The sequence below is a fragment of the Lipophrys pholis genome (genome assembly GCF_963383615.2).
Source record: "Lipophrys pholis genome assembly, chromosome: 14".
NCBI lineage: Eukaryota > Metazoa > Chordata > Actinopteri > Blenniiformes > Blenniidae > Lipophrys > Lipophrys pholis.
Window position 1 is genome coordinate 19,790,426 of NC_137633.1, and position 218,338 is coordinate 20,008,763.

Genomic DNA, 218,338 nt, shown 5'->3' on the forward strand with positions numbered 1-218,338 from the left:
GGATGGATGGATGGATGGATGGATGGATGGATGGATGGATGGATGGATGGATGGATGGATGATTGAAAGCCATACTCGCCGTGGATTGTGAAAACTTACTCTTTCAATATGAAATAAGCATTCTCTTGGAGACACTTGCAGATACCTATAGATTACTAATGCTGAATCCGTGTTAATGCTGAAGCAGAGGATCAGTAAAGTAACGCCACAATCACGGCGTTCACACTGTCAGCCAATCAGCTCTGGCGAGTGTTTGAGAAGGAAATGACGGGATCCTAAAGACAAAGCTCATTCCACTCTTTTCAGTTTTGTATGTTTTGTTTTTTTATAAACTGCAATACTACAAAGACACTGACCAAAGCTTTGATTCTGATGTGGCGGCTAAAGTAACAGAAGTATTTGTGATAAACCCCTCGCTCCATTTGCCTTTCATACACACTCTATCTAGATAAGCATCGCTGGAGGCTGAAACCTCGGTCGGCAGGTGTGAAATGAGGAAGGCAGGGTCTTGGCTGTCAGTCCATCACTCTGACACCATGACAGACAAAGCATGCACACCTCCGGGCACTTCAGCGTCGAGAATTAACAAGCATGTGTTTAGATATGTGGGAATTTGGCAGGATAACCGGAGAAAACACGAGGCGAGACTTGAAAACCAGTAATAGCAAGACATTTTTTTCATCTTCAACTGAACAATGAAGAGACATTATGGCCACCACTGATCAAATATCCATCAGAAGAGGAGAGGAGAGTCGTATCTATTAACACTGTAATAGCGTTTGGCAGCTCTCTGTGATTGATGGCACTGAAAAGATAAAGTAATACAAAGGATTATCTCGGGGAGATTTGGCGTCTTTGTGGTAGAAGTGTTTTTTATCTGGTTCGGCCCTTCAAAATGAGGCTGACCTCCATTTGTCGTGGGTCAATGTGAGACCGAGTCTACACAGAGATGAAAACACTGTCATATTGTATTTGTACCAGGCCTGTCTGTAGTGGCACTATAACAAAAAAAAACAAAAAAAACACCAAAAACAGAGAAGATATGAGGCATCCGTGCATTATGGAATGAGAAAAGAGTAATTTGTGATAATCTGGATTATAACACCAACAGATTACAACAAAATGAGAATATTTGTGATAAGATCCAGAGGAAATAAGCCGCATACAGTCCAATTTCATCTCGAGGTGGCCAGATCAGTAAAATAGCGCCATAATTCAATTCAATTCAATTCAATTCAACTTTATTTCTATAGCACCAAATACAACACAGTCACTTCTGCTTTTAACAGAGAAAATAACCTTTAAATTTAAACTTTAAAAGTTTCTTGTTCTTGTACAGAGTATACATGATGAAAATGTCTATACTTTCACAAAACCAAACAATCACACAGAAAGTTACTACAATCTCAACATGAAGTCAATTTTAATGAAACTTTCTGGTGAAAAACAGTGAAATGTCCAATAAACTTCTCCCCTTGCTGTTGCATCATGCATATTTTTACAAACTCACCCTGACAGCATGGCTTTGAGGCGAGTTTGAAAGCAACGAGGTGGTTATTTGTCATGGCAGCGTCACTGATATCTCACCTCGGGTCTCAGCGTTGTGTTGCAGGCCCGGTTTTGGCCTCATGTTTAACACCCGTGATTTAATTTGTGCTCTACCACCCTGGACGCCAGCTGCAGGTCCTTCCTGTTCTGTGCAGCAGGTCTGATGAGGAGAAATGAATCAGCGCAGGATGATGGAGGCAAGTTCCTTTAGCCTTCTGAGGAAATACAGTCCTGTGGACTGACTGACGTTTGTAGTCCAGGTGAGGTCAGCTGAGATGTGGACACCAGGGACCCTGAAGCTTTTCACCTACTTTGCTTCCTTCAAGCTCCTGAGGTCCAGAGGACTCGCTACTCCTCCTCTCATCAGTCTTTTTGGGAGTCAGTAGACCCCTTTCGCTGCTTTGATGGAAGTCTTCTATAATTCATTGTGTGGCTGTATCTACAGCATGAAGGCAAGTCAAACATTCACTTTCCTTTTAGTTTTGGCTCCACCACCTCCCGGGGGAAATCTCTTTCTCTTCAGGTCTGAACGCTCGGCTGCATTGACCAGGTCCGGGGCTCGACGCCGCCGGAACAGAAAAAAAGTTTACTTTTCTAACTCATATTGCTGAGAATGGCAAATCTGCTCAGGGACATAAACAATTCTGCAAAGATATAAAAACGGAGCACCAAAGAAATTAGTTGAAAAGCCAGAAGTGAAACCGAATTGAGTTTTTACTTGCAGTCAGTGACAAAGCAGTGATAAGAATCTAAGAATGCAGTGATGAAGAAACCTAAAACACTGCTTGACGATTAATCCCAGAGTCTGTCTGTGCGTGTCGGTGGTTCTGTGCTGGCGGCTGAGTGCAGTGACAGGTGCAAACGCCAGGTAACTGACATGATGGAACGAGACGGGCCGATGACTCACCTCGGCCCTCAGCGAGCTCCCTCGTCTTAACCTGCAGCGGCTCCTAAACGATTACCTATTTATAACCCCTCCGCAGCGGCAGCACTGGCAGGCGGCGAAGTCTGAGCTCTGTTTTAGTCGGAGGACAGAATTTTAGTCAGCCCCGATAGAAGCAACCCAGTCCCATGCTAACGAAGGAGACCCTAGTTTGTGCAGATTTGGACCCACGTTCTCGGTAATTATTACCGACAGAGGATGATTAAATTACATTCCTGCAAACTTTACATCAAGCTGTCACGCCAGGTTGACTCATCATCGTATCTGCCAACTCACTCCGCAGGATTAACAGCATGCTGTTCATCAGGGCTGATAAAGTTTCAAATGGTAACCCTCTGAGGCGCCATTTCTGACAAAATCTAAACCCACCGCCAGAAGGAGGTGGCGACAGTATCAAATCTGTTTTTTTTTAACTTCATGAATCCACATTGCAAACTAATTCTGGAGGTTGGTTTTGAAGGGTGCAAGAACGACAGCCCCTCATAGAGCTCACGACTTTCATGCTGCACATGTTTAGTCTCTCATCATGTAGTAACATTTCATTTAAATTTTTTTATATTTCAAACATGCCAAAAGGTATCTCACCAAACAAACAGTGATAAATATTATCTTGGTGGGTGCATGTCCGAAAAGGAGTGGGATAAAGTGCAACTTATTGAATGCCTCTCCTTATCCATAAATAATAACTGGGCTTTTTTTTTTAGCTTTGAACCTATTTAATAATCAATTAATTTAAACACATTTTATATTAACACAAATTATCTTTTGAAAAGATATCAATAAATTACATATACTTTGTTAAAATAATGTATTGATATATAATACATAACAAATATACTAAAGTATAATTATGATTAAGGAATAACCTTATTCAAAATAATTCTCTTTTTTCTCTTTTTGCCTTCATCGAGTCATGATGCTTGACCATGTCAATACACACACACACACACACACACACACACACACACACACACACACACACACACACACACACACACACACACACACACACACACACACACACACACACACACACATATATACATACACACACACACAATAATAAAAATGAAAAGATCTCTTATATATTCTAATGCTACTTGAACCTTTATACATCTTAGAAGGATCAACAAATGGCATCACCTCAGCTCTATTATTCTATTTGTGTTTCAATGAAATCATTTTGCCCGTTACATATTTATTTAATTTACTTTACTTAATTTTTTTAATTTATCTTATTTTATTTTATTCTATCAAGGTTGAAGGTTCCTTTAGTTGTACCCTTGGCCAAAAAATTTTTTTCTCTCTGTTGCATTTGCCCCAGACTTTGTGAACCACTACAAAGTCCCAGATAGTAAATACAATCATGTCATCGCAAACATTTATGCTACCTGCATTTATTTTTGCTTGTTCCAACAGCTCTTTGCGAGCTATATCTATGTGTGAATTGTGTGTGTCCTTTAGAAAGCACACACATAAGGAGGCAGAAAGTAATGGCAGAGTTGGTTTACAGACAGATCATTTACAGTAAATAAGTACAGTAAATATGGGGAAAATACTTCTTCTGGAAACCACTGATCAGCTGGGATTACCTCCGCTCTTCTCTAACTTGAATCTACACATTTCTGGTTTCACTTATTTTCCTTTTTTTTAAATTTATATATATATAATTTCTTTACAGCTGGGACGTTTGGCACAGCATCACCACATTAGAGGAATCCATCATAGTAATGATCCTGAGGCCGCTCCATTATTCATAGAGAAGCAGCTCGGCTGTCCAAATAAATTATCATTGGTGTTCCATTAATGGAAGTTTTCAAATCTCGCCACAGAGAACGCCATTAATCTGCGCGCAGCGTCTCTCTGGAGTGGAACGGTCGTCTACTGTACCACTGCCAGCGGCCTGTGAAGATGAGAAACTCCCCGCTGTCCTACTTCACTCTCCTTCTGTGGGAGACGGTCCAGCTCTGACTGACGTTAACTACTGCAACTCCACGCCGGAGCCCTCCCAGGTTTTTTGCCGACGTGTGCTTGCAGCGGGTGAAGGGTGGAACAACAGAGTGGTGCTTCGTCTGACCCCTCCACCTCCCGATGGAGCTCGTTCAGATGATTCGACACATATCACATTTGTGTGGTGGATAATTGCAGGGCCAAAATCCTGTGCCGGTCTCTAGGGACTCCAGGCACATCCATCGCCCACCCCCTGCACTCGCACACACACACACACACACACACACACACACACACACACACACACACACACACACACACACACACACACACACACACACACACACACACGGGCCAATATCCAGACACACACGGTTAATATTCTGATTGAACATTTGTAGAGGGACCTTGAAAAGTCACATACTGCGCAACTTCCTCGCGCTTTAATGAAATTGCTTCTCATAATGTTGGCATTCGCCGACTATTATGTTTTTCATTATGACAGCCTACCGTAGGAGTCGAGCTCATTTTCTCTGGATGTACGGGGGCAATAAATCCATTTCCTTTAATACCTCACCCCGCCTGACATTACTGTCAAACCTTAGCAAATAACTGAAGCAAAGTTCTGTAATATGGCTCTGAGAAATTAATTCTGTGGATGCCCCACAGCAGAACTTCATGGTAAACAAACAAAGCTTTCTTTTGTTGTACTTGCACACTGTTGAGCTTAATTTGCTTCTTTGGAATAAATAGTCGAGGTCCTGGGGATTTATTAATTATTCCTGCACCCATCATATTTTTCTTACTGCTTTATTATTTACCAGGAGCAGAGCTTCCGTGGTGGCCCCCCAATGTAATGTGATAGTGCCCTCTCAGATTGTTTTCAGATCTAAACCTAATTTACTAAGATCCTGCATAAAGCATGATAAATCCTATGCTCACACATTCTGGGTGTGTTTTACTGAGGCCCTGTTTACGAAAGAATGTTTTCAAGTAAAAACAGGAAGCTTTCATTTGGTCTTTGTTGAAAACAGCTCCTGAGGTGGAACTCAAACGGGGAAAATGTAACTTTCTGGAAATGCTCAGGTAGACGGCAGAAGCACAAACAGTTCTTCTGCACATGAGCGAGTAGATGGACAATAACAACGCCACAATGTCATGACGCCCAGTCCATGTTCTTCTGGGATGAAAACGTAAAAACCTGAAATGCTGACGTGTAAACGAGGCCTGTGTATAGCACCAGGTGCATCACAGCTTTGGGGCTAAAACCAGAACCATTTGCTTAAAACAGTATTGTTTCCATGTGCATCGGTTGCGTTTACTGTGGAAGTGATTGGACGGAGTGTTGAACCCTCCACATGCACAAAATGTGAAACCATGGCGCTGGATGGAGAACGATATCAAACATACTGGAACTAATACAGAAGCTTTGTCTGAATTTGACCAAAAAAATTCAAATTAAAAAACACAATATGGGAGATGGTCTCAGTCACAGGGTCCAAATTTGAGGTCAAACACAGAAAATATTTTAGAATAAGAGCAATCACAGATTTCTGACCTCCGCCAGTCAGTGTCGACATGGACACAGGGAAAAGTCACATCTTCCACATTCAGATTATTTTGTTTGGTGATCCCATGATTTTATTTCAGAATTTGAAAGAACACAAGATAAGACAGTGTAGTTATCTTCTTCCACGTCATCCGAACCATAAGTGAGAAGCCTAGCTTATCATGGAGTTACACTCACTAACCTGTGGCTCCTTTCTGCTGCCCAGCACCAGGGCGCCGCAACACAAGAGACACTTCCCAAAACAAAAACATACTACTCCTGCATGCACTGGTCATTTAAAGTGACAAAATAAAAATTTGTAACAATTATTTTTGATCTGGATCATCGTCAAGATTTAATGGGTTCTTCCTTTTATCAAAATGCGCCTGTGTACCAATTTTCATGAAGACTAGCTCATTAGTTTTTGAGATATCTTGTTAACAAACAGACAAATTAACGCGGGTGATTTTATTACCTCCTTGGCGGAGGTAATAAAATCGTGGGGAGCCAGTAGAGGAAAGGCTTCCCACCACAATAAGAGCATCGCTCCTAAATGTTGAGCTGATTTACTCCTCCTTTTCACAGCGGGTAGAAACAGACATTAGAAACATACATGTTTTCAGACTTAGTAAATCACATTGCTTTATTTTTGTCCAGTATTCCATATTCAAGAAGGCAAACGCACTAAATTGATTGTAATTTTCCATTGTGTCCCATTAGTACGTCAGCTTCCACATGTCTGTGTGCACAACATCAAGTTTTCACATTTGTAAAAGTACTGAAATGACTGTTAAACTATTTAATAACTGACAATGCTTGAATCGTGCTGTTCTTGTTGTGCGCCACTTAAGCTGCTTAGGATTCTGTTTAATAGCCTACAAAGTGCACTAAAGAAACAGATGTTACAGAGCCAAATACAAACAAGTGCGAGCTGATATTAATGCTGACGGTGGGAAGTAAAGAGGTCAAATGCAGCCTCTTTACAAAGAAGAAGAAATAGTGGCCAGCTGAAGCAAGATGAGGAAATTAACACACTCTGGATCTGTCTATGGCATGTGTACATAAGAGTATATGACTTTATTTGATATTAAGAGGTCATGTTGGGATGAACTGCCACACATCCAGGATGTATAATAGTCAGCTGTGACTCCCAGTGCCCCTAAATTAAATAAAGCATAGAAGATGGATTAAAATAGTCTGACGCAGCCCTCGAAAATTAAAAATGTGCATTTAAATGCAATAAATTTGAAAGTAGGTAACTGATTCAACATCACTCAGTCTGTTTCAGTGGTCAGAGATGCTGTATATGCTTTACTACTGTGTTTAATCAAATAGGAAATAATGCACAGAGCTGCAACTAGGGAAAAGCAGCTTAACCCTCCTCCCTCCTCCAGTATTTATTTATTTTTTTTGCAAAAGCGGCTCGGCCATATCAAATTAAGTGGTTTGATACTTTCCCTGCCAATCGGATTAGGCTGATTAATTCCCAAAAGTGTTTAAATGATGAAAGCTGTTTAATGGGCCTTAGGAAAGTTCACAGTGTCAGAGTTGCTTCTGATATCACAGAGAGGCAGAGAAAAATCTATGCTTTTTAGTATATGCATACCTGCATATTCAGCCCTAATTGTCTTGTTGCTTCTTGAAATTGCAAAATCTCTGAGGAGTGAGGGGGGCGGAGGAGGGGGGGGTCTGACAAATAGTGCATCTGCTATGTGGTGACACAGTACCTAAATATAGAGAGGAAAATGGAGCAGAAGAAAAGGGGCATAGTGAGGACCATAAATATTCACAGTCCATCTACAGAAGGCTGGCAAAAGCTCGGTCTAAAGAGAAATCTCGTAAAACTATTTCTAATGTGGCACAAGTGAGCTCTGCTTTGTTTGCCGTGCTATTCTGGACTCCATTGTTGTGCACTGCAGATTTTTTAAACTGATTATCTTCCGAAACTCTTCCTCTGCTTAGCTCGTGTTCAAAATGATAGAGCAATGGCAACATAGGCAGGTAACATACAGGATGGGGCAAAAAAATGTTGATCGAAACTAATGCTGCTTTATGACATTTATGAGAGATCTGATTGAATTTACACTGGTGCATGTTTTAAAAAGGGAAACAATCAGTTCACTTAATATTTGTGTAATGGAAATCAATTCTTATTAAACAAGCTTCGGTGTTAAACAATAAGTGTAACTGTTGTAACTGTGGCAGACGGTATTATTGGGTCAACAAATACTTGAAACAAGCAAAGGAAAAGTTACTGCATCACTCTTCTGTATGGAGTTTGCATGTTCTCCCTGTGCAAGTGTGCAGTTTCTTCGAGATGGATAAATAAGATCTGAGTGTATGGCTGGATGTGGATGGATGTTCAGATGAAGGTTGCTAATATGGTCCGGATGGTTAATCAGTGGTTAGCGCTCTCGCCTCTCAGCAAGAAGGTTCAAATCCTGGTCAGGCCGTTCTGTGTGGAGTTTGCATGTTCTCCTTGATAGATTATCTTCAGATCCCCTCTCTCTCTCTCTCTCGCTCTCTCTCTCTCTCTCTCTCTCTCTCTCTCTCTCTCTCTCTCTCTCTGTTACTCCTGTGATGGACGGTCTTTTGCCCAGTTGAAAGCTGTAATTGACTTCAGCCCCAACTTGAAAAAAGCAGGATATGAGACGCATTAAAAAAAATAATTGATTCATGATTTTCTGTCATTATTTTTAATTGAAAGGGAAAATTGCTCATGTTGAAGGGCTGTAATCTACAATCTCTTCTCTCATTGTGTTCTCAGACATCTTGTGTTTTTTGCATTAGGGGACACGGAGAGAGTCATCCTATAACAGACCGTACTCTGCTCTGCTGTTCTTCCGAGACAATCATAAATAAACAACTCTGCTTCTGTACTTATGGCTATAGAGGAAAGTGAAGACAGCGGGGGAGAGAAAGACTGAAAGAGAGAGGAAGAGCAATGCGGAGAGCAGGAGAATGGACTGTTACAGGTTCTGCAGCCCTCCCCATCACCCCCCACCTCTCCTAATATACTCATCTCCTGAGGGAGTGGTATCCATCATAGAGACGGCCGGGCTGTTATGCCACGTCGCCCCGTGCATGTGAACACAAGGTGACTCCGGCACATGTGCGCCCAGTCTTATAAATGCAGCCCCATGTTTCTCCCATAAAGTGTCCATCAGCACCTTAATGCATCTCCCAGTGAACGTGACAGAGCCTGGTCTTGCACATTATTAACTCCAGACGTTTTTATGAGGCTGTGAAACAGAGTGCTCCTTCTGAATAAGATATGTGTCCGGTGTTCAGCAGGCGCTATATCAGTCTTTTAGTTTTTTTTGCAAAGCATCACAATACTTGATAGATGCTGTTTTTAGTGGCTTTTATATGACTTGTAAACCACGGGCTGCGTTGTCTTGTGAAATGTTGCAGCTCTCTAGATTCTATGCTCTCATATGAGCAAAATAAATTAGGCCTAATTCTTCTGTGTCTAATCCATTATGACAGCAATTTGTTTGCATGGGAGAATACATCTATATTAATGTTATGTAAACAGTGTTTACAATGATAAACTGCAGCATGTAATCATAAGAGGCTTAGCAGGGTGAGGTTAAAGGCGCATCCAAATTGGCAGGCTAATCATAAATGCATGTGCTTTTGTAAAATATTAATATAATATAAATGTGCAATGAATGTAATAGTGGTTTATTGCTGAGCTATATTTGGAAGTAGTTGTGTGCACACTGCAGGTACAGGAGACAATGACAGTGAGGTAAACTGGCACATATGCTGAGACAAGTAATACAAGCTTGAAGGATGTTAATTTTTTTGGGGGGGGGGGGGGGGGGGGGGGGCAGAGGGGGGGCAATCCTAAAATCCACGCAGCAAGAAGGACTTAAGAAGCTGATCCGTGCTGCTTCTGTGGCTGCGTGTTTCCCAGAGTCAGTGGGCGTCCTCAGTGGGGAACAATAACACTTTAACTGCTTCCAATTAAGTTGTGAAACGGATAAGCGGTGCAGTTATTTCATGATAGGAATCATAGGAGTCTGCAAAGTGGGGAGGTGGGATCACGTGACCGAAAACATATTTCAGAGGCTTACTTTAGAAGCTGGGGACTCTCTGCTTATGCAGCGACGCCAAACAGACCAACCCGGAGCTGCGTAAAAAAAGGGGGGGAAACCCCTGAATAGACGCACGAGGGAGGCGAGTTGAGTTTAGAAAATGTGTTTTACAGAGTTTACAGCCTGCCTCACGCAGCCAATCAGTTTTCTGGAGTCAGCTGAGCCTCGGTCGGAGTTATTTGGAGCCTCAGTCTCAGTGAGATTCTGCGCGTAAAAGATCTACCTGTCAGACGCAGCGTCGGTGCCATGGCGTGCGCGTCATCCCCACCCGCAAACTCCGCTCCGGTACACACGGAATAGCAGCGGGGTTTTAAGTGCCGAGCAGCACGATGGCAGTTTTCCACAAACTGAATTAATAAGGTGGGTCCGTCTCCGTCGAATTCAGTCGCGCCGGAGAACGATGCTGAACAAACCCACGGGAGGATTTCTTCTCCAGGTAAGATGTTTGCGCTGCTGGGATTTAAAAAAAAAAACTCACCAAAAAATCTCTATCTGCTTTAAGGAAATGAGTTAAACATTTCACATGTTTTCTCCATGATCAGTGTTCGTAATGGAGCATTTAAATAAACAAAATAACGCAAATGTGAATGGAATAAAAATAGTGAGGAGGAGGTAGACTGAGGGGAGGGAGTGTGTTCATGGTCAGAAATGATCGTGAAGTGTGTGTCCCCACTCACGCGTGGTGAGTGCCTTTCTTGGAGTGCCAGATGAATTATTTGTGGACGTGGGATGTGGGGTTTTGTTGTCTAATGTAGTGTGTAATGGAATTCCTTGTTATCTGGCGAGTGGCACAGCCTCAAAAGGTTGTGGACACGATACTGCGTGTGTGTGTGTGTGTGTGTGTGTGTGTGTGTGTGTGTGTGTGTGTGTGTGTGTGTGTGTGTGTGTGTGTGTGTGTGTGTGTGTGTGTGTGTGTGTGTGTGTGTGCTCACACCACTTGCCCACATTATTCATGCTTCTCCAGCAAATAACTGTGAAACCTACTGTAGCTGGCTGCTCCAGCTTTTGTTCTCCTGGGGGGTCAAGGGGTCCAGAGTTCTCTCCAAGTCTTCTGCTGAGGCCACCACATCATTGTATATGCAGGAGTTATAAGCTACACTCTACACTGATCTGCTATAAATAGTAGCTTCCACTGGATTTCCATTTGTCTTTCCTGAGAGCAGGGTGCAGGTCCAGGAGCTGCAGATTTTAATATGAGGACACGATTTGTGTTGTTATTATTATTATTATGTGTCCATATTTCATTTTGCATGACTCACTCAGCTCCTGAACCTCATAAATCAAACCCTGCCATATTGTTTTTTTTCCCATCCATGAAGATGTGCTGCATTCTCCTTGTGTGACTCGTTACCTTTACCATAAGAACATGAAATGAATTTATTCGCAAGACGTAAAGCAGCAGTCTTATTTTATTCATTAGTCATGGGGGGAGAGATTAACATAACGAAGGAGGTTCTTGACAGCTGCTTTGTAATATAAATTAAGCTTACTTGCTCAAATCTGGACATGCTCATGACTTTTCCATTAGCGATCCGGTTGCCTTAGTGACTGACTTTCATAATTATTTCTTCATTTTATTACAAACTTCTGATTTTGTGGCACATCTCATGTCCTGCTCTTCTGCTGCATTTGAAACCATAAAGGTGGGATCACACACACAAATCACTGTGAATTGCACAGTATGGCGACACCTGCTGCACTTTTTTCCCCCTCAATTTTCAGTACAGGCAGCCGTGACATGAGGAAGATATTTTCTCCTACATGTTTATGAAACGGAGCGAGTGAGATGCAACAGTTGAACGTACAGCAGATGGTGATTTTATGGCTCAGAGTGATGGGAGCTTGTGAGATGAATGCTGATCGCCGAACAAGATGAAAAATCTCCTGCACTAAAGTCCAGTCCTTCAGGGTGCATTATTAATAAAGAAGCAGAATTTTTCATTACTTTGGTTTACTATTCTGTAACTTGATAGAGATTTTTCTAAATAAAATGTGAATAGACTGTTATGTTACTACAACTTAATGCTGTTTGTTCTTCCAGCTTCAAGCCTGCCAGTTCTCCGGACTGCATCCTTTTATCCACTAGAGTCTAAACCAGCCACCAACCATGGAGAGTCTGAGCGAGCTCCAGAACCCCCTGCTGGACAAAACCAGCAGGCACGCGGTCCAAAACGACTACCAAGGCTACCAGTGTGACTACTCAAGCCCACCTTATCAGGACAATCTGATCGGCTACTACTACACCGGGGCCGGCGACAAGCATAAAACTCAGCAGTTCCTGGATGCGACGTCCCTGCATCTGGCGGTGGAGGCCTTCTACAGGCCCAACTTCATCCTGTACAAGGACGACGTCAGCCTCCACAGCAAGGACTCCAAGAGCGAGAGCTTTGAGACCACGTTTACCGAGGGCAAGGACGCCGTGTCGGACGGAGTTTCCGTGGAGAACGTGGTGGACAGTTTACAGGGAGAGAAAGACGTGAAGATCCAGACGGTGTCGTACGACGTGGAGGAGGAGCAGTGTCCCGAGTACGAGGTGAGACGTCACTCGGAGCAGAACATTAAAACATCGTCTGCATAGACTCACATTGCAGGGCAGGGACACTTCAGCCCAACACTCAGCTGAACTTTAACTTTGTAGCTGTGGTAATGGTTACAGTTGAAAGCTTTCACTTCTGATATGAGCCAGATAAGAATAATTACTGTAACCACGTGAAAAGTGATGCAAGCGAGCACCGTTTGGCAGTGTTTGACAGAGTAATTAGAATATTGAGTAGCTGTATGAAATTAGAGGCGTTTCAACACTTACTTGTAACTGTCAGGGCCATCTTTCAACAGAAAATGAGTCATGGTGCGTACACTCCAGTGATGCTTATTATTTCATTTGGTGTTCCAATAGACTACCAGTGTGATTCACACTCATTTCTCACTCTGTACTATAAATGGTCAATTTGCTGGAGCTTTTCTAATGCAGTGCGGGGTAATTGTATGCTTTTGTTGTATAATTGCATTCGAAAATAAATATGTGACACGTCTGATTTTATCTATTCAGACATAGCTGCATTATTTGAAGCATAGACCTCGAAAAAAGAAAACATGACAGCAAAAAGAGCAAAGTCTTTTCAGAATGGGTGAGAATGTAATTTCACTCAGGGATGCTTGTAAAATACCCAGGGCTCGGCGCTGGCAGAACAAGAAGTATAGCACCCTAACTGGGCTGATGATCGCGCCAGCTCTTGTCACTCGGAGGCCTGGCAGATAGATAGAAACATGGAAGCGACCGCCATCAATGCCATAAGTGATGTCGTGCTTTGAGGGTATTAAGCAGGAGTTCGCTGATTCATGGCTGCCGGAGCAGGTGAGCCCGCAGCTAAAGTTATTTTATGACAATTCGGGAGAGCAAATGAATCAGACGAACAGTGCTCGGATGAGAAGTTGAGTTTCCGGTTGAAATATGAGACTTTTTTTTTCCACATGCATTAATTTTCTTTCCTCCTCGGTGAGTCTGTACTTGGGTGCTGTCATTGTTGTAGGGTCCGGACTTTGCTCACGCACTCACACTTTGTCAACCTTGAAAACAGGAAATCTTTATGACAAAGATTATCGAATCTTTAATGAATATATGTTATGAGTCGAGTCAAAGGTTTTGATTGAGGTGAGGGTTTGATTAGAGGTGAGATCAGTAAGAACTTACTATTCAAATCAAACTTAGGCTCCATTTATATGACAACTTTTCAAGTCAAAACGCATCATTTATGGGTTTGCACGGCAACGGTTTGAAAACAATGTCCATACAAATGGAAGAACACTGCAAACTATGTAGTTTTCATGCTGGGCCAATAGTGGATGCTGTCATTTGCTTTTGGAATGAAACCACACTCTGATGACACTGTAGAGGCTCAAGCATGTGCAGAAGAACTATTCACTACAGCCGTGGTGCGCAGTGGCAGCGTTTCCTCCGTCTTCATGAAGACGGAGCCCGAGCGTTTTCAGATAGTTGGGTTTTCAGTTGCTCCTTGCACCGTTGTCGTGTAAACAGACTTCCAAAACGCAATGAAAGTTTTACATTTTCCCTTTAAAATGTTGTCACGTATTTGGGACCTTAGTGAACATCTGGGGATTTCTGGGGATCGGGTGGATGCCTTTTCCTGGCATCTTTTTTCAGAAGAGATTTTGTTCAAATGTAGATGTTTAACCGATTCGTTCTTTTAATAAAAAGACCATTAAAATGACAAAGTAAGCTGTAACAAGTCCAGACGATACTCTATATAAAGAAATACATTCGTATGCTCCATCCAATGTGGCAGCTTTTTATTGTAATATATTTACATTTATTTATGAGGTGTGCAGTTTATATTTGGAGTGCACAGCTTTACCCAACTTCACTGAATTTGAATCACCACCATCAGATAAACACATAAAGAAATACAAGAACACGTCTGATACAGAGTAGGAGCAGGTGCTGATCAAAATAATCCGTTATGAAGCTTTTAATAAGAGATATACTCATATTGAGGAGAATTGTGTACATAGCTTGGACCTTGGTCATCGTTTTTTTGTGCCCAACTCGGGAAAATTAATTGCCTGATTAGATTTATGTAATTAAAATACAGAGTCCTCAGAAGCTATCGAATCTGAAACCTGTGTGTGCGCTTTAAAGCCAAGATTCATGTGTGAGTCATTAAAACACACAAACAGTGCCACATGTGCCAGTGCGTAGCAGCTTTCCATAGCAGCAAATCCAACATTAGGAGGCATTTCACAGCTAAGGGGATAAAAAAAGGAAGGTACAGAGCTGAGCTTGGAAGGCTTCCTGTATTTCAGGATATCGTCTGTGGCAGACATATTTTCCCTTTTCCCACTGTTGTAGCCATTGTGTGCCACCGGGAGAAAGAAAAAAAAAGCCTTCACCGCTAGGCTGTGTCAGTTTCTATTTGACATCAGTGTGACGGGAAAATAATAAATTGCCTTCAACAAATAACAAGACTCCATGCATGATGCCGCTGTGATTGGCCCGGCGAACGGGGTGCACAGGTCTGCAGGTGCCCCAGTACTGAGCGGACTGTCCGCCGTAGGCGCTAACGAGGCCTCGGAGAGAGCTGTGACAGGCTTGTTAAAGGCACTGTGCCTCAGTGGAGCTCCATCAGTTATACTGGCAGACCGGGCCCGGGCTGCCATCCCCAGCCGTCACTCAGGTCCGTTATCAGGTCCTGCTACGAAGATAAAAGGAGATTACGGCTGTTTGTGCTCACCGGTTTATTCATGTGATGTCAGATTATGCGGTTACGACCAGCTGCTGTTTTGATGGATCACACCCTGCTGTCCAGGTGGACGGGGCTCATAAAGCAGAAAAGAGGGTGCCTCATAATCTTCTCCTGGCAAAAGGTGGCTGTAGTAAACTGTTTGTTTCCTGGCGCTCGCATCGTCCGCTCGTCTCTGAATCTTCACAGAAGTAGGTCCAGGTAATTACGTTGTAATCCCGTGGTTTGATGGATGTGGATCGGATGAGAAGCTCAAAGAGAAAATTGTGCACAACATGCCTGGAAACGTGCTTGTCCGTGATCATTCACAGTTTCTTTCTTTTCGTTCACCTCCCTGACTGTTCTTTAATTACCGCTAAAACGGCTGCTTCAGTCGCTGGCTTACATATTGATTTCTGTTTTGTGCCTTCCTTTTCCGGGATTTGATTGATCCCTGAAGGCAGCAGGGCTAACAAATGAAACCTGTTCCTCACGGGCGCTGTGCATTCAGACAAACATCCGCAGGACAGAAAGTCAGAACACGTTCTGTTAAGGTCACCCATGCAGACACAACGCCATCCTGGCTGCCTGCTCCATGAACCCACATAGTCTGACTGGCATTTGAATCCATCATTCATTAGCCCACTCAGCCCCCGTGGCCCCTCGTTCCAATAGCAATGCACAGTATTGGGAGCCCGGCGAAAACATCCCCACCCTGTGAGGCACCGGGTGCATTAAGGAAAGACGGCGGAGGTCTCTCAGGCTGTTGAAGCAATTTAGCACATAAATGACACTGTCTTCTTGCTGTTTCTCCTGTCACCTCGCGATGATGGAACAATCCGTTAATCCCGTGTTATCTGTCAGGCCGCTCATGGGTGTTGACAGAGGCACCAAATCCTCTCTGGCTGGCTGAGGACATCCTGTCCTGGGCGGTTGTGGAAGGAGGGCAGACATAGTGGCCAGTGGGTGGGCGGGTGGCGGCGGCGGCGGCGTTGGCAGGGGGAAGGTCAGGTTCAAGCTACAACACAAGACAGATTTCCAACAAACACCGCAACGATTGACTCGTCTGTCTAACTTTATCATTACAACAACATCAGTGTCACGGCGACTTGGCTTCTTTCAAAGCATAAATTTCTTTGCTGTAATATTTGTATATGCAACAGTTTTCAAAATGTGGGAGTATGAACCCCCACTAAAGCATCGTTTACTCGTTTTCAAGTGAATACCTTTGTTGCATTTTGGGTGCTCATTTACAAAACAACAATGCTTGGTGCCACTGAAAATACAAGGTTTTAAAACAGCTCCCAAGGAGGAACTTTTGGGAAAAAAAACTCTGACTCCATCTCCATGGAAATGTGAGAAAATGCAATTTTTCAGAAACGTTGCTCCACTTCATAGCCATAATGAATAGCTCTTCTGCACAGGCACAAGTAAATGAACAAAGAATGGCGGCCTCCAGAGTGTCATGACTCCCATCAAAATCAATCCATTGCAACAATTTTCACTGCAGCATCGAGTACCATATTTTATGCTGCATCTTGGCATTTAATAACAACTAAAGGTGTGTTTAGACACTTTGAAAGCTTTAAATGTGAGCCTTTTGCAAAGAAATATCTATCTATCTATCTATCTATCTATCTATCTATCTATCTATCTATCTATCTATCTATCTATCTATCTATCTATCTATCTATCTATCTATCTGTCTATCTATCTACATGTCTATCTATCCATCCATCACTATTTTCCTGGAACTTAGCAGTTTTATAGTTGAGAGTCACCTGTAATAACAATCCAACTTGGTCGTCTGTCGACACAAACGTCGGTCTTCTCGTCGTTGTTCATGTTTATAGCTTATTGTCCTCTTCACACTATATTGTGGTTTTATTACAAAAGAGTCAACTTCTGACCCAACATGAAAACTACACTGTGTTCAGCTTTTCTACTGTTTCCTTGTTGACAGACACGGTTTTCATAACATTGTTCTGTAAGCGCAAAACTTTTCTGAAACAAAAACACAGAAGCAAGGTGTTTCCACTTGAAACGTTGACGTGTAAACGGGGCCTCTGAGACCTTAAACCACATTATACCCTTCCCCCAACTCTAAATTATGTGGTATTATTGATAAGCGGCAATAAAGAAAATAACATAACTCTTGTTATACTCGTTAGATGGGTTTTTATTTTGAATATCTATGTGAGTCTAAGGGCCTAATTGACTATGATCCTGCATAAAACATGCTCACTTAGACTGTTAACAAGAGACGGATCTGTTTTAATCCACACTTCAACGTTCATTAGCTTTCAGTGATTTGATGAAGCTCTGTGTCCCCACGAGCAAAAACGTGGCGTTTTCAAATCGGAATTTGGATGAAAAAATGTGGGGAAAAGGAGATGATTGATCACAAAGTCAAGATTTGAGAGACAATACAAGTCTGCAAACAAAAGTTGTGGTGGGCCAGCAAAGGAAAAATCTCTTGTCACAATAAAAGCGTGTTGAAGGTCGAGCCAGCTTGCACCTCCTTCAAACAATAATAAACACATCAGCAAGCCAAAGATATAAACTCACATTGCACCTTGTATCTTGACCCATTGACATATATTCTTCTCAGTGTTTTGCACGTTATGGAACACGTTAATCCATATTCATGAAGCCAATAGAGCAAAATGGATTATTTGTGTCTATCAGATGTCATTTTTACAAATGGTGGTTGTGGCTCGGTTGTTTAGAGTGGGTCCAGATGGGAAAGTGTCCTTGAGCAAGACAATGAACCCCAATTTTCTCCCATTAGATGGACTGAGCTCCTTGCATGGCAGCCATTTTCATTGGTGTGTGTGAATGGGTGAATGTGATTAAGTGTTAAACGATCTAGGGGCTGCTCACGCAGTGAAAAAGTGATGTCACTCTTCAGTAAACCATCTTTGTCTGCAGCTGTCATGTTTGTTACATTAAATATTTTGTACTGAAAATCATTTTTCCCTCCACTTTTGTATTTGTGACGATTGTAGTACAAAATATCTCACTGGGAAAAGGGATCACCTGTTGCTATGCCAGCTCTGTCATCAAACCCCCCAGGAGGAGGTCCGCCCCACACTTCAAACAGCGCCGATGTAAACCATGCTTTGAATAGCACTCGCTCTTCCTTTTCCTCTCTGTTAATCATTCTTCATTCACCTGATGTCTTACAGAGTGACAGCTCCAGTGACAGTGAGAGTGAGGACAACTTCATCGTGCTGCCCCCTCGGGACTACTTGGGCCTAACCATCTTCTCCATGCTCTGCTGCTTCTGGCCCCTGGGCATCGTTGCCTTTTACTACTCTCACAAGGTAAAGGCCCAGACACCTCAAGCTTGTCATTAACTGTGATTACGCTGCGTTCTATTTAAGGTCAGTGAGCACAAGCACTCAGACAAGTGCTACCACAGCCCATTTTCCACCCTGTGACCCTGCATGCGGTTGTTTCAGACGACTGACTGTGTAAATTCAGCAGGTTCGGCCCGCTTGTCAGTCATCCGTGTTCACTCCGGGATGCCATTAAAGGCTGAGGTTTTGGTTCACGACTCGTTTTTTTTATAAACTGTGTGCGAGAATGTGTCTTCCGTACTGTAGCTGAGACTTAATTCACAATTACAGCATCTCATGGTTCTGAAAGCAGGGGGGTTCAAGCCCTGCAACCTCAAACATAATACAGCATATCTGAGTACTTTTGCAACATCTTTCACGATAATTGCAGAGACAATTATACTGGAACAGAAAATAGTGTGTCAGAAGAATAAATAAAGGTCAGGCTGATTTTATGATAGGAACCCAAAACAGCCCGACAACACATTTGTCACTGTCAGAGGGATAATGACCTAATTGCCATGGTAACTAATGGCTCCCTCAGAGCATTTCTTGTTTTCTCTCTTTTAACTGTGGCTTAACACCTACTCACACACTCGGAGCTGATGAGTAACACACCGGCTCATTTCACTCTCTGCTTTGTTTCGTCAGACTGGCAAGGCCATCGCTAAGGGAGACTTCTCCAGAGCCGGGATGAGCTCCAGAAGAGCCCTATTCCTGGCCGCGCTTTCCATCACCATCGGCACGGGGATGTACGTGGGGGTGGTTGTGGCCCTCATAGCCTACCTGTCCAAGCCCGGACATGTATAGCACAGAGACCGCTCGCTTCTGGATGAGATGGAGAGGAAGAGGAGGCAGGACGGGAGGAAGGAGAAGGCTTGGACAAATCCCATTCGGGAAAGGAAGAAGCTGTGACAACAGAAAGGACTAATGCAGAAAAAGAGGCTGAAGAGACGGCAGTACGTGTGGAAGGAGTATTACTCAGACTACATATTGATCCTGTTTCAAAACTCCCATCGAGATATTACAGGGAGTAAAAGAAGAAACCACAGCTGGGAAAGATATCTACTATGTAAGACTGTGCTGCCCCGGTTACACGATAATATTTCCAGTGAAAACGCATAATTTTTGCATTTTGCCTTTACACTGCGACATTTTGAAAACAAAGTCAGTTTCCATGAAAACGGCAGAAACCGTTCTAGTTTTCATCTTGAGCCACGAGTGGGTAAATGGCACACATGGATGCAGGCAGAGAACAAAACGCTATAAACACTAAAAATGGGAGTAGATGGGCATTCGTATGGACTGACAACCAAATTGGATTACTATTACATTGACTGTGAACTGAATGTGCAGAAGAACTACTGCAGACGTGGTGCGCATGCACAGTAGCAGCGTCTCAGAAAAGTTGCTTTTTCCCTGTTTACAGGACTACGGTGTCGGAACGTTTTCTGAAAGTTCCATCTTGGGAGGCGTTTTCAAAAAGATGTGTTTCATGTGGCTCTGAGCACCGTTGTCATGTAAACACACACCCAAGACGCAACAAACGTTTTGCGTTTTCACTTGAAAATGTTGTGTGAACATCCCTGAGAGAAAAAGAACTGAAGGAAGTAAAAAAAAAAAAAGAAAAAGAAAAAACTACCTACCGTTTACCACAATCATCATTTACGTCATTTTTATTTCAACCTTTATAGTGGATGTATTATCTGTAAAGACGATTGCAAATTGTGAATTATCCATTGTAAATGAGTTTCTCTGGGAGAAAAAAAAAAAAAACTGTCCCGCTGTTGATTTTTATGTGACTTAAATGAAAGAAAGATGACAAATTGATGGGTTGAGAGTGTACACAAAGCTGCTGAGCAGTGGACAAAAGGGTTCTTAGTGTCTATTGTGTACTGTAAATTTAATCAATAAATTAATTTGGCATGAATAATAAAAACACTCGGCCGTGTCTCACGTTCCCTCATTTATTTTCACTCCGAGAGGTAAAGAGAAAGGGCCACATGGGTCAGCCCAGCTAATTGCCTGTTGTCAGTTCCTATTAGTCTTATAGATAAGGCATAGTAGGAGTCATCATAACACGCTGGTTTTGTTAGTCGACCCCAGTCGTATTCTCGCTTCTATGTCATGTGTGTAACGGTTTTACAGACTTTTATCATGCAAGCAAACACATTGCAATAGAGATTATCTTTGATCAAGTTTAGACTAAAGAAAATACAAGTTGTACTGAACAGCTGGATAACAAATATGTTATTTATGTTTATCCATGTACAGATTCCCCCCAAAATCCACATTTTTTTCCCCAATATCCTTCTTTATATGTGCAACTAAACTGCCAGTTTCCTGAGTCAAAATTCAGATTTTGATTTTTATTTCCCACCTCCGTGCAGATGAGCAACTTGGGTTTATCGCTTTGCGCAGGAACTACAATTTGGAATCAAAGGTAATAATGAGTATTTCGACCTCAACATGTATATTACTGTCTTGATATCTTCCCAAAAATTGAGAGAAAACAAATCAAGCTATGAAAAAATGTGGATTTTATAGGCTGCTGGCTTTGTGTTTTGCACCAGAAGGTTACATTAAAATGAGCTTATGTTGAGATTATAGTCATTTTTAGTAGTAATTGTTTTGTTTTATGAAAACAGAGACATTTTCACCACGTATACTCGGTGCCATAACACAAAAAATACCTTTAATGTTCAAAATTCAAGGTTATTAAGGCACTATATTACCAGCCCATTTAAAATGAAATTGGACTGTGTGCGGCCCTTGAACTAAAATGTGTGACAACCCTGCTGTATGTGAAACTGTGTGAAACCAAGAAACATGAGTCCTGCACAGTTAAGCACATTGTTAAGCACGCCCATGTGCAGCCAAATATAATTACTGTCTTCATACTTACAAGATTTGAAAAAGCCTTGTTAAAGACTGTCATATTGTTACCGGTAGGATAAATGACTACAATGTTCAGGTCTGCAGATGTGACAACTCAAGCATAACAACTATACGTTTTAGCAGCTGAACCGTGAGCTAAACTCTTGTAGTCGTCCTCAGAATTACATTTGCAAACTGATTATAATAGTTTCTACATTTATATCATTTCTGTTGTGAGGACTGTACAAACATGTCTTTTATTCGGTGGGTGATTAAAGGGAACCGCAGCTGGCTGACAGGCCTGTCAGGTTATATCTGACAACAAAGGTTGGGAACCAGTGAACACGAGGCAGATTGTGTGGTTAGAGCTTCCTGTCACAGCTTATTGTCGCCCGCCGAGCACTATATTGACTATTTGCTATTGCAGGCACAGGCCTGTGCGGTAACTGGCAGGTCTCGTCACTGTCTTTTTGGCATCATTCACTGTCGATCCTGGAGGTGACTTTCGCTGCCAGAGTACTGCGAGCGTCAGGAACAATCCCTGCTCCTCTTCAGCCGGGATGCCAGAACAAAATGAGAGCAGCACTTTACTCCCCTCCAGGACTTGGATCGATCATCGCGCACGTCCCGTTCTCCTGGTCCACCCGCCATCCAATCAGAGTGTCCTGAACTTTACAGAGGGATGCTACCACTGATGTAATACTTATTAGGGTTACTTTCCCGCTCGCAGGCCGTGTTACTAAACCGTGATTTTGTCTTGTGAGAATGTCTCATGGCAATGACCTATCAGCTGCCCGACATCCGTGTAAACAACAGGAGATGGCATGGAGCGACCACAACCTGCAGCATTTAATGCTGGAAAAGGCCGACATTACTTTGTGTTGGACTGACTAAAAAGTGACAAAAACCGAAGCGCCCACCGTGCACTCTGCTGGGGAAGAAAACTTTTATCTACGCTGAAAGATTTAACCTCAAATCTGAGAAAGCAGCAAGAAAGACCGGCACAAAGCAGAAGCAGAGGAGGGAACCCTCCATACACCTACTCACACCGACCTGCACAGATCTACTGAGTGTTAATTGTTGTTAATTGGTTAGAAAAAGCTACAGTTGACATTTAAGGCCCTCATTTCTGTGCTGTGACTGTCAACTATAAAACTATCAAGTCCCAGGAGAACGTGGACTGGGAGTCATGGCACTCTGGAGGAAACGTTGTTGTTGTCCATCTACGTAGACATGTGCAGAAGAATGCCGCGGTGCGTATGCGGAGTAGCCAGCAGCGTTTTCATAAAGTTGTGTTTTCCTCACAGAGTCGGAGCGTTTCCAAAAAGTTCCACCTTGAGAGCAATTTTTCTTTTCAAAAAGTTGTGTTTTCATTGACTCCAACCACTGTTGTCATGTGAGCAAACACCCAAAACCAACAGAAGTTTTGCGTTTTCACTTGAACATGTGAACAAGGCCTAATTATTTCCTAGATTTAATTTGCAAAATAAGCATTAACCATAACGACAACAAGCTTATTTCTTATGTATCCCAATAACCTTTAAGGAAGGGGGGGGGGGGGGGGGGGGGGGGGTCATCCTCCCACACTGGTGTCTTCACCGTATCACATCAAGCTCTGAAGCGGATGGCAAAACAAGCAAGTCTCACAGGTGAGCCTGTACAGCCTGACCTCGCCTTAATGCGCCGGTTTTCTCTCTTCCCGAGCAAATCTCTCTTCCAGAGCAAATCTCTAATGCACCAAATGCCGCTGGACGGGGCAGACGGGGGCGAAAGTGCCGCTCTCATCAATGGGGGCTGTATGGGCCGCTCAAGTGGGCTCGCTCTGTCAGAAAGTGCAGCGCTGCATGTGTTTTCTCTCCCTCAACAGATAGGAAGCTTCACCCACGCCTGCTAAGATCACTCGCACACGCATACAAACACTGCATCCATAGCTCAGACCACCAGCAGCAAACTGATTTTATTAGTCATCCGCCCCCACGTGGATACAAACTTTCCGAAAGGCAGCAGCCGGTTGAAGTCTGACTTCAACAAATATACAGATCGCATGCATTGAACAAAGATAACACTGGGGGACACACACAATGTGTGCAGTCCGGGCAGCCGTGATTGATTAATGCAATACATTCTTTCGAGCACTATTGTTACTATAATCGATACTATTTGCAATAAGACTATTTCTGATCTATTTTATTCTTAGTATTGATTTGGGATCTTATTCCAGCAACTCAACATCCATGTAAAACTTTACTATCGTGCAGTTTCACCTCTCCCTTTGTTGACTCACTACCTCCCACGATAAAATTGTTCATTATATTCGAATTTTTTTTTATCAAAATGTACTATTTTGCTCATATAAATTCATCATTAATCCATAATCATCACTTGAGTCTCCGCAGTTTTTGTCTCCTGATAACAGAATATCAAACATCATGGAATATCAGGTTTAGATTATAATTTTTTAGGTCGAATTTTTTTTTTTGGTGTCAGTAAATGCTGTGGTGTACTTATATTAACATTAGTAAATGAAATAAAATTAATATTGAAGTTAAAAACCTGAAGCAATGATACAATATCAACAAGTACCAACTCAGGTTTTAACTGATTTATACAGCAACAGATGGTTTCCTCACATTAGTTTATCACTAGAAATGTGATGGAACAGTTTTGCTCTCTAAACGTTTTGAAATACGAGAGATCGCATGTGTAAATGCAGCTTCAATGGAGGCTGTAGTTTCTGATCTCAAAGCCTCATTACTTTGGCCCTACTGAATTTCTCAATTTTACCCTTTAAGCTTTCATTAAATGAAAATCTGCTTTTGTCAGATTTGACAAAGCCGGAGCCCAACGTGTCACGTCTGACAAAAAAAAAAAAACTAAAGAAAGTGCTTCAGTCAGAGGTGGAGAGAGACTCATGTTTCCGGAGGGAGGGAGAAAAATGATGAATGAGCTGAAACAAAAAAAAAAATAAAGAAGGATTATAGAGTGGAACAGAGTGGAAAGACAAAAACACATTAAAGCTGAGTGCTGCATTAATAAGCGGCAGGGTGCTCGTCATGCCACTGAAAGGCGTTTTTAGATTCCTATCTTTGCCTTGATGAAACGCTTGTCACCGTCCGTGGTCGACCAAGAACAGAAACCGTTTTTTGTTTTTTTTTAAAGTTTGCTGCCAACAAAAGAGGATTGATTTAAAGTGGCTGCAAATTGCAACAATTACTTTACAAAAAGCTGTGAATAATGATATTGTATCTTTCAGTTTATTAACCTTTCGGAGAGAAAGATCCTTTTCATTTTCTTGTGTGTTTTTCTCTTTTGTTCCACTCAGGTGACTTTACTCATCCCTCAAGACACGGAGGGGAAAAAACAAAAAACCTGTACTGCTTATAACTTCAGAAGCTTTTCAGGGGCACAGAGGGTCCAGAGTGACGCCTTTATTGTAGCTATTATACACAAAAAACTTGAATGCATCAAAAACATTAATGTAACTTTTACCACAGGTCCAGACTATAAACAAAGACACATAAAGACGTTAAAGTAGCTCGTACATCGTAAAGGATAGAAATTCTGCAGCAAACTTTTCCTTTGAGGCATTAAAAATACACCAGTAGGCAATAAATACAGCCACAAAGCAAATGGTAACTATTTCAAAGAAAACACAGATTTTTTTTCAAACAAATTTCTTAAGAGTAGAAACAACACAACACAACACAACACAAGACAACACAACACAACACAACACAACACAACACAACACAACACTCAGGGCTTTTCCACCAACAAGAACCAGGAGCTAATTTCACCAATGTAGCGCTCACACCGGAACGAGGAGACGGACTGTATTCATCGGTTTGGTCCGGTTCGCTCCATCTAGTCTGGCCTGAACCTCGGATGCAGACCAAAGAGCCAGAAAAACATTGCGTCCCCTCGTCGCTCCATTGTTTTTTTTTTCACGTCCGTCTTGTTTTAGTACAGAGCCCCGGAGTGGCCATTGAAAAGAAAATAATAAGCCGTGAATGAGCTTGGGGCTCATTTTTCAAGATTACGGCATTACATTGTGAATTTCTGCTCCTTTCACTTTATTTCTGGATGCGTCTGAATCAAAGGCTTCAACATGGAGGAATGGAGGTGTAGAATAATAGAACAGCTCTACAGCTGTTTCCAATGGCATCCTACGTAAACACAAATTCTCTTTCAGATGAAGCCATCAAAAGGCACACTTCATGCTAAATATAGCCGAGCTTTCATTTACAGTAGTATGAGGTTTGTTTTGTAGTTGCTGATGAACCAAAAGTTCCTGCAGTCATAACGTGATACAAGACCTGGACGTGAAGTTAGTAACAATGATGTTACAGTGAAAAGTGTGAAAAAAACAACAATGGAAAACTACTTCTAAATTCTATATCCGAAGCAGCTGACAGGAAGGCGCAGGAGCTCTACAGCACAGCAGTTCGAGAGCTCCCGGCTACACGATCGCCGATTAAATGACCTTGTTCCTCGCTATATTAACTTGAGGGAGCGACTTATTATATCATTCCCACGTGTTATTATTTTTTTCTCTATAACCACTCCAGGGCTCCGTGTTGGCTGAAGATTTCAGAATGCCGGTTCAGAATCTCTTCTGCTTCGTAGGTAGCGATAACTCCGCCCCCAGCTGATAACGTGTCAACGATGTGGGGCCGGCTTAGCACCCGTTTAGCCCCTGATAGGCCGGGGCATTCGCAGTGGAAAGACAAAGAACTGGTTCTAAGTCTGACCCTGGCTCCGAACTAGAACCTGGTTCTTTCTGGTGGGAAAGCCCCAAACTGAGACCCGAGCTGAGATATCAGTGATGCTGCAATGAAAACTTACTGCTATTAAACTGGCCTCAAAGTCTAGCTGTCAGGGTGAGCTTGTAAAATCATACATAATGCAACAGCTATAGAGGTTCTTCGGACATTTCACTGTATTTTGAGCCAGCATCATTAAAACTGACTTTAGTTCAACTTTAAATTGTTTCTTATCATATATACATATAAATAGACATGTACACTGTACAATGAAAAGCCTACTTTGCTGGTCCCCCAACCTATAATCAACTAAAAGACAAAAAAAAAGAAGGAACAGAGTATGTAGAGATAATTAGTTAAATAAGTTTTCAAATAATAGAATAAATAAGGATAAGGCACATTATAAAGAAAGATAGCAGTAGCAGCAGCAACTTTAGATTGTAGTCATTTTCCATCATAATTGTTTGGTTTTGTGAAAATGGAGACATTTTCATCACGTAGACTTTACGCCCCAACAAAGAAAAACTCTTAAAATGTGAATTTAAAGGTCATTATGAGAATATTTTACTGGTGCAGCTCACTGAAGATGAAAATTGAACTAAAATGAGTTTGACACCTCTGATCTAGAGGAAATAGAAGTCATCATCTCAACACCAATAATCTTGGAAGCACACGAGCGCTAAACATCGGTGCTACAAAGTTTAAAATGCAACAAACACACACAGACTGTTTGTTGTTGTTGTTCTTCTTCTTTTTCCTCGTAGAGGCAACTATAGCCTATGACAGTCAACTAGTCTGTATCATAAGATTTCCTTTTAAACTCTATAGACAAGCAGCGTTTTGAGACGACGTGTTATGGTAATAGAACGCTTTAAATCAAGAACGACGCCGCGTCTTCAGCTCACTGCCCAACGGGAGGAACTGAAAGAGGAGAGAGAAAACTGTGTCCTGAAGTCCCACGCAGTTTGGGGACTCGACGGTTAGTTTGCAAAAGTAGATAAACCTCTTGGCTCGGTATTGTGCGACAGATCTCGAATCAGACGCTCACACTTCACATGAGAGATTACAGAAGCTCGCATGCTGTTTGAAGTTCATGCCAAGATCGTTTTTCCATGCAAGGAAGATAAATTTAATGTATATTTGATTATTCTGGGGACACTTTCTAGGTCAACAGAAGCATCAGTGACGTCAGCGGACGGAGCTAAACTCATGCGGGCTGCCCTTTGGGATTCATATCATACATGAATAGCAGTCAGCGCTTAGAGTGCCAACTCAGCATGTTTGAGGCGCTTTTATTCCAACACATCCAGGGGCAGGTCGTCTCTTTACCTCGGCGAGTTGACTTCTTTGACATTTGCATTCCTTTAGTGAAGCAGTGACCTCTTTCGGGATGCACACACCCACAGAAATGCCCTTAAAGTACACTCCGGGGCAGATTCCAGCCTCCCACAGCCTCACACTGGATACATGAATATACAAAACAGACGGATAGAATAATACAATATTACCTCCTGGCAGGCGAAATGCTTGTTTTTGCTTATGTGAAGCCTGGATAGTTGTTATGGCAGAGCTGTTGGACTAAAATAACAAATAGACAACGTGAAATTAATGTGTACTGGTATAGCCTACCTAATGAAGCAGTAAAATGTGAAATGATATTTATTGAACCAAATAAAATTAAGGATACTCAAGTGCTGGATTTAAAGGCCAATTTTACTTATTTTATGTGTGATGCAGTTAGAGGGAATTAAACCGGTTTCACATTTGTTTGACTACAGTTTGTTGCAAGGACGAGATTTTAAACCTTTTCCTAAATCAATAGCGACAGATTTCTTTTTAGGTCAAATCTAATTCAGAAATACCTGATTGTTTCATTTAAATGGCTGCTTAATGTGCTCTTGTCGCAGTATTTGGAGTAGCTTCATGAACATCAATTACCAAACAAAGCTATGGGAGCTTTTGCGTCTCATTCAGCCAAACAATGGATGAAAGACCTGATGCATCATCTGACATGGGGGAAAACTACAAAAAGGTGTGCTGAGGAATGCCATGTTACTTTTTTAGCTTACATAGGAAAAATTGAGACAATCGATATTGAAGTTATGTGATAATGAGCATATATTACTGCAACTCTGTTGCCTTTTTGGTTTCTTGCCTGTTTGTTTTTGTTACTTCACATCTTTCTGTCTTTTGTCATTATTTTTTCTTTTCTTTTCCTCGATGCAAGTATCCAAAGTGTCACTGTGTATATTTTCTGTCTGTTTCCTGTTTTATTTTGAAGTCCCGTGCTGTTGCTGGGGGGGGGGGGGGGGGGGGGGGGGGGGGTTCACGAGATCAATTTTATTTGGTTGTGTATTATTTTTCTTAAATGTTGAATCAATAATTCGTACACTAACACTCTTGTTTTTCAAAAAATTATATATACTGGACTTTAGTTTTTTCTTTTATTTCCCTTTTTTTAATGTAATGACGAGTGGCTGATTTATACACATATTCCATCACTTGCACACAAGGTGGCCAATCACCCGGTGGCCCCTCGTCCTGGCACCCTTGGATTTAATTCAGCAACATAGCTTAAGAAGAATAAAACCTGAGCCTTTTTTTTTTTTTTTTTAAATCTCTCAAAGAATTGATGGATGACGCATTAACACGGAGGCTCACAGCCTCTCTGGCTTGTGACCCCATTAAATTAAACAGTGACACCCTACAATCATTTACGGTTTGAACAAAAAGTAAATTTTTCTTTAATTATCTTCCTCTAAAAAGGTGAACGTATTCAGTTCAGGATAACTGGGATAACTTTTGAAATCATGTGTCACAACTTTATTTTAGGCCGCTTTTTTCTATTGAATATAATCAGTAAGCAACTTTGAGTTCTTTGCACATGTACCCGATAAGACATTTACGGATTTTTTTTTCACCTGGAAGGTAATATTTCTCATTCCTTTGCAGCCATTGTACCTCAGCAAACCTTTTTCTAATCTGTGTTCCCAACAGGTTCTCAGTGGCACCTCTCAGTGTGCTTCGGGACATAGAGACATCCCCACAGAAACCCTGAACGCAGCAGATGTCAGCATCCACAACCCGTCTCCCTCTCTCCCTTCAGCGGTGTGCCTCACAGCTCCTCTTTTCTTACACGTCAGAGTTGAGCTCATCTTTGGAACATTTCACACACACACACACTCTTATCTGGCCTTCGTCACACAGCAGCATGCCTCTCTCTGTGGCTCAGGACACAGTCTGGACTGATAAGGGCCTCACAGCCTCATCTTCTGGCTTCACTTATCACTCTTGAGCAACAAGGGAGCACTTTCTATCTGTTCAGGTTTTCTTCTTCTCTTGATAAGAGCACACCGGACACTTTTTTTTCTTTCGTGCCTCTGAGCATTCCTAAAAAACACAGTCTTATGCCAGCAGGAGTCTTTAATGCAGTTCTGAGATAAGACTCAGCAAGCTGTGGCAGTTTTTAATTGTAATCTGAGTACCTGGCACTTCCCTGGAAGGGGGCGATGGCATTTTCTGCCACGAGAAACACAGAGCAGGAAGTAAGAAAGGCAGGTGAGATCATAATAAAGTAAACAGAGTCTATTACAGGAGGTCAGTTGAGGCCTCAGCTGTCATCTCGAAATGTAAAAAAAAGAATTCAATCAGATAATATTGGACATATATGTGCTACAAACTAATTATTTTAAAAAAATTGGTGGTTTCAGCTTCAAAATTGCCAAGTTTGCTGGCCAAATAGGAAGGAAACATGCAGATTGATGCTGATCTGATCTCTGCGTCGCCTCAGATTATTGCTTTCTTCTGTTTGCCACCCATGTAATGACATTTTATTACGTGTACACACTTTCTAAAGAATGAGAAAAAGTATTTATATATGTCAAGTAGAAAATTAGACAAATTAGATAATAGCTGATTTAGCAATAAACATACAATATGTTACTATTTGTATAATCCACAGTGGGTTTGAGACTTTGACATGTTAATATTATTTACTCAATGACAGGAAAAACAACTTATTATTATTATTATCATAACAATAATAAAAATAGCCCCTGGCTAGCTCAGTTGGTAGAGCATGAGACTTGCAATTTCAAGGTAGTGGGTTCATGTCCCACACTGGGCACCACCTTCCCGTGGGCTCACCACCTGCAGGAAAGGTTCTAAATCAGTGCAATGTGATCTGGGTGACAGTGCTCAGACTGCCACCCCCACGAAATAGATAAGCAGGAGAAAAGGGATGTATAATAATAACAATTAGTTGTCCCCCAATATCAAATCAGAAAATGAAAATCAGGCCTTTTACCATTTTCTGATATCAAATGGCCGGAAAGTACACGGACCTGGTACACGGTCCAGCTGCAGGGCAAGCCCCAGGCAGAGCAGTGTTAACAATAAAAAAAGAAAAAACATTTAATTGACTGTTGTTTATGCACTTTTGCACCGACTGTAAAATACCATTTTATCAACTAGTGAGGTTTGTTTCTGCTAACTCGCCACATCTTCGTAAAACCGCATTGACCATAAACTACATTTCCCACAATGCATGCCGATTGCATTATTTTTATAATACTAACAATGCTGAAATGGCAGGGCCACTCCAATGGGAGCATTTTGGGTTCAGTGTCTTGCCAAGGGACACTTTGGTCAGTGGAGATGGGATTTGAACCTGCAATCTTCCAATTGGGAAACAACCACTCTACCAACCAAGCCAAGCCTTTCCTGAACAGTGCATTTACAACAGCCATGGTGTGCATGCCCAGTAGCAGCGTTTCAGAAAAGTTGCATTTAAGGCCCTGTTTACACGACGTTTCACGTGACAACACCTAAGAAAAAGGAGTGTGTTTACACTGCAGCAGCGGACACAGAGACAATGATGCAGTTAGTATGCCGGGCCACTGGAGGGTGCTGTGGCTTGATTTTGTAATGAAACTACACAGACGTGTGCAGAAAACAATACACTATAAGAAGAAAATGGAGAGAACCCGACATCCGCATGGACTGATGACACATCGGATGCTATCAGGGGAGAGTCTCAACTATTAAACTACTGATCTGGACGATAAAACTAGAATATGGACCTGCAAGTCGTACCACTACGCGGCCGCCATGTTTGTTTACAACTGGATGAGCAGGAGGGAGGGGGAGAGATGTGCATGCGCAGTAACAGGCTCTGTAGCCTCCGGCAGATCAGCAGGAGGGATTAGCGGCCGTAAAAGAATCTTTCCACCTTGGGAGCCGGATTAAAAACTTTCCGGATACAGTGCATCCGCAAACTGGTGCCGTGTAAACGAAGCCCCCAAAAGTGAAGAAAGTTTTGCGGATACACTCTAATTCGTTGTCGTGTAAACGGGGCCTGAGTCTGAGCATTTTCAAAAAGTTCCACCTTCAGAGCCGTTCTCAAAAATTTGCATTTCAGAGGCTCCGAGTACTGTTGCCTTGTAAACGTACACCCAAAACACAACAAAGGTTTTCCGTTTTCGCTTAAAAAAGTTTTTACTCAAGACTGCCATCTAATGTACAACAATAGCATTACTTTAATTTTACAGACTATGTCCCTCTAAACTGCAATTAATAAGGAGCTGTATTAATCAGTACTCCTCCCTCACTGTAGAGGGCAGTCCTGAGTACACTGTTTGTCTGGGGTTTATTTTTCAATTACAAGTTCAGGTAATAGACTTTTAAGTCTGGAAAAAAAACACACACATTGCTCCCAATAATATCTAGAAAATTTTGAGAAAAAACTATTAAAAATGACCTTTTTGTCGCTGTGAGTTTGTGGTTCACCTGCCACGAACCTCATTCCACTTCACCTGCTGCCCAGGCGAATGAAGTTGGCATCAGAAACTGCCACCAGATGGCCCACAGAAAATATCGAGCCATGAAGGCCAATGGGGTAGGGGGTGGGCTGCAGTGGACGAAGTTGTGCCACACGTCGGAAATCTTTCCTGGACAAGCAGTCAAGTCCAGTTTCAACAAATAGCTGATATCCTTCTCTCCAGTAGGCGGCAGAGACAGAAAGTCAGCATCTAAAGAGCTGAGCTGCAAAGGGAGAGGTTATCCAGGGACACCACACTCCCATTATACTACTGTAAACTGGCTGAACTCTAATCCTGAAGCATAATATTGAAAGAGCTTTTTTCATTTAAAACCTCTTCTCAGGGTAAAACAGACAATACGCTAACCTTATGATCAGTCCTTTTTTTTTTTTTTTTTTTTTTAGGGTGTTTAATATTCGCACAAAGGAATTGCTCCTGGTTGACTTCAAAGGAAAATTCCAGCTCACTTTACTTCCCATGAAATAATTCTTCCTCACCAGCATCGGTTGAACTTTACTCCATAAGACACGATATCACACAGACATGAACCGCAGATTTCAATCAGCCGTCTAATCAAAAAAGGCATGTGAGGCTAAATTGGCATTATTATTACACAATGGGGAGAAAAGATCAGGCACAAACTGGAAAACTGATTTCAGTGGCTTTCAAAGAGCAGAGATGATGATGATCACTTCTATCCAGTGAGGTGTGAGGGAGGGAGAGGCTCTGTGGAGCTTCGGTGGGGGGGGGGGGGGGGGAGAAGATGAAATCAGTCCCCAGCCAGCACACATCATTTAGCAGCAGCATCAATCCCGTCTCCATTAACCCACAGCAGACAGCCTCATCACCCACAGCAGCCCCGCGGTGACAAGAGATGACAAATATTGATCAAGATATCGGATCAAGTCTCCACAGAAGCTTGTAACGCAGCGCGCTCTGTCTCCCTGACAGATGTAGATCAATGTCAGAATGAAAATCATCTTCCTGCATCAGAATTTCTTATTAAATTGACAGCGTCGTGTCAAAATATGTGATGGCAACCCTGCTCCTATTACCGTAATTCAAAGGGCCTCTGGTTTTCTAATGTCCGTGGCTGAAGTTCAACACTGCCACCAAGAGGTGATGGGATGAGTTGCAGTTTTGCGCATCAGCAGAAAATAAAAAAAGAGATGAGGATACATACAGGGGCCACATAGAGTCTAATTTCTCTTTAGTGAGCCGGACTGGTAATACAGTGTCACGATAACCTTTTAATTAAAAGTGTTTTCTATGTTGTGATGCAGAAATGTCTATATTTTCACAAAACCAAACAATTACATTTGAGAGTTACTACAATCTCAACACAAAGCCAATTTTAATGATACATTCTGGTGAGAAATACAGTGAAGTGGTCAAACAAAATCTTCTATAGCTGTTGCAGTATGCATGTTTTTACAAACTCACTCTGACAGCATGGCGCCGAGGCTAATGCTAGTTTGTGATCTTTCATGGCAGAATCACCGACATCTCCGCTCGGGTCTCAGTGTTTTGTCCGCTACGCTTAAGAAATCCGCTTTATTTGAAATTGTTGATGTTTGCTTGGCGGTTTGGCCGGATTGGAGCTTCTTGCAGGCCAGTTTGGGCCCACAAGCCTTGTCTTTGACACCCCTGGTTTAGATCATACTCATACAGTTAGCACAAAGTAGAAACACTAGATTACAACGATGGGGATAAATTAAAAGAAATGTGAGATTGTTATTTTAGGAATCACACAAATGTGTATGTAGACTTTCCATAAATCGTTTTCTGGGTCTGACCCTATAGGACACATTAATAGTCTAATAGTCCAGGAGTGAGACCCATATTTTCTTGACTTAGACAGGAAGCATACTTTAAAAGGGTCATATTATGGAAAAATTCACTTTCCAACCATAATATGCGTCCCCACACCTGGTCATCTCTCCCCGTGACTTGTTTCAATTTTTAAAAAGTGTGTGCTCCAACCAGCGAATTAGAAATGAAACCCGGTATTGTGTCGTCGAGGGTTTAACCAATCCCAATCAAGGTAGTTCCTCCCTTTGACTCCTCCCACAATCACTAGAGGAAGTACTTCCTCCTCTTCCCAAGATGTGTGGGCGGAGCCAGTCCAGCTCACACAGACACAGCAGATTCTGAATGCAGCTCCTGTGATCCACTATTCAAACGGCTGAAAATCAATAAAAGGGCAATAAACTATGAATACAAGTTTTTAGTCCAACGAGACCCATGAGAAAGTGTTGAAATTTGGGATTCAAGCAGAAATCCGATACATCCCGAATGCTGACTTGCCACTGGACCCACAATACTATATATAGGCTTAATTCCAGACAGAGGTATGGACACAAATAGAGGACAATTATTACAGATCCTTCTGTTAGTAGCCAGGAAAATGATAACTTTGTCTTGACTTGAACCAAAAAAAAACCTCTGCACCAATGGAGAGAGAGACTCAAATCAGTCTATTTAATGGAGAAAATAACAGCAAAACTCCATTAGTGGATGGGTCTGTTCTTGACTCTATGGGCTCCAAACAACTGCAAACGAGCAACTTAAGGGCCGAGCGAGCACGGGGGAAAGGAAAAGGGATGGAATGGGGAAAGAAATAACCCTTAAGCCGATTTATCTTATAATGTTACAACGTTTTTAAAAATGAAATCTGGCATTCAATTATAAAAGACTGTGTGAGTTAAATCATGAATGACGAAGTAGAAGTTCACAATGGTTTTTTTCAAGAACCTGCGTCGACTCTATGAAACGAAAGGTGACAAGAAATGAGAAATACAATTGTAGGGAGGTCAATAACCCGAATATGCAGTTTCACATGAGATTACAATAAAATGATAAGATTCTAATTTGATGATGTCTTAAATTAGTTTTTATAGCGTTGGGGAAATGTGTATTTAGCTGTATAGAACGTAAATATCTACCAAAAATGAGCAGCTATATAAAATTACTATACAATTACTGTAACTTAACTGGATTTTACCTTTTCAAAATTGTATCTTGTCATTAACTAATCACATAGCTGGTGAACAATATTAAATTAAATCCTCTATTTCTATCTACATTCAGAAAATAAAATAGGAAGTTTCATTCTAATACGATGAAATTGCAGTAACGAACAGGATAAATAGACAAATAAAATAATAGAATAAATTAAATGTTCAAGTTAGACTATATATGATTATTAGAGTTACTTGCTAAAAATGGAGTAGTGCACAGTGCAAAATTGTAACTTGCCGTCTGCATTCAGCCAAAACTTCCAGAAAAAAACTAATAAATAAACAAGAATAATATTCTATATCACAATAACACTTATTGACAGATTTGTGCTTGTGGGCGGAGCCAGTCCAGTTTCTTCCAACTTCTGCTTCACAATGAAGCTGGCTCCAGGGTCTGAATAGATTCATTTTCTTGTTTCTTTTTCCATAATTATTGCCTTTATTGGGCGCTCTATATAATTCAGCTATATGAAAATGTGGCTGCTTATTTAAGTTCTGAGGGATTTGAACTTTTCCACTTGGCCTGTACCACAAATGAAGGCAGCAGAGACCTGAGGGTTTAGATACTTCAGCCATTTTAAAGCTCATCAGAGGCTGTGCTGATCATGTTGTGCAGCAGAGGGCAGAATAACACCACTTTTAATCCCTCACCAGTCTCATCGTGTGATTTCAACACGACACTGAAACCAAGAGACTCCCCCAAAATGATCTCTTAATCCCACCAATAAAATTCATGTGCTTAGAAGCCCATCAAGATAGAAATTGAAAGTTAATATTGCATTAGTGCAGATCTCTGTGTAAAGCTCCTCAGATCTCCCTCTTTTTTTTTTTCTTTTTTTTTTTTGCATGGATTGAGATGATCTTATGACGGTCTTCAGTAGGCAGACGGCCCATCATCAGTGATACTGTGAATTACCTCCTCATATCCAATGTAAACAGCTTGATCTTCAGCAAATCTGATCCATCATAACCTCCCACCCCACTTTCAGAGGATTAAATAGCGTTGCACTTTAGAGGAATAATCCTCGCTCTCTGCATGTCTTGGCCTCAATAACTGAACTGGACTGTGAGTCTGCCGCACTTCACTTCACTTCACTTCACTTCACTTCACTTCACTTCACTTCACTTCACTTCACTTCACTTCACTTCACACACTCCACAACAACAACCGGGAGGAAATTAGTCAAAAGCGATGCAAAACGAACGAGACGGTTTGCATTTCCAGAAGAGAATGCCGGTGTGAATGCTGAAGCTGGATGAAAGCTGAAGGAAGTGACAATGAGAAAGATTTGGATCACTGATGTGTGAATGCCTTTCAGCATTCACACCTTAATAATGATAAAGATTTGAATCACTAATGTGTGACTGCCTTCAGCCTTTACACAATAAAGCAAATGTTCACGTTGGTAGAAATGTTGGGTAAGTGTCAACCAGCCAATGACTTTGCTTAACAACAAAGAATTTATCCAATATAGATTATTACCACGTGTACCTATAAGTGTCTGGACATGCATCATTAAGTGTGTAGTTGTTTTGGTTGAATGTACAAATGATCTTTCTGACCCATGATGTCAGACGAACATGTCAGCTTGAGGAGAGCGCCTCCAGAAAACAACATCTTGTGATGACTTGTTCGTCTCATTCTGGATAAAACAAAAGTGATCAGAGAACAGATGCACCGAGCGAGGGATGTCATTCTTGCCGTACTTCTACTACATGTATGAGACGAATAAAACTCTCAATCTCAATCTAAATTCACCCAGCTAAATGCTTTTTGAGGATGCATATCATGTCAGGGTGAGCTTGTATTTCAAATTTACAAAACTAACTAATTAAGGAATCATGTCCAGTGTCACTGCACCATATAGTTTAATATAGTAAAGTACACTAGTTTAATATCCACATTGTAATATTGTCCGGGTTGCCTCATATTACAAGATCTTTAAGAAGATTTTGTCATATTACAAAAGTCAAGAGTCAACTGCACCTCTGTTTAGGACGTTTCACCTGTTAAAATTCTACTAACATGAATAATTATGTATGAATTCATTAACCATGAACAAGTTACATTTCACAAGTTTTTCCTCTTCAGCATCAGACATTCACTTCGACTCGATGAGGAATCCAAAACACTTTCATTTACCAGTTGGTTGAACCGCCAAGAATCAACTTTCCATCAAACTCTGGAACTATGAAGTCGTTTAAGTTACTTTCCTCTTTGACCCATTTATTGTCTAAATTATTTTGCTGACTTCAACTGGTGTCCTCCTGATTCGGAGTTTATGTATTGACGGTTTTTATTAACTCTTTGTTAGTTTTCTGTGCTTGTTGTTCCTTCATTCTTTGTTATTTTTCTTTTCATTAGGGTAAGAATGTTTATTGATGGGGAGGATTCCATACAATATAAGAATGTTTCTTTTTATTCTTGGAATTCTGTAATATATTATTATTTTCTTGCAAATAAAAAAAGGGGAAAGTGGGGGGGGGGGGACCATTATTTGCTATTTAATTAGAGTAAATGATGTAGGAAAAATATTTAAATGGAATCGGCCCATTTGTTTTATATTTAAAAACGTCTCATTAAGTGGATTTCTATTTCTGTGGGAAGTCAATAGCTCTAACTCAGTATAGTTATTAGTAACCAGTGTCTGTTATAACTGTGATTTAAAATAATCACATTTCTTCACGTTTGATCATATTTTTGACATAAAAACATTAACTAGGTGCACTAACTGGCCGTAAATTTTCATTTATTTATTTATTTTTAATAGACAACGAGTCAAAAAACACAAGATGTTTCAAGCAGATGTTTTGGTATTGTTTACACACATTCTAAATGCCCTACACGAGCGGGGCAGATTTCAACATGACTTATCTTTCATGTCTTTTGTTCGACTTTCACTGATCGTTGAAAAGAAACTAGGAAGTTACCAAACACGGGAAATTGAAATCCAGTTTAAATGCAGAAGCAAGTGAACAATTAATAGTGGTATGTAGACGATACTGTGAGACGGTGGCTGTAAAGAGTGGGACAAGCCTCCAAGAAACTGTAATGAAAAGCAATTATTAAATAATTAAAAAAAAACACTTTGCGAACAGAATTTATTGTAGGTGTGAGTGATTGTTGGGGGGTCAGGAGGTGAGACACACAAAAACGTCATATAACCAATTATAAATAAATTATTCGATGTGAAAAAGACCAAAGTCCCATAAACATGGACTGTAAGATATCGGATTTATGACATAAATACGGGACTTCGATTAAATTGTCTTAAAAACTGTGAGTTTATCCAGAATACAAAGCTCTGAAGGGTTTAAACATCTAACTTCCTGGTATGTTTATGAAGCTTTACGAGTCCAGAACCAGAACAAAACAAGTAGAAGCTTCTTCTAGGTTTCAAACTGTAAAAACTCTTACAAATCTTAGCAAGTTTATTAGTTTTGTTTTTAGTCAAATTATCTCATCCCGCTTGATTTAAGAGGAATTCACCGGACAAAACAACATTTCAGCAGGATAGACGGACGACGTTTAAGACAATGCATCTTAAATATCTTGTTAAGTCAAACAATCTTGAGATGATTTTATTTTGGAAGAAACAATGTTCATTTTATATTTCATACATTTTTCAAGCTGAGGTGTTATTTGTATAAGATAGATCATTTGATTTTAGTATTTGTGACTTATTCTAAGACCCCAAGCTTAAACATACTGGTAAACTATACTCTAGAATAAGTTTCCTCTGTTACTTTTAACATCTCAATATTCTAAATCATGTCAAGAAACCTGAACAAGACAATCCTCATGGTAGAAAGTATCTTTAAATATTTTTTTAGATTCTTCTTTTGAGAAGGGCATTTTGTTTCCCAGTGCAAATATTTGGAATAAACCTGCAGGACAGCTTTCTTTTTAATAATACATTTATGTTTGAAGTTGCTGGGGGTTGCACGATGGTGTAGAGAGCAGGCAGCTCTCTCACCTCTACAGTTTTCTCTGTGCAGTTTGCATGTTCTCCCTCTGCATGCAGGTTTTCTCCAGCTCCTCTAACTTCCTCCCAGAGTACCACAGCATGTAAGTTTAGAGTTGTTCTCCCTTTACCGAGAATCAGCTGGAGTCGTTTCCACCGCCCTGAAACTCTGAGATGTATCATTGAGGATGGATGGAAGTTTTATCTTTTTTTTTTTTTTAATCTATCTTTGTCTTTATTCACATGTGTCACTGTTCTTTGTTATTATTTTTTGCATTTGTGGCTTTTTCCTTGTTCGAGTTAATGAAAAGCGCTTTGAACTGCTGAAATGTGCTGGAGGTCACAAATCATGCTCACGGCGTCTCGCTGAATTTCCGCCGCGCAGCACAGAGGAGAGATGGATGGAAACCGCTTCAATTCTGCACAAGTCGTCTCTCCAGAGCAAGAAAACAAACTCATCTTTAGGCCGCGGGGACGTATTTATCATGCATGTGGGGATTTGTGAGTGTGCACTTTGTTCTGCTGTGTTGCTCAGTAAGATCACAGTTTGGGCCAGTTCAGGTCACTCCCTACCATTTTCTAGTTAAACTGCTATATGTTTAGACGTTCTGTCACAGCTTTTTGATGTCCATACGTCTTCTCATTTTCTCTCTCGCTATCGAGTCAACCCAACAGATGCAACAGAAACCAGCCACTGCTGGAGGTTTCTTCCAGCGAAGGCTTTTCCTCTCCACTGTCGCCTTTGCTTTGCTCTTTGTTTTGGTTTCAGACAGAGAGTGGCATTATGGGTGTTTTGTGATTTCCTTTCAAAATAAATCCACAGATGTGCTTTTTTTGTAGCTCTTCATTAATCTCTGATTTCTTCGTTGGGATCAATCACGCCGTTTTACACACCTATCTCTGTCAATTCGCAGCCTTCCCTCCCATCCGTGAATCCAGCCTGAGAGCGATTCACTGCTCAGACATGCACTGATAATCGTCGTCCCGTTGCCCTTTGAAATTGCTCTCTGTTTAATTGGAACAGAACTGAGTTGTTCAACTCATTAAAAAGGCCCATTAGCTCACCGAGGACACAGTGAAAAATGTCGTATGGATTGCAGCTGATGGGGCCACATGGATGTGTTGTAAAGCCGGCTCCAGACGACCGGGTTTCATGACGGGCCGAAGGGGTGGTAATGAAGATTCCCGCCAAATAAAGCTGTCGGACTTGGGTCTAAGTATTCCGATAAGAGGATGAAACAGCATGAGTTTGGCCGATAACTTTGTCTGCTAATGTGATTTGAGAGCGGGCCGTGGTCACCCAGCTCGCTGCTGGCTTTCACTCCTGTCCCAGAAGCATCCATCCCCAAGTCCAATCTGAAATTGAAGGCTCTGAACTGCGACGGATTACAGGGACTAACCCAAGCATGCCGCAGCCGGGGGGGAGGGGGTGGGGGGGACGTCTCCTAATGAGCCCGGCCAGCGGAGCGGCAAGTGACAACAAGACTCCAACAAGCAGGCCAACTTCATGCCGTCCCCGAGCCGCAGCGGCGCCGCCGCAATCACGGCATTGTTTACACCGCGCAGGGTTCACCTCGCAATGAAAGTAGAAGAATAGACACCAAAAGCCACCTTTAATAAAGTGTCGTCTCTATTTTTCTGTGTTGGACTCGGAGTTATACATATTTCAACATGAAAGACAAAACTACAAGAAAACATGTTCCAAATTGCGCCTCGGTGAGAGATTAATATATCAACTATGTACATAAGACAACAATTACTTTCTTTCTCCCGGGAGAAAACTGTCGGTGGGATGGTTCTCATCTAAAATGTCCCCATTTAGGAACTGTACAAGCAATGACGTCCACACACTGGCTGCTCGTTGGTATAGTGTGCTTTGACTGTCGAGACGTTGCCGTGGGATCTATGTACATGTTGGTTTTTTCAGATGTTCTCAAGCCATGAGTGTAAATTTGAAGGTTTGTCAGGAGAGGGGGGAAAAAAAGAAAAGTGCGTTTGCCTCTTCTGTGCCGGGCGGTTTTCAGTTTGTCTTCTCAGTGAAGTCCAGTTGGAGGCCGGTTCAGAGGAGTCAGTGACGGTTGAACCGCCGGGTGAGTCCACACGTCTTCACTCGTGTTAGAGCTCCACAGAGTCTACAGGCTTTTCTGCTCCTCTTCTGGACTCAGCGGCTCAGCGGCCTTCTCCTCGGAGGCCGGCCTCTCCAGCTTGTCTTCCACAAGTCTGTCGTGAGACACCGTCCCCAGCACTTTGGCACTGTGCTCCTGTGCTTTGGCCCTGAGTGCAGCGATGCTGTTCTCCCTCAGCTCCTCTTTAGAAATGGCGGACTTGCCCTCTGACCTCTTCTCCTCCGCCTCAGCGTCTTCGGCCCTCTGAGAGCTCGGCTGCTGGGGCGCTTCGCACTTCCCTGTGGGCGGAGCGGCTACTCCCTCCATGGACTTTTTGTGCATCCCTGCAAAGAGTTGCGGGTATTCAGATTTAGAATAGCGTCTGTTGATTGGCAAGCCATCTTGGACTGAAAACAGCAAGCAAAAAAAAAAATAGTTCCGGTTTAGAATAGTAATGTGCAGGTGAACAACGGCAGTGCATGGCAAAGGTGGAGGTATGACTTGATCTAATGTTCAATGAGGTGCAGTGAGAATAAAATGGTTTGGAAATGTGTGGCGGAGCAGAGGGAGCAGCCTCACCGAGCAGCCAGGGCGCGCAGGACTCCATGATGCCGTCCTTGGCCGACTTGAGGATGGACTCGGGCAGAGGGATGGAATGCCTCACCATGGCTCCGTACAGCCCGTATTCCGCCATCACCGTGCTGCGGCCCCAGCACTTCTCCCGCTTCCTCCACTTGGCTCTGCGGTTCTGAAACCAGACCTGCGACAGCACAAAAACTCCCTCAGTGATCGTTATCACAACCGATTTACTCATCATTTATCTGCTTTAACGGCAGTCTGCCAATAAGGACAGCAGACATGAGCAGTGAGCAAACTCTCATTATGTATTCATGCTATTTCACCTTTATGCTGAGATGCAACTCACGGATCAGGAGTGGAAATAACAAAATAAAAATAGTTGATAAACTTTTTGAGAGGTTTTTCTCATATTTATGTGAGTTTCAGGTATATTTTAGAATTATTCAACATGAACTGTAGTATTGTAGTATTTCAAGTGTGTTTGTCTTAATATCATTTCGTCACGTTATAAGCCATGATAATTGAGAGTTTAAACTTGTTCATATGTTCGCATATATTCATATTATTTCCATATGTTTTCCCTGTTTAGCTTCAATTTAAGGCCAAAATGACGACAAATGGAAATTTTAAAATGCTTGAAACGTTCCAGTATAGTGTGCTATGAGTACAGAAATGACTGATTAACTTGACAGTGATACGGTGATTTAAATACTGCTTTCCAAATGTGATGTCACTAGTGAGTTTATTCTTTCAAAAAAAGGAAATCCCAGATTTGTATTCATTTTTGTCAAAAGAGTGCGATTTATTATAAGTTCAGTAAAATTTTCTTCAAACATTTTGTTCCATTAAAGTAATTGAAGGCTTGATACTGAAAATGTCGTTCAATGCTGTTAAATGTGAGTAAATAGTTTTAATAAATACTTTTAATTATATATGTTTAAATGTACAATATAAACACAGTAACAACAGCTAAACGTTAGTACAAATTGTCCTTATGATGATTTTAAAAAAGAGATAAGCTTTTGTTTTTATTCAACACTCATTAGTTTTGAATTAAGTTGCAATCAATACATTTCTATGGAATTTATTTTGAAGGCAACAATTGGCAACCTCAAAAGTACTTTTGGCTTTATTGAATCAGACATAAGTCATCATTGCAGACTGATGAGGAATATGGTTTTAATCCATTGATGCCTGCAGGACAAATTTAATCTATATTACAATGTATAGAATTATTGGAAAAGCTTGGCAATTCCAAAAATATTTGTTGTGCTGTTGTGTTTTGCCCCAAACTTGCCTTATATCAAAAATTTAATTAGTTAGATAATTAACATATTATTAATTTTATTGAAATAAAATTGGATTTTGAGGATTACCTGCTTGGCTCTACAGAAGGTTGGAAGTTAAAAAAATATACACATTCGGATTTTTGTTTTTTAAACAGGAACTGATTTTCCTGACAATATCTGATTGATATTATTGATAATGTGATGTGGGTCTAAGTAGGAGCCTGGTACATATTAATTTCTGGAATGACTTATTTTATTTTTATCCTGTCTTATTTGATATTTGGTTTTCTTTTCTGTTGATTATCTGTGTGGAGCAAGGCTGTACCAGAATTTCCTTCTGATATCAGCAAAGCCTTTCTATTCTATTCTATTCTATTCTATTCTGTTTTATTGTAAACATCTCAGAGTAAGGATTTTGAAACACATCGTATTCCTTTTAATTCTCACGCCACATGAATTCCTTGTTTTATGATATAATTGCAATGTAATCAAAATAATGAATATAAAATATTTTAGTTGCAATGACAAAAAGCTGCAAATATACACTTATGCAAGCATGTTTTATACATTAAATGTGTATTTTACACTTAGAATAGATGAAATGAATCCACATGTGTGTGTTTTAATAGATTAACTGTATCAGAATGTTGTTGTTTTTTTTCTGATTTTTATCATAATTTCTTACATTGCCATGCTGGGAGATTAAAGGCCATCCACTTTGAAAAGGAGTAGTGTGATTGAAAGTGAGTTAAACTAACAGTTGGATTGATTTCCCATGTCTGCAGGCTCCAGGTTGCTCAGATCTCCTGTCTCTGCTCATCACCTGAAGCCTGCTGCGTCCTTTCACCTGCTTTGACACGTCAGGAAACTTTCACACTCAGTCAGAGGCCAAATTGATCGCGTGGCACAACACAGGATTGTTAAACACCCTACTTAGACAAGCTCTGATGGCAGAGGAAGGAGAAGAAATTGAAAACGATCAAATCCTTCTCGAGCTTTTTCCCCCTCCTCTCTGGTAATTCTGATGATAACCCTTTTTTCATACAAAACACTTTCCTTTTTTTTTTTTCATGAGAAATTGCTTCTCTGGCCCTCAAAAGGATCCAGTGTGTGAGCTGCAGGAGGGGCGACCCAGGGGCACCGAGAGGCTGATTGAAAAATAAGTTAATTTCAGGCCCAATCGATGGTGGGCAGGCGCGCAAATATCACGGGAAATTAAACTAGCGGGACTCTGGGGAGCGCCGCTATTGACCCGCGCTAATAAATTCAATGTAGTTATTTCATTTGAACTCCCTGCGTCTCCGCAGCAGCAGCAGCCAGCTCCTCTGATTTAACTAATTACACTCCGGGAGAAAATTGGGTGTTAATTTTATTTAGGGTGGGAGCGGGGCCCGGACTTATTTATTTATTTCCTTTTTATTATTTATCCGCGGCTGTACTGCTTTAGGCCGTAATGAGAAGGAGATTAAAAGGCGCACCGGCAGATGGATGGTCCGGGTCACGCCGCAATCTCCTTCCGCCTTGATAGCTTGATTAGGTCGTTAGTGGCTCCTTCTCCGAGAACAAATTGTTTCACATCCAACTGCGCCTGATGAGAGATGATCTGTCCTGGTGGGGAGGGTGCGGAGGGGAGGGGAGGCTGCAGGAGGCTGAAGGAGGATGCAGGAGGATGCAGGAAGAAGGGGAGGCTGCCGCGATGGGAGGAAGACGCAGAGGGGAGGAGAGGTTGCAGAGGGAGGGGAGAGTAGGGGAGATTGCATGAGGATGCAGGAGACTGGAGAAGGCAGCAGGGGGCTGCAAGAGGATGCAGGAAGCAGCAGGAGCAAACGGGGGCTGCAGGGAGATGCAGGGATCGTCAGGGGGTGTGGATGGATGTAGGGGAATGTTAGAGGCCGCTGGGGATGCAGGAGGCTGTAGGAGGACGCAGGGAAGAGTGGCTGGAGGGAGAGGGGAGACTTGGGGAGGATGCACGAGGGTGTAGGAGGCTGAAGATGGCAACAGGGGGTTGCGAGAGGATGGAGGAGGTTGGACGAGGCTGCATGTGGCTGCAAGAGGCTGAATAAGGATGCAGGAGTGAGGGGGTACTGTAGGGGGATGCAGGAGGATTGTCGAAGCTGAGGAGAATGCAAAAGGCCTCAAGAGGATAGTGGCGCCTACTAGAGGCTGCAGGAGGCTTCAGAAGGCTGTAGGAAGTTAAAGGAGGCTGCAAGAGGCTGCAGGTGACTGCAGGTGGCAGGGGGCAGCTCCAAGAGCCTGAACGAGGCTGCAGGAAGGAGGGGAGGGGGCAGTGATCATGTACTGAGGGAGGGGGGCTCACTTTTCTCCTCAAAAACACTGCAGGTTATCAGAAGCCAATAGAAAAGGGATGTAACAGGTGTATGATCATAAGATATTAGGATATTCACTCAAATTCATTTAGTTGGAATGTGCAGTTTGTGTCTCAAAGGTCAGCTACTATGAGAAGTTTATAAACTCATTTTGATCAGAAATTGACCATATTTATTTTAATTTATTAAGTTTCTCTTTCATACAAATTGAATACTTCATAAGACTTGATAATATGGATGTTATACGTTTTTATTAATATCATTGACGATATTGAATGTTAAGAAAACCTAAAGCAGAGGCCATTCTTTTAAAATGTAAAAAAATAAATCCTACATTTAAGCAGGGGCTTTGGTGCTGAGATAGGTTTAACTGTGTTTATGGGTGAGATGTTGATTTTATACACTAACATGATAAAGAAAATACATGTTTGCCATCCTGAGCAATCAAGGTCACTGAGCAATTAATTAAAATTATGATAAATTACGACAACAAAAAATCTGAAAAACAGAATTGATGAAAATTAAATGGAATTCTATGTTACACGTTCGATTTCATTTCTGTAGAATAGAATAATTACATGTCTTCATTTTACCATCATTATCTGTTCTGCTATTTTAATTATGTGGCTACATTTATTTGGAATAAACAAAAACAACTTCATGATGATTATGTTATTAGTGAAGGCATTCGAAGTAGAGGCGGAGTGATACAGATGTGAAAGTCTCTCGTCCAATCAGGTGTTACCTCGGAAGTGGCTGCTATACAAACGGTGGTGTGCGCGCGTTCACCTGTATTCTGTCTTCAGGCAGCTCCGTCTTCATGGCCAACATCTCCCGTGCGTAAACATCAGGATAGTGCGCTTCGTTGAAGGCCTTTTCCAGCTCCTCCAGCTGGTAGGAGGTGAATATAGTCCTGTAGAAATCAAAGGGTTAAACTCTTTAATATGATTCTGTTCCTGGTCAGAATTTGTGGGTGAATAAAGGAGTCGTTTCTAAAACCATCGGACAGTATTGATTATAAATCCTACAAGTAAAAATGGTTGAAACTGTATTTTGTGAATAAATATTCCCGAAATAAGGCTCCCTATGCAAACCAACTAAATTTACTAAATAGCCAGGCTCAATAACAACAAAAAGTCACGCTTTTTTCTTTTATAAAAGGAGAAAAATAATTAATACAACCAATTTCTAAACAATGAGAATGGTATACGATTGCCATTATTTAGAAATAAGTTATAATAATAACACATTAACAATAAAACATGTTGACCAGTGCATTTATTTTTAACAATGATGCACATTTACATTAAATTAAATAAATGTATGTGGAATTTCTAACATTTCTGCCTGAAAGGGGGAATAAAAGCCTAATTACGCACTAACCGGTGGCGTCTTTTCTTCCGTTTCTTGCTCTGACTTCCAGATGACTTTGAGAGTTTTCGTTCATTTGAAGATAAATCATCGGAGTCTGCATTTGGAAGAAAAAAGAAAAAGGGATGAAGAAGGCGTTAAGGTCAGAGACATGAAAGATTAAGAGAAGATTATGAAAGCATAAATGCTGACCTGGACACAACACTGGATTTTTAATCTCAGCTCGACCACTTGAATTAATAATAATAATAATAATAATAATAATAATAATAATAATAATAATAATAATAATAATAATAATAATAATAATAATAATAATAATAATGTACCTGAGCTGGCGGACTGGCTGGTGTCCAGTGGCCCTCCGGTCCTGCTGTGCGGCTGTAGGTGAACATCTTGTCCATCCGACAGAACCGTTTCCAAAAACGCAGGCTGCGCGTAAAACGACGGAATCCCACCGGGACCGATTAATCCCATTCCGACGCCCACCCCCAGCCCCACGCCGGCGTGGCCCAGCACGGACCTGGCGGCGATGAGGTGCGCCCCAGGCGGCAGCGAGCTGAGCGGACACCTCGGTGCTGCGGACGGCTCCTTGTTCAGCCCCAGGATCTCCTGGATGCCGAAGCCGGTGCACCTGGGCGGCGGGGGATGCGTGGCGCTGCTCTTCGCCTGGTGGCTGTTGTTCCCTCCGTTTGCGCCCAGGGAGTTTTTTTCCGACAGGTTTAAAGTTTCCGACAGCACGGCGCCCTGTTTCCCCGTCATGTTGGTCTGAATTTAACCGCAAAAAAAAAAAAAAAAAGAGGCCTGGATCGTATCAAAGCGTCTGGCAGGACGGTCCCCTGTGCATGATCCTCTGTGTAACAGTAACACACGGGAGTCCTTTAGAAAATGGTCCTTTTATCCAACAGGTCCATCCCAACAAGAGGCAGGACGCAGCAGCCAATCAGCTGAGAGGACTCAGGATTCCTGTGGATCATGGATGCGTTATTACGCCCTCTCCAACACATCTCTACATTTTGCCGAGGAGCCTGTGGATGAATGTGGAAGGGAATTAGAGGAAGGAAGCAACGGAAATCTCTTTTAAAGGGCTTAAACAAGACACGGAATACATTTTATAGATCAAAATCTAACATGAAATACCACAAAATCTAATTAGATAAGATCAGATCAAATTAAACCTACTTACCTTTGAAATGCTTCAAAAAAGGAATACATCAGCGTGTGTCCACTTTCTCTGGATGCTTTGACACAAACAAACAAGCAGATCCAGCCATGATCTCTCTCTGCTCATCCTCTGGCGCACGCAAATGGATAATTGATCTCCAGATGCTGTGGGAAACTCATCACACGCAAATCAAAGGCCCTCCCAAAACCGACAGCTGGACGACAGAGCCGGTGCGTCCTGCACGGTCCTGCTGCACGGCTCTAATCCCACAGCAGCAGCAGACTACAACAGATTAAAGACACACACATGTCCTCCGAGGAAACGACAGAATGTGGACCCTCAGCATTTAGAGCTATTTATTAAAATGCACCTAGAATCAGCTTCATTAACAAGCTTTTAAATAATAATAATATTGATAATAATAATAATAATAATAATAATAATAATAATAATAATAATAATAATAATAATAATGTACATTATTTACATGAACCAGCATCACTTAAATATGCAAATCAAATGAGAATAATTGAGATCTAAAAGCTAATTTAATAAGATTTCATTACTTTTGTGCAAAACGAGAAAACAAAAAATAAATGAGAAAGTGGATAATTTTAATGACAATATTTAAAGACTGGCATTAGAAATAAAGACTGAGCCAGAACAGGAAAAAAGAATGCAGAAGAGAGTCATTAAAAAAAAGACATGGCCGAATAAAATCGAGAATATAATATACTAATTAACATATTACGAAAAATGTCATCTTAAAATGTTTCTCCAAGCACTCAGATGTCCTTGGAGTTTGTTTCCAGACACAATCAAATGCTGCTTGCCCGTGTTATTTTAATGAAATCTTTGATGCGGCGCGCAAAACTGAGCACTTTTTGTCCAAAAATGAATATATTAACGAAGGTCACCAGCTAATTTTCCAGTTTATTGGCCTTAATTTGCACTTTATGTGGTGCAGATGGCTCATTGTTAAAGAAATAACAGGAAGACAACAAAGGTATAAACTGCAAACACACATAAAGCCTGTGCAACTCCATCAAACTGAATATTAACTTTGGGACTTTAATCCGCCTTGTTGTATAGTCACATTTTCTATGAAAAATAATATATATTTAAAAAAAAAAAAAGGAAAAAAAAAGGCGTGAAATGAGCTGCTGATTAAGAAGGGAAAATATTGCTTCTGCAATTACTGGCAGGCCAGGTGAAACTAATTAGGGCCTATTTAGTGGGAATTGTATTAATGAAGAAATCAATGTTATTAGGATATGCTAATGGCGATTCAGCCTGTTGGGATCCGCTCGTTTATTAACGTGGAAGGGTGACCCGTCAATTACTGGGGACTTACTGCCCCCTCTCACTCCATCATCAGTCCTGTTGCAATCCATACAGGTTGCTGTTTGTTTGTTGATAGCACTTTCACCTCTTCTTCTCCCTCTCCTTCATATATAATCCATCTCTGCATGCTGATTTACATGCCGAGCAGAGGAGAGGCCTCCTAATAAGGCTGTAGATTAAGGGAAGATTTAGTTCAGTCATTCGTGTAGATTGGGTTGCCCATCAAAGACCTGCAGGATCTGAAGGCTGCAGATTAAAAAGCAAACAGCTGTTGGGATTTCTGAGTGTATTTGTTTGCAGCCCCTCCGTCAGTTCCCACCATCATCTGCCTGCTCCACTCCTCCTGCAGTCAAGGTGCGTTCGGGTTTTAACATTATCAAACAGGTCAAAATGTGGTAAACAAGAGGAAGCTGGAGCCGCCCACTGGGTGCAATCTGCCTCCGCCTGTGTAGAGATGGAGATGCATCTGGAGAAATTAACTTACAGGAAGGTCACAATTTGTATGCAAATCGAAATAGGGGCGGGGCTTGTGGTGCCTTCACTGAAAACACTTTATCACAACTCCATGTCCTCAAACTTTAATCTTCTAACATATTCTTTAAACTTTAAATAGTGCGGAGCTTCCATGCTGGTAATCTCTAATCTGATTGGCGACTCCATGTGTCAGGTTTGGCCGGATTGGAGCTTCTCATGTTTGACACCGTTGGTTTAAAATGATTGCAGTCTTTGTGTGAAGTTGGGTTTTATAATCAATAGATTAAAAAAAAATTGCTGCGTTATATAATTGATTTCACCTTGGGGATATTTGTTTGTTTTTCGTGGAAAACAACTGAAATAAAAGTGTCACTATGTGATATTTTACATAGTGTTATTCTGGTTATACTGCACTGAAGAAGCAGATATTGATGAATGTAGGGGGGGAATACAATATTAATCGATGGACTGGAAAATTAAGAAGTATTAGTCAATCAAAACACACACAAAAAAATTAAATATGAACAATTTAAAGGTTTATCTCCCCTTGTCTCAGTGAGAACTATAACCACCAGCAGTCTGGGGCTTTTGGCACATCCAGATTTACCCCTGATTAGAAATAAAACTGATCTGACACAAAGCAGCACACAATTTGTGAACAAGTTCTTCTGTATTGCGTCAAGAATTGTGACGCTCCTTTCCAGAGTGACTGAGTCCAGGCAGAATGGAAACTTGTTGACAGCACACATGTAGAGCAGAGTCAGGGAAAAAACTACAGCCCAGTCTGATCCAGCCCCCCCCCCACCCCCCGACCCAGTTCAGGGCGTGATGTGCGGTGTAAGTGGCGCTTCTCCTCCTCCTCCTCCTCCTCCTCCTCCTCCTCCTCCTCTTCCTCCTCCAGGCCCCGCAGTTTTCTCATGACTCCTCCACAATGGCGTGTTTGGGAGCTGCCCGTCGGCATTGCTTAATTAGGCGAGCAGTTGATTAATCTGCACTAATTGACAGCTAATTTAAGGACTCGGGGCACATCGGATTGACGTTTGTCGGGGCACAGAGGCTATGTGAGGTCAGGGATGGCTATGGGGGAGTCTCCCTCCTTCAGTGGCCTGCTGCTGCTGCTGCTGCTGCTGACAGGCCGCCACCAGTCTGCACCATATTGAGGATGTCAGCGCCTTCACCACTCCGACCCTCTGACAGTGTCCAGTCAGCATCAACAAGTGTCCACATGCAGCTGAAGCTCCTTTGACTATATAATAGATTAAATCATCCTGATTAAATCCGTGCAATGTGTTATACTTAATCAATTCTGCAATATTTTTTCATCCCCACGTTGGGTTTTAAGCAATATCTTTGCTTAACACTGGAATCCAACATTGAAAAGAAGCACCAATCCTGCCCACCAAATCACAAGGCAAGGTGGTAGTAAGAGTTAGGAGACGTTTTTTTCTACGATGTTTTACTCCAGAAGGTTTCATTAAAATTAGCCTTACGTTGAGACAGTAGTCATTTTCTGTGATAATTTTAAAAAGTTTGGCTTTGCCAAAATATAGACAATTTCATCACGTATACTTTGCACCACATCAAATACAAAGTTTAAGGTATAAATTTAAAGGTTATTATAGCACATTTTTACCAACAAAATTGTATCCCCTGATCTATAATGTTTGACAAGCCAGAATTTTATTCAAAAGCTTGTTAATTTTCATGTTGGAAATTTATTTGAATATGTTCCAAAACGGTTTGATGTGAATATAAATTTTTTTGAAAAATATGATTGGCCATCCTGCAAAATAAAACTCAAACCTGAAAGTACTTTCAGTAGAAACTGCAGTAATAGACTTCTCATTACTAAAATCCAGGTCACCTGAGGACAAAACTTGAGATCTCGGTTCTTTCTCTGTCTTTTCATCCAATAATTTTTTTTTTTGTCCATGTAACTGTTGTATAAAATACAGGTATTATGTACATCCTTCATTTCGATATTTTAAACCTGGTATCAGATTATAATCGAGCAAACTTTGACTCCAGACTCTTGAGGTATGTGTGAGCCACAAGTTCGTGTCGCGTTCAGGGCCCCTGGGAGAGAGGAGGACTCCCTCTCCAGGCTGTTCCAGGGTCCGTGTGAGCGGCAGGCAGGGGGCACAGCCACCGAGGCAGTGACGGCCTCTGTCCGTGTGAATCAGAGAGACGACTCGGGGCTTATTAGCAGCCTGGAGAGAAGTGTAACTTGTTGGGAGTGAGCGGCCGGAGCCGCAGCGACATCTCCAGCCGGGAACAGTCCGAGGCATTGTCTCACCTAATTACGGCGGATGGACTTCTTTTTGTTTCCCATTCAGCATGCCTGTCTGATTCCCTTTCTGCACGGCTTCCAGCTCCGGCAACCCCGAAGTGTGCTAATTAGAAAAGAAACGGTCCTAGTAATTATGTCAACTCTGATTAGCGGCGATGACAATGCGCAATATTATTTTTACGCAATGTTTTGTGTGTGGGACCCTGCTTCCAATGCTCATTAAAGAGAAAACATGGCCTGGTGGCAGGGAGAGCTGCATGCACAGGCATGAAGGTATGGCATTCATTAAAAATAAAAAAAAATCCTCTTGCATGTGTTGTAGTTTTTTTTATTTTTTATTTTTATTTTAAAAGTTTATTAAACAATTTCACAAATTGAAAAAGGGGAACTCTCATTTAAAACAGTTGCAAGAATAAATAGGGGGAACAAGTTTACAAGACAGGAAGAAATCCATATGCAATACATTGTTTTTCATAGGGGAAAGGCATTTAACTACATTGCTCTAACTTTAGGAGTCCTTGAATCTGAACATGTTCATAGAATCTTGGCGATCAAAGATTTAAATCTGGTTAAAATCACAAATCTGATGTCGGTGGAGGGAATGTTCTGTCACTTCTTGGGTCTCTCCAGTATGTTCAGGAACTTCCCCCGGGTCATTTCCCTGGCTGGAAAACACAGAAACAGCATACAATTAAAACAAATAATTAAGCTGTTTTAGTTTTAGTTGCATTAGTTACGTTACCAGTTTTACGTTTCCATGAAAAAAATGCTAAAGTTGTGTTTTTTGTGTCTGTTTACACAGTAATGGTGGTCGAAGCCGCTGAAAATGTATTTTCAAATGCAACTTCTGAAACGCTGCTACTGTACATGCGCACCACGACCATAATAAATAGTTCTTCTGCACATGCTCAGTAGATGGACAATAACAACAATGTTTCCTCCAGAGTGTCAGGACTCCCAGGCCATGTTCTCCTGGGACTTGGTAGTTTTATAGTCGACAGCCACCGTAATAACAATCCAACTTGATGGTATACTCCCATTGTTAATGTTTACAGCATATTGTTCTCTGCACACGTGTGTGGTTTCATTACAGAAACAACCACAGCGCCCCCTCGTGGCCGAACATGAAAAGTACATTGTTTCCTTGTAAGCAGACCTCGTTTTCAAAAACTTGCCGTGAAAACTTTTCTGAAACCAAAATGCAAAAACGATGCGTTTTCACTTTGAATGTCATGTAAACGGGGCCTTCATCAAGAAAACACTCCTTGTTTGCTTGAACAAATTGCTTTTGTAGCCCTGTGCGAGTTAAAGTGTCACTCACAAGCACTGAGCTCCGGAGTTAGTTGTGAACAAGCCAGTTCATTTCACATAAAAAAGTATTAAACTAGCCCCATTTGTCCTTGCAGTGTTATTTAATCCACATCTAAAATTAAAAATGTGATGAAATATGAGCGTTCTGAAGTTGGGCCACAGTGGAAAAAAAGACAATAGCGAGTAAAATCCATTAAAGCCAGAGAGCTCTGATTAAATTGAAGACAGTGCCGCGGCTTTACAGGTTCACACTGAGAGATGGGACGCGGTCGGATTATCACGTGATCACCATCGACATAACCACAGTGAGATAATCTGCTCATCTCGCTGTTTATCAGCGAAATAAACGGCCATTTTAATCTGCAGCACAGCTCAGGAGAGCCGTTTTAATCAATATTAAACCTTTAAGAATTTGCTTTAACAGCTCGGATAAGTTGGCGACACGCAGGCGACACGTCTTTCCTGCTGCTCCAGCCGCTTCAGAGCAGGTGGTTAGTAATGCAAAGCACATATTTAATATCTGCAGTGACACCGTGAAAGGCAATTTATACAAACATCTGTTCATCCAGGACACGGAGAGAAACATGAAATGAAGCCGTCGCTACCAAAGAGTCTTCTGATCGTGTGGCTGCTGTTCCATTGTACCGAGGCGGAGCTACTGAGGACTCGACGTTTCTTTGGTACATGTTTCACAAATTCATGAACCTATTTGAACCAATCTGGATACTAATGATAGTAACAGACGTGACCAGGGGAGTCAAACATAAGACCTGTGGGCCAAAGTTGACCCACAAGAGGCTCCAATCCGGCCAAACCATTAAGCAATAGAGTTGTGGGCGCAACGCAACGCAGCGCAACACAACCCAACGCAACACTGAGACCCGAGTGGAAATATCGGGGATGCTGCTTTGAAACCTAGCAAATTAGCAGTAGCCTCAAAGCCACACTGTCAGGGTATAGATGCAGAATAATACAGTGTTTTTTTTACATTTCACTGTATTTTGCACCAGAAGGTTCCAGTAAAATTGCCTGTATGTTGAGATGGTCGTCACTTTCCGTGTTAATTGTTTGGGTTTGTGAAAATATGGACATTCTCCTCATGTATCATCCGAGGCAGAACAAAGAAAAACTTTAAAGCAAGTTGAAATAGAAAGGTTGTTATGGCACTAGTTTACTGGTCCGGCCCACTCAAGATGAAACATGGGCCATATGTGGCTAAATTACTTTATTTAGAAGACACTAATTTATTTATTTTTTAAATACAATTCTTACTGTTTTACTGTTGTTATACTCCCTTGTTTTTTTGTTTTTTTTTAAATCTTATGTGCTTTATCCTTTATCTTATCTGTTTTTTATCTCTCTGTTCTGACGCCCCTGTGCCCCGTGCTATAATGCTTCTTTGACAGATTGATGATTCAGTTACTATTTACACAAATGAATTGCCCCTTGTGGGATAAATAAAGTTGTCTGAACTGAACTAAAAGAGTCTGAAAGCTTTAGACTCGACACAGGCAACACTGGGACTCCAACCACCAGTCTGACGGAGCCACCGCTGCTCCAAAAGATCAAATAATATTAGTCCGTTCACACATCGTGGCTGAAGCGTCGCTCGGATTTTGCCAACGTAAACTGCACTGATAAAACTGCTGACATGCAAATATTCCAATAATGTTGTATGGTGTTGACACATTAAACATTGCAGGGATCCAGTAAAGTCGGTGTGTGCACACAGCACGCCATCCTGAAACAGCAGGCTCCCTGCTGAGCGGCCATTTATGAAACTGGTTTTTCACTGGGAGGGCAATAATTGCTGCAGGGGTGTGACTGTGGAGACGACAGGGACGAGTCTGCGGCGTCATAAACCCCGGAGAGGCAGCATCCGGCTACAGTAATTAATCTTTGTTGAAGAGAAGAAGAGGATCAGCCGCTCTGCTCCGCCGCAGTTTTTATGAGCCACAGGGCTGGGGCCACCGCAGCCGCTTCGTTTGGCATTTAACAAATGGCGCCGCTCGCAGTGAGGGGACTTCTCTCAAACGAGCATTAAACAGAAACTCATCCGCCTTCATAATGCCTGCGCCGAGAATGTGATTGGGATCTCATCTGGCTGCTGTCTGCCTGCGATGGTGTGGATGTGCCCCGCCCCGCCCCGCCCCACCCTCCCCCCTTCCCTGCTCGGGCCGGCTAATGAAAAAGCCGGGGCAGTTAGTAATTTAGATGAGTTGCCCTGGGTGGAATGATAATGGTGCATCTGGGCGTGGGGGCGCATCACCTTGAGGTGTCCATCATTAAGGTAAAGATGATGCTAATTGAAATGGGATGGATTCATTTTGCACCTTGCTGTCTCTTCAAATCACCCTAAACAAAGTCATGTACGGGCGCCGCCGACTGAAATGAAGCCATCAGAATTAGGCGGCAGAAAGCAATTACACTGGGATGACCCCAAAACTTCCACCGCGCTGATGTCACTATCCTATTAGGAGCGCTGACGCAAGGAACGGGCGAGGGGAGCAGTTAATATTTTGGATTTTGAGGCTGTCATGCTTCTGTCCCTGTTATCACTCTCTCCGTCTCTTGATGAGCACAAACTGTACGCCACGGCCAGGAAGCGTGAGCCACTCCTCCGGAGACCCCTCGCCCCGCTGAGTGTCGTTAATCACCGCTCAGTTCAGCCTCCCTCTCGTCACATCGCAACCAAAATCAGTGATATGATCTCATTAAAGACCCCATTAAACACAAATTATTACCCAATTCACAACATTTAGCTTCCCGAAGAAAACAAAATCCACTAAACTTGCCTACAGGCATGGCTGCGACACGCAGACTGGATCTAAAGATTGGAATACGCCTGCCGCCATTTACAAAACCGTGAGATACGGAGCAACCAAAGTATCAGGAAACACTCAGTTGCCCTGATCGTGATCGACTAGTTCAATAAAAATAGCAGTCACTCACTACATGGAATCTTTATCGTATCCGATAACCAATCATCCATCCATCTTTTCTAACCATTTGATCCAAATTAAAGTTTTGAGACAAACAAGACCGATCTTGGGAAACATGTCCACCTTAGACTGCTCACTAGTCTGTTTTAGAATGAACTCAGATGTCACTCATTGACAGCCAATTTAGAGGACGACCACATAAGAAAACTACATGAACGTGAGCTTCAGCTTAAGTCCATCATACCATGTTGAACAAACAGCAGCGTGATCAATGTAGCCTCAAAGGAATTCAGAGGGATCATGACATTTCTTTGGTTTGTCCCATAAACACAAAGGTGCTTTTTCCATTTTCGTTTCAGAAAAGTTTTGCGTTCACATGGCAACATTTTGAAAACACAGAAACACTAAAAATGATGTTGTTTTCATGTAGGGCCACCAGTGGGTGCTGTTGTTTGTTTTTATAATGAAACCCCACACACGTGCATGTGACAAAGGAACAAAGGAAGTTCTGTTAAAATGAGCTCTTTGTAGTACTTTACACTACTTGTAATCCTTTTCTTTTGTTTTGTATGGACCACAATGCAAGTCAATTGTTACTTTGCTGTGCGTGGTGTCAGTTGAGGGAACTTTGAGTAGGGTCAACTTATATATATATATATATATATATATATATATATATATATATATATATATATATATATATATATATATATATATATATATATATATATATATATATATATATATATATATATATATATATATATATATATATATATATATATATATATATATATATATATATATATGTGAGATTTGCATTAAAACTATTTAACATGATCTCTAAGTATATACATTTTAACATAGAAATCAAAGGGATTACACAATTTTTGTAACAGTGCTACAGTGGATGATGATAATGCTTCCCAACAGCTGTTGGGACCTTTTACGCAAAAGAATATAATGCCGCAATAACATCCGGTCTATCACCATTGCCACATTTGTAATGATCACGCATCTATATTGTGAGTATCAGCCTTGTTTTTATCAGACTCCAAGTGGTCAAATCCAAACAGTCAATAGCAGAGTGAACTGCTTGGTATTAGCACAGCCCACTATTCAGCTCGGCTGCTCATCCCACAAATGCATGCTTGTTTCCTTACAGACGTTGCATTAGGAAAATAAATAGGCTTTACCACAGGACAAGGTTCAAGAAAACACAAGTTTTGTGCTCCCAGTGTTCAGTTTGAGACATCAAGGAAAACATCAGAAGTAAACACCAATGCAATGGCACGCTGATCACCAGACACACACACACACACACACACACACACACACACACACACACACACACACACACACACACACACCCCACCCACCCACCCACCCACCCACACACACACACACACACACACACACACACACACACACACACACACACACACACACATGCTTCGTCATACACCTGGTCAGATCAATACTGATTAGGGGGACTTAAAGATTTGTTTAGTTGATTAGAAAGGTCAATTACTAATTTTGCACCAAGTTAATCAGCATCTTGTTAGGACCGCCATCCATACTAAATGACACCTTATGGATCGTGGAGACCATTGCCTTGCCCTGTTGATTTGTCGCTATCTAATCATCATTTAGCCCTAAGTAGTCAGATTTCATCACAATCTACCAGAACAGTTTAGCAAACAGCCCCCAAGATGCGACATATAGTAATCTCACCTAAATTGCTCCGAGCTGGAGTAGATTGGGTACGCAGCAACAATAGAGATTAGCTTCTGTCTGCAGACTGAAATATGTCAGCTATTTTCACCAAAGCCTGATTTCGGGGCCTGCACTGTTGAATCGTCCGCTGCGCACTGGTAAATCATTTTCATTTGGCGAATCCCAGGTGGATCAAATGTAAATGAGGGGAAACGCGGCGGTGTAACATCTTACTTTCCCCTCATTTACGGCAAGTGATCTGGGTGTCATTGTCACAGCCTATCCCCAGCCCCCACCGCCACTCCCCTGTGTATAACATGAGAGTAATCATCGCTTTGTCCCTCCACCCCTCCCTCCAGGTGGCACGCTCCCGCGAGCTGCTTGGACCCCTCTTAGCGGCAGAGACAGATGACCACCTGGGTTAACTGGAGTCCCGGACCCCGGCCTCGACCGCCTCGATTCACTTTCATTAAGAGTTAAGAGGACGTATCTGACCCTTACTGGCCATCGCCGAGTGCTGCTCAGCTATTATGGGATGTAAGCTTTATTTAATGGATTTAACATCCACTTTCACCGCCCTCATCCCCGGGGACGAGTGAGACACAGAGGAGATGACACACAAACGCTCAAAGCATGGAAACACTCGGAGGCACACATATTCCGCCTCCGCGCCCGCCCAACACCCACCGCCTCACAACACATACACCTGACGCTCATGTTTGTGTTCAAAATTCAATTACCCACTTATTGATACTTCACAGGGATATTTAAGATGCAGACACGAGCTGTGATTTCCCAGGGGAGCCACTGGTTCCTCTTTATGTCCCAACCGAGAGGAACCCAGCCTTCCCTCCTCCTCCAATGTATTTACGCCTGGCTGACGCACACACACACACACACACACACACACACACACACACACACACACACACACACACACACACACACACACACACACACACACACACACACACACACACACACACACACACACACACACACACACACCAAAACAAACACACCTGCACCTCCCAACCCCTGCCCTAGCCTATGCCTGTTCAAGAGGTGTCCTTATTAATAGGCAATCAGTCAAAAATCATTCATTAAAAAGCCTAAAAGGTTTTACACCCGCACTATGATTAGCTGGGAAAGAAAATCCAATGAATTCCTAATAGCTTTATGGAAATGAGGTGTCATTTCCGATCTGCTCAGGGAGGCAGCAGGCAGGACTCAGAAGCAGTGTGTGTGTGTGTGTGTGTGTGTGTGTGTGTGTGTGTGTGTGTGTGTGTGTGTGTGTGTGTGTGTCCTACACTCTGCCTTCCTCTTCTTTCACGCGGCACTCATTCAGCTCTAGCACACACAGCTGCAACCTGCTGCCTTGTGGAGACACTGCTGTCTTGTGTTTGTGTGTGTGTGTGTGTGTGTGTGTGTGTGTGTGTGTGTGTGTGTGTGTGTGTGTGTGTGTGTGTGCGCGTGGAAGCGCTCAGAATTCTCCAACACAATGAGTGAGACTACAAAGAGCAGCCCTCAGAATCACCCATTTAAGACTAATAATCACACAACAACCTGAATGTTGAGGTGCAACGCGAGTCATCCCACACAGACGCTGCCATCTTGAAAGAGACGCACCAAAACAATCGTATTCACCGTGGCTACGAGCCCAAGGAGACACAGGGGAAAGGTGAAAAGACAAACAGGCTGAAATAGTAGAGGTGAGGAGAAGGAAGAGGGGAGGCATCCCCTGTTCCTCATTCAGCGGCTGTCAACACAGGCACTTCATAACCGCCCGCCCCGCGGTCAGCCCGCCCTGATGGATTGATGGAGGCACATTAGCACTGGAGGGACGCGGTGAATGCAATCATATTCAGCGGCGGCGTGCTTCTAATAGGCCAGAGATTGATCCTGCGGGTGAGGAGGCGGCGGCGGCGGCGGTGAATGTGAGCCCATTAGGAGCTGTCAGAGAAAGACTGACCTTCAGTCTCACCTTCACTCAAGACAGACGCAGCGGGGGGCCGGCGGGGGTCTGTGCCACGTGGCAACGTAGCAGAGGAGAGGTGAGCCGGGCTGCCACAACAAGTGGTCGTACAGCCGGGATACACGAAAAAACTTTTCTTTACACTTGGTCTGTGCAAAACAATCCCGAGTTACACTGTGGGAATCTGAATCACCAAACAAGTCGGTCGGCAAGGACGCTAAAGACTTGAGAAGCAACGTATCAGCGACACTCATGTGAAAACACGAGGACATTAAATGTTCACATACTGATGTCTAATCTCATTTCAATTCATCTCTTTAAAAAGAACGTGATCTAATTGCAGGTAAACAATAAAAATGACCTTGTTTTACAAATCATCCAAACAAGTTAGGACACCCTACCGTCCAGTAGCTGGTGGTGTCACCCCCCCCCCCCCCCCCCCCAGTGGCTGAAATAACTGATTTCAAGATGTTTTGAGATCTTTTTAAATCACTTAGTAAACTGATAAGCTGCTACAATCGTCTTTCTGATGACCTCAGAGCTCTTTGGCTCTCACCATGGTGTTCACTCTCGCTTCAACAGTCCAAACTACATTTCTGAGGTTTAAATAAGGCAAGCCTCCTTCAAAATGCTCAGTGACGATGTTGTCGTCATGTGTACCGGATGTGATACAACTGAGTGTGATTTTAGCCCTTTTAGGTGGCAATAAATGTGTGATGTTTGAATGTATTACTCACCGAAATTTTGCTTTTTAATTGACATCTTACAGAAAGTTTATTATCAATTGTTTATTTACATTAAATTTTTTCCAGTATTGTTAAAATTGATGTTAAATATCCATGTCCAAATATGTCAAAAAAACAAAAACATGTAGGCTTTTGTAGGGTGTAGGGCTTTTTTCATAACTGTTTATACAAGTACAAGTCCTTCGCTGATAAAATTGACACCGCAATGGTCATGTTGCATTTACCACTGTACACAGGGTTCCATTTCTGTCACAGACTAAATGTTTGGCAGTTTTGTTTGTCTTTTCATCGGCTCTAAGAAAAAAAAGACATGTGAACACGACCTTTCGATTCAAATCTATTCTATTTCTATAGCGTCAAATACAACGCGGTCATTTCATTTCAAGACACATTTACTTAAAAAAAATGTTTTTTTAAATTCCACATGAGCAAGCATGCAAGGAAAAACAGGAAGAAACCTGCAGAATCAGACTCAGAAGAGGAGACTTTCTGCTTTCATACCAAATATGTTGTCAGTGTCATAATCCAGCCTGAAATAAAGCTGCAGACACACACACGGTGAAAGTTTCCTTGCAGCCCGGTCAGGATCTGAGTAAAGCCAAATGTTTGCATCTGATCAAAAAGCATCAACACTTTGTAAAACTTACAAGAAAGATTCATTCCTAAAAAGCGAATTTTTACCAGTTAAATGCTACAACAACAAAAAAAAATTGTATTAAGTTTGTGATGCCATAAAAGATCCTATTTTGCCTTCATCAGAATTTTGGCACCAGAAGAGTGAGCGTGCAAGCAGCCGCCATGTCACCAGCCGTCTCAGTAGCTCAGGCTCTACTTTGAATCCCAAAGGAACACTCAGCTTTCAATTACCTCCAATAACAGCACTTATCAGAGTCCTCGGCTTTCCCCCCGGGGACTGTGGGCTTGATGCCCACGCTCAGCGGCCCACGACAGGGGTATTCATCACGGGGCGGAGGAACAGCTGGGGCCTGGTGAGGAGGCACGCGTCCGGCCCCGCTGGGACCAACTGGGCCAGCATCATGCAGCCATATTGGGGGGTGGGAGTGGGAGTGGGGGTGGGGGGGTGGGGTTAGGGATGGAGCAGCGGGGGAGCTCCCTTTGCATCCAGCTTAACACACACGGACTAAAGGCGAGAGCACAAAGCAGGAATCCACTGCTCAGGTGTACTTTAGGCTTCAGAGAACGTGGCGTTCAGGCCCCGGTGCTTGCTGCAGTGGAGGGCGGGTGAGTTTTCACTGCTTGATTGTCCTCTGCCCATTAACCCGCTCCCTCTTTTAATGGTCCACATGTTGAAGGGGGAGGGGCAGTAAATCCTGTCCCCTGCCCTCGCTCTGCCATGCCTCTGCGGAGTATGTTTATGGGCACTGAAGAGTGCACAAACATGATGAAAAAGTAGCTGAGATTTACAAGGCCTCCCCTGACAGCCAGGAAAAGGAGAAAATTAAACCAGAGAGCATTAAACAGGCACCGATTACAGAGCTGCTCTGACACCAATAATAACCATCATTGTGTCCCGTCATCTCCAGGTACATGACATGATTGCAAAAAGCCTGCAGTCCCGCATTTATGACAGCTAACATCTTTATGCCAGCAAGATTACACGCTTATCCAGCTTTAGGAAAATCTGGGAGGTAAGATTAAGATCTAAACACAAAACATGAACACATGCTCCTCTTCGGCCTGTTATTATTATTATTATCCATGCTGCGTCTGCTTAGATATCTACCGCTTGTCAAATTGCTGCATATCCTTAATATTGAAATCATGTGAGTTAATTTTGGTTGAATTACATCACAACACTTTCCCCTCACAGCAGGCATGTTACTGAAACGCAACTAACTCAGAGAGCAAAGACTCCATGTATGTTTATTTATAGGCTGTATCCCATCGGATAGAAAAGGTTGGGGGTGGGTACCACCACAATTCTTCATTACTTGTGTGGTTTTCCACTATAAAAATTAATACCCATTTTTCTCTTAGGGAAATATGAGCACTTAGGGACGTCTCTCTAATCCACACTCCACGAGGATTATGACAATGGAGGCTGTGTGGAATGGATTAAAAAATAGATTTTGCATCCATCAAATGCTGGGGCTTTTGTTGCAGGCGTGCCCTTGTTTCTTACCTTTTCCATTTAACAAGATTGTCCTAAATCCATTATTTGAAGACCTTAAGGTCAGCTTATTTTTGCTGTCTGACAGGAGGGTTGACTTCAAAATTGCAATTTTTAGCATTGTCTATTGTGTTTTCCAACAAAAACCCAAACCGGCACGTGTGAAGTCAGTGAAGAGGGTTTGAATGTGAGAGCTCAGGGATGCTCTGAGCTGTACACGTTCAGACTCAGAAGCAAATAGAGAAATGCTATGAGCGCCATCTAGTGGTCGCATCTCACCAATGCGGAGAGGTTTTTTCATTAACCTCAACTTACCTCAAGGCTGTCAAACAATATATTTCAGGGGCCACATACGGACCAACTTCGTCTTCAGTGGACCGGATCAGCATACTAGTGTCATATAAAGCTTTAAATTTAAACTGGTTTAAAAGTTTTTCTTTGTTGTGACGCAGACTATGCATGATAAAAATGTCTATTATTTTCACAAAAACCAAACAGTTACTACTGAAAATGAGTTTGTGCCTTTCTCCTACTTACACTCCTCTGAGCCCAGTTGGTAGGCGAGATTCTGAAGCCCTTTGACCTTCTCCATCAGGTTGGCTGTGGTCAGACTCCCGAGCTCTGCAGGACGGGAACGAGACTCATCAGGAAACCTCAACCGCTCAACAACTCTCATCCCATTTGATAGGATTATATATATACAGCGTGTTTCTGTCCACACCTGCTCCAATATTCCTGGCTTTAATGCGCTTAGTCTCAGGTTAACATGCTGTGTGTTTGTTGTCTCCACATACCTTTCAACATTTCAATGTCTTCAGTCTCTAGTTTAGCCATCCACTTTGGTGGTGAATTTGTGATGGGCTGTGGCGCAGACACAGATAAAGTTTGAGTGGACAGCTCGTAACGGATGCACCGATCCTGCCTGTATATAACAGCCGGTTTAATTAAGCAGTTTTGTAAATCAAAAAACAGCCGCAGTAAATCTCAACTCACATTTTTACAAGATGCAGCAAATTCGGCAACTCCGGGCACTGTGTGAGAGATCGTAGCAGTAAATATAAGAAAAAGTCATTGTGGGCCAGACAGAAGGGCAAGGAAGAAGAACTCACGCTGCTCTGGCCACAAGTCCGGCGACGCTCTGTCCAGCTTCTCGAAACTCAGCAGAGAGGACTCAAAATCATCACCTGTCAATGGACATACAATCAACACATTTATTTCACCGGCAAAAAGAATCCAGTTCCTAGAGGACTGACACTGGATTCAGAGACAGGTAGAATCAGAGTGGATCCCTGCAGCAGCAGTCGCAGGGGAATAAAGATGGTAACCCGACACCAGGGTTGAGCCAACACGATGCCCTCGGGCGACCGGCTCCCTTCCAAGCAGGGAACCTGCGAGTCGCCCGTTAAGCGTCTAAATTTAGTGATGAGTGCAAACAACGTGATCGGAAACTGACTTCCAGAAGAAAGGAGACGAGAAACCGAAGTGAGGAAATTATGATTCTGAATGATCAAGAAGGAAATGTACATAATCTCATTTTTACCTTCTTGCTGTGGGGCGAGAGTGCTAACCACTGCTCCACCGTGCAGGTTATAGAACCGTCTCTCACCAAGGTAAGTCAATGTTATTAATGGTATCTAAATATAATAACTGAGCTGAAAACAATTATCTTGTGAGGTCTTGTGATTAGAGATATGATTTTCAATAAATACAGATACTGAAGAAGACATTAATGTCTTTGATTTGAGCTTCCAAATAACTCTTTTGTGCAGCGGCTTTCGTTCTCGCCTCACAGTAACAACGTCATGGGTTCAAATACTGGCTGGGACTTTCTTTTGTGGAGTTTGCATGTTCTTCCCGTGTGTGCGTGGCTTTCCTCCAGGTACTCCGGTTTCCTCACACAGTCCAAGAAACACACACACGTGAGGTTAATTGATGACCATAAATTGTCCCTCGGTGTGAATGTGAGTGTGTGTGGTTGTCCCGTGATGGACTGGAGACCCGTCCAGGTGTGTCCTGCTCTCGCCCGTAGCGAGCCGGGATTGGCTCCAGTGCCCCGTGATGCTGCACAGGATTAAGCAGTATGGATGGATGGATGAATAACTCTTCCTCATGCATCTAATTTACACTAACTGTATGTAGGCCATTTCTTCCCTCTTTGGTGATGTCAACATTGTGATAACAAAAACATTTTTTTATATTGTGCAGCCCTACTTTATACTACAATGCAAAAAAGAAAATCACTCTCAATCATTTCCACACTCCAAAATAATGATTTGTTGAGTTAATGTAAATTAATCATGTCACACATTTCCATGTAGTCAGATTAAATAGATTGAATCTCTTTTAATCATATTATCCGAACAACATGCATTAGATTAAATCATTTGACAACGAGAGACTCAATAAGCAAAGGGCCACATATGGCCTCCAGGCCTCATGATACCATGTCTGCGAGACACAATACTATATAACATCATACTCTTTTCTTTCTTTAGAGTCCTCTGAATTGCCTCCAAGAAAGGCTGCAGATCCCCTTCGCTTTGCCAAAACTCCTTCTCCTTTAGTCCTTCAGACCAGACAAAGACAACCGCTCTGTGACCCGACGACCTCTCAGTGGACTTTCTTTGTCCTCAACACATACAGATTGTTTTGTCAGTTTAATCGACACTCACAACATATAAACATCGAGGTTTCGGGGGATCGAATAATTTTATGGAATCAGATCTTTTGAGATACTCCATCAAACTGCTTTACCGGTACACCCGGGACCAGGGATGTCAAACATAAGGCCTGTGGGCCAAATCCGGCCAAACCACCAAGCACTGAGAGCCGAGCTGAGATATCGGTGATGCTGCCATGAAAGCCAGCTATGTTGTTACTGTCAAACTAGGCCCAAGGTCATGCTGTCAGGGCGAGTCTGGAGAAACACCCATAATACAACAGCTGCAGGAGAACTTTTCTGGACATTTCACTCAATTTTACACCAGAAGGTTTCATTAAAATTGACTTTATGTTGAGATTGGAGTAATTTTCCTGAATAATTGTTTGGTTTGTGGGAAAATATCGACAATTTTATCATGTATACTCTGCGCCAGAAGAAAGACAAACATCAAAGTGTAAATTTGAAGGTCATCATGCCACTGTTTTATAGGTCTGGATCACTTAAGAAGAATTGGGTTGTATGTTGCCCCTGAACTAAAATGTGTTTGACATCCCCGGACTAAAAAAGAAAAATCAATCACTCACTCACATCCAGGTCCAAGTTAAGGTAACTGACTGATTGTGGGTTGAAATGAGAGTACAATGAGAAAATCCATGAATGTAAAGGAAGAACATGTAAACTCCACACAGAAAGACCTGAACCCACGTGTTTCTCACTGTGGGGTGAGAGATAACCACTACACCACTGAGTAGTCCTTATAAGACAATATTTCTTTGTATGACAATAAAGGCTTGAAATATTTCAATAAAGTATGAGAATCACTAAGTGTTGTAATTTTCTGCAAATCAGACACACGAGTGAAACACTAGAGAGCTCACTCTGATCTTATCACATAACAGTATAATAACACCATAGTACTGTGGCACAGATTTAGCATGACTGGGAATAGTTTGATTCATCTGTACTTATTGAAAATGTGTATTTTAATAACATATGTGTCGATCATAAACGCGTTAGACCATCGATCATGAAGAACACAGCAAATCTGTCAAAACATCTAATGTGGAGCAGCTTTAGACCGTATTGTCTTGAGCAAACCTCTCCTGAGAGAAGGTATTACATGTAGTATTGCTCGGCACACAGATGGCTCTCAGGGTTGCAGGATGTTTCAGGCTTGGCTGCAGGTTGAACCCTGCGGTCTCCTCAGCTGTCTGCACTGTGGACACAACACAACACCACACAGGGGCGAGGGAGGAGGGCTGGAGCCTCCCGAAAAACAACCCCAAACAGCCGCAGTACAGCTCCAACAGACACATCCCGTAGTCTCCGGGCGTTGCGCTAATACACCGCTGTGTCCGTTACCGATTTAGTCCGCGTCCGGCACGGAATTCATAGTTTATACACGGCGGAGCAGCGTAAGGAATTAGAATTTACCTCCATTTGGAGACGCCATCTTCAGAACGGTCACGTGACCCACGACAGCCAACCGCGGCAGTTGACGCGTCTTCGTGTAGTTCTCAGACGCGCCGCTGGAGGCCTCTGTCCTCATCTGATATGAGAACTGGCTAGTATAATAATAATAATAATAATAATAATAATAATTATAAGTGAAGAAGAAGAAGAAGAAGAAAGTAACAACAAAACATTGTATTCATAGTACACTTTACATCTTAAAATTCATTAAGTATTGGCAAAAGAATAAAAAGCAGTTCTATGAGAAGTATCACATGTTTTTTTCAAAAATATAAAAATAATGTGTATCTTTTATTTTATTTAATAGATATGAAATGTGAACATTATTGATGTCATGTGTTTTCCCATAATTTGATTATTATTCAGCATATATGAATAAATAAGTTGATCTGCTCCTACAGTTTTTTGTTATTAAACAGTAATAAGATAAGATTAGTCTAATCAAATTTGCATTGAAATTTGCATTATTCCAGCAGCGAGTTGACAATAATAAAAAAGTAGCAAAAAATGTGATCTTTAATAATAATTAAAAACAATAACAACAGTAACAATAATATAAAATATAGTATATTTGAACTAAACCGACATAATTTGAGAAACAAATATTCTTTGTTGTGTTCTTCTGGAAAGCTAAAGTGGCCTCCATTGAGATGAAAGTGCCAGCAGTGGGCACCGACTTTAGGTAGAGGTCCCGGTTTTAAGGAAATTAAGCACTAGAAGATTCTGAAACTGCACTGAAAAGGCACATGTAAGATGGGAACATTTCCTATTAATGTGTGACAATTGAAAATAAAGAAGTCTAAATAACAAAGAGGGAACTTTTTCAAACATTTTTTGGTACCTCCAATGTCTCCACCCCAAAATATTTCTGCATGTGGCACAAAAAAACACAGAGTACAAGAATATCATTATTTATTGATCACACTGAAATGTAAACACTAAGACAAGTAGTGTTGGACAGTAAAAAGAAAAGCCAGTATGAGCTAAATTCACTAAAAAGACCTGGACAATGACACATAAGAATACGGTTCGACAGTCTGTGCCTTTTAAATCTGTCATCCAGGGACATGCAGCATAGAAATGCATCAGACTCACTTTTATTAGATGCTTTAAGGCACTTTAGCTCATTCTGATGGAATACAGTACACGCTACATCCAGGATGAAACTTGTTTTAAGAGTTAAGGTTGCTGGGTGATTCTTAGTCCTCTTCTTTATTCTGGCTTTTATAGTGTGCAGGGACTCAGGTCCACTTTTATGTAACACTCTATATTTAACAACACATTGTGAAAATACTCTGGCATAAACACCTGGAACAAGTAAAGATGCAGTTGTAAAAACTACTGGGCTACTGTAGTAGAAAAAAACTTGTGCATGCATTTATTTGGAGTGTGTATTTCTATGTTGTGTGTATTTCTATGTTGTGAAGATTGCTAGTGCACCTGCAGTCAGTGTGCATAATCTGTTTTGTGTGTGTGACTGAAAGTACCTGTAAATGTCTTTGTCTTCACCTCTGCTTCAGACAGACCTCTCACTTGGCTGGAGTTAGCAGGTTTAAGAGTGCTTTGCACCAGTTCTGCCTTTTTTTTTTTCGCCCTCTGTACAGACTGGCAGGTTCAATCTTGTAAAGATTAGGTCAGCATCATGTTTCCTTCGCTATATAACCTCTATAACACTGCTGTAGTGGTCAGTAGCTTCAATCATAACATGACGGGTCCTCGATCGGATCTGGTTTGACAAAAATGAGCCTGCAAGGCGAGACTGAGGACCACACACAGCAATAATCCAGCCGCTGAGGCTCACCTGCAACATTTAAAAGTCCTTGCAGTTTCTACACATTCAATGTGTAGAACTGGTATCACACATATACAAATCTAATTATATGCACACACGCACACACACGCACGCACGAACACGCACACACGAACACGCACACGCCCACACACACACAAATCCTGTACTTATACATGTCCATATTTTTGCAAGTACAATAGCCCTATAAATATCTCGACGGTGACAAGTTCATGAAATGTTTCTAATACCGGTGGACATCTGGAGTGTTGTGTTCATGTAGAGCGGACTAGAACTCCCAGGACTCCATCCACTTCAGTCCAGCCATGGTGCTGCCTGGCTCATGGGACAGAGGACCCCTCATGCCGTAGGAGAGCGGGTGAAACAGGTAGAAACTGACAATAGAGAGAATGGTAGAATGGAAGAGAGTGTTTGAAAATGGATTGGAAAGACACTCTCGGGTTCTTTTAAGACTGATTCATGTGACGATCTTCATTTGCTTGTTGTTATGGGAGTTGTGTTGCTTTCCAGCTGCATCAGTGCTCCAGAGTTCCTAATCGCAGCATTGCAAGTCAGAATAGCAGCAATGATTCATCCCAACAAAGATATTGAACCAGAGGTGTAGTTATGAGGTATTGAACATTGTTCTTTCTGTCAAAGTAACAAAAATACACTGTCACATGTTTTTGTCTAACTTTGGAAACATTGAACTCGAGGTCCTCAGAGCAGACCCTTTTATTATTTTCTACATTGCAATCCCCCTTAAAAAACCTCTGGATTTCAAAGTCCTGTACGACTGGACAGCAGATTAAGATAAAAACAACTCATCTCCACGCTTGCTTGTTTAACATGGAGCTAAAAACACAGAGAAATGGCTTGGCCTCCTCTAAAAGTAACAGAAAAGCTGCTTTTCAAGCAGAATGACGTTTAAAATGAAGAGAAATGACAAACCATGTAAATGATACCACTTTCAATCCTCTCACAATCTATTTAGAGGAGAGCTAACGAGACTTAAATCCAAATATGTAGCTGAAGCATTAATGAATGCTACTTCTCATTACATCCACAATTCACCCCACAGCAGAGATATTCCACAGCATTTTGGAAAGATCAGCACAAATTAATCAACCACGGTTCTGCTAAGTGATATTTCATCATAATGTCAGTGTATCACTTTCCATTAGAGTTTATTAAAATACTAATTCCTCGATCCAGATTCATGTGTATGAAAATGTTTTGTTCCTTCTGTCTGAGGAATTTAAATGATAACTGATTGTTTGCAGACTGTTGATCCTGGTAAAGGAAGATATTTTTAGTGGAAAACCAGTGTGATATATTTCACCACTTGCCACTGTGCAGGGTATTTCCACAACTATTCTAGAGACAAACATTGCACCAGATTCATGATTGAGACAGATTTCTAGATGCATTTCAAGTTGTTTATTTGAGGTCAAACAGACCCTTTATCATTGTTGATCTCAATATATTGTATCAGGAATGAGGGACAGTGTAAGTAAGCCCACCTGTAAAGGACACTGAGCAGAAGCACCGTCTGGCTCACTCTCTCCAGCCGGTCACAGAACGGCGGGCGGAGCAGCAGGTCCGCATTTTTCAACAGGACGTCCAACGTGATTCCTTCAGCAAACAAACAAATGATTGTTCTTTTCTTTTTCGTCACTTTTGTTTGAGATAAAGATGCACGTCTGTGCAAACATTTGAGGCGGTGTAATATAACGCTACTAATGAGAGCAGGGAGGAGTCCGATTGGCCTCATATATAAAACCAGAGCTAAAGAGGAACAAGGCGTCCTGGGAGGGACCGTCTGTGTGGGGTTACGTAAAGAGTCTGAAAGATCTAGACCACATTGTTCCTTCCAAAAACTGCTGAAGTGAACTGAAGCTGCTTCAGTGGAATAGAAATACTTTATTAATGCCAGAGGGAAATTCTGGGTGTTCACAACTCATGTTGATTCCTCGCATGATAATTCACTTTACAATTCGTATTAAGAGATGAAAATAAACTTTTAACATATCTTTTGGAAAAAAGCCTCCAAAAATGCAGTTTATTCACACTTAGACTAATTTTCCATTTATATCATCCCTCCACTTAAGCAAGGAATAAATACGCTATTGCCATTTCTGCATAACTAACATTTACATCTAATGTCAGACTTAAACCTCAGTTTGAAAACGGCTGTTCTTTATATTGGAGAAGCACAAAGCGCAGTGAGGTTTGGTACCTGTGAGCATGCTGCTGAAGAGCATAGCAGGGAAGTAGTGATGATAGTAGAGAACTCGTCCCATAGTGTAGAAAGGTGCATAGTGTAGCAGCCAGCCCAGAAACAACAGACCTCCTCCCCTCATGAGCACAGAGGAATGCTCTGAAACACATGAAGAAGCACAAAACAAAAACCCTTTTCAATTTAGCTGGAGCCATGTGCAGTAACGCAGTATTTCAGTGTCGTACCTCGTCTTCTTGGAGTTAATGTGAAACCTCTTTGGATGGCTACAGATGCTACGGATGCCATGATGAGATACAAGCCCAAACTGGCCAGATTCAGCCACCAGATCACCTGAATGACAGCATTCAATGATGAGGGCTTCCACCTGAGTTAGTTAGAGACTCCAGTCTTCAGTGATCTCAGTAGAATGTGGAAAGGGTCTTACGTTTTACCTACATGATCATGCCCTTACAACTTTTTATCTGCATTTCTATTGGTTGTCAGTAGCTGTAGGTGCTTGCAGCAGTGATTGTTTATAAATAAATCTCCTGTTAGATTATCTCAGGTTGTGTTTGGTTGCATGACCTTGTGAACTCTTCACACTGTGCAGATTAAGACCACAGTTTTAAGCCATATTGTCCTATATGTTTCCGCTTCAGACCGTGTCACGGTGTACTTACGGGATTTCCCAGCAGGTAAACACGATACTCGGTCTCGTTCACTCCTGAAAATCTCAGTCCCTGCAAAGAATCAACCAATTACATTTGTAATTAAAAGTGGCGATGCATCTGATTTGAGTTTCACCAAAGTAAACAAACCTGGTAGTTGATGGGCCAGTGCCACGGCTTGGAGTTCATCTCATTGTCTTTGGGTTTCAGGCCACTATTACCCTTTAAAGATTCATTCAGATTAATGAATTAGCAAAATGTTACGCTGATAAAAAGGCACCTTCACTACTTTAGCTCCTTATAGTTACTCACTCTGATCATAACAATGTGCGACTCCACGAGTATCTCCAGAAAATGTGGCTTCAGCACAGACAGGCTGATGTTGGGCACTGCACAGGTAAATGCAGCGTGTTAGCTCACGCTCCAAGATCAACGAGTGGAAACAGAAAGAGGAATGTGACGATCGTACGTTTGGGATTGATGTGATCCTCGATGTTCCACTGAGAGCTCGGCGTCTCCTTCAGGTAGGGACTGCAGGTCACTTCGACCTGCTCCCAGCCCCTGAACACAAACAAACAAACAAACACCCCCTGATGTGTTTTCACTCTTCAGGCACAGAACAAATCTGTGATGGAAACAACGTGTTTTTACCACTTCGGAAGAGTTTTGCCAGAAGAGTAAAGCACGCAGCCGGTGGCTCGATGTAAAAAGCGGACTTTGCTTCGCAGCACCTTCACCAGGTCGCCCTTCCTGCCTCCGCACACCTCCACCTGCCACAGGTCGTTTGCGTCGCCTGTGCCATTCTATGAAAAAGAAAATAAGATTATCAGCAGGAGGGGGTTATTATTGGTGTTTTTAACGTAGATATTTCTAACGAGTGCACCTACGATCCCATATCCTGTAACCTGGAAGTGTTTCCTGGTCAGAGGAGCTTCATGGAGGTGACTGTGAAGGTTACGCGTTGTTCTGGACAAGAAAACACGTGAAAAGCTCTGAATCTTTTAACCTGGGGCATTACTATGAATTTCTGTGTAGTAATGTGATTACTCTTTATGCTCCAGCCGGATAACGTCACCATGTCGAACCAAATCAGGACTCTCAGTCTGAGCTGCAAAGAAGCAGATACACACAATGAGATCATATAACAACACAACACACGTTGTCACAGCAAGTGAAGCAGAATTCCTCACAGTTATTATCTTGTCTGTTAACCAGCCACAGGTTGTTGTAGTCTTTATGGAGGTACGCCGTCACCTGTGAGCACACATTGGAAGACACGTCTACTTTCACTAAAGAAACATTGCACGGATTATGTGAATATTTGCAACATGTCGGGTGCGGCCTGACCTGCTGCTGCTTTGCCCCGGCTCCTTCGGGGTATAAGTGCCAGTGAGAGTGCAGGTAGCCTCCAGCTATACGCAGGTTTTTCACCGTGATGGTGGAGCCGTACGCCAGATCTGCATGAGGAAAACCAGAGGATGAAAGTGCTTTTGGAAGGAAGGGAGACGGAAAAAACGTGATCACTGGGGATAAAGGGTCTCGTTTAAAAATAAAATACAATCATGCTGCTGATTGGAGAGAGTGAAATGTAAGCAGTGGTGGCAGCCCATCTGTCTTCTCACACACGAGGAATGCGCGTTCCTCTTTGACCTCTTTTTCCACCTTCTTCTTACCGTTTTTGTAAACACAGCTGCCGCCACATTTGGTTTTATTTAGATGGGGACTCACACTCGGGCATGGATGCGTTGTGTAGGTTGTTCCCGATGAGACGGGACTGGAAGGCCGAGCTGAAGAAACCGTCTCCCGGTCCGCTGGCGAGAGGAAACCACTGTGACTAATCAAACGCTGACCCGGCGGATGATGTGAACCTGCGGCGCTCTGCCAGTTCAGCGACAAACACACACACACTCCTACCTTTTGTTCAGCACCACAAAGTGAACTGCAAATATTGTAACGTAAAAGAAGAGAGGAAGCACGATCAGTCCAAACACCCGAGCCAGGAGATGAGCTGCGATGTCCATCTGATGGCAGAAAAGATGATGAGAAAACTGTTACTGTGGTTTTTTTCTACACGTTCGGATTATCATTAGAAATATGTTGCTGTTTACCAGAGAGAGACTCAGATCTCCCAGAAGCCTCCAGAGGTCCCCAACGGTGTTCAGACCCACCAGCAGGACGACAAACAGACCCACAAACTTCACCCCCAAAGCCCCAGCCAGGCTTACACCAGTCAGTACCAGCCAGAGCCACCAGGGGGAAGAGAAGGGTCTGAAATCAGAAGACAACCCCGATTATTATGTGTGCTTGGTTCTTCAAGAGACTAAGTGCAAATACAAATATCATAGGTGGGACCTATGATTTTTCTTCTTCTCTTTCCTCCACTGATTTGAGCACATGTATTCAAAAAGCACATCAAAAGTTTGGAATAGTGTGCTATGACGTTTGTCAACAATCTGGAAAAACTTTTCCGCAAAAAAACCCTGGAAAACTGGCCGGTTAAAGCAAATGGGATTTTGCTGAGAATGGGAGCACAGACACAAAAAAGCACATCAAAATGTGCGGATGAATTTGAGAATAATGTACTATGACTGTTTGATTCAGCAAAGCGTTTATGCAAAAATCGAGAAAACATTTGCCATAGAAAACGTTTGGTGAAAATAAGGTCAAAATCAAATCAAAGAATAACTAACTAAACCTTGACTGGTTAATTAAATAACTCGGGAATTGAATATCTAATCCGAATCAACTTAGAAACACACATTGAGACAAGACAAAAGCACAAAGATGGGAGTTGTGTCGTACCTGTGTTTCTGCTGGTTGAACTTGACGGTGCTGAACACTGCAGCCATGATGAAGAACATGAGCACAGGGTCTAACAGGATGTACTGCGAGATGGTGATGCAGCCAGTGTCTGGCAGGAAGGTCACATCAACACAGCTCAGCAACAGAATCATCACAGCACAGTGAACTCAATCAGCTTCATCTAATCTGACCCCACGTAATTCTCGGAAAAGGAGATTGGAATTTGGATTGAAGAATTGCATCCTGATGTCACAACATTTTTGGAATTTGGACAGTATATGTTTCTGCAGATAATGTAACATTATCAGAATTGCCATGACTTATAAACTAGATAATGGCAAGAATTATTATGAAAAACATGTACACGACGTAAGTATTAATCCTAAAATTAAATGTTTTTGTACACATGTTTTTAATCCAGGGATGATTACTCACCAAATATGAGTAGGACGGCCGTAATGAGAGCAGCAGTGGAAGACTGAGACAGCTCCAGTACGATGAGGTAGGAAAGAATTGGGAGGAAGGAGCCCAACACTGCACAAAACTGCAAGAAACAAACACCAAGACAGCTTTAAAATGTGTTATTCCCTTACAGGTACGGCATGTGACTGCAGTTTGGAACCAAGACTTCATGTATGAATACAAATAGAATTTATAATCAGTTATTTGAAGAGTAACTCACCCCTCTCATCCCCCAGTAGTTGTGCTGTTCGTACTTGTCTCCCGGCTTTATAAAAGGAAAAGTGCCATCATAGCCGGTCAAGTGGCCAGCGAGACCTATGAGCATCTGCAAGACAGTGACGTACATCAATAACAACTGTACGTAAAGAGGCTTGGAAAAGGAGAGTTAAGGCGAATGAGGCTTCGCGAGCTCACTTTTCCAAGAGGTGGATGGACATCAAAAAAGAAGGTCCTGTTGATGTAGTAGCTTCCCATCTTTCCAAAGTGCGTCTCATCCCAACTGAAACACCAAAACAAGTCATTATATGGAGTTCATCCTATTTTTAGGATGTTTCCCCACTGCTCAATGTGAGCGCAGTGCAGGAGGCCAGCAGACGTGAAAGCAACTGCAAGAAGGTGTACTGTACAAGTTTGAGCTCAAAGGTCTCATGTAGTTCGTTGAGGCTTGTTCCAGGAGAGTACTAGACATTTTTAAACAAGGTGAAAGTCAATGCCATCAACTGGGGCCAAGATCCAAATCCTGAATGGGTTTGTTTTCATGCACTCAAACATTAGGTACAGTGACCCTGGGTGTCCTGAAAGGTAAGTATCATTTTAAAAAATTGGACAAAAAAGAAGTTATGAGAAGAGTCACACCTGAAGTGAGGAGCAGGTTTATACAACATCAACATGTTCAACAAGATAAGAAACTAACTCACTGCTTAAACAAGAAGGAACAGACTCAATACTGCCACCCAGTGTATTGAAATAGTGTTAACGAACCCATACACAGTGTACCTTTAAAGCAGGCGTGTCAAACATAAGGCCTTTGGGTTAAAGCCGGCCCGCTCCAGGCTCCAATCTGGCCCAACAAACCACCAGGCAAATTGTGAAAATATCAACGAAAACACTGATTTATCTCTTAAGAGTAGCAGACACAACACAACACCAAGGCCTGAGCTGAGATATCGGCGATGCTGCCATGATAAACGTTCACAAAAAAACAGCTTGAGAAGAAGACGTTTGGACATTTTGCACCAGAATGTATGCAACACAACAAGGAAAAACTTTAAAGGTTAAATTTGAAGGTCATTATACCACTATTTTACCGGCCCACTCAGGATGAAATTTGGCTGCATGTGGCCCCTGAACTACAAAGTGTCTGACACCCTCGGTTTACAGAGTCTCTGCAGAGTTTACATACATGCCTGTAAAACGAGATTTACTCACCACACATGTGCAGGCTCTGTTATCTTGTAGAGGCGTGTAGAGAAAGACAAACCCACCACCAGCATCAGCAGCATCTTACTGGAGGACTCATTACTCTGTCCGTCGGGTAACTGACGAGATGAGCCATTAGAGGACAGACTGTCACCTCCTGAGACATTTCCAGAAGTGTGTCTGTTGTTGTCTTGAGTGGATGGAGGTCTTCTCCTGTTTCGTATTGCTGAAGCGTCTCCTGTTTTGTTCCATTGTGTGTGGCATTCTTCCTTTGCCATTAGAACTTCCAATCCGAGCTAATATTTACTGCCAAGGGTGAATAAGTCTAATTCGCCTTGACAAAGATAAACAGCGTTAATACGGCTTAATAAAACAGGTGCTGCTGACAGTGGATGTCACGCCTCTCCTGCTCATCGTTTCAGTTACATTATTGCCAAACTATCAAGGAATTCCGATCAAACCTTCCTTTTTCCTTGGACGTGACTTTGCAACATGTGTCCAGTTGTCCAGTGGCTGCATTCAAAACAACATTAGGTTGCAGACCGGAGCTTTTTTTCCCTCTGAAACAGTTTTTATTATGAACCTTAAACGGAGCATGCCCTGCACCGTCCATCAACGAAACGCTATGAGGCCCATTGGATTCTGGGAAATGTAGTTTAACGTACCGCATTCGTTATTCGAACCAGCGGGATAAAACTATGTATCCCAGAATCCTTTAGTAACCACTCTATTACGGAATCTTGTAAGGCTCAAATTAGTAACACCAATAGCGTTTTTTTGTTTTGTTTTTGTTTTTAAATTCTCACTTTTTCAATCTTGTTATGCAAAAGGTTCGTGTCTTAGTGAGGTACGATTCTTCTTAACAAATACTCATTATTTTACACTCTGAATAACAAAAGTAGGAGAGACAGAAAGCCGTAGCCTGTTACTCTAAAGTTCAACAATTTGTCCTCTAGAGGGAAATACAGTATAATAAATAATTTTGGTGGGTTTTAATTCAGTGTTCTAATAAATCACAAAAATTACATCTAAACGGTTGATATTAGCCTGTATACACACTTTCATTCATATATTTGTTTTTCGTTTGAGTAGAATAGAATAGAATAGAATAGAATAGAATAGAATAGAATAGAATACGATATGATATGATGTACTTTATTGATTGAAGTGAGAAATTCAAATTTTCTAGTAGCTCACAAAACAATGAAAAATTGCAGTCACAACTGTGACAGTCGTAAAAGAAATACGTCAGTAATTAAAGTATAGTTAAAATTAAGCAAGGAAGTAATAATTTTGCTAATTATGTTCTTAAATGATTAAAATATGACATATGTTAACATTTGGGATTAGAATATACTGTATGTTTGTGAGTATCTGTACACTGTCCAACTGCTAATTAAGAGGCCAAAAAAAAAATTGGCCTTTTCACTCCATCACAATTTAATCAAAACTATCTGCACTCATAGAGTGGATATTTATTAAATTCAATATCGGAAATAGGTGCAGTGTAGCGCTCTCGCCTCACATCGAGAAGGTTGTTGGTTCAAGTATGTCCCGGGACCTTTCTGTGTGGAGTTTGCATGTTCTCCCTGTTGTGTGTGTGGGTTTCCTCCAGGTACTCCGACTTCCTCCCACAGTCCTAAAACATGCATGTGAGGTCATTTGTTGATGCTAAATTGCCCCTAGGTGTGACAGAGGAGGCTGGGATCGGCTGCAGCGCCCCGCGACCCTAAACTGGTTAAGCAGGGTAGAAGATGGATGGAATATCTGAATTAAGAATTCACTTCGATTTTATATACAAGGATAATAACCACGTAGCCATCTCATGGAACTTTTACGGAAAAAGAATCCACACAAGCAAAAATTGATGAAAGTAGCAGAAAAAAGTATTTTATCAAGGATAAACATTTTTTGGGGCTCCAGTGCCCCACAACCCTGCACAGGATGGACTAGTACAGAGGATGGATGGATCTCTTTTAGGCAAACCACATAAATGATACATCAAAAAGGTTTGAAATAATTCAGTATATCAGCAATTCATCTAAAATGTGTCAGAAATTCAGTTTAAACTGGATTATGGTGATAAAAAGAACTTTTCCATTGTATACTGACTTTTGTAGATGTGTCTCTTTTCTATGAATGAGGTGGCCTCAACAGCTGGAACAAGAAATTGACTTTGGCTTTGTTCATAGTTTTGTCAAATCTAATGGATTTGCTCAAATAAAGTGAGTAGATAAATGTATCTATTCACTTTAGGGCTTCTTCTGTATGAATTACACGACTGCACCAACGATGCAGGTGTAACAAAAAAACAACCCTGTATTCTCACCATTGTTTTTTGCAGCCTTGCTAAATGCAATGAGATAAATAAAGATAAAAATAGTCAGACACATATTTTTCAAAGTTTTATTTCAATGACTGATAGTGATTACAGTCAAGAGGTAAACAAAATGAAGGCACAAGATATTTCCATCGACCACAGCTTTACAAGAAGACATTTATCCCGAGTTATGTGTGATTCTGAAAGACTTTAAATATTCCACCTCTATGTTAGACTTCTGGTAATACAGGCAAGGATTTCAACAGCACAGTAAAGTACAATGGGCAGCGAGTGAACGCATTCACACAACTGTAGAGTTTTGAATGCAGATTGTTGACGTGAAGAATTCAGAAACCAAGTGAACGCGACCATAACAAGCGAACCCTACATGAGATAATGTTCACAATGACTTATATGGAGCTGTGACGTCGTGATGCACAGAAGCCGGTGATTGTATTTCTTTTTGTAATGAACTTAAGGAGACAAAATGTCTGTGATTCGAACAGTGCTGCCACTTCCAAAAAATATAATTCATTGTCTGCGCCACAGGGCAGGGTATACACACACAGTTCCTCTGGTACAGTGTCAGCCACTCTCCTCATACTTAAAAAAAAAAAAAGAAAAAGAAAAAAGGAAAGAAACATTTTTACAGACGTATAGAAATCTACAAAGCTATAATGCCAGATTTTTCTTACATTTTATGTTTTTATGTCAAACAAAGTAATGGTTGTGCTATAATCCATTAAGAGAATATGTAACAAAAATAATACATAGTACTAGATCTGTACAAAATATACCAAACCTCTCCAACGAAGCCTTTGTCTTTACATGCATTGATAGATGCACACATGGGAATGATGATGGAGGAGAGCCGAGATCCAGCCGCATTGTGGGTGAGAGATGAGAAACTCTTTGACACTACTGCATTAAAAAAAAAAAACATCTCCCATTACAGAATGTGGTGTTTGTGAACAGATCAAATTCACTTTTAATGTCTGTATTTCCAGAATTCATGTCAACATGGAGCCTAGGATCAAAGATGTGGTGCGTATCTCTTTAAATATAATTCCAATTTGGGAGTCTGCATGTTCTCCCTGTGTGTGTGGGAGTCGCCTTCATATTTCCCCACAGCAGTTCAGAAAACACTCGTGTTCAGTGAATTAAAGACTCTAAATTGATCTTCGATGCAAAAGTGTGTCTCTCGAAGTCAGCTGGGATCAGCTCAAGTTGGATGAAGTGTTAGAAAAGATGGTTGCGTTAATAAATACCAATTAATAAAAGAAATAAAGGGATAAGTTTTGATGAAAGTAGTGTCTCACAAAAGAGAAAGGCTGTGACTTTACAATCGTGTCCGTGGATCATCTTGTACAGATGCATCTCAAAAAATGAGTATAGAATGGAAAGATCTTTTTTTTTTCTTCTTCCGGGAATTTAATTCAAGCTGTCGTATATTTTAGATTTATTACACATAAATCACGTTTTAAAGTTTTGACGCACAAGTCATGAAAATCTGATATACAATATTTTAAAATGGTAGAATCCTTCATAAGATCCGAAGTTTTTATAACTGCAGGCCATAAATATCCCAAGGTTCTGAGTGTACCAATAACCGACGGAACAATTGAGTTGAAATTCTTTAAGATGCACTCGTACATCTCCGGTCTTTCCAAGTCTCGGTGAAGACCGAAGATTTCTACTGTTAAAGTGTTTTATGATGCGGAGAGCGTTCCAGAAATGTTAGAAAAAGTTGTGCAATAAATTTCCGCCGTTTGTCGAAGGTCAGGAGGTTAGACCTAATTACTGAAGGATGGTGATGACACCATAACACTGCTGTGAGATTGGACAGCGACGCACATGCTGATATATGGCTGATCTATTATTCTTGTTTCCCATCATACATTTATCATCCCCCCACCTCCCCATCTCGGAAATAGGAGGAATCGAGTCTGCCCTCTGGAATAGATTGCGTTCTCATTTTGCAGAGGCCCGTCATGTAAATGAAATAAATAACACACACACACACACAAAAAATTGGAGGGTGACAGAGAAAATATTGTGGAAAATAAATCAAATTGCCCGGGGTTACTGAATAAAAAAAGATCAGTCCACAAAATCCCTTTAAGGCAAATGGATATCTGGCGAGTACTAAATCCCATGTAATACATTCACTGCACAGTTCCTGGTCCTCTTGTGGTGTGTGTGTGTGTGTGTGTGTGTGTGTGTGTGTGTGTGTGTGTGTGTGTGTGTGTGTGTGTGTGTGTGTGTGTGTGTGTGTGTGTGTGTGTGTATGAACGGGTTTGGACATTTCTGTTGGAGGTTTTAGTGCCAGGACCTTGTGGGGGTGTAAAGGAGCGGCCTGCACTCAGTTCGCCGCCTCCCTGAGCGCCAACTCCGGGATGGCCGGGATGCATTTGTGCGGCTGGGCGGACGCCACGAAGCCCGGCGAGCAGGTGCACTTGTAGGAGCCCTCCGTGTTGGAGCACTGGCCGTTCTGACACAGCGGCACCTTGTCGCTGATGTCCTCGCACTCGTTGATGTCTGCACGGGGAAAAAAACACACAGAGAGTGAGTCAGCGTGCGGCATCTGCAGCTCAGCGTGTGAGGACGGTCAACACAACACTCGACTAGTCAAAAATGATTCAAGCCTCGACCTCTTCTTCCTCCTCATCCTCTGAATCACACTCATATAAATACGTTTGCAGAAACATCTGTGATTGTATTATTTATCTTATAATAGTAATCAGTTATTAGCGAGTTGTTGCTAAAAGTGTGATGAAGTGTTAACTCATAATGAGTCATACGAGACGTTAAATATAAGTATTGCTGTGGGTGGAGGTCTGACCTCACAATGAGAGAAAAACAGTTAAATTCTCAGCATGGGGATTTCAGTTTTCTCTGGGTGCTGCTGCTTGTTTGGTTAAAGAAGTTCCTTCTGGGATTAATAAAGTATTTCCATTACATATTATTATATTGATTACAATGAGGCCAGATCAATGACATATTGTATATATTCAGGGAAGAGCCGGTAGCACGCAGATCTTATATCCCAACACCTTCTGAACTGAATTTATGTGAATGAGAAACGTTACGATACAAAGAGTTATGATAGTTGCAAAAAACGAAAAGTGTTTTTTGTTTTTTTATTGGCTGTGCCCAACAGCTGTTAACAATAATATCTCATAATGAGGAAAATATTAGAAGGTCTAACATCCATACCAAACCTTCTGTTTGCCGTGAGAGAGAGTTTATGTAGTGTTTGGTGTTGGAGGGGTTTGGATGGTGGGGCCTTGTGGTTACGACCCCCCCCTCCACACACACACACACACACACACTATGAAGACCCCTGGGTGAGAGGATTTGACCAAGCAATAATGAAGTTATAAATATGATGTAGTTGTTTGGCGATTGTCGCACACGTGACGTGAGCAACAAACAGTAAAAGTTCAGCTTCCTAATGAGGCCTTCACCCGGAGCAATGACACGTTCCGTAATATCTCAACTTGTATATCTTCAATCAAACATGCTGTCATGTTATGTGTCGGCTGGACGGGGGCTGAGCTCGAATTCCCAGCCATCGAGCGAACAGCGCGGCGGGTTACGTTTCCTTTTGGCCCTCAGTGAGTTGTTCTTTCCCCGTTTTCAAGCACGGGAGGTCTGATTGTCATTTCACGGCAGTCAATCTCCGACGACCCTCTTTTTTTGTTTATGTCATATTGTGCTGGGGAAACGCGAGCGGTGATATTTATAAAAGGAGGCATGGCATGAGCTGCGCGGCTCCCACATGTTTCCACAGTGTTCAATCACCCGGCCTGGGAAAAGAGCTGGCCTTGGAGCTGATAAGCCAACATGCAGACAGAATACTGTAATCACAGCCTTCCATTACATCAAGACAGTCTCACTGTATTACTAAACAAACACGGTGCATTTAAGATATAATATGTAATCATGTAATACACCATCGGCTCCAGTTCAAGGCCTTCTAACTCTTGGCAGCGCGCGACAGGGGAATTTCAGTCCAGAGGGTTTTACATGATGCTTTTGAGGAGTTCACTGCTTTCATTAGTTTCCCATAAAACACAACTTAATGCAAGGTTGTTAAATTCAAAGCTTCTCCTTGAGCTTGATGATATACAGCACGAAGAGTTCGCCTGCTGAAATCAATCCAGGACCCTTGAAGACTTAAACCTGAAGCGAGAGTTCACCGCGGTTTGTTTTGAAGAATCGGCGACCACGAGATAAAAAGCAGGTGATTGATTCCCACTATTGGTTCAGGCAAGACCCTGAGCGGCGGCTTTGTTTTCTTTAGGAGCGCAGGGTGGAGGTGCGGGAGGTGCGGGTGGTCCCGGAGACGGCTGAGGAATGAACCCACCTATGCAGGCCATCTTGTCGAGGTTAAGCTCGTAGCCGTCGAAGCAGTCGCAGGTGTAGCCCTCCCGCACGCGCACGCAGCGGCCGTTCTCACATCCGTTCAGGACGCCACACTCTTCTGCTCGGAGACCCTCGAAGCTGTCGTAGCGCTCTGGTGGGACACAGGAATACACGGGATACATGTTATTTAAACCCTTATTTAAAACTTCACAGGTTTTTTTAGAGGAGCGCACTTTAGGGAGTTACTCTGCCTTCATTTTTTAAGCATACCACTATCAATATCCAGATTTACATTTGGCAGAAGCTCTCTCTCTCTATATATTTCTTTATTTTTTTTGGCAAATACATCTATAGTCAAGACGTATTTTGTGAAGAAACAAGATAAAAAAAAGTCAAAAGTGTAATTTTATTAGACACAGGTTGTTATATCTGGATGCTGTGTAATGAAGACAAATGAGTTAATAAAACAAGCTATAGTAAAAGAATATTAAAGCAACTGTTGCAGAGGTTTCAGCTCTCAGGCTCCTCTCGTGTGGAAGCAGCTCCCAGTTTAAGTTAAGGAGGCTGACACAGACTGTTCTATTTGATAAAGCTTACAGTTGGGGCAGGTTCAGCCTGCAGGTTTAGACACTGAGCATCTTTCATTTCACACCATCCATGTTTCACTACTACGTGTCAGTTACTTCTTGACATGAGTGTGTGAGGTGACATTACAGATATAATCATTTGATATTTGGTGATGCAGATTCAATCAGCACGTGGATGAGTTAGACCTCCCATCACAATAACAATATTTCAGTCAAAATCGAGACACGTGAACCAAATCGCACCCTCTCTGTAATATAATCTGCCTTAATATTAAAGCCGAGATGAGAATGCTTGAACCCACCGGCGTAGGGATCCACAGGCAGAGGCTGGGGCTCCCGCGGTCGCTGCACCGGTACGCGCGCCGGCGGCTGCGGCACGCTGTAGTCGTTGTCGTTGAAGAGAGGAACGCCCTCGGGAACGTCGTACGGTCCGGCGGCGCCCCCGTAGCTGTCCCAGTATGGAGGGAGTAAATGTTCTGCCAGGTCCTCCGGACCCTCCAGCCCGTACTCGTACCCAACCCGCTCCCGCAGGCTGTCCGAGCCGCCTCTCCGAGGCAGGTTGCACATCACTGCGTAGTCCTCTGGAGACATTTATAACATATCAAAGTATTATCTTATTAGTGTAACTGTTCCCTCCAGAGGTGGGAAGAGTACTGCAAATTTATACCTAACTACAGTTACAATGGTTGAATTACACTTGTGACAAGCATTAATTTAATAATCCTGGCCCGTTTCAATGTAATAATGTCTATACTATTATAACTTGCCAATAGTGTAATTAATGTAATCACATATTTGTTATTCTGATGACGTAAAAAGTCATTACAACATCAAAATAGCATTGAAAAAAAAATCCATTAAAAAGTAATTGCATCCAGTATTGTCATAAGCCATAAATAAAGCTGCATTTTGTGGAAAAAAGGTTAAGGAAAAAGGTTCAGTTGCAAGTTTTGAGCAAAACATTTTGCTTTTCAAAATCAGGTATTGTGGATGGAATAATCATCATATTGATTTAATGAAGACACACACTCTGCAACAGTTATGGTTGTAAAAATAAGTTATTGTCTTTATCAAATTGTTATTAGTTATTTTCAGTTATTACATCATTGGTTGTTACAATACTTGTAGTGTTATTATTAACAAATACAGACATCAAAACACAAAGTACTACTTGCAAAATTGGCAACTTTTTAACAGGTTAATCGCATACAAAGTAATCGATCTATTTTACTTGTATAAAATTTCTATAAGCGATGCTGTCAGGTGAGTCTGTAAAAAGATGTATAATAGAACAACTATAGGAGAATTGTTTTTGACATTATACTGTACATCGGAAGGGTTCATCAAAATTTACATTTTCGGTCGTAACAAATAAAACCTTTTAAGTTTAAATTTAAAGGTTATTATGGCACTATTTCACTGGTTTGACCCACTCGAGCTGACATTGGGGTGTTTGTGGCCCCTGAAGAAAAATGTGTTTGACACCCCTGGTTTAGAGGCACTGACGTGAGTATTTTGTAGACCATTACTGCGGTTTCATTCTCACCGGAATCTCTCCTGGGACAGAAGGCACACTGTCCACTCCAGGCGACGCCGAACAAGCAGCAACATTCAGTGTATGTTGTCCTCTGTCCCTGGAGGGGCCCTGCGCACACGTTGTCCCCCTCGAGTCGCTGCCAGCAGATATCCATGTGCACGTCATGGTCGGACTCTACAGGTTCTACAAAGAAACAGGAAGGCAGGTTTGTTTCACATCAAACGAAATGTCATTTGTGCTGTGAAGCCAAAGCGTTCCCATATGCATAAAATATATAGAACACTTCAAAGTGTGTTAACTGAACTTGTAAATATAAAAAAACAACAACAACAGTGTGCTGCTTTTTTAAAATGGCTCCCGTGGTGGAACTTTTTGAAAATGCTCAATGTCAACAGGGTAAAACTCAACTTTTCTGAAATGCTGCATATGTGCACCACACCTGTAGTAAATAGTTCTGCACATGCACAAGTAGATGGTCAACAACAACAATGGTGTCCTTGATATCACAACTCAATATTCTGGAGATTCAGCCGTTCTTGTCATGTTTGTTCATCTTTCAGCTGCCATTGTCCTGTGGTGGACTGACGGTGTTTCCAGGATGTCCCCCGCCTTTGCCCTCATGTAGCTGGGATCAACTGACTCGCAAAACCAAACTCAATATTGCAATTGAAAAGAAATTTCTCCTGTAGCTTCTTTGAATGACTCAACACACCATCTAGTGGTACACAGTTGTATTGCAAGTTTAAAAACTCTGGAACAAGTTGGATTAGTTGCTCTTTGGTGGGACATCACATAATGCTCTTTGAGATGACATCCTGAGGTGTTTTTCTTTTGTTTTTCGGTGACACTGGAGCAGAATGCTGATGGGATGGTGCGAAAAAAAATGTCATTATTAGGGGTTTTGTGTTTAAAGGGGTCATATTATCCACAAAGGTCTCAATGCAAATGCAACGGAAATGCACAGCTTTTATGAGAATAAAAGTGAACATTTCCCTTCTAAAGCTTTACTCTAAAGCTCTCGCTATAGCAGAATGTGATGAGTCTTTAAAGTCCTCCGAATATTCACAATAATGTGATTAATAATAAAAGTGTTGTGAGCAGCAGGTTTCACTCATCTGTCAACTTGTTACAGTTTTCATCAGTATCACACTCTGGTGTTTCTGAAATGAACCTAACAGAACTTAACCCTCACGCTAACCTGAAGCCTGAGAACGTGATGCTGGTCGATCAGGTCCGGCAGCCGCTGAGGGTCAAGCTGATTGACTTTGCATTGGCTATCAAACACGATGAGAGACACACGGGGTCAATCTTCGGGACTCTGACGTACATGTAAGTAGTCAAACTGTCCTGCAGACGTGGAGCAGCTGTTTCAGCTCCTCCAGCTGACATCAGTTTGTTAGTCCGGCTCATGTCTGACCAAGTCACGCTGACTAAACTGTGTTTGTGTCCTCTTCAGGTCTCCAGAAATGCTGCTGGCAGCACCTTTTGACCAGGCCATCGACACTTTGGGCTCTGGGCTGCGTCGCAGCGGAGATGATGACAGGAAGTCCTCTGTTAGACGGCGACAATAAAGCTGATATGGTGAGTATTATATTTGAGCTCCAACACAAATAATAACTTCATCCTCTTGGACTCAGAGTTGTAGATGTTGATTCTTTCAGCACAAGAAAAGTCAACATCTGATCTACCCCGGACTTCTTGGTCCACAGACCAGCAGACTTAATGAAGGACTGAAGTCTGACATCAGAAAGTTTGATATACTTATTTGATATATCTATATGTGTGTGTGTGTGTGTGTGTGTGTCACACCTTCTGTGGTGTTGAGGCTGATGCAGCGCCGCCGTGTGCTGTCCAGGACTAGCAGAGGACTGCAGAAGCAGTTGAAGGAGCCAGCCGTGTTCACACAAGCTCCGTTCTCACAGGAATTTCTAAACTCACACTCATCATAATCTAAAAAAACCCACAAAGAAACACAAAGAGTCACACAGATGCCATCTATCTAGCCATACATCCATTCATCCATCCATCCATTCATCCATCTATTCAAGTATTATTGTTGAAAACCAATTAAGGAAAAGTACAAAGTACAACTTACACTGTGGTAAAAGTGTGAGTAAATAACAGGAAGTTCCACAGAAACGCTGATAAATGTTTAAATAAACTCTATATTGGGGCTCGTGATTCCGTAAAGTAGAATAGACAGTGTAAAACTGCAAAAACTAGTCTTATAAAGTACAATAAGAGTCACTTTCATCATCAACATGAGGCAGAATTAACTTTACGGGCAATGACTAAGTTTATAAAATTAAAATAAAAAGTAGACTGTTGGATATGAGAAACTGCTATTCAAAAGCATTTAAACCTGAAATAAAACAAGCCAGCTAAAATGAAAAGGCACACCTCTGGAAATTAAACTGGATCATTGCTCCTATGCAGCCACTGCACTTTAAAGGGTATTACTGCAGTGTTGAGGTGTTGTGCCATTAAAGCTGCAATGAAGTCATTTATTCAGAGAGTGTGAAAGCAACAAGAATAATTCAAACTGTAGTTTTACTGTGCATGAGAGATGTCTATTTGTGGAAAAAACCTTGACAGAGACGGCTGGTTTCTTACCCACGCACTCGAGCCGAATGTTGTCGTAGTAGAAGCCGGAACGGCAGTAGCAGGTGTAGGTGGAGAAGAGATTCGAACACTGTCCATTCTTGCAAATGTCCGATCCAAACATCTCACACTCGTTTGCATCTGAGGTGAGAGACAGATTCACAGCTTGATTGTTGCATAAGGAAGCCGCACTGCTTCCAAAAACACTGGAACAAACGTCATTCTCAGCTCTTCTAAGTAACTGTCAACACACAATGCGATAACAGTAATTAGTCAGGTATCTCATTAGGCAGACAGCTCGTAAATGTCTCTCTATCTGGCATTAAAAGAGGCTTTAAAACGTAGTTAGACTTTCCACCTTTCCCTTGCCAAGGTAAAGTTCAGTGTGAATGGAGGCTGTAAAAATCTCAGGGACATCAATCAAACAAATTAGTATTTATGAGTGAGAATGGGCACCTATGTAAGGCCGTTCATCTCCGATGCTTTGTGTAGCAGCCGAAACTGGCAGAGGTAATAATCCGTTGCCATGAGGGCACAACTGGTTATAATCATCTGGAGAGAAAAAAAAATGGAAATAATTATTGGAATAAAAACACGCTGACAGACTGAAAAATCTCCAATTTAATGTGATGAGGTGCGGACGCAGGACGGCCTCCGGTCTCTCTGTTCTACCTATTCCAGGGGCTGGACAGGCGTGGATTTCACAGTTGTCCCCCCATCCCGCCCCCACCGTGCAGCAGCACTCCTGCTTGGTGGTGTTATGGGACAGGACGTTGTCGCAGAAGTTTGCATCGTTCAGGTTGTAGTAACACTCCTTCCTCTCCTCGGTGGAGGGTTCCGATGGTGGCAGGGGCTTCGCGCCAACATCGCCTGTTGATGAACAATGAAAGTAAGATCCTATTAAATTTAACACTTCCAGAGATTGGCTCTTGTGTCGTTGATCGGTTATCTCTTGAGCTACTCCTAAATATGTAAACTTCCACATCATTCATTCCTAAGTTCACTAATTGAAATGCACATGCAGCTGAAAGTGTAACGTCTGCAGAAACAACACATTTCCCACCGATGAAGCAGCCCTCAGGGAGCTTTAGACTGTTTAACACATTCACACACCTATGGAGGCAGCTGCCATGCAAGGCGCTCAACCCATCCATTGGCAGCACTTTGGGGTTTGGTGTCTTGCTCAAGGACACTTTGGCATATGGACAGTCGGGAGAAATGGAATTGAAACTGCAGCCTTTCGATTGAGAGTCTACCAACCGAACCACACCAACAGCACAACTGGCTAATGAACGTGTCAACGCAATCCAGAAACATGCCGCGATTTCAATTAGTTCAACATTTTACTTACAGGCGATGAATATTCTCTGTTCATATAGAACAAAATAATGAAACTGTTCTGACCTCTGTCGCCCCTCAGACTGTATAATTCAATACAAAATGGGAGTAGCCGATACAGGCTGTTAATGTATGAATAACTGAACAACATCGAATAACAGAGTAGAAGTAATTCCTCCATCAATACATGTTTGGTACCTGTTTCATCCAACTTCATGGAGGCTGGAGTCACTTTCATCCATCACATCCATCAACAAGGCAAATGCACATAGACATAGTCTTCCACCTAAAGGCCTATTCTTAGTGATTTAACTTGGTTTTCTTACTGGGAGGGGAAAATCAATTTAGCTGCTTTTTTTTGACAAAATATGTAAATCAATTGTATGTTTATATAGAATTCCGATGTGAGATTTGAGACCAACTAATAGTAAAAGTCCTAGCTGGCATCAATATATCTTCTATACTGCTGTAACACAGGCTCACAGGGTTCAGGAGCCAATCCAAGCCAACTATGGCCGAGAGCAGGATACACCCTGGACACGTCTCCAGTCCATCACAGGGTGGAGAATTTAACTTTCAAAAAAGATATCCATAGCAAACTCCACATAGAAAGGCCCAGCTGGTATTTAATGCCATGACCTCTCTTTGAGGTGAGAGTGCTAACCACTGCTCCACCGTACCAGCCCCGAGCTGGTAGTAAATGAAGTTCCACGTCAGTGCCTCACACTTGCCACAAATCACCTCCTTGGTGTTGATGTGTTGGCAGACAATGGAAAAAGGTCACTGACAGCATTCAGAGTGTAAATCTTTCTTCCCAGTCGATCTTCAGCACCGAAGCACGTCTCCATGCCTCCAGCAGGTAGTGTGTTCCACTCTGACGCTGCTGAGCCTGCTCATTTGTCCAAAGGCATGGGCTCAGGCATTTCGCCCTTAAGCTGCTGGCTTAGCCAAATGGAAACACTGGCATGAGAGTCAGCACACCATTCACGCTCACATGATTGATTAACGCACGTCAAAAGCAAACAGTGGAATGTGGCAAAAAGGTACACAGAAGCATAACTGGGGTTTAGAACGAGACAACATCCCCGCTGAGGGTGAGCCGCTCGACAATGTGAGAACACACAGTGTGTGTACACGTATCGAGCTGGAGAGGTGTTGGTGTTTCCATGACTTAGATACCTTGTGCTGTCATGGTTAAACCTCTGCACTTTAATTACGAGCAGCTACACCTTATATTTGCCCTGGGGGGATTAGTTTACAGTAACTAAGGTCTTGGAGCATCCTCTATTTACTTCACAATTTGCCCAAGGGATTAATGAAGCTAATGCAATTTTTTTTTCCAGGTAAGCGACTCGACCATAACCAGCGCATGAAGTAAAATGGAAACACACAGGTCAACACACACACTCGTAAGACACATCCACCTCGTCTCAGTTGTTTGGATAATGAGAGACAGCTCATTAAATCAGGGAAAACTCCGTCTCCCAACGGCAGGCTGGAGAATTAAGTCCTGCGAGTCACTGCGAGGGCGGGCGCTGCTCTATTACCCATGGAGCGACACTGGCTGGTGATGGGATCAAATTCCTCATTGTCGTTGGGGCAGATGCACAGGAAGCTGCCGTCGAAGTTCTCACACAGGGCCTCCCCGCACAGCGCCAAGCTCATCTCGCACTCGTTGACGTCTGAGAAAACGGCAGGAGAGGAGGGCGTGAGGTCGGGGTCAGGCATGTGCACGCAGACATGAAGAGAGGGCGCAAACAAGGCAAAGGTTTGGATATACTTTCTATCAATATGGCAAAATATGTTCCAGTTTCATTAAACAAACACAACAAAGAAAACCATTTCTTTATATCAGTAGACAGACAGTTGAAACAAAAAATGTTGGGTCAGTCACACAGCAAGATGTTACAATAAATGAATTCATTGGCTCCTTCTGAAGACATCAACAACCTGGTCCACATATCGTCCCTGCCGCAAAATAATTACACAGAAAACGTAATAAAATCTTGCTCCCTCTCACAGTTTTCTATCCCGACTTCGCCAGCAGACCCGACAAAACACATCAAATAATCCAATAATACAGGGCTGATCTCAGGGGTCGTGAGTGAAGTCACTCATCATAAAATTCCAAGATCACACGATGCGCACAAAGGGCTCGTTTACACGGCAACATTTTTCATGTGAAAATTATAAACTTTTGTTGCATTTTTGCAATGTCCGTTCTGGGAATCACCCACTTTTACCGTTTCCAAGCGTTTCATGTCAATTTTGGATCCCGTCCCTGTAATCAATGCTCACTTTGAGAAACTCACCGACACACTTGGTCATGTCTGCAGGCGGGTTGGTGTAGCCTTGGTCACACTGGCAGCGGTAAGATCCGTCTGTGTTCTCGCAGAAGCCGTGGTTCCCGCAGATGGTTTCATTGTCGCACTCATCAATATCTGCAAAGGGAGGCCGAGCGCAGCGTTAATATTTACTGTGTAGAATCTGCACAACAACCTTTTTTGGGGACTGCCTTCGTAAACACAGCCCCACTTTCTCCAAAATAAACAGCACTACCATTCTGAGCATGCAATAACAACAGAAATCACTGCCATCATAACATGTCAGGGACCGTGTACAGTTCAGACGATTCATTAGGGGGCTTTTCAAACTTCGCTGCATGTCAATTTATCCCAGGAGGTTTTTCTCTGTGCATCTGAGTGCAGTTGAGCGGTTTGGAAAGTGAGTATTCAGTGGATGTGTCAGCAAAGTGGGAAGTGACAGAGGAGTTACATCGTACAGCCAACATTCAGTATTTACCCAGACACTTTACAAGCTGCGGGGGGAAAAAAAACAAAAAAACCAGAGACTTTGGGCCTGGCATGAGATCTCTTTGACAAGTCTCTGGCAGAAACTGCTTTCCATCAAAATCAGTCAAATCTGCTTCCAAAAACTGAAAGTATAGTTGGGTTTTTTTAAATGTAAAAATGAAGTTCAGATCCAAATCTGGCAGGTCTGCAGCCCAACAGTAGTCTCTCGTTTGTATGACAGTAAATCATCGAACAGGTTTAATAATATCATTGGAGGAAGTATGTGTGATTATGTCATAGTGAAGGAGGCCGTTAAAATCCCAGCTCATAACAGAACTGCTCACTCTCTCTCTTCTGCTGGTAGAACGTGTTAGTAACTCAAAAAAACATGAATGAGGGCCTGTTTACACTGAAGGTGAATATGCATCGTTTTTGTTTTTTCGTTTTAGAAAGATTTCGCATTTACATTACAATGGAAAACGATGTCCGTTTACATGGCAACGGCAGAAACACTGAAAACGATGTAGTTAGCATGTTGGACCATGAGATAGTGCTATTGGGTTTTGGTTATTTTTTTTGTAATAAAAACACACACACATGCACACAAAGAAAAATACACTATAAACAGGACACAGACATTCATACGGACAGACGACCGAGTTGGATTGCTACTTGGTAGTTTTATAGTTGAGATTCACCCGTAACAACAATCAAACTTCATCGTCTGTCTATATGAATGTTTGTGTGCTCGCCATTGTTAAGATGTGTTTCATTACAAAAACAAACAACAGCACCCACTAATGGCCCAACATGAAAACTACATCATTTTCAGCATTTCTGCCATTTCCATGCGAACGGTCTTTGTTTTCAAAACATTGTCGTGTGAACTGTTCTGAAATGAAAATGACTTGAAATGTTTTCGTGTAAACGGGGCCTGTTAAAGCCGGTATCAACTGAAGAAACTCTGACACAATAGATCATCAGAGCGCCTCTGTGTTCGCCTCAAACCCTCACAATTGGTTTTCTCAGGCTTTCTGAAGGGACAAGCGCTCTGTCAGTGTTCCTGTCTGGACTTGGCCACTTGACTAACATGCCTCATGGGTCAGATATGGAGGGGGGGGGCTCCCACAGGCTAATAAAACTGCCAAGACAAAATTGCCATTGTCATTTGTAAAACTTTTCACAGGAAATGCTGAAACAGACCAAGATAACTAGAATAGACTTGTGGGCTCAAGTGGCTACGTGATGATAGATGGTGGGTGGATGGGCACATACTGAAACCCACCAACCAGCTGAATTAGCATTTGGAGAAGCAGTGAAGTCTCTCCAAGGCTTATTTAAATTGCTTATAATTTTTATTCCCCAGAATGTGCTGAGAGTGAAGTGAAAAGTATTACATTTCAGAGTTTAAATAACATTTCTCCGAGTGTAAAGGGCTTTACTGGAGTTGGACGTGTTGCAATGACAGCAGCTGGGAGGTCTGGGGAAGAAAAAGAAACGCTCTCTGCTAATATACAAAATAATCAGTCTTTCATTCATGTGTAACATGGAACGCAATCCATTGCAAGCCACATGTTGTGCTGAGATGCAATCAAAGCATCATCCTGGGAAGGAATGAGAACATGGAGACCAAAACTATTTTAATGGCTTTTGTTGTTGAGTGTATTCCTCCCCGGGTTGTGTTTGAGCGACGGCATTACTCGACCGCGCATTCAGATCTGTCATCCACAGCGAGAGTCAACATGTTAATCTCGGGATGACGGTGGCGTGTGGGAAAGAGTGAATAACACAAAATGAGATAACTCAACTGCAAACTAGTCCCACAACAGGAGGCCGTGCGGCTGCCTTCCCGAGTCTTTCCATGTAATAATCTGTTACGTCAGAACACACCCGGAGCTCTAAATTGCCTCGAGGGGGAAGGGGTGAGAAAATACAACCCAGTACAACCCAGGCCCAATACATACCTGTCCTAATGTCTCACAAGACCTGCTTCCCTAATCCAGTGATGCCGTGATTTGGGCATAAAGGCGGCGAACAGTTGCCATGTTTTAATATGGAGCACATGGCGGGCAATTAGAATATAGGAACCGTTGACTGTTGGCTCACCCTCCGCAGCCACACTTCTCCCATATACTCAGGGCAACCCCTCATCTGATTAGATCCATATGCAGGAGATTATTTCACACGCGACTAGGCAGGGATGAGGTGAGGTATTTGCTTTCAGGGAAGTGTGTTTTCACGCTTTATTTGACATCAAATCTACGACGTGTATTGTGTTACTCCAATGGGGACAACAACCTGTCACATCCTGCCCATACCTCTCGGAGAAAAACCCAACAAGGAATTTTACGTCTGCTCAAATCCATGAGAAATCACACACACATGGTAAAGTCTTTACGGTTCTATACGTTTACAGGGGTGGAAGGTTGGCAAGTGTGCGACCGCAGACAATTTCCGCCCCTTTGGCAAAAGGCTTATTAAAGACAAGGCATAGCTTAGGGGAATTTATGGGCAGAGCTAAAAACAATGGCCTGCGAATACACACATACGAACACACTGACATACGTGCACAATGCCTCAGTGTCGGTCTGAAAGCAGCTCTCGCACTACAGTTGTGAGTGACGTTTGCGACGGAAAAAACTCTGTTTTTCCCTTTTGTGTCATGGACTCTAAATCTAAATGAGAGCAGCGAGCAGAGCCAACGACAACCGCTACCCCTTTTTAAAGGCCGATGAGTAAAAATAAAACAACGCCCCTCTGAGAAACTGCAAATTACAGCGTCTACTCGCTTCCTAAATATTTGATGATTTTTACAAGCAGACAAATATGCCCCGGGGTAGTTGAGCTCCCTTCTTGGACTTTTATTGAGGAGATGGCAACATCTCCCACAAATTCCCGTCCTGAGGTGAAACAAGCCACTATTGTGCGTATCGCTGTGGCTTCTCGGAGTTCGAGGGCTCGGTTCTGAAAAGTAGGACTGTGACTCAATGCTGTTTGTCAAGTGAAAACACGAGTAGCGTCACAACATAGCAACGGGACGTGGTCAGAACTCTGAATCAGTGCAGACAAGAGGCCCTGCAAGTTTTGTGGGAACTGGGTCTCTTCGGGGGGCAACCAGGGGTCAGTAAAGGGATATAAGACCATTTTAAAGTGCTTTCACTCAAACCAGTTCCCGAGGTGGAGGACATAGGCTTTGTACAAAAGGGTTTGTAAACAATTTGTACACTAAATTTGAGAAGAGAATTACTGAAAAAAGTGAAATTATATGTCCATGCGGCAAGGAAATTTCACTTGATAAGAAATCTGGATATATGATTTTTAAACAAACATTCAAAATAAGCAAAAAAACTTATCTAAGTCAACTTATCTATCATGTCTAAAAATAAAAACTTAAATCTTGGCAAGTGCCAAATAATTTCCAGTGTATCGTGAACGTCCATGTGGCGTGAATGCATCCCGGGATGGTGGCGTCGCAGGGAAACATGTCATACGTAAATGTCGTCATTGCGCGCCGTGTTCTCGTTTCAGAGAATGCACCGCTCTGACTCGTACAGTCAACTTTATACAACTTTCCAAAGACACTGTGGAGAAGAACATGGACGTCAGTGCCTGGGGGTCTGTAGAGGATCCGCCCAGCACAAGCTGGATGACTCATAATGGCCTTTTAGCGGAAGTGACATTGAGGCAATAACACAATCCGATTCTAAGTGGTGAGCCCAAAATGCATGATACAGTCTGCATCAGGGCTTAGCACATGTGATCGGATCACCTGAAACATATTAACGCTAGGTCTGAACGGGCCCCAAGAGTCATGTGGGGTCGCGAAGCCCTCAAGATTTTAAGGGTTATAAAAAAATGTCTCTGTTTTAAAAAATAGGCGAGTCAGCATTTAATTATTTTAAGTCACAAAACTACTGAGTTTAAGCATTTTCATTAAAAATGAAAGGAGCAGGAGAGAAAATGGCCGTGCACAAGGTTAAAGAGAGATGAATTAGTACATGGAATATGGCTTCACGGAAGATATGGAGAAAATTAGAGTTGAATGCATCTTTTGCAGTGAAAAACTGTGAAATGAAAGTTTGAAACTGTTTAAGCTGAAGCCGCACCAGTCCATCAAACACCCCGAGATGGTGTGTAAACCCAAAACTCATCTTTATAGAATATAGCAAAGAGAATATATTTCACATATAGTGTGTTGTGAGGCTCCTTTCAACTTTTTGTTGTAATTGCAAAATACAGGGTGTGGTGCAATTTTACAGTAAGCATTTGGGTCCCTCAAGAAAAAGGTTGTGAGTCACTGCTCTAGAATGCACAGCAAACCCTGGGAATTCCCTATTGCGTTTACTTAAAGTCTCCTATTGGTGAAAGTTGGCGCATCGATCAATCTGGAAAGAAAAAAAGAGTTGGGAGCCGCTGCTGTTTTGCACTTTACATCCCACTTAAAATTCTCCACACCGATTTCAAGTTGATGGAGAAAAAAAAAAAAAAGTAGTTAGGTGTAATATATTTATGAGACATGTAGAGTTGAATCACTTAGTCGCCGTATGGAGACTCTGATTAACAGCTGGTTAACAGTGTTTTGACTGGTGGAGGTGAGCAGCTGGCTTCCGTCAGGCCTTATCACACTGCAGGCCGGTGCTCTCCACAGCTGGTGCCAGACAGACAAGACTAGAAAGTGCAGGGCGGAGGCAGCAACATGCAGTCGGGATCGGGTCGACTGTTCAACGCTGCAGCAGTCTAAGATCATGAGAATATCTGCATCTGCACTACAACTGGTGTGGTCTCTGTTTCTCTTCCTTCAACACAAACACAACGTGGGATGACGCAGAGAAACCTCACACTTTACCACATGCACACACACATTCACATACACTGCTTCCATCTGCAGCACAACCCGTTCATTCCTTTCTGATGCTCTCAGACTGTTTTCCTCTGTTCTCCTGTCACTCTCCAGTTTGGATCCCGTTCTCATATAAGAAAAAAAAAAATATTTGGCCTTTTGTCACTCATGCTCCTTACAAACCAAATATGTTATTTTATGGCGCTGCGGTTGTGACAAAGACAACCAATACCACACTACACAATGAAGAGTAATAAGCTCAAACCACTGTGCAACAAACCACATTAATGTCTCAGACGAAGGGTATTTAATCCTGCCAGTAAACACAATCTGCATGCGTTTTGGAAGACCACAGAGATGTGCCCGTTGTTGTTGTAGTTGTTGTTGCTAGCCAGATGTGGACACAGACGCAAACCCAAGCAGTCATGACATGAAAGCAAAGACTGATAACAGATCATCTAAGTCAATGTTTGCCAACTTTTTGGGGGGTTTTGAGACTCCTATTGGATTTCTAATTTGCCAAAACAAACAGTGAAACCAAACACTGTTGGACTCGCTGAGGCGTTTTCAAAAAGTTCCACCTTGGGAGTCGTTGTCAAAAAGTTGCGTTTACAGTGGCTCTGAGTACCGTTGTCATGTAAACAGACACCTAAATCGCAGCAAAAGCTTTGCGTTTTCACTTGATTAAACGGGGCCTCACTTTCACGAACAAAAACAAGCCATGTTTAGTTTCACAGTTCAGTTCCAGATTCAAAAATGTGTCTTCCGGGGTTTGTTTGATGTGTTAATATTGACGACCCTCGGAGCAGGCGAAGCCTTGGGCTTCCCCAGTGAAATCTCGTGTTCCCTCCCTAAGAGGCTCCTGGACGCCGGGTTGGGAACCACTGATCTAAGCCGTCCTGAATCCAATCTGTTTCACAAAGAATGAGAGGGGTGATCATGTTCCACCTTGTACGTCTGCCAGAGGCACTCTAAAAACCCCCCTTGTCAGGAGGATGAGACCTTTATCAGTTTCTGGCCTCACACTCCTCTAATGACAGTGCACTCTTATTTCTTAAGGACCTCAATTTCAGGGGCCATTTCTCATCATCTCCCCCACCGTCTTTTGAGTGCAAAGACCCAGAGCACTTGATAGCTTTTGATTAACATCAGCCTCTGTGTGTGCGAGCCAAAGAGATGTAATTATCTATGCACTGAGTGGTGAGACTCAAACAGTATGTGGAGTACTGTTAAGAGCAGCCAAAATACTTTTAATGCATCGATTAGATCATGGATTGTAAACAAATGGGGTTCCAGTTACAACCACAAATGCCTAATTGATTGTGCTCTATTCTTAACTATAGACGGTTCGATCACTCACCGCAATCTGGGGCTCCCTCAACGCCGGGCTGGCAACCCATGAAGCACCGATAGGAACCGATGGTGTTCTCACAGCGCCAGGTACCGCACACCGAGCTCCCAAACTCCTTGCACTCATTCTGGTCTGTGTGGAGAAAGAAGGCCAGACAGATGCTGACAAACAGAGGCATGGACGCAAGACTGCACGTGCAACCGGACACTAGCAGAGATGCATGCAACCCAGGACGCAAACTCCCTCCGCTGTTCTTCTGCTTAATGGCCGTGCAGCAGGAGTCGACCAGGAGGCCTGCGGTGGAGCTCTCCCCGGTGAACGCAGCAGGCAACCAGAGTGGCCAAGAACAATATTATCACAGCAACTAAAGAACTTGTGAAGGAGCTAAAGGGAGACGTTTCAGAGGGAGAAACACCTCCTGCTCACAATGGGGTCATTCATACATCCCCCAGGGGAGACAGAGTTCAGGGCTCCAGCCACGTAATCCAGGCACAGCTCGCTCTGAGAAAGCCTCTTATCCAGACTTGGACACTCACACCGGAGGCATGTCCTCAAGCACCATAGATAATCAATCATAGCACACTGCGCTATACTGGGTCTGCTTAAGCGTTAATGTAGCGTGACGTTCAAATAGCAAATGGTGACATGTTGGTTCACTCCGAGAGAGGAAATGTCAGCGTGGAGCAGAGGGTCGACAATCACAATGACAACCCCAACAAAGGAGCTTCACTCAGTCTCACCTTCACAGTCGGCTGTATCGTCATTGAACTTGAATCCAGCCTCACACAGGCACAAGAAGGAGCCGTCCGTGTTGACGCACTGCCCGTGAACGCACACGCTGTCTCTGCTGCATTCATCCACATCTGCAAACGGGATAAGGAAGGCTTACTAATAAAGAGAGATAATAGGAGAACGGGCTGGTCACGACTGGGTACATATTGATTAACGCTAGATATCCTCGGACTCCGTTAGTTCCGCAGGGAGCACCGCTCGGCAATCATATGTATCACTGAAAGAATGTGCAATCAAGCACTTGTCTGAGCATGAGATGCATTGGCTATTTGGAGCGCTTAATGGCTTTCTTTCAAAACAGGAAACAAGAGGAGGAAAAAACATCCAGCTCAGCTCTTCGGGCTGAGAACATTTCCCTCAGACTCGTTAAAAATTAATAATGGATGCTGCATGCTTGATTATCGGTGGATGGATGGATAATTGCAGCATTACAGCATAACTTGTAAGGTACTGGGAGCAGAGGTGAAGTGTTGGGGGGGAAGGCAGGAAAGGAGAGTAAAGTCATCTCTGGAAATAACACATGTCTTCCTTTCCCAGCCTGTGATAATCAGATGAATCGTTTTGGAGATGACATGGTAAGCACCCAGGAAAAAAATAAAACCTACTCCAGACTGTAGGTAAACACATAAATATGCAGAGACTTGGTGGTTTTGGAGTGAATTCAAAGACTTTAAAGTCTTACTGACAGGAACAGCAGGGCTATAGCAACGCCGTGGTGATTGGGATTAGGTTTAGGTGTGTTTCAGTGTGCTGTCCGTCTTTCTTTTCATCTGTTTTGGTCAAGGCCAGGCTTCATTTTGGCCTCACCTGAATTAAAAAAAAATAAAAAATCCATCTTTCATTTCCATATCCTCAAAAACCTTGGTCCTCCCTTCTGCCGCCCCTGCAGACTCATGTCAGAGGCGTCTGGCTTTCATTGTGTCAGCGCTGGACGCAAAATGACAGACTGCACGAAAATATACGGCAACTGTTGATTTATAGGATAATTAGAGCTCGGTGTTTGTTGTGGCGAGCAGCCAAAGTACCTGATGGGGGCTGGGCAGTTTGCTCAGTTTGGATATCTAAATAGCTGTGAGGCAGGAGTCTCGCTGGGAGAACGACCCTGCTTCAGAACTCACTCCTGCCGTTTACCATAAGCAAATTTATGGTGATGTAACCTACCTGCTTCGTATCATGATGAAGTATTTCACGGCATACATGCCGGTGTTTACTTAACTTCAGCTGTTATTTGTAAGACCCACCAAGAAATAACAATGATCCAGATCTGACATCCTAGACAGAGTTATTTCATGTATTTGTACAGCTAATGCTCCGGTTTGTTGAAAAGTCTTTTTTATTTTTCAAGTTGATGATCATCTTTCTTTTCTTTTTTTTTCCATCACTACGACCAGTGGGTCGCTGGGTGCGGCTGGAATAACATCAAGCTAATGTCCGAGCTGAGACGGTTGATGAAGCCATGGCCCATTACACAGGGAGGCTGGCCTGGGCCTCCATGCCAGGGGTCTCTGGCTCGGGCTCAGCTCTCCGCACAGTACATGGACAGCAAATAGGACACTTGCTTTTCCATTGTTGCTGAAACTCTTCTTTATTTATCGATCTATCTATTATAGTGATGTCAAACATACAACCTATTGTTGGACAAACAAAGGATTATCGTATCGTATCGTATCGTATCGTATCGTATCGTATCGTATCGTATCGTATCGTATCGTATCGTATCTTCTTCTTATATCTTTTCCATCATGTGAAGTGTCAAAGCCACACCGTGAGGGTGAATGAGCAAAAGCATCCACTGTATTTTGCATTCCAATGTGATAACGTTGATAATACCTTTATTTCAGGAAACAACGTGTATTGGAATAAATGTTAACTTTTTCATAATGTACTCATACCTTTCTGCATCAGATCAAAGGAAAACATATTGAAATGGCTATAAACGTGGATTTAAAGGTTGCTATTGTTTCATTTTGCTGTATGTTCCTCTGGACTAAAATGAGTTTGACACCACCTATTTGATTTTTGGGATTTGTTTATAATAGTGCTGTCAAATGATTCCAATTTTTTATTCACATTAATCACAGGATTATTGTGGATTAATTCACGTTAACGCGTCAGTTTTGAACGCCCTAGTTTATGTTTTCTGTGAGTGTAAAGTGCCATATTCTCATGTCTGCAGTGTGTAGCCATACCCTGGCAGCCAGGCTTTCCATCGGTGCGGATGTATCCGTCAGAGCACATGCATGAGAAGGAGCCCTGAGAGTTCAGACAGTCTCCTTCGCCGCAGATCCCCATGATGGTTAAACACTCATCGATATCTGTCACAAACAGGCACAAATATACTCACACAGCTGTGTCAACATGAGGTAAACCTCCAGAAACACTTTGCCACTAATGGTATATTTTCTGTGTGCATTTATACCTCTGCAGGAAGTCCCGTCCACCAGCTCCAGACCAGAGGGGCACGAGCAGCTGAAGGAGCCCACGCTGTTGGTACACGTGCCTCCCAGACAGAAGCTGGCATCTTCACACTCATTCACATCTGAATTGACACATAGGCACACGTCATCGGCAAGACGCATTGGCACCGGCTGTAAATCACTCGTCATTTGGACGAGGAGACCCCAGACCACAAGGCAACATGTGAAAAAAACACATGCATCATCGGCAGCACTAATGACTTACTGCAGTAGGTCATACTGTGCTGGCGAGGGTGACTCAACGTAATTGCATAGAGCGGGGATGTCAAACATACGACCCATGGGCCAAAAACCAGCCAGTCAACGGGTTGAATAGTTCCCACAGGATGAAAGTGAAAAGTACGAGAATTCCCAACAAAACTTTTTTGAGTATAGTTTTTACACACTGTTGTTATGAAATAAACAAACGTGAATGCAGCTTCTATTGAAAGTAGAGGGTTTTCTAAAATGTTCTGTTGAGGGAATCATGATAAAAAAGCAAAACGTACAGATGAAAACACAGTTTCTTAACTACATAGTTGCAGAGTGATAAGAGGCCTATTCTAGCTTTCACTTCCAAATTAAAAGTTTGTAACTAGACCTGATGTTGACAGTAACATCTTCTAATGTGAACATACAGGTCATTCTGCATCAAATCAAAATTGGTGTTTGTTTAGAGGTAAACACGTGAGTTTTACTTTTGATCTTGGAGAATGAGATCTCACTATCAGGAGGGCAACAACATTATATGTCTGTCTCCAAGAGCAGGGGTGTCAAACACGCGGCCCACGGGCCAGAACCGGCCCACCTGAATCCAATCTGAGATGAAATTTTCCAGGTGCGAGAAAAATGACATGAACTGCAATGTATTTATTTGACCATCAGGGGCGCACTTAAATCTGTTTTACGTGGTGAATCAGTTCAGGTGATCAGGATTAGTACACAGATGTAAAATGTGTCTATATTAAAGATAATTTCTAGAACTTGACAAGTTATTCTGATCGTAATATGAACTTGTTGACTATATTTTATAGCTCCAGCTACATGTGACCAAATGTTTTATGCCTTTGAAGATGGAAATAGTATAATAAAAAATACACTGTGATCTGTAAGTTGTAAAGCACATACTGAACTTAGGCATAATATTGTTGAATTTGAAGTTTGTTTTTTCAAATTTCAGGTTTGTTATGTGTTGTGAAAGGATAGTTCATTAAATGTGAACTTCTTAATGATTTGTTAATGTTGGCATAGTGTCATACTGCGAGTTTGTGAAAGCATGAATGCTGAACGCTGCAGCTTGAAAAGAGTGGCAAAGAATATTTCAGATTACATATTATTGAATGAAATTCCTGATTTTTCACAAGACTTCTTTGCACTGAAACTGAGGCCCCGTTTCCAAGTCAATGATCTTACTGACCTCGCTCAGCTGTGATCGACTTGAGCTTGTATGCATGTGAAATGAATTTGACAAACCTTCACATGAGAGCCCGTCAGGTGCCACTGTGAAGCCGGGGTCACAGGACATGCAGGAAAAGGAACCCTCTGTGTTGGTGCAAACTCCCGTGGGGCAAACACCTGGTGTCTGGCACTCATCAATATCTAAGAGAAAGGAGGAGAAGAAGAAGAAGAAAAGGTTAGATATAGGTTATCAAGTTACCCATAAAAAGTTTTAGAGGGATCGCTTTTTGTGCTTCCACTCTCTTATCTGTTAAAAAATCATTAACAGCTAAGAGTGACTCAGCTCAGCATACTGCCGAACATACAGTAAGAGAAGCTTTATTAGATCGCACTGACAGTGTTTTATTAAAAAGAGTGGAAGGATAAGTATGTGAGACGGTCATCAAATCCCAAAAAAACGGCAAGCTATTACAGGTGGCATATAATTACTGTATCTACAAACAGTCGCCGGCCGGCTGTTACGTGATCACTGCAAATTCCTCAAGCAGGCACAGATTATATTTCTTGAGAAGAAAAGAAGTACAGGCTATTGTTAAGTGATTTAGGTCGCTCCTTTCTGCCGTTGGGTTGAGCAGCGTGAGGTGGTTGACTTCATTTCAAATTAAACCCTTCATATTTTCCATGGCATCAGACTCATCCATTAAAATCCTATCAGTGGCTGACTTGGACCGGGGCTTGTTTTGTAAAACTTTCTCCCATCGCAGAGATACGGATCAGTGGGGGATCTTCCTCTCGGGCTAGATCCACACTTCCACTGAAAAACACACCAAAGTATATATGACTAACGCTGCGTTTCAAACTATTTAAATAATCACTGCTATTCCGCTTCTCATGAAGTCATGACAGATCTAACCTCACTGGATTCGTGGAAGGAGCCATTTCACTGCATTGATCTCATAAATCATGTCATGAGAAATTACCGAGTGCAGTGAAGAGTTCCTCTGATCATGTTCTCGGCTTAATGCGCTCCCATTTGACTGTCTTCAGCTTTAACTTCACCGTCTTCCATCGTGACATGATGAACTGTTCCGAGCAGGTTGATTGAGTTAGATATACCTTCACAGTGTTGGCCATCTGCAGATAGTTGTAAACCAGCTCCGCAGCCCCTGCAGGTGTAAGATCCTTCCGTGTTCACGCACAGCTGGCCTGGACAGACGTTAGCCACCAAGCATTCGTCCACATCTGGACGCAAACACACAGACACATCATAGCACAGATTATCATCTCTGGCCTCAAATAAATAAAGCTCGCCAGTTGTAATCAGTTAGATTGGTGAGCGCTGACGCTAAGAATTATAAATGTCGGCATGTCTATCGTTTTTAGCTCGGCTATCTGCAGGATGTTTGCCTGACATCATCTTGTTCTATTTGAGGGTTTGTGTCTCACTGAGTTGAGCAAGCGCGAGTGGTGCCAGAGGCAGAGAAGGTGCTCGGTCCAGCGATGATGTGATGTCTCAGAGTATTTCAGAGTGTTGCGATCACATGGAGGGACTTTGGGTCTTAGGCTGTCACACCTGATGGTGTTTATGTAGAACTTGAACCAGCTGTGAAACATGCTCAACAGTGTCGGCACTCGAGCCGAGGCTCTGTCCGGGGTCCAGCCGAGGTCTGGCTTGTTGAATGAGAGCACAGGATGGAAGTACTGGACTTCAAATGTACAAACAGAACCAAGCACATACAACAAACACAGCCAAAAGTCTTACCATTGCACTGCTGTCCGTCCTCAGAGACTCTGAAACCGGGTTGGCAGACGACACAGGTGAAGGAACCCTCAGTGTTTGTGCATGTCCCGCGGGGGCAAGCAGTGGGCAGCGCACACTCGTCAATATCTGTTAAGATGAGCACAATCACACAACTGGAAAAAAAAAATCTTAGATATTGCGTTTCTATCCATGGAAATAACAGAAACAGAGGTTTATTTAGTAATAACGAACTGCTCAATAAGTATTTCTTTGAAGTAGTGTTTAAGTGTGTTTATTAAATATATGATTTGAACATCCTATGGAAATGTTGGACTTACAACTCCTCAGTGTGAGTCCTAGTTGGGCTTGGGGGCTTTTCCACGTGGAGTATTAATGTTTCCCACAATCCAAAAAGGTGTGTTTGACGTTAACTAGTGACTCTAAAACTGCCCAAAGATGTGAATGGACTGTTCAGGGTGTATTTGCCAATAGTCAGGTGGAATTGGCTTGAATAAAACCGTATACAAGATGGAAGGCCTATTTAATTCAGGGGTGTCAAACAGAAGGCCGGACACAACACAACAGTGACCTTAGCTGAGATATCAGTGATGCTGCCACCTCGTTGCTATCAAACTCGCCACTCTGTCAGGGTGACTTTGTAAAAACACCCATTAATACTATAGGATAAGTTTTTTGCACATTTCTCTGCATTTTGCACCAGAAAATATCATTCAAATGGACTTCATGTTTAGACTAGCAATTTTTAAAAACTAATTAAGAAACGTTTTGCAAAAACATGCCCTTTTGCAAAACTTTTACTCTGTGCCACAACAAAGTGAAGCTTCAAAAATTAAATTTAAAGTCTCCTGTGCCACTAACTTAGCAGCCCACTCAAGGTGAAATTGGGCTGTATGTGGCCCCTGAACAGAAGGAAGATCGACACCCCAGATTTAAATGGTTTAAATTTTAAGTGGCAAAACAACCAAATTGCCCACAGCCCACCAAGGACACCAGAATCACATTCTACCGTCTGAGTTTACTCAGAGCCACTCATAGAAATGGCACCAACATCACTGAATGACACCAACCTTGGCAGAGTTCTCCATCATACGACACTCTGTAACCCGTGGGGCAGTTCTCACAGGTGTACGAGCCTTCAGAGTTTAGACAGATCCCATTGGTACAGGTCGACAGGGACTGGCACTCATCAATATCTGAAAGAAAACAATATATATATATTGGCATCAGAGTAAAGATTGAACAAAGGCAAGGACCCAGATGTGCTGAGTAAGCCTAACAGTGGTAATGCTTTAAACTCAAGGAGTCGAAAGTCTGAGTCTGACTTTACCTTCACAGCTCTGGTGGTCCTGGGACACTCTGTAGCCCGCCTGACATCTGGTGCAAGTGTAGGATCCCTTAGTGTTTGTACACATACCACCCCGACACATGTCACCCTGAGCACATTCATCAACATCTAGAAAGAAAAACATAAAATTCACCGCATACATGGTTAGAAATGTGGTCAAAATGTGGTATGGAAGCAACTGAACAATCAGAAAGTGTATCTCCACTTTGCAATCTAAATATGGAACAGAGATATCAGTGGCAGCACTCCTTTTTAATCCCCAAATTCTCTGTATTAGCCCCACGTTTAGAGTAAATTTGGCTTCATACCTTCACATCTGAGTCCATCAACAGATGGTCCAAACCCGGGCCTGCAGTTCTGGCAAGTGTAGGAACCTGCGGTGTTGATGCAAATTCCCACTGGGCAGACAATGTCGGTTGCGCACTCGTTGACATCTAGCAAAAAGAAATAATTTGCAGAAATTACGCTGCTTGCCGAGAGCGCTGCACGGGCCGACAAGTATGCAGTGATGAGTTACGCCCAACAGCTCGAGTTAATCCCTTGCAGACCTTCACAGGATTGGCTGTCCGAGGTGACTTGGTAACCATGGTTACAGGTGCATTTGTGGGTGCCGTCCAGATTGACGCAGCGGCCGTGGAGACAGACTCCCGGAAGTGCACACTCATCCACATCTGGAGAAAAGAGGGAGAGAAAAAAGCAGGGCCTCAGAATGATAAAGTCAACGTCTTAACTCTTTGGAGCTTTTGTTTAAATTAAACTTCAATGGCGCCGTAAAGCTACTGTAGTAGGAGTGTGGAGAGCATTTTGATGTGGGGCACCTGACTGACCGTTACCTTGGCAAACGTTGTCTGGGGAGAGATTGAAGCCCTGGAAACAGTTGCACCTATAGGAGCCCTCGGTGTTCACACACCTACCGCGACCACACACGGTTTGGTTCAAGCACTCGTTCACATCTGAGGAGAGAGGAGGTCGAGACATGACGCAACGTCCAGTTTCCCGACCCCGCCACAAAAAAAGCATTAATTCACAGAAAACGGTTGTGGAGGGTATGCTCAGCAGTAAAAGAGGAAACAATTACACCACAATTAGTGTGCCTAATGACTGCAAACAGCCGCCATTAAATTACATCAGTGCACAGACCGAGCCTCATTCATGAAGGCCGTTTACTTCTCGCAGCAGTAGCTGTCTTTTCCACTGCATGAGGCGGACCAGTTGACCCAAGGATTATGTGTGTGGAAAACCTCAGGCAAAAACATTGTTTATATAGTGGAATCTAGCAAGTGCTAACAGTGGCACTTTTACAGTAGTACAGTGGGGAAAGAGAGCAAGAAGGAGACAACCGAGGAAAGAAAGAACACTTTTGTTTTGGCAGAGGATGTTAAAGAGGGCATTCCTGAGAGGCAGGGGTGGATCAGGAGAAGTTTAGGAGTGACGTCGCTCATTAATATTTAGACTACAGAACTATTTCTTTCTCTTCATCACGGGGGTCCACGTAACTTCTTCTTTTTCCACTGTCAGCTTTAATCATTTCTTGGACGTGTCCGCTTACGTTACAGTGTTCTTTTAAACATCTGCTTCTTCGGTGCAGTTGGTAATCTATTTAACACGCAAGTAGTTTGGAGACACAAAAACACTCAAATCCATGTTTGAATTCAAACGTTTTGAAAACGATGTCTGTTTGACTGTCGCACAGAAATGTGGGGATACATACATGTTGCACAACACTCGCTCTAGATTTGCAGTACAGTTGTCAAATAAAACTACAGACTTTATGTGCTTTGCAGCTGTCTTGGAACACAAATGTAATGTAATAGTTGAGACAGGTTTTGGCCTTTTAAATATAGGTGTATCCCCGTCCAGCAATCATTTGGTTATGAGATGTCAAGGACAATGGAGCGCATAAAAGAAGTGCAGTTGCTGTATGAGGACCTGGATGAAAATGAGACTTCTCACAAATACGCAGTAACTATGAGTAAAAAAAAAAATGGGTACATTGTTTGAACATGTTCGAAATTCAAGCAACATAAGACAAAATCTCCTGCAAAAGTTTAGATAAACTCCAATGCAAACTCTAGTTGCACCCGTGTCACCAGTGACAGGTGGGGGGGGACAAACGAGGTGGCCAATCAGATTACAGTGTGGGCATGTTCCCCCTCATGCCACCATGGAAGGTCCGCCCCTGCTGAGAGGTGACAGTGATGCTGAAACACAGAGGCCGGGTTTTGTTCTCTTGCTATGAGCGCTGCCAGACGTCTGTCAGCGTGGCCCGATGCTTTGTTCCTGCAATCATGCGCCATCTCTCAAGCCTCTCCCGATAAGCCCTGACAGGGGGAACGGAGCTGCTTTGTTTATCACACCAACGATTAGGCTTATCCACGACTCGCCCAATTGAGCCCAAACTACTGTACTGCGCTGCCGTCAATTGGCTGAAGCAAACGCAGGAAAGCCGGTTGCTAACGCTGCCTGTTTCATGCGACTCCCACGGTGCCACACAAAAAATATTCACCTCAAGTGTCAGCCCTCATTTACTGGGTTTCTCCCTGTGGATATTTATATAGCACAGGTTTACTCAGAATGAGAAATTGTTGTGTTTTCTTTGGAGGTAAGGAAAATGTGAGACTTTAAACAACAGCATCAGTCACAGGACTCACTGAGAGAGCGATTAAAAAAGAACGACTTAAGTTGATTTCCATACTTTCCATCATTCATGTGGTGTGTGAGCTTTTCACATTTCTGGAATACTCACCGAAGGAGCTTGGGTTTCCAAACAAATTAGAGGGGTGCAAGGTCATACCGAGGGGATGTGGCAAGTAACACCAGTTGGGATGTTATGTAACTGGGCCACTTTCAGGGTGGAAGCTTCTGGTGGGCTACTTTAGAGCAAATACACCGAGTGCAGTCAGGCCAGGTAAGAGTTTTTGCACTGGACCACGACGAGCGTACGGGTGAGTGAGGACATTTGTTTGCGTGCCGGGACCTCTTCGCAGAGGGGAATCGACCCTTTGCCCTCCTCGGTCGCCTCACCTAGCCCAATGGTGGTAATAAAGCCTCTGCTGGGCCCAAGACTACAGTGGCCCGAGCTTTCCAACAATAATACACTGTTTGTTCAAGGCTGTGGCCAAGAGAAAATATTTGGACTCTCCCAAATTGAAGTATTATCAACAATCTTTTTACGGGGCCAACGATATCAAAGATCCGCAATAACATGGTGAATGTGTTTAAACAGAGTGAGGAGGCTTCTGGGCGGAGGAGATAATATATCAAACGTCAAAACCCTGAATGGACAAAGGCAATAAGCGTCGCGGCCGGCTCATATAGCAATCGCCACTGTGGTTTTGGTCTGTCATGTGGAGTCACAAGTGGTCTGCTCTCTACATAAAACATCCAATAAAAATCTTTTTGAAGCAAAAACACAATTTGTTTTATAATTTTTATATATATCAGCACATCTGCGTGTCCCTTTAGGCAAAAAAGCCGCAGAGCTGCAAATTTAATTGAATCATGATATTTGGGGAAACTGTGCTGCATCATATGCTTTCAACAAGTCTTTAACAGCGCAGCCTGTTGCCACGTCGCCTTGTATTTATTTTCTTTAAAGCGATGTCTCTGTGACTTTGCCCGATTTGCCGTTTTACAGCGTAAGAGGGGAACCCAGGTTATTTCCATGCAGTGGTTGGAAACACCCTGCGGAGCCTGGGTAGCGTTGATGCTGCTGCACTGACGGGGTGTGAGGCTGCCTTACCCAAACATCTTTCGTTGACAGGCCTGAACCCCGGGCCGCAGGCCTGGCACAGGAAGGATCCCAGAGTGTTGACGCACACGCCGCTGGAACAGGAGCTCGGATCTCTGCACTCGTCTATATCTGCTCGGGGTGAAGGTGAAGCACAAACATTTGATTCAGTTGTTTTGAAGACAACAATGCTGCATAGACAATGTGCGCACGCAGGGCGGAGAGAGGGTGCAAGCTTACAAATACTAAAATATACACACAATCCCTCTGTCACGGACTGCATAGTTTCTCTTCTTGGCTTTGACCAAAAGAAAATACAATATGGGTTTTGTTCGCGTTCTACACACTAATTCATAGCAGCAAACAAATAGATCTGGTTTGGATTGTGCTCTTGTGTGACCCTGGCTCTGTGTCTGTAGGTGTTTCTGCACACACGCAAGTTACCTTCGCAGAGGCCTCTCCAGGACTTGGCGTAGCCGCTGTCGCACTCGCAGGTGTAAGATCCCTCTGTGTTGACACAGTTGCCATTCTGGCACTTGTTGGGCATGCCGCACTCATTAATGTCTGCCAATTTGAATGAGAACCAAGGAGAATGGAAAAGAGTGACTTTTGTGTTCCAGCGCATTAATTAGGGCAGGATGCTTTTTGAGTGAACAGTGCCGACAGACGAGAACTTGAATGGCTCAAAGAGAGAAGAGGGTTTGCGGCTGCAGCCTGTGTTTTCTCTGGAAACATTATGTCTCTTACAGCAGCGGGGCCGTGTCTCACCTTGACAGAACTTCCTGTTGTGAGTGATCACCTGGCTGTAGCCACTGTAGCACTGACAGGTGTAGGAGCCGTAGCTGTTGATGCAGCGGCCTTTCCCTTCGCATGGCTCCTCGTCGCATTCATTCACATCTGCCGAAGCGAGAAATGAGGAACAAAACAACTGATTAACAATCTGTACATGGAGTCTTTATGAGGTCATGCAGTTTAACTGCTGCTTTGGTCTTTCCTTTTTTCCACTGTGCAGCTTAGGAATCCACACATTTCAGGAGGAGGTAAGGAAAACCTCTATATCGAACTGATGGAAATAAATCAGCTGACTGTCAAATTTGCCAGTACTACTCCCATTTAAGGAGTTTTTTGCCTGTGTATCTACAATGTGCCCACTCTGCTCCATGTCCTTTGGCATCAGTTGTCATTCTGCCACTTTATACTTTCTTTACAGCACCATGTCAACATCCTGTTGAGTCAGTTAATCCAGCAATCTAACGCTAACTAATCTAACTCAAAATAAACTAATCATACTTAATAAATCCATTTGGGGAAATTACTTTTTTCCGATCGAGTGGGCATCCACATTAGAGCACTCCAGGGAGCTGATGGGGGTCAAGGGTCATGCTCAGGGAGCCACAGTGGTGACCTGTCAGCTGTGGGAATCAAACCTGCAAATGTCCAATCCCAAGTCCACTTCTCTGAGCTCTTGGTCTCCACTGTCCAAAACCAATGGATATTGCTGCCACATGTAAGTTTAGGGTTCACAGTCTTGCTCAAGGACACTTTGACATGTGGATAGGAAGAGATGGGGAATTGAACAATGAACATTCTCATTGAAAAACAACCACTCTACCAACTGAGCCAAACCAGTGCACTCCACTCCACGACCAGCATCCAGACTTAAGGGGTCCTTCTGGCTTTCCCATTCATCATCGGACTGTCCTCGCCAAACTCAAATTTCAGAAAAGTTTTCCCTTTCCTCCCTTGTTCTCTCCTTATTGAATTATTGTTGCATCTGACAAGCAGACGCTGCTCAGTTTCAAAGCAGAAACTTTGATGCTCCCATTCGATACAGGCGTCCGTCAGAGATGGGACTGATCCCAGACGAGCTCATTAAAAGAACTCGCGCTGGCCGTCTTGAGGTAAGACAACACAGCATATAATGGCAGCTCTTTGGACTGGCTCGCATGTATAGTCGAGCAACAAGGAGCAGGTCAGTGTAAACAAACGGCTCTCCTTCCCTTTGGCTCACTTGATCTCTGGAGGTTTAGATGCCTGCGCTTGTAACGATGAGTGTTGTCGAGTTGCTCACAGTGCAACGATGACAGACAGAGCTGCTGTGTCCTCCAGTGTCAGAATGATTTAATCTCTGTCTTCCTCCTTTGGGTTACTCACCAATGCAGTTGGTCTGCAGAGCACTGAGCTTGAATCCTGGCTCGCAGTGGCAAGTGTAGCCGGTCTGCACAGGAACACATTTCCCACGGCCACATATGGTAGGGGCGGCGGCGCACTTGTCAATACCTATGAAAAGCCACGCAGATTGCAGAGTCATTACTTAGGAAGGGGACAAGAATATTTCTGACCTGAGGTTACATAACACTGGAAGGACTGTAAAAGCTAAAAAAGCACATTCCACCGACACATGTTGTTCTGCCTGGGAACCCCTCTCGCTGGTTTATAGGTGGTGTCTTGGATGAGAGGGCCACTTTTATGGCGCCGTAGTGTTCGAACAGGTGGTATGGAGCAAGAGACAGGTCATGCACAGTAGAGCCTGACATTAGTTTTGCTCTTGTCTCTTTCCATCACAAAGGGAGAGACTCTGACTTTAGCCCGGGCTCAGGACAGCAAAGAAACGTCTCCACAGGCTCTTCTCACGTTCTCAATCTCTCTGTGACTCCTTCTCTCACTGCGTCTGTCACCCAAACACACTTTCACCCCATCTCCTTCTCGCTCTTCATTTTTCATAAATCTGGCCTCGGTCCATTCAGGATAGGATCCCCTTCCAAGAGGCAGACTCTTTTTTTGGGTCCTCGCCCTCGCGGCCTCTGTGCAGCGCGGCAGCTTCAAGCCAAATTGGCTCTGAGGAAAAGGGGTCAAAATAAAGCTCTCTCTAGCTTTACTTTGGGTAAGCCTGAAAACATTCCTCATGGGATACTGCCTGCCAATAGTTGAGAGAGCTCTGTATTGCTCTTTTGCATAGTAACCCTGCAGCTGTGTGTGGAGTTTTCATACGAGTCCAGTGAAGATAGACAATGACTTTTCAGTGACGGTACTTTTATTGCATGTCTTACCTGTGGCTGAACCCCGGGAGCTTGTTTCCCTTGAATCAAAGCTTTGGACTTCAGGAGAAGTATCTATTAAAAGGAATAAGGACTGTCATGAGGTACAAGATGAGGAAAATGTAAAACACAGACAAACTCAGTCATATTGGGCATTAGGTCACCACATAACCAAAACAAAGTACTGCTTGCTTTTCCATTCATGACTGCTATTCACTGTTCAGCGATACTTGACCGAACTAGAAACATTACAATACCCAAAATAAACCGAACAGGCTCGTTAAAAATAGTCAACCTTTAGACTTTATTGTCGATGTTTTCACTGGCATAAAGGCAAACCAAGCAAGACCGCCACTGCTGTGCAGGAGCAATTTATAGAAATCACATCACACATCTGTGCCTGACTGAAGCTGCTATTGGCCGTTGAGTTAAGAGATGCTAAATCAAACCACAAGAGGCATTAAAGAACGGCAGCGAGGCACGCGTTCAACTACTGGTAGCATGATCTGTTTGAGAAGAGCCAAGAAGGAAAAAAAATAAAATACCTGAATATTTCAGCGGCGAGTCAGTCACAACAGCTGGCTAGAAAACAAGAAGAAGAAAAAAACAACATCCAGAAAGGATTTAAGTTACATTTTTTATCACCACATCCTCCATGTAGTATGTCTGTGATTTCTCTTTTTTTCACCTTGTGTGCTAATTAGGCGAGTGTATCCTCCAAAATGTGGTCTGAATAAGTTATATAATCATAACAAACCCTCCAGCTGAGATAGCTAGAGCATATCGTTCTAAGAAAAACATTTCAAAGGCATGTGCCAAGAGGCGGGCGGGCGGGGAGGCAGAACTCACCGGGCTCAGAATTTCCACATCTGCCACAAGACAGGAAAAAAAAGAAGAAGAGGAAAAGTTTATCAGTAGCGAAGGCCGACATTCTGCTTGTGTTAACAAGGCACTGAACACACACAACATATGATATAATCCGTGTTCTCTTCAGGCACTCCAATTTTAAATGTCTCTATTTCGTGAAAAAAAAACAAAAAAAAACAGTTGGACACTTGTTCTCTGCATCACAGAGAAAAATGTTGATCTGAGAAAAACTTCTGGAAAAAATGTGAAGCAAGTCATCGAAATAAATATTCCTGATAATGATGACAAAATGTCCTAAATATTTAGAGATTTGTCTCCTCTTATAAATCAGAATGTTGTGCTGTTGCCAGTAAAGTATCTTGCGAGCAATAAATCAGGTATATTTACAGAAGATCCTCTGGATTGAGATGTATGTTGAGGATTTGTGTGACGCTCGCAGGGGTCTCATACTGACGTAGGGAAGTACGACTAAAACTTTGAACATGTCTGAGGCTGTTTTGAGATCAAACATCCTGTTGATTTTTGCAGAGAAAATGTGTCAAATTCCAAGTAGCGATTTCTGGTTGAATGAGGATTTCCTAATTTCCCTTCAAGCCATAACTGCGATTATCGGATTCTTAAGAATTAAGCTGTTTTTATCTCGTTATATAGATTTTAACTTAGTCTTTACACAAAAAGTCTAATTTAAAAATTGCACTTTAGGTTTGTGTCATTTTTGTGGGTGATTTTTTTACTTACTTCTGTTTCCGTCAAATGCAAACAGATGTATTCAAACAAAAGTTTTGCACGGTTTTATTCTCTGTTTACACAATCTGCTGGTATTCCTTTCATTTTTTGTTTATTTGCATTTGCTGTGGAGTGACTGGCTTGAGCACGGATCCTCCTTCAGTCGCAAAATGAAATCGATGCAAAGGAGTTGGACGTGATGAAGGAGGAAGGTATCAAACATTTCCGAGATGTTTTGAAAATGATGTCCATTTCCATGGTAACGGGGGGGAAACACTGAAAACAATGTAGTTAGTATGTTGGGCCACTAGTGGGTGCTGTTGTTTGTTTTGTAATGAAACTACACACACGTGTGCCGAGGACAATACGCTATAAACCTTAACAGTGGCGAGTACACTGACAGTCGTACGGACAGACGATGAAGTTGGAATGCTATTCTGAGTGACTTTCAACTACAAAACTATGCACGACTTGCCCAGTGGTCGTGTTTCTGCAATCTACACGAAGACGGAGCCCAAGTGCTTCAGAATAGCAGCTACTTGGGAGCCATTTTAAAACAGTTGCCTTTTTACAACAGCAAACCTAAATTTTACTTCTGTTCCCTTTACACTAATAATTAATTAATTCAGTATAAAATCCACTGGTCAAAATGCATATTTGAAAAACATTCAGCAGCAACACAGACCAACCTATAGAGTCAACTTAGGAGAGATTTAATGCTCCATCTGCTCTGATATTTACCTTCTGGCTGTCTCGGTGTTTCTCTGGCCGGGTGTGAGGGGTGCTGAGGACTCAAAGGGAACTGTGGCACTTGCGGTGTCTCGGGGTAGATGGGGTATTGGGGTATTTCTGGGTAGCTGGGATACAGCAGCGAAGGCTGAGAAGATGGTGACTGGGGATAAGTGGGACTCTGCTCCTCCAGTGACACTCCTGTGCTCTGCAGCTCGTCATTTTCCAACTGCCTGAGAGAAATCTGCACGTCGGAGCGGGAGTACGTGTATCCGTGGCCGGCTGGGCAGATCTCCTTGAAGTGATCTGTTGGACAAGAAACACAGCAGCAAACAATGAGTGGAGGAAAAAAAAAAAAACATCCTCCTGGATAATACTCTGACAGAGGCTGGCTCCTGTTACTGTGTGATAGTCAAAAACGGCACCACAAGCCAGCCGTGTAATACTGTTATGACGATGTGATGAGTAGTGCTGTGCTTTCCTGTGCACTGTGACAGCTGTCACAGAGGGGCACTAGCGAGGGCAATTCGAAAAGACTGAGGAAATCTGCACGAACAAATCGGCACAACTATGCCACCGGGGGAAGTTAGAGGATCATGTAATACTGACTGACCTTTGAACTTATTGGTGTGGAGGCGTGTGAATGAGAGGCTAATGGGCGATTGGCAAGCTAGATAAAAGGAGGGAGACTGCACCTCTTTGTCCCTGAGTCCAACAGGCCTCGGCCATGGTGAATCCATTACAAGTGAGAAGCAGTGTGTCCCCTACCTGACCTGAAACCAGCAGCTCCGTGCCAAAAAGAGTCTGGAATAGAGATATGAGTAACGACAGATATGTGGTTGCAGTAAATGCTTGTGTTAATGCAGGAAATGTGGATATGAGAGGCTACTGAATGATGAATTTAAAGTGGAGGGGGATGAGGCTATATATACTGTATGATCAGGAGCCACATCAGACGCACGGAAGTAAATACGGAACCAAGCTTGATGGGTTCCTGTTACCAAGTCGCAAGGATCCGGCCTCACTACGTCGTTCAAAACGGGGCTAAAACAGCTTGTCAGGCTTTACAAAATCCAGAATCCTAAATACTGAGAGGTTTTGTGTGCGTGTGTGTGTGTGTGTGTGTGTGTGTGTGTGTGTGTGTGTGTGTGTGTGTGTGTGTGTGTGTGTGTGTGTGTGTGTCTGTGTGTCTGTGAGTAGCACCATGGAGGTCTGCGTCTGTGATATCTGATCTATGACAATCCCAATGAATCACCAGCCAGTACAGACACTCCATAAAACCAGCTTGTTTCTCTCTTTGAAGATTAGATCAGTATAAAAAAAAAAAAATAAAAAAGATGACAACTACTTCCCATGTTTCACTTGGCTAAGCTGCGTCTCTCTGCTTGTGAAGCTTTGCCGGTCTAGTAGCGGGGTTTCTCTCCGAGGGTTGGAGTGATAACACAAGAATGACTCCCACCATTATGCAGCCTCCCAAATATGAAAACTGTTATGTTTTTGGTCCTTTTCCATTCCAAACACATTTAGTTATTTTGAGTTGCTTTACATGCCTGGCAGAGAGCGGCAACACTGAGTGAGTGGTAAATATTCCTTGCCTGCGCTTTTACTACCACTGCAAGCCCTTACGTAAGCTTGCACATGACATTTAATGTCTGCAAAAACCATTTAAGCCTGCAGAGAGTTTTTCTGCAAGTACAGTAAAACCAGAAATTTACATGTGAGCGTGCAGTCCAGAGAGCAGACGCTCGTAGCTTTCGCAACTGTACCTGATTCTGGCAGAGGACAGCGGTCGCACGCAGAGCCCCAGGCCTTCCCCACGCGGCTGCAGCAGCAGATCTGTTTGGTGATGTGATTAACAAGCGGCAGAGAGCATGTGCCTGCTGAAACCGACCGGTAGCAGAGCGCTCGCTGGTCAGACACGGCCTTGTCCGCTGGGAGAGAAACAAACACGTTCAGTGTATTCCAATGCGCCGCATTAAAATAAACACCCTCTTGAAGAAACAATACTTACAGACACAGTGGCTCCTGTCGGCGTCTAACAAGTAGCCTGGCTTACATATGCACCTGTAGCTTCCTTTGGTGTTGAGACACTCAGCGTTTTTACAGATCCCCGGCAGCAGGCACTCATTGATGTCTGCAAAATATGCAGCACGTTAGTCATGCAATTTGTAGGACACTGATTAGAGCAGCATTTTAGTTCGGGGGACATTTTTCCTCTTGAGTGGGCCGGAGCAGTGAAATAGTTCCACAAATAACCTTGAAATTTTCTTTGATGTATATGTGATTGAAATGTCTATATTTTCACAAAACCAAACAATTACTATAGAATATTACTAAAATCTCAACATAAACCCAATTTTAATGAAACCTTCTGGTGCAAAATACAGTGAAATGTCCCAAAAAAACTTCCTGGCATGGATTTGAGGCTCATGCCAGTTTGCTATCTTTCATGGCAGCATCACCGAGCTCGCGTCTCAGTGCTGCGTTGTGTCTGCTACCACTAGAAAATCTGTTAAAAAACAAAATCAATGTTTTCTGTGATTATTTGCTCAGTGGTTTGGCCAGATTTGGAGGCTCTTGCGAGCTGGTTTTGGCCCACGGGCCTTATGTTTGACACTCCTGGATTAGAGGAAAATGTGAGCATTTAGTTTGGGAGCTTCCCCGATCCCAGCAACTAAACTGGGCACCAGTGTTATTGAAAATAAGTAGTTGAGAATAGTTATCAGTTACTTCTTGTAAAAGCAGTGAAATCACTCGTCACTGAAAGTATCTCGTTATTAGAAAAAGCAACATGTACGTTATTAGTTTTTGAAAGAAAATGAATAAACCAATGAAAAGTAGTAGAAGCAACAACGGATGAGATAATCAACCATCATGCAGGCAGCATTAGAAAGGTCTCAATAGGATAAGTTTATTTAGGGTCACAATAGATCACAGCTACAGGCTAATGTAAAGTGTTAGACATGACATCGAAAGGACGATTGAATTAGTAATTCATGAGCTTCTGTTCCAGTAAACATACAATAACAGCAGCTCTTATAATCCCTGAAAAAAGTGAGAACTTTTAATATTGATTTATTATTGATAAACTGGCAATTGATTTAAATAATTGCAACAGTCAAAATAGGAATCAATTACCGGCGAGTTTCTGTTGAAAGTAGTGGAGGTTTGTTAAAGCATTACTGAGTAATGCCCAACACTGCTGACTACACCCATCAATAACAATCTCCATGTACTATGTTTAACATTAGAATACGGCGCTGTAATGCTTCAAGACAAGCACAAATGATCTAAGTGTTCAGAAATCATTTCCATCTTGAAAAAGAATTCGAAAAACTGCAATAGATCATGCAATCCAAACCATTATCTTGTGTAATATGGTTAAAGCTTTGAGGTTATATGATTGTATGAAAGCAAGATGGAGTGATGACAAGGAGAAAGCATGCCCAATAAATATGGCCGGGTAAAACAAAACAGATTTAAAATCATGTAGCTTATTAAATGTGAAATATCGAAGCTGAAAGTCGGAGGAAAACCTAGGATGCTTGAGATTCTTATCTTTTTAGGTATCTTTCTTTCAGTAAGGTCACAGCCTACATCAGACGGAGAAAGTTAGAGGGTTTTTTCCGCTCTGTTTGTTCTCAGCCATGTACCGGTGTGATACAGCAGCCTGTGGAGCGGGTGCCTACTGCTCCAGCAGCTCCTGAGTCACGAAGCCAAACGAAGGCGAGCTCGCCAGCGACTGTGCCAGCCGGCAGCATAGGGGGACATATTTGAGCCGCTTAGTCATGCGATCACACTGGGACCGGGCGAAGTTTGTTGTTCCACCGTGTTAAACAAAGAGTACATCATTAGGTCTTTTCCCATTTGCGCTGACGACTGGAAGTCGACAGCCTGCCACTGCAGATTTTCCCAATTCTAATTAATCTGCTCTTGTTTTGTTGTTTTGCTTCCTGCTGGAAAATGTGAGCTTTTATGGGATTGAGACTGATCCCTGTTGCTTTTTGCTTTCTTTTTTTTTCCCTCCATAGACTTTTAGTGAGTTGACCTGTTGTAAAATAAAAAAAAATAAAAAAGCGACCAGAGTAAGAACGATAGACACACTATGAAGGTGATGAAGTCCACCACAGATGGCGCTGCTGGGACTCTGGATCATCAGCGTGTTGTCTGCAGGTACCGTGGTGACCTGAGTTTGGTTCAAGCTGCATCTGGTCAGAGTTCAGGTCAGCGTTGGGCTGAGCCTTCATCACATGGGGCCTTTAATCCACGGTTTGGTTCAGTCCCAGATTAGTGCTATTGTTACAGTCTGCTGGTGGCTTGATTGCAATTGAAACTGACTTCCATGACAACCCGTCACGATCAGCACTAATCTCAAAATCTATTTTGAATTTATGCATGGTTGCTTCGACAAACAGCGCTGCTCCACTCGTTGTTTGAATAGTCTTTTATAGGAATTGTTTTTACAGTCTAATGATGCCTGATACTAGATTATAATTCTCTCCAACAACCTGACGCAACCTCATGTGACCCTATCTCCTCTTGACGTCCAGAAAAACCATCACACATAAACACCTGTGGGATTATTTATGAGGCACTGTAGAGCAAACTGGCAGCCACACGCTCTTTATTATGCATTGACTGTTAAGTGTAATGTGAGTACCCGAGGACTACTTTACAAATCCCAAACCTGATATAAGTTATGAGGCCAAAAATGCAATTCATTTAGAAACTGTGAATAGTGAATGTACATTTTCAGAGAATCAAGTGTTTCTGGCCGAAGCAACATTTTCTCAGGTGGGGTGTATCAGTGTGCTGCCCTGAGACAGCGCTCAGGATGAAGAATGTCATGAGTGGTTTAAAAATGTTAGCAGTTTTTGTTAATACGATCTAAAATGTCCAGTGATGCAATCAGCCTGCAATTTCTGAAATAACAGATGTTTTCGACAAGAACTCATGATTAAAACTGAATTAGTTCAGTTTTAAAGAACTAAATGTGATGAAGACATTTTGACTATAAAAACAGTGTAACATCCCCAAGCTGCTCCCATTGGATGGTCGAGGTGCCTTTGTATGGCAGCCGCCTGCTTGTGTGAATGTGTGTGAATGGGTGAATGTGTTTAACAATGTAAAGCATGTTGGGAGCTGCTCAAGCGGTGGAAAAGTACTATATACGGTAAATGAAATCCATTTAACCGTTTTACAAGTACAACAGTTGCAGGCCGATATACAGTAGAAGTATCCTCCTACCTGATCAACATCTGATGACGGTTTTTATTCCTGAGGATCCTAACAGTTGTTGGCATTTACCTATCATCTCAGAAACATTTTGAAAACGATGTCAGTTTTCACGACACTGGCTAAAAAGATGACAACAACGTAGTTTTGAGTGCTAAAGAGCTATTTACTACTGCTGCGGTGCACATGTGCAGTAGCTGTGTTTCAGAAAAGTGCTGTTTTCCACTGTCTACATGGGGACAGTTTGACTCCATGTAGACTTTCAAACGGTTCCACCTTGGGAGCCGTTTTCCAAAAGTTGCACCGCTGTTGTCTGAACGGACACCATAATTCAATGAAAGTTTGCCATTTTCATTTGAAGACGTTCTCGTATAAACGGAGCCTTAATGTGGTGGGAAGCGTTTGCTCGACCGGCTCCGTTTTGACTTTTGTTTGTTGCTTTTAAAGTAAGACATAATCTTACTTTAGAATCCAAGTATGTCAGATCTATACTCTAATATGCTTGATAACTTTCTCCATTAACAAGTCCAACTCCATGTTATCTCACTTTGTACTTGTGGGGCTCAGAGCTCCATCCAATCAATAGTGAATACAAGCGAAACACACATGGAAGCAATGCTATTTCTAGCAGATTACTCTCATATAAACATTGCACGATGCATGCAAAACCCTCGTTTGAATACTCCTGTTTGCACATGGCAGTGTTATTCCTCATTGATCATCAGCAAAGAGCATGCGAACTGAAAGCACAGTCTATCCAAGCGTGCAATTTAGCAAGCTTTATGAAGGATCTCAGTAAATCAAACCCGGAATCAACCAATATTTGCTACTAAATAGGTGCTGCTTGATCTATGAGTTCACTCCCAATGCCAGTGACTTAACTTGGACATTAATATTAAGCTATTTATGTGTTTTGCTGGTGAAGCAGATTTATCCACCAGAAGGGGGACACATGATGTTGAAAATCCCCCCCACAACCCTACCAGGAAATCAAACCCAAGATGTAAGACTTAGATTAGCTCTTTTGTTTACTGTATGAGTCATATGACCTGCTCCCGGTAGTAGTTTACCACCCACAACAGAGCCGACACGTCACCGGGGGATTTCATATATTCAACTGACCTCGGTTGTCAGAAGCGGCTTCTGAAGATAAGGAATTGTCCTTGAGGTCAGAGAGCCGAGTATGACTCTGATGAGGCATCTTATCGTACTGTAAGCAAGGACGTCACTGTTTTCTAAAGTTCAGCCTCCATGGCCAGAGCACTAAATCACGTCTTATTAAGGAATATGAGACAGGCTCTCCTCTGTTCCAATAAAACACACTACAAGCGGCTGAGCATAGGAGCTGAAGCTGGGAAAGCTGGACGCCATCCTGATAGTAATGACAAAATCCCAGAAAAACATAAAGCTGATTTTGCCTTCTTGGCAGCTGGTGCGACTCCTGAAATTAGAAGTAATCTTTGGGAATGGAGCAGCAGCTGAGTGGGACAGAGACTTTTAAAGAGCTCCAGTAAATATTGTGGGCAACTGTCCGCTTGGCCTTTTTCGGACTCGTGAAACGAACAACCGAAACAGGAGAAACATCTTGAAACAATAACAAAAAAAAAAAAAAAAAGCATGAATAATAGAAAGATAAATTTCCACATTTGTTGGCTGGTTGACCCATTATTAGATAATAAGTTGTCTGAATGTCTTGGGATATGTTTCCCTGCTCAATCACTACCTGAAAACATGAACAACTCTGCAGATCAGGAAACAGTGTTGAACCTGCTGAACCAGCCGATGAGACCTGTTACAGAGTTAGTCAAAGCTGCGCACTGGACCGTTCCATTGTTATACTCCATAGGCCTCAGTAAGCATTGCCCATTGGATTATGACACTAATAATCAAGTCAGTGACACAGCTGCAAGTAGCCTGTCAGACAAGCTGCATTTTGTTATTCAGAGTGTCGGCATCGGTTGTAGGAGCTGGCTCCCGCTGCCAGATCAAGCTGTGAATGTTTTCTTGTGACTTTCTGTCAGGGTTTATTTGTTCATACCGATTAATTCTACTGTATACTAACACCACCAACAAATATAAATAGTCTGAATTCTTTGCTGGGAGAGGGTCTACAGAGCTGACACTGTGGGTGGTTATCGCCTCTTAAACCAACTGCCGGAAGACAAAAACAAAAAAAACTTCTTCTGGGATGCTGCAATGGAGGGAAACAGTGCATGAGTTCAGGAACCATCTAAGTTTGTTTTTACATACAGATGTGTTGGCAGTTGCGCAAATTTTAGGAAAGCAGGGAGACAAACAGCGATGCTTAAGGAGCCACATGGACCATAATCACAGCCTGCTGCACCATTTGCACTCACAGCTCCAAGACCAATTAAAACGGGAGCACCAGATGCTTGTTGGCTGCTGAACTTTGACCCTGCACGAAGCCTAATTGTAGCCTTGACCTGGTTCCCATTGGGGCCAGATGTACAGCGAGCAGGATGACTTTTTATGGAGGTCCTGGGCTCCCAGCATGCACCAAAACATGCTGACTGTGTGTTTATCAAACCCATGTTGGAGTGTGACCCTGAGTTGTGGAAGGTGGTGGACCCACGACTTGGCTATAAGGTCTTTGGATTTGTGTGGATGGTTTTAATAGTGATTGAACTCCCTCAGTCTTTCAAATAAAGTAGAATTTCTTGCCTATGTGCCATGTCTACAACAAGTGAACAAAATTTCTCAAATGAGTTTTCATAATTCAAAGTTTTTAGACATCATAGTCTACAACCCAAATTGTATAAATTTTCAGTTTTTTCATGTTTCTTTCTAGTATTAAGACGTGAATATGTCAAGTTAGAGCAAGGATGTCAAACATGAGGCTCGTAGGCCAAAAAACTGCCCCACAAGAGGCTCCAATCCGGCCCGACAAACCACCAAGTAAATTGTAGAAATTTCAAAGAAACAGATTTTTTTAACGCATTCCTTAAAAGTAGCAGACACCACACAACACAGAGACCCGAGCTGAGATATCAGTGATGCTGCTATGAAAGATGGCTTGGAGAAATATTCAGCAGTAATTGTTTGGTATTGTGAAAAGATAGACATTTTCATCACGTATACTCTGCGCCGTGCTGGAAAAGGCATCCTCCTGACCCCCCCCTGGTTGTTTTTCCAGCTGCTTCTTCATCATGCTTCTTTTCATTCATGTGTTTTAGAACTTACCATGACAGTGTGTGAGGTTCAACCTTTTAAAACCCTTGGGACACTCCACTTGTCCATTTGCAATAACTGCGAACGCTGCAAACAGAAAGAGAAAGCAGAGTTTAGGGGAGAACAACAAGAGAAAAACAATCTTACACTGTCTCAAGAATTGCATTCATCACAGTGGGAGAATAGAGGCTCAGCTTTAGGAGGGGACCATATAACTTACAGTGTGAGCATACTGGCAAGAGGAAAAATGAAGGGACCCAGAACTGGCCCTCGTGGGACCCCAGAGTGAGTCTATGGGAATGGAACTCCATCAGCTGCATTTATAAGACAACGCTACCATCCCGCAGAATGTAACAAAAACACTCGACGTCATTAATAATCATATTACCTATGACATTCTTCCACCCCAAGGGATAGATCAAGGAAGTGCTTATATCATAAATGTGTTGCGGAAGCTTTCGTGACGGCTCTGACCTCTATCATCAACCACAGAGCAAATCTACTTAAACAAGAGACTAATGCTGTGGCTGCGCACGCTACGAGTGATGATTAATGTGCGACTCAATGGAAAGTGATTATCCCAAACTTCTTTTTGCTTGTTTTGACAAAGCATCAAAGAAAAAAAAGAAAATCACACGGGGTGTGTGTGTGTGTATGTGTGTGTGTGTGTGTGTGTGTGTGTGTGTGTGTGTGTGTGTGTGTGTGTGTGTGTGTGTGTGTGTGTGTGTGTGTGTACGTGTGTGTGCGTGCGTGCGTGCGAATCAGGTGTGTACAATGAAAGTTCGCAGAAGTGCTGCAGTTAATAACACGTTGTGTCTGTTACTGGCGCAGTGCAGCCAAGCTGTCAGAGACAGAGGCCTGAAAACATGGTGTCATTACTCATTCGGCACCCAGTCATGCCTCAGCATGCTCCATTAAATGTACGGAGAGGTCAACGGGGCTATCATATGGCAAAGAGAAAGTCTGTTTCATTGTATGAGTTTGTTTTTATGAATTAGCGGGGACCAAAGTCTGATTGCACACAAACCCAAGGGGACATGTTTTACAAATATGGAGGTATATGAGGAAAACTTAGATATTTAATGTTAAAACCAGGCTGCAATTAGGTGAGTGAGTCTTACATAAGTAAATGGAAGGCACTGTAATGCACAAATAACACAAATAAAATATAGCATGTTTAAGTGTGTGTGTGTTTGAGAGAGCCAGTATTCATGACAGTTTATATGTAACCGAGACAGTTTGATTACTAGTAGCAGATCTTTCCATGACATAAACTGAAAAGGCAAGTTTCTATGCACTTAATGTTGGAAGGCGAAGATCCCACCAAAAAAAAAAGTGTTTTTGGGTGAGGAGAAATGTAAAGAACACTGACATGACTGTTAGAATGATGGAGCTGTTTCTCACTGTTACAGTCAATCCAAGTTACAGTCAGACAAGAGGCAGCCTATAGGAGCAACGCTTCAACTTTGATTCATAGCGTGCCTTAATCCCGATAGTCATGTTTTAGATTTTCGCACTGGAAAAATGCTGTTCCTGTCAAGATTTTTCAAAATATATAGTTTGATATGTAGAAGAAAATGTACTTTCATACATAAATATGACAAAGTGTTTTACACAATATAAAAAAAGATTACATAAATGAAAAAAGCGGAATGCAAGAAAAAAAAGCAGAGACGTCACAAAAGCATCTGTCTGAACAAGTGAGCATTTAACTGCCTTATAATGACTCCACAGCAGCAGCTCGAAGAGTTTGGAAGACACAATTACCAATCTGCATATCTTAATACCGTTGTGATATCATAACTATTAATACAACAATGATTTTAATAGTTTCACGTCCTCAATAAGACCGTTTGTTTGGTTTCCTTAGTCCATTTAAGAATTTTTTGTTTTTTATTCAATGTTGAGAGAAAGTTACTTGTTTTCAGCAGCCTGGTTGCTTGATTCCCTCACAAGATCTGGCATCACTGTCAGTAACCTACAGACCTACTTGTGAGCAGAGGAATTCAGTCATATGTATCGCTATGTAAACCTCTTAGGCCCCGTCTACACGCTAATGTGTCAAGTGAAAACGCATCGTTTTTACATTTCCATTTCAGAAAAGTTTTGAAAACAATCTTCATTGACACGGACATGGGAGAAATGCTGAACACTATGGAGTTTACATGTTGGGCCACTGCCGTTTGCTTTTGTAATAAAACTCCACACACATGCATGGAGCGAACAATACGCTATAAACAATAACAATGGCGAGTTCAAAGACATTCGTATGGACAGACGACCAAGTAACATTGTTATGGCGGTGACTCTCAACTATAAAACTACCAAGTCCAAGGTGAGTATGGACGAGGACGCATGACACTGTGGAGGCCACCATTGTTGCTATTGTACATCTACTTGCACATGTGCAGCAGACCCATTTACTAAGGCCGTGGTGTGCATGCACTGGGAGCTTTTTTCCTTTGTTTCCACAGAGACGGAGCCAGAGTGTTTTCAAAAAGTTCCACCTTGGCAGCTGTTTTCAAAGAGTTGCCTTTTCAGTGGCTCCGACCACCATTGTAATGTTAATAGACACCCAAAAGGCAACAAAGGTTTTCTGTTTTCACTTAAAAACATTGTGAAAATGGGGCCTTACAGTAGTAGTAGTGAAGTCCTCAATGAGAAAGGAACCTAAAAGAAAAAGACCTGTGGTCTCCTAATCAGGGATCTATCGAATCATGGCCTATTGTGTCAAATCTAGAATTGAGGTTGGAATAACATGAACATGGAATACTCATCCAAACACATCCAAACACATAAGAAAAAAAAAAATGAAACCATAAAAAAAAACTTTTCCTTGAGTGCTTTTCACAAAATCCTTACTAAAACTTGTCGTAAATATTGTAATGGAGTGGTGAGCTGATTGGCAACAAATTTGTCTGAAAGATTTATGCACCACAAAGTCTTTTGCGGTTTTGAATTCATAAATAAGAACAGAAATCTTTACTTTTACACAATGTAGAGGAGGATGTGTTTGTATGATTTGCTTTCATAAAACGGATTATGTCTTGTTTGCATTCATTTTTATTCCATGTCATCAACCACTTTGCGAAAACCCTGGGAGAGAACTCAAGGCATGCAACGTTTCCCATTTACAGAAAGTTGAGGAACAAATAGAAAATGATGAGTCATACAATCGACTTAAAAATAATTACTCAATTACCCAAACACATTGCTTTGAATCTGCTGCCATGGCAACGGAAGGTTGAAAACAGAGGTGATGCATGCGAGGAACCAAAGTATGACTGCTTTGCCAGTTGAGAAAAAAAAAAAAACACATCTCTTGTACTGAATGGGTGTTTTGGGGAAAGAAGAAAAGTGGCATTGTGTTTATGACTATAGCGCAAACAAACCAAAGCGTTGACTGAAAGGCTGCTCTGGTATGAGGTGAATGGATATCTGGATGCCTTACTGGGCACACAGGACCAGACAAGATCCAGCCTCTATTACACACCTGCTCCCTTTAGCCGCCTCTGCACCCACACATTAAATGCAATACAAACAACCACTATAGAATGAGCATCCAGTGTTATTTTAGACGCCTAGGTAATAATTTTCAGAGGTGAGGTCTTCTATGGTTTGGGGTTCGAAGGAAGAACAATCCTGTAAACCTTTAACATCGAAACGAAACCCAGTGATCAGTCACGAGTTTGTGTCATTTTCCCAGGGGAAACTGGAATGTGTGGCACATGGAGTTTTCTGGGAACGAGGTCCTGGAAGCTGAGCTATGTTTTGGTCCTGCTGTGACCCAGTGGACCAGGCAGGGTCAATGTACCTGAGGGTTGACAGAGCAGAAGTGGGTCAGCTTGAAGGGGGCAACGGGAAAATGGGGGGAACTGTGTCAAAGCCATGTCCCTGTTCCCTTTCTGTCCACCTCCTCGTCTTCCTCCACACCCTCCTAATCCCCCTCCCAAGTTTCTGAGTAATGAGCTGTTGTGGTAGGGTGGCGTGCACGTCCTCCTGCAGCGATAGGATCAGGGAAAGTCTGGCCTGAGTGACAGCAGAGCACAGATGCCAAAGAAAGCCCAGTGGGGGAGGTCCCGGAGTCTCAATAAAGCTTATTAGCAGGAAAAAGGAGACTTCTGCAACTGTAACATGTTCGGCATGAATCGACGAGACAGCTCGTGTCAAATGGCGGAAGAAAAAGGTTTGAGAAGATACAAAAGTTCGCCGTCAGCTTCAACCTTATTACGCAAGAAACAGTGATGGAAAGTACGGATGTTGCCAGAATTTGTACATCAGACACTTTACATGCCCATAAAACTTTATTTGCACATAGGATCTAATTTGGCAAACGGTACTTAGCAGGCTTGTTAGTGAACTTTACTTCATTAGATGTTTACTGTTCCCTAAAGGGGATTTGTGAGTTTCAAAACCAGCTGCTGAAAGACATCATACAGAAGTTTGACAAAAAATTGTTTTAAGCACGAATTTCCTTCTGTTATAATTGGGTCATGGTTTTTTGATTAAGGCGTGCATTTTTCTTTCATGAGAATGAAAAATAAAAGCCGGTATTTGGGTTTGAGTCTTAATCAGAAGCCTCTGTACTGGTCAACTGGATCATTGACCTCAACCAAGATGTTTTACCAGGCATTAATACCTACTCAACCAAACGACCATGCTTCTATAATGCATCCAATCTCTTCCAAACAAGCAAGTCATTGTATTAAAGGTTGGATAGTTACACTAAGATAGGTCAGGTTTCCGTAAAATTCATTTTAGTTCCGAAAACAGAGATATATGACCAGCATCACTTCCTCCTAATGACACCCCCCCCCAAAAAAAAACTTTAACAACAAACAATAACAAAAACTACAAAAAAGAAACATGACACTGTGATCACTGTGTGCATCAAACTCATGCTCAAGGATCATTTTAGTGAAAACCGAAATTTGTGGAAAACGGTTCGCAAGTTGGAACTTCTTGAACATGCTCTGACTTCAGCTCCGTGGAAACAAGAAAATGCAACTTTCTGAAAATTCTCTTTCTCCATGCAGATGGTGGAACTGCTGCTTCTGTACATGCATGAGTAAGGCAAGGCAAGGCAAGGCAAGGCAAGGCAAATTTATTTATAGAGCACCATTCAAACACAAGGCAATTGAGAGTGCTTTACAAAGAAATTAAAGAAATTAAAGGAATACAGAACAAAAGAAATAGCTTAAAGCTTTAGAAGAAATGAAAGAAATTCATTAAAACAAATAATGAAGAAAAATATAATAAATAAGGTAAGAGATTTATTAAGATAAGTTTAATAAAGTAAGTAAAATCCATTTTTTATTCGAAAGCCTGTGCAAATAAGAATGTTTTAAGTCCTGATTTAAAAGAAATGATTGTGTCAGCAGTCTTCAGGTGTTCAGGAAGTTTGATCCACAGGTGAAGAGCGTATAGGAGCTAAAAGCTGCTTCACCTTGTTTGTTTCTGACTCTAGGAACACTGAGTAAACCTCTTCCTGAGGACCTCAGAGGTCTGGAGGTCTTATATTCTACAAGTAAATCTGAGATGTATTTAGGCCCGAGACCATTCAAAGCTTTATAGACCAGAAGTAAGATATTGAAGTAACTCCTTCAATCCGAGACAGACAATAACAATATTTGCCTCCAGAGTGTCATGACTCCTAGTACATATTCTCCAGAGACTTGGCAGTCTTATATTTGACAGTGACCATAATAACAATCCAACTTGGTCCTCTGTCCATATGAATGTCCATGTACTCCCATTGTTAGTGTTTATAACGTGCATGTGCATGTGCAGGTGTTGCATGTGTGTCGGGTTTCATCACAAAACACCTAACATCACCCACTAGTGGCCCAACAAGAAAACGACATCCTTTTCACCATTTCTGCCGTTGCTATGTAAACAAACATTGTTTTCAAAATGTTGATGTGTAAATGCTAAACTGAAAGGAATACACAGTAATGATGCGTTGCTACTTGAGACATTGACGTGTAAATGGGGGGACACAGATAGCATGCTGTTATTGTCCCGAAAACAACTTGTTATTAAAAGATGGTGGTATTGTTAATCAAAATCAAAACTGCTTATTATATTATAAAGATCAAGGTAAAACATGTTATTTCTGATACACTGTAATGACATTCATGGACAGTCACACACCAATGTCGATGGCCGCCATGTGAGATTCAGTGTCTTCCTTAAGGACACTTCAACAGAAGGACATAGTTGGATGAAGACTTAATCACCACAAGACGAATTGCTCCAGCAACTGAGCAACAGTCACCCGTATGTGTCCCATATAGAGACATTTTGAAGTTATGAAGTTATGAATGGTAAATATTGTAGGATTCAAGTCAGGTCTAGAACTTTTTGCCAAGTTCGTTATATATGAATGATATATTGTGGCTTTGAAATATAGATATAGATACTTTGCAGTATGCAGCACTAGCCACAGATTATAGACGAAAAAAATCTGTAAACATGTTTTTTTATAAAGCACTCAATAAGTCCTACTTATGGAAACACAGTGGTGATAAACACATTGAGGTAAAACAGCAGACGAATGTCCGAAGAGACTTAATGAAAAAAAAAGTACAAGGTGTACCACAGCTCAATACAAGTTGTGTTTCTCATGGGATCATTTTATTTCCAATAGTATACAAAAAAGTAAGAATGTTGGCGTCTTTTTGGGGAATTTAATGACGTGCCTGTTCCCATGCTTGCTCCTACAATCAGTTGGGTAGAAAATATCGAGCTGCACAGGCAATAATGTGCAAGAATGAGCTCAAGCTGCGCATCATTAGTGTCACCCCTGGTTACAAAGACTGTAGACCCAGACGTGTCTGCATCCACGGAGCGCACCCGCAAAACCTTCCAATTGTTGTCTATCCGTTTAACCCTGTCAAACAAAAGACTTTGTCACCCCCTCATTACTTTATTGTTCGTCTCCATTCACTTGTGTTGTGCATTCCACTGGCCCTTGTTCAGTAATATTTGCTGACCTGAAAATGTGATTCGAATTCCTTGAAGCATCTTGATTTGCTGAATCTGAATATATCTTGCAAGTCTCTTTGTGGAATTAAAGTTTCCTCAATGAAAGGGGCTGTTGGGAAATCAGCTAGAAGCTCATGCAAAAGGGTAAGAAAAGAAAGAAGGCACGAGGCTGAAAAGGGAGACAGTTTCAAGTCAGCTGGGTTTCTTAGCCTTACAAGAATGTTTAGTCGCTAATTTGGGTGAAATCCTTCTTAAGACCACCCGGCCTGCAGGTTGTTCTTCCAAGATGATTGAGTGGCCTGGTCCATCAATCACAGGGCTCAGAGCCGTTCGCCAGCTCCTCCAGGGATCTGCCTGGGATACAACCTCAACATTGGGCTTCTCCACTTAACTGGAAAACTTAAGAACGCGCGGGAGGCAAGTGGGAGCAGGGATGGATGCCATCCGCAGGATACAAACAGGAGGCACTCTGCATTTCCATTCCACCGGGGGGCAGTCTGTAGGGAAACGCCAAAGCCAAGACCTCCTCAGGATCCTTTCCAGCAATTAGCTTTTTGACAAGCTGCCACGGGACAAACTGGTGCCGCTGACTAAGGATCAGGGACAAACAGAGCTCTTTAATCACCATCGAGGGTTTTCAGGTCTTTCGAAGCTCCGCAACAGCAAAGCCATCTCTTATTGGCCTTTAAGTCGCAGCTTGATTGGAGCAAACAGCTCAAAGGGAAGTTTGTTATTTTCCTTCAAAACAAAATGTTTTCTTGACACATACCACATTATCCAGTCTGTCACGATCCATATCACAATCCCTGTATAGCGTGACCCCAGCAGTGCTGCAGAGGCTAATCAGTTAGGACACGTTGGATTAATATCAACATTCTCCAACTGATCGACACACAAACATCAAGCCCAATATGTGAAAGCTACAAGATGCCGTATTTGCTCCATTGTTAGCTGTGGAGCTGTATCACATTGCTTTAATACAACCATCCCTGTGGGGCAGCGACACAAAAGCTTTGATTAGGAGCTTATTTCATTTTTCTGCAACATTGAGCGTTTACACGAAACATATTTTTCATTGTTTCTACTTAGAAAAGTATGCATTTTACAGCTCTGTTTGTCTTTTTAGGAATGTGCCTAACGCCCTGCCCTGAGATGCTCATGACAGTGTAACCCGCATCAAACACACTCGAAACAGACCCACATTCCTCGATAATCTTCAATTCATTGTGGAGTATTAACCAGCTGGGCTCGATCCAACATGAGGCATGCAACAGCACATTCCCCATCCAAATGTGCTTAACTTAACTTGTATCCAATTAAGACTTCCATCACATAGTTCACATACATCTGCCCCCAACTGGGAATTATTCCTCGTCGTGGTCAGGCCCGCTCAACCCTGATTAGCCATGCTGCTGCTCACATAATGGAAACCAGCATTTCGGTTGTGAAGGGATAACACTAAGTCAACATTGATGAATCAAGCGCTGTCACAGAGATGTGACGTCTTTATCTCCTCACCGCAAGAAGCTGGTGTGGATTTTTTCCAGTGCATTGTTTTTTTTCTGTCAGTGCCTGTTTCGGAGGAGAAGTCATTGCATCTCTGGTTTGTGTTGGTCGTTCAGAAGTGTTCATGTTGGATCAGTGCTAATAAAAAGCAAGAAGCACAGTCATTGTGTCCTCGCTGGTTGTCAGATCAAATGTCTTGGGACTGGATGGGAAACTTGGAAGGAATGAGTTCATAAGGGACGAGCTGTAAGTTGTGGAGCTCTGTGGGCCTCCCTCCATTGCCTCATCTGACTTTACTGATGTAAACCTTGTGAAGAACAGCGTACTCATTACAGAGAATGGAGCAAAGCAGGCAGACAACTCCCACTGATAGAGGTGGAATGGAAGACGGGCCAAAGACTCTGTGAGAGCACCGAAGTCATAATGACCTTGATGACCCAGAGAGGCAAACTTAGAGGACGCCGATGCTCCTGTGGGTGTGGTTGTAACTTTGAGCTGTAGGGACTTGGCGATGGCATCACAGAGAGGGGCATCCCATCAATGACAAATGTGTTGACAAATCACTTGTTAAATCCCGACAGTACAGTGAAGGTCAAACTCAGGCCAGACTCAACTCACCTTCAGCTGGCGTGGAAAACCTTTGATTGTTTTCCTGATGGAAATGTATCCTTAAAACAACCCCAGAGTTGCACAAACCACACTATCCCGACTCCCTGATTTTTTTTAAGGATAAAATTCCTCTCTGTATCGCAGTGGATCCAGTTTCGGCACTGTGCTTCTAATGGAAATTGTGTAACCAAATCGCCCCCTGGCTGACTTACCTATTCTCATTCCTACTTGACCCAACAGGCCACTGGGCAAGTCTCATACTTGAGGTTGTTTTGACCACTTCAACATTGATTTCAAATACTCCGATGACAGCGTGAAATGGTTTGAAAACCAAAGTTTAAGTAACTGCACCTCGTGATCAGAACAGGAGGGACTGGGCTGACTGCAGCCCTCTCCGGTTGATCTGGATCTCATTACGGGCCAGGAATCCTCAGCATGTAAGTTTTAAAAGCGCTGGCTCCTAAAGGCGTCGTCTCCCACTGAGATGGGACACGCTGGCACTCCAGCCTCCATGACGTCAGCCCCCCCCCCCCCCCCGAAATGCACATAAACACACCAAGTTCCTCCTTATTGCCTCAACAGAAACTTAAGGTCCTTGGGGTGCAATGATAAATGATATTCAGCTATAAAACATCGTTGGCTGCACAGAATTAAGAAACGCTACCAGGCTGCAACAACACTAATATAGAGTGACTCTATATGACATTGAGGTTGATGTACATATAGCTTGAAGCTTCACTCATGCTGGTATCCCCTGCAGATATATAAAAAAAATAAAACAGCAGGTCTTTCTCTCGGTCTATAAATTGATCGATGGTAGCATAGCACACCTAAATACAAACATGGTTTTCATGGCATCATTATCACCTACTCAACAGGAGACATAGGAGACTCTTATAAAGCTATATGACCTCTGTTCGTGCTGCAGGTCGGCAAATGGCTCATTCACTATGAAATAAAAATGGCAACATCATTTTTCAGAGGCTCTCGTCTGCAGGCTACATATCACTTTCTGTCAAACAGAAATATAAGAAACTATACACTTTGGCCAGTAAACGAGGAATGTGGCTTAAAGATAAAGCCAAGCGTCTAAACTGGGAACAATAACACTCTGGAGGAATTCTGAGTATTTCTCTTATTAAAGCTTCCTCCAAGACCTCTGGGACATAGTACATGACTTCATTTTGACTTCATTTCTCCTCTCCTTCACTCTCACTATTCCTGCCTGCATGTGACCCTCGCCTGCAGTACGTTGCCACAAAAATGAGCAAACTGGGTTTCACTCCGTTTCCCCCCACCAAACATCAAAAGAGGGAGCAGAGGAAAACATCTGGGAGCCAAAAGAGATCATGTCGGAGACCGAGGAAGAGCGGGAATCTGGCGTGTCGAGGGAGCTGAAGCCTGGGAGGGAAAAGAATGGATCAGCATTTATTATTGATGGAGCAGACTGAGAGCGATGGATGATGAAGTCTGCTTTTGATTAAGGTCCGGTCAGATATTAAACAAGGTGCAGCCGAACTGACAGCCAACTGGCACCTGCGGGCATGGCCGTAATGTGTTTATGAAAACTGGTGAATTGAATGAGCCTCCCATGTGGCAACGCATTATAGCCGCTTGCCGTGAGGGACCGAATCCACCTCTCCAAAGAACACAGAGAGCTGTCAGCCCCAGTGAGAGTCTCCATCCAGTGTGAACGGTGTCACCACCCACCCTGCCTGCCGGCGAGCAGCCACCCCGCTGCTGTTCCTCAAACCTACCGCAGCTCTGGTTGGGAGGCAGCCGAACCGCGGCTGTTCAGTTCACCACTCGTTTGATGGCTTGCAGTGCCCACAGGGTGGGTGGCACAACTGCCAGGCTCTCATCTATACGCTAAATGTGCTTTCATTTGATTCCAGTTTTGGTTTTACTAAGGCAAAAAAAAAAATCCTTCCTTTTCACAACTCTCAGAATTCAGGAAGCTTTGTGAAGATGTGTTAATCATAGTCAGTCATTAGTGATAAAAAATCCATCAAGGCTGCCAAGGAGTATAGAAACCATCACTAAAACCTTTAAAGCACTTTCTCCTATTCTGCCACTGCTGACAGGAACTGGCATACAATCACCTCATAACTAACACAGGAACTGCTTACAATATCAAGAAAATTCAAACATTTCCAGAAAGCTGAGAAATAGAGCTTTTTGTCCACATGCTAGTCATTACAGTGACTGCCATCACTTCTGCAGTACAACTCTCCAATCACAGATAATATTCACCATCATTTGGAACATCCACAGTCATGAACCTGCAGCAAAACTATAACTATAACAAAATACTGCCACATATTAAGAGTTATCTTGTAAAAATTTGGCAGAAGAACACCCACATTACATGTTTTTGGGTGATTCTCAACTATAAAATGACCAAGTCCCAGGCGAATATGTACTGGGAGTCATGACACTCTGGAGGCAAACATTGTTGTTATTGTCCATCTACTTGCACATGTTCAGAAGCAGCATTTCCATTAACACAGAGACAGATCCCGAGCGTTTTCAGAAAGTTGTGTTTTCCTCTGTTTATATAGAGATGGAGTCAGAGCATTTTTTATTTTTTTTAAAAAGTCCCGTCTTGCAAGCCACTTTCAGAAAAGTACGTTTTCAGTGGCCTCAAGCATCGTTGTCATGTAAACGGACGCCCAAAACGGAAAAAAAGTTTTGCGTTTTCATTTGAAAATGCTTGAAAACGGTCGTGTAAGCCGGGCCATATTTTGACAGCCAAAAACAAAAACCTTTACCGTGAAAGAAATAAAGAGCCCAGCTGCATTTGGATGTTTTGAGACATTAGAGAACAGTGATTTGTATACCAGAACAAGAATACCAAAGGAGCTACATCAATAGCAAATGAGAAAGTTATACCAACAGAATTATAGCAGATTAGACATAGATTACATTCATCTGATGGAACAGGGGGGAATGAAGGAAATGCTTAGATTTAATGGCTTTAGTAGTGGAGCTTACCTGGTTTTGTTGGACACTTTTGGCAGTTGTTGAGTCCCCAGGAGGAGCCAACACTTCCACAGCAATCCTCCTGTTTGGTTAGGCCTGGCAGAGGCTTGCCACACTGCAACAAAACACATCTGTATTAAATCTCACAAAAGAAGGTTTCAGGATGAATGTTACATGTTTGTGCATGCATGCTTGTTTGTGTGTGCTGGAATGGGTGTGTGCATGTTCGTGTCAGACTGTGTGTGTGTGCGCGTGTGTGTGTGTGTGTGTGTGTGTGTGTGTGTGTGTGTGTGTGTGTGTGTGTGTGTGTGTGTGTGTGTGTGTGTGTGTGTGTGTGTGTGTGTGTGCGTGTGTGTGTGTGTGTGTGTGTGTGTGTGTGTGTGTGTGTGTGTGTGTGTGTGTGTGTGTGTGTGTGTGTGTGTGTGTGTGTGCACCTATCAGCAAGGACAGACTGAACCAGACACATCTGAGGCTATTTATTTGGAGAAGGACATAAACAACTTGTCCTAAAAACAACTAACCTCCTGACGGGCCTCATTAAAACGTGGGTTAGTCGTGAAGATTCCTATCAAAAAGTACTTATTGGAGTTTGTGTCTGGAAATAAACACTGGCCGTGTCCTTTATGCTCCTTTTGGGAAGACATTATTTTCTTGCCATTGACATTGCGACTGGAGGATTTTGTTTCAAGGCCCATAAACGGCAATAAAAACAAACTAAAGCTGGAAAAAGCAACTCTAACGTGAACCACTGTGTTATTACATCAGTAAAAGTAAAGATTCAAAAAGAGCAAAGCAAAAGGATGCCGTACAAGGCCTCAGATTCGCCAAGCCCACAGAGCTGCCATTCAAGCCCATTTCTTCAAACTTCGTTTTGATACAGAACTGTTGTGACTACCATACCTGATCCAGACCATGGAAAGTGCAGTAAATCTGAAAAACGTGCCCTACTGTATAGACACAGAGAGCGTGAAAACTCTACATATTGGAACCACAAAGGAGCCCACATGGGTAAGCTTAACCTTTGTACTCTGAGTGCATCCTAACTCATAGAGTGTCTCTGTTGAGCAACTGGAAAACATGAGATGAGGACGTTTTATCTGTCCCATAGGATGACCTTTCAGTCTGTAAAAGATTAGAAGAATAGAAGTTTACTTTTTTAAAGATTTTTACGAATGCTTGTAGTTATGAAAGCTGTCTGGCTTTTTTGAGCAATGGTGCATTAAAATGCAAAGTCACTACATTAAAGTACAATAACATCATAGGCTTTCAGTTTGTATATATTTTTTACTATGAAATTTCTAGCAGTTTATATTAGGATTTATATAAGAAAAGAAGAGTTCATTCAGGTCCTGACTGCGTTTTCAAGTGAATATGGAAAAAAAATTTTGCTTTACGGAAAAAATTTTTGGGTGTTTTTTTGTTATCTGTTTTCACCACAGTGTGATCGAAGCCACTGAAAATGCAACTTTTTGAAAACGCTGCAACTCTGTCTTCGTGGAAACGATTGAAAACCCAACTTTTCAAAAATGCTCTGACTCAAAACAACTTTTTGAAAATACTGGTACTGCACAAGTGCACCACGGCTGTAGCACATGCACAAGTAGATGGACAATGATAGCAATGGCAGCTTCCAGTTTGGCATGACTCCCAGTCCATATTCTCCTGAGACTTGGTAGTTTTATAGTTATAGTCAACAAATTGTGGCCTGGGAAGCTCACTATATCATTTTCAGCTTTTCTGCCATTTCTGTGTAAACTGAGATCGTTTTCAAAATGTTGCCGTGTAACTTTTCTAAAATGAAATGCCTGAATAAAATAAACACAGAGGGGTTGTGTTTTAGAGTGGACTGATATCCCAAGGTGGGGGCAGAGAACTTCAGATGTACAATAGAAGAAGTAGAAATCAGTTGTATTTTTCGCAATGACTTCTGAGAAGAAATCTTGTAAAAACGAAAAATTGTAGGCTCGTCCTATAAATAATTTCACTATTGCATATTTTCCTTAATTTCCATTACACCTTCAACACATTCTGTATTATGACTTGCCAGATGTTTCAAATAAAAAGCCATTAATTAGCTTATTTCTATGGTTATTATTGGCCATGGATCTGAAAAACTGTTAATATAAATATCTCGTAATCCAATAAAGATTAGGAAACCCAGCATTCAACTAGCCAACTCTCCCTTGGCGGTGACAGTTGGGTGGGCTGGGGGAAAACTTAGACATTGGATAAAAACAGCGTGAAAGTATGTTTCATTCAATATGACCCTTAATAATTCAACACTATACCTGTCCGTCAACTGTCTCCTGAAAGCATCTTCCAACGTTTCCATTCTGTTGATTGTGTGTTGTTGTAGAATGGCCATGGCCGTGTCCATTCCCGTGTCCGTTCCCATGTCCGTTCCCGTGTCTGTTCCTGTTGTGGTCTGGCAGTTTGCTGCTGTGGTCGCTGCTGTGTCTGTGTCCGTTCCCCGGCTGGGAGCGCTGCTGGACGGAGTGAGCCCCGTCCGTAATGGCCGGCCTCTGCCCAAGTTGGACCCGGGCTACTTGGTGGATCTGGACCTCAGCCTCAGGAGGGTGCTGAACATGGACGTTCACCAAGGATGGGTGAAGAGACACTGTGGAAGGACCACGGCATAGTTTAGACAAGTGTAGTGGCTCATTTACAGTCTTAAAAGTTTGAATGATGTGAGTGGAAGCACCTTCAGCCAAGGGATGAGACTTGTATATACATACTGCTGTTTTTGAGCTGTCGGCTATCGTCTTACACAGATTTGTTTGACAAACACTTGCTTCATCACCATGTTATGAGATCGAAAGTACATTGGGAATTCCCCGCAGTGAAGACGCTATTAAGATACTACAAAACAACAACAATACAGAGAGTTTGGGGTTTTCTGGTTTAAATCAAACCATTTAAGACCGAAAACAGATTTGTTGAAATGTTAAAAAGATGTTGCAATGCGGAGAATAAGCTCTTTTGTCCTTCTGACAGAAGGGAAGCATCTATCTTCAGGGAGTGCCAGGATTTTTTCCCAGAATCATGACCCACTTTCATGAATCATAGACTCACAGACAGACAGCAAAGTGCGTGGAGAAGACCTTCTCAAGAGTCAAGGACACGAAACTACCCTCTGTCCATATAGAAAGCAAACAGGCCGGGCACGTTACTTTGCTGTGACATAACAACACGCACAGCGGACTGTTGTTGTAAATGTCCGATTTTTCCACGTAATTTATTTCCAAGGATGAAATATTCTGAGGATAATTTAAATTAACTTCGACAGACCTTCTGCTTTCACTTACTGTTACACCGAGTGAAACACCGAGCGAGACGTGAAGAGGAAATAAAGAACTTACACCAGGGGAGAGGTAAAGTGTGCCAATGTTTTTCTTCCAAGTTAATATAAAGCCATGATGTTGCCCCTCTCTGTTTCCACTATTTTTTATTTTGTTTAGTTTTTTTTTTTCTCATAAAAGCAGCATTGTGTGAACAATATCTGGACTTCCACTGAGTCATCTATTACTTATTCTTCTTAAAATAGAGTCTGAGCCCCGCCACTGGCCCACAGAGATGAAGCCCAAAAAAGTAAACATTGGAGCAAATAAATTACTTGACTAGACTTGCACTTGAGAAAAAGGTCATGTTTTAATGTTAGTAGATTCACTGCAAACAAACTGGATGTGTGCAAGAAACCTTATGCCATTAGTCACAACTTCCTGAAAGAAGGAAGAAAATCAATAATCTGAAGCTTAAATAGGTTACAGCAGAGGTGATGAAGACCCAATTCCAAGTGGACGTCGTCAGAAATTTCCGCTGAATTTCTATTCCTAAACCTGACATACCACTGCATTGTATGGTTCTCCAGTAGTACAGTGCAGAACAGAAGGACCTGCAGCTGGTGGTGAGGGTTGCAGTACACGTAACACTAAATGCCCTAAAATATATTCACTAAGGCCAGCTAAAGGAGCCAACACACCCTGGACCTTACCTGTCTTACAAACCCTTTAAAACCTAAAAAAAAAAAAAAAAAAAAAGACTGAAAAACAGCTTCTATGCAGCAAAATTCACCCAAACTACACAATGACCCCCAATAGCTTGTGGAGAAGACGCTTTCATTGCGCGAGTGATTACCATGCTGATTGGACAGCGGGAGCGTGTACATGGACTGAGACGGAGGTTTTCCTCCGCTCTGGCTGACGTCCTTGATGGAAGGGTTGGATCGGGCGGGAGGCGGGGCTGGCAGGTGGCAAAACTTCCCCGTGGAGTTCGAAGGACACCAGCAGAGGTCTCTACCGATGCAGCGGCCACCATTCAGACAGGGCAGCTGGCAGAAGACTGGGGGAGGAGAGGAGAGCAGAGGGATACATGTGAGATATCTCTCTGATTGACTAACTTCTGCTGGAGTTAGTTGAGAAATGCCTGTTCAAACTGACACTACACCGTAGCAATACTTCTAATTATGGGAGCTTTTTACTCTGTCCGGCCCTGTGAGGTGGCTCTTGGCTTCAGCTGCCGACTTTAATCAAATTCAGAATCGGAAAAATGTTTAGTGCCAGGTATGTTCAGTATGCCAGGAATTTGTCTTGGGTTTTTGGGGGGAGAATTAACAAAAATCAGATTTCTATTGAGGTAACTCAGCTACTTTTTTTAAGAAGTAACCATGTTCTGTGGTCAGGTACAAATTTTTAGTGACTTTTCCAAGACTGGGAGTTACATCAGTTTGTTGGATGTCAGTTAACGGTGCGCCCATGTTATTTCAGTATGCTTGAAGTAATCTGTTATTATAAGTCCAGTATTTTCAACTGCTTGTACTTTCACATGGGGGATTACAAATTGTATCATAACTCCTTGTTTCAACAGATTAATAAAGGGGAGGACCTCATCACAGGCTAAGCGCATGCTAATTTTGGCCAACATTAATTTTGCCTTGTTCTGCGAATGTTACAATAATGTGTCGCTTTATAAAGCATTAGTCCCAACACTGTATATCAAAAGTTACATCTCCTCGTGCTTAGCAATGAATGATGGTGAATGGTTCGGACTCTAATGATCTAATGAACATTTGTTTGATTCTGAAATAACAAATCTTGAATCACAAATCTCAAAGTGGACAGGTAACCACTGTGAGTTCCTCAGCAAGACCTTTGACCCCGATCAGTTCCCCAGAGCACCGTAATGTGGCTGCATTCAGCATCCTGATTACATGATTAGTTTAATTTTGTTTGGTTCACTGACAGAATTGGTTCGAATTGGGTCTACTGGCTGTCATCCATTCAAGTAAATTGGATCTGTAATATATAGATATACGGTTTGATTTACAGTTTACAATTTGCCACGGACAGAAACCCAGAGAAGTCCAACGGTGGCCAGATGGTGTCTGACAGTACTGCTTTCATAGCACTTTGACCGGCCTTATCTTTTTGGCATAAAGGATGGGTGCCAGTCCAGCCCCCGGCATACCTGGACGTGCTCCCATCTACAGCTCCGCTCTGCCCTGACCTCTCCTAACTCAAAACATCAAAGACTATCAAATGAAAAAAATCTATCCGACCGTGACGAACCGAGAACTATTCTGGGTCACAAGGAATGAAGAGTGAAGCGCAGCAGCTTCTTGGCTCGGGAGCAGCCGACTGCACACCACAGGTATGAGGACTGTTTTACGAGATAGCACCGCAAACGAAAGGATGAAAGAAGATGCTGATTATGGAAACCTGCTGGGAGCCGCATCCTCTCTGTCTCAGTGAGGCAGACAGTACACACTAACCGGCAGCGAGCAGCCTGGATGGCACGTAGGGAATGAGCTCTCTGTCACATAGCATCAACAGGGTTAGACTGGAGGAGGAAAGGAAAGAGGGGGAATGGAACAAGAATAGAGGCTGCAGATAGAGGATGAAAATGAAAGGGATTAGGAGAATGTTAACATAACAGATTGGAAACAGAAAGAGGGCAAGAACTAGAAGGAAAGATGGAAAAAGCAGGAAAAAAAAAAATAAAGATGCTGAGAGACAGAAACAAAGATTAAAGAGGTCCAGTGTTGGTGTTCAGGCACACAGGAAGGCCTCCTGTGATTTGACATACTGGCTAAATTATCAACTCAAGCAGGGCTATTAAAACCTCTCGGTGTGGGATGCATGTCTGCGCTGGTCTGTGTCAGTCCAGTCCCGACCCAGCATGGGGCAGGAACTATTCTTAGACAACATCCTACCGTCGACTCCGCACAGCACTCTCCCTGTCTGCCGACCTGTCTGTCCATTTAACAACCACTAATAACCACACACACACACACACACACACACACCCACACACACGTGCGCACCCGCACGCACACACACGCACACACACGCACACACACACTTCTCACTCAATAAAAAGGACTCCTAGCCGATCTAATATCAGGCTTTAAAGTGTTGTACACAGGGTTTGTATCAAGAGAGCCTGTTATAATTAAGCTGCCAGATTTTACTGCACAGTGTAGGCAACATAACAACAGCATGAGATAACTGTTTGCTGTCCACTTGACATTCCTGGACGTACACGCACACCACGAGCAATAACAGGATGCGAGGCAAAATGGCGAGCAATCTGTCTTTTAACACGTTATTCAACACATGCTTTTGCATAATGAAGGTAGATTTCTAAGAGAATTAAAGTGGGGCATGAAAACAAACCGCGGAGGAAGAAGTGGAGGCACCAGGAACGTAATCTCAAAGAAGGCCTCCGCCAGGAGGTTGAAGTGTTTGGAATATCTGCAGCACGTTCCAAAACCCCATTAATGGGAACATAAATCTGCACCATCAACCTGTTTATGTATTCATAAGTCAACTTGGTCCTCCTCCTGAGACACGACAGTGTTGAAGTGAAGGCTGTTGCATGCCTCTTTATTATTTAGGAGAGGACTTATATGTGTGTGGTATGGTCACCCCTCACCTCTAATCCCTGTGTATTAATTAGTCGGAGTTTTAAAACTGATGAGAAAAATAAGAAACATGCCAGCATCCCCTTGGCATTGACCCCCCCGCCCCTCCTCCCTTTCCATGGACACTCCTGTGTGAATTTGGAGCAAAGCCCCCGGGATAAATGGCAGGTTTAATGTAATCCCTATAAAATCCTGTTCATGCTGCTACTCTTTCTCTCCTTCGGCCTCTCCCTCCACTCTTTCATTTGTCCCTGCTCTCCCGGGGAGCATGTTAAATGGTTAACGGAGGGGCCAGCCGCGAGGTGTAAACCGCAAAGAGATGGGGCTAAGTGCTGGGAGCGTGGGACCACCAACTCCACGTGTGTGTGTGTGTGTGTGTGTGTGTGTGTGTGTGTACGAGGGGGGGGGGGGGGGGGGGGGGGGGGGGGGGGGGGGTTAGACCCCTTTTGCACAGCCTCCGCTTTTAATCTGCTCAGCCCGTCTCCCCTGCTTTCCTTGTCCCTCTCTTTAACTGAGAGTTTTTAGCACAGCCCTCAGCTTTAATCTACTCCACTCTGCGTCCTCTCTGAGCTCTGGTATTCAAGCCAGACAGCATGCCACTGGGAACCCATTCTGTCAATAAAAAAGGAGCGAGATGCTGGAATGGAGACACGTGAAAAGTGTGTGTGAGAATCAGAGAGAGAGAATAGAGAAGCCAGAGCAGAGAGACAGACAGGCGGAGGAGAAGGACGTTAGTCAGAGGGCCTAAAGTCCACACTTACAAAGTCGGAAACCCTGGTTCTTGGGCTGCTGCTGGACTGAGGTCTCGCTGTAAACTGTGGTCATGTCTCCTTTCTCACAGCTGTTGTAGCATCGCCCGCCACTGCACACCCGGCGGCACATCATAGGTGTGAAGACGATCTTTATGCGGTCCAGGCTGGAGGTGAGGTTGGCCCCTGGAACATACACACACACATGGCAGTGAATCAGCAGCAGCAGAAGCAGCAGCAGACACGGGCTGGAAACGAGCTGCATCCTTTCTCCTTCAGCCTCACTGTGACACACTCCCCGTCTGGGCAAAGGGAGGTTTATAAGCGTGCGAGGGTGTGTGCTGACTGTCGGCCAGTGGCACGCTGCAGCTAAACGAGCGGTGTGCCACAGGCCAACAAATAGGGAAGAGAATACTATTAGGTATTGGGCTGGCATCCAAACTCTTTATCTTTGGGAGAAGGTGTTTTAGATGTGTGTATGTGTGAAGGAGACAAAGCCCACGAAAGTGCATGTGAACATTGTGTAATGGTGGGAAGCCGTTCAACAGCCGTTTCCCTGGTACAGGACTAAACAACAGCAGACAGCTGTGTATATTGGACAACGAATCAGAAAAAAACATCAACTAGTGACAGAGGAGTGAAAATGAGGAAAGACAAGTTCACGTTTCTCTTTGCTGTAGGTAATGATGGCAGGTTTTGGTCCCTGCCACATGTCAGAGACGTGATTCCCAAACTCACACATGCTCAGAGTGAATGATGTGAAATATTTGTTTGTGTGAGGCAGACCCACAGAGAGGGTGACAGAGGGAGAGAGGAAGTGCGGCCTGGGGTGCTGCCAGTTATTCTTTCTTGCGGCTAATGTTCCATCTGACAATGACACCACAGGATGTGTATGCATGTGCTGGAGCCGAGCGAACCGCACCAGAATACGTTGTGTTTGTTTTGACGTCACTAGTGAGAGAAATTCTAAGTGCCTCTATAAAACGAGAACTGATCAGTGCATTGGATACACCGATCAGCCTTAATATTATGACCACTGATGTGTGAAGACATTAACATATTGTGTTTTTATTGTAGCACCTGGTAATGAGAAGATAATGAGCGAGATTGACAAGGAGGAAATTGTGATTCTCTTGGCAAATGGGTCAGAGCATCTTCAAACAGCAGGATTGTTTGTAATGGTCAGTATCTGTCAGAAGTGGTCCAGGAACTCATTGATACACATGATCTTATGGAGTGTTGTAGTGTTCCCTGGACAAGTGGATATACGTTTGAGTTTTGCTTCGTCATGACCCGCCCTACTCTGCCTCTGATTGGCTCCTAAGCCCTCATGCTGCACAGTAAACAGTGAAAACAAATAAATAAGAATATATATACATAGGTAGCAGCATGGATGTATGAACAGTAAGGTGGATATATAAAGTGTCTATTGGATAATTATTGCACATTTTTAAGGTGAAGGGTGTATAAATATTGTTTACGAGTTCAGACTCTCCACAGCTCTGGGGGATGCAGCAAGTAATAGGTAATTAAGAGGCAAATTATCTCAGGGAAATAAAATAGGTAATCTGGGTCATAGATAATACTGAGTGGTGCATCGGGGGGATTTGGAAGTGGGTGTATGCTCACTGAAAAATAAGGGGGTATACTACCTGCGTATACCCTGGACTACACTGCTGGTCTTATGCAGGATTCTATATGCAATTTCCAGGACTTATTTGATCTGCTGCTAACATTTGGTGCCAGATACCACAACACACACACCATGAGAGGTGTTTTAGCTTCATTGACCTGATTGTCTAATCATTGTATTGAAACACTACGTGCAATAGTTGTGTGCAGTTTTCTGGTTCTTACCTGCTGGCGATAAGGCATTGTTGAACTGTCCATTCAGCTGGTTTTCACTGGCTGGCCTGCGAGTGTTGATATAATGCACGGTGCTGTGCCCATTCCTGTGTCCTTGCCAGTTCCTGTGCTCTTTGCTGTGTCCGTTAGCATAGCCATTGCTACTGGGTAGAGCGTTGGAGGTGATAGGAGCAGAGGATGAGGGATAACGTTTCACTGTGCGGGAGGTCCCAGTCTGCTGAGGTGAGGCGTCAGGGGGTCCCCGTCTCACTTGGGTCCTGCCAATCACATCATCATAGGATCGTAAACACATGACCTCAGGGTAAAGCTAATATCCTACGTCTATACACTTTACAAAGGTGCAACGTATGTGCATCACCGTGAAATTCATTTAAGCGTCAACGGCATATGTAACGGACAATAATACTCCTGAGAGCAAACCATGCTGTCTAGGTCATAGCTTTGCTTAATTGATTTTACAGATAAATCCCAATGATTTGGACACAATTTAGTTTTAATGAAATGATTAGCACCATATCATTATCTCAAGCACAGAGGGTTTCTCAACTGACATCTGCTGGAAGTCAAGGAGCCATGACCCCCACCAATTAATGGATGGTTGTGTTTTATTTTAAAGAGTAGATTATTCACCACTGATTAACAGAAAAGAAAATATCAGGGAGCCAGTGGGAATAAGAGTCGCAGTTATCAGCTTGTGTTCATCTCTGGGTGGCTGATCTCTGCGCAGTATGTGATTAAACACATTAGATCTTTCCATCACGACAGCAGACACTCGTGTCTGCCTGACTGAATTATGAATTCTTGGTTTTGTCTGACTGTGGCCCACCAGGGAGCGAAAAAAGTGTTGCACTGGACTGGAGGAAGTATTAAAACTGGGGTCGACGAATAAGTCTGAAACAGTGTTGTGCACAGCACGTTTTGATTTTTTTTCCTGAAGAGCATTTCATTTGGGTCAATAACTGAGCCGGTGTTGTGCGACCTGGAAGCTGAGCTCAGTGAGTGACCTAGAGGAGGCGCGTGCCTCTTAGACACACAGGCAGACATGTCTACCTGCTCTGAAGGTCGAGGATTGATTGGGGAATGCTGGGATTCCAAAAAAAAAGAAAAAAAAAAAGAAGAAGAAATCTGGTTCCCAGTGATCAACCCCAACAGGCAATCTGCAGAACAGGACGAGGATGATCCGTGTCGGACAGATCAGACGAATAGTTCAACAAAACACACCTGTGTCAGTGTTGTAGAGTAGGCTAATCGGGCCTGTAATCAAACGTGAAGTGAGGATATAACCCGCGCATTACCATTCATTACATGTGGTCTGCAGCCACACATCTTGTATTTACTCACCGAACCCGCTTTGTCAACTCACAGACGCACAACAATAATCAGGCAAACAAAGATGAGCGCATGCACCAAAAAATGTGTGTGTGTTTGCACGCTGTAACAATAGCGCACAAACACACACACACACGCACACACACACACACACACACACACACACACACACACACACACACACACACACACACACACACACACACACACACACACACACACACACACACACACACACACACACACACACACACTCTCCCAGCTGTGTGCGATAAGGTACAAGTCTCTGCAGGTTTCTTTCTTTACAAAAGTACAAACGACATTCCTGCTGCCATGGAGAAACAAGACACAAAATAAGGAGAAGGGGGAGACAAACATTTGATGATGTGCTCTCACGTCATCATGTTGAAATACAACAGGCAGCACCTATAGCTGACAGCTGCTGACCCAGATGCTGAATCTCCAGGGTGGGTCCTGGAGATAGGATGTGATAAAAGGAAGCCAGAGGTGCCGGTGTCAAGGTGGTAGGGAAAAACCGGAGGTGCCAAACCCAGACACCACGTCCACTCTAAATCATGATCGGGTTTTTCCATCGTGAACTGGGACACCTGGCCCTCAAAGCATCCTGCTCACTTCCTAGACTGAGCCAGATGTTGCTCTCGCTGACATTCTCACTCTCAATGGCAGAGAGACTTCCTCTCAGCATGAGCTCACCACTATACCCTCCCTGCCGCCAGATCAGGGGGGCACGCAGCAAAAGCACGACTTGCTCAGCACGTTTGATGTCATCATTAGGGGCTTCAAGGCCCCTGCAGCCCGAGGAAGACCCGTTCCCTCCGCCTTGTTCTGGGTGACTTAAAAGCAATTTTCAAGACCTCGGCCAAGATTGCATGGAGCATGGCCTGATAAAACACACGGGGAAAACATTTGGGGTCTCACGTGTTGCCATACAGTCCTCATTAAATAGTTGATGGTGCCAGTCAGAGAAATGAGAACATTGCATGAAAATTTGTACTTTATATCATACAAGTTATTCACTGCTCAAGGAAATATTCTTGAAATTCAAAAAGACATTATAACACAGAATGACATCATCGATCAGTTCCATGTTTAGTTTTTTCGATGGTGCAATTCAATTACCTGTTCTAGTGCGTTTAACAATGTTAGCACACAACATCCACCAAACAGGACAAACAAAGCTCCCATCCAATGTTTGTTTGTCAATATATTTTAGCAATTAGCAGTCACATTCACATATTCTTCATTCTGTACTTGGTAAAAAGTGAAATCTATGACAGAGCATTTGTCTTCCATCCCATCGATCACTTGTAAAAAGATTTGATTTGAAAGTTGGCATGGTCCCACTATAATCAATCCATGAAGGTTTACAAGAATAGATCAAGACCATCCACTCTTCTGTCTTTTATAATTGATTCACCCAAGTTTGGGGTCAGAGAGACTGGAGCTGATCCCAGCTCACACTGAGCGAAAGGCACGCTAGTCCGTAATAGGAATAACAAAAAAAGACGATGAGTTCGATGCATATACAGACCTAGAAAACATTCAAATCCACCCAGGTGCTCAAAGAAACCCCTCAGGGACAAATGGAAGAATGCAAACGGCAAACAGAAAAGACAGAAACTAACCTGTGTGAAAACCCCAACACCCAGCTCCTTCAAATCAATAGTTTTACTCTAATTATATAAAATCCTCTATAAATTATGTATGCCCATGCAAATACATTGTACTTTCAGTTAGTTGGAATGATGGGGTTTTTTATTTTCATCGATGGATGGAGAGCTGGGTCTACATAAGCACAAAATGAAATGTGGTACCATGTCGATGGAGGGAGTTACCAAACATATCGGGGCATTATGACAAATCTAATCAAAAATTAACAATAAAAAGAAACCTTTGGTATATAATCTGTGTCACAAAGTGAAATTAATGGCAAAAAAAAAAACAGCAAAGAAGAGATTTAGAAAAGACTGACCTAAAAAAGTGTGAACATTTGTGATAAAAAAAAGTCTTCAAAAGAAAGTTGTGCAGGGCCAGTAGGAGAAACGCAATTCACCACAATACCAGTCAAGAAGAAATATGACGTGGCTCTTGATCTAAAATGTGTTTGACTCCCCTGATCTAAACTGATTTGTAAATCCCTTTAAACTCCTCCCAGTTATTTGCACACAACCAAAGTGTATTATTATGTTATTATGTGTGATCCTCAGTGCATCCCATCAGTAGATCAGCTTCATGTACTTGTGAGCATTGTATAATGTGCCCATTGTATACAAGCCCAAATCCTCAGGTCAACAGAAAGTCAATATATCAAAGCATGACGACTGGAAATATGTTGCTTTGTACGTCATTTCAGGGAGGTCGGCTTGTTTTAATCCGACTTTTTCTTTCTCTCTTTTCGCCTGTTTACATTACTTCTTCAGAAGAGGAGGGGCAGCACCATCATCCTGATCCATCTCAAAGCTTATTTTTCTTGTTCTCTACACTTCCAGAGCTTTAATACACAGACCTGTTATTAGAATCAATCAATAAAACTTACAAGGTGCAATCAGATCTGTAGAACCGCACCGAAGTTGAAACGCTCCGTGGAAGACCTTTTCTCTAAATGTGGCATGCAGTATCTGCAATCCAAGTTGGATCTCTAGCACGGTGTCAAAATGGTGACACATCAGCCTGAACTTGATCCTGGTGAAGAAAGGAGCCAAATCCAGTGTGTTAGAGGGATGAGAAGCGATGACTGTGTTTGTACAGGCACTGTGAAAGAGCACGTTCTCATAATGGAGCACCAAATTGCAGAAAATGCACCAAATGTTCAAAATGGAAATTAGGATTGTTGGATCACCATCAGGGGCATCGTTGGCATCATGAATCTTTCTTTTGGAGCAACTCAGGAAATATTAGAATGTTGGTTCCTACCAGTGCAGTCAGTGGCCTCCATTCTCCAGGTTTGACCAGTTTCTCTTCCTGGTTTAACTGTGCAGGAGATCTAACACAAATCATCAACAGTGTTCAAAGCATGGCATTAGGAAAGCATCCTGTCCAGGCTATGAGGACTCTCCGTGGTGGAGTTTTATTTTCTATAAATACAACGAATCCATTGTACGTAGTCTACGTAGTCCTAGTCTACCATCCCTCGGGAGTGAAGTGGCTGGCCACCGCATGCTAGAAATAGGATGAGTCAATGCTTTAGTTGAGTTTAACAATAATTGCTGAATTGCAAATCTGACTTTGGTTCAGTCTTATAGAAGATCCATCAGTATTTCGACTCATTGATCGAATCAAGGACAATCAATTCTATACAGTGGACAGCTCTTCTAAGCTTAGTACATGAGGTAATATTTCATGTCCAGAACATGTGCTCAATAATTAGATTCAAAGAAGAACACTGTGTTTTGAGCATTTTGGGGCCAAACACTTGATCAAAGCATCAGTCTTTATCTGATCACAAAAGACGCCTCAAACCAAGACATAAAGTCACTGGCACTGTCCACTTTCAGTCATTATCGTTCATTTCACATGTATGAAAAGCAATTAGAGGTAACTCTCATCACAACTGAAGAAAATTACAAATCACAGTGATGGCCAAGATTTGACGCTGTGTATGGAATAAAGCTGTAGAGCTTCCAATATGTTGTAAAAGTATTCTTTGGCAGTTGCTCGGTGCGTATCTGTGAGCTCACCACAGCATTACAACATGTGAATATTAATTCTAATAAAGGGATGACGGGCAGCGTGCATGGCGGTTCCAGCCTCGCCTCGTGACCCGGTTGAATGGCGAGGAGGCCTGATTGGAGCTCGAGCAGTCGAGCACTGTGAAATCACAAACCAGCACCGAGGACTGGGGGGAAGTCAACAAGGCGAGCAAACCCTCTGATCTCAGGACTTGTGCGCATGCTGCACATAAACCGCGCTGAGCTGGACCCAATGGGTTACACTGCCAAGCAAAACGCTAGGTGGACTTTGAAGATTTCACAGTTTGATGAGAGTGCGCTGGGAGAAATTCAATTAGGCCGGTCTGTTTAGGGCCAGAGAAACCCCTCGAGTGGGGGCTTGGAAAATACCACCTCCAATCATCTCGGCGTTGTTTCTGTAAACTGCACACTGGGAAACTAGTGTCTCCTAGACAGACGGCGAAATCCTGGATTTATTTGATGATCTTGTTGGCCCCAAATATTCCCTCACACACACACACACACACACACACACATACACACACACAGTGACCCAGATCCTCAAGAAGTGTTTACATCTTAAACCATCTCCGTGCCCCAGTCTGCATGACGAGCACCGCTTGGTGTTTACGTGAAGCGCCGCGCTCAAACATACGGAGCACAGCTGATTCACCCGCTAACAATTCTGTCTGCGCGGTGCTTTCCCCGTCCGCTCTGTATAAATCTACACATGAAATAAAGCACACTCGGCAGTTGGCTCGGTTCGCCTGGGCTCAGGATACCAAGTAGGTTTGGAAAGCGGGTCAGACCTGTGATATTAAACATTTTCTTCTCACAGCACTTAATGCTCAGCACAAGTCGAAGTTGGCAAAGCTCATTTTTCATTTTGATTTGTTTGAGAATACCTAAAGTCCAAAACCACATCTAATGACTTGGATTGTTGGCTTTCGGGAGTTAATACATCGATATGAGGAGCTCTGAATGGACTGTGTAAACAAGACAGGCAGAAGTGTCTGGGTCTACCTGATACCTTGGTGCCTTCATCCTGTTCATTCTGGACTGGACACGGCCTTTAGAGGGATGGCTGGCAAACCCTCTCACAACAGCAGGAGATTTAGCACCAATCAGCATTCAAGTTTCTCCACCGTGCTCAGAGGAAAATCAAGTCATTACTCTTTTTATTCAAACAAAATGTCTAATAGTTCCATTTACCTCTTTCCAACAGGGTGCATCAGCCAAAAGAGTCTTATTACGAACTGTGTATAATCGGGGCAATTTGAAGGCGATTGACAAACGGAGTAATAAATGAGGGTCATCAAAGTCTAAGTAAATAAAACACATTTGTCTCAACTGAGAAAGTGTTAAACGCTGTTGTTTCGTTCAGAGATTGGATTTGCATACCATCAATCTAACTGCAGCAGAGATCGAAAAATGTGCAAACAGTGGATGAAACAATGAAAACTTTGTACTGCGAAAGCACAGCAAACACGGTTGACAACAATAAAACCAGAAGATTTATGAGTGTATTCGGGACACGCTTTGACTTTTGCAGGCGAAGAGGGAGCGCTGTGAGGGGTTATGGATACAACAAGGGCTCTCTGGAGCTGATCCTGAGGAAAACTGTGTTTTTCACTGGAGGCACTGTTAAACTACGGGATGATTTCAAATAGGAGAATGTCAAGAGAAATGTTTTTCAGCAGAAGGCTTCACAACAGATGGTGCTCCACATTGCGCAGACTGGAGCTCGCAGACGAGGAAGGAGAGTGCAGACTGTTGAAGCCGGTCCCAGGAGGAGTCACTCGAGAACATTAGCAAAGACATACACACTTGACTCTTGTTCGTGTTTTGGTATTCAAAGCCCAATAGTGTTCTGAATCTCTGTGACATCCAAGACATTAACTGCGTTGTATGTAGGAAAAGGGAAAATATTCCAGATTAGCTGCAAAGATACAAGAGGCTTACTATGATTTTCGCTGCCAAGTATGACTTGTTCTTATCAGAATTTGATTAAGTAATAGGTCAGTTTTTCTATCAGATTTTTGATAAGAAATTCATTACTAATCAGGTATTTTAAGTCGGTTCTGTTTATATTTTCAGAAGATGGGCAGGTTCTCCCATGTTTGATCGGTCTCTCTCAGGCCACCCAGGAAACAGGTTGAAAAGTTTAAATGCGATGTTGTTGTGCCGCCTCTGTGGGTTTTGGGAGGCGAAGGCGGTCTCTGCATGTGCAGAAAGGAATTAATCCTCTCTTACCCACCCAGCCAGTGCGACAAGCCCTCTGTACCAGCAGTGGTCAAACCCTGCTGTGGTCAACCAGCTCATTTCTCACGCTTTGTGCAGCACGCCCTCATCCATTCATCATTCAAACGCTGAGGTCCCAGTGTGTTTCTTTCAATAAAAGCCAGAGGTCTGATCCTTAGCATGCACCAATAAATAAAATATCTAACCTCATGGGCATTTTTATTTCGCTGTTGTTGCGTGTTCCTCATAGCAACAAGGTCGTGCAATGGCACTGTGGTGAACTATGTGTTCATTGGAATTGTAAAAATAACTGGGCACTAGCCTCTGTCACATTAAAGTCTTACCCTAAATTACAGCTTTTTGTGAATGCTTAATCTTTGGTAGTAAATGTTTTAACTTCCAGAGTCTTGGCCTCGACTCCTCGTTTGTTTAGTGAGGTAATCAATCTCAAAAGCTCGCACACACCCTCTTGCAAAGTATTGATTTGGGTTACATGAACTACCTCAATGTATCATTCTGAAAAGATAAACGTTGCCCTTCAGCTCCTGTAACACTGGCAAGTTGCGTCCTTCTTCCAGAACCCATAGAGATCCACACTTCCAGTCAAACAAACATGATTTGAAACCTGATTGGATGGGTCTATTTTGATCTATTCTTTACGGTAGGGATATAGGTCCTGTTTACATGACGTTTCAAGTGAAAAGTCAACATTTTTTCATTTATGTTTCATAAAGGTTTCAGAAAATTTACACGGTGACATTTTGAAAACACACATGCGTGTAGAGAACAATATGCCAATAACATTAACAGTAGGAGAGCACGGACCTTTGTATGGACAGACGACCAAGTTGGATTGTCACTACGGTGACTGTCAAGAAAAAAACAACCAAGTCCCAAGAATTGGGAGTCATGACACTCTGGAGGCAGTGTTGTTATTGTCCTTCTACTGAGCATGTGCAGAAGATCTATTTACTCCGGCCATGGTGCGCATGCACACAGCAGCATCTCCACCGCCTACACAGAGCCCAAGCGTCAAAAAGTTGCTGTTTTCCCCATTTACATGACGATGTAATTGGATGTAATTGGAAAAAATTCCACTTTGGGAGCTATTTTTGGGAGTTTTGCGTTTTCACTTGAAAGCGATGAGTGGCTTGAGGAAGCACACAGACCAATCATTTTCAAGTTAGGCATGCTACTTGACCCCACTCAACCGATGAACTCTACGCATTACAATAGTTTGGCTCTACAATAAAAAAAAGCGATACACCGAGAAAAATTTTTAAAAATACAGACGACAAAGCAGAAAAAAGACTAGAAAAACATGGAACAAATTGCGCTCTCCAAAATAGTTATTATATATCTCTATCTACAATGAATTTATGTATTTTTAATAGACTTTAATCGATTTATCTGCTTTGTCTGCGATACTACATAAGTTGGAGAAATAGAAATATATTCTGCATTAACTGATGTTAGCCTGCCTCCGAAGTGGCCCAGATGTGCTCAGAACCCCTAAATGAAAAGTTGCTTGCCTTTCTCAGAAGGGTTTATTTGTGCTCTCATCTTATCTCACTCTGTTTTGTTCTAGTCATTAGTATTGGGTCCTTAATTTGTTCAAGCCAAGTTTTGCATCACTGCTAAAAATGGGATCCAGTTGCAGGAGCCCTTTAATAATGACTGATTAAATCCACCCAAATTACTTTATGCGCACCAACATTCAGACTTCCAACTAACTGATGTAACTTCAGCTGAACATAATGAGTGAATCAGTCATCAGACCGACCCACACACTGCCGACAGTTTCGATAATCTGTCACCGAAATACACACTAATAAAACCTCCTGGATATGAAGCAATAAAAATGATGCATAAGCTACTATTATGAGTAAGTTGTTATTCTTATTTCAAGTAAAAATTACTTTTCAAAGTACTTATCCAACACTTTATACTATGTTGAAGGTTTTCAAAATGAAAATGGAAAATGTGTGTTTTGGCTGTCCGTTTCCATGACAACTGTGCTTGGAGTCTCTGAAAGCACAACTTTTTGTTAACAACTCCAACTCTGTCATCGTGTGAACGGGGGGAAAACGCAACTTTCTGGAAACGCTCGGGCTCTGTGTCGACAGCAGGAACGTTGCTACTGAGCATGCCCGCCAGTAAATAGTTGATGGACAATAACAACAATGGCGGCTTCCAGAGTGTCATGACTCCCAGTGCATATTCTGCTGGGACTTTGTAGTTTTATGGTTGACAGTCACCATAGCAACAATCCAACTTGGTCGTCTGTCCAGACGTATGTCCATCGACTCGCCATTAATAATATTTATATCGTATTGTTGTCTGCACACGTGTGTGTGGTTTCATTACAAAAACTACCAACAGCACCACTAGTGGCCCATCATTAAAACTACATTATTTTCAGTGTTTCTGCCATTGCCGTATAAACAGAAATGGTTTTTAAACCATGGCCGTGTAAACGCAAAATTTTTTGAATCAAAAATGCAAAACCTAAACATTGTCGTGTAAACCCCCCCGGGCACGCGATAAAAGGAACCACCTCGTCATGAAAACATCTCAGGAATAACAGTGCGATCCTCCCAGCTGAAGCTTTTTCCTCGTGTGCATGGTCACACAAGGCCAAACATCAGTGAGCAATTAAGTCCCAGTCGTTGTTTGATAACATCTCTAGTCATTATGAGTTGGATAATTGTGGGTCCTGGCAGAATATTTCCCCTTGTGAAAATCTGGGTGTGTCTCAGGGCTTATCGCACCCACCACAGAGGCTGGATTAAATCATGTTCTCTCTGTCTGGACGGCCTTCCAGGAAGCCCGTTAGTAGTAGCCAGAGCCTGGGTGAAATGAATTACAGTGAGGTTGGATTGATTCAGAGCATTTATTTTTTTTTCCTGCCCCAGGGGATGAGGCTTGTAACAACTGTGCCTTAAATACACAAAAATCCACTGTGGACTGTTATTCGGATTAGCCAAAGTGCTACACAGACAAATGGAGAGATGAAATTCCACTTAATTTTATGGGTATAATTTCCAACGCCGCCTGCATGAAAATAGATTCTCTGTAAACTTGACCTCATTGAGGTCTGCCGACAGAACATGATCAAAACATATGACTACTGCTGCCTGAATTCGCAGGCCAAAACCTGTGAAATAAACAGCTCCTTTTTTTATCTCCAGGGGGGCAGCAGCAGTGCCAATCTGTCTGTTTTCACCTCAGCATTTATACAGCAGAGGTTTTGAAGCTATAAGGAAGTCGAGATGGAAGCAATGTAGTGTGGTCGCTGTGGTTCAGGAGTCAGAACCAAAAGCGCTTGAACATCGGTGAGCTGAACAGCCATTCAATATTCTCCAGTTTATTGTAGCTGCTCTGATCCTTCGCTTAGTCAAAATGTTGCAAGACAGGTCAGCAGGAAGAGCCATTACAAAGTGCTGACTGAGGTTATGCCTCGATGCTGGTCAGTGTCATGTGTCGGACTCGCTTTGACAACAAGCCCAAAACCTTTTCCAAAGAGAGAGGTGAGTGAGGGAATATTTTTTGAACAGGGCTTCAAGACTAGTTTGAAAAGCCATAAAAGATTTGGTTCACAGGGAGCACAGGGGGAGTGTAGACACGAAGGATGCCAACACAAAGCCCGGGCTTGACATTCAGATATAAAAGACCAAATTCATCTGCGTCAAGTTGTGCAAGTTACTGCAGCGCTGTGCTGGATTGAAGTTTCTTTTCTTTAAAAGTAGTGGAAGAAAACTCCTGTTTGACTTTGAGTCGACTGGATTTAGATGTGTAACGTGCACATAGTTGTGTTATTGTAGTAATCAGCTCTGTGTCGGTGCGTTTAATGCAGGGTGTCAAACACATTTTAAATCAGTGGCCACATACAGCCCAGTTTCATCTTGAGTGAGTCGGACTGAAAAAAGCAATGCCATAATAACCTTTGAATTTAAACTTTTTCTTTGTTGTTGATCAGAGTACGTATGTGTGTTTTAATAATGATATGACGCAGAAAGTGTGTAACATGTAGTCTTTAGAATTACTTTCATAATGGTTGATAAGTTCTTTGAGAACATAAACAACAGAAGCTATTTTTGCAGAAGATAAAAGTGAAAATCTCATGGAAACTTCATGAAGTGTAACAGTAAGATTACGCCCTATTTACTCGACTGGAAATTTATAATTTTTACATTTTTGTTTCACAAAAGTTTTGCGTTTACACATTTGAAAATGATGCTGTTTTCATGTTGGGTCGCTAGTGGGTGCTGTTGTTTGTTTTTGTAATGAAATCACATGCTATAATGCTATATGTATGGACAGACGATGAAGTTGGATTGTTATTCCGGGTGACTGTCAACTATAAAACTACCAAGTCCCAGGAGAACATGGACTGGAAGTCATGACACTCTGGAGGCAAATATTATTGTTATTGACAACATACTGGTTCACGTGGAGAAGAACTATTTACTATGCCGTGGTGTGCAGTAGCAGTTGCAATATTTTCAAAAAAGTTGCATTTTCAGTGGCTCTGAGCACCATTGTTATATAAACGAACCCCTGAAATGCCACAAAAGTTTTCTGTTTTCACTTGAAAATGTTGTTGGGGCCTTAATTTCATAATATTGGTCAGTCATAATGTGTCCCAATGCTGGTCAGATTTGACCGTGCTTTATCTGCCTTTTTACCCTGGAAAAGGTAAATGAACAGGATTTATGCAGCAGTTTTAACTGTTTCACCCATTCACATACCAATAGCTAAACAATATGCTCCATCTCCATTGGGAGCAGTTTGAGGTTCGGCGTCTTGCTCAAGGACACTTCAACACACAAAGATATTGAGAATGAAGGTCAAAACCATGACGTTGGAAGACGATCCACTCTACCACGGAGCTGCAGCTGCCGCCACAGTCTACTCCTCTGCTCGGCCCCACAGGATCCTACATCCTGAACATGTGAATGGATTAACTGGTGCTGCACACAGCCGCACTGCTAATTTATGCCTCATATCTGGAAGACGAGCCTGATTGATGCCGCCTCCATCTGCCTCAGCGTCGGAGCCGGAGTGCATTCTAGGATAGGCGCCCCTCTTCCTCGTACAGTATCCGTCCCTCCGACAGCTGCATCTGCACAGGCCCGCTTGATGAGGAGGATTTGGCTTTGGATGAGGAGCCCGCTGGCACGGCGGCACGGAGAGAGTGTGTTTGGGACGGGGCTTTGGGCGAGTCAGGATGGAAGGGGGGAGCGAGACATATCTGTCCCATGCTGAGTGCTCAGTTCTCCATTGTGCTTTGTTCCCTGCGGCCTCGCAGGAAGCCAAACACTCATGAGAGTCGTTTGGCTCCGTGTTCGCAGAGAGAAACACACCAACTCTTCCTGGCTTGTTGTCTGTTAAAGCTGCTCGCATCCAACAATTCTACAGCGCGTTTAGACACACATAATACGAAGTCTAGCATGTGCTGGATCGATCGTCATCCATTTGGATACACAGTTGTGCATTTCTTTCCTCTTGCGGCCTTTGGAAGGTTCACCTGAGGATAGGGAGGCCTCAGTCGCTGAGTCTGCACTCTGCCATGTTTCAACCCACAGTAGCCGAGGTGCACAATGATGTTTCCCAGCACCACAAAACCACGGCAGAGGATGTCGGCCCGAACTCCGGAAAGCCCTGTCCCAATCATATTGCAAGTGAAAGTGCTCACCAGGAACCGGGGCTCCAGTCAAAGGTCAAGTTTGTAGCATTAGTCCGCTCTGCAAACAAGCGTGCAAGCAGAAAGCCGGTTAAAATGACCCGGTTCAAGTTCATTCCCGGTCTCCCCATGCAGAGATACAAATCACAACCCTGGAGTCAGTCACACGCCTGGTTTAGTGGAGAGATAGAGCAGCACATACAACCTGTGGGAACTACCCTGCCCTTTACTCTTCACTCTACTATAACCTCCTTCCCCGTCGGCAGGCCTCTTGTGTTTTGGCAGTCGGCGAAAAGGGAAAGAAGAGGATGATTTTGGACAAGTTCTCTCCGAGCAGCAAAACAGACTGCCAGGTGGTACCGTCTGAAAACTTTCCCAGGCTCAACTTTTAACTATAAATTTTAGTCATAATATGCTCAAATGCAAAGATATCAAGAGTGATATCAGATGTAAAGCTTCACTGGGATGCCAGCTACATGTTCAACATATTATCTTGTCAAGTGGATTACTACTACACTTCATCCATACAGTTATTTGGGGATCATTACTCCCACACAGGAGATAACAGTCAGATTCTGTACAGGTGCACGGCGACCTACGGGAATTGGACAGTAGCTCCCGGCATTGCCGGCGGTATGGTTTGTCAGGGGTGGGAGTGAAAGCAACCAGTGATCCATGATTAACATGGAGAACTCCCACTATGACCACAGTTTCCTCTGAGAAACGACTGTGTGGCCGTGCGCAAAGCCTTGAGTCAACAAGCCACAGAACCACCAGCCCTATTAGTCACCAGGAAAACGCCAGCGCCGATATAAGCACGTCGGTTAATGCAGTGAGAGTCATAAATGTGACTGTCTCACAGGGTGTTTTTATTTTTCTTCAACATCTGGTACAAAGTAACTGGGTGCAACCAAATCTGGGATCAAGTCTTAAGCAAACTGGGCTTTAAAAAAAAGGGCTTTTGTTAGTAGGACCAAGTACATTGAAATACAGCAGGATTTAACTTAAGCCAACTTTCTCTCGTCTAATATTTATTGTAATGCTTTAACTTGAGTATTAATGCAGTCGATCTAACGTCTATACCACTTTATCTAGCACAGGGTCTCAGGGAGCCGATCCGAGCTGATAATGGGCAGAAGTAGGGCCGCTACTTACACTAAAGCTCAATTTAACATTTTATTAAATCACCGACAAATGTGTGGTTTAATAAAATAGATAATGATTTTACCCTCCAGCTAGTTCTGTTCTTTCTTTCAATGTTTGATTCTATTTTTCTTTTCAAACGTAGACCCTGTTTACACTGCAACGTTTCAAGGCAAAAAGTTTTGGGTTTACACCGCAACATTATGAAAATGATGAAGTTTTCATGTTGGGCCACGAGTTGGCGCTGTTGGTTGTTTTTGTAATGAAACCAGACACTCACATGCTGTTTGTCCGTTTTTTTTCTCCAGGTTTTTGATACAATCGTAAAGATCTTCTCTTAGGTTTTATGCTGTTATGCTGACATTACGCCTTGGATCAAGAGGAACATGCAAACTCCACACAGAACGGCCAGAATCCAACCAGGATCTCCCCGCTATGAGAAGTGGCTGCGAACCACTGCCTATATGAATACCAATGTTTTAAAAACGGTTACCTCACTGCATGAAACAATGTCTCAGTGATGTGATTGGAAACGAGTCCTGGCCAAATATAACTGATTGAATACAGCTGAGAGCAGGTTTTTGCAATGACAAAATGTGAGTTCTTAAAAAATTCCACATGATGCATTCAATAACGTCGCTATCTCTGCCAATACAAATCCACTGTGGCGTTGGTGCACCAACAGTCATAAAACACATTTAGTTACACTAGATAATGTCATTTATCCTGAGCAATGGTTGGTTGACTTTTTTTTTTCCTTTTGCCGTAACGCATGGTATCATATTGTGTGTTCATTTTTCATTGTTCCATCCAGCATTGTTCACAGTCACATCATATTTAGATCAATTTCATTGCATTCAACATGTTTCTAATTACACTTTAAGTCCAGAATTTTAACAAAGTCACAACAGAAAAGTCTATACTGCCATGTTGTATGATATTAATAATGAAGTACAAATTTCCCATAAAGACTTCGTATTATATATTATAAATATTAGTATTCACAGATGCAACCTCCTAGTTAGACTTTGGGAAAAATCAACTTTGTTTGCATGCTGGGAAAATTTCAAGCTTTTCTTGTTTATACTGAATAAATAGAACATACAGCTATGCATGTACTCAACTTAAACTTACATTTAGGTGGATGATGTTTATGTCTTTTTGTATTGAGATTTTCCTCCAAGTAACAGCGTTCTTTTTCTGTCAGCTGATAAAAAGTTTTTTTATGAGTTAATGGTATATTCTTTATGAAATGCTCACAGATAATTACACCTTTCTTTCACATTTAAAAATCTGTCATTTTGAATTTGCAAAACATTTAACACATGTGGTAAGTATATTGGGCATGTTGATAATGTAACACGAAATGTGCAATGTAATGTGCTGCCCTAACTCACCAGCATGTTTTGGTGCACACCACTACTGCACTGTGCGGCCTAAAATTCAGTTAAAATATATTTTATCAAAGTATATGTTTTTGAACTGGATGCAATGTTCAAAAACATGAAAAAAAATCGGGATGTAATGTTCAAAAACAACAAACAATCGCTGTACAAAGTAAAGTGTAGTCCAACAAACCATAAGCGTGACAAGACCAAAACCAAAGTTTATATAAATTCATTGTAGATTTCAGTCGTCGATGCTTGTAACCACCACACATGAGCAAAGACTTGTTTAAACTTCTCCATGTCCAAAGACAATATTTCAATCACATCATTAGCAATAACATGCTGCATTCTTTTAAGTTTGCAAACCAAACAGACTTGATCTCTATGCCTTCCACTGATGTTGTGTGGTCTTACTTTGGTTTGTGGCCTTAAAAAGAAAATATCGAGACATTCATTGATCAGATTGACGGTACGACATGAGCTGTGTGCAGTGTGACCTCAGGCTTCCATCAATCAGGTGGTTTCTACCAACGTCCTGAGTCTGATTATGTCACAGAGACCAGGGAGAGCGACGACCTTTAGAGGGGTGACCTGCGTATTGCGCGCACATCCTGCCCTTCCCCGTTCTGTTTCCTGCAGTGAGCTGATGTCACAGAGCAGCAGGGCTGTGTAGATGATACGAGGGGCTCAATACGACCTCTATGCCTTATCAGAGCGGCAGCTTAGCGAGGAGTATCCACCGCTGGCCCTAACCTTCACACCGGAGCTGGCAGACATGCGAGGGACAAGCCTATTCACTGCTGCTGAGCACCGAGCGCACAGGAAGCAGAGAGTTGTTCCACTGCGCAGGTCAAAGAGGGAAACGTTCATTTGTTTTCCAGCTGAATATAGGATGTGCCTATTTAAACCTTCCTCAGTGGATCACTGAGCTGTGACGTTTGGGATGCAGTTAGAAAGATCAGAGGAAGGAGTGGAAACCAGAGGTCGGGTTGCGTGGCTTTAAATCGCAGTTGACAGACATTCTGAGTGGTTACTGAGCACATCTCAGGAACTTCTCATTATAAATGGCACTTGTCTGTCTTTTCTTTCTTTTTTCAGCTTTATTTTTCAAGTCGTCTTTTTTTAAAATGGCGCTCCATTCAATCACTCCCTGGTAACCGCAAGTAAACAAAAGTTTTTTTCGAGAAGATTGTTCTCATGTCAACAGGGTCTTATGCATGCAAAACCATTAGAATCGTCACAGGTAAATTTGTTTTGCATTTTTGTTTCAGAAAAGTTTTGCATTTCCACGGCAACATGTTGAAAACGATGTTAGTTTCCTACCAGATTTGCTAGTTTTCTAGTAATAGCAATCTAACTTGATCGTCTGTCCGTACGAATGTCCATATACTCTCCATTGGTGATGATCACATTGTATTGTTGTCCGCATGCATATGTGCGTGGTTTCATTACAAAAACTAACAACAGCACCCACTAGCGGCTCAACATGAAAACTACACAGTTTTCAGCATTTCTGTCATTTATGTGTAAACAGGCACGTTTCCAAAAACGTTGCTGTGAGCTTTATCTGAATTGTCATGTGAACGTTGCCTTAAAATATGAAGTGATAAAGATAAATTATATGCTCTTAGCTGTCATGCACGCACTCATTCACCTGCAATATCAACTGGAAAAAGTAGATTTGTAGCCAGAAGGATTTGTTGTTACCTTTATGTGGCCAATATAATTCCAGAAAGAGGATTAGTTTGACTGAACAAATTGTGAATTTTGGATAAAACTGCGATCAAATTCAATAAAGAGACACATCTGAATGCCAAAAAACGTCTTGTGTGTGTGAATGGTGTCAAGACTGATTAAAGTGTTCTCACTTGATTCCCATTCACCCTGGAGCCACACGAGTCAAACACATAAATGTGCATAGATCAGAAGAAAAAGCCTTGGAGGGAATCATAAGCACACCAGGTCCTGGTTTGTTCTGAGATCATTCAGATGTTCACACACAGACACATTAAAGCACAACCCAAAGTACACTGCTGGCGCATACAGTGCCGGCTGGCTTCATCGGAGCCAACATCTGTACGGTTGACAAATAAACATAAACAGTCCACGGATCAAATTTACGCTAAATGAGGTAATAATAAGGCAATAATTGGACTTTTATTATGAACACACTTTAAGGGTTAGTCTTAATAAAAACAAGTGGAAACTCACACGGCAAAGAAGACTGTTTGGACAGCTACTAGAGAAACGCCTTTTGGTGAAAGGCTGTGACTTTCTACATAGCATTGGAAACCTTTGGTATAACTGATCTGTAGAAACACAAAGTTCAAGATCTGTAATTTGTAATGTAAATTATTATATTATATCATATTTTATTGTACAAGTGTAGGTAAATGCTCCTGCTCACGAAACCCCTTCCAAGTCGACACTTTGAGGTGCATTTTGCGTGCAATTCACTGGAGATCACCTAAGAATAATACCATATTCGTGAATGTTTTGGCGTGTCTGGTGCACACTGAGCCCCCACAAGCAAAAAATGAAGCGTGACACCATAGAAATGGACGTGTGAGTAGAGGAACCTTTCAAACAAAGGGAAGCGTTAAAGAAATCTGAATTTAGCTACAGAAAGAGAAAGTGAAAAACAAAGACAGGAGAGATTCAGGAAAGATTTCAGGACCTAAATTGGGCTATAACACAAAATATTAACAATCCAAATGTTTATGCATTAAGTCATCATGTCTACATACTGGATATGTTCTCATTTGTCCAGGTAGAAGTCATTGCAAATTGAATTAAGTTGACTGGACTTTGTCATATGTTTTGGAAGACATTTCACCCTTTCATCAGTTCATGCTGTTCACCAGATTATGTGAGCCAAGATTCTACATGTGTTCTTGTAACACATATTTTTGCACCCAATTTTCTATGCAAAAACCTTTTTTTGGGGGGGGGGGGGCACAGGAGAACGATAGACATGGATTTAAGCGATCAAGCTCCAAACTTGTAGAACCAAAGACCAGATTCAGGCCCGTTTTACACCACAACATTTCAAGTGAAAATACATCGTTTTTGCATCTTTATTTTAGAAAACGTTTGCAAAGTTTATACCGTTTTGAAAATTATGCTTGTTTGCATAGAAAAAAAAACTGAAAACATGAAAACATTGTAGTTTACAAGTGGGTGCTGTTGTTAGTTTCGTTATGAAACCACACACAATACACTATAAACATTAACAATGGTACAGTGTTTACACGGACATTCGTATGGACAGATGAAGATTGCTATTCTGATTGGTATAACTGTCAAGCCCCAGGAGAATTTGGACTAAGAGTCATGACACTCCGGAGGCAAACATTGTTCTTATTGTCCATCTACTGTGCAAGCAACTGTTTTCTTTGGCCGTGATGCACATGTGCAGTAGCAGCATTTCAGAAAAGTTGTTTTCTGCTGTTTTCAAAAAGTCCCACCTTGGAAGCTGTTTTTTAAAACGTTGCATTTTCAGTGACTCCAAGCACCCTTGTAAACAGACCCCAGAAACGCATGAAGTTCTCTGTTTTCATTTGAAAACAAGCCTCAGTTTGGGTGAATCTTCTTTTATGATCAAACTTAAAAGTAAGACTTGATAAAGCCTCCAGTTAAAACTGCCTCGACTCACCTTGAACCATTTACACGGTTAAGCTGCTTTAGGTTTAGACTGCTGGGATATTGAACTCTGAGGGTTCTCTCTTCACTTCAGAAGTCACCATCTCATGTCACTACTTTTCTATTTCTGTGTCATGTCGTCTGTGCTTTCTCTGTACCAGGCCTCTGGCAGTTGAGCTGGAAGTTGATGAGGACTTATGGTCTGTACCGCCTAAATCCATCAAATCTGCGGCATGTGGGTCGTTTGATGTCTGAGTTGCACTTAGTTTGTACTCAATCAACCGGTCCAAACAGGAAGTTACCACCTTTAAGTGGAAAAAGAGTCGCCCTGACATGGCTATGTCGTAATTGGGTGTTACGTAAATAATATGGAATTGAACCACACTGAATTAACTATAAGACCACAGGAGTCAAACATGCAACGACCAACTGCTGGAGAATATTGCTCAACTTTTTGTTGTGCAATATTTACAAACATCCACAACCTATTTTGTGCCAAAGGGAAATAAATAAGTCAAGCAAGTGTTAAACACAGCAATTTGTTTACTGGAAACTATGCAGGTTGATGGCGAAACCCTCCTGATTTGGTGAGTGAGTCAATTGTTCAAACACTCGCCATCTAACAGAGTAACCAGACCACAAAATCTATTTTGGTTACTTCCTGCTTAATCAAAAATGAAACAAAACCAAAAAAAAGCCTGCGTCCGAGCACACAGGTTTTAGACGCTGGACTGCTGAAAGCGTGCAAAGTATCATCTTCGCTAAGCTGCTGACAAACCTCGACCGCAGACGCTACACTTTCCCCGTCTGCCGCCTTTTGACATGTGCACGCGATGGGGTTTCCAAACCGTGAAGGAGTGTTGGCTGGACAGTGAGAAGGCCAGGCAGCAGCCTGGGACTGAAGGAATACCACTAATATGCTGGTATTTCAAGTTACATTGTTCGGCTTAACAGATTACCTTCTCTCGCTCTCTAAATGACTCTTTTCTTATTATCATTCTTTTTGTTCTCCCCCTCCTGGCCTGTCTCGTTCCCTCTCTGCAGTATGTCTTGTTCTTGGCGCCACTTGACAGGCTGGGTTAGTAACAGGGTGCTGCTGACATAACAAGCCAAGTCCCCTCCAAGAAAGACATATATTGTACCTCGCACCTTCTCTAGTTGGGATAAATTAAAGGAGACTGACTGGGTGCTGCGTGTGCTGGGAAACCTTTGCTCCCTCAAGAATATAAGTGGGGGCAAAGCCAAGAAGATCTATCTCAGCCTGAGCATCTGTCCTCCCTACCTCCCTCCTCTTTCTCCTTCATTGAGCCTTGGCACCAACCTCTCGATCTGACTCTGACTCTCCGTGACCTCACGTTGCTCGTGCTTTTCTGGCTTTGGAAAGAGCGGAACCTCAGCGTGATATATGAAACCGAGACTTGCTTCCACATCTTCTCCAGAGGGAACGCTGTTCCACCTCTAAAAGATCATTCCGGGCCAGGAGAATGCAGAAAATCTGCAGAAATTCACCAGGCTCAAGCTTTACGTGTGAATTACGCAGGTAATCAAAAAGGTTCCTGGAAGCATCTACAGGAGTCAGTCAAGTTATGAAATCCAACCTTATATCAAGAAGGTTTGCATCTTTGGAAGATGTTTTTAACTAAAATGATTACAACCAGGACACTGGTGGGAAAGGGTAAATGTTTACTCACCGTGTCTTATTCTTTGGAATGTTTTTGGAAGAAATCATGAACAAAGAAATCCAGCAAATACTTCTTTTTTTTATTGCTTTAACCTAGAAACAATCTCTGCTAACAATGGGTGAGGATACACCCTGGTCGAGAGAATGGAAAACTCCGTTTACACAACAACGGTGTTCAGAGCCACTGAAAACACAACTTTTTGTGCACCACGGCCGAAGTAAATAGTTCTTCTGCACATGAGTCATGAGCTGGACAATAACAACGTTTGCCTCCAGAGTGTCATGACCCCCCCCGTCCGTATATCCCTGGGCCTTGGTAGTTGTATTAGTTAAGAGTCTCCTGGAATAGCAATACAACTTGGTTAATGTTTATAGTGTATTGTTGCATGCATTACGTGTGCGTGTGGTTTCATTACAAAACCAAGCAACACTGCCCACACAGCCTGGCATGCTGAATCCATCATTTTCAGCATGAATGCGAAATCTTTCTGAAAGGAAAACACAAAAACAATATATTTTCTCTCGACAACTGGGCTTGAGTGTCACCATTTGGTCTCTTGTGGGAGGAAACAACCCACACATACACAGGAAGAACATCCAGAGTTCACACATGAAGTCCAGGAGTCAGATTCAAACCAATGGCCTTCTTGCTATAAGGTGTGCCAACTACTACACCAACATGCTGCCCATGATAACAGACGTTTAAAACTGCTATTTAGTTTATTTAAAAACTCATTTTAGAACTGGATTAAATGTAATGTAAAGAAAACAAGTTGTAATTATAAAATAAGCCACAGTAAACAACCATGCAGTTACTGTATGAATAAATCACAGTTATAGCATTAAGACAATCTAACATGAAAACAATTTTTCGAAATGCAAATTGAATCAGGTCAACTGGACTTGGTCATATGTCTCAGAAGATGATTTACTTCTTATCTAAGAGCTTCATCAGGTCACACTGTTCACTAGACTAGTATGGATAATCAAACTAACCAAATTGATGGAGCAATCGTGAATGATTTGCTGCGTGACGGCATCTCACTGCCAAAATCTGTCCTTTAATGAAAGATGAGTAAACACTTGAGGCTTCTTTAACATTGTGTGTGGAAATGCTTTATATTCTTTGTTTCCCGCCTTCTTCCTCCTTCACAAAACAATAAGTGTCGCAGGTTCATCAGTTGCGAGACTTTCTAGAAAGACTTATCTTCAGATACCAACAGCTGTTCACAATAGCTTTTAAGTGTGCATCCAAACGCGACTACTCAACATGAGTTCAAGTATGTGCAGCTGTGAGTTTAGAGTTACTATCGAGGTGTGAGAGCTGGCAGCCCTGTTTTACATCTGACTTCTCTTTTTTGGTCCGGTCTAATGATGACTGGAATCGTTGTAATCAATTTATAAAAAAAAGCGGATATGGTACCAAGGGTGTATGTCTCTGTTACACCAGAGGGAAATGACTGGTCTTGACCCTCACCTCACCTCTTATAAACAGTTAGTCAGCCTCCAGCATAGACATAACAGTAAAAGTAGTCATAGAAAAGGCACTTATGATTCAGGAATACTGTCTGCTTCTGACAATGCTGAACCTACTGGTGAGTCTCTTTCTATTTATCCCAGATCAGTGACTCAGGACACAAAAATGTCCTGTGCTGTGAGTCAGGAACAAAGAAAACATATGCACAGCAACTGTTCAGGGGTCTTGTATTGATTCGAAGATTTACTATGACTTAAGATAATTGTTTGAGGAAGGAGGACGTATAAAAACTTCTTTTAGGAACCATCTGCCAAAACATTCAGTAGATTTTCGCCGAGCTACCACAAACATGTGGACGGCTCAGCCAGTGGAACTCTATAGCACCGGCAAGAGTGCAAAAATGACACGATGCATTCACAATTAGAAAGAGGAGCGCCGTAAATGTCAGCTGAACTCCAGGGAAGGGGGGGTGGGGGGGTTAGTTGCTTGGTGCAGAGGAGTTACCCAGTTGACCCAGACTGTGAAAAACACTGGGCCCGAGCCCAGAAAACGCAGCACAATTTGACAAGATAAGTCCAAACCTGTAAGCAATAAACATCCATCAAATATTCCCGGAAACAATTACTCCCTTTCAGCATCTTTGATCAAAAATATGGTTCTCGGCATGGTAAAGTGATTAATCAAACCGTAAAGTTATTTCCAACAAGATTGGAACAAAAGCAGTCGGACGTCCGAGCCAAGAAACTATTACGCCTGTCTGATTAGCGGCCTTTGGAGAATTTGCTGAACGCACCAGAAGAGGCCTTCGTCTGAGCAATTATTAGCTGGATACATTATAGTCACCGTTATTCAAATGAATCAAAGCGCAACGTGAAACCGTCAAAGTCGAAAGAAAATATAACCCTCCTGCTCTATTTTCATTGCAAACAGCACCGGCTGATACTCATGTCTGCTAAGCCTTGTTCTATTTTTCTACATTTCACAGATTTAATGTAATACATTTTCCTTTGGTTCACTCAGCATTTGTTTAACTTAGACTGTATTGAAGATTAATCATATGAACCCAGTCATCTGGTTTGATTTATAATGGTGATAAACACAGCTAGCACTAAACGTGTTAATAAGAACTACTGTTGGTTCACCAGACTTTAAATGATTTCTAATGGTGAAACGTGTCTTTTCTCTCTAAGTGTGCCTGCGTGACAGATATTGCAGCTAAAACAATCACCTCCTTATGCAAAACCGCATCATACGTAACACATGCATACACTTAACACGCTGAAGTGAAACGCCTCCTAATGTTCATGGGCGCAATGAGCTGAGAGCCGAAATGAAACGGCAGAGTTGAAGGAGCGCAAAAGTGCAAAGGCCCGGTCACTTCAGCCAATAAAACTGCTAAATCAGTTCCTTACTGTGGAATGGCCGCCATCTGTGGATCTGCTTGCAGGGGCAGAGTGAGTCCACAAAATGTGTTTGACAAGCAAATTCAAGCAGTTTACCAACAGCAAACTCTCCTGAAAGCACTGACCTAGGAGTAAAAAAAAAAAAACTGGACTGGATGGAGGCACATCGTCTTCGACACTAAAATAGATCACCAGCCAGATTGATTTCCTTTAAATGTCTTTTTGCAGAAAAACAAAGGTTTTTGATATAAATCTAAATCTGTAATTGATTATAGGTAGTGAAGTTGCTGCAAATGAATAGTTGGGTGGGATTTACGATAGAAGCAGAAAAGGAGCTTTTGGGACTGTAGGAGTTTAGATACAAATGAGAAAAAATCTGACTTTAAAAGCAATAAATACCATGTAAAGATAACATGAATCTATTAAATGAATTAGAGATAGAACTTATGAGCATTATGTGATAAGTGTAAAATATAATATATATTAAAGCATTCAGTTTCAAAGTGAAAGCCTTTAACAGGTATCTTCTGTGAGAAAAGTGCAGTATTCACTCCAGCTGTGTGTTTAATGAAAGTTTGAGTTTAGCCTTAATTAACTTTCTTTATGCACGAAAGATAACATAACTGCTTCACTTTCACTTTAAAACAAACCCTCGCTTTCAAAGCAAAGCAAATCATACAATGATCTACCTCAATTATAGACGTTATAGAGGTATAAATAAGTAAGATTAATTTGAGGTTCCAAAAGTATCCCCAGCACTGTTGATACAGGTTAATACTGCTGTTATTGTCAAATGTCTCAAGATTCTTTTCGTAGAGTTTACACGTGAAAATGGAAAACTTTCATCGTGATTTGGGGCGTTTTTTGAAAATGCGCCGACTCTGTCTTCATGGAAACGAGGGAAAAAGCAACTTTTTAAAAAAACACTTTGTCTCCGTCTACATGGAATCACAACTTTTCTGAAATGCTGCTACTGCGCATGGCCACTACGGCCATAGTAAACAGTTCTTCTGTTCATGTGCAAGCAGATGGACAATAACAAGAATGGCAGCCTCCAGAGTGTCATGACTCCCAGTCCATATTGAGACTTTGTAGTTTTATAGCTGAGAGTCACCCGTAATAACGATCCAACTTGGTCATCTGTCCATACGAATGTCCACCATTGATCATTTATAGTGTATTGTTCTCTGCACACGTGTGTGTTTTCATTACAAAAACAAATACCATCAGCTCATGGCCTGGCATGAAAACTACATCGTTTTGAGCATTTCTGCCATTTCCCTATAAACGGACATCGTTTTTTTAAATGCAGTCGTGTCAATGCAAAACGTGTCAGAAATGAAAACACAAAAGCGATGGGTTTTTACATGGAAGGTTGGCGTGTAAATTGGCCCTAATGGAGGGGAGTAGAGTAATGAGGCATTTCTCCTTTGGTAAACAGGAGTTTGGTGAAATGGACACTTCAATAGAGCACCAAAGCTAAAGGCCTATTCAGTCAGAAAATTGAGAGAGAGCAGCTCTGCAGCTTTAATAAGACACATTGACACATTGTGACCAATAGAATTCAGTTACTAAGACATTACTGCTAAAAGTAGTGGCTTTACAGTAATCTATTTCTTTATGACATAGTTTCACAACATGTTTTTTTAGTGGGTATTTTTCTGAAAAACAAGCTGTTGTGTCTGGGTTTGTCACCACTTTCAGTAAATGAAAGCTGATGAAAGTCTTTCCTGTTTAAACGTCTTTTTTAAAACTCTGTGATGCTATTTTTAGCTGCACCCAGAAGAAGTAGAGAGCATGACTCACGCGGCGTGCGCAGGCTGTCTGGTGGTCGTAGGTCGCAGGGTCTGCACCCTGGTGGTGTCGATGGCATGCCGCTCCGAGGGCCTTCTCTGCGGCTGGTCTTTCTGGAAAGGGTTGGAGCCGGGCTGAACGCGCCTCAGGCTGCCTCCGTCGCGGATGTACACCTGCTCGGGGGTCACCTCCTCGCAGCGAGGCCCCTGGAAGCCGGAGCGGCACACGCACGTGTGAGGCCGGCTGCAGGAGCCGCGGTTCTGGCAGGGGGGCTGGCAGTCCGCTGAGGAGAGAGCACAGATGGAGATCAAGTTCTCAGCAGGTCATGTATCCCCCCCGCTGGATGAAGGAGCAGTAGCAGAAATGAGTTTCCCTGATCTCAACACTGAGGATCACTTCAAAATGATTCAATCAAGGGGCCATTAGTTTCACTTCTTCACCATTTTTCGTTCTTTTTATTCAGCGGACAGCCTGGAGGGGCTGTCAGCTTCTATTTCTCCTGAGTCTTTAACGGCCATGTTTAGTCTGAACGTATAATATCACATACATTATATCCTTATCCAATTTCTCAGCCCCCGCGCCAATTGTATTCGCAGAGCGTTCCTAAATATAACTTTTGTTATTGATCTCAGATCCCCTGTGTGCTTTCACTGTTACACACTTAAATGGCCCCAATTCCCCAAAAGTTCTGACCTCACTGTGTTGAATGTAAATAAAAAGGACAAAATGCCGTGATTCGCAAATCACCAACACCACATAGCTAGCAGATGTTGAAACTGAGAAATTTTACCATTCAATGAAAGTTGTTTGCTCAGTTTGAGATTCATGGAGGCAACACATCCTGAAAAAGTTGGGACAGGGACAACGACTGACTGGTAAATTGTTTGAACCGAGGATATTGTTGCAGGGGCTCAGGAATACTTCAGGAGGTTTACTAGGGAATCCAGATTATTTCAAATGCTTGCATCTTTGAAGGTACGAGGTTGCCCAAAGTGTGGGCCGCTAAAACGTCTAGAAAGGCTCTGTGAATACTGAAAAAGTACACTAGGGTTTTTAGAGCAATCTCTTTCAGAGAAGGTTGTTATTTGTCAATAATTAAAAAGTGCCATGAAACAATAACTCCAGTGACATCCTGCATTAGAAAACAATAGATGTTATCCTATTCTTTTGAAATGTGCTAAGAGAAGACGGGATGCTAAAGAAATACAAAATGAGCTATTACTTTCTCTGATACGCTGAAATGTCTCAGTTGTTTATGCTCTATGAGGAATAAAATATGAGTTTATAAGAATTGCAAATCATTGCATTTCTGAGGTAATGTTTTTTGGGAATTGGGTTTGTAATAAAAGAGGTCATGTACTGGAGCCAAACTGCTAATATCTGCAAAGAAATGGCCTATAAAGCTGTATCCGTTATCCCAAAAGACAAACAGGAGCTGATGGTGCTTACAGTACGTAAAAGATGAATGTGAGCATAATATTTATCAGATACGGAGCGCAGAGGTTACTCTGTGGTCATGGAAAAATAATCTGTGCTGCTCCACCAGGCCACCGCACATCCTCCCATCTCACTCTAGATACTTAGCACTGAAAGACGCTGTGGCACGCAATTCAAAGTAAACAAATCTGTACTCTTATGACACAAATGTATGTAGTAGGCGGCACTCGGGGATTTATGACATCGTCCTCAAACACTAAATCAGGCCACCGGTGTGTGCCGGCTAACGCAAACAGCGGCCCTCTGTCAACAGCGCTGTGGAATGCTATTGACACAGATGCTGTGGACACTGACAGATCGCAGGCAGGAACACGGCTCTTGGCAGCGGGGACGTGCTGGCAGTCAGAATCGGACCCCACTGGGTGCAAACAGCCCGTCTACCTGCTGAACGCTTCCTGTTATTGCAGCACGGCTCAGGCCACTTCATGTTTCCTTCCAGTGTCGAGTGAAAGCGCGCCGGACCTCCCCCCCCCCCCCGGGGAGGCTGTTTCTGGTGACCCGAGCGCCAAAACATGACAGCACCGTGTCACAACTGTGTTTAATTCCAGCAGACGAAAACAAACTTTTTATTCTGGTTTTCTTAGATCATGTTTAATTGCAAACCACCAACATTACACATCTTCAAGCTGTGGTCTCATGAGAAAGACTAACAAACAGAGGATTCCATTTCACACAATCATCACTCTTGTGTGGATTATGGTGAAACAAATTCTATCTGGACTGACTACTTCGTTCAACCACTCCGAGGGAAATGTACACCCTCTTTTTGATGAGGTGTACACATTTTAAGAGATGCGGTTGAGGATTTGCACAATTTGGTCTGTGATCCGAAATTTCCATAATGGGATAAAACAGGAATTGTCTCAGTTCTGTTTGACGAGAAGTAACACATCATCTACCTAAAGTACGTCCTGGCTGGGTGCCGCCGTCTTGTCCTGACTCTGTTCAACCTCATGTTTAGTGACGAAGCGGTGCATTAAAACAGGCCACAGACTAATATGACATTATTCTCCAGGCGATAACTTCAGAAAAGGCCATTCCAGACACCAGGACAGAAACCTGCTCATGGCCTATGAGCAACGTCTCTCCCAAGACCATTTCTAAACATGGATAGGGCAAGATGAGGGATCGAACCAACATTGATGGAAGACAACCTGCTTTATTATGTTATTGGGGCAGGCTAATAATACACAGAAACACTCAATGGCTAATTAAATCAGTCACCCTGCTAGTGGTCAGTTGGAACAACTTTCACATTCATAAATTCCTAATTCCTAAGTCATTGCTATCAAACTAGCCTCAAAGCCATGCTGTCAGTGGGAGTCTGTAAAAACATGCATAATGCGACACATATAGGAACAATTTTGGGGGCATTTCAATGTATTTCACTGTCATTTTGGTAGTAATTGTTTGCTCTTGTGAAATCTTTCTGTGCTGTGTTACCTGTCTGGCCAACTCAGGATGTGTCATGACTCCCAGTCCACATTCCCCTGGGAGTTGGCAGTTTTATAGTCAAGAGTCACCGTAATAGCAATCCAACTTTGTCATCCGTCCATACAAATGTATACTGTATATGTGTATGATGCATACTCCTATTGTTATGGTTTATAGCCTTAACTGCACGTTTATCTGCGCTTAACAGTGCAAACTCATGGACTGGCACGCTAAATGCAGCGCTTTCATCGTTTCTGAAAGAAACACATAAAAACAATGTATTTTTATTTGAAATGTCGTGAAAACGGGGAAATATCCATTGGATGAAAACATAATTTAGTCTTTCACGATATGTAATCTGCAAATGTTATTATCGTAACAATAAATTAGTGAGAAGCGTCTCCAATTACATTTAACAAACTAACCATTGAAACACGAGCTTTGCAGGACACATAGAGAGACAACAGCTGTTTTCTCATCGACGACACAAGTAACGAATACCAAGCTGTAACTGCAACCTCCATTTTTATTTCTTTAATTGTAGTCGTGTCACAGCAACGACTTACTTTATTGCCAGCACTCTTCATGGCTGACAGTGGGATATGTTCAGTAAGCTGACACCCGTGTTCCGTGGATCACAGCGAGGACAGGTCGGTGACTCCGTGATGCCCCACATGAACCCTGCGTAGCCGCGACGTACAGAGTCACCGCCTGTCTGTGTCGTCTCTGGGTCATGCCTCGGGGCTGCTGAGCACATTGTCACAATAATTGCTGCCGTGCAGATTTGTCTTGCACATCATTAAAACTAATTGCCTCGCATTCCATCCATTTCACAAATATGTGCAGCAATTATTACTTAGCGAGAGTAATGATAAATGATAATCCATCTGAAATAAAAGACGAGAAATCGCAAACATTCCTGCCGTTGCCACTCCAGCCTTAATTATGACTGAGGCAGACTGGCCAAGTTTTTGGAGAATGTGTCCACGTCCAGTCATCTGAAAAGAGGAGGCTATTAGACTTTAGTTGGAGGAACTCTCTGCAATAACATGCTGATCAGCAACACATCAGTGATGCACCGATGACTTAATTAAAATGCCTTCAACTTCATATTTAAGTACGTTGTGTCTTCCATTTGAACTGAATATACCAAATAAACTACCAGGTTCATGTGATGTAATCAGCGTGAGTTTTGCACCTGGGGGTTCAAGTATACCTCCACTTTGATCTAGGGATGTGCGCCACAACAAAATAAATATTGTAAATTCTATAATCTCCCTGGACTTGATAGTTTTATCGTTGAGAGTCACCTGTAATAGCAATCCAACTTCATTTTCTGTCCATAAGAATGTCTGTGTACTTGCCATGTTAATAGCGTATTGTTCTCTGTGTGCCTGTGTGTGGTTTCATTCCAATAACAAACAACAGCACAAACTAGTGGCCCAACATGAAAATTACATCGTTTTCAGCATTACTGCCATTTCTGCGTTTATTTTATAAATGTTGACATATGAACACCAAACCTTTCTGAAACAAAAACTATGAGTTTACACTTGAAACATTGACATGTAAACGAGGCCTTAGTGTTTAATTCATGTAATTGATGCTCCTATACTGTCATGTAGCCACCCGCCACTAGTCGGAGCTACAGAGCACTCCAGTAAAAAGATAAAGCCGCTCATCACGACAATTACCTACACTATTCAATTATAAATTGACATGAGTTTTCGCTGTTTTCTGAGCATTTCTGTATTTTTTAGGTCAGTCAAACAGTCACTTTCATTTATTTTACTGTGGAATTGTTTTCCAGGTAAAACCTTAATTTAATCTATTTATCCCCTGACCCTGATTTTTGCTGTTTTAATCATAATTACATTAGGCACACTTCACCCCTCAGGAGCATACTACACATTACTCCTGAAAACAAAGTTCTTTGAGTTGATCACATTGAATGTATAACCCTAAACATAAAGATTTAAAGCAATATAATACCTTTAAGCCATGAAGATTTGCAGGAGCTTCTGGATGATCAACATGGATCATTCTGCTTCTTCCCTACATGCGTTTCAACAAATCAGGGAACATTTATCCCTTCTGGAATTTTTGGGAATTATGTCATTTCATCAGTATGTGCACACGACTCTCTCGGCTCTGCAGGGAGTTGCACTCAAACGTTGATCCTAATGGGTTAAAAGATTCCCAGGTGCTTTATTAAGGTAAGCATAGCTCATAATCTCTGCAGTGGGTTACAGTTACCTGTTAAAAGTTTAGGTTTGCATGTGTGTGTAAAGCATATTGCCATTATCGTCCCCCTTGCACTGGACTCTCGTTTCCAACTTAGCTCTCCATTGCAGTCCATTACAATCCACCAGAGATTCACCTTCGCCTCTCTCTGACTGAAAGTAATACAACCCATCAAATCTTTACAGTCCTCTCATTCAGTGAGGAGCAATTTGAAACCAATATCTGACATAGTTCAAACATGTCGAGAAGTCTCCTCGCTTCACCCAGGTCAACAGCGCCAGAGGTAACCCGACTTTTCTGAAAATAATATTGATAATGAAAGCATAATCACAATAATCTTGGGAAGTCATTTCTAACAGGCTGAGAGCATTATGCCCCATTATGAGATTTGGGGGCTGGGAGTAGCTCCGGAGATTAGAAGTTAGCAGAAAATGACCAAAGGCTCGACTAAAGCCTCTTTCAAACTCTGAGACTGAAACACAGGAAGCGGGAAAATTAGAATGACAGAATTAAATGTATTTTCAGATTAGGCAACTTACTTTGGATTGTCTGTCTGTCTTAACAATGTTATAGAAATGTGTATGTGGGTGCTTGTGTTACTGAACAGGTGAATGGTGTATTCATGCAGATGGTGTCTCAGAATTTCATTAGTTGGGAAAGTCTCATCTCCCAGTTGGGAGCGTTCACATGACAGCAAAGAAAATCTGGAGATAAATAGTAGAAAACATTTCCATTACTTGAGCCACTATTGTAAATTTATTGTCAATGCGATAACTGACTGAACTGTGATTAAGAAATTTAATGAACTGCGCATTCTTGCATGCCAACTTATTGCGACAACGTATGGAAGTTGACTTCATTAGGACACACCTGATGACAACAGGTCAAAAGTCAACAAACTGCTCTGTTTCTGAAACAAACCTGGTGGGAAATGTAGAATCACATGTGATGAAAAGTTCGGTTTAGGCCCTGTTTACCATAAAACGTGAAAACACATTATTTTTGTATTTTTGTCTCAGAAAAGTTTGAAGTTTACAACATTTTCAAAATGATGTCCGTTTCCACGGACATAGCAGAAATGCTGAAAATGATGTCGTTTTCATGCTGGGCCCCTAGTGGGTGCCTTTGTTTTTTTTTTTGCTTTTTTAAATGGCAAGTACAAGGACATTTGTATGGACAAAAGGCGAAGTTGGATTGTTATTACATTGACTGTCAACTATGAAACTACGAAGTCCCAAGAGAATATGGACTGAGAGTCATGACCCTCTGTAGAAAACACTTATTATTGTCCATCTAAATGTGCAGAAGAACTAGTTTCTACGGCCATGTTTCACCTGTGCAGTAGCAGTGTTTCAAAGAAGTTTTATTTTCCCCTGTTTACACGGAGACCAAGTCGGAGTGTTTTCAAAAAGTTGCACCTTGGGAGCCGTTTTCAAAAAGTTGTGTTTCCTGTGGCTCTGAGCACCATTGTCATGTAGACGGACTTCAGTTTTCCATTTTCACTTGTCGTGTAAACGGGAGGGTGGTTAAAGTTGTATAAAAGAAGAACAGGACCTTGGTTATTCTCTTATTAAGTAGAAATCCTGAAGAGTCTCAACATCATATTCAAGCATTTATTCATCGCGAGTAATGTCATCATACTTCACAACATCGATGGATGTTGTATCTTCACATATTGAAATACTGTTTTTGTTAACTAGAAAACTATATTGGATAGGGATGGGAATTGGTAAGACTTTTACAATTCCAATTCCATTTTTGATTCTGCTTAACGATTCAGTTCTTTATCGATTCTCTTATCGATTGATATTTGAAAATGAAACCTGCAGTTTTAACAGCAGAGGATGCGCTCATGTTGCCGCAGCTGAAACGGCTGCGGATTAAACATTCATTCAAAGTTCTGGCTGCTGTGTGTGTAAATGTTTCTGCATATTGGTAGTATTTCTTCCCTTTGATGAAATATCCACTTTACAAGTCTTGCAGGTTGCCCTGTTGTCATCCTTTCTCGTGAAATTTAACAAAACTTTCGAGAATTTTTACATGCCACCATGTTTCCTGCTGGCTGCACTGGTAAATGGCGTCGCCACGTCATTCAATAAAAACAAAATACGTCCAGGGCCAGAATATGAACAAAATGAGCAACTGCACATTTATTTTTGTGCTGTGTGGTGGCAAACGATTCCAAGGATTTGAAACATTGGCAACCGGTTCTCAACAAGAACCGGCTTTTTTCACTCTAACCGCCATACAATTTGATTATTACAAATTACATCATTCGGAAATGGTATTTCCCATATAGATGCACTAATGTTGAGTGAAGTCTTGGGAGCTCTCATAAACTTTCCACTGGAAAAATGGCAAATTCTAAGCTGGACAGCGCTCAGATCTATTTTTCCCACTGGGATGTGTAACGTATCGCTTTCTCTTAGAAACTCATGAACGCACAGTGAAATCAAGGTTCTGAAACTTGTTGTCAGTGTGCAGGAAACCGTTCACAGTGTCAAACTCCTGTCGCTGAATACGAGATCCGGTAAACCTCCTGACATGACGGCGGGAGCCTCTTCAAAGCTGTCTCCACACAATCTGACAGATCTCATGAAAAAATAGGTCAAGTGTTTGAGATTGTGGGAAACGCAGAGGACAGACGAGTTGAGTAATCATCCTCTCATCCTGACCTACTGTCTGAAGAATTGGTCTATTGAGCAGCTAATACAATTGCGTCTCCGTGATAGGCATTTCCAGCGAGTCTTAATCTCCTCGCAACATGTGACTTCCACATCACTGCCAGGACGAGTGCGATCGTTCCAGACTAACCAAGTCCTGGTCTGCTGTTTCAGAAACAACACTCTATTTTTCTAATCAAAACCGGATCCTTCGTTTTCACCCTCTGGTAAATCGTACAAAGATTATATTTTCGCCAGATTAAGGTGCTGCTGTCAAAGACTCCAATCCCAGTGTGGGTATTTTTGATCCAGTACAGTAGTTTGAGTTTTCAATCTGCAAAAGCTACCTCAACTCCATAGGGGGATTTTGTTAACCTACATCTGACCCATGACACTGTGTACATTACTATTAGCTGTGCTGCATTGTGCCTCGGCCACGCCCCCCTCCAGCTCCCACAGTCAGCCTATAATGGGCCACATGCTGGCGGGCTCTGTGGAGGATATCTGGATCTGGGGGAGTGCGCCTACGACTTGTAAAGCTGACTCTGTGTGAGACGTGGTGCTCACCAAAAAAAAAGAAAACCACAAACCCCATCCTCCTGAGGGATCACATCCCAACAACTTCCATATGGTCTTAAAGCAGGAGGGTGCCATGATATATGGTGGGCTACAGGCTGCCCCAACGACACGCCGGCCTCATGGAGCGTGTGTGTGTGTGTGTGTGTGTGTGTGTGTGTGTGTGTGTGTGTGTGTGTGTGTGTGTGTGTGTGCGCGCGAAGAGAGCGAGGCACCAGTCGTTAATGTTGCTCTGCAAGTGTCAATCCAGCGCAGGCTTGCTTCTGCTGCAGCGGATAAACAATTTTCCATTAGGAGGACTGGAGTAAAGAAAACCAGAGTTAATAAAGTGCGTGAAGCACATTTTCCATCTTTGCATGATTAAGAGCGCTCCTCCTCTCTTTCTACTGCTTATGAACAAAGATTTACAAATAAACAAAACAGTAATTTCTACAAAGAGATGTCGAAGTGCCAATGATAAATAGTCCCTCATTCACGCCACACTTTTTTGTCTATGGTAGCAATTACAAAAACATGTGGCGCAGGAGGCCAAAACAGGACCCAATTGCACCCTTGCAAGCAGACGCAGCAGCTGGAGCGGAGAAAGCAGCACTCCTGGTTTGAGGACACAAACTGAGAGCGAGCCGTCCGGTATCTATGTTAATCACGGGGTTTGGGACGGTGGGGTGTGTATTGATTACAGGATCTGTCTAATGGACCATAACTCCACACAAGGCTGCCAAAAGAGTGTCATGCCCCTGAACTGTAAACTGTGCAACCCCCCCCCACCCACACACACACACACACACACACACACACACACACACACACACACACACACATAAATCTGAGGAGGGATCTGTGGCTGTCTGTGTTGCTGTAATTTCCACGGCTCAATGACGTCACCAGAAACACCAGCATCTTAAAAACTTCCTCCTGTTCTTGTAAAACAGTGAGTGCCGCTAAGCTGCACGGGTTCTCACTGGTGTTCGCTTTCTTCCCTCGCCTGATTCAGGCCTTGGTCTTTGGGATTTTTTTTATTTGGAGTTTGACTCAACACATATTAAACGGTATGATTGTAGGTGCCTTATAAAGTAAAACTTTACTGTATCGCCACTAACAAGCGAGTAACTGATTATAAACTCAATAACACAGTTGGAGTCATTAAAGTTTTAAGTGTTTGTTACTTGTGTCGTACATGAAAACAGCTTCAGAGCTGCTCTCTCTGAGCTTCGGCCAAAACTAGCCTGAACTGACCTTACATATCATCAAATAAAGAACTGCTAGAATAAGCCGAACTTTTTGTTGTAGGCCCCGTTTACAAAACGACATATTCAGTTTATTTACCTCTTGTTTGCTTTGCTTTGTGGTTATTTAAGTTACTGAAAGTCTAGAAGTATGTGAAAAAAAAGAATGCGAAAAGACTGACTAGAGAGGAGGTAGGATTTAATAAGCTTATGCTTCTTATTCTTTTTCGAGCATGTTCCCATAAAGTTTCCACGAACCAACGATTGGAAGCAAAAATGGGAACCTTTCATTACGTTTTGAGGGTCCATTTACACGACAATGGTGCTCGACAATCCCTTGCGCTGCCCCCTCACTCCACAGCGGTTGCTAATTTCCAATTCAGGGATGACGTCGGCGCGTGAATGATCCCGAAAATATTTCTACTTCTGGTGGCAGGCATTCTCCGCCTTTTCCGAAAGTGTTTGATATTTCAGGAGTTCCAACAACAGTAAAGCACAGTGACTTGGTTAAGTAACTTTACTCTGGTCTGATAACTGGTTTGGAAATAGTAACGCGTTAGATGACTCGTTACTCAAAGAAGTGGTCATATTACTGGCATCACTGGCTCAGAGTCACTGAATACCCAACTTTTTGAAAATGCCCCGACCCCGTCTCTATGGCCCAACATGAAAACTACACAGTTTTCAGCATTTCTGTCGTTTCCGTGTAAATGGACATCGTTTTCAAAAACGCAAAATCTTTCTGAAACATTTTTGTGTAAATGGGGTCTTAATAATGTTTTTACATTTCTAAACAACATTTACAGGAAGAGGAAGGAGTCATTAAGCCTAGATTACTCCTGGCAGCATCATGACAGATGTCCGACTGGTGGTAACGTGTGTGTGCACCAGTAAGCTTCAGCTTCCCTTCATGTGTCTGCTCCTGTTTTATTTGACTCACAAGTGCATCTCAAAAAATTATAATATCATTAAAACTTAATTTCATCAATCACTTCAGTAATTCAATTTATAAAAAAGCGAAACTCTTACATAAATGTATATAATAAAGATTGGTTTCCCTCTCATTTCTCATTGTGTCAGACTGTAATCAGCTAATTTATGAGTCTTTAAATGGTCCCAGTCTGGTTTGGTAACATGATTAATAATGGTGGGATGATTACATTCTAATCTTCTGAAATGCATCTGTATAAAGCATGTTTTGCAGGCTAAGCATTATAAATGTGCCCTACACGACCAGCCACATTCATTTTGGTCTAATCATTCATTATACGGTATATGTTGTTGGTTCAATCCATCGTCTTGTCTTTCTCCTTTCGCAGGACAATTAACCCCCAAATAAGATATCACAATTGTTCACTATAAAATGCCTTCTCATCATAAAAGCTTACAAACTCTCCAATTCCTTCCTGTGGGAGCGTGTAGTTTAATAAAAACAAAAAAAAAACTGCTCTCTTTCCGCAGGATATTGACTCATCATATCATCAGTAATGCATTTAGCAGTGCTACTCAGCAGGAAGGCGAGTCAGTGGGTCAGGGTGCGCACGGCGTCACACGTCTGTGACCTTTATCTGTCGCGCACGATCCTACAAAGTGGAAAACAGTAGCTCAAGCCTTTGGTGGGCACAATAAATAAGCCTGTGAGGAGTAAATGTCCCGGCAGTGCCGAGCGCAGGTAACTTTCTTGATCTTCATTGTGAGTCTAAAAAATGTGGATGGATGCCTTCACACTATTGCTCTGTGTCAGAGAGGTTAACACAAAGCAAACTGACACGGCTTGTATCTATTAGGGGCAAATGGTGAACCTGCATATTTTTGGGGTACCGTTCTGGAGGTCAGAAAACGTTCACACGTGTACGTCCTTGATACCAGCTGCTTGACACATGGTAGACAAGCATTAAATGCATTTCGCACATGAGTTTCGGCTCCAAAGAAGAAAAAGAAGACTTGTGCTAGAGTTTAGCCAAAGTTATGATGTGTATTAAAAAAGTTGACGAAATGAACGGAGCCTCTAACATTACTTACATGGGTTTCAATGAGTCCACACTCGGAGGGGTTGTAATTCTGCTCCGGCTACTCCAGGGGAAGCATGTTACATGTTATATTTCTGCTTGGCAGAGCAGCGGACACATTACCTTTGCAATGGCAAAGGTAAATACGACAGAGAGACAGAGAGCTCGAGCGAGAGGCTTTTTCTGCATGAGGAGTTTCTGTGGAGCGACGACGGGGCTCAGAGCAGCACAGCAGGCCAAAGAAAGCTGGAAGGAAAATCAAAAAGAAACTCCTCTCCACCTTCCGTCTTCCTCTGTCAATCACCAGCTGCTTAAGAGACTGAAAACAACTTTATTCTTCCATGTGAATAATGCACCTTTCATCTGAGCTCTCTTAGAGACAACGCGCTCAAACGGGGAGACATCTGTGGGCTGTTTTTTTGGTGGGGGGGGGTTCTTATCATGCAGCATGTTGCCATATGCGCCACATTGCTTTGAAAAACACGGTGATGTATAGCGTGGTGAGATTAATTCAAAAGCTTGCTGGTCAGGGAGTACCGTGTGAGCTTTGGTATAAATAATAAGCAGTACCTGTGTGTGCTGCAGGGAATCTCTCCCTGACTGTGTTTCCTGGTCTTAACTATTCTATATTGTCCCATACATTCAGTCTGTGTGTGGTAGAGCATGCCATTAATCCAATTACTAAAACAGTCATGTCAACCAGAGAAGCCAGCATTACTCAATGCAGTGCACATGGATTCCAAACTTAACTTATAAATCAAACCTTTGAGGGTGAAATATTTCAGAGCTAGGGATGCATTAAAAGGTCAACTGATACCAACATTTACTGGGCTCAAAGATATCCCTTTTATGTTTTACGGACACGTCCATCGAAAGAATTAGTACAGTTACTGGCATGGATACCACACCTTTCTTGGGGCCCCGTTACGTGACAACGTTTTATGTAAAAACGCTTCATTTTTGAAATTTCTTTTAAATGGCAAAGTTTTGAAAAGGATTAGTAGTAGCATGTAGCGTCGCTGGTGTGTGAGACCCGACACTCTTTAGCATGTAGCATGTAGCATGTAGCATGTAGCATGTAGCGCGGCTCGGACTAAAATACTCCCGATCCACTGAGCATTTATACTAATGAGCAACATCAGGCTCACTCTGCACGTCCAAATGTCTCTGGTGATGAAGTTGCTGGTGTCGTACGAACTATCTTTCACCTCCTCGTGATATGTTGGCAGAACATAGTTTACGATCTGTTTTACTTTCGTCAATTTCATTAATTTTGAAGAATCTCCAAACCGCCGACATCGCCCGTGCTCTCCTGTCTACCTGCTTCTACAAGTCCTCAGTATCAGACCCGATAACCGATGCTGGTATCTGTATCGGTGCATCCCTACTACAAAGACTAGGAACAGGTAGGATTTCACAAAATGTTTAGGTAATATCATTTAATGTATAAAGAGCTATGACACTGAGGATCCTATTTTTGTCTCTTAGTTCAATGAAGAAGGGGTGAGAGCGTGGTTTTAGGCATTAGAAATTATATCTGCAGATGCAAAATCTATATGTCACAATGTAGTATTTAGTAGTCCAGAATGCATTAGAATGCACCATTTAAGGCTTATCTCTAAGTAATATTATTAGTTGTTTTTTTTAATAGAACCCTCAATTAAATATCAAATTCAATTTGGTATAATGTGAAATTACAACTGCGAACCAGACAAATATGACCAGTTATTACAGTTTCTCATGTGTGCTCAGGTGAGGCTGCTTTGCCACAGTATCGCCTCACACAGACTCTCGTAAAACCAACCAGCTTGCCAAATAGTTCACTTAGCACAGATTAAGAGTGTGTGTCAGTGTGTGTGTGGTCTGATTTACCTTATGGGGAGCAAAATTTACTTTTTTTCTCAGTTTATAGCAACAATTAAAGCACTTAGTTTGAGGACGCGGGGGAACACATTACAAGAAAAGGGGTAGGGTTACGGTTTAGGGTTGTTTGTGTACGCAATGTTATACTCAGGCAACAACAGTGACAGATATGACCTTAAAGAAGAGCCACAAGCAAATATATTTGATCTACGTCTGCTCTCTGCTATCAGGCGTTTCTGGAGTTTTTCCATCAATAGCTTTTCTTTCTGAGAAATGTCGTAAACGAAAACATTAAAGTAGTAATTCTACACTGATGGATAAGACGTGTAATTGAAGGTTACTGTATTTATCCTCAAATACGCCAGCATTTCAAACTTCCATCCTTATCCGCAGCTAAGTAACTTATTATTTTGTAAACATTAGCATTTCCAATCCAAGCCATTGGGGACAGATTTGTTGGTACTAAACCAACATGCAGCTTTTCCTTTTTGGCAATTACTGTTTCGGCTGATGTACGACATTCCCATGACTTATAATTACTGGCATGTCGAACAAATGAGGTTTTGTTGTACTTTTACAAACTGTTTAAAATAGATGGAAACCATCAGACTTTTTCGTCAGATGATTTACCAATGAGCTATTAACATCTGCAGAGTTTCACGGCACTTTCATTTGTCAAAAGAAATGACTGAAAACAACAATAATGTGGCCGTCCGATCACCTTTTATTATAAATCCTTCTTCTCTTCCTGTAAGGGAATGTTCCCATCATTCTTTCCTGTAGCCCCCTGAGATTGCCCTGAGAAAGGCCGCGGACCCCCTGACCAATCTCTGATTCAATAAAACTTTACAGTGAAGCCAAACATTGGTGGACACATACACTCTCAGGACGTTTCAATCTTAAAATCTTAAAGTTTTCTTGTCTTATTATGAGTTGTTTTTTTTTCACAAGTCCAATCAATAGATACTGTATCTGGGAATGATGGAGCCCACTGTCCTCACCATCAATGTTCTTCATCTGAACAACTGATGAGCAGATGTGACTGCACCAACATGGATGAAAGAATGAATCCTCCATTCATCTCCAGAGGAATTTTTATCCTGTTTGTGAGTAAATATTTTGAAATGAAGCCAAGCTCACAACTGGCCTCACTTTACCGTCCCACCACAACACACACACACACCTTCGGTTTTCAGCCGCTGTTAATAGAATTAACATTTGTTGGGTAAAAACACAGTCATAAACTATAATACACTTTCATCTCTAATTGATGCCGTTAACTCGCACAGAGGACAAACATGACATGAGTTTGTTTCAGATGGATCAAAGCTGTCGATCGCACAACAAAAGGCTATTTTCAGCTTTAAAACACAAACATGTCTGCTGGCCATCCCCCGCTGAAGCTGAGAACAGAGGCAGTCTGCTCCTGCCAGGACGTGGGCAGGATCGAGCCGTTCACGAGCCAGATGACAATCTCCGTGCAGACCCGAAGAGACCCAGACGTAGATCTTTTTATAAACACACTTCTAAAGACAAGAAGGAGCGAACAACTAGTCATCCAATTTCCGTCATATATTTGCTTTTCTCTCAACCCAATTGAAACAAGGAGTTATTGTTTGGAAGCCATGATTCCAGACACTCAATCCAGCCTTGTGGGTAAAGTCCTGCAGCTGACACTTTGAATATTAGACGCTACCTCAGTCCTTTCAGGGAGGATTTCTGAGATGCGGCTCAGCCACGATATGTTTTTTTTACTATTGCCCCCTGCCGACAGGTTTGTTCCTTTTCTTTTCCCCACTGTGAACATGTTTTCTCTTGTTGCCATCTCCTAATAAAGCAGCCCGGGTCTCAGGCGAGGACGGAATAAAGATAGCCTGAGCCTGTTTTCCTCCACGGAGGTCCTCTACGTGGGGGCTTCCAGTCCCAGCTCCAGTCTGGGGTCTTTGTGTTGGCACTTTGCCGGCCGTGGGGCTTCACTCAGCTGATGATAGCATGGCCTCCAGTCAGACCTGGGCCAGGGCCAAGCTGTAAGAGGGTCCAGATGGTTGGACGGTCCCCCTGCCTTGTTTAACATAGACGCGTTCGCCTGAACCTGTCACTCCCTGGCAGATTGAAAGTATTTACTCTTTTGATTTGTGTAACTACAGCTACATGTTAGATGTAATTTACACCTCGGTAAGTATCCGATGATTGGCAAAAAATGGGAAGCGGCTCAGCAGAGAGCGAGGGAAGGGTCTCTAATAAGAAGAAGCCTGTTGTGTAACTGAGTGAAATGTGTGCGGACTGTGTGAGTTTGTGTGAGGGGGGATAATTAGCAGAGAGGAAACAGAAACAACAGTAAACAAGTCTAAAAAAAAAAAAAGTCTGCTGAGTAAACTGCTAGGTAAATGTCACTTGCAGTGTGTGTTTCACTTTGCCTGTAAAATTTAAAGATAACTTCGACTAAAAACAGTCCTTTCACCAACCTGTTATTTCAGCTAACAATGGCGGTCATAAATGTAAATTGGAAACATGCAAGGAGTAAATCTGGCACCAGTTGCAGCTAAATCTATCATTTTAAAGTAAGTAGAGGGCCAGAAAAGTTATAAATTAACATAAAATAAAGAGTTTTAATGCTTCCCCTTCTCTGCACTTACTGTAAAGAAGAGGGTGATTGTTCGTTCCCAGCCGGTGTCTCCTATTTGACTTTTAATTACCTGGTAGTTAAGATATCCAACACTGCTGTGGTCAACTTAAAGAAGAAGCAGTTCCACCCATAATTAGAGGCTGGTGTCAAAAAGAGAGCCAAGTGCTAAGTGCTGGTAATTCCACAACGATGATCTTACATTAAAGGAAAATGCAAACACTGCATGATGTACATGACCATGGGGGCAATAATGCTCAGGAAAATCTTTCATAGGGCAATTCCACTTGACAGCACAGTCATTAGCAGCCATTTACTGTGTTATTTTTCAGCCTGTGTGTGCGAGATTGTAAAACCTTGTTGTCTGCAGCGTTTGCAAGGGAAGAAAGTTCTAAAACACATAATGTATGTCAGTGTGTGTGTGTGTGTGTGTGTGTGTGTGTGTGTGTGTGTGTGTGTGTGTGTGTGTGTGTGTGTGTGTGTGTGTGTGTGTGTGTGTGTGTGTGTGTGTGTGTGTGTGTGTGTGTGTGTGTACCTTCACACGCTTGCATGACCTTGGTTGACACAAAGTGAAATGCAAGTGGCTGGATGAAGCTTCGTTTATTCAGAGATACATAAAAACACACTTACGTTTTATGCAGCGGTTGGTTCCCGGAGCCAAAGCCCAACCGGAGCAGCACTGCTGACCTCCACAGACGTTTGGTCTGAACAAAAAGACCACAAAGACAGAGAGCAGGGTGAAATTACAATATTTCTCTCAAGCACGCATGAAAATAAAGAGCTTCTTTATAACCCATATCAGTTTGAGCGTGGAGGGCCTCCAGCGCTTGCATGACAAACCCATCTGATTGCAGCGGCTGTTATAGTTTCAAATTGTTGTGATATGGCTGGTGTATTGATACGAAAACCTTTGAGATTACTCTGTAATTGGTTTTTATTTGATAAAAAAGAAAAAAAAACCCTCATGAAACTTTATCCGGACGTCGACCCACAAGTCCCTGGTTGTGTTATGCGAGAGTGAAAACAAATACAAAGTTATCTGAGACTTAAAGGGATTATGTCGGACACGCGGGACACGAAAAAACACCCTGCACCTTCTATAAATCACTGAACAAATTAGAAATGACAAGTTTTAAACAGTCAGAACTGGATTCTTTGCGCTCTCTAATCCGCGCATGCAGCACAGACCAATTTTAGCGGCGAGGTAGATGAAAAGGCACCAGACCGCAAGAGCAACTCCGGGGCAACAGTCAACGCGCTGGCATGGCTCTGTGCCCCATCATCTTTTCACAAGATATTACAGTAAGTGGATGTCTGACTCATGGTGATTTGAGAAGATAACAGGGGTTGACTCACTGACCTCGGCTGGATTGCGCTCATTAGATGCTACGAGTGTTGCTGAGGCGTCACAGGGATAACATGCAGTTGTTCGGGCCCTCTGGCAGCCTCCGCTTTGTCATAAATCAAACACATCGGGCCGTGCCTGCGCCAAACTCGTCAGTCATCATGTCCAAATTCCAATCGAGGGATTTATGTATGTAACCGAGACCTTTATACATCATAATTAGTATCACGCCGCAGGTTAGAGTACATGCAGATAACGCCTTGTTCGCACCTTGTTGTGTTTTTATCAGAACCCGAGCGCGACATTGCGGAGTATTACTTCACTGCCGGGCTATCTGGAGCCATCAAGGATCTGACAGGTGCAATGAAAACAGAAAAGGAGTCACGCTGAGTCAACTCCAATGTAAAGCCCAGTGAAGTGCTGCAGGGTATAGTCAATGTTGAGTAGGAATTCCACAGGGAAATGTGTCATGCAAGCACTTTCCCTAATAAGCAGCAGATGATTCATTGGAAGCTAATGAGTCAAACTACTAAAATCACCACCCAGAGTAGTAGAAGGGAAGGTTCCCGCAGATTTATATAACCCCACCTTTATGCTTCTTTAAAGCTCAAAGAACCCTATTCATTCAACACTGGAATATGTTTTCTTGGCAATGTCAAGCAAGGTATTCGCCCCGCGCTGCAATAAAGCATGTTGGATCTAATTCTGGGGGCAGCTATTTTCTTTGCACGCCGCTTAAAATAGACAGCACCTCCGCTACACCATGCATCAGTGCAACTGCCTGAGTGACAGACGTGTCCAGAAATGTTGTCTTTTAATGTGTGATGGATTAGCGCCGGTCGGAGGGGGCACGACATGACACATTTATGAGCTGGACAGAAACAGCACGAGGAGAATGGAAGTACCAGACTGCAGCTCTGCCCCTCGGCTAGATGTTAAGTAGTGGGTATTAGTTTTCAGGGTCCTACACCACAATAGTGAGTCAGTAGCAAGGAGGTGGGAGCAGGCGGAGGGGGCACAGCCTGGAATGAAATACCATCAGTCCTTTTGATTTCCAGTATTACGCTTCAAACGAGCAAGTACATGTCATTTGGAGGGTGTAATTCATGATAAATGCCGAAGGGAGGATGTTTATAAGCATTTGGGAGGAAGGGCGATATTAGATAGAAACAGAATATGAAAAAATGTGTAATTTTACAATGAAATCAATGCAAAAAAAAATTTGAATTTAAGTGTAAGACGATAAGATATTATGAATCACAGGTGCATTGGATGAAGACACACTATGAAATTTATTTTTTTTAATGATTCCAATTGCATGTGTCAGAGTCAACAGCTCGCATTTATTTGGATTTAATCACTATAAGGGGAAATAAGTTTTATCCCTCCCTCCAGTAAAAATAACTTTGCAAAGCGGGTGATGCAAAGACCACGAGAGGGCGGAGGGATTCACCCCTCCTACAAGTCACACCCTGGTCCTAGGTAAGAATCTGCAAACCTCCTATTCCCCTGATGATTTGTCCAGAAAAATAAGCTGATTGCCCTCTTCTGACACACAAATGTGTGGTGTTTCATTTATATTTTACTGTCTGCAACCCAAGGTGAGCCCTTCAACTCCCCCTTCTGATTATTATGTAAACACTCACCCCTCCAGTGTGTATCAAGCTTTGTCCCTATGGAACAAACGGAGCTGGATGCACGAGGCTTCATTTAACAAAAAGAAAAGAGCTCTAATATGGAAACAACCCACCGTCCTGTTTGGAGTTTAACAGAGACAAAAACAGACATTTGCAGCACTGAGAGAGAGAGAGAAAGCCAGGGAGAAAGTGGGAGAAGGAGAGCCACTGGACAAACAGGTGTTTCTGATCACTAGGCAAATTTGCGAAATGTTCACCAGCCAGTGCTGTGGATGAGCCACTACAGCATGGCCACAGGCAACAGCACCAAACTCTGGCACACACATTGAAGTAGTCTGCTGGCCATGCCACTCTCCTTGTACCATTAGGAAAAAAACACTGATGATACAGTGGCAAATGGTTGAAACACAGTTCACCCATTCATTCATATATATATATATATATATGTATACATTCGCTGCTCATTACAGATCCTCTACTATCAGATGTGTGATCAGCAGAACCACAGCCATCATCCCATCCATGTTCTGCCTCTGATGGTAAAAGACATACCGGTACAATACAGCATTCGGTGAGTTGGCCTACAGCTGTTACTATACAAGACTTTGCAGCCCCTGTTACATCATCAACTGGTTTGCCTTTGCTGGAGAAGTCTCCTCTGAAGTAGGACACCTCTTGGAGACATGAACAGTAAAATAGGTCACATTCACACACATATTTCTCTCACAGTGAACTTGACAAAGAAAAAAACAAAACATGTTTTGTTACACTGTGGAGCTCTTGGCTGTCAGTCTTACCCGGAGAGCCGCCTGCTGCTGGCGGAGCCGGGCTTGCTGTTCTGCCTGCGGTTCACTCTGGTCCTCTGCGTCTGTCTGGCGGCGCGCTGCGCGGCGTCCCGCGGCCACGATTCGACCTCTTCCCGGTACGCGCCCGCCGCGCGCACCGCTCCCGACTCCTCTCTGGCGGATGTTGCTCCCCTGGGCAGGCGGATTAGAGTCCTGATCCTGGAGGATGAGTGACCTTGACTGATCCCCCGGGACTGCTGCGGGTCCCGGAGCGCCTGCGACGCGCCTGCGGCCGCTTTCCTCCCACCTGTCGCGTCCCGGTGACCGTCACCGAACCGCATGTGCGCAACCGCCAAAAGCAATAAAAGTGCAAATCCTGCACGGTCCATGTTGAAAAGTTTTTAAAAGTACCGCGCAAAAAATAAGAAGGGGCAGATTACAGTCTCAATCAACTCGAATACAAATGAAAGATGAGTCTACACGCGCTCAGCAGGACGGCATCCTCTGCCATGAATGAAAGAAGCCTGGATACCTCTTCATAATGCCCAGGTGAGACTTCAGCTTATCAAATCAGTTTTTAACTGCAGCCCCAAAATGAAAAACTATCAGATTTCTTTCTCTTTCTTTTTTTTTTTTTGTCCTTTCAGCGATGGAAAAAAAAAGGAGTTATTTTAAGCAAACATTACTCCATCTGTTTTAGTTTATGTTTAACAAGAAAAGGAGAGGAGCGCGCAGGCTGAGGCTCTATTCCTGCTCCAAGTGAGAGTTTGAATCCTGCTCCCATGAATATCAGCACCTCCTTGAATCTGAAGTCACTCGGATTTTTTTTTTTTTTTTTTTTTTTGTGGAGGATTGCATGCGCTTTGCAAGAAGAAACTCCCCCTTGTCGACTGTATTGTTGCTTCCACTCACAGCACCGCTCGGTCCATGTGCCCACACGCACTTTCTCTGCCAAGCTGCATGATGTTGCTGTTGGTCTTTTGGGGAGGATTTAGTTAGAAAGAGGAATGCAGGAATTAATATGGATGCAGCTGCATTAAGCATTAACTCCAATTTGACTCTCAGCCACAGGCTACTGCATTATAGAGAGAAGACTCAACTACTGTTGAAAACCACTGTTTGTTTTTAAAGTCACTCTTCAGACAAACTGCTCGAAGTCATAATAACTTCTTTATCTGCATTCAAAGCACATTCCAGCATATTTCTGTGGACAGAAATCAAGATGTCAAACATGAATTTTAGTTATTCGATCCAAAATTGAAATGTGAATTATTATAATTACGCTTGTACTCAGCAGTGACTTCTGATTTCTAAACTAATAGAATAGACTGTATGGTATGAATAGAATAGAATAGAATAGAATAGAATAGAATAGAATAGAATAGAATAGAAATACTTTATTAATCCCAGAGGGAAATTCTTTTGTGTATGAGTAAAATCACATAATAGGAAAATTGTTCATTCTTTCTTTATTATTGTTGTTTTTTTTGTAGATTTTTATTGTTTGTTTTCTTTATTGCCGTCCACTTCCTGCTAACAATGAACATTTCCCCATTGTGGGATAAATAAAGGATTATCTCATATAATCTAATCTAAAAGTACTTCAGAATCCTTCTTAATTAAAGTAAGATTATATGTAATGAGTTACTTCCACCCATGACTGCAATAAAACACTTTGATGAGTGCTCATTTCCTCCATTTAAAGTCTCTTTTATGATCATTTGAATGCTTATTGATTGTTTTTATATAAGCAGCAAGGCGACACAAAAGAGAAAACAAAGGTCCATTCGCAGGCTTACACGGATATTTGGAGCTGTCAGTTCAAAGTATGGGAAGCTCACAGTTTAAACTGAAACCTCAGAAAACCGGTCGACTTATGTAAGAGATCCCATTCATCTCCCCTTCTCATCCATGCTGCATCATCACTTTCCTCCTGACCGTCTGGAAACAACACATTTCTCTTCTCCCTTAAGATCTTAAGCAACCCAAAGAGAGTTGGCCCGCTCGTCTCACTCTAACCCGCAGAGATGCACGGCCGTCTCTCTCTCTCTCTCTCACGAGTGGTCCCACAAGCACCATTACCACTCACAGAACTGCCATCCAAAACACACAGCGGCCTCCAGTCTGCCCATTCATGCACTTTCTCACTATAAAACGCCATGGCAAACACAAACCTCAGGAGAGTGACGGCTACCAGACAAAAACCTTCTACCCTCTTGTGGGGGGTTTTTTTCTCCATGCAAACGTAACTCTGTGGGGACGGAATATCTTCCAACCCCGTGAGAAATCTAATTAGAGAAGGAGGTTACATTTGTCTTGTGACTGTCCGGCAGACTCACCCCACCCCCCGGGCTCGCTGCCTGCCGAATGCGGACGCCGCCTCTGAAACTGAATATGGCTGGTTGACCCTGACATCCTTGAGGGTGACCGGGACGTGCACGGACAGATTCTCTGTGACCTGTGTGAGCGAGCAGCTGGCTGCAGCTCCAGAGCTGTTGTGCTGTCATTCCAGTCACTGTCTTCATCAGTGTTCTTCTGATTCTCTTTACTGGATTCTTGAGTTTGGTGAGGATTTTCAGTGCTCTGGGCTACGTGAAACTTCTCTTTGTGACTGATTTATCACCTCAGATGTATTTTTCTTTCACCTTTAGCTTAAATCTTTAACAGATTTATGTCTGGTAATTTATAACTACTGCTTATCTCATCTGTAGAGAAAACTCAGCACTAGTTCCTGTTCATCCAGAACCACTTGCAGCTGAATTGATCTATTACTTACAGACAAACGTAAACCTGCTCACTAGTTTTCATATGTGCATAAAATTTTTCATATTCTTAATATTTAGTGGCATGTGGCGCTACTCTAATCATACCAAGCCAAGCCTGCATGAGAATGTATGGTATCCATGAAAGTTGCAAAAACAAACACAAAAAGCAGCCTTGAGCTTGACTTTTCTTTGTTATGGGTCTTTGTTTGCAATACCAAAGTGTGTTCCTATGAAGAGAAAAAGCAACGGCCTTGATAGACATCTGACCTTATTAACTTCTTTTAATTCCCGTTTAAATGACGTTTTAAGTGAAAACGCGTCGTTTTTGCGTTTTCGCTTCAGAAAAGTTTTGCGTTCACGTAGCAACATTTTGAAAGCGATGTCCGTTTACATGGAAACTAGAAAGACTAAAAACGGTGTAGTTTTCATGGTTGGCTGCGAGTGGGTGCGGTTGGTTGTTTTTGTAATGAAACTAAATAAAAATGGTGAGTACACGAACGTTGTTATTGTCCATCTACTCGTGCATGTGCAGTACTACGATCAGTGTGTTCAATCTCAGTAGCGGCGTTTCAGAAAAGTTGCGCTTTTCTCCATTACTCCATAGTTAATGTTTATAGCGTATTGTTCTGTGCGTTTAGTTTAATTTCAAATAGACAAAAAAACATGTACAAACAATGAGCATCATTCTCAAATTCTTGCCATGTAAAACAATGTGTTTGTGTTTGAAACGCTGTCGTGTAAACGGGGCCCAATGTTGTCACAGTTTCTTCTTTTGTCACATTAAGTTCAAGAACTGAACTGTTTACTTGCTGCATCCTAGATCCGACCATGTGCAGTTAAAACTAGATGACCAAAGTCACTTCATACGAAAGTATGAGAGGATGAACCCCCCTTGACAGATTGAAATAACTTCACCGCCCAGCCCCCCCCCGACTCTCACGCCACACATGCTTAGCCTCACGCTAAGTGGAGATTACTTTTTGCTCGTTTGCTGGTCTTCCTCATGTTTTTCACATTATCAGATATGATGATTAACGGCTGTTGAGGTCTCCAGCAGTAAAAAAAAAGCAGAACTGTGTATGCTAGTTGGATTTTTTTAAATTGGATTATCTCTCAAAGTAACTTTTACTTAATTAATCTCCATTCTAGTCTAATAAATTGAATACTGACAATGTGTGTTTTATTAAAATGATTCGTCGCTTTACCCCCCACTTCTTTCTTTTTAGCACTTTTCCTTCTAGAAAAATAAAGAGAAAGAAAAACATAGTGGGGGAAAAGGAGTGACCCTGAACGCAACATTGCTCCTGCTTCTGTGCAACACCCTGAAGCCCTCCAGCGCCCACCGAGGGAGGCGTGGCCAACACTTTGAAATCCATATTATACTATATATCCATGTTAGATAGAACTCTAACCCAGATTAAGATGTGTGATAATTTCGTCCTGGGATGCCTCCAACATCCATGTAGTGATGTCGTGCTTGTGGGGAGCTGAGGGCTCCATCCAATCACTTCATAGTGAACACAAACAATCAACACTGTGACCGGAATATTCTTCTTAAACAAGGTCTAATACACACAAAACGCTGTTCTTTCTATTTTTCTCTCTTTCCTAACCCAGGATTGAGCTATTCTGGTCCTCGAGAGTCGCATTCCTGCAAGTTTTCAATGTGCCCTCACTTCAACACACCTGATAGTAATGGTGGCTGGTTATCAGGATTTCTGCAGAGCTTCATCATAATACATTCATTAAATTCAGGTGTGTTGGAGCGGGGGAACATTGAAAACATGCAGGACTGTCTGCATCACCTCCAGGACCAGGAATGCCCACACCTGCACCCCAACCAGGACAGCAGGAATCTGCCACCTCTGAGTCTGGTTCTGCAGAAAGTCTCCTCCTCTGAGTCTGGTTCTGCAGAAAGTCTCCACCTCTGAGTCTGGTTCTGCAGAAAGTCTCCACCTCTGTGCCTGGTTCTGCAGAAAGTCTCCTCCTCTGAGTCTGGTTCTGCAGAACGTCTCCACCTCTGTGCCTGGTTCTGCAGAAAGTCTCCTCCTCTGAGCCTGGTTCTGCAGGAAGTCTCCTCCTCTGAGCCTGGTTCTGCAGAAAGTCTCCTCCTCTGAGCCTGGTTCTGCAGGTTTCCCCCTGATAAAAGGGAGTTTTTCATTGTCACTGTCTTCTCTGCTTGCTCATGTAGAATTGTTTCATTTTTCTCTGGAAAAGTGTCTTGAAATGACTGTAAAGTTATTTGATTTTATTTTTGGTTTATTTGGCTATAGAAATTGAATTGAATTGCATTGAATTCTTTCATTTGAATACTCTTGTTTGCACTCATTCAACGCTGGTCACCTGCAAAACTCATGTAATTTCAAAACACAATCTATTTGTGATCTATCCTGATGCAGCCATCAATTTTTTTTCTTCTATTTTTTCTTCAGGAAGCTACTCTGCAGACTGTCATGTATCCCCTGACAAATCCGAGTAACATCCGTGACATGAGTACTCCTGTTTGGGAATCTCTAATTATCTGTGAAGGAACTATACATGTTATGAAAGTGAGCCTTTAACGTGGCCCAAATCAATACAATTTGCAGCATCTGGAGAAACTCTAGAATAAATACCAGGAGGATGTCTCTGGCTATGACTGACGCTTCTACACAAAGAGTCTTTTGAAACCTCTGGCTCGACGACAAAGCCACTCCTGTCATATTTCACATGCGGAGCAGAAATATAACTGCATAACACAGTTTTCTTACAAAGCACGGAGTCACAGTAACGATAACAATAACGACAAAGTGCTGACGCAAACAACGGCGTTCGTGCATGTTTAATAAAGAGAGCTTCGGGTTGATTTGACTTTTAATTGCTCCACTGCTCTGGATTTACTGTGTATTGTGCGGAAACTGTCATGAAGCCGGGGCGAACCTCGGCGTGTTTGCCTGTCACCATGAATGCCGGATTTACATTCATTTAGCTGGAAGTGACTGCGTGGCCACCGTTGAGTGAGTAAAAGGTCAGAGTTCAAGTGTGGCCATTAGAAAGCCAAACAGTATCATTACACCGTGAATGCATGCCTCTCATTATAAGTGAGTATCAACAGTGTATTCTTAGAGCCGCCTCTAGAATTTTAAGTGATCCATGTGAATCGTTCTCTGTGATGACTTTCAATGGGGAGCACCAACAAGGAGCGTCAATCTCCTCGTCAGCTACCTTTTGCCGTTTGTATCAAATCCCCCCCTCCCAGCTCCCCTTTCTTTTTGCCCCAAGAGCTAACATAATACTGACATTGTTCAGGCCGGGCAACAGAGAGGACCTGGGGGAACGCTTGGAAAAAAGGAGGTGCGCTTGGCAGAGAATCGCTTCGTAAAAAGCTGAAATTATGTGCTTTATGAGTGTCAGGTTTTTTTTCATTGAACATGACAGCTTTTTCTTGGGAGGAACTTTACAAAGGACCTCCATCACGCTTCATACCAGATTGAGCCACGTACATTAAACAGGCATTCACGCGACAAGAGGAAGCCGTGGAAGATAGAGCGGGATAAATGTAATGCGCTTAGGCCAAGGACTACAGGCTCTCTCCCAGCTCGTATGAATGAAGTGCTGTCAGCTGGGTAATAGAAGTAGGTCACATGGGCGTTATTTAAGACAGCCACTTCCACTCGCTTTTCATAATCATACCTGAGGTTTTTTTTTTTTCTCTCTTTCTTTCTCGGATGTTGTTGCTGGATACAGTACAGAAAAGGAAGGAAAAATCTTTCTGCATCGTCCAAACTTTCAAATAACAGAGCGATCCGGAAACATGTTGAAGTTAGACAAACCGTTGCCCTGCTGTTGATATTTCTCAAGGATGTCATACCACTGGCAGTGTGTCCACCCTGTATGACTTCATGCCTGAACGAGCAGCTCTCGTATTTTGGGCGTGAGCTGTTTAGTTAACAAAGACATCTAGCCGCTGAGGACGATGAAAACTGTGACCGAGATTGGATTAAGGGCTTATTTTTAACAAATTATCCCTTGAAAAGACTTACCAGAGGATAAATAGTTTGAGATTTGCACCTGTCATTGTATATTATATATTACAGAACAGTCTGTGGGATTGACAGGCTGCTGGAGGCTGGATTGTGAATAATAAAATGTGAAATCTGCGATGACAGGACAACGAAAGTACCATCCAATCTGAAATGATGCTCTGATAGTTCTGCTTCTTGAACGTTTAAATCCGCGGTCTCCAACCTTTATGAACAAAAGAGCCGCTTTTGTCACCAAATCAAATTTACCTGGAGCCAGAAAACATGTTTCACCTTTAAATGAGGCTACTACAGCTTATAAAGTTTTACATATAGTTTTGACAGAAAAAAACTGTATCTTATGTTGCATTTATGCAGTTTCAGTTGTTATTTAGGATGGTAAACATTTCCTTACATTTCCAGTTGTTTTTGTAACCTATTTCGGTGGTTTTTCGCATTTTTTTATTTTAGATCATTTGAACATTTTAGCTGTTTTAACCATTTTGACTCTTTTGAAAAAGATTTACATGCTATTTTTAAGCTTCATGTTTATAGTGAAAATGGTCATAATTCATGTTGAATACATAAGGACAGTGTTGTGCTTTTTACAACTGTCTCAAATCGTAGAAATTCTACAACTGCAAAGTTTAGAATAGCCTTTTAGTTATGTCACGCTATCAATTTACCGTAATGCATGTGAAAGAAATGTGTAAGTTGGGTAATGCAAGACTGCTTTTGGTCTCGTAATTCAAGATATGGTGTTAAAAAAAAAAAAAAAAGTGTTTACTTTTACAACAAGAAGTACACGTTTGCATCCAGGCTGGGGAGTTTCCATGTTTTTCCTTTGCCTGGTTGGATTTTTCCAGGTCCTGCTACATGTTGTACCTGCAAAACCCATACTATGGATCGGTGACTATTTGAGGTTCTGCCCAGCTCTTCACTCTCCCCGACTCTATCTTGGATATAATATAGATGGACAAATGATTTGCTGACAGAATAATTGAAAAAAATGATAGATCAAAACTAAAACAACGAACTGTGATCACAACTTTCCATTTCCCTTTTTCTAAGTGAAAGTAAAACTCACTCTACCGTGGGAGTTGGTCCAAACAGTTAGGAGTCTACCCACAGACCTACATCAAGCACAGAAATAGGAGCATTTCTTTAGATTTATTAGCCTTTAGAGTTCTCTAGTTCATCCCATTAAAAACTGTTTTATCAATGGAAACCTTGAGGGCAGTTGAAATATGTCTTGGCTAATGGTTCTGACTTTGCTTCTTTAGTTTGCTGCTTAGTTTTATAAATGGTTTTCCAAATGTTTGCCCTGAATTCCGTGGCGTGGTCCTCGTGCCTCTTGCAGTTTGATTTAAAAGGGTCTCGGATGAACAATGCACACAATGATGTCACGCAACTGCATGATAACTGGAGCAGAGTCAAAGGGTGGATCGTACTGGCGGCCAATTAGGTCGAATAAGAAGTTGCCATAAGTTTCCAGAAACATACTTTTTCCAAAGATGTGAGGATTTCCAGTCATTAGCCAGATGCAGCCCGAAACATTGGGATTCATATGAAATCAGTCACGGCATAAATCAATACTGGCAGTAATGTCTAAATAGGAGTGGGATGGAGTGCCCTCTGTGACACGGATTCTTGTAAAATCTGGGTGTTTAGTTCTCTAAAAAAAGCAAAGGGAGGAGTTAATTGGCGTGATAGATCATGTTGGCGTTCTTTCTCCCTCTCTCCCCTCCCTTTCGGTTTTCCTGGCCTCTCACCCTCCATTCAACGTGCCGCTCCAGCCGCTGGCCCGGGGCCTTTGGGGGTCCTCCTCCTCCTCCTCCTCCTCCTCCTGGTTCTCCTGGCTGTGACCTGGCCACACGACCCTCCTGAACTGTCCTGAGGAGGTGATGAATGTCCGCGCGCCTCACAGCGTCAGTCCTGCGTCACTTCATTTCGCGGCGTCTTCCCCAACCGACCGTGGAAAATCAAGGTCAAGCTTCTTCTTTTTTTTTTTCCACATTAGTAGCTTTACCGAGAGGATAGAAATGGATATCAGCTGCAATTACCCTTCGTTCCTCCCGTTCACCGCAAGAAGAAATAAAGGCTCCGCGCACGTATCTCTCTCCCAGAAGTACCAACTGATGGCTCTCTTCAACACACTCTCATAACAGACAACAAGCACGATACAGGGGTGATATCTGATGGGGTATTTTTCAAAAAATTGGGGCAAAGGTGAGACAAGCACGTCTGAGTTCATGCCAACTGTTTGGCACCAAACCGACTTTCAAGCAGTTCAGCATCTCACAGTACATTTACCCTCAACAAAATCCCTGGTTTTTTTGGAACAAGTTGAGAGGCGACGCTTTGTCCATTTCCCCTTTATTTTCTTAACTTTTTTTGTGTCAGGCAGCAACATATAAAAAGAGGTTTTACTTTTGAAGCAGGACCTATAAAATACTGTTCGCACATATGCAGGAAGCATTATGTTCCTTTAGTCGCCTCCAGAGGGTCGCTCCTCTCAACCAAATGCCAACAAACAGCCAATAACGTTCAGAATGTTGAGAGTAAAGACATGTATGGCGAGTGCTCAGAGGATCAGTATTTAAATCTTGATTTGTTTACAGGGTCTCTGGCCGTGTAACTCACTCTGGAGGAATTCACTTTTGTTTCAACGAAAACCCGACACGAGTTGTGACATTGACAAACATTTCTTAATTTCACCTTTCAGCTGTCTGCCTCTAAGTCTGACTGCACAAACAGTACAAAAAAGATTAAGCAGACTGTCAGTTGTTTTGATATGAGACTTGTTGAGTAATGCAGGTTAGGATCTGTTTACCTTAACTGCTGGGAATGGATGAGGCTTAAACCTTATTTAGAGGCTGACTCAGTCGGGACACGTGCCTTCCAGGCTTCACCAGGACAGCTCATCAATTTGGTATGATGCTGTAGTTTGGGCCAAACTAATGGCTAGCTGTGTTTTTTAAGCTGCTGCACGGGCCTCATGCAGAGAATCATGTGCTCTCTTCAGCAACAGTTACCAGAATGAAACATCTTCTTCACTGCCCCCAATTAACAGTGAAGGTCGAGTGCCAGAAAGTTATGATGCGATTTAACCCCCCGCATGAGGTCAATTTGACCTGAATAGCTTCCCATTAAGCATGATAAATTTGTTATTTTTCAATCCATTAAACCTTTTCCACATAGTCCATTTAGTCAGAGCTGCTGGCCTGCCGTAACCTATGTTCTGTGTACCACCGGCGAGCTTCAAGGCGAAAAGAGGACGGCACAACAATTAGCTGACATGACTTCAAAGTGCCGTCTGCCACAGGCTTCTTTTGCTAATTGTCAGACAAAAGTGTCGGGTGAGGATCCCTCCAGTGCGAAGGGTCAATAGGGCGACATCAACAGCAGCGTATAACAAAGGCTGAACTTCAGTGCAGGGCCATCAATGAAACCTTGTTATGGCCATGGGATTCATGGGACGGGACGCAGGGGGAAGAATAGGCATGTGAGGTTGAGGGAGGAAGCCTCGCTGACTGGGCTGACCTGTCTCAAAGAGCCCCCGGGCGGGCAGACAGACACCGAGGCCTCCGACAGATGTTAGGGAAGACTGAACCATTCATCATGGCACCCGAGTGGAATCTCTTTGAACTGCTGCTTTATTCTGTGTGACACTCAAGAGAAGTTCAATGACACGATAGATAGATAGATAGATAGATAGATAGATAGATAGATAGATAGATAGATAGATAGATAGATAGATAGATAGATAGATAGATAGATAGATAGATAGATAGATAGATAGATAGATAGATAGATAGATAGATAGATAGATAGATAGATAGATAGATAGATACCCCTCCGGAGACAGAGTCTGAGTGTTTTCCAAAAAGTTCCACCTTGGAGACCGTTTTCCAAAGTTGTGTTTTCAGTGGCTCCAAGCACCCAAAGCACAACAAAAGTTTTCGATTTTCACTTGAAATCAATGTCGTGTAAGCGGGACCATAGATAGATAAATAGATAATCCCAGGATTTCCATGTCTGTTCTGAAGGCGCTTGTTGTTGGATTACTCCCGTCACAGCCCAGCTTGTTAATCACACCCCTGAGGAAGCCTTTGGCGTGTTATTGTGCAACCCCGTCTACTATTCTGCCACCACATGCTTCATCCAGCATTCCCATTCACTCACTCACTCACACACAAGTTGGCATGTCGGAGTGTGAAGTCACGGCATGGTTGCAGGGTCCCGTTCGGCCCATGTGGAACTGCTTTCTTCTCCAACGTAGGATTTAAATCAGACTGCGCAAAGAGGAAAAGATGACAGTGACGAACCGACACTAAGGAGCCGTTACCTCCCCAACGTCAGCCCCTGATATTAATTTCCATTAAACCAGAACACGAAGAAACGAGCACACAACTTCTTCTTTTGTTAACATTCCAGTTCACTGTAATGTAAAAGTATTCATATGACTCTGCCCCGGCCTGCCGGTACAGATGAGTTTTATACCGAGCGCTCCGTAGGGAGCAGGAAGAGAGGCCCCGTGTGTCCAGAGCCCCGTCTCCTGAGCAGCACTAAGCACTCAGCAGGCTTCAAGGGCGAACGTTCATTAGGGAGCCAAGTTTTAATAAGCCCGCAGACAGACATGCTGCTAAACGGCCTCAAGTGCCAGAAAGGGTGAGTTGACTTATCCTGCTGATCCTCATGACTTTGCATGGCACCGTGAGCAACGCATCTAAGTATCTGCTGTGCGTCGTTTACCTTCAGAATCAGGTGTGTGAGATACTCTGAAACTGATGTTGGAGGCACCTGACTAAACTACATCAGTGCTTCACTTTCACGGCATGATTGAGAAATTCTTTGCCTTCACATGATCTGTAATAGCATCCATGAAGTAGCAGAATGGCCTCAGTACAATGTGTTTTTATAGCGTCTCCTTCAAGACTGAGTGAAACTAAGACCCAGTTTACAGAATGTTTCAAGTTAGAATGCATCGTTTTTGTTTTTTTGTTTCAGAAAGGTTTTGCATTTACACAGAAACATTTTGAAAATGATTTCCATTTACACGTACAAAGCAGAAACGCTGAACACGATGTAGTTTTCATGCTGGGTTACTAGTGGGGGCCTTTGGTTGTTTTTGTAATGAAACTATACCAGGAGTACGTCCATATAGACAGACAACGAAGTTAGATTGCTACTACATGTGACTCTCAACTACCAAAGTTACCAAGTCGATCTACTCAATGAGTTGACGAGGAGCAAAACGCTGCGTTTTTCCCATTTTTTTAACAGAGATGGAGTCAGAGCATTGTCCAAGCAACTGAACTAATCAAACTTGATTAATCACGTTGGAAGAATTCATTTTTTTCCAAATTGACTTGTTCCATTTCTAGGGTGCGGAGGTGCTGATGGGGGTCGAGGGTCCTGCTCAGGGACCCACAGTGGTGACACGTCAGCTCTGAGAATGGAATTTAGCAGCAGTGAATACTAGCCTCATGTTGTAGTGGTATCTCCTCTGGTCTGACATTCGTAATATTTCCTCATTTTGAATAATTTTCACACTTTAATCTCCCTCCCTGCTGTCATTATTCTTGTCTTGTAATGTATTTCTTTATGTGGCTGGAATTTCCCAGCCAAGATACAGAAGACGGAAATTATCTCTGTTTATAATTTGGCGTATTTACATGGACTGTATATGTTCAATATTGTGCGCTGTTCTTTTTACACGGAAAGAAATCTGAAATATAATGACTTATGTGGAGCGGGTGAGTTTAGTTTATAGAGTGAGTTTGGCATTTATGCCTCACTTAGACTTCAGTATACAATACATCAACTTCATTAAATACATGTATACAAGATTTATGTGTTTCGAAAGAGAGATGGATTTTATTCCTCCCCAGATACACACAATTAGAAGAAGAGAGGATACGGTTGTGTATATTCCTCTGTAGTCTGCTAGAGGTCAATGTAAGTACTCAGAAAAGGAGCATACAGTATGTATAGTTTTAATTCACCATTCATAATTCGGATTTGTTATTGGCACTGGGTGGAGATGAGGATTCGGCGAGAGGATGATGTATTTTTGTTAAACAATTTTAACATAATTTGGTATCAGCCAGCAGCTAAAAGTTAGTACTCATACTTGTACTTGTCCTTGTGATGTCTAGGTTTATGTATCGTGTCCATCAACAGAGTCCATGTACAATGTCTTTAAAATGAACTCGATGCATTGAAACATAACATCAAGCTAAGTAAACTCCCAAGCGTAAACACAGGTTGTGCTTTATCACGCCGTCATTGTGGAGTGACGTGATAACCGATCCAGTGTTGTTTCTTCACCCTCAACGCGCTCTCCCTGCAAAGCTCCAAACCCACCCTCCTTCCTCCGTGGATTATCTTGGCACAGGCCCGATCAGTGTTTATCTAAGGAAGAGGTAAATTACCGAGGGATAAAAACAGGATGACAGCTGAGGAGAAAAATAGGCGACGGCAGGCACGACAATTAGCGCGAGCTGTTAACTCAACGATAAAGTCATAAAACTGTCCTTCAACTGTTTCTACTTAGTTTAAGATAAGATAGCATGGAGGAATCAATCACAAGCCATGTATAGTAGAGCTCATGTTGCAGGGCCTGATATAAGTCCGTGCGTGGGATGTTTTGATGAATTTGGGAGCAGAAATTTGGCCTTGCACATTTTGTTCCGCAGCAGGTTTAATGTTTGGGAATTTGTTTGGAGCTGCAGGAGATTTCATATTGGGCAGATGAAGAGCGGAGAGAAAGAGTGTAACCGATACACACAAACAATCCACTCTGTGTTTGTTGATTTGCAGATTGATCCAGAATATTTGAAAATAAACAGATTTCTCGAGAAGCCATTTCAGGATTAGCTGATAAATGTCTTACTACTGTTTCTCACCACCTTACTGTTTTTTATTTTATTTGTTTTTTATTAAATAATAGGTGATGAGAAGTTTGGTCATCTCTGGATGTGATTGCTCTTCGATTCCGAAGCATCTGTGCACCATTCCACATTAAGAATGATTCCATGTTTGCAGTCAGATCTACTTATTAGAGCACTGCGTCATCCCTTATGATGATGGATGGTGTCACGTAGGGTCACTTTTTTATTAGAGAATTGATCAAAAATTTAACTTGGTGTGCATCCGAGGCCAAAGCACATCTGGAGACAACCTGGGGGCTGTTAATCACAAAGCTAAACAGAAAATCGCTCACTCCTCTCGGTGCAAACACCCAGAAACTTCCCTCGTTGCATAACAGCCTCCTTTATGTCACTTTTGTTTTGAGCGGGAGACAGAAAATGGAAGGTTTTCATACTGAGCCGGTAATAAATATGGGGTGTCAGTAAATCGAGAGTGAAAAGTGTTACAGCGCTGTATTTACTTGGAAGTTTATTTCCATGTGAAACCTCCTCGGAGAAGGTTTTCATGGGCACATTCTTTGTTGATGTAATGTTTACGTTGCCACGAAAAAAAATTCTGTCGTGGCTGCAACGAGAGCGCAGATCCATTCGGAGGAATGGAAAATATCTCGAGCACAGTTCACGCACGTTGTTGCATATCTGACGAAATGTGTATGTCCTCGGGAGGGGTTGGCCCGCGACATGAAAGCCTTTTGGAAAACGGGCTTCGTTAGGTCTGTGAAATATGTCGACTGATTGACAGGAGCGATGCCGGGAGACAAACAAAGACAGGGGGGGCGGAAATTCAAGGTCTTAACAGTCAATCTGTCTGATTCTGATGATGACAGTCCGATGACTGACGATATTGTAAATATCAGGGTTTTAATGAGGGCTTTTGGATGGTTTCGCAGTTTGGACGGGGTCACCGGTGGGCATTCATCCCGTCTTCTTCAACTTTATCCAGATCAAGCAAATATCATTTGAGCATTACAGCAGCTGTTGTCCTCCGTGCATGCAGACACTTCACGGCAAAAAGACTCTCCTCTGGAGATCTTTTGATTTTAGAATCGTTTACATCTTTGTTCTGGCTGCACGGTGGTGTCGTGGTGAGCACTCCTTCAGCTCAACTTCAGGCTGTGCAGAGTTTGCATGTTCTGTACGTGTGTGTGTGTGTCCTCAAGTAGCCCAAAAGACTATTTTTGAGATTTGGTGGTGATTCTAAGGTCGCTTTCAAATGAAGACGCAAACGTTTTGTTGCATTTTGAAAACACAACCTTTTGAAAATGGCTTTCAAAATGGAACTTTTTGACTCCATTGTCCTGGAAACAAGGGAAAACACAGCTTTTCCTCAACGCTGCTGCTGCACATGCACACCACGGCTGTAGTAAATAGTTCTTCTGCACAAGCATGAGTAGATGGAAAATAACAATAATGTTTCCTCCAGAGTGTCATGACTCCCAGTTCATTTTCTCCACGGACTTGGTAGTTTTACGGTAGAGTCACTATGATAACAAGCTAACTTCATCGTCTGTCCATACGAATGCCCATGTACTCCCATTGTTAATGTTTACAGTTTCTGTGCGTCTGCGTGTGATTTTATTACAAAAACAACCCACAGCCCCCACTAGTGGCCCTACATGCTGAATACATCTTTTTCAGCATTTCTGCAGTTTGTATGTGATCGTTTTCAGAACGTTGCCGTGTAAACACGGAAACTTTTTTAATGGGAAAATGCAAAAAAACAGAACAATCAGAATCAGAAATACTTCATTCATCCTTGGGGAAATTCTTGAACGATGCGTTTTCACTTGAAAAGCTGTCGTGCAAAGGGAGCCTAAATTGCTTATAATTGAGTGTGATCATCTCTTTGCTCTCTGATGAGTGCTTACAAGTCCATACTATCAGCTCCAGCCCCCCCATGATTATAAATGGGATAAAACATGATAATAGATGGATGGACAGGGTTGGTTTTGTATAATTTTACTTTGGAGTTTACATCCCAGGCATACATGCATTCACCCTTTTGTCAGTAATCATCTAAACATTTTCTCGAAATAGTTACGATTTCAGGAAAGAAGACGGAACAAAAAGTCCTTAAAGTGAAGTTTGTTTCTCCGTGATATTCCTGGTACAGCAGTGGGGTGACCCGTGACGGGGGTTCCTCTACGGAGCCTTGTTTTAGTCAGTCACCATTAAAAGAAAAATACACATAGCTCACACCCAGAGCAAAGCAAACACTCGCTGCCATGCCTGTAACCTCTCTCATGTCCTCACTTGTTTCTGGCTCTTTAATGTTTTGCCCCAGACTGTCCTGGATGGTATTATCATCATCCCACTGGATGCTGACACCCCTTTCAACAGGAGGAAACTCCCATGACTCCACTGTGCTTTCACAGAAAACATAAAGAATGAGGTGAAAAGTGTCTTGTTGAGACATTAGGACAAAATAGTGGTGTGCTTAGTGTAAAGTAGCATTTTCTGCACTGTAAACATGAAAAAAACTAACTATTTATTCATGACAAGGACAATTTGATCAGTTCTCTTGCGCCTAAATAACACGTTACTGTTAATCATGACCATGGCTGAGATTGGTATAATCGGCCACAGATCAATCAAAACGTTGGGGCCTACAGGCAATTTAATTTAAGTGTTTTTTACAATCCAACACAGCAACAACATTTCCCAGTTATTCCGAAGAAGTTCCTTCAGTTCACATATTGATCATACCAATGCACCAGATCATCAGACAACAAACCAGCAGCTAAAAACATCAGCAGGCTAACAAATGAAACGGATTAGAATGTGGCCCAATCAATGGAAAGTTTTAGTTTAAGTATGGAAAATATGTGACAAAGATTTTAATTATCACTGAAGTAAGTCTTTGGTGACACCTCAGTGCTAAACACGCAGCTATGAGCGCAGACTGTTGGAATGGAATCAGGCTGAAAACACGCAGTTTCTGTCTGAAAGGCGGCAGCCTGTCGTTATCTAAACGGAGAGCGATAGGCACGTTTGGGAGGCAGCAGTTGATAGGACGCAGTCAGCCTTCTGTCAGTCATGTCGGAGCCTCGTCCTGTCGCCAGGGTGGTCCGTACTCAGGCCATCTCAGATGACTTGGCAGGGAGCAGCACCGCAGATGGACACTGTTCAATGTGCAGTTTCCAGCAGGTACACAGTATACCTCTCTTTTTTCATTCTCATGGCGCTCCATACCTCGTTGCTATGTGGCCTCAAAGCCATGCCGTCTTTTGGACACTTCTCTGTATTTGGCCCCTTAATTAAAATGAGTTCAAAATGAAACACCAGACATCTCCCTGCCAGTTTCTCTCAGTACCATAACTTTACTTTGCCAGTCCTCAGAAAGCTTGTCACCACCCTCAAAGGTCTGCTTCAAGTGTTCTGTGCTCTGCTTCTCGTGTACTAAGCCAATTAAAAATATATATAAATTTAGCACACTGCAGGGTGTATGATGCTGTCCTCTCTCTCTCACACACACACACACTCAAGCACATGTGCTGTCCAGATGGGTTAGCTCTGCGGTATTGACACTGCTGTGGTCAGCGTCTCATCCGCTAACTCGTGAAAGTATGAATGAATTAATTCCCCTTTGAGTTGAGAAACTCTGTGATGACTTTGACCTCAAAGGATGACTAAAAACTGTGTTACTCAGACTCTGTAGTAATTTGGCCCAAACCACAGAGCAGCACTGTGGTCCATTCAGAAACACTGGGCCTTAGGTAATGTGGGACACTGCAGGGGAGGCACTTCAATTGGTGTTTCTAACATTGTCAATAGGACTGTACATGTGTACGTACATGTGCATGTATATTTGTGTGTATTAATGTAAATAGAGAATGTGCTACCCTTCTGTGTAGATTTTCCTTGCTGTTCCCTTTGTGCGTGTGGCTGCTCTCCAGGTACTTTAGTTTCATCTCTCAGCCCAAAGACAGATGGATTTGTGTCTCTACCTTAACTGTGTGTGTGAGTGATTGTTCATCGCTTTGTGTTTTCCCTGCAATGTCAATGATACCCTGTCTTTCTCCCACAGTGACCTGGGATCCGCTCCAGCACCCCACTTGGCTAAAGTTAATGTATAAAAGATGAATGGATAGATAAACTGTCCACAGTTTCTCTCTGCGGTCATACATATTGACATGAACCCTGTTTAGTGAACCGCTATCTAACTAAACATAACCACTTCTTTGAACATTGTTCATGAGCTTACAGTTCTGCGTCAGAAAAGGTGGATGAGAGGTGCCAGACTTATAACCGATAGCAACTACGCGTCCATGTTTCTATACGTCAGTCAGGATTGTGTCTATATCAGCTTCTCACCACAAAAGCAGATTCTGTCATAAACAGCCATGTTCATAGCTGCGGTTTACAGGCTGCACGAGGCATTTTATATGCATGTACAGTTAAAGGGACGATTTGACATGGTGACTTTTATGAGGAGACAGGCGGCAAAAGATTTTGGAGTGAGAGCAGCAGCACTGTCAAGTTCAACTAAATATGTAATGGTGTTTTCTCATCGTGTATGAATTCACACAGCACTGCTAAAACCAGAAGAACTAAGACAGAACAAGTCTCGAGATTTTAAGATGCTTAATAAGAAAAGAAAGCAAAATTTGACATTGCTCTCAACCTACGAATGTATTGAGCAAGAGGAACGACCTGCAGCATGTGGTGAGGACATCATAAACAGACGTTGACCCTCAGAGACATGAGAAATCTACAGAAGAAGGCCAGCTGTATTCTTAAAGGCCCCTCACACCTGCTCTACCTGATGCCGTCTGGAATGAGACACAGACATCAAACAATAGAAGGAAAAACAGATTTGACCGCCAAGCAGACAAAATCCCCCCGAGCCGAGTTTGAGATGCAATAATATTTCTGATTTGTAATATTCATTTGATTATGATCATTTTGTACTGCCAGCGAGAACTGAAAAACATTTACTCTTCTGTTTCTAGAACAATGACAGTTAATTCTATTCTGATTTTCAATAACAAATGTCTTGATAAGGTACTACATGTGATGCATTTACATAGATGATGATATCTCAATGGGCAGTCATGGCCTAGTGGTGAGAGAAGCGGACCTGTGGACCTCTTACCTCCCTGAGCACTGTCCTGTGGCAACCCACTGCTCCTGGCATGAAAAGTTAAGGTTAACTATGAAGAGGTTGAGTTCGATCCATTCAAGTAATTCCCAAATAAAGTATCAATAAAGTGTGCTTTCTTTCATTCAAATAATTTGGTTGCATTTGCATAGACAGAGCGAGATGGCATGTGATGGTATGTTGCATAAATAATCAGGGAACCTGGCGACATGTAACACCGGAGTGTCAAACATAAGGCCCATGGGTCAAAACCGGCCCACAAGAGGCTCCAACCAACAAACCCCGAAGCAAATGATTAACATTTCAGAGAAAACATTGATTTTTAACAAATTTCTTAAATGTTTTGGAGACAACACAACACTGAGAGACCCGAGCTGAGATAATCTGTGATGCTGCCCTGAAAGGTAGTTTAGTCTGAGCCTCAAAGCCACGCTGTCAGGTTGAGTTTGTAAAAACTTGCATAATGCCACAATGTTTTTCTTGGGACGTTTCACTGTATTTTGTACCAGAAGATTCGATTAAAATTGGCTTCATGTTGAGATTGTTGTCATTTTCTCTAGTAGAGATTTGTTGTGAAAATGTTTTCATCACTTATACTCTGCGCCACAACAAAGAATTATTTGAAAGTTTAAATTGAGAGGTTATTATGGCACTATTTCACTATGCAGCCCCTGGAAGTAAAATGTGTTTGACACTCCTGATGTAACATACTGTATATCATAAGCTTTGTCCACGCAAACAAAACCAGAGTGCCAAGAGATGAACCTAAAACACAAGGGATCTCTGGGTTGACAGATATGGTTGAATTTACATTCAATCAATCCAGCATTCCTTTAAAAAGATGATTTAGAAAAAGCTATTTGATGCGAGATAAAAAGTCAGGGGATTACCGGAGTCAGGAAGACTCGTCTTTGGAAGATGATGAAATGTCTTGGCAATTCTTGGCAAGTTGTTGGGATTTTTTCAGTCTGGATGGTCGTCTGACAGACTTGACGAGAGCCGTGCCTCGAGCGTGGCTAATAATATTTACTGTACACGGACTTTCTACATCAGGGTGAATTCCCCCCTTTCACATCCTATTTATATCGCCCACCGTGACATCCATGCTGACAATAAAAAGCAGAAGCGGCATGCGGAATTTGTCTTAACACTCCACATTAGAGGCCATGTTTTTACACAGGAAACATAACGACTGAAATGTTTCCCCGATACAGCTGCACACCCCAAACAGGACAACCAACCCCGTGAATCAAAAGTCTCTCTCCAGCGTCATATATAACGCAGACAGCCATCGGCTGAGGGATACTTAATCTCAACGCTCGTCGTTTTTCAAGACGGCTTGTGACTGTGAGCTTCTGCTTGTCTCTGACCTCAACGGTTACGTCATGTTCAAAGCAGAACACATGTCCTGTTTCTGGTGGTGGGATGTAGTGAGATGAGACCTTTACATATGTAGCCGCTAACACAGCAGTATGGGTGCTGAGAGCAAGGCCTCAGCACAGGAATCACGGAGAATCTGCAAATTATCAAGTCTCTTTAATCAGCAGCAGTGTCTCATCCATACATCCCTGCACTGTGTTAAGCTGCCAGACCATTGACATCACTGTGATATGTGTTTCTTACAGCTGTTATCCCCGTAATCCCCCACAAGACTGAGTAAGACTGTCACCGGTCATAAAGGGAGACATCAAGGCCCCCGAGCTGAGGCAGAAAGTCCCCCAAAGGCCAACCAGTCCTAATAGGAAGTAACTCCTTCACACTCTCTTATTATGGAGAAACAGCCTTTGGATGTGTGTGCATGCAGTCAGATGTGATGTTTGCCAGTGTTTGAACGCACGTTGGAAAAAACTCTTCATGCAGCATGACGTCATTACTGTGTACAGTAAAAAGTAAAGTGAAGCCGGGGCCTGCTGCTGGAGCGATACGCCCCTGTCCTTCAACAGCCCTGATTGAGACTGGCCTCTGAACTGGCTCAAACACAGCGGATGATAAATGCGTGCAGCCAATCCAGTCGGCAGGCAATCAGCGCCGTCCAATCAGGTAATGAGGACCTGCTTGTTGGAATGAAAAGCAGACAACCCCACGGGTGTACAGGGAGGAGGGCGAGCAGTCATGATCACTGTCTGCGGACAGTGAGCTGTGATGGGCGAGGCTGGTGGACATGGCCTCACCAGTGGGAATGGAGGCACTTGCTTTTTTAATTATATAGATTCATTAGTGGGCAATAACCCCCGCCCCACCCCCCCATTAATTCCCTCCAACAGGAGCTTGGAAGCCCTGAACCCCAAAGCCAAGTTACAGGTTTGTATGTAGTTGCTTCTCTGCTGAATTGAATAGAGAATCGGCACTCCCTACTCGAACCAGGGTTTGAATCTGTCCTCTCCTTTTCTCTTCTCTATCCCCCTAACCCCCAACCAGAACAGCAGAAAGCCTCCATGTCCAAGTCTGGTTCTGCAGGTTAGGTTTTGTTAAAAGGGAGTTTGTCTTTTGCACCGTCTCTTCTACTCGCTCACGTGGAATTGTTGGGTTTTCTCTGTAAAAGTGCCTTGAAATGACTGTGTTCTATTTGCCATTACAGAAATAAAATTCAATTGAACTGAACTGAATTCTCAGAAAACATAAACTCGCCGGAGATGGATCCATCTTTTTGTTGGCATCATATGAAAATTACTGCAAATACTTTCGTGCATTTTCTTTTCCTGTTATCAGCCAGTTTTAAACCTTGTCGTTGCCAGTCCTTGATTTTCTATGAGTATTTGCCAATTTCTCACCACACACTGAGAGAGTCGTCAAGGTTTGGGGAACTCTCTGTCTGGAGTTTACTCTCTATGTGCACATATGTGTTTTCTCCTGGTACTCCCACCGTACAAAAACAATAAGTTCATCTGTGAGCCACGGAAAATGCAACTTTTTGAAAATGCTCTGACTCTGTCTCCGTGGAAACGGGGCAAAACGCAACTTTTTGAAAACACAACCCTAAAACTTTTCTGAAACGTCGCGACTGAGCATGCGAAACACAACTATAGTGAAGTGCCTGCCGCTCCTGTCATTCCATATTTTTCAAAACGCTACCATGTAAATAAGATATTTTTCTTCAACAAAAACGCAGAAGTTTAAATCACCTGGATGTGTGAATCTGTTTTTTATCTGACGATGGACTTTCAGACTATCAGAATAAACACTTCACCGACAGTAGAGATCGGCTCCAAGCACATTGGATCTATAGTTTAATACGATCGTACAGAAGATGTATGGAAGGACTTGCGGTCTTCAAGAAAAATTTTCTCATTTGAAATAAATTTCAGTAGTGCTCCATTGTATTTGACAGAGAGAAAGAAAATACTATATAATACTATATAAAGTTGAAGTAATAGTTCAAATATGCATATTTGAACAGTAATTGTAAGCGTCATCTTTTAGGAAACCAGTGAACTGACCACTAGAATTAATTTGCGTACTTGTCATACAGTTTAAAGAACAATTGTAACCTTAAAAATATGACTTAACTGGAAAAAGTGATTATTTTAAATGTAGATCGTTATTTCAACTCAAAGCATGATTTGAAAAAGATGAATCATTATAACTTCCTTTGTTTATTGTTATATGTAGAAAAGAGAAAAAGGGACCACGCTGATAATTATTACAATGTGCAATAGAACAATAGTGAATACTGTAGGTCGGATGTTTTCCCTCAGATTTTGTGTCATCGGTTAAATTCCCATAAATGCTAAATATTGTTGGGAAAGGAAGACAGTTCCAGTATGGTACATTACTCTCAGCGAGTGCCAGAAGATGACTTTCTGATTTGTGGTCCCTCTTTAGCAAGCATTCCTTTGGGAAATTTGAGCGAGACCATTATGCAAATCCACAGGTGCATGCCAAGAGCAAATAACCAGAGTCCTTCCTCCAAGTACTTCAAGATGCCGTTGGGCCGGCTCCTGATGGTGTTTAGACCACAGTGGGAGGACACACGCCAGGACCATGTGGGTGCCGCCTCGTCCACGGCCTTCAAGCAAAGCAATTAAAATTGGTTCTATTCTTCAGTAAGTTATCAGGCTCTGACTCAGGATACAAACACTCTGTCATGTCTGGAGTGTGCCTCTATCACGTCCTGCGCCGATAGCGGTTTCAAGTACTGTGACCATCCCCAACACACTGAAATCAAGAGACAGTTTCCCCACTTCACTCTCGGCAGCTGCGTATTATCCCATTTCATACAGAGCACAGCTCTCTACAGCTCGGCGAAGTTAGAGAGGCTTCACAGATTTTAACTTTGTGGATCGATAGACGTCGCTGAATTATAAATGACATATTTTTAACGCTATTTAAAGCAGACATGAAATACCCAAAATAATCCTCAAAGAGTTTAATCAATCACATTGGTATTAATGCTGTTGGAGAACGTCAAAGTAACTCTCAAAGTACAAAACTGTACAATATGAGCACTTAGGTTTAATAGCTCCTCTGATACAGGCTGTAATGCCTTTAAGTGTAACGCTTATATAACAGATCTATTGATGTTGACACTTCACTTGGTTTAAAAGCTGTAGCTTCCTGGATACACAGGAATAAAATCTAATGATTGAGTTTGTGAAGTTGCAGGACAAAAAAAAACTTCAGAAAGACGTTGAACTCAGTTGAGTTCAACCGGTTTGAGTTCGATCTTGGACGTCTTTCTGTGTGAAGTTTGCACATTTCCCCGGGATAAACCCAAGGCATGCTTTCGTCTGAGGCGACTTGGTGTGAATGTGAGCGTGCGTGTCTCTTTGTGTTTTTGCCCTGCGTTGGACCCACAGTCATCTGGGACTGGCTCCAGCCCCCTGCAACCCTGGGAAAGATAAAGAGGTGCAGACGATGGAGGCTGAACCGCTAATTTATTAGAGGACCCTCCTGCTCACTGGACATGCCCCTGCCAAACCTGCTGACAGCATTGCAGTAAAGTCAATGAAGTCTGAAAACGCAACTTTTGGAAAACGGCGAGAAAAGAGAAAAGACAAAAAACTACGCGTTTTCACGGGAAATGTTGTGTAAACAGGGCTTTAGATGACTTCTACTGAATGAGAATTACAGAGGCCGCAGTTCAGCGCTCATCCAGCATGTGGTATTTTTCTCCTGTCATACCCCGTACACACTCTAAACAAATAAGAATGACCTAAAAAGGCCACAACACGCACTCTCATCCAGTTGGGTTGTGTAGAGTCATGGTTCAGATGATATACTGTTGTTTTGAGGATATTTGGGGTTCAATCCCACATCCAGTCAAAGCTCTTCTGTTGTGTCCAAATGCACTTTAAACAAATAAGAGAGAAGAAAACATGTTCCCTAAGTATGAACGTCTTGGTGGTGGCTCTCTGGTGTAGAGATTATGTTGACTCTGCTACTTGACTGCAGAATGTGGTCCAAATTGTTGAATAAATGCCAATATACCGGTTTTAGAAGTGCTTTGTAGTGAATGAGATGAGTGATTTTCACATTTGTCTTGAAAGAAGAAGGGTATCTTTATCCAAAAGGGCGTCTTTCTTTTGAGGGGTTTTTTAGATAACAAATGGGAGGAAAGCTAAATATCTACAGCTGGCTTTCCTTGTGGTGGTTACTATGACTGATTCTGGTACTGAGAGGGATCAATAGAGACTGGGCTTCAATCCAGAAAGGCACCACCTCTGAGCCTGGTTCTGTAAAAGGTTTATTCCTTTTAAAAAGGGAAGTTATTTCTTTTCCACAGTCCTTCATGCTTGCTCGGGTGGAATTGTTGGGATTTCTCCTTAAAAGTTCCTTGAAATGACTGTTGTGTTGGTGATAAACAAATAAAGTTGAAATTGAATTGATTTGAATTGAATCTTAATCCACCCTGAGATGTTCACCCTGAACGTTCTTTAAGAAATGGGGAGAATCTATAATCCCTGTCTGTTTTATTTCTTATTTTCTTTCTTCTTTTTCCTGTTTTCTCTGTTCGCTGAGAAAATGAAAAAACAATGTGGAGGACAAAGGTGAAGGCCAAAGTTATTGTGTTGTTACAACTGGATGAGTGGGTGATTGTTGAGAGTCAAGGTTACGTTTCATGGCACAAGTAAGACAAAACAATGATAAACTGTCATGAGACTTAAAACCTTCAAGTAGGATCAGCACATTTTTTGCGATGTAGTAATTTTCGAATACAGTTCAAACAAACCTATCAGCCAGGGGAGTTTAATAAAAACTCTAATAAAGAGTAGATTCAATTTGATGGTGCTCCTCACAACATAAAGAATGTTATTACTTTATGACCATAAATTATAACTAGAAAATTTCAGATTAAATTGTGTTGTGCCAGCAGCTCGCTGCCGATTACTATCAACTCCAATTTGTATTTTTCAACCAAATCCCATCCGCTTTCACTGGCACATTTTTCACAATACTTCTTTTCGCAGTTTTATGTGCTTTTTCTGTACATGCTCCCATTTTCACCAAAATCCCATCTGGAACAATTTGTTACAGTTTTTTTTTTTTTCTTGTTGGAAACAGTTTGCCAAATTATCAACAAAAGTCGTGGCACACGATCCCCAAGTTTTCCCCACGTTTTTCCAAGGATAGTAATCTTTGCACCTTGCTTCTTAAAGACGCAGGCACAAGAATGATATACTCATCATTATGGCTGCTTGTGGTTGCTTCAGAAGAGGAGATGTAGAAATTTGTGAACCTGTGAAATGATAGCTGCCAAAATGGGAATGTTTTCATTATTGGCAAGTTTGCGTAGAACCGACATAAATGATTAAAGTAGTAGGATGGATTCTACTGGTGAAGAAGGTAACTCATCGTATATCTCACAGAGATCCTAAAGAGATTTAAATCTGTCTTTTTTTATCTTTCTCTCATGATTAACGGTGGAGCTTGTATGATTGGGGTGATACCATATCTGTGCTTTAGAAGAGAGTATTGAGGTATTGTAGTGTCTCGTTCATGTCAAAGTTTTTGAGTTAAAATATCACTTTTTTTCTAGTTTTTTGATGTTTTCATGATTAAAATGGGGACCAAGTAAAAGTTAGAGTCACACGATGATACAACTTCACACTTTTTTGTCCTTTATTCATGATTTTATTAGGGGGAATAAATACTGACCTTTTAGAGCTGTTGATCTGAGGAGTCCCTTTGTTGATATGAACTCAGCCGGTTTGAGTGAAATACTTGATGTGTTCATGAGGTATGTGTGTGTGTATGGGGGAATGAAAAATGTAAATCTGGCCTGTGGAGGTTGAGCTGAAGAGAGGAAAGCCCCTCATCATTCATTGCAACTCAGCTGTCCTGTCAGATAACAGGAGGCAGGAGCCTCACATCACATATAGAGCCAGCGCCCCCTTGTGTTTAAACATTGGATTCACCCAGAAAGCTTTGATTTGTGCTGCAACATCTGGATCATTGGAATGATCTTTGAGGCAGAAAACATGTTTTTTCTACAGATAGTTTGATGGAGTCGAGGTGGAGGAGTTCGGGAACCTTGAGACCTTTAATGCATTGGTTCATCGTCATTACTGGAGAGGGGAGGGAGATCAGGAGCAAGTGATGCAATAGCTGCTGTTGATTCTGCTCATAGAGACACTGAAACATGATGTCCAATTTCATCTAGTTCCCACTTCTTCAAGGAGCTTGTCGGGTAGCTTCTCAAGTTGTTCCCGGGGCCCAGCAAGCTTTTCTTTGGCTTTCATACTGGATTTAAGATACGAAAGGGTTTTGTTGACCTTCATCATGACTCCAGCCAGTGCCACAGTTTGGTCCACAGAGTTTTTGACAGCCTGATTTACACTTTGTGCTCTATGGTCTCTATTGTCTTCACTACAGTATAAAACATACATCAATACATCATTGCACATTATTTGACTTTATTCAGATTTCCAGTCAAGGAAAGACAAGAGCTCTGCACAGAGAAGATGGTAGTCGGTGGGCACATCATGGCTGACTGGCATTGCTGGTGGTGGTGGTGGTGGGGGGGGGGCTACGCTGCTGGCGGTGCCCTCATGTGGGCAGGGAAGTTCATTGTCCACAGGCGCAGCAGGGAGGGTGGGGGGTGTTCTCCAGTCCGGGCTGTCTGGTGTTCCTGCTGCCATCTCTGTGAGGATGGGAATTCATGAATATGTTGATCTCTATCAATAATTATTATTTGGTTTAAAGTCATTTCATAATCATAGTGGAGTCCTTAAATTACCCGTTTCAAAAACAGACCAGAGCTGGTCAAAGTTGTACTTGAAGTTGTCGCAGGATGGTGACCAATGTGGGAGAATGCCTGCTACCGCTGTATATTCTGGGAGGCCAGGGGCCTGTGCTGTCGAGTCTGTGAGGCCGGGGGCCTCTGCTGTCGAGTCTGGGAGGCCAGGGGCCTGTGCTGTCGAGTCTGTGAGGCCGGGGGCCTCTGCTGTCGAGTCTGGGAGGCCAGGGGCCTGTGCTGTCGAGTCTGGGAGGCCGGGGGCCTGTGCTGTTGAGTCTGTGAGGCTGGGGGCCTCGACGCCAAACTCTGAGAGGCTGATGTCATCAAAATAGGAGTCTGGGTGACAAGGGGTCGCTTCCGTCAACTCTGGGAGTTCGGGGGCCTCGACAGGAGAGTGAGGGAGGTTGGGTGTCTCGACAGAAGGATTCCCCCTCTCTCCTTTTTCTTCCTGAAGAAAGAGTGTATATGAAGTTGTGAACTACAACTGCAGTGATTGTTTGATTGCTGTGTGAACATGCGTGAGTTGCATATTGGCGGATTGTACATACATAGGTGTTATTGGAAGAAGACTCTGGCTGCTGCTGATCATGCTTATCGTGCACGTCGTGCATACAATAATTTAGAGGCTTCTTAGCACGCAGCTGGTTGTCATCCTGCTGCTTCTGACGCTTTCTCTTCCTACTAAGACACATCAGAGTGTGAGAACACAGTGTTACCGTCATGAAGAGCCACGAGAGGAGAGAAACACTTTAAATATATGAAAGCACAGAAGCATAAATGGTTTCTGGTCATCAGGACACTTGTGTAAGTAAGCAGACACCTGATCCACCTCAATTCAGACCAAGGAAAGCACATTTAGGCCAAAACCAGGTGAAGAAAAGTTACTTTGATTTGGAGACGGCGCGAAATCGAGGAGCCGCAGGAGGAAACCAACGCCTGAGTTGTCCGTACCTACACAGGGAAGGAAACACACATTTAGATCCTGGGAGT

At 42.5% G+C, this 218,338-nt stretch overlaps 5 protein-coding genes across 8 annotated transcripts; 1 reads left to right on the forward strand and 4 right to left on the reverse strand.

Moving 5' to 3' along the window:
- The first annotated feature begins 9,893 nt into the window (after window positions 1-9,893).
- LOC308120219 (synapse differentiation-inducing gene protein 1-like) lies at window positions 9,894-20,622 on the forward strand. Its single transcript, XM_080480693.1, has 4 exons — window positions 9,894-10,529; window positions 12,135-12,626; window positions 18,519-18,656; window positions 19,323-20,622. Exons 2-4 carry the CDS (start codon window positions 12,201-12,203, stop codon window positions 19,479-19,481), a joined length of 723 nt encoding a protein of 240 aa, XP_080336819.1. The 5' UTR covers window positions 9,894-10,529; window positions 12,135-12,200; the 3' UTR covers window positions 19,482-20,622.
- Window positions 20,623-39,355: 18,733 nt separating this feature from the next.
- vsx2 (visual system homeobox 2) lies at window positions 39,356-48,219 on the reverse strand. 2 transcript variants are annotated; one of them, XM_080479447.1, is made up of 6 exons: window positions 47,973-48,219; window positions 47,116-47,814; window positions 46,799-46,883; window positions 46,205-46,328; window positions 41,800-41,980; window positions 39,356-41,627 (listed from the first exon to the last, which is right to left on the reverse strand). In XM_080479447.1, exons 2-6 carry the CDS (start codon window positions 47,546-47,548, stop codon window positions 41,248-41,250), a joined length of 1,203 nt encoding a protein of 400 aa, XP_080335573.1. In that variant the 5' UTR covers window positions 47,549-47,814; window positions 47,973-48,219; the 3' UTR covers window positions 39,356-41,247. The 2 variants fall into 2 exon arrangements, with proteins under 2 accessions (XP_080335573.1, XP_080335574.1); XM_080479448.1 differs by having other exon boundaries at window positions 39,362-41,564.
- A 4,162-nt stretch (window positions 48,220-52,381) lies between these two features.
- On the reverse strand, window positions 52,382-66,999 carry lin52 (lin-52 DREAM MuvB core complex component). Its single transcript, XM_080479419.1, has 6 exons — window positions 66,977-66,999; window positions 63,990-64,064; window positions 63,874-63,911; window positions 63,675-63,741; window positions 63,418-63,501; window positions 52,382-52,724 (listed from the first exon to the last, which is right to left on the reverse strand). Exons 1-6 carry the CDS (start codon window positions 66,993-66,995, stop codon window positions 52,669-52,671), a joined length of 339 nt encoding a protein of 112 aa, XP_080335545.1. The 5' UTR covers window positions 66,996-66,999; the 3' UTR covers window positions 52,382-52,668.
- A 912-nt stretch (window positions 67,000-67,911) lies between these two features.
- pomt2 (protein-O-mannosyltransferase 2) lies at window positions 67,912-77,003 on the reverse strand. Its single transcript, XM_080479649.1, has 21 exons — window positions 76,386-77,003; window positions 75,372-75,456; window positions 75,178-75,282; window positions 74,931-75,039; window positions 74,496-74,604; window positions 73,802-73,961; window positions 73,608-73,714; window positions 73,422-73,504; window positions 73,041-73,150; window positions 72,884-72,947; window positions 72,741-72,801; window positions 72,581-72,659; window positions 72,345-72,496; window positions 72,163-72,254; window positions 72,006-72,082; window positions 71,844-71,915; window positions 71,706-71,765; window positions 71,271-71,376; window positions 71,044-71,184; window positions 70,328-70,439; window positions 67,912-69,199 (listed from the first exon to the last, which is right to left on the reverse strand). Exons 1-21 carry the CDS (start codon window positions 76,652-76,654, stop codon window positions 69,094-69,096), a joined length of 2,259 nt encoding a protein of 752 aa, XP_080335775.1. The 5' UTR covers window positions 76,655-77,003; the 3' UTR covers window positions 67,912-69,093.
- A 1,772-nt stretch (window positions 77,004-78,775) lies between these two features.
- On the reverse strand, window positions 78,776-191,132 carry LOC308120016 (latent-transforming growth factor beta-binding protein 2-like). Of its 3 annotated transcripts, XM_080480370.1 has the most exons (42): window positions 190,383-191,132; window positions 187,234-187,307; window positions 170,481-170,751; window positions 144,987-145,252; window positions 143,142-143,315; window positions 139,596-139,799; window positions 137,750-138,078; window positions 135,474-135,576; window positions 123,390-123,464; window positions 116,965-117,087; window positions 116,720-116,884; window positions 114,966-115,259; window positions 113,481-113,500; window positions 113,177-113,213; window positions 112,644-112,706; window positions 111,748-111,873; window positions 110,362-110,490; window positions 110,038-110,157; window positions 109,606-109,725; window positions 106,697-106,816; window positions 106,412-106,534; window positions 106,172-106,297; window positions 105,846-105,971; window positions 105,586-105,711; window positions 104,519-104,644; window positions 103,873-103,998; window positions 102,832-102,957; window positions 101,322-101,441; window positions 101,092-101,217; window positions 98,851-98,973; window positions 98,120-98,242; window positions 91,440-91,568; window positions 90,675-90,809; window positions 88,462-88,659; window positions 88,246-88,341; window positions 87,802-87,930; window positions 86,998-87,138; window positions 85,198-85,371; window positions 83,954-84,232; window positions 83,066-83,215; window positions 81,029-81,234; window positions 78,776-79,617 (listed from the first exon to the last, which is right to left on the reverse strand). In XM_080480370.1, the coding sequence occupies exons 1-41, from the start codon at window positions 190,757-190,759 to the stop codon at window positions 81,059-81,061; spliced, it is 6,168 nt and encodes a 2,055-aa protein (XP_080336496.1). In that variant the 5' UTR covers window positions 190,760-191,132; the 3' UTR covers window positions 78,776-79,617; window positions 81,029-81,058. The 3 variants fall into 3 exon arrangements, with proteins under 3 accessions (XP_080336496.1, XP_080336495.1, XP_080336497.1); XM_080480369.1 differs by having other exon boundaries at window positions 78,776-81,234; XM_080480371.1 differs by lacking the exon at window positions 111,748-111,873 and having other exon boundaries at window positions 78,776-81,234.
- Between the last annotated feature and the right edge of the window lie 27,206 nt (window positions 191,133-218,338).

Excerpts from the sequence above, each read along its gene's own strand:
- LOC308120219 (XM_080480693.1), top strand. The coding sequence starts at position 12,201 with ATGGAGAGTCTGAGCGAGCTCCAGAACCCCCTGCTGGACAAAACCAGC. Across the intron at positions 12,627-18,518 it reads AGCAGTGTCCCGAGTACGAG|AGTGACAGCTCCAGTGACAG; the intron begins GTGAGACGTCAC and ends GATGTCTTACAG. Across the intron at positions 18,657-19,322 it reads CCTTTTACTACTCTCACAAG|ACTGGCAAGGCCATCGCTAA; the intron begins GTAAAGGCCCAG and ends TTGTTTCGTCAG.
- vsx2 (XM_080479447.1), bottom strand. The coding sequence starts at position 47,548 with ATGACGGGGAAACAGGGCGCCGTGCTGTCGGAAACTTTAAACCTGTCG. Across the intron at positions 46,329-46,798 it reads CGGAAGAAAAGACGCCACCG|GACTATATTCACCTCCTACC; the intron begins GTTAGTGCGTAA and ends TGATTTCTACAG. Across the intron at positions 41,628-41,799 it reads CTGCGCGCCCTGGCTGCTCG|TCCAAGATGGCTTGCCAATC; the intron begins GTGAGGCTGCTC and ends TGCTGTTTTCAG.
- lin52 (XM_080479419.1), bottom strand. Across the intron at positions 63,912-63,989 it reads GGACTTGTGGCCAGAGCAGC|TGCCCGGAGTTGCCGAATTT; the intron begins GTGAGTTCTTCT and ends TCTCTCACACAG. Across the intron at positions 52,725-63,417 it reads CCAACTGGGCTCAGAGGAGT|CCAGGGAAATGACCCGGGGG; the intron begins GTAAGTAGGAGA and ends TGTGTTTTCCAG.
- pomt2 (XM_080479649.1), bottom strand. The coding sequence starts at position 76,654 with ATGGCAAAGGAAGAATGCCACACACAATGGAACAAAACAGGAGACGCT. Across the intron at positions 73,715-73,801 it reads GAGATCTGAGTCTCTCTCTG|ATGGACATCGCAGCTCATCT; the intron begins GTAAACAGCAAC and ends TTCTGCCATCAG. Across the intron at positions 71,916-72,005 it reads CGCACATTGTTATGATCAGA|GGTAATAGTGGCCTGAAACC; the intron begins GTGAGTAACTAT and ends GAATCTTTAAAG.
- LOC308120016 (XM_080480370.1), bottom strand. The coding sequence starts at position 190,759 with ATGGACCGTGCAGGATTTGCACTTTTATTGCTTTTGGCGGTTGCGCAC. Across the intron at positions 145,253-170,480 it reads AGACAGCCTGCGCACGCCGC|GACCCAAGTGAGACGGGGAC; the intron begins GTGAGTCATGCT and ends TGTGATTGGCAG. Across the intron at positions 88,660-90,674 it reads CAGCCAGTGTCGCTCCATGG|GCGATGTTGGCGCGAAGCCC; the intron begins GTAATAGAGCAG and ends GTTCATCAACAG.